Source organism: Bos indicus x Bos taurus, chromosome X (assembly GCF_003369695.1).
Source record: "Bos indicus x Bos taurus breed Angus x Brahman F1 hybrid chromosome X, Bos_hybrid_MaternalHap_v2.0, whole genome shotgun sequence".
Classification (NCBI taxonomy): Eukaryota; Metazoa; Chordata; class Mammalia; order Artiodactyla; family Bovidae; genus Bos; species Bos indicus x Bos taurus.
Window position 1 is genome coordinate 77,311,558 of NC_040105.1, and position 288,358 is coordinate 77,599,915.

At 37.0% G+C, this 288,358-nt stretch overlaps 2 protein-coding genes and 1 pseudogene across 9 annotated transcripts; 1 reads left to right on the forward strand and 2 right to left on the reverse strand.

Moving 5' to 3' along the window:
- The first annotated feature begins 31,740 nt into the window (after positions 1–31,740).
- On the forward strand, positions 31,741–60,080 carry ZNF711 (zinc finger protein 711). Of its 7 annotated transcripts, none has more exons than XM_027533648.1 (10): positions 31,769–31,916; positions 33,643–33,770; positions 34,603–35,337; positions 41,411–41,953; positions 47,793–47,948; positions 48,813–48,950; positions 51,406–51,540; positions 55,331–55,378; positions 56,718–56,861; positions 57,427–60,080. In XM_027533648.1, exons 3-10 carry the CDS (start codon positions 35,259–35,261, stop codon positions 58,602–58,604), a joined length of 2,421 nt encoding a protein of 806 aa, XP_027389449.1. In that variant the 5' UTR covers positions 31,769–31,916; positions 33,643–33,770; positions 34,603–35,258; the 3' UTR covers positions 58,605–60,080. The 7 variants fall into 7 exon arrangements, with proteins under 7 accessions (XP_027389448.1, XP_027389443.1, XP_027389449.1 ...); XM_027533645.1 differs by lacking the exon at positions 51,406–51,540 and having other exon boundaries at positions 31,770–31,916; positions 34,603–34,864; positions 35,233–35,337; XM_027533643.1 differs by lacking the exon at positions 51,406–51,540 and having other exon boundaries at positions 31,770–31,916; positions 34,603–34,859; positions 35,233–35,337.
- Positions 60,081–63,700: 3,620 nt separating this feature from the next.
- Positions 63,701–163,987, reverse strand: POF1B (POF1B, actin binding protein). The gene is given in 18 exon segments (XM_027534638.1): positions 63,701–65,561; positions 67,280–67,394; positions 74,981–75,063; positions 75,873–76,001; positions 77,361–77,480; positions 78,037–78,189; positions 79,027–79,140; positions 79,976–80,068; positions 87,327–87,401; positions 88,841–88,868; positions 96,437–96,521; positions 96,524–96,566; positions 112,488–112,670; positions 117,819–117,920; positions 131,208–131,288; positions 133,665–133,739; positions 163,457–163,780; positions 163,904–163,987. Coding segments are annotated over 17 exon segments (1,770 nt in total). The 5' UTR covers positions 163,742–163,780; positions 163,904–163,987; the 3' UTR covers positions 63,701–65,555.
- Positions 163,988–249,409: 85,422 nt separating this feature from the next.
- Positions 249,410–250,693, reverse strand: LOC113887431 (annotated as a pseudogene). Its single transcript, XR_003509737.1, has one exon. The product of XR_003509737.1 is annotated as an HIG1 domain family member 1A, mitochondrial pseudogene (transcript).
- Between the last annotated feature and the right edge of the window lie 37,665 nt (positions 250,694–288,358).

A 288,358-nucleotide genomic window follows, 5' to 3' on the forward strand; every position in this document is an offset into this window, starting at 1 on the left:
CTATTTTTGCATTATTGACTATGCCAAAGCCTTTGACTGTGTGGATCACAATAAACTGTGGAAAATTCTGAAGAGGCACGGAACAAAGAATTGAACAGAGATAGCCGGCTGCAGACCTTCCCCCTCCGGTGACAGGCAGCCAGAGCCGGAAGGGGGCAATCGCAGCCCCAGAGAGACATTATCTATAAAACTGTAAGCAGGCTTCTTTGCTAACTAAAACTTCTTGGGGGTCTGGATGGTTAACATCTGCCTGAGAAGGTGCGCCGGTTTTACACCCAGATAACCGAGTGGCGGGGAGGCGATAAGTCGCAGCATTGGCGCTGGCCAAACACCTCATCACTTGAGTTGCTCGGACCTGGGAAGAGCACAAAACTCAGGCCCAACTGAGTCTGCGCCTCTGAGGACTACCCGAGTGCCTGAACCTGAGCGGCTTGGACCTGGGAGGTACATGCAACCCAGGGCCAGCCTCGGATTGTTCCCGGTGGAACAACCTAGAGCCCGAGCAGTGTGGGCAGGGAGGCTACACGCGCCGTGAGCAGGGGCAGACCCAGTGTGGCTGAGGCACTGCCAGCGCACGCCAGTGTTATTTGTTTGCAGCATCCCTCCCTCCCTCCCCACAGCGCGACTGAACAAAGAGAAGAAATACAGCTCCACCCATCAGAACACCGACACAAGCTTCCCTAACCAGGAAACCTTGACAAGCCACCTGTACAAACCCACACACAGTGAGGAAAAGCCACAATAAAGAGAACTCCACAAACTGCCAGAATACAGAAAGGACACCCCAAACTCAGCAATTTAAACAAGATGAAGAGACAGAGGAATAGCCAGCAGATAAAGGAACAGGATAAATGCCCACCAAACCAAACAAAAGAGGAAGAGATAGGGAATCTACCTGATAAAGAATTCCGAATAATGATAGTGAAATTGATCCAAAATCTTGAAATTAAAATGGAATCACAGATAAATAGCTTGGAGACAAGGATTGAGAAGATGCAAGAAAGGTTTAACAAGGACCTAGAAGAAATAAAAAAGAGTCAATATATAATGAATAATGCAATAAATGAAATTAAAAACACTCTGGAGGCAACAAATAGTAGAATAACAGAGGCAGAAGATAGGATTAGTGAATTAGAAGATAGAATGGTAGAAATAAATGAATCAGAGAGAATAAAGGAAAAACCAATTAAAAGAAATGAGGACAATCTCAGAGACCTCCAGGACAATATTAAACGCTACAACATTCGAATCATAGGGGTTCCAGAAGAAGAAGACAAAAAGAAAGACCATGAGAAAATACTTGAGGAGATAATAGTTGAAAACTTCCCTAAACTGGGGAAGGAAATAATCACCCAAGTCCAAGAAACCCAGAGAATCCCAAACAGGATAAACCCAAGGCAAAACACCCCAAGACACATATTAATCAAATTAACAAAGATCAAACACAAAAAACAAATATGAAAAGCAGCAAGGGAAAAACAACAAATAACACACAAGGGAATTCCCATAAGGATAACAGCTGATCTTTCAATAGAAACTCTTCAAGCCAGGAGGGAATGGCAAGACATACTTAAAATGATGAAAGAAAATAACCTACAGCCCAGATTATTGTACCCAGCAAGGATTTCATTCAAGTATGAAGGAGAAATCAAAAGCTTCTCAGACAAGCAAAAGCTGAGAGAATTCTGCACCACCAAACCAGCTCTCCAACAAATACTAAAGGATATTCTCTAGAGAGGAAACACAAAAATGGTGTATAAATTCGAACCCCAAACAATAAAGTAAATGGCAACGGGATCATACTTATCAGTAATTACCTTAAACGTAAATGGGTTGAATGCCCCAACCAAAAGACAAAGACTGGCTGAATGGATACAAAAACAAGACCCTTACATATGTTGTCTACAGGAGACCCACCTCAAAACAGGGGACACATACGGACTGAAAGTGAAGGGCTGGAAAAAGATTTTCCATGCAAATAGGGACCAAAAGAAAGCAGGAGTAGCAATACTCATATCAGATAAAATAGACTTTAAAACAAAGGCTGTGAAAAGAGACAAAGAAGGTCACTACATAATGATCAAAGGATCAATCCAAGAAGAAGATATAACAATTATAAATATATATGCACCCAACACAGGAGCACCGCAGTATGTAAGACAAATGCTAACAAGTATGAAAGGAGAAATTAACAATAACACAATAATAGTGGGAGACTTTAATACCCCACTCACACCTATAGATAGATCAACTAAACAGAAAATTAACAAGGAAACACAAACTTTAAACGATACAATAGACCAGTTAGACCTAATTGATATCTATAGGACATTTCATCCCAAAACAATGAATTTCACCTTTTTCTCAAGTGCACATGGAACCTTCTCCAGGATAGATCACATCCTGGGCCATAAAGCTAGCCTTGGTAAACTCAAAAAAATAGAAATCATTCCAAGCATCTTTTCTGACCACAATGCAGTAAGATTAGATCTCAATTACAGGAGAAAAACTATTAAAAATTCTAACATATGGAGGCTGAACAACACGCTGCTGAATAACCAACAAATCACAGAAGAAATCAAAAAAGAAACCAAAATTTGCATAGAAACGAATGAAAATGAAAACACAACAACCCAAAACCTGTGGGACACAGTAAAAGCAGTCCTAAGGGGAAAGTTGATAGCAATACAGGCACACCTCAAGAAACAAGAAAAAAGTCAAATAAATAACCTAACTCTACACCTAAAGCAACTAGAAAAGAAAGAAATGAAGAACCCCAGGGTTAGTAGAAGGAAAGAAATCTTAAAAATTAGAGCAGAAATAAATGCAAAAGAAACAAAAGAGACCATAGCAAAAATCAACAAAGCCAAAAGCTGGTTCTTTGAAAAGATAAATAAAATTGACAAACCATTAGCCAGACTCATCAAGAAACAAAGGGAGAAAAATCAAATCAATAAAATTAGAAACGAAAATGGAGAGATCACAACAGCAACACAGAAATACAAAGGATCATAAGAGACTATTATCAACAATTATATGCCAATAAAATGGACAACGAGGAAGAAATGGACAAATTCTTAGAAAAGTACAACTTTCCAAAACTCGACCAGGAAGAAATAGAAAACCTTAACAGACCCATCACAAGCACGGAAATTGAAACTGTAATCAAAAATCTTCCAGCAAACAAAACCCAGGTCCAGACGGCTTCACAGCTGAATTCTACCAAAAATTTAGAGAAGAGCTAACACCTATCCTGCTCAAACTCTTCCAGAAAGTTGCAGAGGAAGGTAAACTTCCAAACTCATTCTATGAGGCCACCATCACCCTAATACCAAAACCTGAAAAAGATCCCACAAAAAAAGAAAACTACAGGCCAATATCACTGATGAACATAGATGCAAAAATCCTAAACAAAATCCTAGCAATCAGAATCCAACAACACATTAAAAAGATCATACACCATGACCAAGTGGGCTTTATCCCAGGGATGCAAGGATTCTTCAATATCCGCAAATCAATCAATGTAATACACCACATTAACAAATTGAAAAACAAAAACCATATGATTATCTCAATAGATGCAGAGAAAGCCTTTGACAAAATTCAACATCCATTTATGATAAAAACTCTCCAGAAAGCAGGAATAGAAGGAACATACGTCAACATAATAAAAGCTATATATGACAAACCCACAGCAAACATTATCCTCAATGGTGAAAAATTGAAAGCATTTCCTCTAAAGTCAGGAACAAGACAAGGGTGCCCACTTTCACCATTACTATTCAACATAGTTTTGGAAGTTTTGGCCACAGCAATCAGAGCAGAAAAAGAAATAAAAGGAATCCAAATTGGAAAAGAAGAAGTAAAACTCTCACTATTTGCAGATGACATGATCCTCTACATAGAAAACCCTAAAGACTCCACCAGAAAATTACTAGAACTAATCAATGATTATAGTAAAGTTGCAGGATATAAAATCAACACACAGAAATCCCTTGCATTCCTATACACTAATAATGAGAAAACAGAAAGAGAAATTAAGGAAACAATTCCATTCACCATTGCAACGGAAAGAATAAAATACTTAGGAATATATCTACCTAAAGAAACTAAAGACCTATATATAGAAAACTATAAAACACTGGTGAAAGAAATCAAAGAGGACACTATTAGATGGAGAAATATACCATGTTCATGGATTGGAAGAATCAATATAGTGAAAATGAGTATACTACCCAAAGCAATTTATAGATTCAATGCAATCCCTATCAAGCTACCAACAGTATTCTTCACAGAGCTAGAACAAATAATTTCACAATTTGTATGGAAATACAAAAAACCTCGAATAGCCAAAGTGATCTTGAGAAAGAAGAATGGAACTGGAGGAATCAACCTACCTGAATTCAGGCTCTACTACAAAGCCACAGTTATCAAGACAGTATGGTACTGGCACAAAGACAGAAATATAGATCAATGGAACAGAATAGAAAGCCCAGAGATAAATCCACGCACATATGGACACCTTATCTTTGACAAAGGAGGCAAGAATATACAATGGATTAAAGACAATCTCTTTAACAAGTGGTGCTGGGAAATCTGGTCAACCACTTGTAAAAGAATGAAACTAGAACACTTTCTAACACCATATACAAAAATAAACTCAAAATGGATTAAAGATCTCAACGTAAGACCAGAAACTGTAAAACTCCTAGAGGAGAACATAGGCAAAACACTCTCTGACATACATCACGGCAGGATCCTCTATGACCCACCTCCCAGAATATTGGAAATAAAAGCAAAAGTAAACAAATGGGACCTAATTAACCTTAAAAGCTTCTGCACATCAAAGGAAACTATCAGCAAGGTGAAAAGACAGCCTTCAGAATGGGAGAAAATAATAGCAAATTAAGCAACCGACAAACAACTAATCTCAAAAATATACAAGCAAGTCCTACAGCTCAACTCCAGAAAAATAAATGACCCAATCAAAAAATGGGCCAAAGATCTAAATAGACATTTCTCCAAAGAAGACATACAGATGGCTAACAAACACATGAAAACATGCTCAACATCACACATTATCAGAGAAATGCAAATCAAAACCACTATGAGGTACCATTTCACACCAGTCAGAAAGGCTGCAATCCAAAAGTCTACAAATAATAAATGCTGGAGAGGGTGTAGAGAAAAGGGAACCCTCTTACACTGTTGGTGGGAATGCAAACTAGTACAGCCACTATGGAGAACAGTGTGGAGATTCCTTAAAAAACTGGAAATAGAACTGCCTTATGATCCAGCAATCCCACTGCTGGGCATACACACCGCGGAAACCAGAAGGGAAAGAGACACGTGTACCCCAATGTTCATCGCAGCACTGTTTATAATAGCCAGGACATGGAAGCAACCTAGATGTCCATCAGCAGATGAATGGATAAGAAAGCTGTGGTACATATACACAATGGAGTATTACTCAGCCATTAAAAAGAATACATTTGAATCAGTTCTAATGAGGTGGATGAAACTGGAGCCTATTATACAGAGTGAAGTAAGCCAGAAGGAAAAACACCAATACAGTATACTAACGCATAAATATGGAATTTAGAAAGATGGTAACGATAACCCTGTATACGAGACAGCAAAAGAGACACTGATGTATAGAACAGTCTTATGGATTCTGTGGGAGAGGGAGAGGGTGGGAAGATTTGGGAGAATGGCATTGAAACATGTGAAATGTCATGTATGAAACGAGATGCCAGTCCAGGTTCAATGCACGATGCTGGATGCTTGGGGCTGGTGCACTGGGACGACCCAGAGGGATGGTATGGGGAGGGAGGAGGGAGGAGGGTCCAGGATGGGGAACACATGTATACCTGTGGTGGGTTCATTTTGATATTTGGCAAAACTTAAAATTTAAAAAAAAAAAAAAAAGGAAAAAAAGATTCTGAAGAGATGGGAATACCAGACCACCTGACCTGCCTCTTGAGAAGTCTGTATGCAGGTCAGGAAGCAACAGTCAGAACTGCACATGGAACAACAGACTGGTTGCAAATAGGAAAAGGAATATGTCAAGGTAGTATATTGTCACCCTGTTTATTTAACCTATATGCAGAGTACATCATGAGAAACTCCGGGCTGGAAGAAGCACAAGCTGGAATCAAGATTGCCGGGAGAAACATCAATAACTTCAGATATGCAGATGACACCACCCTTATGGCAGAAAGTGAAGAGGAACTCAAAAGCCTCTTGATGAAAGTGAAGGTGGAGAGTGAAAAAGTTGGCTTAAAGTTCAATATTCAGAAAACGAAGATCATGGCATCTGGTCCCATCACTTCATGGGAAATAGATGGGGAAACAGTGTCAGACTTTATTTTTTTGGGCTCCAAAATCACTGCAGATGGTGATTGCAGCCATGAAATTAAAAGACGCTTACTCCTTGGAAGGAAAGTTATGACCAACCTAGATAGCATATTCAAAAGCAGAGACATTATTTTGCCAACAAAGGTCCATCTTGTCAAAGCTATGGTTTTTCCTGTGGTCATGTATGGATGTGAGAGTTGGACTGTGAAGAAGGCTGAGCACCGAAGAATTGATGCTTTTGAACTGTGGTGTTGGAGAAGACTCTTGAGAGTCCCTTGGACTGCAAGGAGATCCAACCAGTCCATTCTAAAGGAGATCAGCCCTGGGATTTCTTTGGAGGGAATGATACTGAAGCTGAAACTCCAGTACTTTGGCCACCTCATGCGAAGAGCTGACTCATTGGAAAAGACTTTGATGCTGGGAGGAATTGCGGGCAGGAGGAGAAGGGGACGCCAGAGGATGAGATGGCTGGATGGCATCACTGACTCGATGGAGGTGAGTCTGAGTGAACTCCGGGAGTTTGTGATGGACAGGGAGGCTTGGCGTGCTGCGACTCATGGGGTCGCAGAGTCGGACACGACTGAGCGACTGGACTGAACTGAACTGAACACCTACTATTTCACCCAAAATGCTCTTACTAGTATAACCAATTACCTCTGTCTTAAAATCTAATATATGATTTCTAGTCTTTATTTCACTAGTCTAATCATCAGCCTTGATTACCAATGACCCTCCTTGAAACATTCTCTTCCTTTGGTTTTGTGAGGCTTGCTCTCATTTTATCATGCCTAACTCTGCTCCTTCTCAGCCTCCTTACTGGCTTCTTCCCCTATTCAATTCACTAACTATTGGAGTTAAGTCCTTTCTTCTTCTAAACTTATTCATTCCCCATAAGTATTTTAATTTGCTCCCATTGTTCTAGTTATCATCTGTAGTAACTCTTAATTCTGCATCTGTATTTAAGACATCTTCCTGACTTTTCCATGTGGTCATCTGCCTACTGCAAAAGCATTGAAAACTCAATATTTGTAAAAGTGAGCTCATCTATCAGGTTCCATCTTAGTTTCCTATGGCCACTGTAACAAATCACCAGGAACTTAGTTGGTTTATAACATTAATTTATTCTCCTAAAATTCTGTAGGTCAGAGTCTGGACATTATTCTCCCTGAGCTAAAATCAAAGTATGGACATGGCTGTATTTCTCCTGCTCTATGGGAAAATATGTTTCCTCTACTTTTCCAGCTTCTAAGATACTCACATCCCTCTGCTTATGGTCTCTGTCAAAGCCAGCATCGGTGGGTTGAGTTCTTCTTACACTGCATTACTCAAAATACCTTTTCTGCCCTCCTTTTCCACTTAAAAAAAAATAAAATAAAATAAAATAAATTGGACCTACCCAGATAAATCCAGAACAGCCTCCCTATCTCGACATTAATTGATTAGCAACCTTTATTCCATCTATAACTTTCATTCCCATTTACTATTGAAGGTAACATTCACAAGTTCCATGGATTATGACATGGATATCTTTGGAGGAAGGACTGCTGCTGCTGCTGCTAAGTCGCTTCAGTCGTGTCCGACTCTGTGCGACCCCATAGGCAACAGCTCACCAGGCTCCTCTGTCCATGGGATTCTCCAGGCAAGAACACTGCAGTGGGTTGCCATTTCCTCCTCCAATGCATGAAAGTGAAAAGTCAAAGTGAAGTCACTCAGTCGTGTCCGACTCCTAGTGACCCCATGAACTGCAGCCCACCAGGCTCCTCTGTCCATGGGATTTTCCAGGCAAGAGTACTGGAGTGGGGTGCCATTGCCTTTGGAGGAAGGGCATTATTCCATTATTCAAGACTTTGATCACATTGCTTTGATAAAAATGAAGGTTTTGTTGGCAAAAGGAAAGGAGAAAATGGGTATTGGAATGGCACCTAAAAGTGTCTGTCAGATTCTCCAAATGTAATTCTAACACATGCAGCACTCTTTTTCTCTTACAGAAAAGCAGATGGGGATGGGTAGAAGAGAGACTGCATCTCTCATTTAACTGTTTCTCCAGCTAAATTGTTATTCAAAAACTAGAGAGAAAGGATTCATATGATTATTCCAAATTTGGGAGAATTTAGCAAATTCCTTGATATCTAGTGTTGAATGTAGAATCAACTCAAATTCTGTAGATGCAGTGGGGAGGAAGAAAATACAAAGGTCTTCCAGTTGAAGTTGCAGTGAGGCAAGTTCTTCTTTAGAGTACCTAAAATCAATTTCTCTACCAAAACTAATATTATATAAGGGTGCAATTGCCCCCCCCCCCATGAATTTAAGATATATTGTAAAGATACTAAAAAAAAAAAGAAAATTATAGTCCAATATCACTTATGAATATAGATGTAAAAATCTTCATGGTAACAATAACCCTGTATACGAGACAGCAAAAGAGACACTGATGTACAGAACAGTCTTTTGGACTCTGTGGGAGAGGGAGAGGGTGGGATGATTTGGGCGAATGGCATTGAAATATGTATAATATCATATATGAAATGAGTCGCCAGTCCAGGTTCATTGCATGATACTGGATGCTTGGGGCTGGTGCACTGGGACCACCCAGAGGGATGGTATGGGGTGGGAGGAGGGAGGAGGGTTCATGGTGAGGAACACATGTATACCTGTGGCAGATTCATTTTGATATATGGCAAAACCAATACAATATTGTAAAGTTAAATAAAATAAAATTTAAAAAAAAAACACAATACTTTAAAAGGATCACATATTATGATCAAGTGGTATTTATCCCAGGAATACAAGGATGTGGTTCAATATATGCAAATAAATCAATGTGATACACCACTTTAACAATTTAAGACTAAAAATCATACGATTTTTAGATGCAGAACAAAGCATTTAACAAAACCTAACATCCATTGATGATAAAAAGAAACTCTCAACGAAGTGAGTATAGAGGGTACATATCTCAATATAATAAATGTCATATATGAAAAACCCACAGTTAACATACTCAAGGGTAAAAAGGTGAAAGCATTTCCTCTAACATCAGAAACGAAGCAAGGATGCCCACTGTTGCCATTTTTACTCAACATTGCATTGGTAGTCCTAGCCATAGTAACCAAACAAAAAATAAATAAATAAATAAAAAGAATCCAAATCAGAAAGGAAGAAGAAAAACTGTCACTTTTCATAAATGACATGATATCATATATAGAAAGTCCTAAAAATACCATAAAATATACTAGAATTAATAAATGAATTCAGTAGTTACAGGACACAAAATTAATGTACAGAAATTCGTTGCAATTCTGTACACTAACAAGGAACTATCAGAAAGAAAAATTAATATTAGAGAAATGCAAATGGAAACTATAATGAGATACCACCTTACATCTGTCATAGTGCCTGTCATCCAAAAGACAACAAATAACAAGTGTTGGCAAGGCTGTGAAGAAAGGGAACACTCATACACTGTTGGTGAAATTGAAAATCAGTGCAGCCATTATGGAAAACAGAATGGATATTCCTCAAAAAAATAAAAAATAGAACTGCTATGTGATCAAGCAATTTCACTTCTGGATATTCATGACAAAAAAACAAAAACATCTTGCAAAGATATATTCACTCCAATATTCACTGCCGCATTATCCACTATTCATAATAGAAAAGATTGGGATCAACCTAAATATTCATTGATAGAGAAATGAATAGAGAAATGTGATACTGTGTGTGTGTATACATATTGCAATACACAATGGAATGTTACTCAGCCAAATATAAAATGAAATCTTGTCAATTGCAACAATATGGATGGATCTAGAGGGTATTATGCTAAGTGAGATAAGTCAGACAGAAAAAGACAAATACTCCATGATCCAACGGATATGTAGAATTTAAAAACCAAAACAAATAAACAAAGTGAAAATAGACTAATAGATACACAGAACAAATGGGTGGTTGCCAGAAGGGTGGGGGATGGAGGTAGGTGAAATAGTTGAAGAAGATTAAGAGATACAAACCTCCAGTTATATAATACATAAGTCGCCAGGATATAATATGCAGCATAAAGAATACTGTCAAAAGTATTGTAAAAACTTTGTATGGAGACAGATGATTATTAGACTTATCATGGTGATCACTTCATAATATATGCAAACATGAAACCATTATGTAATACACCTGAAATCAACATATTTTACTTCATCTATATTTCAATAAAAAATACAAAGTAATGTTGTTACTTTTCTTCTTAAAAACATTCAATATCTTTCAAATACCCTAGAATAAAGAGTATTCAAATTCTTACTGTAGTTTACAAGGCCCTCCAAGACTCTAAGATCTAGGGTCTCTGTCTGTCTTTCTATCTACCTATTTATCTATCTACATCTGTATCTATCAAGTATGTGTTAGTGTTTAATATTTATAGAATACTTATTATGTAAGTGAAAACTGCTTTATATGCATTTTTATAGAGTCCTCGTAAAGTCCCTATGAGGTAGGTGATCTTTGGAGCCTATTATACAGAGTGAAGTAAGCCAGAAAGAAAAACACCAATACAGTATACTAACACATATATATGGAATTTAGAAAGATGGTAATGATAACCCTGTATGCGAGACAGCAAAAGAGACAATGATGTATAGAACAGTCTTTTGGACTCTGTGGGAGAGGGAGATGGTGGGATGATTTGGAAGAATGGCATTGAAACATGTATAATATCATATAAGAAACAAATCGCCAGTCCAGGTTCGATGCAGGATACAGGATGCTTGGGGCTGGTGCACTGGGATGACCCAAAGGGATGGAATGGGGAGGGAGGTGGGAGGGGGGTTCAGGATCGGGAACATGTGTACACCCGTGGCGGATTCATGTTGATGTATGGCAAAACCAATACAATATTGTAAAGTAATTAGCCTCTAATTAAAATAAATAAATTTAAGTTAAAAAAAATCCAATTTTACAAATAAGCAAATTGAGTCAGTCAGTTCAGTCACTCAGTCATATCTGACTCTTTGCAACTCCATGGACTGTAGCATGCCAGGCTTTCCTGTCCATCACCAACTCTCTTCAAGTAGTTTAGTAATTTGCCCAGACCACATCATTAGTGTCAGAGCTGGGATTCAAACACAAGCAAGCTGACTCCAAAGTCTGTACCAACTGACTTATATTCTTCCCAGTTTCTTCACACACCACATTCCAGAAGACTCTCTGCTTTGATCTCACTGACTTTTGGGTTCTCTTTGAGGGCCTTCAAACATATAGTTGGTGGGCTACAGCCCGTGGGGTCTCAAAGAGTCAGACACAACTGAGTGACTAAGAACAGAAACAGAACAAAACATTTAGTTTCCTCTACCTTGATAACCTAATCAGAAGTAAGTCCCTGGCACACAAACACTTCTTCTGTGGAAGATATGGCCACAGCCTAATTTAGAGGCTGGTCCTGAAAGAGTTTTTGAGAGGCTGAATGTTTTGTATCATATGCCACATAGTCCTGAATATCAATAGTCTTCAGGTTGTTGAAAGCCTTCTTTAGTCAACCTGAAAGTCTTGTAGAAGTATACCCTGTAGATGTTTGATACCACATAAGAATAAATTCTAGCTGACTCCTATAGTTCTCAGCAAAAAAATATCTGATATTTTCATGAAAAGTCTGGCATAAAAACATCATCTGTGCAGATAGAGATTTGTCTGTATGCACTGACACATTCCCAAATTGTCAGAAGCTTCTACTGCAAGTGCTAGAGTTAGAGCAGGAAAAGACCCAGGATAATTAAAGGCATGGTTTATATATTAGAGATAATATAGCACAGTGATTAACAGCCTAGACAACTTTGTAGTCAGCCTCTTCATTAAAATCTTAGCCTCTCCACTTATTAGTTACGGGACATTGAACTAATGACTTATCTTTTATGCTCTTGGCACTCTAAGGAACAAATATCACATTTCAAATTTTGATATATCCTAGATTATACCTTCCTTAGCTGATTTTTCCAAACTTTTTATACAAACATACACACACATATATAAACTTTACTCTTTCCAATTCTGTTTATTCCCTTGGTATATACCACCGGGATTGCCTGAATTATGAAATTGTATTCAAGTCTGTTTTTTTGACTCCTACATCTACCTCACAGTGACAGAAGCAATTTGTTCTTTAATTGCTTCCTGCTAGGCACAAGGATGATTTTGGTTTGCCTTTCTGACACTGAAGCAACAATTAAAAGTCCTTATATCTTTTGTTTTTCATGACTAAAACAGACAAAAAATAACACAAATAGCAATGTAAGAAAGTTAAGTACCCCTACGAATAGGTTCTCCTCAGTTAGGACAGAATATTTTTTTACTGAATTCTTATGGAATAAAAGAGTCCATTTTACATTACTTTTCTAACTAAAAGTCTCTAGAAAATATTATTTTTAAGTTATACTCAATAGCTCTTGTTTTAGCTATCCTTGAAATGTCTACAACTTTATGACCTTGTATACAAAGTTATTCATTCTATTTTCTAAAGGAATATTCATCCCTTTGGTATTTTTAACAGTTTCATAGGAATTTTAAAATTTTTCCTCTACTGTTAAGCTACTATCTTAGTAGATGTTTGAATGCATTGTATATTTAGTTATGATTGGTCTGGGTACTACACATTCAAGGTTCATGCCTTCATATCATGTGGTTGAGATATTATCACAATAAAAATATTTTATCTTAAGAATTATCTCATGTCCCTGCCCACAAAGTTTGTGTTATGACACTTGTAATTCAGAGACTTGAAAAGATTGGGAGAGTATCTGGCTGGGGATTTTATTAGACTGTAAGAGGGATAATACTTTGAGTAAGCCAGAGAGAATTTCAAGGAGGTCATCTAAGACCAAGAGAAAAAGACAGATATAACAGGGCCAGAGAGAAAAAAAAAAGAGGCCGAGTAGTTTACCCCTCTATAAAACAAAGTTAGACTAGATGGCCTCTCAGTTCACTTCCAGACATTAAGTTGCATCATCCAAATCCTGCAGGACGAACCAAAATAAAGTCCAGAAAGTGGATTATATCTAAGAGAACAATTAGCAGAGATCAGAAACCCAGGCTTACTGACTGGGGAACAAAAATCCTAGACCAAAAATATCAGGGCCGCAAAAAGCTGCTATCTATTTAAGGGATCTGAGTGATATACACAGGGCGTCAGCAACAAAAGGGACACTTGATACTGAGCCAAACACATTTTCAGGAGGAATTTCCTACATACCTCTTGCCCAGGGTCACTCAGAACAGTTTGCGACATATATGCAGACTTGAATCTATAGACATGAAAGTAGGAGTGATTGTCTGAAGTAATGGCTTACAGGAGCAGGGGAAAGGATAATTCCAGGTAAAGGGCATCATAGCAAATATCTTTGCCAGGGACTGGGGATGAGTTCAAAAGGAAAATTCCTACTTAAGAATTAAATCCTGCAATATTATCTTATTTCTAGTAAGAAAACAATTTCCTTTCTTTTAGCAATAACATTCTATTGAAATATATTACAAGATGCTCTGTATTTTCATGTTCTTAAAGCTGCATCCAATCTTGTGGTAGGCCATTATGAATGGATTTGAAAAGACTGGAACTTTCAACATTAGTAAAGAAATAAGAGTATATTTTGTCTTTTCAAAAAGTTGTTTGAAACCCTGAAGTCCCGATAAACTTATTAGGATTTCCCTTCTGTGTTAAGTAAGACAAAGGTCCCATTACAGTCCTCAGATGAGAGTCAAAATCTGTGTTAGTCAGAAGCCTGCAATTCACAGAATTTTTTTTCCTTTTAAGAAAGCTGACATCTGGAAATAGCTTGTTTACTTTCCAAACACAGGACTGGAGAATATGTTAAGATTTCTGATGGGGACTCCAAATTTTAATAGTTTAGTATCTGATTAGGTACATCCATTTGACATCAGCTATAATACGTGTATATTATCTGTTTTTGAATCATATAATTAAAATGAAGTATGATACTATATGGGGCTTCCCTGGTGGCTCAGTGGTAAAGAATTCACCTGCCAATTTAGGAGATGCAGGTTCAATCCCAAGGTCGGGAAGATCCCCTGGAGAAGGAAATGACAACCCATTCCTGTATTCTTGCCTGGGAAATGTCATAGACGGAGGAGCCTAGGAGGCTGTAGTCCATGGGGTCGCAAAGAGTCAGACACAATTTACTGACCAAACAGCAATTATACTATATATTAAATTACCTTCTTGCATAAGGCTCCTTGAAACAATACTAACTCTCATTGGTGAACTCATTACTGATATTGAGGAGCTCCCTTGGTAGCTGCAGTATTTGTAGACTAGTATTTCAATGCCTAGAGCCTTAACTGAACAGATAATCAGATCTGTCACATTAACCTTGTGATATTATCCCTGTTAACACTGGAAACCTATGTATTCAGGCTGAGAGTAAAATAATATATTCTTGGGGCTTCCATGGAGGTCCAGTTCTTGGCTTAAGAATCCACCTTCCAATGCAGGGGAAGTGGGTTCGATCCCTGGTCAGGGATCCCAACTGCTGCAGGGCAACTATGGCTGGGCACTATTAACTAAAGAGTGCATGTGCTCTGGAGCCCATACCATGACTAGAGAGAAGCCCACGTGCCACAATAAAAAGGAATGAGCTACTGAAACATGCAGCAACCTGGATGGATCTCCAAAGAATTGTGTGTGAAAATGTGAATCCCAAAAGGTCCCAAACTGTATGATTCCATTTTAATTACATTTTTGAAATGACAACATTTTAGAAATAGAGAGCATATCCATGGTTGTCAGGAGTTGGGTTGCAGGAGGTAGAATAGAGGGCTGTGGCTATAAAAGAGCAACAAGAGGGATCCTTGTGGTAAAGGAATTATTCTGTGTCTTGACTGTGGTGGTGGATACAAGAACCTACACATATGATAATACTGCACATAACTAAATACACACACACAAATACAGATAAAACTGGGGAAATCTGAAAAAGATAGATGACCTATACTAATGACAACATCCTGGTTGCTATACTGTATTATAATTTTGCAGGATGTTACAATTGGGAAAAACTTCTGTGTTATGTCTTAAAACTACAAGTGAATCTACACCATCCTAATAAAATATCAATAAAAGTTTAATGTTATGATGGTATATTTATAGAATGCTAAGGAACACAGTGGGAGGAAGTACTTAAAACTGCCTCAAATGCAAGGGATAAGGGAAGACTTTGTATTAAAATAGATGCCTAAACTGAGTCTTGAAAAATGAGTAGGAGCACTCCAGTTAGGTGGGGATATTTTAGAGAATATGCCAGGAATAGAGACTTTTATAGAAAGCAACGAAATCTGAAAAAGCATACCAGACTGAGGAGCAGCAAGTAAAGGAAGTATGGCTGAAGCATAAACAGCATATGCAAGAAATATCACTTTTCCTTTTGCAAGTAGTCAAAAGGGATCCCTGGAATTCAACACTATGATACATAAGAACTGAAAGTGAATCCTAGCACTCCTTGCTCTCCAGGAGTTAGGAGGGAGCCATACCCCCTACTCTGGTCTCCATCTTTCCATTACATAAATAAAGAATTTGCCCCATATCTCTCTGTGTTCCTTGCAGGATTCCCACCTCTTCCTCAACCCCAACACTCAACAACCTCACAATCATTATCTGCTTTTATGTTATTAGGACCATCTCTTTATACCCTTTATCTCTGTTTACTTCAGTCACCTAAAGAAATCCAGAAATCCCAAGTTTCTAATCTGCATATAACTTTGCAAATTATATTTTGACCCCTTTTCTCCACTCCTCACAACCTCCTGAACTTTTTCTACATTGTCTACTGAAGCTTACAATCCATTACCAGAAAAACTACCTATATTCTCAACTTATTCATTTTACTTCTTTTTTTTTTTTCAAATATACATTCTTAACCTCTAAAGTTTAACATTATAACCTAAAATCTGGTAGAGAAAGCCCTCTATATTTTTTCAAAACAATCTTGGATATTTTCATCCCCCTAGGTCAATGATTCTCAGTTAGGGGTGATTTTGCTCACAGTGGGATGTTTGTTGATGTCTCCAGACAAGTTTGATTGACATGAAAGATAACTTGAGGACACACACCAGAGATGCTGCTAAATATCTAACAATGCACAGAATGGCATCCCACAATTAAGGCTAAACTGGCTTCAAATGTCAATAGTACCAAAGTTGAGACCCCCTGCTCTAAATGAATTTTAGAATCAGTGTGCCTGGTGATACAACCAATTTGGAAATTTGATTTCAATGCCACTAAAATTTTGGAAATATTTTTCACTCTTGATATTAAATATTTCTATTCTAAGCTAGCATATGTGTCCAGGTCCTTAGGCACATAATTTAAGATCTTAAAATGTTGAGACTGGTGTTCAACGTTTCATTAAATAATCATCAGTATCAGCCACACAATTTTTATCAGATTCTTCCTATGGGTCTATTATTTTTTTAAAAATTCTAAAAGTTATTCATTTAAATTACATTAGCTACATTTATTTTTAGAGGATGCACTTGAATTTTAAACTTACTTTTAAACACCAATCTTTATACATGAACTTATAAATTCTAATAAATTATCTGTATATTCTATTAAATTTTCTGCAAGTTTTTTTGTCCTTTCCACATAGGTAGCTTAATTTTTTTCACATTCATATGGTTATAGGTATTTTTACAATATATATTTGTTTCTTAAAAAATTATATATTTTAATTGGAGGCTAATTACTTTACAATATTGTACTGGCTTTTGCCATACATTGACATGAATCAGCCATGGGTGTACATACGTGCCCCATCCTGAACTCCCCTCCCACTTTCCTCACCATCCCATCCCTCAGCGTCCTCCCAGTGCACTAGCCTTGAGCACCTTGTCTCATGCATCAAACCTGGACTGGCAATCTATTTAACAAATTGTAACACACATGCTGCTGCTGCTAAGTCGCTTCAGTCGTGTCTGACTCTGTGCGACCCCATAGACGGCAGCCCACCAGGCTCCCCCATTCCTGGGATTCTCCAGGCAAGAACACTGGAGTGGGTTGCCATTTCCTTCTCCAATGCATGAAAGTGAAAAGTGAAAGTGAAGTCGCTCAGTCGTGTTCCACTCTTAGCCACCCCAAGGACTGCAGCCTACCAGGCTCCTCCGCCCATGGGGTTTTCCAGGCAAGAGTACTGGATTGGGATGCCATTGCCTTCTCCTTGTAATACACATGTTTCAGTGCTATTCTCTCAAATCATCCCACTCTCACCTTCTCCCACAGAGTCCAAAAGACTTTTTTATCTCTGTGTCTCTTCTGCTGTCTCGCATATAGGGTCATTATTACCATCCTTCTAAATTCCATATATATGTGCTAATATATTGTATTGGTATTTTTCTTTCTGACTTACTTCACTCTGTATATTAGGCTCCAGTTTCATCCACCTCTTTAGAACAGATTCAAATACATTCCTTTTAATAGCTGAGTAATAGTCCATTCTGTATGGGTACCATAGCTTTCTTATCCAATCGTCTGCCGATGGACATCTAGGTTGCTTTCATGTCCTAGCTATTGTAAACAGTGCTGCAATGAACAATGGGGGTACATGTGTCTCTTTCAATTCTGGTTTCCTCGGTGTGTATGACCAGCAGTTGGATTGCTAGGTCGTATGGCAGTTCTATTTCCAGTTTTTTAAGGAACCTCCACACTGTTCTCCAGAATGGCTGTATTAGTTTGCATTCCCACCAACAGTGTAAGAAGGTTCCCTTTTTGCCACACCCTCTCCAGCATTTATTGCTTGTAGACTTTTGGATAGCAGCCATTCTGACCAATGTGAGAGGGTACCACATTGTGGTTTTTATTTGCATTTCTCTGATAATGAGTGATGTTGAGCATCTTTTCATGTGTTTGTTAGCCATCTGTATGTCTTTGGAGAAATGTCTGTTTAGTTCTTTGGGCTGTTTTTTGATTGGGTCATTTATTTTTCTGGAATTGAGCTACCTGAGCTGCTTGTATATTTTTAAGATTCATTCTTTGTCAGTTGCTTCATTTGCTATTATTTTCTCCCATTCTGAAGGTTGTCTTTTCACTTTGCTTATAGTTTCCTTCGTTGTGCAAAAGCTTTCAAGTTTAATTAGGTCCCATTTGTTTATTTTTGCTTTTATTTCCATTACTCTGGGAGGTGGGTCATAGAGGATCCTGTAGTGATTTATGTCAGACAGTGTTTTGCTTATATTTTTCTCTAGGAGTTTCATAGTTTCTGGCCTTACATTCAGATCTTTAATCCATTTTGAGTTTATTTTTGTGTATGGTGTTAGAAATTGTTCTAGTTTCATCCTTTTACAAGTGGTTGACCAGTTTTCCCAGCACCACTTGTGAAAGAGATTGTCTTTTCTCCATAGTATATTCTTGCTTCCTTTGTCAAAGATAAGGTGTCCATAGGTGCATGGATTTGTCTATGGGCTTTCTATTTTGTTTCATTGATCTATATTTCTGTCTTTGTGCCAGTACCATACTGTCTCGATGACAGTAACTTTGTAGCATAGACTGAAGTCAGGAAGGTTGATTCCTCCAGTTCCATTCTTCTTTCTCAAGATAGCTTTGGCTATTCGAGGGTTTTTTTTAATTTCCATACAAGCTGTGAAATTATTTGTTCTAGTTCTGTGAAAAATACCGTTGGTAGCTTGATAAGGATTGCATTGAATCTAGATTGTTTTGGGTAGTATACTCATTTTCAATATATTGATTCTTCCAATCCATGAACATGGTATACTTCTCCATCTATTTGCATCATCTTTGATTTCTTTCATCAGTGTTCTATAGTATTCTATATATAGGTATTTTGTTTCTTTAGGTAGATTTATTCCTAAGTATTTTATTCTTTTCATTGCAATGGTGAATGGAATTGTTTCCTTAATTTCTCTTGCTGTTTTCTCATTGTTAGTGTATAAGAATGCACGAAATTTCTGTATGTTAATTTTATAACCTGAAAATTTATTATATTCATTGATTAGCTCTAGTAATTTTCTGGTGGTGTATTCAGGATTTTCTATGTAGAGGATCATGCCATCTGCAAACAGTGAGAGTTTTATGTCTTTTCCAAACTGGATTCCTTTTATTTATTTTTCTTTTCTGGTTGCTGTGGCTAAAACTTCCAAAACAATGTTGAATAGTAGTGGTGAAAGTGGGCACCCTTGTCTTGTTCCTGACTTAAGGGGAAATGCTTTCAATGTTTCACCATTGAGGATAATGTTTGCTGTGCGTTTATTATATATGGTTTTTATCATGTTGAAGTACGTTCCTTCTATGCCTGCTTTATGTAGGACTTTTTATCATAAATGAATGTTGAATTTTGTCAAAGGCTTTCTCTGCATCTACTGAGATAATCATATGGATTTTATCTTTCAATTTGTTAATGTAGTGTATCACATTGATTGATTTGCAAATATTGAAGAATTCTTGCATCCCTGGGATAAAGCCCACTTGGTCATGATGTATGATCTTTTTAATATGTTGTCGGATTCTGTTTGATATAATTTTGTTGAGGATTTTTGCATCTATGTTCATCAGTGGTATTGGCCTGTAGTTTTCTTTTCTTTTTTTTGGGGGGGGGCATCTTTGTCTGGTTTCAGTATTAGGGTGATGGTGGCCTCATATAATGAGTTTGGCAGTTTACCATCCTCTGCAATTTTCTGGAAGCATTTGAGTAGGATAGGTGTTAGCTCTTCTCTAAATTTTTGGTAGAATTCACCTGTGAAGCCATCTGGTCCTGGGCTTTTGTTTGTTAGAATATTTTTATTACAGTTTCAATATCTGTGCTTGTGATGGGTCTGTTAAGATTTTCTATTTCTTTCTGGTTCAGTTTTGGAAAGTTATACTTTTCTAAGAATTTTTCCATTTTTTTCAAGTTGTCCAGTTTATTGGCATATAGTTGCTGAGAGTAGTCTCTTGTGATCCTTTGTATTTGTGTTGTCTGTTGTGATTTCTCCATTTTCATTTCTAATTTTGTCAATTTGACTTTTCTCCCTTTTTTTCTTGATGAGTCTGGCTAATGGTTTGTCTATTTTATTTATTTTCCCAAAGAACCAGCTTTTAATTTTAATGATTTTTGCTATAGTCTCCTTTGTTTCTTTTTCATTTATTTCTGCCCTAATTTTTATGATTTCTTTCCTTCTACTAACTCTGGGGTTCTTAATTTCTCTTTTTCTAGTTGCTTTAGGTGTAAAGTTAGGTTATTTATTTGATTTCTCTTGTTTCTTGAGGTAATCTTGTATTGCTATGAACCTTCAGTAAAATAACTGCTTTTACTGAATCTCATAGGTTTTGGATTGTCGTGTTTTCATTTTCACCTGTTTCTATGCATATTTTGATTTCTTCTGTGATTTGTTGGTTATTCAGAAGTGTGTTGTTTAGCCTCCATATGTTTGTTTTTTTTTTTAATAGTTTTTTTCCTGTAGTTGACATCTAATCTTACTGCATTGTGATCAGAAAATATGCTTGAAATGATTTCAATTTTTAAAAATTTACCAAGGCTACATTTATGGCCCAGGATGTGATCTGTTCTGGAGAATGTTTCGTGTGCACTTGAGAAAAAGATGAAATTCATTGTTTTGGGGTGAAATGTAATTTAGATATCAATTAGGTCTAACAAGTCCATTTTATCATTTAAAGTTTGTATTTCCTTGCTAATTTTCTATTTGCTTGACCTATTCATAGGTATGAGTGTGATATTAAAATCTCCCACAATTATTGTGTTACTGTTAATTTCCCCATTCATACTTGTTAGCATTTGCCTTACTCCTTTCACTTTCTTGATCTAGGAACTCTAGTTCTCCCATGAAGACACTGCTTTGCCTAAAATCCTATCAAGTGGCAACTATTTCCTTTTCCATATCCCCCATATCAATGTTCCTAGAAGTGGGTGAGTTGTTCTATTTACAACACATTTACTCTCTCTTCCCTAAAAGCTCCTCAACTTTGAATTCCAATTCATTCATTCATTTGCTTATTAATTCATATAATATTAATTTATTGAGCACCCTACTATGTTCCAGGTATTATCCTAAGACCTGAGGATACAGTGATAAAAAATATAGACAAAAATCCTTGCCCATATGGAGTTTATCTTTTACTACCTCTACTTATTGAGTTATACCACTCCTTCCATGAGGAGTTTAGCTTCTGGCCCACTAACTGTCATTATGCTTAATGATGTCAATATCTATATTAATGAATTTTCCAATCCTTTGGCCTCTTTCTCCTTGACCTCCTCTCTTCCAGGGATCATGTCCCTTGCTCCACCTCAGCAACTTACTCCCATAGTCTTTCCTTAGCCAGAGTCATTCATTACTCTCTTCATAATCTCATTTTTTAGCTTTCCATTATCTGATCAAAACTTCCTATCCCTCTTGCACACTCTTCTTTATAGATCCTTGACTTCTTTAAATTCAACTGTTATAGAATGTACACTCCTTTGATCCTATCAGCTTTTCATTATTCCTCATCATTCTCATGCCCTCACTTTCCCCTTTACCTAGTTCAAATTCCACGGTTTATTATAATCATTCCCGTGTACATACCCTCAATATTCTTGTCCTTTTCTTGCTAGAACTCATACTCCAAAACTCAATCCTGGTTAAATCCAGTTCTTTATGAAATTAAAAGATGCTTACTCCTTGGAAGGAAACTTATGACCAACCTAGATAGCATATTGAAAAGCACAGATATTATTTTGCCAACAAAGGTCCATCTAATCAAGGCTATGGTTTTTCCAGTGGTCATGAATGGATGTGAGAGTTGGACTGTGAAGAAAGCTGAGAGCCAAAGAACTGATGCTTTTAAACTGTGGTGTTGGAGAAGACTCTTGAGAGACTGCAAGGAAATCCAACCAGTCCATCCTAAAGGAGATCAGTCCTGGGTATTCACTGGAAGGACTGATGCTGAAGCTGAAACTCCAGTACTTTGGCCACCTCATGAGAAGAGTTGACTCATTGGAAAAGACCCTGATGGGGGGCAGGAAGAAAGGGGATGACAGAGGATGAGATGGCTGGATGGCATCACTGACTCGATGGACATGAGTTTGAGTGAACTCCAGGAGTTGGTGATGGACAGGGAGGCATGGCGTACTGTGATTCATGGGGTCACAAAGAGTCGGACATGACTGAGCAACTGAACTTAACTGAACTGAACTATCTACTTCTACCTGAACCCATGAAGCTTCAGGTTGCTTGAGTAAAAGCACACAACCACATCTATTAGTCTTATACCACATTCCTGATCATGAACCTCATCTGTGCTCTTAGTATGATTTCATTAGTCCAATCATGTTCTCATTTTCCTAGATGTCTACTTAATACCTTCTCCTCCTCAAATCTCCAAATATCTTCTCTCTCTCCTCACAATAGCTGATGACATTCCTTCCTATTTCCCTGAGAAAACTAAAGCAATAAAAATAAAACGTCCAACTGTATATTAGTGTAATTTTATCAGGAATGAGGGGAAGCTTCTTATTTTAGATGTATCCCAGCTAATTCTAGCAAGCCTTAATGAATTCATAGATCTAAGCAAAATTCATCAATTGCTGCTAACACCTTAACAAGAGAGACATCTAGACATATGTGTCTTCAGATGGTAGTACACAATGCCATCTATGAAATATTCTTGCAATAACTTGAACCCACACCTCATTAAGCCTCTAGAATGCAAGTTACAGAGAATAGAAGAACATGTTAAAAGTCACCAAGAGGATACAAACAGAAAACCTAGACTGTGGGGGACTCTGTAAGACAAATAATTCAGTTGATCAACAAATTAAGGAAAACAGATGGAAAGAGATTCTATAGATTAAAGGGACTTAAGACACACATTGGTCAGTTGCATTTCATGGTCCTTCTTTGTATCTTGTTTCAAACAAACATTGCTAAAGGGCAAATGGGAAATTTTGGATACTGACTGGATACTTAATGCACATGTGTGTGTTTGTTCAATTGCTCCATTGTGTGTTCTTTATGACTCCGTGGACCATAGTTTGCCAGGCTTCTCTGTCCATGGGATTTTCCCAGCAAGAATACTGGAGCGGGTTACTAGGCCCTCCTTCTGGGGATCTTCCCAACCCAGGGGCTGAACTCACGTCTCATTTTGTAGGCAAATTTTTTTTTTACCACTGAGCCACCAGGGAAATCCATACTTAATGCTACTAAGGAATTATTATTAATCTTTTAATTGGGGAAATGTGGACATATTTTTAAAAGATTTATCTTTTAGAGACCTTGAGTAAAATTGTTATGGTTCATAAATCATAAATATTTATAGTTCATATGGTACATATTGAGCCTGATGGCTCAGACAGTAAAGAATCTGCCTGCAATGCAGGAGACCTGAGTTCGATTCCTGGGTCAGGAAGATCTCCTGGAGAAGGGAATGGCTACCCAATTCAGTATCCTTGTCTGGAGAATTCCATAGACAGAGGAGCCTGGTGGGCTATAGTCCATGGGATTGCAAAGAGTCTGACATGACTCAACAACTATTACTTTCACTCTCAAAGAAATATAATATACAAAGAAAAACCAAATGGGAATTTTTTTTTTTTTAAATTGTATTAGTTCTGCCAAACATCAAAATGAATCCACCACGGGTATACATGTGTTCCCCATCCTGAACCCCCTCCCTCCTCCCTCCCCACACCATCCCTCTGGGTCGTCCCATTGCACCAGCCCCAAGCATCCAGTATCGTGCATTGAACCTGGACTGGCATCTTGTTTCATACATGATATTTTACATGTTTCAATGCCATTCTCCCAAATCTTCCCACCCTCTCCCTCTCCCACAGAGTCCATTAGACTGTTCTATACGTCAGTGTCTCTTTTGCTGTCTCGTATACAGGGTTATCATTACCATCTTTCTAAATTCCATATATATGTGTTAGTATACTGTATTGGTGTTTTTCCTTCTGGCTTACTTCACTCTGTATAATAGGCTCCAGTTTCATCCACCTCATTAGAACTGATTCAAATGTATTCTTTTTAATGGCTGAGTAATACTCCATTGTGTATATGTACCACAGCTTTCTTATCCATTCATCTGCTGATGGACATCTAGGTTGCTTCCATGTCCTGGCTATTATAAACAGTGCTGCGATGAACATTGGGGTACACGTGTCTCTTTCCCTTCTGGTTTCCTCAGTGTGTATGCCCAGCAGTGGGATTGCTGGATCATAAGGCAGTTCTATTTCCAGTTTTTTAAGGAATCTCCACACTGTTCTCCATAGTGGCTGTACTAGTTTGCATTCCCACCAACAGTGTAAGAGGGTTCCCTTTTCTCCACACCCTCTCCAGCATTTATTATTTGTAGACTTTTGGATTGCAGCCATTCTGACTAATTTTTGAACTGAAAAACTGAACTGAACTGAAAAAGACGATAACCAACACAATTACAAACCCACAAAATTTCAGTTTCTGGATTTAATAGCAGAATAGAGATGACAGAGTAAGAAGTTAGTGAACTTGAAGTTAGACTAATAGAAATTATCCAATTTTAACAAAAAGAAAAAAGATTGAAAACAAAAAATGAATGAAGCCTTAGGGACCTGTAGGACAGCACAAAGTGTCTAAACTTTATATAATCAAAGTCTCAAAAGGACAAGAAAAAAATGATGGTGCTGAAAGAGTATTCAAAGAAATAATGACTGAAAATGTTCCAAATGTGGCCAATTATCTGACATAAACATACAAATAAAAAGAAGCTGAGTGGACCCCAAACAGAACAAACCCAAAAAATCCAATTCTGGTCACATTATAATCAAAGAGTTTAAAGCTAAATACAAAGAACAATTGGAAATCAAATTTTAGAAGACACAACAGTTCCTCCAAAGGACTTAGGTATACATCTAACAAGGTATATATATAATAAGACATGTACAGAAGCTGAATTCTGAAAAATACAAAATGCTGATGAAATAACCCAAGAAGATGTAAATAAATGAACATACTGAGTTATATGAATTAGCAGAATCAACGCAATAAAGATGCCAGTTTTCCTCAGATGTCTATAGATTCACAAAATACCAATCAAAATCCCAGCAGAATTTTTTAATGATATAGAAAAGTTAATGTTAAAATAAAGGAGAAAAATAAAAAAATATAAGAAAGGAGAATATCTAATGCCATTTTGAAAAAGAAAAACAAAGTTGGGAAAATTACACTACCCAACTTTAGGAAATATTAAAAAAGCCAAAGTAATCAGATCAGTGTGGTATCGGTAAAGAAAAAGATACAGATCTATGGAACCTAATAAATAGAACAGATATGACCCTACATAAATATGGCCATTTTATTTTTACAAATGTGCAAAATCTCTTTGGAGAAAGGATAGACTTTTTAACAAATGTTGTTGGAATCTTTGGTTGTCAATATGCATAAAAATGAACAACTTACATCTCACACTTTATCCAAAGACTAATCCAGAATAGATCATAGATGTAAATTTAAAGCCCAAAACAATGAAACTTCTGGGGAAAAAAAAATAGGAGAAAATGTCTGTGAGCTGAAACAAGGCAAAGAATTCTTAGAATCCAAACTAAAGCATAATCTCTGAGCACCGAAGAGTTGATGCTTTTGAACTGTGGTGTTGGAGAAGACTCTTGAGAGTCCCTTGGACTGCAAGGAGATCCAACCAGTCCATTCTAAAGGAGATCAGTCCTGGATGTTCTTTGGAAGGAATGATGCTGAAGCTGAAACTCCAATACTTTGGCCACCTCATGTGAAGAGTTGACTCATTGGAAAAGACTCTGATGCTGGAAGGGATTGGGGGCAGGAGGAGAAGGGGACGACAGAGGGTGAGACGGCTGGATGGCATCACCGACTCGATGGACGTGAGTCTGAGTGAACTCTGGAAGTTGGTGATGGACAGGGAGGCCTGGCGTGCTGCAATTCATGGGGTCACAAAGAGTCGGTCACGACTGAGTGACTAAACTGAACTGAACTGATATAAGAAAATATTGATAAGTTGATAAAAAATTAAAAAATTTTTGCTCTGCCAAAGACGTGGAAAGAAAAAGAAAAGACCAGGTGACAATGGATAGAAAATATCTACAAATCACATATCTGATAAAGGACTTGTATCCACAAATATATATATTTTTAAAAATATGAAACTCAACCACATGAAAAGATGGGTAAAGAACTTGAAAAGACACTTCACCATAGAGATTATGGCAAATGAGCATGTGAAAGATATTTAGCAATATTAGCTATCAGACAAATTCAAATTAACACTGCAATGAGATATCACTACACAGCTATTAGACAAGCTGAAATAAAAACAGTGATCGACTTTCCTGGTGGTTCAGTGGTAAAGAATCCACCTGTCAATACAGGAGACACGGGTTCTATCCCTGATTATGGAAGATCCCACATGCTGTAGAGCTACTAAGTCCGTGCGGCACAGTTAAGCCCGTGTGCCACAACTATTGAGCCTGTGCTCTAGATAGAGCCCAGGAGCTGCAACTACTGAACCCTGTATGCTCCAGAGCACGTGCTCCATGACAAGAGAAGCCATCGCAATGAGAAGCCTGCACATGGCAACTAGAGAAAAGCCCATGCAGCAACGAAGACCCAGCATAACCAAAAATAAATAAATAAAAATTATTTAAAAAAAAAACAGTGATAATGTCAAATGCCAAACAGGATGGGGAGAAACTGATTAGAGGGTTCAGGTGATGACAACATGAACTAATTTATAGTTTTCCATCCAGTCTTTCATCTAATATTTCACCCACTGATGATTACTACCTGGATCTGTGACTTCACTAAGGGTTGTAAAATGGTGATTTTCTACATTTATTTCTATGTTTATTCTATATTTATTATATTTCTTATGAAAAATAACTTTCCCTCATCAACCTAGAGTTATTTGGTTGTACTGAAATAGTCTGTATAGGAAAAACAGAATAAAATACTGAGTTCCTTTCTTTTGTTAATTGTCAGAGTAAGGGGTTGATGTTTTATTTACTTCAAATGGTATCGAATGAGATTTTTTTCTTTGATGAGGGTTGGGAGGGTGATCTCTCTATTTCTCTTTCAGTATCTTTAATAAACTCATCAGTTTTTACATATTTTACATGTTTCAGTCACTTAGTAATCATGCAGTTATTATCATTATTTGATGCTCATGTATTTTTGAAATGATCCCATTAGTCTTTGATGGCTTTTTTGCTCACTGACACAACAATATAACACAGTTTCATCTTATTTATTTCCTTTCAAATCTGGAATTAGCTATTACCCTCAAGAAGTCTTGATACTTTTTCTGTAGCATAGTATTTAGAGATTTTGTGCATCATTTTGTATATTTTTATCATGTGTGCTCAGTCGTGTCTGATTCTTTGCAATTTTTATCATAGACTAAAGGAAAATATTTGTAGCCAACGTTGATTTAAGCTGGTTTTATTATAATGTTTTTGTTTAGTCGCTAAGCCATGTTTGACTCTTTTGGACTGATTGACCCAATGGACTGTGGCCTGTCAGGCTCCTCTGTCCATGGGATTTCCCAGGCAAGAATACTGGAGTGGGTTACCATTCCCTTCTCCAGGGGATCTTTCTGACCCAGGGATTGAATCTGTGTTTCCTGCATTGCAGGTGGATATTTTACCACTGAGCCACCAGGGAAGCTCCATTATAATGTTACTTAAACATAAATAATAGTAGAGCTCTGTATAAATAAATTTCTTAAGCTAACAGTCCTGATACAATTATAAAACCAAAATGATAAACAACAAAACTAATAAATTAACAGCATTAATTTAATGTTATGCATTAGATTGTTGTGCTGAAACTAAATTACATTTCATAACAGGAATATGACTCTGCAATGGCATATTGAGCATAGCTTATCTTATTGTATGCTGTGGGATGACTCACCTCCCCTAGCACTTTATTCTGTCTACCAAGAAATTGTATTATGTACCACATACCTGGTATAGGACCTGACCACATAGTTTACACGGTCTGATTTGTTCATTGCATATCAAACCCAAAACAACTAAAGTGGTACTGTCTGGCGTTGATGTGCCTGTAAATACAAATACAAGTGTGAGTGTTGATGATGTATGACAGTGTTCATTTACAAAGTGGTCTTCTAGATGATCCTGAATATGCTTATGTTAATTTATTTTAGATTATTTCCTTGGGAGATGGTCAGGTGCCAGATAAAGTAAGAAGACTAATAGTTTTCGTAGAACAAGTTGAGGTTAAAGGGAATATATCTGATGACAAACTGTGATTCCAGAAGCACATGAGAAAGAAGAAACAGAACACGTAGTTTCTAAATGTACCATAGCAAAACACTATTAGTTGGCCATGGCTACCAAAGAAAGTAGAGGGAGTGAAGTGAGCAAATTATAAAACAAAGTAAGCTACAAAGTATTTATAGTACCTGCTGCTGCTAAGTCGCTTCAGTCGTGTCTGACTCTGTGCGACCCCAGAGACAGCAGCCCATCAGACTCCCCCATCCCTGGGATTCTCCAGGCAAGAGTACTGGAGTGGGTTGCCATTTCCTTCTCCAATGCATGAAAGTGAAAAGTGAAAGTGAAGTCGCTCAGTTGTGTCCAACTCCCAGCAACTGCATGGACTGCAGCCTACCAGGCTCCTCCACCCATGGGATATTCCAGGCAAGAGTGCTGGAGTGGGTTGCCATTGCCTTCTCCGTTATAGTACCTAATGAATATTATTGGTTAATGTGAAACAGCAAAAAGCTGAAGCATGAATATAAAAGCAGCACTTATTTAAAATAATAGCACAAACAGCCATCTGTAACATAGCATTTAATTTACCCTTCAAATAAATACTGACCAAAAAGCTAAAAGACATAACTTAGATGGTCTTCAACATTGTTGCCCAGCTGGGAGTCTTACAAGTCTCCTTCTCTCCTTGCTTGAAAGTCATCCTTGACTTCTAGTGGGAATTTTATAGCAATGTTTAAGCAGGGGAGTGAGATATCAGGTTTTTTTGTTTTGTTATGCAAGTGATCTCCGTGGTGATGTAGATTCTACATAGTAAAATATATGACTTTTAGCCGAGACTTGTAGCCGATTTCTGAAATGAGTTAGGAGGCTATTGCAGAGTCCTATTTGCTGAGGGTATCAACTGAAGTGAAAAAAGGAGTTGGGAGGCTTGATCTGAGATATTTTTTCCTGATTTGGTTATTTCTGATTTCAGGATTTGATGAGCAAATGGAAAAGATGAACAAGTTAAGAAGGTGTTACAGTAATCCAGGTAAGAAGGGATGTGAACCCAAACAAGGTAATGAGATCAGGAATGGGGGGGGGGAAAAAAAAAACAGGATGAACTACACAGATATTAAGGAAGTAGAAGTCTCAGGACATTTTGATGGAAGAGATACTTGGAGGAAGAGGGAGGAGCAAGAATGATTTTCAGTTTTTAAAAATTATCTACTACAAGTTACTGTTTGCAAAGGTTATTGATGTAAAAACCCCCCACATCTTTCTCAGATTCTTCCATGTCCTATTAGAATTGTCACTGAGAGAAGACCTTTCAAATAGTATTTACCAGGGAACCCAATATAGAAACATATCACCTAGGGGAACATACTCATAAAAAATAACTTTATCTATGAGGGAAAATAAAAGTAAACAAATAACACCTACAGGGTCAACAAACTACCGTGCACAGGGCAAATCTGGATGGCTGCCTGTATTTTTAGTGGATTGATATTAAGAATGTTTTTTACATTTTTAAATAGTTTTTAAAAATTCAAAGAATAATAATTTTTCAAGACACTTTAAAATGACCAAATTCAAATGTCAGTGCCCATAAATAAAGTTCAATGGGAACACAGCCATGCTCATTTGTGTACATACTGTGTATGGCTGCTTTGGGGCTACAGTTGCAGACTTGAATACTTGACAGAGACCTTATAATCCTCAAAGCCTAAAATACTTATTACTTGGCTCTGCAAGTAGACAGTTTGTGTACTCCCCGTCTGCTATAGCCCAGATACTGTGCCAGGGCTTTCATGCTGTGTCTCCTTTACGTTTCTCAAAACCTTTAATTGTCTATCAGGTTATAGAGACCTGGAGAAATTATCTAGCTGACCGAGAAAAATAACATGTTTTGTTTGTAAAAATATTCAAACTATTTAGGCAAATGTAGTGTTACCTTCTCTCTCTCTTTTTAAAGGAGCGTATCCTTTCCCTCCTTAAACACTGTTCAGATCAGATCAGATCAGTCGCTCAGTCGTGTCCGACTCTTTGCGACACCATGAATCGCAGCACGCCAGGCCTCCCTGTCCATCACCAACTCCCGGAGTTCACTCAGACTCACGTCCATCGAGTCAGTGATGCCATCCAGCCATCTCATCCTCTGTCGGCCCCTTCTCCTCCTGCCCCCAATCCCTCCCAGCATCAGAGTATTTTCCAATGAGTCAACTCTTCGCATGAGGTGGCCAAAGTACTAGAGTTTCAGCTTTAGCATCATTCCTACCAAAGATACCCCAGGGCTGATCTCCTTCAGAATGGACTGGTTGGATCTCCTTGCAGTCCATACTCACTCCAAATGCTAAGGTACCAAAGCTAAATTTTCAGAACATAAGGCCCTTTGCAAATGCAATCTTTTAGTCACATCGCATCACTTTTTTGCCCACCCGTTACCACTGAATTTCTCACCGTTCTCCCATTTTGTTCAGACACAAGCTGAAAGTGACACAATCAAGAGATATTTAGTATTCACTTCATTTTGGTCCCTTGTTTACCCTTCCTCTCTATGCTTTTTTTCCCTTTACTTTCTAGATCGAATTGTCTACCACTAGGAAACATAAGAGAAGGAAATGGCAACCCACTCCAGTACTCTTGCCTAGAAAATTCCATGGATGGAAGAGCCTGGTGGGCTACAGTCCATGGGGTCACAAAGAGTCTGACACGACTGAGCGACTTCACGAGGAAATATAAAAAGAATGAAGGAGGGAAACTGCAAAATACATAAGGGTTTCATTTCGGGGAAATATACTTCTTATCACTCAGGTCAACCTAACTGGTCAAATCCTCGAGGGTAGGACTGGTTTTTTTTAAACCTTATTCAACATCTACGAGAGGTTCAGTGGATGGCCATTCGCATATTGATTTCCCCACCTCTCCCTCTTCCTCTCCTTTAGAAACCCTGGAAAACAAAACATCTCCCCACGGAAACACCTCAGGGTCGCGCCAAAATCCAGGCTTGCGCACTGAGACTCGCCCGGCGCTACAGCCTCGACTCGCAAGTCCGCGGGGTCTCCGGGCAGAAACCCAGCGCGGGCTTCTCGATCGATCGCGCGCGCGTGCGCGCTCCCCCCCGCGGCCCCCTACCCTGCAGCAAGGGGAGCGTGACGTAATGCAACCTCAGCAAGTCAGGCGCGGTATAAAACAGGACTAGGCGGCGCGCCTCCCAGACGCAGAGTAGCTTGTGATTGGCTCGAGCTGCGGAACCTCGGAAACCCGAATGTGAGGAGCTGGCTGATCCACAGCTGCCGCCCCCCGCAGAAATCCGGAGCGCGGTCAGAATCCAACTGGCGGCGGCGGCGGCAGGTAAGGAGACTCCTGAGGAGAGAGTACAGGCACTTGGGTCGGCTGCTCTCAGTGTCGCTCGGTTGAGGAGAGGCTCGCACCCAGCGCGTAGTGTAGGGCGACGGGAACAATGGAAGTGGCGTCTAGTCCCTAAGCGTTCCCTCCCCTCGGGTAGACAGTGTTTCTCCTCAGCAGCGGGTGGCTGGGGGAATTGAGAGAATTACTTCTCCTTCAGCTGCCCTGTTTTTCCCCGAGGCCACAGCCCGCGGGGGCTAGAGCCGTCGTGGAGGCCGTCGGTGGTTTAGGGTGACGGGAAAATGGCGGAAAACAAAACGGTGAAGAATGCGGCGGCCCCCTGGCATTTTCTCTCGGCGACACTACCCCCCCCCCCCATTCCTCTCAGCTGCACTTCCCCCATCTCGCTCCCGCCCCCGTCCCCGCCAGCAGCGGTTGGTAACCTTGGAAAGCGCGAGGGATAACGGCGTTTGCGAGAGGGTGGCACCGAATCGGGCATTTTAGGGGCTAGGGAGCCGTCAGAGCCTGCGGTGGGGGTGGGGGCCGTGTGCGGCAACTGTCGCCTTTGCTAAAACACCACCATTTTGGTTCCCTGCCGCCGTCTCCCGTGTAGCGGGGCAAAGGGAGCAGGATGGTGAGGGGTTGGGCAGCACGGCGTGGGTAGTATCGGTGGCGACTGCTGCACCAAGTGAGGGAGGAGGGGAAAGGGTATTCTTGTCTCTTCGCTTTCTGCCTTTCCACTGCGAAGGTTCTCATTTGGTTGAAGATCCAGGGAGATGGGTAATGTATGGGAGGGCACGTGTGTGCGTTCTGCTCAGAATGATTGAAACTTGGCGTGGTCGTGGGAAAGGGAGACTGATGCGGGAAGAGGGTTGCGTCCAAAGCTGCAATACTGCTACTTGCCAGGGCTCCTTTGTCTCCTATCTCTGCTTATACTACTTTCACATTCTCTTGTTCTGCCGCCTTAGGATTTTTCTCCTGTCCCTCACCCTATTTACATCATCTAGAAGCTAGGCCCTGAATAATCTGTTCAGAGAAGACGAATGAGAGTAAAATGTGTGCTTGGTGGGGGGGGGGGGTGTTTGTTTTTTGTTTTGCTTTGATTTTTGTTCTGTGATTTCTGCTCCACATAAACTAAGGGAAAGATGTTTTCTTGAAGAGTATTTGGTGGTTACCTCCATTCAATAAGGATGTGAAATATGCTCTTCAGAATACTGAGAAGCCTGGCTACTGAATCCTAACACACTGCTGTTCTCATACCCCATTCGTTATTGATCTTATTGAAACTTTCTATATGGGGAAAAAGGTGGTCCAGTTTATTTGATATTCTTAAAGTGTGATAATTCCTGTAAGAGTTGCACTGTGTTAAAATTTTTACACTTCATTGAACACTAGTGCAGATTTTTTTCCTATGGATTTGGCAAGAATAAAGCTTGCCCTTGGTTGGTTCTCTTTTACTTTCCAAAATAAAATGTTGCTAGTGATTTTTAAAATATGCTTTAGGAAAGATTTTGGCTTAATCAGATGGTTGGATTCTAAGTGAAGTAACGTTGTAGGTAGTTATTTCTGTTGGAATCCCTTTGGTTGCTTTTTAGGTTAACGGTTTTGAGCATATGAATCCTTCCCAATCTCACCCTGTACATTAAAGTGTAAAGAAAAATTCTCAAGTTGTGTCAGAGATTCAGTTTAAAATGTTTTAAGGTATCTAATTGTGAATGTATTTTTACAATAGGTAAAAAGAACGTTCTTCCAAAGAAAATAACGTAGTTCAGAAGGAAAAATAACAAAAACAAAATGCTGCAGATTTTATTTTACAATATGTAAGAAAATCTACAGTTTCTTCAGGATACTCATATTAAGGTGATTAACAAATTACTTCATGTTTTATTTAATAATTAAGCAAAATTAACTGTTTAAAACATTTTAAAGGCATTTGTAATTGTTCTGTTGGTTATGTGATAAAGCATTTATTCTAATTAAATTTAAAATAGTACACTGTTTTAAATGTTGGAAATAAGTAATTATGGCATTTTAATTTCTCTCTCTGAAGACCCAGGTAGTTTGTGAACTCTCTTGACTTCATTTTGAAGGCAGAAAACAATGTGGTGTTTAAAAAAGATAACAGAAATACAGCTCAGAATGTGCTCACACATAAAGTAATTTTGTTTGAATCATTGTAATATACAGAGATGTCACCTACTGCTGTAGGATTTTGAGATACATGACTCAAATGTTGATAAAGATTACTCTGTGAGACTTTCCTGCCTTCTGTACACCTATAGAACTTTGAGGCAAGGGAAAAAAAAATCTTAGTGATCTCCTGTACTTAAGAATAGATTAAGCCAAATCTATTAAACATTTCTAACTAAAAATGAGGAAATGTTCTATAAAATTTACAGATTTTTTGGTTGATTTGCTTAGAAGCTTGTATCTGAGAGTAAAGTATACATATAGTTTTAAGAAATAACATTAAGTAACAGAATCTAATTTTAGGTTCCATACTATCTGTTGATCTTAAATATAGTATAAATCATTTGAAATGAAATAGGTTGAGCCCTTGCTTCCAAAACTAGCATGAGGCTAGTATAGCTTTATTAATTATTAATGAAAAAATTGACAAGTAAAAGCTATTCTGAAAGAAACAATTTGCTAAATGTTTGTATGTGATTGATCTTATCTCTACTACATTTAGGAAGCAGTCATGTTTCATGAGTCCTCAAAACTGTGAGCCAAGAGATTGTAGTAGAGTAAGGCAAGAAGTCCTTACTGGCTCAAAGAACTCCAGGGAAACTGGGATAGAACATTTTTCATTATAAGTAGAACCCCGGGAGCCAGAGGTGAAACACAAGTTTATCTGCAGAGCTACGCTGCAGGGCTGAGCTGGGTCTGGAAGAAATGGATGAGAGCCACTGGATGAAATGCACTAATACTAGACACCTGAGTCCTCTAGTAATGTATAAATACCCCAACTACTGTCTGTTGTCATCTTGTTCTTTTTCTTCCTTTTTAATAACCTATATTTTAACTGGAACCTCAATACTACAATTTTGTTCTTTTGCTTGCGTCTATCACTTCCCTGTGGCTCATCACCCTTTGTGCTTCTTCTCCATTATCTTTGGTTTACTTCCACTGACCCTTCTTTTATTTATGGTTGTCACATAAAGCATAAAACAAGGTTTCTTTTGTTTGTTTGCTTTGTTTTCCTTTGTAATGAGATTTGCACACCTGGTTGAGAGGCACATTTTCAATTGCATTTTTCTCAAAACAATTGACTTTGACCTAAATGCATTTAAACTATTTTAAAAAAACACTTCTTTTACAGAGATTTGTGAATGAACTTTACTAAGTATGGATCCAGGTGGTGGAAGTCTTGGATTGCACACATCAGACTCTAGAATGGCCCATACCATGATTATGCAGGATTTTGGTAAAGCATTTTCTTTGTTGTATTTTTTATTTGTAACTAAATATCAAAACTCTATTGGGGAAGGGGAGAATTACAATGAAAACTTGTTCCTTTGCCAGGAAAATACATTTGTAGGGCTTATTTAAGTAAATCTATGTGTCAATAGTCTAGTTAAAATCATTCTTATAATTTTGTGGGTAGATTGAAGTAAGCAAACTTGGAATATAGTGGTAATACATCATTGGAAATGAAAAACAGTTTATATAAATACTTACAGTAGTTCTCATGTTAGAAAATGTTAAAATATAAAATACATTTTAAGTTGCATTGTTAATAAAGCTGGAAATGGAAGTACTTTCATCATTTCAAAGAAGTTAGATGCTTATATAGTGATAGAGGAATATCTTGCACTAGATGATTAATTGTATTCTGATGCCATATACTTAGAAAGTTCTCACTGATAGCATTACCTTTTTCTTTTCTTGAAAAAAAAAAAATCCCTATTTTTGTGACGAGATTTTTCAGTGGCCTCTTAACAGTAGTCATTTTGATGAAAATGATAAGACACCCTTAACAGCAAATAATCTGAATTTGGGCAAGGTCAGTCTGAATGATAGAAGAGAGAGGTATCTGAAGTATAAGTGGCAGTGATAGAGTGGTTAAGACTTACACAAAAGATCAAAGTGAGTGTAGAAGAGACAAATGGTAAATTGGGATAAAATGTAAACAGAAGCATGAGATATTGTGGAATGTTAAAGATACAATTAGAAATGGGAGACTACAAAGAGGATACTTTGCTCAATTAAGAAAAGGCTATACTATTTTTAGATAATATGGTTGAATATGTTATTTTGTCTCATGTTGTAAAGCCCACTGTAATGAGACTCAGAACTAGATTCTAGTCTTGGCAGTCTTATTAATTATCTATGTAAACTTAGGCAAATTACTTAATTCACTTTTATGAGTGGGTTGGGCTAGATAACATTAAATGTCCTCTCCAAATTTAATATGGTAGGAGTTGTAGTTAATTGATGACACAAAAAGGAATCATGGATTTACTCTGCTTAAAGAGTCAGAAGTGAGTTTTTTGATTATAGATGACCTAAAAGTGATTTTAGGTGGAAAAAGTATGTGAATAAACTCGAGAAGAAGGCAAAAGACTGAGGTGTAAGAGATTTTAAAAAGAATTTTGTGAATACCTTGCAAGAGATAAGTTTTTCAAATTATGGAACACTTGAAATTCAGTATAATAAGTTTATAATAATTTTCAGTATATATTATTTTATATACTGAAATATATATTTCAGTATATGTATATATATTTTAAGTATATATTAAGTATAATCTTAACTTTTTACCTTTTAAAAATAAGGTATTTTTTAAACTTTTTCCTTTGGGGTATAGCCAATTAACAATGTTGTGATAGTTTCAGGGGAACAGCAAAGAGAATCAGCCATACATATACATGTTTCCATTCTCCCCCAAACTCCCCTCCCATCCATGCTGCCAAGTGAGCAGAGTTCCATGTGCTTTACAGTAGGTCCTTGTTGGTTATCCATTTTAAATGCAGCAGTGTGTATATGTCCATTCCAAACTCCTCAACTATGCCTTGCCCCCATCCTTCCCCCCTCAGCAGCCATAAGTTCATTCTCTTAAGTGTGTGAGTCTCTGTGACTGAAGTCAGACAGAGAAGGAGAAATATTATATGACATCTTTTATATCTGGAATCTGAAAATAAATGATGCAAAATAAGATTTTTTATGGAAGAAATACAGTATTTTGTCCATTTTATACAAAATATTACTTACCCTATGGCATCTGATACAGTCCCAGAAATCCCTCCCATCCGCACTCCTGAAGAAGTTGCCCATTAGCAAGCAAAGCTTGATTCCTTTCAAAGATTGGAAAAATGTCTGGTGCTGGTGAATTTTTACTTGGTGTTCCTCTTAGCTTTCTTTGCATTTTTCCTCCTCGCTGTCTTGAGGCTTAATTAATCCCTTATATCTAATACTAAGGTTTCCAAATTCTAAAATTTGATTAGAAATTAGATACATTCTCTTTAAATTTTTGCTAGCTTAAAAACTTAGATATCTACAAACCCAGAAATTAATGATACTTGTGAAACATGAGTGTAGCATACATAGATAGAGCTAGCTAAGTAAACACACTATGTGGTATAGAATCTCTAAATTCTCTGTTTTTGGTTGGTATGAAATGGCTACTATATTGAGTCTGAACTATTAATTTAATTCAGAAATTTATTGGACCAGTTTCTTTTCAAGGATACTTTAAATTTTACAATAGTATGCTTTATGTGATAACTTGTGCATGTCTCAGTATAATAGTTGTCCTTGGAATCTGTGCTGTTGAATCTAATTGTTTAAGATTTTATTGCTAAAAAAAGTCCATACTGCTTTGAGCGTGCGTGTGCATGTGTATTCAGTTGCTTAGTTGTGTCCAACTCTGTGACCTCATGGACTGTAGACCACCAGGCTCCTCTGTCCATGGGACTTACCAAGCAAGAATACTGGAGTAGGTTGCCCTTGCCTTCTTGAGGGAATCTTCCCGACACAGGGATCAAATGTGGATTTATTACTACCGATCCACCTAGGAAGCCCATATTGCTTTGAGACTTAGTAGCAAAATAGTGGTATGTGGTGGCCCAAGACAAACCCCCAAAATACCAAATATTATGCTTTCTGGTGAAATTCAGCTATTCACATTTAATTTAAGCAACTTTAGTAAGAAGGGAAATGCTTGGAATAATGACTTGTTTCTTAACTGTTATCAAGTCATCTAATTGATTTCACACTTTTAAAAGATTTTTTTTTCATATTGTTTATAGTTTGCTACCTAGCGAGATAAAATTTTAATGCCTTTTAATGCTGCTTACTAAATGCCTTGAATTTTAAATAAGTCACTATATGGTAGGTCTTTTTATTCTTTCTCTTTCAATCTATTCCTTTAGTAGTGACTCACTTGATTAGCCCTATAAATTTCTTAAAAATCAGTCTCTAGAGTAAGTAAATTCTGTTTTCCTCATTTAGGCAAGTTAAAAAAGCCAGTCTAGAGTAAAAAAAAAAAATGCATTCAGTTCCCAGCTTGAACCTTGGGCAAGCTTATTTAATCTCTCTAAACTGTAGTTTGTTTGTGTTTAAAGTGGAGATAATAACACTCCCCTTATTTCATAGTTCTGAGGCTTAAATGAGATATTATATGTAAAATACTGAGTTACTTGGTGCATAATATTCAATAATAAATATAGCTAATGTGTAGCTAAAATAAATAACTTTGTCTAGCAATTCAGTGGAATTTCAAATGAGTTGATAAGAGGAAAGAGCAGAATTTAATGAAAAGCATTTTGGATCATGGTCTGAATTTCTGCCAGTACCCTGTGGGAACTCATCAATTCTTGGTCTAAGATTCTTAAATTATTTAGTTCAGGGTAAACAAGCATGTTTGGATTTTTTTGGTTTATATCTGATTTATTTTAACATGTAAGTTCCTGCTAGAGTAAAAACTAGGTAAACTGAAAAGCACTTATTCCATCTTATTAGAATCCTCCCAAACAGGTTAATCTGAACCCAAGCCAGCACTAGCATTATTCTGTCCTTCCATCCTTCTTTAGTGTCTACCTTTAGGAAACAAACTATTTTCTAGCTGTGTTCTTAAATAAATGGAATTTCCCACACTTTAAGTCTAATTTATGAAAAAATTTTATACAGTATTAATGTTGTCATTCATATACATAGAATTTCAATACTGTGAATTTTATAGGCTTAGCATTTACTTTTTCCTTGCTAAAAAACACATTTTCAGTCTGGTTGAATACTAAATTTGAACCCTCACCGTCTCCCTGTCTACAAAAATGACCAGTGGAGTAAAAAGTGAGTAGAAAGTTCTTATTCTATACACACTCCCTTTGTCTACTAATTTTCAAGGTTGAGGCTGTGTCCTTTTGGGTAATGTGGTTTCGGTGAGAATTTGAGAATAGTGAGAAAACTTCAGAAGGGTTGAAAAGTAACTTTGCCTTTTCACCTTATTTTTTAATGTGTTCACTGGTCTCCATCCTAATTTACCAGCAATCTTCCATAATGAATTGGTTAATAGTAGTGAACCATGTAACAAATTGCACTCTTTCAGATTATTACTGTATAGAAAGTGATCATTATGTAGAAAAGGCTTTGTACTGGATTCTTGTAGGTAATTTTCTTATAACTTGGTCCATAAACTATTAATTTGTTTACTGCATCACTTCAGAGGCAGAATGTAACAGAATTACTTGTGAAGGAATTTTACGCTCTTATAATATTTACAAGAGGGTAGGAGTTGGCGTTTACCATGCTGCTCAAGATAAATGTTATTTAAAGCTTTATTCCTACAATTTACTAGTTTAGAATTTAATACAATTCAGAGTCTATTTGTGTGTTTTTTTAAAATAAACCAAATATTTATCTAAAATGAGTTTTCTTCTCCCCAAATCAGATGTTAAAAGATGCTTTCCATTTTTAAAATAAAGAAGTCTCTGAACTTCTTTATTTTTAAGTCTCTGAACTTCTTTAAAATAAAGAAGTTCAGAGACTTTCATGTTTATAATACGTATTGTCTAATGTATTAAGCTGTCATATTTTATTAACTCAATTTAATGTATTAGCAACCTTTCATGGTTTTGTGTCCTTTTTAGTTTAACTTTAACTTTTTGAAATGCTAGACTCACAGGAAATAGAAAAACTAGTGTATAGGGTCCTATAAACGCTTTACTCATATGTTTCTGCAATGGTGACATCTTAGTACAATATTAAAAACGGGAAATTAACATTGGTGCATTACTGTTATCTAGACTACAGACCTCATTCAGTTTTCACCACTTGTGTGTGTGTGAGTGTATATGGGTCTGTGCAATTTTGTTCCATATATAAATTTGTATTGGAGAAGGCAATGGCACCCCACTCCAGTACTCTTGCCTGGAAAATCCCATGGACGGAGGAGCCTGGTAGGCTACAGTCCATGGGGTCGCTAAGAGTCGGACCCGACTGAGCGACTTCACTTTCACTTTTCACTTTCATGCATTGGAGAAGGAAATGGCAATCCACTCCAGTGTTCTTGCCTGGAGAATCCCAGGGACGGGGCAGCCTGGTGGGCTACTGTCTATGGTGTCACACAGAGTCGGACACGACTGAAGTGACTTAGCATAGCATAGCATAGATTTGTATAGACACCACCACAGTGAAGATACACAGTGAGCATGTATTTATGATGTCCATCACCGTGTATGTGCTATACCAAAATATTCACATACACCCCCATCCTTGGCAACTGTTATCTATACTCCATCTCTATGCTTTTAGAATTTTGAGAATGTTATATAAATGACTCCATTTATACATTATGCAGTATATTGTATGTTGTAATTGAATTTTTTCACTCAGCACAATTTTCTGGCAGCTGATTCAGGTTGTTAATGTATCAGTAGTTTGTCCCTTTTTTATTGATGAGTAGTATTCCATAGTGAGGATGTGCCAAAGATGGCTTAACCAATCATTTGCATGCTGTAAACATTTGAGTTGTATTTTTCTTTTGCTACTAGAAATAATATCTACTATGCGTTGTTATGGATATTCATGTTTTTTTTTGTGTGTAAACATATTTTAGTAACTATGGGAGAAATGCTGCAGAGTGCAATTGTTAGGTTGTATTGGTAAGTACACATGTTTTTTGTAAGAAAGTGCCAAATGATTTTCCAGTGGCTGCTACCATTACATATGAGAGATTCAGTTTCTCTGCATCCTCACCAACCTGTGGTGTTATTTCTTTTTTTCTAGCTGTTCAGTATCTCACTGTGGCTTTTTTGTTTTACTTCAAAATAAAGTATATTATTTTTAAGGTTTTAACTTAGATTTTACTAACATTATTTTCTTTCACTTCCCCCTCAGTTCCTGGTTGGTGGGGGTTTTTACGGCAGTTAATTATCAGTGGTTCTTTAAAATACTAATTTTCCGAGGACTATTTCTAATTTAAAAACTATTTTATGTCATCTGATATATAAATACTTTTAATTAATAAGATTACTTTCTTTGGATAATTTGTATTGTAGTTGCTGGAATGACTGGTACTGCGCATATCGATGGAGACCATATTGTTGTTTCAGTTCCTGAAGCTGTATTAGTTTCTGATGTTGTCACAGATGGTGGGATAACTCTTGATCATGGCCTTGCAGCTGAAGTTGTCCATGGGCCTGATATCATCACTGAGACTGATGTAGTAACAGAAGGTGTAATTGTTCCTGAAGCTGTACTTGAGGCTGATGTTGCTATTGAAGAGGACTTAGAGGAAGATGATGGTGATCACATCTTGACGTCTGAGCTAATTACAGAAACTGTTAGAGTACCTGAGCAGGTTTTTGTGGCTGATCTTGTTACTGGTCCTGATGGACACTTGGAACATGTGGTCCAAGATTGTGTTTCAGGAGTTGACTCTCCCACAGTGGTTTCAGAAGAGGTTCTTGTAACTAATTCAGATACAGAAACTGTGATTCAAGCAGCTGGTGGTGTTCCTGGTTCTACAGTTACTATTAAAACTGAAGATGATGACGATGATGATGTCAAGAGCACTTCTGAAGACTACTTAATGATATCTTGTAAGTGACATTTAAGTTCCATAATTACTTGGTAGAAATTTATTTATGTATAACATGAACAGGTTTTCTGGGATGGGAGATGTGTTCAATAAAAGTCATGGGGGTAATCTTTTTGAAAAATAATTTTTTTCAAAGCTGTGTTGTTCAGATGGTTTTTGAATTTGCTCATGTTTTTAAATTACTCTGAAAATTCATACCCACAATGGAGTAAATTAATGCAATTTATTAATATCTTAGAATAAAAGTATGAATTTGGAAGGTTCAAAAAGAACATTAAATGACACAAAATTTTAATGGTAAATATATGTATTTAAAAATGGGTAATTGTATGCAACCACCGCTTTCTCTTTAATTTGACAGATAGTGGAGTTGGCATTTCAGTTTTGCTTAGGAATTTAAGCATAACATGTTAAGAAATGTGTAATTAGTTTTTCTAATTAAATACTTGAAAAGTAAATAATCAACTCAGATTGTATTCTACAGTTCTGCCTGTGTTTATTTTCTGTTGTCTGTTTATGTGTGTGTATAGTCTATGCAAAATACTTAAAACAAATTTAGATCAGCCTGACTTTATGATGTTCTTAAGACATTCTACCTGAATGAAGAAGATAGAAGTATCTTGTTCTCATTTCAAGTGGTAGGTTTGCCTGAATAGCAGCAATAATAGAAATCTTATGATAAGTTATTGGTGGAGCTTGAGGAAGAAGTGGATCTATTCCTTATAAAATTTGAAAGCATCATGCTAGAAGGAGTAAAGATTAGATGACGATTTCACTTTTCAAGGGAGGATTTTTGTTCTTTTCTTTTTTTAAATAAAAAATGGTTGATTGAGAAGTGAATTAACAGGTAGAATATGTGTATGTATATATAAAATGATTGTATGTTATGTATGTGTATCAGTGAATTTAAAACTAAAAGCAAATTATATTTAATTTGTAAATATGATTCTGAAGTCTGATGTGTTAACTTTTTTCCTCTATAAGCACTTCAAAGTGAATATTTATATTGTTTTGAAGCGAATAATTTAAGCCACTAAAAGACTGTGCAAATGTTATTATTCTTTTTCAATTGATGTGGATTACTAAAGCAGCTCCATATTTACATCTTAACCTGACATTTTTTTTTTTTTTAAAAAGCAAAACTGTGATTATGGTTTTCTAAAACGGTGTGGCAAAAGTCGAAAGTCTTTCTGTACCAAAACAAATTCAGTATGCCTTTAAAAGGATACTTGTCAAATTAAACTCTTTGGTATTAAAGTGGTCTAAAATTTAGACGTTATATGTATTGTGAATAGTCATATCTCAACATATCTTCTGTGATTTGATTCTGCAAAAGTTTAACTTTCTAGACTATTTTAATTTAAAATATTTATCTTTATGTTACCATATGTGTCAAGTGCAAAAGACTTCTGTCCTTCTAGTCTAATAGACTGATAACTATAAGGAACATTGTGTTACTCAAATAATACTGGAACTGCTGTGGGGTCATTTTAGGGGAATTCAGACTGGAGATTAATTACCTCCTTAATCATTAGTAAAGAAACTAACAATTTTTAAATAAATACCTTTTAAACATAAATAATTTTTATTGTAGAAAATAGGATATACAAAAATGAAATGTTTTATATCGTTTATTTTCTCACCACCCAGATCACTCTATCTTACCATTTTCATTTATTTTATTTTACTCTAGTTTGATTTAGTCTGTCCTTTTTTTTCTTCATCTCCTAATCTTTAATTCATGTTTTTACCTCTTGGGTTTTGTTGACCATTAAATCTTCAGAAGTTGAAGAATAAATTGTCTTGAGAGGCCTCAATGTTAATTTTAAAAGTTCTCTGGCTTTTTTCCAAGATATCTTCAACTACTCTAAGAGATAAAATTGAGAACTTAAAACAGACTTTTATCTTGTTCCTGAGTCCCTATAAGGAAATCTCATCAGCAGCTGGGTTTTAGTGGTAGGGAGTTTGTCTTCTCTCAGTCTCTGAGGTACATCTTAAGTTTTTTCCACTTTCAGACCAAATGTCACAATTTCTTTATCTTAACAGATAGTTAGGCTATTCCACTTGTGCTAAGTAACTTGGAAATTAATATAGGATAACTGTATCTGTCTAAAGTTGTCCCAGGTGTTTTCTTTAAAAATACCTAACACCCATAAGACACTTGTGGGTGATGATTTCCTTTATGAAAAACTTCATTGGAGAAAGGAGAGTCCTTTAAATAATCAACCAATATAATGCATTCAGAGTTGTTTTTTATCTATAAAATCAGTTTTTATTTCTTTCAGGAAAATAGTTTTGTGTAAAGAAAAATATATTGGTATGGTCATTATGGGAGATATCATGAAACCTCACCAATTTCAGGGATAAAAGGGAAAAGTTAATACCTTTGCATTTTTTAATATAACAACTTTATTGAGATATTCACATGCCATACAATTCACTCATTTGAGATGTTCATCAGTGATTTTTCATATATTCACAGAATTAATTGTATCACCATAATCAATTTTAGAATTTTTTCTTACCCCAAAAAGAAATCCTCATGCCCTTGAGCAGTCACTCCCCTAGTCCACTCACCCTTCAGGCAACCACTAATCCAGTTTCTGTCTCTATAGATTTGTTGTTTTCAACATTTTATGTAAATGTAATGGTATAATATATGGCCTTTTGTGTGTGACTCCTTTTACTTAGTATAATGCTTTCAAAGATCATCCATGTTGTACCATGGGTCAGTCCTTCATTCCTATATATTGATGACTATATCCATATATTTCATTATATGGATATATATTTTATCAGTTCATTGGTTAATAGACGTTTGGGTTGTTTCCACTTTTGTGCTGTTGTGAATAATGCTGCCCTGAACATTCATGTACAAGATTTTGTGCACATAGATTTTAGATCTCTTCGATATATACACATAGGAGTAGAACACCTTTGTAATTTAATTATTATTCATTTTTGTTTGTTTCATCATTGTGTAATAAAGTGAAGTCACTCAGTCGTGTCCGACTCTTTGCGACCCCATGGACTGTAGCCTACCAGGCTTCTCAGTCTGTGGGATTTTCCAGGCAAGAGTACTGGAGTGGGTTGCCATTGCCTTCTGGATCCATTATACATTGCCTTATCCCATTCCTGTGGTACATCAGTATATAGTTGACCCTTTAACAACACAGGTCTGAACTGTGTGGGTCCACTAATACAAGGATTCTTTTCAATAAATATATACTATAGTATTACATAATCTGAGGTTGATTGAGTCTGCAAATGTAGAACTACAGATATGGAGGGCCAACTCTAAAGGTATATATAATTTTCAACTGTGTATAGCTTCAGTGCCCCTAAGCCCTGCATTGTTCAAGAGTCAGCTGTACTCTATACTGATAATATCATATTCACCATATTAATTTTTTGGTAGATGTAACAAGAAAGGGGTGCATTAAAAAGCCTACTTAGTTTTTTAAAGGAATATTATATCATACATTTTACTAAAATGAAATTTTAATCAAATTGTACCAATGGTCTATAGAAGAATGTTGAATGATACCACAGTTTATGGGGACTGGTAAATAATGCACCTTACTATTTTAATGTTATATTTAGCACCAGTAGAATTCTGTGTTGTGTAAAATATTACCCACTTATTACTAGCTGGGATGACATGTAGACTGAGAAACAACACTGTGGGACTTGAATGTTGTAAACCTTATAACAAACAAAAAGGTTAAGCTTGAATTTTAGGTATTTTGAGTATTATCTGTATTAAGAAAAGACTTAGAATCTATCTCTAAAGCCTGTTGATTGCCTGTTAAGTCTTTGTTAACTTTGTACTTTCTGTAATGAAGAATATAGAATAAATCTTGAAGTTGGTAGTTTATCTCTAAAACTAAAACTGTACACTAACATATCTAATAACTTTATCATCTTCTATGAACATAAAATACAGAACAAGTTTACTCAGTACATTTCAAAATTGTTCATTCTGAGGAATCTAAGTAGAAAATAAGGTACACATTAAACTGTGGACATTAAGGAAAGGTATGAATGGAATCAGAATAGCAACAGTAATTTCAATATTTAAAGTGAAATTATGGTACAGATCTATTGAGAAGTGACAGACAAATGTCTTATTTCATTTCATGAGCTTTAATTTTGTGAATTACAGTTTTAATTCAGTTGATTGTAGGAGGAACTGTGGTCACTTTAAACCACTAAAGTGTATAAAATAGTATTTATCACATGAGACTATTTTTTTCATTAATTTACTGTAAATTATTCCAACCTAAGAAATTCATATTTTGGACACTTTTAAAATTTTTAATATTCTATGTTTTTATTTCTAAGAATGAGAAAGTACTTTTTTTTCTGAAGACTTATTACTTGACTCTTGTAATTTTTTTTAAAGATCTCATTGTTTTATTCAACGTATTTTAAAAGAGAGATTGTTAAACCAATATCAGATTCTTCATCTTTTTTCTTTCATTTTAACCTGCCCCATTGTCAAAAAAAAAAAATGTTTACCAAAAAAGTGGTAATAGAATTAGGGTCTATGATGAAATGAAAAATTTTTTTTCTATTTATTTTGATAATTTAGGTGCTCTCTTTCATAGACAGTAAACTATCTGAACTCTTAAATATTATGGAATCATTTATATTTAGTCACAAAGTTAAAGTAGCTTTACATTGTAGGAAGAATTTCTGAAATGTGTTGTTTTTCACCATCGTGAAAGACCAAAAGAATAGTTTTGAATTTGTGCATATCGAGTTTGAAACTGAGGTAAAGGCTAGACTTTGACCCATATAGATCTTAACTGAAATACATATTTTTAAGAGTACTGAGTTAAAAACTTTTAAATGTCACTGTTTTCAGTAGTTCTGGAATTGTTTAGATGTAGTCAGGACTTCATGATTTTTATTTCGTATGTGATACTATGATACATATAATAGGGAGGAGCAGATTATCAACTTAGATTACATTTCAGTTTTTATAGGGACAGAACAAACATTGAAATGAAAAAATGGTAGGCATATGATGTTAATATTTTGGGGAATGTATTGTTTAATATTTATGTCCAAAGAACAAACTCTGTAAATATAGTATATTCATTGCATTGTTTGTGCACAATATTTACTTGAAACTAAACACTATTCTTAAAAAACCAAAAATTTTAAGTATACTTTAAGTGTAAGTAATTATTGTTGATTTTATGATGATTTTGAAGCAAAGCATACAATGGTTAAGTATAGAAGAATGCACAGTTTCTGATTTGAAGTTGTCTTCCATTGACTCAACAGGAGTTAAAAGTATTTACTAAGGTTTTATTTTTATGATTTCTAAAAAGCCCTTTTTATAAGATAATTCAGGTGTTTTCTCTTTTTTAGATACTAGATTTCATATGCTAATTGGTTTAGACATGCTGCTACTTAATTTGGAAACTTGTTTATGTCAGCTTATTTTATGAGTACTATATATTTTATGTTCTAATTTTTGGTATTAATTTTGCTGTTAGGATTTAGCTTAAAATGTTGAACATGATGGAAGATTATTTAATTTTTTCACAAATCATTTTAATTAAAGCTGAAATACAAGAGTATTACATATATATAAATTGAAATCTGTGACTAGATTTTTATATGATTATGATCATGTAGTGTATCTGTCTTGAATTCTTTTTTCATAAACTATACCACTTTTAATGGTTGCATAATAGGTTATTAATTGAATACAGTGGGTAAGTTGTTAACACATTATTTCACATTGCACTAATATTAATGCTTAACACCCACTAAATGTCACTGGTACTTTTTGGCTGAAATAGTTTCCTCTTTATATTTTACAGTAGATGATGTTGGGGAAAAATTAGAGCATATGGGGAACACACCATTAAAAATCAGCAGTGATGGTTCACAAGAAGATGTTAAAGAAGATGGATTTGGTTCAGAAGTAATAAAAGTGTATATATTTAAGGCCGAGGCTGAAGATGATGTTGAAATAGGTATAAATACTAAATTTATTGCTATAATGGTTAGGAATTAGAACTTTTCTTTTCTGGAAACTATTCTAATACTGCCTTCAACGTGCAACTTTTTAATAGGTTTCTTTGGGGGTGGAATATTTTAAAATTATATATATATATATATATGTAATATATATATATAATTGTCTATAAATATGGTACAGAACAAATCATTCTTAGATTCTTTCAAACATGTAGAAGATTCCAGTTGAGATTTCAAAACATGAGTGGAGGGAGTTTGGTTTAGAATAGGAAATTGTGAGTATTTAAGAGTAGTCTAGAGGCAGGCTGCTTGGATTTTAATCCTAGTTCTACCATTTAAGTGACCTTTGGTGAATTACTTAACCTCCTTCTATGTCAGTTTCCCCATCCATAAAATGGTCATAATGGTAGTAACTACCTTATAATAATACTATTGCGAGGATTAAATGGATAAATACATGTGAAAGACAAAGTGCACATATGTTGTTATTTCTTAGTAATGACTGATAATTTAAAGTGAAATTTATATAATAATTTTCTTGACAGTTAGAATATATAGGGGGGAGTATTTTTCTAAAGGAAAATAATATTATCTTCCTTATTATAATATAAAGTGTGCTCAGTCATGTCTGACTCTTTGTGACCCCAGGAACTATAGCCCACCAGGCTCCTCTGTCCGTGGGATTTTCTAGGCAAGAATACTTGAGTAGGTTGCCATTGCCTTCTCTAGGGGATCTTCCAAATCCAGGGATCGAACCTGGGTCTCCTACATTGGCAGGCAGATTCTTTACCACTAGAGCCACCTGGGAGGAAATTATTCCATGATGCTTACTGATTTTGATACATGTTTTAACTTTTAAGGTGGAACAGAAATTGTCACAGAGAGTGAGTACACCAATGGACATTCTGTAGCTGGAGTGCTTGACCAGAGCCGAATGCAGCGGGAGAAGATGGTTTACATGGCAGTTAAAGATTCTTCTCAAGAAGAAGATGATATCAGTAAGAAAAAAATGGCACTGTAGTGACTCATCCATAGACATCATGCATTCTTTTCTAAAAAAACCAATCTCAGATTTAAGCACTACATAGTAGCAAATATCAATAAAATAAGTCTGACCCTTTGCTATAATTAAGAGGGAAGGGTCCTTTTGACTATTCACGCATATGTGTATTGTTCAAGTGAGCAAACATATTGTGTCTCAGATACTTGGGATACAGAGATCAGCAACATATGGTTCCTGACTTTACTAGAGCTCACAAATACGTAGGTAATTACTGAGAATCTACTTTGTGTGTATTGCATATATTATCTCATTTAATTCTTATAACTTATTTCTGAGGTAGGTGGTATTATCCCTGTTTAATGGAACCAGAAGATGCTCAAGGAAGTTAAGCAATTGCCTACAGTCAACTAATATTAAATGAGGAACGTAGGATTTAAATTCATGTCTGCCTAACTCTGCTGCCAGTGTTCTTTGCACATGGCAGTGAGCACTGCTGACCGCTTTCTGAGTTTAGCAGTGGAAGGGCTAACTGGTTGTTTCCTTCTGCTACTGAGGCATTGGCTGAGTAAGTAGTCTTCCAAGTCAAGCCACCAGGATTTTTACTTATTATGCTGTTGATTATCTCCAAGTAGTTGCTGCTTAAGGTTTCTTGGAGCTGAGTACCACACAGGGTGAAAAAAGCTCCTGACATTCCCTTTCCTACCATAGTCCACATTTCCTTATAAAGACATTTTACTTTCTTCCTACTTTCTCCTCACCTCAGTATAGGAATGCAGCCCTTTCCTAAGGCTTTTTCTGTCTTCTTGCCATGCTGAAACAAAAACTACTTGGTAGGCTGCAGTCCATGGGGTCGCTAAGAGTCGGACACAACTGAGCAACTTCACTTTCACTTTCCACTTTGATGCATTGGAGAAGGAAATGGCAACCCACTCCATTGTTCTTGCCTGGAGAATCCCATAGACGGAGAAGCCTGGTAGGCTGCAGTCCATGGGGTCTCACAGAGTTGGACAAAACTGAAGCAACTCAGTAGTAGTAGTAGTAGTAGTAGAGCAAAAGCCTCCCCTTGAGTGCATTACCTTGACAATACTTAGCTTTACCTATACTGCACTATGATTCCCACTCCTCAAATTTCCTTCTCTAGAATTCATAGGGAACTGAATTCCAATCCCAAACATGAATAATATACCACAGCTGAAAATGTCAAAAAACAAATGAGTCTAGAGGACTTTATTAGAAAAAGAATTTCTACTGATCTCTAAATTCTTTACTTCTTTTTTACTTATTGGTCAGTAAGAAGGGGCACACTGGAAGATGGGAGACTGAAGCTTAAGTTAGCTGATGCCAGAATTCCATGGGGATGTGCAAAATTTAGACTAGTGTCTCTTTCTGGTTAATTGAAAGAAAGGAAACCTAGGAGAGGGATACTTTTCTCCCATATTTTTTCCACATTTTTCAAATAAGTAGAAAATACCACTGTGTGAAATAAAGGAAAAGCATGAATTCAAGCAAGTTTTCTGTTTAACAGATTAAATCTAAGTGGATTATTTCACATAAAATAAACATATTGACCCTCTAGGTTTAAATTCTTTTATACTAACTATATTTTTAAAATGTCTAACTTAATGTTTTTGTCTTCAGTAAGGTCTGTGAAAATCCTGCCTCTTAATGGGTGTCCACATAGCCTTGAGCATCAGCATTTTATAACTATGTATATGCTGCTGCTAATTCACTTCAGTCGTGTCCGACTCTGTGCGACCCCAGAGACGGCAGCCCAACAGGCTCCCCCGTCCCTTGGATTCTCCAGGCAAGAACACTGGAGTGGGTTGCCATTTCCTTCTCCAATGCATGAAAGTGAAAAGTGAAAGTGAAGTCGCTCAGTCGTGTCTGACTCTTAGCGACCCCATGGACTGCAGCCTACTAGGCTCCTCCATCCATGGGATTTTCCAGGCAGGAGTACTGGAGTGGGGTGAACTATGTATATATATAGTTTTAATTTCTTTAATTTTTAATTCTTCAGTTACTAGTATTTTTGACAATTTTTTCATTGCATGTACAGTACTGCATTTAAGTTACAATATGTAGGATAGCATGGACCACTTTCTCATAATTGATTCTATGGGAAATGCTTCTGAGTTCCAAAGAATTATCAACCAGAATTATGGAATACAGTTCTTCTTATAAATTTGTAATGCCCAATGGACTGTAAAATCAGCCAGTATATTTTAAGCACACGTTTTATATAAATTGAAAGTCATTTTCATAGGATTAGGTTCTAAGAGGAAGATAAGAATTTTGATGATTTATTGTCTCCTGGTGGCAATAGCCTCCCAAATGCCTAATATAATTTTTAAATTTACCAAATTGAAATCTTAAAAGATAATTATTTGGAAATTTTTACCCATTTAGTAAATATTTGGGGTTATAAGCAAGCAATTATTTCTAAAATTTAGGTTGTGCTGAAATAGCAGATGAAGTGTACATGGAAGTCATTGTAGGGGAAGAGGAAGGAATTTTCCCTGAGACTCAACTTAAGGACTTCGATGTTAATAAAACAATTGTTCCTATTGTCTGGGCTGTGGTATATGGTCGGACACTGTCATTTTTTTAACCTGATAAGTACATAACATATATTTGATTAGCCTTTAGGTCATTATACATGCTATGCTAATGCCCCCCATGAGTTGGCTAATACTATAAAATGTTTTGCTGTGGACTGATTCATCTCAAGTTACTTCCATGATTTTTATACCACATATCTTGTGTTATTTAAAATGAACTTTGCTTAATGTAATTTTTTCAGTAGGGTTTATTTTATATCCTACCTGTATAAGTGAGAAGCTTCAAAGTTTAATTTTTCTTAAATAGGAATGTCCTTTGAAAATTGGTCCCTCCTCTTTTGTACTAACACCACAAATAATAAGATATTGGGGTTTGAAAAGGAACAGAAATCCAGGTGTGCTCTTCTAGGAAGTATATGATGAAAGGTAAATTAATCAAGTTATTTTTTCCCTTTCTATTTGATCTCATTCCTACTTAATTTTTAGGATGGCCCAGATATATTCTTTATTTTGAAAAATTTTGTTGTTCAAATGCATTAATTTATCTTGATTTTTTCACAGTTTCAGTCATTCAGCAGTCATTTGTTGAGCATCTTCAATTTTGAGGGTATTCTGCAGAAATATCTACTCTTTTATTTAAATTAAATATAATTTAATTATAAATCCAGGAGTCGTGTTTTCATTTGCATAGTAAGAACAGCTCCCATTTCCAATCTTTTAATTTACTTTTTATTTGGGGGAAAATTGTTATACAATATTGTGTTGGTTTCTGCCGTACAACAAAGCAAATCAGTCATAATTATACATATATCACCTCCCTCTTCTCCCTCCCATCCCCCCACCCCACTCCTCTAAGTAATCACAGAGTACTAGGGTTGGTTCCCTGTGTTATATAGCAACTTCTCACCAGCTATCTCGTTTACACATGGCAGTATATATATGTCGAGTCTACTTTCTCTGTTCATCCCACTCTTTCCTTCTCCCACTGTGTCCACAAGTCCATTTTCTAGTCCATGTCTCCATTCCTTCCCTGTTAATAGGTTTATCAATACCATTTTTCTAGATTCCATATATATGTATGAATATACTGTATTTATTTTTCTCTTTCTGACTTACTTCACTCTGTGTAACAGGCTCTAGGTTCATCCACCTCACTAGAACTGACTCAAATTCATTTCTTTTTAAGGCTGAGTGATATTCCATTGTATATATGTACCACATCTTTATCGATTCATCTGTCGATGGGCATCTAGGTTGCTTCCATGTCCTAGCTATTGTAAATACTGCTGTTGCAAACATTGAGGGTACATGTGTCTTTCTGAACTGCGGGATTGCTGGGTCACATGATAGTTTTATTCCTAGTTTTTAAAGAAATCTCCATACTGTTCTCCATAGTGGCTGTATCAGCTTACATTCCCACCAACAGTGCAAGAGAGTTCCCTTTTCCCCACATCCTCTCCAGCATTTGTTTGTGGATTTTTTGATGATGCCCACTCTGACTGGTGTGAGGTGATACACTTACTGTAGTTTTGATTTGAATTTCTATAATAGTGATGCTGAACATCTTTTCATGTGTTTGTTGGCCATCTATATGTCTTCTTTGGAGAAGTGTCTGTTTAGATCTTCTGCCCATTTTTTGATTGGTCATTTTTCTAGTATTGAGCTATATGTGCTGTTTATACACTTTGGAGATTAATCCTTTGTCAGTTGTTTCATTTAAAATTATTTTCTCTTATTCTGAGGGTTGTCTTTTCATCTTGTTTATTGTTTTATTTGTGGTGCAAGAGCTTTTATGTTTAATTAGGTCCCATTTGTTTATTTTTGTTTTTATTTCCATTACTCTTGGAGGTAGATCACAGAGGATCTTGCTGTGATTTATATTCGAGAGTGTACTTGCTATGTTTTCCTCTAAGAGTTTTATAGTTTCTTGCCTTACCTTTTAAGTCTTTAATCCATTTTGAGTTTATTTTTGTGTGTGGTGTTAGGAAATATTGTAGTTTCATTCCAAGTAGCTGTCCAGTTTTCCCAGCACCACTTATTAAAGACACTATCCTTTCTCCATTGAATTATTCTTGCCTCCTTTGTCAAAGACAAGGTGCCCATAGGTGCATGGGTTTATCTCTGGACTTTCTTTTCTTGTTCCATTGGTCTATATTTCTGTTTTTGTGCCAGTACCATACTATCTTGATGACTGTAGGTTTGTAGTATAGTCTGAAGTCAGGAAGGTTGATTCCTCCAGCTGTTTTTCTTTTTCAATATTGCTTTGGCTATTTGGGGTCTTTTGTGCTTCCATGCAAATTGTGAAATTGTTTGTTCTGGTTTTGTGAAAAATATATTGGTAGTTTGATAGGGATTACATGGAATCTGTAGATTACTTAGGGTAATATAATCATTTTCACATTGTATCTCTCCATCTGTTTGTGTCATCTTCGATTAATAGTTTTCTGCATACAGGTCTTTTGTCTCTTTAGGCAGATCTATTCCTAAGTATTTTATTCTTTTTGTTATAGTGGTGAATGGGCTTGTTTCATTAATTTCTCCTGATTTTTCATGTTAGTACATAGGAATACAAGGGATTTTTGTGTATTTTATATCCTGCAACTTTATTATATTCATTGGTTAATTCTAGTATTTTCTGGTGACATCTTTAGGGTTTTCTATGTATAATATCATGTCATCAGCAAGCAGTGAGAGTTTTACTTCTTTTCCAATCTAGATTCCTTTTATTTCTTTTTCTTCTCTGGTTGCTGTGGCTAGGTCGTCCAAAACTATGTTGAATAACAGTGGCAAGAGTAGGCACCCTTGTCTTGTTCCTGGTCTTAGAGGAAATGCTTTCAGTTTTTCACCACTGAGATTAATGTTTGCTGTGGGTTTGTCATGTATGGCCTTTATCATATTGAGGTATGATCCTTCTTTACCTACTTTCTAGAGAGTTTTTATCATAAATGGGTGATTTTTGTGAAAAGCTTTCTCTGTATCTATTGAGAGATGATTATATGATTTTATCTTTCAATTTATTAATAATATATATCACATTGATTTGGGTATATTGAAGAATCCTTGCATCCCTGGGATCAAGCCCACTTGATCGTGATGTATGATCCTTTTAAAATGTTTTTGGATTCTGATTGCTAGAATTTTGTTGAGGATTTTTGCATCTATGTTCATCAATGACATGCTTAGTCACTCAGTTGTGTCTGACTCTTTGCAAACCCTTGGATTGTACCCACCAGGCTCCTCTGCAATGGGGATTCTCCAGGCAAGAATACTGGAGTATGTTGCCATGCCCTCTTCCAGTGGATGTTCCCTACCCAGGGATTGAACTGAGGTCTCCCACATTGCAGGAAGATTCTTTACCATCTAAGCCACCAGGGAAGCCCAAGAACACTGGAGTGGGTAGCCTATCCCTTCTCCAGGGGATGTTCCCAGCCCAGGAATCAAACTGGGGTCTCCTGCATTGCAGGTGGATTTTTTACCAGCTGAGCTACCAGGGAAGCCCATCATCAGTGACTGGCCTGTAATTTTCTTTTTTTTGTGATATCTTTGTCTGGTTTTGGTATCAGGGTGATGATGGCCTCATAGAATGTCTACTCAGGTTTTATATAGAAAGTAAGGTTTTCCTGTAAGTTAGTAGTTCCAAGAATGCTCAAAGCAGCCCTTACTTTCAGTGTGTGAAATTATCTAATCTATGGGAGTGGAAGACCTCAACAACAAAAAGTTTAATCAAAGGAATGGTGATTGATGTAAGATTTTGTAGATGCGATCCATTGATAATTGTTATACTCAATCAGTTTTTAATTTGTCTTTTTTTTTTAAGGAGATGAAAGAAGAGTTTCTCGAAGGTATGAAGATTGTCAGTCATCAGGTGAGAGAGCATTATATGTGAGATGTAAGTTAAGTAGCTGGTTTTGTATACTACTTGGTAGATAAAGAGTTATTAGTTTGTGTGTACAGACCCATTAGACTCTTATTTGCCTAAGTCATATCTAGTTAGTTATGAGTTTATTTCTTTAAGGAATTTTATTTAGAGGCATAATGTGTGTTATTCTGTGAATGCAGTTCATTTTAGATTTACCTCAGGATTTCCCTTGAGGTCCACTGGTTAAGACTCCATGTGTCCACTGCAGGGGGTGCAGGTTTGATCCCTAATTGGGGAACTGAGATCCCACATGCCACATGATGTGGCCAAAAAGTAAAAAAAAAAAAATTTCTTTTTCAAGATACAAATGTCAGGCCACTTACTGCATGGGCCATAAAAGGTTACTATGGAAAAAATTATAAAATAGAAATTTTTCTGACATGAAAGTAAAAACTGTCCATGATATCAACCACTTGTTAATGTTCTCCTTGGGATGGAACTATTTTCTTAATTTCTGTGCAGCCAGTAGATTTATATAGATGTTACATAAAACTCATGTGTCAGCTTAAGTATTTTTTAGTTTTAATATGCTTCATATAGTGTTTTTTATTCCATGCTTGATAATTCTTTTTATTTTCTTACACAGGGAGAATAAAGTATCTGACTATCTTGTTTCTAACCTTAGGAGGTTTTTTACTCTCTAAATTTAAATATAGATTTCAGGTGAATTAATGAGAGACATACATATCATAGCATTTAAGCTAAACAGTTTCTTGGGCTACGTTTTTAAACTAAATTGCATAACACAAGAGAGTGTGAGAACTGATATTAAGTATTTTGTATACATTGAGTCCATTGAAATTTTGGTAAATTGCCTGTCACATTTATCTTAACTCTTAAAAAATCAATCTTACTACTTTTAGCATTAAGTAAACCATTTTGAAGCATAAATCAAGAAGTTGTTTTTTGTCATGTATTACACAGTTACCATGATTGTATTGGTTATCTGACATGTATAAATTAATTCTTTGCTAAATCTCTTTAATTTCATCAGCCTTCATTGGTGAGAAAATTGAGCTGATGTCAAGATTTTGTTCATGGTCATAAAATTCATTTTCTTACGTTTCATTTATCTGATCAGTTTGTTCCTTTAGAATGAATAAACTGGATATTTTAATTTCATATGGTATCATATTTTTGCATATTCACTTGAGAGATGAGTGTACTTTGTGAAATTTAGCACTTCAGTGGCAACTGAATGCCAAGTTTTCTCTAGTAATTCATCTAATCAAAATGAAAAGAGTATAAATATATATAGTTTAATGGTGTATTGATTTTTTTTCAGGAAATACTTTAGACTCAACATTAGAAAACAGAAGTAGTACAGCAGCACAGTACCTTCAAATTTGTGATAGCATCAATACAAATAAAGTACTTAAACAAAAAACCAAGAAGAGGAGAAGGGGAGAAACGAGGCAGTGGCAAACAGGTAAAATACTAATACATTGCTTTACGAATATTATAATTACTTGAAATGCAGTAGTATTTTTTGTAACCCAAGAATATAAGTCAGTTGTTTGTAGTGTAGTTAGTCCTACTTTCATATACTTGTGTTTGATCTAAGTATATGGGTTTTTTAAAAAATGTTTTACTGTTACTTAACTGTGCTTGTTTGCTTTTTACCCAGATGATGTTTTTCAAAAGAGAATTTTCAGGTTGTTACAAAGTGCATGTGATATAGCATTTTGGCGGATGAATGGTCTATAGTAGAGTGCTGCTCGTTATATTTTAGTGTGCTCAGTTCATTTGCTCAGTCACGTCTGACTTTGCGACACCATGGACTGCAGCACACCAGGCTTCCCTGTCCATCACTAACTCCTGGAGCTTTACTTTATTATACATTGCTTTTAATCAACATCTTGTCTTACAGGATTTTATTCCACTAGTATAGTTCTCACATTGTGAATGTCAGCTAATTTTGCTGCATTTGTTGTAAAACCCTTTTAAAACAGTCTGGCCAAATGTTACAACTTCTATTTTTTTTTTTAATATAGCTGTTATAATAGGCCCTGATGGACAACCCCTGACAGTGTATCCTTGCCATATTTGCACAAAAAAGTTTAAATCCCGAGGATTCTTGAAAAGACACATGAAGAATCATCCTGATCATTTGATGAGAAAAAAATATCAGTGTACAGATTGTGACTTTACAACTAACAAGAAAGTGAGTTTCCATAACCATTTAGAAAGCCATAAGCTTATAAACAAAGTTGACAAAACCCATGAATTTACAGAATACACACGAAGATACAGAGAAGCAAGTCCACTGAGTTCAAATAAACTTATATTAAGAGACAAGGAGCCGAAGATGCACAAGTGCAAATACTGTGACTATGAAACTGCGGAACAAGGACTGTTAAACCGACATTTACTGGCTGTTCACAGCAAGAATTTTCCTCATGTTTGTGTTGAGTGTGGGAAGGGCTTTCGACATCCTTCTGAACTCAAGAAACATATGAGAACCCATACCGGTGAGAAGCCATATCAGTGTCAGTATTGTGTCTTCAGGTGTGCAGATCAATCAAATTTGAAAACTCACATTAAGTCTAAGCATGGTAACAATTTACCATATAAATGTGAGCATTGTCCCCAAGCATTTGGTGATGAGAGAGAACTTCAACGCCATCTGGATTTGTTTCAAGGACATAAGACACACCAGTGTCCTCATTGTGACCATAAGAGCACCAACTCAAGTGACCTTAAGCGGCACATTATATCTGTCCACACTAAGGATTTTCCTCACAAATGTGAGGTCTGTGATAAAGGTTTCCATCGCCCTTCTGAGCTCAAAAAGCATAGTGATATCCATAAGGGTAGGAAGATTCATCAGTGTAGGCACTGTGACTTTAAAACATCAGATCCATTTATTCTTAGTGGTCATATCCTTTCAGTTCATACTAAGGATCAGTCATTGAAGTGTAAAAGGTGCAAAAGAGGGTTCAGACAACAAAATGAGCTCAAAAAGCATATGAAGACACACAGTGGAAGGAAGATTTACCAATGTGAGTATTGTGAATACAGCACCACAGATGCATCTGGCTTTAAACGACATGTGATATCAATACATACAAAAGACTATCCACACAGGTGTGAATTCTGCAAGAAGGGATTCCGACGACCATCAGAAAAAAATCAGCATATTATGAGGCACCACAAGGAGGCTCTTATATAATAAGATCAATATAAAGAAAGAAGCTATTTAGAAACTATGACATGCTACATGGGAAGATAATTTCACAAACTGTTTCACCTGGTTACATAGCTTGATATTAAATTATAAATTTACATTCTTTTTATTAAAGATCTTAAAGTATTTGAATTGAGAGGGGATCTCAGCCCTTTGAAATTACTTAAAGAATTTAAGGAGCACCATAGAATGGTTGCAGAAAACCTTATTGTCTATTTAATGGTATAAACATAATTCAACTACAGAGGGGAAGAGCAAAGACAACCACTTTATTTGGCTGATCATACTAGAGACAGATCTTTCTGCAAAGATCATATCTAATTAAGGCAAACAAGCCTCACTTTTATGCAGTTTTATAAATGGGGTGGAAAAATAAAATGCAATCATCCATCAGTCACTTAGTCACTGAATCTTTATATGGTACCTGGAAATTTGAATTCCAGAAATGGCAAAAGTTTTGTGTATTCATTGAAAGAAATTTCACTGGAAAACAGGTTAGATTAATTCAATACTATTTAGAAGGATTTCAGAGCTACTAAGGTTTTATTACAGGATAGGATGTTTAAAATACAGCATCTGTACTGAAGTCTAAATATTAAAGTTCCCCTTTTTTCTGATGTTCAAGTTGATTGATATTCAGTATGGTATATATGACAAAAGTATATTTGAGTCAAATGTGGCTTTCTAAAATGCATGCAACAGTAATGTTGCAAACAAAGCTAGCACTATATTTCTTAATGATACTAAGATTAAATTGAGAGAACACAGTTTTCTTAAATATTTAGTTTTTTTAGGACAGTCATAGCAAGTATGATTATTCCAGCCTTACTTGCTCTAATGTTTAAAGGTGCAATTTTATGCCATTATTGAAAATTTTGATTTTTAAAATCTATATACCATATTATTAACATACATTTTCAATGTGAGGCAGTATTTATGCAGTATTTAACAAAACACTATGCTGCCAATAGAGCTTAGAGGTGGATATTCAGTTTACAGTGTATAAAATATGCATCCTTTTAACAACACTTTATGTTAGCATGCTGCAAATAAACATGGCGCTTAATATAAAAAGCTGGTTTAGGGAAATTTAATGAAAATCCTGTTCATAAATGTAATGCATATGATGTGTACTTTTAAGTTTTAGTTGCTTCATGTTTACACTCAGCTGTTCAGCATAATTAAAATGTAATTTTACTTCATGCTATATTGTGGCTTTGTGTTTTAAATAATGTTCACCTTTCTGTTTTTGCACCAGGTAAGAATCAGTTCCTTGAGAATAAATTTTTTATCTTTCTTAATTCAGAATATTAAATTTGGAAAATCTAAAGTTGTGTGTCCTGTGGTTGTAAATGATGTACACGCTGTAAGATAAGATTGTCACTGTTAATGTGGGATTATTATTTCTAAATGTTACTCATTGAAATGAGCATACAATAAAAAGCATTTATTGCACTTAAAGGCTTTATGAGTTTACTTAAAGTTGTGTTATAATGTCCATTCTTAAAAGACTTTTTACTTGAAATTGTTCTTAGGCATTTTTTGTCTGTAATTTAATGTTTTATACAATTTTGTGCATTAACAACATGAGCTAGGAATTTAAAGTTATGATGGCTATAGCATGATTATTCCTCAAATTTTTTTTGTTAAAACCATGATGGAATGCTTTAAAGTTGCTCATCTTAAGACTTGAGACTTAGTATTATAGGGAAAACTAAAAATTCTTGGCCTGCTTAAGTAACATGATCCTGAAAAATGAATCTAATTATGTTTACCGTAGGCCAATATACTTCATTAAATCAAGGCTTTGGGAAAGATTCTGCAAATGAACATAGTAGTCAATGTTCAGTAGAATTCACGTACCTAGATATATAGCACTGTTGCTTAAAACTCTTTGTCAGTTGGGTTAATTATTCTTTAATGATCACTAAGAGAAAAAGCCATTACATGTTAGACCAATGCTTTAAGCTTTAATGTCTATAGAGTTTGTCTAGGGATAGTGTTAAAATACATATTCTAATTCTATAGGTGTGGGCTGGGGTCCACTATTCTGCATTTCTATCAAGCTGCCAATGTGTTAACTACCATAGAAATAGTGAGGTGTTAGACAAAGCCCCCAGTGTAATTCTGGTACAATTTGGCAGCTTTGCTTAAACAACTACGAGTGAGTATAATGAGGAAATCCATACTGAGGACTTGGCATTTGAGCTGAGACTTGAGTGCCAAGAAAAAACCAGTCATGTGAAGATCTTGTGCAAGAGCATTCAAGGCAGAGAAACATACATGCAAATACAGACAACCTGAGATGGTACAAGCTTTGGCTGCATCATGGTGAAAGGAACTGATAAGTGATGAGACCTGTGAGAATTTGAAATAAGAAGTCATTGGAAGGGTTTAAGGAAAGGAGTGATGTGATTTACATTTTGAAAATCATTTTGGAGGCTGTGCGAAGAATGTATTGTAGAGGAGCCAAGGGAAGCAGGGAGCCATGTGGAGAGGTTATTCCACTCATTCATGGCTACAGTGGGGCTGAAGAAAAGCAAATAGATTCTCTTATTAACTGGATCTAGAAAACCTCAGCCAAGATAGAACAGATAAGAATTCAGTCCATGTTACAAACAAAAGATTGCCTTTAAAAATGCAGATTTTACCCGGACATGCCTATTTTATATGACCAAAAAAAAAAGTCAAGTACCTTCACAAGAAGGAGGAATCATTTTGGAATTACTAAAAGAATAGGCACTTTTCTAGAACAGTTCAGGGTCATTACATGGAAATGGATTTGTCTGATTGTCACTTCCAAGTGGCCTATACCATGATAGAGAGGAAAATATTAAGAATTATTCAGGTAGCTCACGCAAAGAGTTGACTCATTGGAAAAAGACTCTAATGCTGGGAGGGATTGGGGGCAGGAGGCGAAGGGGACGACAGAGGATGAGATGGCTGGATGGCATCACTGACTCGATGGACGTGAGTCTGAGTAAACTCCGGGAGTTGGTGATAGACAGGGAGGCCTGGCGTGCTGCGATTCATGGGGTCACAAAGAGTCAGACACAACTGAGCTACTAATCTGATCTGATTCAGGTAGAGCTCTCAAATTCAATTAATGTCTCATACAGGAAAACCAGCAGTTTGAACCGTGACCTTCCCTTTAAGATATCTATGACATAACTTTTATTGCAGAAAACTTTCGACCATATACAATATAATGAACCCCTTTATAGCCATAGGCATTACCCAACTTAAGCAATCATTACTTACATGGTCAATTTTGATTGATTTTTTACTTTTCCTTACTCCTGCTTTAACTCACCTATACCTCATTGGTTTATTTTTATTCCCTATTGTTTTACTGGCTTATTTTGAAGTAAATCCCAGGCATAGTTTTAAGAATTTTTGAAGGAAGATATCACACAGTTCTTAAATACGCTTACTTCCAGAAAAAGAAGACATCTCACATGAAGGCAGGGGAACTAAACAATCTTCTTGGCCAGCTCTTTCTAGTTACCTTTATTGTGAGAACTGGCTAGAACTGGAATTCTGTCAAATAAAACTTTTAGGACTCATAAGATTTCATTTAGAGAAAATGCAGAACTAGATTAGAACCCTAGAATATCACAAGATAATTCCACCCTGTCTTACCAAAAGAATTAGCTTGTAAATTTGATACTGGTTAACAAAGTTCTCTTAGAACCTTGGAACCTCTTAGATAGGAACTGCCTATTGTTATTAGCGATCTAGAGGCCCTATAGAAGAACTTCTAGATTTTGTAGGGTCAAGGCTCTAGGACTAGGTATCTCAAAAATGTTTTCACCTGATTTGTTCCAGTTGCTAGGCCTCTCTCTTTGAGCATTACCCAAGTAACTATTCCAAAGGGAAACCTCCATTTTAAAATTTGGACCAGTTGGCAGTATTGGAACTATTTAACCCATAATGTAACTCCCAGCCACCCAGTCTAGATCCCAGCCTACCCATCATAACATAGCTGGCACATCAGACCCCTTTAGGAAACTACTTCAAAAAATTTATATATTGTCCCATTTTAAGAAATTGGTCTGATTTATTATATTTTGGCACACTTAGGGAAGGAGTATTCAATACTGATTCTGTTAGCAAACCAGCTATTAAAGTAATATGTTATAAAGTCTATCCCTTGACATAAAGAATGTCTGGAACATAAACTTTAATAACAAAAAAATGGGAAGGAAGCCAAACATAAAGACCCGGGACTTAATATTTCATATACAAGAGACTGATCCAAGACTACCAAGACTGCCTGGCTATCATGTAGTTATGTCATATTACTATTCCAGTGTTGTTCTGTAGGCTTAAAAGTGGTATGTCTTGTTTTGTCACTAAAGATAAATGGTTTTATAATACAGATGTGGTGGTTTATTCTGTTATTTATTTTTTAAATATATTTTATTTATCCTAAGATGGATAAAAAAGTACTTTTGCATTTTTTTACTGGACAAAAAAGTACTGTGGAAATCCAATAAATTTAGTAATGGTGTCTGGTGGGGGAGAGACCTTGCAGGGAAGTCTTTTCACAGCTTATTATTTACTTTCATGGGTACTATGCCTGCACAATGTTATCTTTGTGGATTATAGTAATGAGAAAGAAGTGAGAATGACTTTTTGTTAAAGTGATCTAACTTGAGTGGTAGCATGCAATTTTTTGAGCTTTTATTTTGTCCCTTTTGTACTGTTTCTGTAGACAAAGTATTACAGTTAAAGCACCATTACAAAAATAGGAAGAATGTTTTATGGCATCTAGTTATGAACTTACTGAATTATGAAATTTAGAGGACTAGGTTCGTAAGCGAAGAAATTTCTCATTTTAAACAGAAAACTGCATCATTGAGAGGTCCAACTATGTTAAAGTGTTGTCTCTAGTAATCTACATCAGAGTTTTCTATTGTGGTGCTTGTTAGCCTAACATAAACATTCATGTGAATAGTAACTTTCTGACCAAAATGTACAGGTAAGCTAAACATCCATACTGCATGTTTCCTACTAGGACTTCCACAAAAACCATATAGATACATATTTTATTTATACATTTAAATTAACTTTGCATGTCATTGCACAGTCTCCCATTTTATTCAACATCTAAAGTAAAATATGCTGGAACAAAATTTAGATAAACAAGCATTCCTCACCTGACAATATCTGCAGTTTTCAGAGATAAGCTGTGTGAAACTTAGGAAAACAATCACATGTTTCTATTGAACTTAATCAAAAATTAGAAAAGAAATACATACATATAACTGTGTTAAGTATAATAATCACCTTGTTATAACCCCCCATTCTCTCGCTATGCATGGATCAAGTGAGCCCAAATTTGGGGCACTGTTATTTTTATATGAGTAGTTTAGGAAAATCACATTTATTCTAATTTTAAAAGTTATTGTAGCACTTTTCTATCAGGCTACTAAAAACTTACATAATGTATAATGGGGAGATAACAAGGCATAATTTTGTTACAGTTACATATATGAGTAGTTAGCAGAGGAGAAATTTCTGTTGTTCCTATACTAAGGGAATAAAGATAAGGACTATATAGCTCATTCTGTTACAAAACACTAATAAGATTAGAATTGTACCAACCCACATTACAGAGCTTAACATTTTAGTCAGAATATTAGGAAAATAAGGCTTTTTGCTTCGTATCAAGACTAACTTGAATATTTATATAAATATTAAAAACATTTTTCTTTTCATTTGTGGTTTGATTCAGTATAGTTCCTCATATGTTCCTATCTTAACAGTTTCTTAGTATAATGGATAATTATTAGAATATAATTATAAAGAATGACAGAATTATATATAGATACTTGCAAAGACATTTCAGTGCAAAACCTCATTCACATATAAATCCAAATTTATTTGTTACCTGAATCTATACTTTGTCAAATACAAACATTTTAATTTTTGCTAATTCTTAACTTTAACCAAAGGGGTTGAAATTTTAAAAGTTCATTCATATCTACTAATATATTTAGAAAATACTTTAGTTCACTTTATAAGATCATTAGAACCCAGTTAATCAACCAACTTCAAAGTACATTAAATATTTTATGATAAGATGTCTTTCTCCCAAGTAGAATACAGATATCAAGTGTTTCACTTTTACACAGTATTTCAATGTTGTTTTGTCTGCCACTATTTTTAAAAAAAGACCACCTTCCTTCCACTCTCTACTGCAATATAGTGTTATTTGTTTTTAAGAAAGTGGGTGTGCTCATTTGGGGCTGATATGCTTCAAAAGACAGATTTGCCAAGCCACTGACAAGTACTTAGACCCATAATACCATAATGTACAATCTAGTAGACTTATGTATTTTTTAAAATATTATCCCACTCCCCTAATAAATGAAATTAACCACCACCTTTGATTTAGTTTTATCTCAAAGAAGTATAAATGTAACTCCTTTGTACATGTAATAAATTATCTATTTTAATCACAAGGTTTAATATGAGAAAAACAAATATATTCTGTATATACCATGCACTAAACTGTTTCTTTTAATTCAATAATATTGCTTTTTGTTGTTGTCATTAAAAAATAGTATTTGCTCCTTCAGCTAAACTGCATTCTAATATCATAGGAAAACTTCTAGTGAGATAACTTGTAAAATCTCTACCCCAAAAAAATTAACTCTGTCTAGGAAGCACCCTATTGAAAAAGAGTGGATTAAGTCCTGCAGTTTGTAATTGAGTTTTAAAAATTAGTATGTTGCTATATTGAATACAAAAATGTGATAGAAAGGATTCAGGCCTTATAAATGGCTGGAGAAACTGTCATCTGTATAACTAATTAATTCCATTAGACTTGCAGGGTTATAGCATGGCTTAAATATTGATTGGCTTTTGTTATGAAAAAGTAAAATACTAATGAAGACACAAAAAAATTCCTTTGAGCTGGAGATTCATTCATGGCTAGAAAAGAAAAAAAATAATTTAGAACTGGCTTATAATTAAGACATTATAATTATATGAACAAAGTTATAAAAACTATGTACATTGATATGAATAATACCAAAGGAAATACATGGCACTGTTTGGCACTTTTTTATATGTATAGTCAATGACACAATGATTTATCTGACTTTAGTCAAGGTATAGTTTTCAAATGACTTTAAGCACAGAGGAGGAAGATTTAAGTAGATTTACTCCTTGGTGTCATATTTAGAGGTTAAATATATCCAAAAGTCTCTGTTGATAAATACACATCTATCATCTGTAAACTTAAATATATTTTGAACTTGCTAATAGTATCTAGTACCTTCAAATATCAAATTTGATGTTCATTGCCATATGCTATTAATGAAGGGAAATGTAACTACTATTATTCTGTAGACCTTTATTTGGCAGGTCCTCACATCCCAGGGACGGGGGAGCCTGGTGGGCTGCTGTCTGTGGGGTCCGCACAGAGTCAGACACGACTGATGCGACTTAGCAGCAGCAGCACATCTATGCCACCTCTGGGGAATAATAGTAATAAGTAATTCTCAATAATTAATGACCTAAGAAATACATTATATTAAAATATATTTCAAAGTTCAAATTATTTTTATTTTAGGGTTACTGAATGTTGGTTGCTTCCACTGATGATATATAATCATATATACATGATTAATGATTTGACCATAGTTAGAGAAGGGCTTCAGAGTTAACAGCTTTTTGAATTTTTTTTAGTTTATTCAAATATTTGAGCTTGTTCAACCAAAAGATAATTGTTCAAAGTGAGTTAACAGGTGTTTAATTTTATTAATTATATCTGCAGTAATTTATTAATTATACACCTCCAGTATTTTATTAACTATAAATCTACATTTAAAATTTTCCTCAAAAGGTTCTACAGAATAGTTGATTGACATATATTTATCTGTTGCTAATCATGATATACTTAGGCATTTTAAGACTTTTATTGAAATACAATAAACTTAGAAGTAGTACACATATAGGTGTACAACTAAATGAATTTTCCTAAACTCAACACATATATGCAACCATTAGTCAGATCAAGAAAGAGCATATTATTATTACCCCAGTAGTCCTCCTTATTGGAGAAGGCAGTGGCCGCCCACTCCAGTACTCTTGCCTGGAAAATCCCATGGACAGAGGAGCCTGGTGGGCTGCAGTCCATGGGGTCGCAAAGAGTTGGACACGACTGAGCGACTTTACTTTCACTTTTCCCTTTCATGCATTGGAGAAGGAAATGGCAACCCACTCCAGTGTTCTTGCCTGGAGAATCCCAGGGATGGCGGAGCCTGGTGGGCTGCCGTCTGTGGGGTCGCACAGAGTCGGACACGACTGAAGTGACTTAGCAGCAGCAGTCCTCCTTATGTTTCCTTCCAATTGGGTGCCAACCCTCAAAGAAAACCAACCACTTCCTGACTTTTAAAACCATAGATTAGTCTTACCTGCTTTCAGTACTTAAGATTTTAACATAAGAAAAAGGCTGTCGTAGTGTTAAAAATCAGATTCTATATAGTTTTACAATGTCCTACAATGTGCAGGGCAGTCACCCACATCAAATTATCCAGCCCCAAATATTAATAGTGCTGAGGCTGAGAAACTCTGCTAACCAAATGCAATGGCCTTAGGATTTTTTCTCAGTAATTATATACTCTAGAAATGTCCCATGAACTTACACAAGTCCATTTGTCTTCTGTTTTCTCAATCACAATAGTTTTTGTATCACTACCTGGCGGTATATATTCATAGTCATCATACAAGAGGCCTAGGATTGGATACTGTGTCCTATACCTATATAGAAAAACAAAAGTTAGTTTATAGGCTGGACAAGAAAATAATTTCATTACTTTTTAGTCATTCCTACTTTGTCTTTCCTTATTTAATTTGGCTCTGAATGACTTTTAACTTTTTCTAAAAAGAAAATCTCCTCTTAGTGTACACAGATTTACTACTATTATTTTCAAGAGAATAAGAGGGAAGTATTTCTGCTTCTGGCAATGATGGACCACTGGCAGCACAAGACAATGATCCCAAAGAAGGGAAACAAATGGCATAAGCCCTACAAGAGCCTACCACACTGCCTGGAGTGAGAATTTGTAGAACAGAATACCAGACAGGAGAGAGCTATACAGTTGGAGAGAGGTGAAGGGATCTGTAGAGCATTCCCCTACAAGTCTTTGGGTGAGTACTGATCAGTATAGGCATGTGAAAAAGCTACTGAGGCTGGGGTAAGAACCACTGAAAAGGAACAGTCTTAAAATATTTGGCAAAACTAATACAATTATGTAAAGTTTAAAAATAAAATTAGAAAAAAAAAAAAAATTCCTGGAGTTCACCTGGTGAAGGGAACTCCAGTCTGTGTTCCAGTAACCAGAGTGAAAAGACTTCCTAATACTTGAGGGCATCAGGCAAATACTACAAAACACTACTACTGCCTTAGTAGTGGGATGACCTGGTCCTAGACTGCAAGTTGTTCTAAGAGTTTAAAAACAAAACTTGAAATTATTACACTGTTTCCAAATAACCTAACCTCATCTCAGAACAAACCTCCTAAATTCTTAGTGTTATAAAAAATATCCAGAACTCAAATATGTAAAATCAAAATATATGGCATTCAATATGAAATCAGTAGGTATGGAATGAAGCAGGAATATATGAATAATGATGAAGAAAAAAGTGAATTAGAAACAAACCAAGAAATGACAAATAAGCAAGGTTTCATCTACTAGAAATATAAAGAAATATATAAAGTGTATAATTAGTAAGTTGGAGGAAAGCATGAACACAGTGAGAAAGATTGAAAATACAATGATCTACATCAGATTTATAAAGATGAAATTAATGTTGTGTGGGATTAACAACAGATTAGGCACAGAAGAAAATCCTACTAAATTTGAAGACATCAGGACAAATTATCCAAAATCAAACACAAGAGAAAAAAAAAAAGACTGAAAAAGATATACAGAGTATGAGTTAGCCATGTAAAATATCAGGTGCCCTCATATATGCATAATTGAAGGATTACAGGATATAGGATTATATATCCTGGATTATAGGATTAGCAGGAGAAAAAAATAGTTGAAGAAATAACGATATAATTCTTTCCAAATTTGATAGAAACTAAACACAGAGATCCAAGAAGCTCAATGAAGAACAAGAAAAATAATGATGAAGAAAAACACATAGAGGCACATCATTATCAAATTGCTGAAAACCAGTGATAAAGTATCTCATAAACAGGAAAAAAAGCATTACTAAGAGAAATAATCATAAAATTAACATCAAACTTCATATTAGACATAATGAAAGTCAGAAGACAGTGGAATGACAGCTTTAAAGTACTGGAAGTACCAGTTACTATTCTACATACAGCAAAAATAACTTTGGATAATAAAGGCAAAATTACAACTGTTTTCAGACATAAAAAGCCAAGAAAAGTCTTCACCAGCAGAACAGTATGGTGAGAAATATTGAAGTATGGAAAATGATTATCAGATGGTAATTTTGAATCTGAGCAAAAGAATGAACAGCACTAGAAATGATACATATGTGAGTAAATTTAAAACATTGTTTTTCATGTTTTAATATTTTAAAAATAATTTTTACTATTTAGAGCAATATAATACTGTATATGAAGGTTTAAAATATATGTAAAAGTAAATATAGATAACAGAAATAGCAAAAAGATCATGGGAAAATGGAAGTATACTACCATAAAATTTCTATGCTACATGTGATGAGATACATTATTGAGGACAAACTGTGATAATATAAAAAAGAATACTTTAAAACTTACAGCAGTCATAAAAAAAGAAATATACCTAATAAACCAATAAAACAGATAAAATACAATAATGAAAATAACTTCAAGAATATCACTAAAATTGATATAGTTCTAACCAGATTGCTTAGCAAACAAAGAAAGCACACAATTTAAAGATATCAAGAAAGATATCACCTCATATCTGTCTTAAAATGGCTATTATCAAAAAGACAAGAAATAGCAGGTGTTGGCAAGGGTGTGGAAAAAAGGGAAACTTTTGCACTGTTGGTGGGAATGCAAACTGGTGCAACATGTGTATACTTGTGGTGGATTCATGTTGATATATAGCAAAACCAATACAATATTGTAAAATTAAAAAATAAAAAAAAAAACAGTATTGAGGTTCCTCAAAAAATTAAAAATAGAACTATCATATGATCTAGCAATTTAACTTCTGGGTATTTAAAAGAAGGAAATCAAAACACTAAAAGGTATCTGCACTCTAATGTTCATTGTGACATTATTTACCAATAGTCAAGACATAAAATCAGTGTAAGTGTCCATCAATGTTAGAATGGATAAATAAAGTATTGAAGCAACCTAGATGTCCATCAGCAGATGAATGGATAAGAAAGCTATGGTACAAATACACAATGGAGTATTACTCAGCCATTAAAAAGAATACATTTGAATCAGTTCTAATGAGGTGGATGAAACTGGAGCCTATTATACAGAGTGAAGTAAGTCAGAAAGAAAACCACCAATACAGTATACTAATGCATATATATGGAATCTAGAAAGATGGTAACAATAACCCTGTATACGAGACAGCAAAAGAGACACTGATGTATAGAACAGTCTTTTGGACTCTGTGGGAGAGGGAGAGGGTGGGATGATTTGGGAGAATGGCATTTAAACATGTATAATATCATATATGAAACGAGTCACCAGTCCGGGTTTGATGCACGATACTGGATGCTTGGGGCTGGTGCACTGGGACAACCCAGAAGGATGGTACGGGGAGGGAGGAGGGAGGAGGATTCAGGATGGGGAACACATGTATACCTGTGGTGGATTCATTTTGATATATGGCAAAACCAATACAATATTGTAAAGTTAAAAAATAAAATTAAAAAATTAAAAAAATATGTATTGTATATTCAAGACACACAACATACACACACACTGGAATATCATTCGGCCAAAAAATAAAGGAAATCCTACCATTTACAACAGAATGGATTGACCTAGAGGGCATTATGCAAAATGAAATAAGGCAGACAGAGACAGACAGATACCATATTATCTCACTTGTACGTGGGATCTAAAAAAGAAAAACCTCATAGGTAAAGAGAACATATTGCTGGTTGCCCGAGGTGGAGGAGTGGGGGGTGGGAAAAATGGGTGAAAGTGGTCAAAAGGTACAAACTTCCAGTTACAAAATAAATACATTGGAATGTAATGACAGGTATGGTAACTATAGTTAATAAAACTGTATTGTGTATTTGAAAGTTGCTAAAAGATTAGATCTTTAAAAGTTCTTATCACAAAAAAATTTGTAACTATGGATGGTAATGGGTATTAACTAGACTTATTATGGTGATCACTTAGAAATATATACATAGTGAACCACTGTGTTGTATATCCAAAACTAAAATAATGTTATACGTTTATATCACAATTTTTAAAAATTTAAAGAGAAATCTTTTGTCTTGAAAACATAAAAAGGGGTATGATGACAAAAGAACAGTCACAGAAGACCTCAGATATCCCCAAAAAAGACTTAATAAAAACCCTCTGCATAATTGGGTAGGACTAAAAGAAAAAGAAGAAATCAGGATGAGGCCTGCACCGTTGGGAGGGAGCTGTGAAGGAAGAAAATTTCCCACACCTTGAGAAGTCTCCTCACCAGTGGAAAGATCATACTGGACAGAGGGAGACTTTTGGAGCCTAAGAGGGAGAGAGCAGCAACAGGTTTGTGGAAGGCAAAAGTAACCTATACAGAGGGTCAGCACTGCCAATCTATGTTCTCCAACTTGAGACACTCTTCTGTCAGTGAGAGGGGGGCTTGGGTGCTGAAGTTCAGATTTCAGAGCTCAATCTCAGGGAGAGGACCAGGGTTAGGTGTGGAAACTACACCTAACTAGGTTTAGGTGTACTAGGAAGAAGCCTGAGCCCACCAGAGAAAGAAGGCACCATTACTGGGAGGCACATGAGGAGAGGGGTGGGACCACCATAAGAGCTTCTTTGCCTGTGAGTGCTCCCAGGCACAGTACACTGCCTAGAGGAGGCCTGGGGACTGGCATGGGTCACCATCACCATCTTGGGCTCCAGAGGCAGACACTGGCCACCTCTTCCAGACCTGCAGGCAGATGCTGGAACTGCCCTGCTGTCCCAGGAGAGCATGGATAGCTCTTGCTACTAGGAAATCCATGAGTGAGTTCCAGGAGCTGTCCCATTGTCCTGGGAGCGTATAGGTAAACTTGCTTCTCTAGAAAATCCATCAGTGGGAGTCAGGACCTGCCTATGCTGTCCTAGGAGGACACAGATAGCTCCCCCTACTAGGAAATCTGCCCAAAGGGGCTGAAACCAGGGGATGTGTGACTAAGGAAGAAGTGGTGAAATCTCTCTTAGCAGCTGTGAAAACTTCAGTTACATCTCCACTGATAGCTTCCTAAATTCAGTGCATGTGAAACATCTGAAAGGACAAGTGTTCTTGTAGCTGGGAGGGGTCTAACTTAGCAGCTGTGGGCTTTGTGGGCATGTACATGTGAAGGTTGGGGCAGACCAGAATATGAGCTGCCTCTGTAGTTCCCATGGTGGGTCCAGGTGCATAGCTGATGCAGTCCTAGGACCTGACTTCAGTGGATCTGAGCCAATGGCCTGATGAAAACAATGCCTAAGAGTCACCAGGGCCAGTTGCTTGCATGCCCACAGTTAAGGTGGGACCAAGAACACCACCAACAATATTGTACTTTGTAAGCTCAGGCAAAAGGGGACACAACAGAGCACATTGACAGGTGAACACCTCCAGAGGAGGAATACTCAGTGGCTTCTCTCCCAGTGGGAGTGCTTCAATCCTATCTATCCTATACCACAGATCAGAAACACAGCTAAGAAACAGATCTGGGGGTCTCTACTCTGACAACTAGGGAAGAGACCCCACCCCTGACAGGGCAGTGACAACCAAATAGCAATATCTAGGACACGCAACATGTAGGGCAAGCTCTGATCACCCTATCAAGGGGATAATGGAACAAGCCTCTGGACCAACCTCACCCACAAGGAAGCAGACACCAGAAGCAAGAGGAACCATGATCATGCAGACTGTCGGAAGGAGACCATAAACAGTAAGTGACAAAATGAGATGACAAAGAAATATGTTACAGATGAAGAAGCAAGATAAACTTCTACAAAAACAACTAAATGAAGAGGAGACAAGCAATCTATCTAAAATAGAATTTGGAGTAATAATGATAGTAAAGATGTCCCAAGATCTCGGAAAAAGAATGGGGGCAGAGATCAAGAAGATGCAAAAAATGTTTACCAAAGACCTAGAAGAACTAAAAAACAAATAAACATAGATGAACAAGACAAGAACTGAAATAAATACACTGGAAGGAAAAAATAGCAGAGTAACTGAGGTGTAAAAACAGATAAGTGACCTGGAAGACAGAATGGTGAAAATCTCTGCCACAAAGCAAAGAAAAAAGAATGAAAAGAAATTAGGACAGTCTCAGAGACATTTGGGACAACATTAAATGCACTGACATTTGAATTAAAAGGGTTCTGGAAGAAAAAGAGAAAGGGCCTGAGAAAATATTGGAAGAGATTATAGTTGAAAACTTCCCTAACATGGGACAGGACATAGTCACCCAAGCCCAGGAAGTGCAGAGTCACATATGGGATACACCCAAGGAAGAACACACCGAGACACATATTAATCAAACAAACAGAAATTAAATACAAAGAAAAAATATTCAAATAAACAAGGTGAAAGTAACAAACGACATATAAAGGAATCCCCATAAGGTTATCAGCAGATTTTTCAGCAGAAACTCTGCAGGCCAGAAGAGAGTGGCAGGATATATTTGTAATGAAAGGGGGAAAAAACCTACAACCAAGAATACTCTACCCAGAAAGGGTCTGATTCAGACCCAACAGAGAAATCAAAAGCTTCACAGACAAACAAAAGCTAAAAGAATTCAGCACCACCAAACCAGCTTTGCAACAAATGCTAAAGGAAACTTTCTAGGCAAGAAACACAAGAGAAGAGAACAAAAGAGGAAAGGAAGGGAGAAAAGACCTACAAAACAAACCCAAAACAATTTATAAAATATCAATAGGAACATAAAAGTTGATAATTACCTTAGATGTAAATGGATTAAATGCTCCAACCAAAAGACATAGACTGACTGAATGGATACAAAAACAAGACCCATGTATATACTGTCTACAAGAGACTCACCTCATACCTAGGGACACATACAGACTGAAAGTGAGGGAGTAGAAAAAAATGGTCCATGAAAATGGAAATCAAAAGAAAGCTGGAGTAGCAACATTCATATCAGACAAAATAGACTTTAAAATAAAGACTGTTACAAGAGACAAGGAAGAACACTACAAAATGATCAAGGGATCAATCCAAGAAGACATAACAATTGTATATATTTATGCACCCAATATAGGAGCAACTCAATATATAAGGCAAATGCTAACAGGTATAAAGTGGTGCAGCTGCTTTGGAAAAATTTAGGAGTTCTCCAAAAAGTTAAACAGAGTTACTATGTGCTCAGCAATTCTACTCCTAGGTATATACTTAAAAGAAATGAACACATATTTATACACAAATTTGAACACAGATATTTACAATAGCATTGTTCAAAACTGAAAACAGCCCAAATTTCCATCAATTGATGAATGGATAAATAAAATGGTATATACATCCATAAAATGGAATACTATTTAGTAACAAAAATCAATGAAATACTGACACATGCTAAACCACAGATGAATCTTGAAAACATGCAAAGAGAAAGATTTCGGTTTCCAAAGATTACATTTTGCATTATTCCATTTTTATGAAATATCCAAAGTTGATTGTTGCTGAATGTATTCATAAAGAGTCACTTTCTATTTGATTTTGCAATGTAAGTTATGGTCATATTGATTACATAAGAAGAGATGCTGCCTAAGAATAATGATGTCTATGCAGGAAAGAACAGAGCCAAAAGATAAAGACAGATTTCTGAAGACATATTTTGATCACACAAATCCATTTGGACAACAAGCAATCCCAGTTAAGTGGATTAACCAATTCCCAGTTTAAGCTGCGTTTCTGGCATGTACAACTGAAAGAGTCCTGACTAATATGGTTGGTTAAACAATGAATTATTTGCTTTTTACTTTCATTGTATTTAATGCATTATAAATACAGTGAAAGTGTGCTGTTGAATTTTATCATCTTTTTGTGAACATTCATTCCTCAGTAGAATTACTGGCCAGCAGAAAACATCAAATTCTGTCTAGGGGTGTATATATCAAGTAAACATGCTACAACTTGGATTATAACATAACCAAAATCATATCCAAATTTCATTAAAAATAACATTACTTTTTAGTTGTAATAGTTGTCCTTCCACCACTGGAGGGTTGGTTATGAGATGAATATATTTCTTGTCTTAACTTCGAGAGTTCCTTAGAAATAAAAGACAATATAACCATTTGAAAACAGTACAAACATGAGGTAAGAGGTATTTCTGATCATTTAACAAGGTTCTAAGAATAATTTTTCCCTTCCTTTTTAGCCTTGAGGTAAGAATATTCCAATCCTACTTGTTGAATTCCATATAATCTTGCTTCATGATACCTAATTAAGTTACATTATAAGTCTCTGCAAGAATCCACTAACTGGTATAGGATTTCTGTACTTAAGGGATAACATGAGATAGAATGGGCATGATTCTCAAGGTGAATATGTGAAAATTTCTGTGGCAAAAGATTAAAAAGTATAACTATAGCAGAAAAGCATTGAAACTGCAATATGGGAACAGATATTGTTTCCTAAAAGATAATCTATTACTGAACATTACTACAAGTACCATTTGTTCAATAACAGCAATATGATATTAACCACTATTTTGGATACTTTGTTCCTTCAGTACCTATTTTATAACAGAACTTGGGCTATATACTATACTCGTAGAAAGGAATATAACAAAGTCCCTTACTGAAGAAACTCAGTCTTATTGGAAGTTTCATTGCTAATGAAGTAGAAAATCAACATTTTAAAAATATTAAAAGCATAATATTTTTTGCTTCAATTCTATCTTTCCTTTGAATTATTTCTCCTGAAATAGAGCCTTTTACTTCTTCATAGTCATTCACATTCTTCTTTATGAATAAATTAAGTCTTGGAAATATGTCTTTTCTTAGTTTGTGGAAATTATTTATCCCACATGGCTGAGTTGTATGGTTCCTCTCCACCTTGACCCCTTCTCTGTTACCTCTGACTGACGCTTTATAAGGGAATCTTTCTCTTCCAGCAAACTTGTCAGTTCATGAATCTTGAATTGAAAATCATTGCAGCTTCCTTCTCTTCTTGAAACATCTTTTTGGTACTGATTTAATTGAGTCTAAGGATTTAAAAAGAACTTAGAACTATTATAATTCTCATTTAACAAAATGGATAACTGAGTTCCAAAGAGGTTAAGTGGCAGAAAGTCATAAAGCTAGTTATGAAATGAAGAGTAAAATACCAATAGTTATAAACATTTGAAGTTTTATAAATGTTGAATACAAATTGAAATACCAATTAGGAATTTCTCACTTTTTAAAGTTGACTTTACTATTTAGGCTTAGGCATTATGTAAGTAAAAATCCTAGGCAACAGAATTAAAATAAAGCTAAGAAAACAGGTACTTTATATTCCTTCAAATACTAATTAAGGAAAAGTCAGTAACTAATATTATATCATGATTTGCACTTAACAACATATTCCTCCTGCATAACTTCTCTCAGTGCTCATAGCAGCCCTCTGAGATAAGTGTTATTATAAACCTTATTTACAAAACAGGTAAATGAGGTCCAGAGATGTTAAATCATACAAAGGAGCAACAGCTAGTAAGCAACACAGCTGCAACTCCATGACAGGTCTTCTGACTCCAAATCCTGTTCATTTCCTTCTTTACTGTATTATATATGCACAGATGACTGTTATGTTAAAGTGTTATTAGTAACATTCTGATGGAAAAGAAACCAGTGGACGAAATCTGCAAGAAAAGTTGATTTCCTTTTGAACAAATTCTATTTTGTTTCATTTTGATTTTTGGTAAAGACTATACATTATATTTGCAAAAAAAAAAACTATGTGGTCAATTTTTATATTAAAATATTTGAGTTATATAACTACAATTAGTAATTGTAATTACTATTGTAATTGTATCAGTAACTTAAGGGTTAGTCAATTTGACCTAGAATGACAAAATAAGGCAATGTACAATTATTCTCACAAATATCACTTTGATTTTGATGCCAATTACAGGTACATAATTCAACAGTTTTATCCTTGCACTTGACAAAGCTCTTGCTATGTATCACCCCTCAAAGTCAAAGAAAGATTTTTATGAATTCAAATGTGGCTTCACTGGACAATCTTGAAAGTTATTCTTGCCTGCATAGAGCAAACTTCAGGTAGGATCATAAAATGTTCCCTCTCCCCCATCACCAAATAAATTAATCAAAATTAAAAAACCAACAACCCCAACTTAACATTTTTTCTTTCCTAGAAAAGATGAAGCTAAATTAAAAAAAAAAAAAACAATTTAACAGTATTCTTTACACAATGATACGTATTTAACAAAAAGTTCTACAACATACTCCTATCAGTCTACCTTCAGTTGATTTTTGTTTGTAGCTTTAAACTTGAAAATAACATTATCTTATTAGAAAGTCTGTGCTGACCTGTACATTTATGCAGTGTAGGATCTACATACCCTTAGTTTGCAGATCTCTCTGTCTTTCTCCATTCTTAAGTTTTTTACCATTTCCATGTAATGGTTGCCAATCTCATCCATTTTAGCCTGCAGCATTGGGCCTGTGCAAGTCTCAGAAACCTACACAAGGCAAAATAATTTTCTGTAATTAGACTGTTATGAAGGAAATGCATATGATATTACAAAACATTGATAGATAAAAAACACATAATTAAACAAAACATTGAAACAATCAGATGGATTTTTTTGGAAGTTCATTATACAGCTGAAATGGCAGTGAGTTAAGACATAACTGCATGTGAAATCATGAGAAAGCAGTCTATGTGTTTTCTCGCATTGAATTGGATACACACACACAAACACACACACACACACACACACACACACATATGGGCTTCCCAGGTGGCACTAGTAGTAAAGAACCCGCCTGCCAGTGCAGGCTAAAAGACACAGGTTCAATCCCTGGGTCAGGAGGATCCCTTGGAGGAGGGCATGGCAATCCACTTCAGTATTCTTGTCTGGAGAATCCCATGGACAGAGGAGCCTGGGGGACTATGGTCTATAGAGTCGCAAAGAGTCAGACATGACTGTAGCAACTTAGCACAGCACATAGATGTATATATAACCAATGGTATAATTAAGGCAATAGCACATGCTTAAAACAAAATTTGAATACCTGTATTCTCAGATTTTTATTCTCTTGCTCTAAATTACGCTTACAGTATTCCAACTCTTTTAGTCTATATTCTACGTCTGACAGCGTATGTCGAAGAGAGAGATTGTGTTCTTCCAATGCTTGGCATTTTGAGGTGGAGTCTTGACATCCTTGCTGTAAAGAATACATAATAAATAAGACAAATGGATTTTACTTTTTAGGAGAGAGTGCTTTTAGTTGATTAATTCAATGAAACAAAGCAAATATTTTTCCATGCCCAGTTTGCTTATATATTTATCCTTAAATGGTAAGTTAAGTCAGCTATGAAAGATATTACTCTCACTTACCTTCTTGAGTGAGAAGGAATCGAGATTAGATGAATTTTCAGTGTACCAATTTAGCAAACTCTTGCTACTCCTTGGCAATATGATAACCTACCTTCCAGTAGGTACCAAAATAACCCTATGCCTGATTATGTAACAATTGGAAACTCAATCAAAATGTGGGATTGTCACAGGAGCAAATTTTAGGAGTGGATCAGCCCTAGAGATTTACTATGATTTCCAAAGAATCATCTCTGCTCAGATATCTATAGAAAACTTTTAGAGTTCATTCATTCAATTACTCATTGCACAAACGTGTTAAGATCTACAAAAACCTTTTTAGCAATACACTAGTAGACCAAATGATTGAACTTAGATATTCAATATTTATACAGTTTTTGTCACCTAACAGCATAGAAAATTGTGAATTGTTTATACTTCATATCTAAAATACTTAAGAGAGATATATATTATATATATATATATATTAATATATATATATATATATATTTTTTTTTTTTTTTCTGACAGGACTTCAGTAACTGGAAATACCCAAGGCCTCTCAATTCTCATATGAACAAATTATTTCATCATATTTTAATTGGATTATATCTCATAAATCCAGTGTGCTAACTGTGCATATGAAAAACTATCAATCTAATTTATTATCAATGAAAATGTCAATTACCTGCTGTTGGCGATTATCAGCTCTCACTGATGCCAAGAGTTCTTCATACTCTTTTATTTGAGTTTCTTTGAATGCCAAGTCTTTCTCAAGTCTTATCTTATCATTTTCCAGTGACTAGAACCAAAATTATTTGTTATGACTCAGAATTACAGAAACTTGTCAACAGTTACATAATACAAAGATCTGTTTTCATTGAAATGTTTAAATAAGCACTTATTTCATTTGCAGTTGTTTAATAAAATGGAATTCTAAAAGCTAATCAAAATATGGGATACAAAATGACTGAAACTTTAAAACCTGCATTGATAGACATTTTGATGAATTGATGAATCCTAAGTGCAATGAAGCAGAACCTTCTGATTATTTAACATTTTTTTCTTACATCCACAAAGACTCCTTGTTAATCCCAGCAGGTTGTGAATTTTCAAATTAAGAGTCTGAATGTATTCATCAGAACCCAAAAACAAAAAACCCCACTCCAAAGTCCTCAAGGAGTAATTCACTGTATGGAAAGTCTTCTGAATATAACTAGCTGATGTCATGAAAAACACCAATTAAAATAGAAATCAGAAAATGTTAGTTCTTGGAAGTTTTCAAGCATTCAAAAAAACTTCAAAGTATGCTTTATTATTACAGAAAAGGGGAAGTTCCCAATCAATGAGTCAGATTATTCTAATTTTACAAACTACTCCCTGGCTTTAAGCATTAAATTACCTTAGTGGTAAACTAAATAATAAGTGTGCACCCAAGTTTCTTTCATTTTCACACTGGACAGCTCTTTACTTCTCTCCTCCAACCCCAATTAACTGTTGCAAGAAAATAACTATATCTGGGTGAGCACAATATTATTGTATTACATTTTTAAAAGGCAGACTGAATGCTTTGATTTATATGTTAGGAAGCTAAGAACTAGAAAATCTTTGGAAAGAAAAATCAAAATAAATGTTACTGTCAAGTCATTCTGAAGATGTCCAAGCTCTTCCCGTATGTTGCTGAATGTGGACAGCACGAGTCGGAGAGATTTAGCAGACATATCCCTCATCTGGGGGAAGAAAACGATTGATGATTTATTTTTACTAGCATTTAAAACAGGCAATGTAAGTAATAGTAATCTAATTTTTCTGCTCTACAAGCAAACTTATTCACAACTTCATTTTTAATATGGCAATATTAGAATAGTGATGCAGGGCATTTGGTCAATAACATGCATAAGTAATCCAAGGAATATTCCTGAAGAGATCATAGCTATGTTATTTGAAAAGGGTCTCTTTTTTCCATGATGAAGTATCACCTTTTTCATGATAGAAATATATCAGCAAATTCTCAAATTTACTTTTTTTCTCTAAAGATTAAAAAAGATGAGACAGTCAATCTTCAAATAATAAGTTGCATCTCCCTAAGTGTGCTGCCAAATGAATTGATTTTGGCTGAGTTGAGAATAATATAATAAAAATTAAGTTTCAGCTTGAAATATAAAAATATCTCAAATTTTAAAGAGGGAGAAAAATCCTTTCACTAGGTTAAACTCATTTCTTCAGAGAAAAATGATTTTAAAACAGGCAACTTCTGTTTTTGAGTGGATGGAGCACAAATGCTTTTCTCTATTCTTTTTGCTAAGTATAACTGAAAGCCCTGGAATTTATGTATAAAACATACATAAAAAGACTCTGAAAGGTGAAAAAAAGAATGAAGTCTGGTTTAGAACATTGAGCTATGGAAAAATATAGAAGTGATTTCCTAGGCTTTCTTTTTGCTTCATTTATCAGAGCAATGTTGGGGAAATCAGTAACCCAAGAACACCAGAGATATGGACAAAAAAAGTCCCTAGGAAAGCCTGCTCTCTCTAGCCAAAGGACCATAAAAAGGGCAGCCTAGCAAGGCAGATAGCATTTAGATAATAACCACTCTACTTCAGCCAAACATCACAGAAAAAAAATGCAACTATATTCTACTCTACCCAAAGCATTAAAAGCCAAGAAGGGAAATTAGACTATCTCTCCTTCAGTCTCCCTGCTTAGTCACCTAATTGGAATTAGCGAATTCTTGGTGACTCAGACAGTAAAGCGTCTGCTTGCAATGTGGGAGACCTGGGTTCGATTCCTGGGTTGAGAAGATCCCCTGGAGAAGGAAATGGCAATCCACTCCAGCACTCTTGCCTGGAAAATCCCATGGACGGAGGAGCCTGATAGGCTACAGTCCATTGGAGTCGAAAAGAGTTGGACATGACTGAGCGACCTCACTTTCACTTTCAGTGAAGAGTCAAGACTCATCATTGTCCAACAGAAGTGAAGCTACTCACCTTACAGTGTCTGTAGAGGCCAAGAGGGGAACATTACCACAACACTCTTTCCCATCCAAACCAGGGTGTTATCAGTAGGAACCTACAATTCCTTATCCCTGCCCAGGAAGAACAATGAGATACTCCCCCAACCAATGTCAACAGAAGCAGAGTAGGGAACCTGGACTTTCATTCCCACCTGGCAGTAATAAGCAGTCGCCCCACTTCCTCTGTTTCTCAGTATCAGAGGAGGCCTGCTACAAAAGAAGATTTGATCAAAATAAGAAGTCATAACATAATCAAAATCTCCAGGTGTCAATAAAAAAATCACTTATTCTTAAAACAGGAAAATCTCAACTTGATAAAAAAGAGTTAATACATGCCAACATCAAAATACCAAAAATGTTAGAAATATCTGACAAGGATTTTAAAATAGCCATCTTAAAAATGTTTCAATAAGAATTTGCAAAGATTTATAACAAAAAATAGAAAGTCTCAGCAACACAACTGAAAATCTGAGAAAACAAATTAAGAGTAACTAAATGGAAATTTTAGAACCTAAACGGGCAATAACTTAAATATATTAAAAAAAAAAAAAGCTCAATGGATGGACTAAAAAGCATAATGGAAAAGATACAGCAAAGAATAAGTGAACTTGAAGATAGAACAACAAAAAAATACTTAATTCTGAACATCAGAGAGAGAATAGATTAGAAGATTGAACAGAGCCTCAATGTCCAATGGGAGTATAACATATATCTAACATTTATGTCATCAGAATCCTAGAAGGGGAAAAGAAAGAAGGTGAAGCTGTAAAAGTATATGAAAAAATAATGGCTGAAAATGCCTCCAAATTAGCAAAAAACCAAACATACACATTCAAGAAGTTGAGAAAACCTCAAGCAGGATAAATCCAAAGAAATCCATTCCTGGACTTATCAGCCAAACTGGTTAAAACTGAAGATAAATTTTAAAATCTTAACAGCAGCAAAGAAACCTTAACTATTGGGAATAGCAATTCCAATGACAGTCGATTTCTCATGAGAAACCATAGAAGCCAGAATGTTTTTTAAGTGATGAAACAAGAGAATTGCCAACTAAAAATTCTGTATCCAATGGAGGAAAAAAAAAAAAAAAAACCTTTAGGAATGAGGGGGAAATCACAGTTTTAGATGAAAAGAAAAATAATTTTTCACTAGCAGACCTATACTAAAAGAATGGTTGAAGGAAGTTTTCTGAAGAGAAAGGAAAAGATAGAAGGAATTTGGACCCTGGTGGCTCAGATGGCAAAGAATCCACCTGCAATGTGGGAGACCTGGGTTCGATCCCTGGCTTGGAAAGATCCCCTGGAGAAGGGATCAGCTACCTACTCCAGTATTGTGGCCTGGAGAATTCCATGGACTGAGGAACCTGGCAGGCTACATACAGTCCATGGGGTTGCAAAGAGTCAGACACGACTGAGTGACTTTCAATCACTTGGACTATCAAGAGGGAAGAAGTAACACAGTAAGCAAAAATATGGGTAAATACAGTAGGTTTTCCTTCCTTTTTTGCATTTTCAAAATTAAATTTGATGATTCAAGCCATAAAAATTATAATGTTTGACGTGGCTTTCAATGTACTTAGAGAAAATACTTTAAAAGTCATAAATATGGAGGCTAAAAGAAAGATGAAAGAAGAAAAACTTTATGTAGTTAACTGATACCAATAAAATGTTGCAAATTTGGAAAACTCAGCAGTGGCCACAGGACTGGAAAAGGTCAGTTTTCATTCCAATTCCAAAGAAAGACAATGCCAAAGAAAGCTCAAACTACCGCACAATTGCATTCATCTCACACGCTAGTAAAGTAATGCTCAAAATTCTCCAAGCCAGGCTTCAGCAATATGTGAACCGTGAACTTCCAGATGCTCAAGCTGGTTTTAGAAAAGGCAGAGGAACCAGAGATCAAATTGCCAACATCTGCTGGATCATCCAAAAAGCAAGAGAGTTCCAGAAAAACATCTACTTCTGCTTTGTTGACTGCCAAAACCTTTGATTGTGTGGATCACAATAAACTGTGGAAAATTCTGAAAGAGATGGGAATACCAGACCACCTGATCTGCCTCTTGAGAAATCTGTATGCAGGTCAGGAAGCAACAGTTAGAACTGGACATGGAACGACAGACCGGTTCCAAATAGGAAAAGGAGTACGTCAAGGCTGTATATTGTAACACTGCTTATTTAACTTATATGCAGAGTACATTATGAGAAAAGCTGGGCTGGAAGAAGCACAAGCTGGAAACAAGATTGCCGGGAGAAATATCAATAACCTCAGATATACAGATGACACCACCCTTATCGCAGAAAGTGAAGAGGAACTAAAAAGCCTCTTGATGAAGGTGAAAGAGGAGAGTGAAAAAGTTGGCTTAAAACTCAACATTCAGAAAACGAAGATCATGGCATCTGGTCCCATCACTTCATGGGAAATAGATGGGAAAACAGTGGAAACAGTGGCAGACTTTTTTTTTTTTTTTGGCCCCAAAATCACTGCAGATGGTGACTGCAGCCATGAAATTAAAAGACGCTTACTCCTTGGAAGAAAAGTTATGACCAACTTGGATAGCATATTGAAAAGCAGAGACATTACTTTGCCAACAGTGGTCCATCTAGTCAAGGCTATGGTTTTTCCTGTGGTCATGTATGGATGTGAGAGTTGGACTGTGAAGAAAGCTGAGCACCGAAGAATTGATGTTTTTGAACTGTGGTGTTGGAGAAGACTCTTGAGAGTCCCTTAGACTGCAAGGAGATCCAACCAGTCCATTCTGAAGGAAATCAGCCCTGGGATTTCTTTGGAAGGAATGATGCTAAAGCTGAAACTCCAGTACTTTGACCACCTCATGCAAAGAGTTGACTCATTAGAAAAGACTCTGATGCTGGGAGGGATTGGGGGCAGGAGGAGAAGGGGACTACAGAGGATGAGATGGCTGGATGGCATCACTAACTTGATGGATGTGAGTCTGAGTGAACTCCGGTAGTTTGTGATGGACAGGGAGGCCTGGCGTGCTGTGATTCATGGGGTCACAAAGAGTCAGATACGACTGAGCAACTGAACTGAACTGAATACATGGGGATAAGTTATGGATATATAATATAGTGACCACTAAAAAAGTCATACAAAATGACACACTCAAAAGCACTAGAGATAAGTCAAAATGGAATTCTAAAATACACTTAAGTAATCTACATGAAAACAAGACAAAGAAAACAAAGAAACAAAAGACAGAATGAACAGAAAACACAATGGCAGGTCTAGCCCTAACATACCAATAATTACAACTTGATCTAAACACACCAGTTAAAAGATAGAGATTGACTTGACAGAGTGATAAAAAAAAAAAAAAAAACATAACCTATGTATTTTCTACAAGAAACTCATTTCAAAGATAATGAAATTTAAAATATATATATATATGATGAAAGTAAAAGATATATCATGCAAGCCTTAAAAGAAAGCAGGAGGAAAAAAAAAAAGAAAAGCAGGAGGGCTATATTGACATTAGATAAAAATGACTTTATAGACACAGATGTATAGAACAGTCTTTTGGACTCTGTGGGAGAAGGAGAGGGTGGGGAGATTTGGGAGAATGGCATTGAAACATGTATAATATCATATATGAAATGAGTTGCCAGTCCAGGTTTGATTCATGATACTGGACGCTTGGGGCTGGTGCACTGGGATGACCCAGAGGGATGGTACAGGGAGGGAGGAGGGAGGGGGGTTCAAGATGGGGAACACATGTATACCTGTGGTGGATTCATATTGACATATGGTAAAACCAATACAATATTGTAAAGTAATTAACCTCCAATTAAAATAAATAAATTTATACTTTAAAAAATAAAATAAAGAAAAGAAAAAAAAATGACTTTAGAGCAAAGAAAATTACCAGGGACACAGAGGGACATTACAGAATACGAGTCAATCCACCAAGAAGATATAGCTTTCCTAAATGTCTATGCACCAAACAAAAGAGTTGCAAAACATATCAAACAAAAACTAATAGAATGGAAAGGAGAAACAGACAAATCCACAGCTACAACTAAACACTTTTACACTCCTTTCTCAGCAACTGATAGAACTACTTAACAGAAAATGAGCAAGAGAATATAACAATTCAACAATATCATCAACCAAAGGATGTAATCAGCATTTACAGAATACCTTATCCAATGACAGATACATGTTCCTTTCATGTTCCCATGGAACATATACCCAAAATAGACCGTATCCTTGACTATAAAACTAAACTTAACTGTTTCAAGAAAATTCATCTCATATCAAGTATATTTTCTTACCATTGTGGAATCAAACTAGAAATGAATAACAGAATGACAATAGGAAAATCTCTACACACTTGGAAACTAAACAATACACTTCTAAACATTAATAATCCACCATTCAAAACAGATAATAAAAGGAGATAAAAATACATAAAATTGAATGAAAATGAAAATACATATCATAACTTGTGGGGCACACTAAAGCTATGCTGCGAGGATATTTATAGCACTAAATGCTTACATTAGAAAATATAAAAGGTGTGAAATTAATCATCTAAATTCCCATATGAGGAAACTAGACAAAGAAAAGCAAAATAAACAAAAGCAAGCAAAGGAAGGAAATAATATAGATAAGAGGAAAAAATAAAAAAATCAATGGAAATGTAAATGGAAAGAATAGAGATCAATAAAACTAAAATATAGTTTTTTCAAAAAAATCAATGAAATTGATAAACCTCCAACAAAACTAACAACAAAAACAGAAGACACAAATCACTAGTGTCAGAAATTAAATAGGAGAGAAGAAAACAGACCCTGCAGATGTGAAAAGGATAGTCAGGAAATACTATGAATACACATAAAAATTTGACAATTTAGATGAAATGGACTACCTCCTTGAGAAAGATGGGCTATCACAACTCATCCAATATGAAACAGATCATTTGAATAGATCTGTAACTATTAAGGAATTGAATTTAGAATTTTTTAAACTAAAAAAATATACATGCATGCCATCCATGCCCAGATATTCTCACTGAAGGATTATACCAAATGTTTCAAGAATGATTAAAACCACTCCTTATACAGTTTCTTCCGGAAAATAGAAGAGACATTTCCCAATTCATTTCATGAAGCTAAATTATCCTGACACCAGAATCAAAGAGAATAGAAAGAAAACTACAGACTAATGTCTCTCAGGAACTTAGATGCAAACATTCTCAATTTTTCAAGGAAACAGGCCTTCATTACACTTTGGATGGACCTCGTGCCATCAGAAATAATATAAAGGCTATAGCCAAGATTCAGATTCTGCAGAGCATAAGTGTTCCCTATACCACTGTCTGTTTATAATACACACTTATATTTCACTTAAGTTGCACAGATAAGATGCCAGGTCCAATATGTGAATGATCAATAAAAGCTTGAGATCAAATAACAAACTTAGAAATTTGCCTCACTAGACAAAACTAGATTATCTTTAGAATCTCTTCTTGCAAACACATACACTCTTCTTTTTAGCTATATTCTTTAGCACCTATTTTGATCTATCTTGATCTGTCTCTCCCTTTCAGTGTAGGGGAATATATTGCTGCAGTGGTCTCTAACTTTCCACAATTCAGGAAAATCAATGAAATGACCTTTCCATCTGCCAGGGGTAGGGTAGGGAGGTGTAGAAAGTAGAATGGAGAAGAGGAGGGCGAAGTCTGTAAGTTAGAGTCAGTTTGTGCTACAGCAGCGAGGAGAGAATAAGGGCATTCTTTGGGAATAATATTTTGATAACAATTTCCTGAATGTTAGTCATTCAATACTAGTCTTTGATGGTCTGACCAAACTATAATTCAGCCCTTGTTTAATCAAAATGTAATCAACTGTTGTGAAACAGGATTTTTATTTAAACCTTTCTGTTATTAATTAAAGGAAACATCCTAAGCCAGCGCTTTTTTAGTTGTGAATTCACAGGCATTCTTAACTCCATCTCACCTGCAGAATATAGCGAATTTGCTGTTTTGTAAATTCTGACAATCCTTTTGGAATCAATGATTCAATGTCTTCTGACTGTAAGAAAAGAGAGGCTTATCCTTTAACAGATACACATTAGTGTTTTAATCTTAGGATCAGCAATCCACAGACTTTCATAGAGAGGGGCCTATTTTTAGAGACATCAAAAGATTATTTCACTTTTTAGGCAATAGTTCCTACAAACTTTAGTAGCCTTATCAGTTCTTACTTGTAAAAAATTGATGGTACTACAATCACCATGGAAAGAACTCTGCATTCCAGGGATTTTAGAGGAAAGTTTGGGGCAATCAATCAGATGTTCCATTTCTATTTTTTAAAAGAGTAACTTAAAAACAAAAGCGTAGTCACTTAAATCCCATTAACACTTTATTCCAGTGTATCTTTCAACAACTAGAAGTTTTGTTGGGTGGTATAACATTTTAGAGGTGGATTTTTTTAAATGAAAATTTGGGGAAATAAAAACAAAGGTTTATTGAGAATTTGCAAATTGCATGAATTTTGCATAATCTTTTGAAAGGTTATGATGTTGCCATAACAACACTAAGAAGCTTCAACAAATTTTAAGTGAGAAGCTAAATTGAAGTCAGTACTTCATAAAAGCAATTTAGGGCTACTGAATTATTATAACGGATGCAGTTTATCAATACACTGGAAATAAGGATGAAAATTAACACAAAAGAAGCCATTGTGCTTTTCATTACATTGAAATCAGTTCTTTCTCTATTTGATGACTTATTCCATTAAAAGTAATTATTAGCAAGATGTATGTATATAATAGAATTGATATTTGAAAAAATTTACTTCAAGTCTCTGGCTATTTGGCAAGAGTAGCCAATAGTCAGAGAAAGGGATGGCACCCCACTCCAGTACTCCTGCCTGGAAAATCCCATGGACGGAGGAGCCTGGTAGGCTGCAGTCCCTGGGGTCACAAAGAGTCAGACATGACTGAGCGACTTCACTTTCACTTTTCAGTTTCATGCATTGGAGAATGAAGTGGCAACCCACTCCAGTCTGGTGGGCTGCGTCTATGGGGTCACACAGAGTCAGACATGACTGAAGCGACTTAGCAGCAGCAGCAGCAGCCAGCAACTTAAGTTAATATTTCGTTAAAAAAGTTTAGTTTTTTACTAAAATTAAAATTTAGTTACTGTAGATTTCAATTTTCTAAAACAGAGACTATGTAGTCAATGAATTTTTAAATGTTCTCATAAGGAAAGACAAATTAAATCATAAGGTGACAGCTGGTAAAACATTTTTTGTGTGTGAATGATTATTATTTTTAACAATTATCACTTTTACAGCCATTACAAAGATATAAATGGTATATCATTTCAAATGCAAAAGGATCATTGTATCTTTCACTAACCTATGTGTCGAGTCTAATAAAGATACCAAATTAAAACAATATTTTTAGTGCAAATACCAGAATCTGCTTTGTTATCAACTATATTTGATTTTCAACTCTTAGCACTTACCTCATCTATAGACTCAAAGTCCCGTTTGCTGCAAGAATTAATGAAAAACAGACAATCTTAGGAAAATATATACATTGATCATATATAAATGTTAATGTTCTAAATATTTTATCTTATTTTTTGATGTCATAATATATCCAAATGAGATTTATAATCCAAATGAAAAATTTTAAACTAACTAAAATGGCACTTCACAAAAATAAAGATAACTTTCATGGAATTAACTAATCTATTAAATATAAACAATAACAAACCAATAGAATATGCAGAATTAGTTAGTACCATCCATTAAACAAGTCTATTTGTGACTAGATGTAGAAGTCTTCAGTGTTTGGCAACAAATAACATCTGAGTGAACAATAACAGTAATAGTCAGTCATTCTCTATTTTCAACTCTTTTTCTCCTTGTATTGCTCCCTTTCAATGTTGATTTCAGCTTTTCCCTACAGTGTCTTTAAGCTATTCATACCATTTTAAGCAAAATCAAAACTTGCAAGACTACCTCTTTCAGTCTGTACTACAGTGTGTGTGTGTGTGTGTGTGTGTGTGTGTATACGTGTGTATATATATATATATACACACATATCAGTGACAAAGCTTAAAGGATATTCAAATGCTTATATAGGGACATAGGCTGGAAGAAGCACAAGCTGGAATCAAGATTGCTGGGAGAAATATGAATAACCTAGATATGCAGATGACACCACCCTTATGGCAGAAGGTGAGGAGGAACTAAAAAGCCTCTTGATGAAACTGAAAGTGGAGAGTGAAAAAGTTGGCTTAAAGCTCAACATTCAGAAAACGAAGATCATGGCATCTGGTCCCATCACTTCATGGGAAATAGATGGGGAAACAGTGGAAACGGTGTCAGACTTTATTTTGGGGGGCTGCAAAATCACTGCAGATGGTGACTGCAGCATGAAATTAAAAGACGCTTACTCCTTGGAAGGAAAGTTACGACCAACCTAGACAGCATATTGAAAAGCAAAGACATTACTTTGCCAACAAAGGTCCGTCTAGGCAAGGCTATGGTTTTTCCAGTGGTCATGTATGGATGTGAAAGTTGGACTGTGAAGAAAGCTGAGTGCCAAAGAATTGATGCTTTTGAACTGTGGTGTTGGAAAAGACTCTTGAGAGTCCTTTGGACTGCAAGGAGATCCAACCAGTCCATTCTGAAGGAGATCAGCCCTGGGATTTCTTTGGAAGGAATGATGCTAAAGCTGAAACTCCAGTACTTTGGCCACCTCATGCGAAGAGTTGACTCATTGGAAAAGACTCTGTTGCTGGGAGGAATTGGGAGCAGGAGGAGAAGGGACGACAGAGGATGAGATGGCTGGATGGCATCACTGACTCGATGGACGTGAGTCTGAGTGAACTCTGGGAGTTGGTGATGGACAGGGAGGCCTGGCGTGCTGCGTTTCATGGGGTCACAAGGAGTCGGACGTGACTGAGTGACTGAACTGAACTGCACTGAGCCTTAAGCAACGTGACAAAAATTTTAGTGAGATAATAGAATTTCCAGTATCAAAATGAGGGTTTGTCTATGAGTATTGGAAGGCTCTTTGTGGAACCATGTGAGGTAGACAAATGCTGCAAGATGATTATAAGTGGTTATACCAGTCTAGCACTGGCTTCTTGGGGAAATGTTGAAAGCTGGGAAAGATATAGTTCTAGCATTGTCAGTGGCAACAGACAAGACCTTATTCTTGCCTACTTGTTCCTTCTGCCCTTAGTGGAAATGTTGGACCCAAAATACATATGGTGAACATACTTCTCAAACAAACAAAAAAACAAGTACACACGTTCTGACAGCAAAACAAAATATTTTAAAGTAAGACAATCTTAGGAAATCATAGATACACAACTGCCATATTGTCAAGTACAATAAAAAAGTAATTTAGAGATATAAGCTAGTAATGTTAGCTCTTTACCTTCTATATAAGTGTTTATGAGTATTCCTTACAAAGGTAAGTGGATCACTCACTGTGCAAAGCCTCTTGCATGCATTTATAAAAATACATAAGCTAATGTGGAGAATGAGAACTGAAGACTTCATTTCCCAAGGCATGACTGCCTATGTATGTATTGTACATATACAAAACTGTCTGTGTATATGTATGTGGTATTTCCTAGGTGGCCAAAATAGAAATTGTGGGGAGTCCCTAGTGAAAAAAATGAAATATCTTCTAATTTATTGTTGTTGTTGTGTTTTGTTAATCTCTCAGTCATGTCCGACTCTTTGCTACCCCATAGGCTGTAGCCTGTCAAGCTCCTCTGTCCATGGGATTCTCTAGGCAAGAATACTGGAGTGAGTAGCCATTCCCTTCTCCAAGGGGTATTCCCAAGTCAGGAATCAAACCCAGGTCTCCTGTATTATAGACAGATTCTTTACCATCTGAGCTCTCAGGGAAGCCCTTCTACTTTTTTTGTGTGTTACTAAAGCAGCTGCATGTGTATGGAAGATTAAACAAGTTAAAATATGAGTCATAATGCTAACTGGAATTATCACAGACCTTTTATGTTTAAAATTATAATTCCAATGCCAACTTAGTAAACACATCTCTAGTCACTTCTTACTACAAATAAGGAAACAAAACAAAGAAACAAAACAAGGAACAATCAACAGAAAATAATACTGAAATTTACAAATGTAACCAAAATGGTTTCATAAGATAACCTTTCTTTATCCTGACTCTCCAGCTTAACTCATTGCTGAATTGCAATTTAAAAAGAAGAAAAGTGGAGACCAAAGGGGTGGAAGAGAGAAAGAGAGAGAGTGGAAACAAAGAGAACAGAGCTGGGAAGTGGAAAGGTCAATGTGTATTACATTTCCATTCAGTACAAGATAACAGTGGCTAGAATTACAGTGGGCAGAAAATAAAAAAAAGTGGTGCTCATTGTATGGCATCTCATCTCCTAGGATGGAAGGAATCTAATAAGGAAAAAACAAAGAAAGGAGAGGAAGAGGATGAAAGGAGGGGAAGGAATGAACAGAAAGAAACTGACAACCTTCTGACAAGCAAACACTCTTAAGCCCCCAAATTTTATGAGATCGTCTCCACTCTGGAGTGTTTACTAATGTGGAGACACTAACTTTCTATTTTCTTTTTGATATTTTAGATACTCTAGAAATTAAGTTCAGCATTTTGAAATGTTTAATTACACATTTAGGTCACCCATGTATATTTATCAAAACCTTCAATGAGAGGAAGTTATTTCAAAACCCCAGATTATACTTTTAGCTGGAAGATCATTATAAAATATTTAACTTGCTTGCTTAGTTATTTTGTCTACTTCTAATTAGTATGAGACTAATAAATTTGGAATTTATTTATCTCTCATTCTATAAGCCTTTATTGAGTAGCAACTTTGTCAAGGCCATGACCTCTGAATGGGTTTTGGACAATCTAAACACAAATGTTAACTTGTCCTATCCTTCACAAAAACATAACTGATCTAATGCAAAATTTGAGCAGTGTAAAATTGGTCTAAATCCTGCAACCTTTTCAAATTTGATGACTCAAAAAGTTGATAATTTCTTTAAATTGTCTGCAATATATTTAACAATTTAGAGACACATAGCTAGTATAAAAGTGATTTGCCTAAGGTAAAAAGGTTCTCCCATATGTTCTAGTCCGAGTCACTTTTGTAGCCTTAGGTCAGTGATTCTCAAACCTGAGCATGTATTAGAAGCCTCTGGAGGGCTTGTTACTTGGCCTTACGCCAGAGTTTTTGATTCTGTAGGTCAATTTCCAAGTTGTCACATGATGCTCTTGTTGCTTCTAAGCACATGTCTTATATAAATCATTTATGGCTTATAACAAATCTATGAAATGAGTATCATTATTATTATAATCCCTATTTTATAGATGAAGAAACTGAAGTACAGAGAGGTTAAACAAGTTGCCTGATACTACACATCTAGTATGTAATAAAAGCTGGGACATGAACCCAGGATACGAACCCTAGATGTACAATCAGCGTACTTAAGAATGTCTCTATCTGCTGTTGATTTCACAATGTGATACTTTAAAAAAAATATTCACAGGGCATGATTAATACACAGAAGAGGAACACCTAACAGTGTTCCAAACAGTATCTAGGGAAGGCTTTACAGAAAAGCCTTTTATACTACTATACTAGTAGTATAAAAGCCTTTTATACTTTTATACTAGCTATGTGTCTCTAAATTGTTAAATATATTGCAGACAATTTAAACCAAACAGTATCTACGGAAGGCTTTGCAGAAAAGCCAAGTCATGGCTTATATGTATAAGAGTACTCAAAAATGTTTGAATCCATCTCAAGCACTTAGTAGCTATGTGATTTTAATAACTTATTCTCTTTGGGAATTCAATTTTAAACTTTCTGTGGTTACTGTGCAAACTAGATAATATTTAAAAAGCACTTAGTACAGTGTCTGGCACGACAATGAACACTCAATAGACTATTCAGAACCAGGGGAAAGCTTTTAAGGTAGTGACCTTATGCAAATGAATGAATGTGTGAAATAATTGTTTGGATAAAGGGAGAGGATATTTATTAGCATAAAACCTTGTTGAACCCAGCTAAAGATGGAAACAAATAATGACCCCAATTTAAATAAATAGCTGTGCTTGTCTCTAACTGTGCTCAACTGCATGGATGTAGCATAAAGAAACCATTCATTCATTCAACAAATATTTATTAAGTGCCACGGTAAACCAGTCATCACACTAAGCACCAAAGAAACAAGGGTAAATAAAACACCCCTCATGGGGTAGTGTCTGAATTCTAGGAGTAGTGGGCAATGAGTATTGAATGGAGGAAAAGAGAAAACAATAGATAAGGCAGAGAACTAGACTATCCAGAGTTGGAATTTTGCTAAGTGGGGGGACAATACAATAAAGAGGCAAGGCAGTTGAGGGTGAGGGTTAAGAGAACGGTTGCAATCATAAATACAAAAGCAAGAAAAGTTGGGGAGGAGAAAGCTAATAAAACAATATTGTAAGGTAATTAGCCTCCAATTAAAATAAATAAATTTATATTTTAGAAAGTTCTAATAAGTAGAAAGAAATGAGATAGAGAAGAGATTAAAGATTTCTAAGAAGTAGAAGAATCTAAAGTTGGTGAAGTCTGAACTAGAAAAATATTCTACTGACTTTCTTCTATCCTCCAGGCTTTTTGGAATTTATGAAGCTTTCCTAAGTTTTGCCTGACAGATGACCACGTATATGATGTGATTATGTAGTAAAGGCAACTTTTGGAGTATAGTTCATGAAATTCATTTCATGACAATATGCTCTCATCTACACATGAATAGTTGATAAACTGTTCATGTTTATATACCTAAATATGTATTATTGTATAATACCATGTTATAATATCAATTTATAAATAAATATTTGTATATTTATATAAAATTTTAAAATAATATGTAATATTTATAAGAATATATAATCCTAAATGTATATTAAACTCTTGTCTTCATATGTTGAACACACGTCAATGGAAGATAAACAGTAGTGTGTTAGCAATTGGATTGCATCTTATATCATCAGTGTAATATCTTAAAATGTCATAGTATGCCATGCATTATTTGAGCTCCCTGCCCAAGTGATAGCATTTGACATAAAAGTACATTAGAAAAGAAGGTCCACTTAATTCTCTTTTGACCCTAAAAGAGTTGGTATGATCTCTTCGATGATTTTCATAAAGTCCATTAACTCTTAAAATGAGATATTTTAATTAGATCCCATTTGTTTATTTTTGCTTTTATTTCCAATATTCTGGGAGGTGAGTCATAGAAGATCCTGCTGTGATTTATGTCGGAGAGTGTTTTGCCTATGTTCTCCTCTAATTAAAATTAAAAGCTTCTGCACAACAAAATAAACTATAAGCAAAGTGAAAAGACAGCTTTCAGAATGGGCTGAAAATAATAGTAAATGAAGCAACTGACAAATGACTAATCTCAAAAATATACAAGCAACTCCTGCAGCTCAATTCCAGAAAAATAAATGACCCAATCAAAAAATGGGCCAAAGAACTAAATGGACATTTCTCCAAAGAAGACATACAGATGGCTAACAAACACATGAAAAGATGCTCAACATCACTCATTATCAGAGAAATGCAAATCAAAACCACAATGAGGTACCATTTCACGTGAGTCAAAATGGCTGCTATCCAAAAGTCTGCAAGCTATAAATGCTGGAGAGGATGTGGAGAAAATGGAACCCTCTTACACTGTTGGTAGGAATGCAAACTAGTACAGCCACTGTGGAGAACAGTGTGGAGATTCCTTAAAAAACTGGAAATAGAACTGCCATACGACCCAGCAATCCCACTACTGGGCATACACACCAAGGAAACCAGAATTGAAAGAGACACATGTACCCCAATGTTCATTGCAGCACTGTTTATAATAGCCAGGACATGGAAGCAACCTAGATGTCCATCAGCAGATTAATAGATAAGAAAGCTGTGGTACATATTACTCAGCCATTAAAAAAAATACGTTTGAATCAGTTCTAATGAGGTGGATGAAACTGGAGCCGATTATACAGAGTGAAGTAAGCCAGAAAGGAAAACAGCAATGCAGTATACTAATGCATATATATGGAATATAGAAAGATGGTAATGATAACCTTGTATGCGAGACAGCAAAAGAGACACAGATGTATAGAACAGTCTTTTGGACTCTGTGGGAGAGAGCGAGGGTGGGATGATTTGGGAGAATGGCATTGAAACATGTATAATATCATATATGAAACGAGTCCCCAGTCCAGGTTCGATGCACGATACTGGATGCTTGGGGCTGGTACACTGGGATGACCCAGAGGGATGGTATGGGGAGGGAGGGGGGTTCACGATGGGGAATATGTGGCGGATTCATGTTGATATATGGCAAAACCAATACAATATTGTAAAGTAATTAACCTCCAATTAAAATAAATAAATTTATATTAAAAACAAACTTTTTCCCCACAAATAAAATAAAATAAAATAAAAAGCATATTAAGAATAAAAAAATAAATAAATAAAATGCAGTATTTCCTGATATCTGCTCATATAAAGAAAGCTGAGTGCCAAAGAATTGATGCTTTTGAACTGCGATGGTGGAGAAGCCTCTTGAGAGTCCTTTGGACTGCAAGGAGATCAACCAGTCAATCTTAAAGGACATCAGTCCTGAATGTTCATTGGAAGGACTGATGCTGAAGGTGAAACTCCAATACTTTAGCCACATGATGTAAAGAACTGACTCACTTGAAAAGGCCCTGATGCTAGGAAAGACTGAAAGCAGGAGGAGAAGGGGACGACAGAGGATGAGATGGTTAGATGGCATCACCAACTTGATGGGCATGAGTATGAGCAAGCTCTGGGAGTTGGTGATGGACAGGGAAGCCTGGCATGCTGCAGTTCATGGGGTCACAAAGAGTTGGACACGACTGAATGACTGAACTGCTCATATAATTATCTTGTTACACCATTAAATGTACTCAAGTTTTTCTGTGAACCTAAAGTTGCTTTAAAAAATAAAATCTATTAAAAAAATACCAGGGTACTGTAAAGTTTTTGAAAGCTACAACATAAAGGTAAATGATATCTTTATAGTACCTTCCTCCAATTCTCTGCAAATGTTCTAATAAACAGTGATATAGATCCGTATTTTTGCGGCTTAGATCAGCGAGCAATTCTCCAAATATTTGGGGTCCAATTTTTCAGGGCTGTCATCCTGAATTATCACCTAAAGAAAACATCAGTTACTATTATAAACAATATTAAGTGTTTCTAAGTTCACAGATATTTTGATGTGAAATGAAAAAAGTGAAATAGCCTATTAATACAAGTAACATCACAAAGTCATCACATAAATGAAGCCACTAAAATTTCTTTGCAGCTGTCATATGCATTTTTCAATATGGGAGGAATTCAAAGAAAAAACAATGTTGTAATGGCATTTTCAGATTTTCAGTCAAGTCTAAGTGATCTAATGAATTCAATATGAGTAATTTACATGAAAATTCTTGAATATAGATGCTTAAATAAAAAGTAAAACAAGTAAATCAAAATCCCTGAATGGCTCATTATTATCACATGGCTTATTCATCTGTCCCCTGTTGGAAAAGAAAATGTGATTTATTTGAATTATACTGACTATAGATGAATTAATCTCATTTGGATTTGAATATGTCAATTAAAATCTATTTGATTACTAGCACAGCTAAAAGAGTAAATAAACTTTCTCAATTCAATGTGTTTTCATTATTTCTTATTGGATTCACTGCGTTTATTATTTGAGCTGAATATCTAGTCAACCTGACATGGGAAAAACTAGCTCACAGCTAAATGTAGAAAATTCACAGACCTCAGAGAGATTTGAAATCCTAAACACAAATTATTATCAATAGGGTCATAGATAAGATTGTTTGGTTTTCTCAGCAACCTCTCCTACCCAAAGAAATAAACTTAAGAGTAAAGAATGAATCATACTTTCTGGTATATTCCACAGTATCCAGCACATTGCTGATTGAACACCCTATAGTTGTTCAGTAAATATCCTTGAAATGAAATAAGTCATCTACTTGGTTACGAGAGACCCAAATGCCAAATGATTCTCAAAATAATTTTTACAGGTTTCTATCTTAAAGTAGCTAGCTAAGAATGGCTAAAAAGGCCTAAAAGAGTATAAGCAGCACTTCCTCAAGAACATAATGGTGATCCCTTACAACCTGTTCCTAAATTCAGATGTCTAATCGCAGTAATGAAATTGAACTTGTAGTAAGAGTTGGAGACAGACTTTTGAGGTCTACCTAGATTTCCAAATTTTGGCAGTGAGCTCTCCTGTGACAGACCCCTCTAAGAAGTAAGGATCAAAGTTAGCCAAGTTTTTATTCTGAATAATTGTTAACTTTTGATTTCATGTTTTATTCATGCATTTCTCTCCTATGGACCTTATATATTCATCAAACTGGGAGTAGCCTAAAAACACAATTTCAAATATGATTTTAAAGATTTTAAAGTTAACTGGATAAAAGGAAAATTTAGCTGTCGTGTCAATGTCATTCCACTGACCCTCAGGTTATTTCATTGCTATAGCTAGCTAGTGAGATAACACCTTCCTGCCTTACCTTTCTGTGCCCCTCCCAAACCCGTTAACATTCCCAAGTAGAAAAGGGCATTTCTTTAGCCAAGAATATTCAAGTACTGAGCTCCTTGTTAAAATCTGCAAATTAATGTGATACACCTAGTATTTTGCCTATTTTTCTCTCTTAGCAGATTATAATGACCTAACAATGCTGCAAAAGCCTTGGAGCTTTTTTTTCCTTTCCATTTTAACTGATTTTATATTTCAAATTATCTTAAAGTATTTATTTCCTTTTTATTTTTACCCAAATATTCTCTTATCATTGCCTTGTATACTAGTAAACATGTTGGGTATAGAATTCTTTGCCCACATTAGTAATTAGTACCATTACTAAAATTTTTGCTCATATGATTTCAGTATGACACCCAAATAAAGAATCTCAGAGTCCAGGACACAGAATTACTACACAGAATTACCTCTCCAGAAGACCTTTGTGTTTGTGTTTTCAACAACTTGGGAATTACACTGTCCCTAACTGCATTGTTTTGGAGGTTAGTTGGGCTAGGTATTGAAACTGTCAAGAGTTTGATTTTCTTATTGTGAAACTGTGAAAAATATGACTCAAGTTCAGGTAACAAATTTTAATCAGCTTGAGAAAAAGTGAGAGCATTAAAATTGTAGAATGGTTCTTTTGACAAAACAGCTGTCAGGGTAGAAAAGCAGGAATCAAAATTTTACTCCTTTGTGTGTATATTCCTCCTTAGTTTTATACAGTACACAAATCATGATAACTTTTAAGTAATACAGTAAAAACCAAAACCCAGTTGGGTTCAAAAGTATGGAGGAGAAGATAGACAGAAGGCATATTCTCATTTGCTATTAAGCTTTTGATGGAACTATGCTCAATAAAATGAAATTGCCCAACCAAAAATTATGATGTACCAGGTAGCAATATTTTCATTACTAAATCACAGGTTGGTAGATGTTAGTTTTATTGGAACTGCTTGTTTTGCCATTTCCTTTAAAGTTGGCTCATAACCATGTTTTTGTTGACTTGAAAAAGCCAAGACGGAGAGCCTCCCAATGAAACAGGAATGTTTCCAGTCAGAATAATGGTAGCTCTAATGGATGCATGTTTTTTCTCTGGGACAATACTGAGTTGATAAGATACTTGAGATAAAAGTATCTCACACCAACTCTTCTGCCTGAAGAATGAGAGCTATCTTGAATGTCGATCTGAGATAATAGCTTTAGATTTTCATATATTAAACAAGGAGGAATACAAACTGTGCTGAAGAATAGTTATTCCCAGATACACAAAATGTGATATTTCACAAAAAATACAAAAATTATTAAAGATTCTTTAGCATGCATCCATCAAATACCTTTAATCGGATCACAATTTGGCCATAATAATGAACAAGCCATCCAACTCCTTGTCTCTGATTGCTAGAAAAGCCTCTGATTAGAATTACTGCCGGCAAACCCAAGGCAAGGCAATAATGTTTAAGTGTGAAACCAGTGACAAATTAGTAGTCATTTTTCAGAAAACTGTAGAAAGGAAGTAGCTTGTAAAGGAAAACCATGGGCTTCATCTCACTACTGCCTTGGAAATTCTTGTCCTATTTCCAATCTGGGGTTTTATCTTTTATTTGTTGTCTATGAGATTCCAGGAGTGGAATTATTTTTCTAGCATTTACATTATATAAACTTTGATATTCAAAGATGATTCTTTTGACCAACCATATTTACAATATTAAGTGGTAGTAATCATAGAGTCCTACAGATAGTAGACACACAATAGTTGCATATTTCACCTGAATTATCTATATTTTCTTTCCTGGCCCCCTTCAAGCTTAGTGGCACACATTTTTGAGAATGCTGTTCAGGACTAGAGAGTATTTGTGATCAACGCACAAATAACACTGTAGTAGTAATATAGTAGCAGAGGGTATTCGCTTAATTAAATTTATCCCCACTAAGTACCTGGCTTAAATGTATGCATTTTTCACCTACTAAGAATGGTTCAGTTCAGTTCAGTCCAGTCCCTCAGTTGTGTCCGACTCTTTGCAACCCCATGGATCGCATGGACCCCATGGACAGGTATGCCAGGCCTCCCTGTCCATCACCAACTCCCGGAGTTTACTCAGACTCATGTCCATTGAGTCGGTGATGCCATCCAACCATCTCAACTTCTGTCGTCCTCTTCTCCTCCTGCCTTCAATCTTTCCCAGCATCAGGGTCTTTTCAAAGGAGTCAGTATTTTGCATCAGGTGGCCAAAGTATTGGAGTTTCAGCTTCAGCATCAGTCCTTTCAATGACTATTCATGACTGGTTTCCTTTAGGATGGACTGGTTGGATCTCCTTGCAGTCCAAGGGACTCTCAAGAGTCTTCTCCAACACCACAGTTCAAAAGCATCAATTCTTTGGTGCTCAGCTTTCTTCACAGTCCAACTCTCACATCCACACATGACTAAAGGAAAAACCATAGCCATGACTAGATGGACCTTTGTTGACAAAGTAATGTCTCTGCTTTTTAATATACTGTCTAGGTTGGTCATAACTTTCCTTCCAAGGAGTAAGCGTCTTTTAATTTCATGGCTGCAATCACCATCTGCAGTGATTTTGGAGCCCCCAAAAATAAAGTCTGTCACTGTTTCCACTGTTTCCCCATCTATTTGCCATGAAGTGATACGACCAGATGCCATGGTCTTAAGTTTTCTTAATGTTGAGTTTTAAGCCAACTTTTTCACTCTCCTCTTTCACTTTCAACAAGAGGCACTGGTCCAGCGCCTACCATCTTGCTGGGGCTTCTCTGCCCTTGGACATGGGGTATCTTCTCACAGTCACTCCCACACTAAGCAGAGGGCAGAACTATACCAGAAGTGGCCCCCATAGAGGGCATCCTCAGGCAGGGAAGGAATGGATATCTTTCCAACCTTGAAGTAGTGTGATGAGAAAAAGTAGACACCTCTCTCTACTAATGGCCCAGACGGGTCAAACTTCAGAGGCAGCATCCTGCACTTTGTTTTTAAGTGCAGGGAAGACAGGAAGAGTTGGTGTTCTGAGCAGAATCCCCGTGATTTGCCATAGAAAATGGTACAGACCAGACAGCACCAGTGCCAGACTTTCCATGCCATGTAGGGCCACCTAAGACAGACAGGTCATAGTGGAGAGTTCTGACAAAACGTGGTCCACTGGAGAAGGGAATGGCAAACCACTTCAGTATTCTTGCCTTGAGAACCCCATGAACAGTATGAAAAGGCAAAAAGATAAGACGCTGAAAGATGAACTCCCCAGGTCAGTAGATGCCCAATATGCTACTGGAGATCAGTGGAGAAATAACTCCAGAAAGAATGAAGAGATGGAACCAAAGCAAAAATGACACCCAGCTGTGGATGTGACTGATGATGGAAGTAAAGTCCAATGCTGTAAAGAGCAATATTGCATAACAACCTGGAATGTTAGGTTCATGAATCAAGGCAAATTGGAAGTGGTCAAACAGGAGATGGCAAGAGTGAACATTGACATTCTAGGAATCAGTGAACTAAAATGGACTGGAATGAATGAATTAACTCAGATGACCATTATATCTACTACTGTGGGCAAGAATCCTTTAGAAGAAATGGAGTAGCCATCATAGTCAACAAAAGAGTCTGAAATGCAGTACTTGGATGCAATCTCAAAAACAATAGAATGATCTCTGTTCATTTCCAAGGCAAACCATTCAATATCACAGTAATCCAAGTCTACGCTCCCACCACTAATGCCGAAGAAGTTTAAGTTGAACGGTCCTATGAATACCTACAAGACCTAGAACTAACACCCCAAAATATGTCAATTGGAATGCAAAAGTAGGAAATCAAGAAATACCTGGAGTAACAGGCAAATTTGGCCTTGGAGTACAGAATGAAGCAGGGAAAAGGCTAATAGAATTTTGCCAATTTTTACTAGTCATAGCAAACATCCTCTTCCAACAACACAAGAGAAGACTTTACACATGGACCAGATGGTCAATACTGAAATCAGATTGATTATATTCTTTGCAGCCAAAGATGGAGAAGCTCTATACAGTCAGCAAAAACAAGACCACGAGCTGACTGTGGCACAGACCATGAACTCTTTATTGCCCAATTCAGACTTAAATTAAAGAAAGTAGGGAAAACCACTAGACCATTCATGTATTTAAAATGGTTGCTTAGCAGATTCAAAAGCCCTTAAAATGCCATATTATATAAAAGGAATTATACATGATTGCCTAACCCTCTGAAAGGTCATTGACATGCTAACAAGGTCTTCTGTGCTTAGACCCTCTTGTGTAGTAACTTTTTGCTATGTGACAACAGAAAACATCACTATTAAGAAAAACTTACAATGTATATATTACTATCCTGCAAACCTTATAATGATATGGTGACACTTGTAGATAATTAAGATTACCACTTCATTAATTTTGCTTTGATTTGAGACATTTAATAGTTTTCAGACTGAAACTGTGAAGTGAAATTCATTTTATGTACCATGCCATATGGCTGACAAGGCAAAAAAGAAAACAGTAATTGTTCTCTTCCTATTTTGTAGCACAAGAAGAAATCCTAGCAGGAAAAAAAGTGTCAGGATTTTAGGTCCTGAAAATCCTTAGTGCTGTTTTAATGTCCACAGATATTTTAGTAAAGAAATGTTGCATTTATAGTACCTGGTACATAGAAGATTTTCAATAAATGTTGTCACTGAATTGAATGTACTATACAACAATCACAACTCTAAAATGAAGTCTTGACTCATAACAACAATCCTGTACTTGAAATAAAGATTTAATTTTCTATGAGTAACCCTAGGCAGCAAAGTGTTGCAATGAAAAAAGAATGGAAATTTGAGCCCAAAGTGGAGCTCCCATTTCCTAGTTGTAGGCTAAGTGTATGTATTGCTTAATGTCTCTGAACCTCAGTATTCTGAACTGTAAAATGTAGATAATTTACTACCTATTTTGTAAAGTTGCTGGAGGTATTGCTTTAGCGGGGATGAGTAAATTATTAAACTCTCATGTAAAAATCATCATAAAGATAATGTCTTTATTTAACCTAATACATATGGACAATTGGCTATTTGAATAATGATTATAAAAAAGGAGCAGGAGATGGTTATAAATTATTTGCATACTCTCAGCTACCAGAGAGTAGAGACTCAGTTTTAATATCTTTATTTAATTCCAGCTCCTACCATAGCAACTGAGCATAGTAGAGGCTCAGTAAACATTTGTTGCATGAGGAAGTTGTCATAAAATATGCCATTGGGGCTAAATATTAATTATAATAGATGGAAAAACACTAGTTGAAAGAGGTGCTTTAACAAAGCAACTAAAATTAACTTTATTGAAAGCCACTCAATGTTGTCCTTGCCCCTCTTTTGGTGTATATGTATAGGTTGGGTATTTTTTTCTTTTTTTAATGAAATAAGATGATTCTTCCACTCCTAACCAATTAAAGTAGGTGGTCTGGATTGTCATTTTATAATGAATACCAGTGATTGAATTTGTAACAGCTTAATTATTTTGAATGGAAAATAAAATACATTTTCCTATGATACAAGTGACTACTGAAAATTTATTTAGCTATTTCTTGTGAACAATGAGAATTTTGTCACTAATCATGTTTTTCTTTTTTTCCCTCCCTGTGGTTTCCAGAAATCTCAGAGCCAAGTTTTTAGCCCACTTTTACTAATGGCATGGAACTCTGTGCCTGCATTTCTGTGTGCTCTTTTCTTTCTGGAGTTATTGTTCCTTTATATTTATACTGTTCCTGATATTTCTTTTTCTGATCTATTACAGCTTATTTGTTCTTTTAAGCCACTCTAAATACTTCTTGTATTGGAAGATACATATCCCAAAGAAATTAATTTTAAATGAATATGTATTTTTAATACATAACTTCTTGAAACCATCTTTTTTGCTACTTGTTCTCTTCTCCACCTCTCTTTCATTTCTTTATTCTGCCATTCCTTAGTATGTAATTTATTCAAGGAATGGAACCACTTCTTTATTATGTAAGCAGAGTCAGCGGAAAAACTCACTACACACATGACGTAGCTCTTTCAGTGTAATTTATCTTACATTCTAACTTTTTCCTTAACCCAAAGGCTAAAAGCTATACACACAAGACACAGGAAGTACTTAAAAGGTCTCAGTGGCATGATGCTTTCATTCATTCAGCCCACATTTATTGAGAACTTACTAAGTACTGTTTTAAGGTACACTTTTAAGTGCTACTGAAAAAAAGACATAAGACACTGTCTCCTCTCTCAAGGTCCTTATGGTCTTTTAGAAGAGCTAAGATATATGTCTAAATAACTTTGATATATATAATAGATTGACCAGTTGATAAGAGCTATAAAGCAGATCAAATGGTAAAAGAGTTATACAAAGGAAACACAACTTCAGCTATGTAAGAGTGATTTTATATAAGAAGAATCTTGATAACTGATTAGGTGTGAGGTGGCAAAGGAGAGGGAAAGTAAATTTTAAGTCTTGTAATTAGAGCACTGAAAATATCATTAATAGAGGGAATAAAATGAAAAGCTATATGTGGTTAATTGGAGATGACTGTGGGACAATCAAGTAGAGAGATCAATTAGTAAAAAATAATGGATTAGAGTGACTTCCCTGGTAGTCCAATGGTTAAGAATCTGCCTTGCAATGCAGGGGACACCAGTTTGATCCCTAATCAGAGAAGATCCCACATGCTTCAGGGCAACTAAGCCTGCAAGCCACAACTACTGAGTCCATGTGCCACAACTACTGAAGTTCACATGCTCTAGAGCCCATGCTCCCCAACAGTAGAAACCACTACAATGAGAAATCTGCACACCACAACTAGAGTAACCCTCTCTTGCCACCACTAGAGAAAGCCCAAGCACAGCAATGAAGATCCAGCACAGCCAAAAACAAATAAATAAATGAATTATGGATTAGAGCTTAGCAGGGAAATGTTGAGAGTTGTCCATGTAAAGGTGATCATGTAAAAGTCATAGAAGTCAAGATTTTATACCATATAGTCAAGGGAGAAGAGATAGAGAAAGGAAAAGAAGGCCAAGGATGGGTTTCTGGGGAAGATCTGATGAAAGAAGAATGAAGTCTGAGAATTAGAAGCAGCAGTATAGTATAATGGAAAGAAAGAATATCAGGAATACAATGGATCAACAGAATCACTTATCATCAAACTGGAGTAAGATGAAAATGAAACCAAAAAAGAAAGTGAAATTTGCAACTTAGAGGTCAATAAAAGCAGTTTCAGGAGAAAGTTGAAACTAAAATCTGGTTTGCAAAGCATTCAGGAATGTGTGAGTAGTGAGGAAATGGCAGGCAGTGATTATGCCTTCCTGCTTCAGAGTGTTTGCAGATGAAGGGAACAAAGAGTGAGATCATAAATCAATAGATTGGTAGGGTTGCTAAGGGAGTCACCTTGAAGATGAAGTTAGATTCTTAATTCTTTATTTTTAGATTCTTAATTCTTAAAGATCCAAAGAATCAAAAGTTTGCTCCAAGTACAGAGAAATTTTTCAATGAAGTAGAGTACTCTTGCCTGGAAAATTCCATGGACGGAGGACCCTGGTAGGCTGCAGTCCACGGGGTCGTGAAGAGTTGGACATGACTGAGCGACTTCACTTTCATTTTTCACTTTCATGCATTGGAGAAGGAAATGGCAACCCACTCCAGTATTCTTGCCTGGAGAATCCTAGGGATGGCGGAGCCTGGTGGGCTGCCTTCTATGGGGTTGCACAAAGTTGGACGCGACTGAAGTGACTTAGCAGCAGCAGCAGCAGAGTGTTGAAGGAGTTCACATAGTAAACTCAAATTGTGGTACCTGGACCAAGTAAACTTTGGATAACCATTGAACTTGGAAATGCAAATTGTCAAGTCTCACCAATCTTTATTTAAACAGGCCTGCCAACTGATTCTGGTGCACAATAAAATCTTACTTCCACTGCCCATTCTCAGTAGAAGGCAAGGCCACCTGCAGAGAATAAGAGAATAGCAGTGGGACCTGGAGTACAAAGAGGGTGGGAAAAGTAAGGATTAGATACTGAGGACCGTGATGGCAAAATAATTAGAATTAACTAAAAGGAGTTCCTAGCAACAGAAGGAGTCCAGCAAGATAGAGACAATATATATGAGATTAAATTAGCCTAGTTTGTGAACTTTAACACATGAAGCAGTCAAAATCTAGGGGCAAAGAAAGTGGACGGCAGTTTATCCAAAGTAAGGGATCAGTGAAGGTGAGGATTAATCAGAGAAGGCAACAACAATTTTAAGGTTTTCTAGCAAGAGCATTGTTGAATCAGCTGACAAGGGACACCAGCCTGGTTTGGAACTGAGAGTGAGAAAGCTTGCTAAGGGCAAGGTTCAATGGAAATTGGGGAGTAGGAGATGCAAGAAAGTGATGAGACATTCAGAATTCCAGATTAAACAGTTTCAAGTGATGAGGAGGTTTCAAGGAGTGGCCAAAGTCTATGAGAGTTGAAGATGTAGTAGAAATGAAGAAATTAACAGTGATGAAAAACCATGAGGGTAGAGCATAGGAAAGATCATATGGTGGTCTTTCATGGTGGTGAAGTTCTCACAGATGATTCCAGGGCAGGGGTTAGGCAAAAGTGGGAAGAAGCCTATAATCCTGCCAGTGAAACTGTTGAAGGATGGAAAGAGTGACTAGAAGATCAGTAGTAATGATAATATGAGCAATGAGGAGCGGTGTATATGGGTTGCAGGGTTTTAAAGAGAAGAAACGGTCGATCACTTAGTTGTATAAAATTGTACTGAGAAAAGAATCCAATAGATACATAGAAAACCAAACAAATGAAAAAACTTAGGGAATTATTAACACCAGCAAATAATAGTTGTACTAATAAAAATAGCAAAACAGTACACAAATTGGTTCAGCAGTGAATACTTTTTTCATAAGCAATAATAGAATAATATAAACATTGAATAATGATTTAGTCCCCCAAATGGCGATTTAACTATATTGAGATGATGAAAGGGATAGAAACAGGTAAATGGAGGGTTTATAGAACTAAATCCTTATGTATCAGAATTTCCAACAGATAATGTACAATATTTATGAATTAAAAAATAGCAGCATAGGTATATTCATACTACTTAGCTATATGAAGGTAAACACCAGAAGAAAAAAAGTTAAGGGTTGAAAATGGTTCTCTGGGGTCAGGCAGGCATGGAAAGAGTTGGGACAGGAAACTGCTGTTTGTTTTATGCCATTTAATACTATTTGAACTTTTAAGCTATCTATATGCATTGCTTTGATTAAAAAAAAAACAGTTTTAAGAGTAAAAAAAAAAAATTTGTTTGTCACAGAACAAGAGTTCAAAAGGGCACAAAAGCAAGAGGTAACAGGAGATAGACAAGGGTGGTGTTGGAGAAAAAAATGAGTCCAAAACAGACACCAGTTAAACTTGGGGACAGGATAGCAGTGAAGAGAATTTTACACAAAAGATGCTCATTTTCAATAATGAGATGAAGAAGGCAATAAAGATGGAGAAGGACTGGAGCCACATGTGACTGAGTGAGGGAACAGGCAGAACTGCTGAGTTTATTGAGCTAAGCAGCCCTAAGTTTCCATCATTAGTGAATGGCTTATGTTAAGTAAATATTGTAACAAGCTTCCTGGACACTTGGCAGAAACGGGAGAGAGAGTGGGATGAATTGAGAAAGTAGCATAAACATATATACACTACCATGTGTAAAACAGATAGCTGGTAAGAAGTTGCTGTTTCACACAGGAAGCCCAGCCAGGCAGTTCTGTGATGACCTAGAGGGGTGGGGTGGGGTGGGGTAGGGGAGGGAGGAGTCTCAAGAGGGAGGGGAATATAAGTATAATTATGGCAGAAACCAACACCACATTGTAAAGTAATTTTCCTCCAATTAAAAAATAAATTAAAAAGAAAGTACCTGACACTAAGATCTGTGCAGTCCTGATGTTGACAAAAATTAAATTTTTAAATGATAGAAGAAAGACATTAGAGGTTGGAGATTTTTTCTTTGGCAATAGCACTAAGTGAGCAGGACTCTTCCATTTACATCTTCCCATGACTCTAAAAATTTCCTTGGAAGTCTCAAGCCAAGTGCAAAAGAGTTGTGTGTACAATATATATAATTATTTGAGCCTTTCTTTAAGCACCACCTGTATGAAAACTTCTAAAACAAGTTCAACTGAGCTTTTTACTGTGGCTAACATATGTGGAATTATCTGTTCCTTGCTAATGGCAGGAAAATGATCACAGCACATTATTCTTAATGTCCTCGAGAAAGGAAATGTGATCAGTGATGTTCTGAATTTGAAACCAAAATGATAATGTTTCTAAGGAGAACCATGGAAAACATACAAAAATTAGTTTTATTTGAAATATTTTGAAGCCAGGTTTTTGGACACCTGATTTTTAAAAATATTTTAATGCTTCTTGGAAGATACTTTAAAGGTGATTTAGTCATGGAAAATAGATGGGGAAACAATGGAAACAGTGACAGACTTTATATTTTTGGGCTCCAAAATCACTGCAGATAGTGACTGCAGTCATGAAATTAAAAGACACTCGCTCCTTGGAAGAAAAGGTATGACCAACCTAGACAGTATATTACAAAGCAGAGACATTACTTTGCCAACAAAGGTCCTTTTAGTTAAAACTATGGCTTTTCCAGTAGTCATGTAAGGATGTGAGGTTTGGACTATAAAGAAAGCTGAGCACCAAAGAATTGATGCTTTTGAACTGCAGTGTTGAAGAAGACTCTTGAGAGTCCCTTGGACAGCCAGCCAGAGATCCAACCAATCCATCCTAAAGGAAATCAGTCCTGAATATTCATTCACTGGAAGGGCTGATGCTGAAGCTGAAACTCCAATACTTTGGCTACCTGATGCAAAAAACTGACTCACTTGAAAAGACCCTCATGCTGGGAAAGACTGAAGGTGGGAGGAGAAGGGGATGACAGAGGATGAGGTGGTTGAATGGCATCACCGACTCAATGGACATGAGTTTGAGTAAACTCTGGGAGTTGGTTATGGACAGGGAGGCCTGGCATGCTGCATTCCATGGGGTTGCAAAGAGTCAGACACAACTGAGAGACTGAACTGAACTGAAAACTATTACAATGGGAATCAATTTCCTATTGATGCTTTGAAGGATTTGGGGCCTCAGTATGAGGAGGGAAAGGTAAAGATTCAAACATTCATTTGAACATCTGCTATGTGCTTGGCACTGAGCTGGATACTTTACATATTTTATCTCATTTAATTCTATTGTAGATATACTGCACGTTAAGTGTGATTTTCCCTGTTTATAGATATGGAAACTGATGTTCAGCCCAGTTAAAGTCAATTACCTAGGATCACGCAGCTCAGCAGAATCAGGTTTTATAAACCCAAATAATTGTATTTAAAGTCTGTGTTCCTTGACCTCTGAATTGCAATTTAACTCTAAACACAAACTAAAAATGGGTCAACATTTAGTATAAGAAAAAAAGCCTAACTGACATCTGCTCTATTACTCTTCAAAGACTCTTCCACTCATGTGAAAGACTAACGTGTAAACACCAAAGACCTTAGGTGAGACAATTCATTTTCTGCCCTGCTTTGCCCATGGGATCTGCACAATCAGGTTACCCCATCCTCACTTTGACCAGAAATGGAGCCAATTCTATATTATCCACATAGGTGAAAATTACTAGCTTTGAGCTTCCTAGGGCTATTCTGTATATCATAGCATTACCATTGCTTTTGGATAAGATGCTTAATCCTATGATATTGTTCCCATCTCTGATAATTGTCCCTCACTTCAATCCTACTGTCATTATCTTAGCTTAAGTTTTACACTTTGTATGGTAAAAGATTATAATATCGTAATTATCCTACAATTAAAATAAATAAATTAATTAAAAACAAAACAAAAACAAGTTTTATACTTTGCTGAAATATCTTTTAATAATCTTCTCTCTGCAAATCCTTCTCTGTGGTATTTTTCATGTTGTAGACTTTATAGTTTATGAAGCACATCAAACATATTTTCATTTAGTCTTTACATCAACTCTGTGAGGTAGACATTACTAACAGAATTTTATGGATAAGGATATTTCTGAGAGATTTAATATTTATTAAGAACACACAGCTTGAAAAGGACATAGCTGGGACTTGAACTCAGATCTTCCTACCCTGAAGCTAGTCCACTTTCTGTTATAACACCAAAGCCTCTCCAGTGGCAGACTCTTAATCCATTGGCCTACTCATGTTTACATTATTGACCAAGGACTCTCCACACTGCTGACTCAACTTCCAGAAGGAACTCTCAGTAAGCTCTGGAGTCAGGCTAACTATGTACAAATCCTGGCTCTATCACATGCTAGCTATACAAAGCCTTTGCAAGTAAAAACTTCTGTGAACCTCAGTTTTCTTAACAATAAAGTCAATAATGATATCTTCTTCATTCTGAACACTGTGAAGATAAAACTAATCAATATTTCAATTTATCTTGCACAAAGCTTCTAGAATTAATCTAATCATAGCTATCAATATTTTCCTACTTAATAACCTTCAATCATTCTCCATTGCCTGCCAAATAAAGTTCAAAATTTTAAACTTAACCTTCAGAAATTCTCTGGTTGCCCAGTGATTATGATTCCATGCTTTCACAGCTGAAGGCCCAGGTTCAATCCCTGGTCAAGAAACTAAGATCATGCCACGGCAATGGCCTCATGATCTGGCCTTAATGTATCATTTTAATCTTACACTCTAATAGTCTTCATCCCATGTCTCCTTTGTCATACAAACCAAACCACTATTCCTGAAACCCCAAATGTACTTTCCAAAATATATCACTTTTTTCATGTGACTCCCTGTTCTTAGGATGTCCATGCCACACACCACCATACCACATATAGAAATTCTATTCACTCTTTAATACCCAGGCCAATCTCTTCTTCCTCAACAAAGCTTTCCTACATCTTCCAGCTGAAATTAATTTCTTCTTTCTTCTATTCCCAAAGCTCATTGCAGGTTCCTTTTATAACAGACATACTTTGCTTTGTATAATATTTTATATGTTTGCCACTTCCCCTTATTATACAATAAGTACCTAAGAGAAATGTGACAATGTCTTACTGATGTTTGTATTTTTCATAGTACCTGGTGTGAAGATTTAATGCTTACAAATAATAATTATTCCTGTAAACTAGTAATTACCATTTGTTAAGTACTTACTGTCAGCACTCAACAATCTTTAAGTGCTTAACATACAAGACATGATTTATTCTTACAATAACCCTGTAAGAAATGGATGATGAATCTTATGATGAGGAAACAGAAGCAAAGTAACATATTGAACTGATGAACTTTGACCTACAAAAATGAAAATTTCAAATAATTTAACCTAAAAAAATGTCTTTCTAATTGTCATTACTAACCCATTTAAGAAATTCAACATCATCTGGACCGTATTAGAGTAATTCTAAAGCCAGTATTTCCATACATGATATGATATTCAGGGAAAAAATAATTTTAGGCTTTATCAGTTGGAAAAAAAATGTGTTTTAAATCTTTCGTGGTTCTTTTTTGTTTGTTTTTACCAATATTGCCAAAGTGCATATCTCAAAGTTTCAGTGTTTAGAAATAACCTCATGCATATTTAATATAAAACAATCATATTCTTATATGGGCAGGGTCCTTTATTTTTTCTTATTATTTTTATTTTGTCTTTCAGTTGCATATGAGTTGCCTATGAGAGAGGTCAGTTGAGCAAGTTATTTTTTACTGGGAAAAAATATTAAAACATACAAATGATGATTTATTTCCCATAGTTCCAGTTATTATTGCTAGTTTTCCCAAGATTCAAGACCATCTTTTTTTCCGTTAACACCTATATAACAGATGTTTACAAGTTTCCAAAGTATTCAGAACATAAATTAGTCACTGATGATTGCATCCCAACAGATTTCTTCTTAGCAACTAAGTTTTAGTTTCTGTCTTGTTAATGAAACACACAATAAAATGTATGCCTATTATAACCTGAGTTAATATACCAAATTTGCAAAGAAAACATAAAAGTTACCAGCTTGTGAAATGTTACCATTACAATCATCTTAGAAATATCAACTCTAATTCATTTAAATATCATATCTCATGAAAATATTTAATGTTGTACAACTGTTTGTGAAATGTTTGTACCAGCTTGTGAAATGTTACCATTACAATCATCTTAGAAATATCAACTCTAATTCATTTAAATATCATATCTCATGAAAATATTTAATGTTGTACAACTGTTGAATCCATTCAGCTAGAAATTAGGTATTCATTTATCAGTTCCTAACTTCCCTCATAGATTTAACGTATTAACATACCTGAGTTATTTTGTGTTCTGAGAAGAGATGGAAAATTTTATTTTAAAAATGCCATAATAAAACACAAATCCCCATGGTATAACCCATCAATATTTTGATGAAAATTTAATGTGGGTATCTATACAGAAGTGTGAAAAGGGTTTAAGAGATTATTTCAATTTTACAAGGAATCATTTCATTAATCTTACCTGCTCATGTGTATGGTTTGAGCCACCATGACACAGTTCAATTCCAGTGTTTGTAGAAACTGAATCACTTCCTGTGATGGTTTGGATTTTCTGACTAGAATGGGATTGTTCACAGTGAGGAGAGTGGATGATCTGGGGCTGTTGAACAATGTGATGATTGCACTGAATCTGAGGATAGCTTTCCTAAAATACATACACAAGCCAAAAATATTTAGAATAAAAATTATTAATAAAAGAAAATCCATTTTAAAAAATTGAATGTGTTCTTTCACAAGATAAATTAAGCCCCAGGATTTATAGTTTTAATAAGTGATATATTAGTTTTCCAGTTATTCCATTGGAAAAAAGTTGTACTGAACTCTATTTTTATTTGATCAGGTGGCTGTGACAATCCAAATACTTACCTAAGTTGGCCATGGAATTGCATGTTTTGATTAAGTTAATATTCCAGTTACACTTAACACTAAAACTATAATGAATATTAATTTTAATTAATATTAATTAATAATTAATTAATTCAATATTCATGATTCAATAGGCACTTCAGGATCTAATTGCATAATACTATAATACTGAAGATATTGATGGATATAAATTAGAAAATAATATATTGTAGTGACTTTCAATGTCAGAAGCATAATAGAATCACAGTGGGGGCAAGTGAAATTCTTATGCTTATGAAAATCAAGCATAAATTAAGAAAAAAGATTGGAAAACAGTAACTGAACCTTCATATCCAGAAAACATAGATTCTAACTCTGATTCTACCATTAACTCTGTGATCTTGAGAAACTGTACACACATTTTTATAAGCCTCAGTTTCCTCATGTGTAAAGGGGAGATAGTATGTACCTCATTGGGTTGCTGTGAGGAGTAAATTAACTAATGTTTGCAGAGTGCCAAGTATAAAGTAGGTGGGAATTAACATTTATTATTATCATTATCAAATTTTATCATTGTCATCATCATCATCATCAACTTAATCATCAATCACCCCATTAGTTTTGCAGGTAAAAAAAAAAAAAAATGACCATGAGGTCCAGAGAGGTAGGATAATTTACTTATGATGATATAATTAGTGGCAAAATTGGGTCTGGAACTTATGACTTCTTGCTCAGAGTTCTTTCAGACCATTAGACTGAATTTGTACTGTCTTCAAAGTATTTTGGAACTTGTTTTAAACTAAATCTTTGTTATCTGTTTGCTTATTTACTGTGATTTTGTTTCTGATAAGTGTTGAGCACAGAATAAGAAAAGATATTTGGTTATTTTAGTTTTGAAGATTTCAGGTATGTTTGAATTTTCTATGTTATTTTGTTCTATTCTATTTTGGAAACAGATACCTGAAAACCAGTTTTCAAAAAACTTTCACCCAAAGAAAAAATGCTCTGTTTGAATCATAATGCTACATTCATGCACATACAATTAACTTTGAAAGTATAAATTCAATGCTCTATTTCCTTTTGACTGTGAAAAGGTGACCTATGTTAATGAAATAAGGCACTTCAAATTTTAAAATTTTTATATGGAACAATTTTCAAACTGTATTAATTGAAGAAACAATATGCATAAGAATGAATATAGTATACTCCTTGTGTATATTTTTAATGTACACACATGTATACTTACAAACATATACAACTGCTTTTAAATACATGCATGAAACAAAAACACATTAAGAATGACTGCTTCTGGGAAGAGGAACTGAGGGAAAAGAGGATCAGGACAGAGAGGATTTTTTGCACTATATATATTTTCTCTTTTTGCACTTTTTTTGTACCTTTTATATTTTTATGCTTTGAAATTTTATCATGTTTACAAATATCTTTTCATGTATATAAAATATTTTGGAAAAAATATGTATTAAGAAACACATTTTACAAGTAGGAACTGCCTTGTTAAACATATAAATACAGGTCACAGAATCAGTTCATAGAATCATTTTCTTCAAGCTGTTTTCAAATAGAATCTTCTTTACAAATATACTAGCACTAAGATCTCTACAGTTTAGAAGTCTGACTGTGTATTATCTAGCTTTTGTACAAATTTTTGGTATGAAAATTTTGTTCTTTTATGTTACAAAATACCTTTATACACTAGATTAGGAAAAGTCAGGGTGATAGTTGGAGAAAAATTTCACCCAGTGAGGAGCTAGTACATTACTGAAATAAAATTCCTCCTGGTGGGGGGAGGGGATGGAAATGTGTCCTTTAACAGATGAGGAAAAACTTTGAAATGACAGTAAAGAAAACAAAACCCATTTCTCAACCATCTTTCCTTATTAATGTATCAGTTGACTCTTGAATGGAATGCTGACAGTCTCTCCATCTGAGATGTCTTGTGGTTTTCCTAAACCTATTTGGCCTGTGAACCACTACCTGGTACCACTGAAGTCTTAGCAGGTTTTCAGTTTTCAGTCCTCATATCTGACTGCTAAAATTATTTTTCCGAAGCAAGATATTCATGTTTCTCATACTTTTGTGACATATCACAAGCTGAGTTTTTAATGTACAAAAGTTCAAACATTTCTGATTTACCATATATCTTACCATATATTTCTCTTCTTTGCTTAAGAAAAAAATACACAGAGTACAATTTATAGACTTCCCTTGTGGCTCTGATGGTAAAGAATCTGCCTGCAATGCAGGAGACCCAGGTTTGATTCATATGAATTGGATAATTATCTTGCCACTGGCATTACTTTACCATCCTATTATAAAGACCTCTTTTTTGGACAGGTTCCATCTTCTAAAAGCTAGTCCTATTTGAATTAGTCTCATGATGACATTGGCTTCCCTGATAGCTCAGTTTGGTAAAGAATCCACCTGCAATACAGAAGACTCCAGTTCAATTCCTGGATTGGGAAGATCCCCTGGAGAAGGGAAAGGCTACCTACTCCAGTATTCTGGCCTGGAGAATTCCATGGACTGTATAGTCCATGGGGTTGCAAAGAGTCCAACATGACTGAGTGACTTTCACTTCATTTCACTTCAAGATGGCATTAAGCAGATTCATCCAGACTCTAGCTTTATCCAGTTCATCCCATTATGTTTCTGTCACTGAGGAAACTAAGCTAGGTCAGAGCAATTGTATTTTCATATGCATGGTTCCTTTTTACCTTAGGCAGTCTCCTATGGCAGTTCCAAAACTCCCAAATCATTTAAGTCATTAATAAGAATAGTGGACATATAAAAGTAAATAGTCAAGTTAATAGTAATTTAGCTATTGATATTATAGTAACTAGCAGCAATGTTCACTGAACACATCTTTAATTGTTCCAGATATGTAGCAATAATAATGTACAGGATATTCAATATTTTTTCTAGGGCCAAGATTTAGAAAAGCTGTATATTCTTTTTGAAACAAGAAGTTGGAAGCAGTGTGAAATGATGTATCTCAGAAATTCCTTACTGTATCTTGCATCGAACCTGGGGAGGGAGGTGGGAGGGGGGTTCAGGATTGGGAACACGTGTACACCTGTGGCGGATTCATGTTGATGTATGGCAAAACCAATACAATATTGTAAAGTAATTAGCCTCTAATTAAAATAAATAAATTTAAATTAAAAAAAAAAAACAAATTCCTTACTATTTAAAATTGTCAAGCTTACTGTTTTGGGAGTTCAGTTAGATAAAGAATAGATGTTATAACCCAGTAGCTTAAAGAAAGTGTCTTTTGAAAAACTGACATTTCATGAAATGTTTCTGTTTTGTCTCATAATATACAGAAACTGGAAAATATGTGTTTAATATATACTATACTAAGTCCTTCAGACTATATCCAATTTTTGAAGCAGACCAGAATCTTAAAGATTTGGATGTTTATGATTCTGAGAGCTTACTCTATTTCATTATTACTGGGTATCAAATGAATAAATAATATATTAGTTCCAATGAACTGGGTAACAACTGCCCCTAAATGATAATAAAAACAAAATATGTTCTCATGCCAAGAAAAATGAAAAAGGAGAATTTAGTATATTGTAATGTTTCATTTGTATATGAGAAAAAAATGATTTTGTCATCAAAATTCATTTGATAATATTTAACTACCTGTTATGGGTTGAATTGTACCTCCCCCAAAAAATCGTTTAAGTCCTAACTCCCAGTACTCCCAGTACTTCAGAATGTGAACTTACTTGGAAACAGGGTCTTTACAGAAGTAATCAAGTTAAAATGAGGTTATTAGAATAAGTCCTAATCAAGCATGACTGGTGTCCTCATGAAAAGGGGAAATTTGGACACAGAGACAAACATACACAGAGGGAAAACCACATGAAGACACACAGGGAGGATGCTATGTGACAATGGAGAATTAAAATTATGCATTTACAAGCCTGAGGCCAAAGAAATGGCCTCCTCTTAGGAATGGCGACAGAGGTTCCTACAAAGACAGTAAAAGTTGCATTTTGCTTTGCAAGTTAACTTTTTGGAGGAAACTGAACTTAAGCAAATATGCATTCTCCAAGCTTGAAACTAGGAGATAGGAAGGGAAGAGTTCCTTCCATAGAGGTTTTAGAGGAATCATGGCCCTTCCAATGTGGTTATTTCATAGTTTTGGTCTCCAGAACTGTGAGACAATAAATTTCTGTTGTTTCAAGCCACTCAGATTGCAGTACTTTGCTACCAAAGGCCTAAGAAGCTATTGCACTAACCTAGTTCAAGAGATAAATCCCAGGCTTTGTCTGGCCTGAGCATGGTTGTACCCATTGAGCAGGTCAATGTGAAACCTCTACTGGTTTCAGTAACAACTCTGTTTTAAGGATGGAAGGGCACAAGGAGGGAGGAGCTCTAAATGCCATGGAATTACTATCACCCTGTTGTAGTTTTCTACTCTGTACTTGGTCTCAGTTAAGATTAATGGAATTTCAAAAACCTGACTTCAAGCTTTCATTTTCTAGATCTTTTACAGTATACAGTATTTTCCCATCTGTTCATAGTGTTCATTTAGAAATTCATTTCATATTAAGTTAATTAAGAAAAAATTACAATGTTTTAAATTATTATTTTTGTGAGCCTAGTTTAAAAGAAATGTACAAAACACTGAGATATCTATATTAAGTTCAGATTCTACCATTAATTTTTTCCATGACTGGGCATGTCTTCATTTCAGTTTCTCTTTTAGTAAAATGGGGACAATACTTTAAATGAAGAAATGGAAATGAAATCGTTAAGGATGATATGAAGGGCTGTAAATATAAAGAAGTATTATTATGACTAATAGTGGTCTCACCTGGCACTTGAAAATTGAATGTCATTTTAACTCTATTAAAATATTTATAATTCAAAAGTACACACTTATAAAATAAGCCTTAAAACAAATTTCACATACCTGATCCATATTTAGCTTCTCCACTTTTCTTATGGTTTTTTCATAAATAACATTATTTCCTGGAAAGAAATGGCCTCCTCTTAGGAATGGCGACAGAGGTTCCTACAAAGACAGTAAAAGTTGCATTTTGCTTTGTAGGTTAACTTTCGGAAGAAACTGAACTTAAGCAAATATGCATTCTCCAATAAACACCAAGGTAGTGGCAGATGTTAGGAAAAAAGGAAATCACATCCCAATAAGGTTCTGAGAAATATAAGGATGTAGTAATAAAAATAATATATTTTCTCAAACAGAATAATCTGTATTTCCCACTACATTTTACTAGGCCTAACAGTGTTTGGGGGAAGTTGGAAAGGGGTGGGAAAGATTTTTTTTCTGTTTCTAAGCCGAAATATAATGTTTCCTATGGAGGTAGACAGGCATGAGGTCAACCACATCTAAACTGGGTTTACTGGAAAGTTTCTTTTGATGTGAAACTATCTTTGGGGAAATGCAAAATAAACATAATTTAGCACCACTGAGCCTATATTAAAGTTTTTTTTTTTTTTTTTGAAATTCAATCTGGGTGCCCTTGAAATGAAGTGTAGTGTACAATTCTTTCTTATGATTATAATATGTCAGGCAATGGAACAAAGGCTGGTGACATGTCCAAGACCTGAAAGAAACCAGGGAAGGGCTAATAAGAATCAGACCAGGAGTCCAAAATAATTGTAATGTGTACTATACTCTTCTCTTTTCTTTTGGCTTTCATTACTTTTCACTTATATGGGGCTGGGGGGTGGGGGGTGGGTATGGTTATTTTGTTACAAACAAAAAATTGCATTCTTTTTTTTTTGCAATACAGAGGAACAGTATAGAAGGGGATTGGCTAAACCCATTACCAGTTAATGTGTTTAGGACCATTTCGAAATCAACAAAATATGACAGCATTTTTGTGGTCAGCTATTTAAAAAAAATTTAGAACAATTGAACTAAAATACTGGTTGTTCTGGTTATTAGAAGGCAAGGCACTCTTGAACCCACAATATATATTTCTTGTATTCAAGTTTGGATAAAGAGTGCTCTATCTAAATGTTCCTGAGATACTTTGGTAAAACAAACATATAAGTGATTCATTTTGGCTAACTAATAAATTATTAAATCTAAAAATGGATATTATTAAATAAAAAATGGATATGGTCTGTCACAGCTGGCGCAGGAAGGCCTAGAGGAGCTACTCCACGTTCAAGGTCAGGAGCGGGGACTGTGAGGAGATACCCCTTGTCCAAGGTAAGGACCAGCAGCTGTGCTTTGCTGGAGCAGCTGTGAAGAGATACCCCACTTCCAAGGTAAGAGAAACCCAAGTAAGACAGTAGGTGTTGCGAGAGGCATCAGAGGGCAGACACACAAACCATAATCACAGAAAACTAGTCAATCTAATCACATGGACCACAGCCTTGTCTAACACAATGAAACTAAGCAATGCCATGTGGGGCCACCCAAGACGGGCAGGTCATGGTGGAGAGGTATGACAGAATGTGGTCCACTGGAGAAGGGAATGGCAAACCATTTCAGTATTCTTGCCTTGAGAACCCCATGAACAGTATGAAAAGGCAGTATGATAGGATACTGAAGAGGAACTCCCCAGGTCAGTAGGTGCCCAATATGTTACTGGAGATCAGTGGAGAAATAACTCCAGAAAGAATGAAGGGATGGAGCCAAAGCAAAAACAATACCCTGTTGTGGATGTGACTGGTGATAGAAGCGGGGTCTGATGCTGTAAAGAGCAATATTGCATAGGAACCTGGAATGTTAGATCCATGAATCAAGGCAAACTGGAAGTAGTCAAACAGGAGATGGCAAGAGTGAACATCAACATTATAGGAATCAGCAAACTAAAAGGGACTGGAATGGGTGACTTTAACTCAGATGACCATTGTATCAACTACTGTGGGCAGGAATCCGTTAGAAGAAATGGAGTAGGCATCATGGTCAACAAAAGAGTCCAAAATGCGGTACTTGGATGCAATCTCAAAAATGACAGAATGATCTCTGTTCGTTTCCAAGGCAAACCATTCAATATCACAGTAATCCAAGTCTATGCCCCAACCAGTAATGCTGAAGAAGCTGAAGATGAACGGTTCTATAAAGACCTACAAGACTTTTTAGAACTAACACCCAAAAAAGATGTCCTTTTCTTTATAGGGGACTGGAATGCAAAAGCAGGAAGTCAAGAAACACCTGGGGTAACAAGCAAATTTAGCCTTGGAATATAGAATGAAGCAGGGAAATGGCTAATAGAGTTTTGCCAAGAGAATGCACTGGTCATAGCAAAAACCCTCTTCCAACAACACAAGAGAAGACTCAACACATGAACATCACCAGATGGTCAACACCAAAATCAGATTGATTATATTCTTTGCAGCCAAAGATGGAGAAGCTCTATGCAATCAGCAAAAACAAGACCGGGAGCTGACTGTGGCTCAGATCATGAACTCCTTATTGCCAAAGTTAGACTTAAATTGAAGAAAGTAGGGAAAACCACTAGACCATTCAGGTATGACCTAAATCAAATCCCTTATGATTATACAGTGGAAGTGAGAAATAGATTTAAGGGACTAGATCTGATAGATAGAGTGCCTGATGAACTATGGATGGAGGTTCGTGACATTGTACAGGAGACAGGGATCAAGACCATCCCCATGGAAAAGAAATGCAAAAAAGCAAAATGGCTGTCTGGGGAGGCCTTACAAATAGCTGTGGAAAGAAGAGAAGTGAAAAGCAAAGGAGAAAAGGAAAGATATAAGCATCTGAGTGCAGAGTTCCAAAGAATAGCAAGAAGAGATAAGAAAGCCTCAGCGATCAATGCAAGAAATAAAGGAAAACAATAGAATGGGAAATACTAGAGATCTCTTCAAGAAAATTAGAGATACAAAGCGAAAAGTTCATGCAAAGATGGGCTCAATAAAGGACAGAAATGGTATGGACCTAACAGAAGCAGAAAATATTAAGAAGAGGTGGCAAGAATACACAGAAGAACTGTACAAAAAAGATCCTCATGACCAAGATAATCACAATGGTGTGATCACTCACCTAGAGTCAGACATACTGGAATGTTAAGTCAAGTGGGCCTTAGAAAGCGTCACTACGAACAAAGCTAGTGGAGATGATGGAATCCCAGTTGAGCTATTTCAAATCCTGAAAGATGATGCTGTGAAAGTGCTGCACTCAATATGCCAGGAAATTTGGAAAACTCAGCAGTGGCCACAGGACTGGAAAAGGTCAGTTTTCATTCCAATTCCAAAGAAAGACAATGCCAAAGAATGCTCAAACTACCACACAATTGCACTCATCTCACATGCTAGTAAAGTAATGCTCAAAATTCTCCAAGCCAGGCTTCAGCAATATGTGAACCATGAACTTCCTGATGTTCAAGCTGGTTTTAGAAAAGGCAGAGGAACCAGAGATCAAATTGCCAACATCTGCTGGATCATGGAGAAAGCAAGAGAGTTCCAGGAAAACATCTATTTCTGCTTTATTGACTATGCCAAAGCCTTTGACTGTGTGGACCACAATAAACTGTTGAAAATTCTGAAAGACAGGGGAGTACCAGACTACCTGACCTGCCTCTTGAAAAACCTATATACAGATCAGGAAGCAACAGTTAGAATTGGACATGGAACAACAGACTGGTTCCAAATAGGAAAAGGAGTATGTCAAGGCTGTATATTGTCACTCTGCTTATTTAACTGATATGCAGAGTACATCATGAGAAACGCTGGGCTGGAGGAAGCACAAGCTGGAATCAAGATTGCTGGGAGAAATATCAGTAACCTCAAATATGCAGATGACACCACTCTTATGGCAGAAAGTGAAGAGGAACTAAAAAGCCTCTTGATGAAAGTGAAAGAGGAGAGTGAAAAAGTTGGCTTATAGCTTAACATTCAGAAAACTAAGATCATGGCATCTGGTCCCATCACTTCATGGCAAATAGATGGGGAAACAGTGGAAACAGTGTCAGACTTTATTTTGGGGGGGTCCAAAATCACTGCAAATAGTGATTGCAGCCATGAAATTAAAAGATGCTTTCTCCTTGGAAGGAAAGTTATGATCAACCTAGATAGCATATTCAAAAGCAGAGACATTACTTTGCCAACAAAGATCTGTCTAGTCAAGGCTTTGGTTTTTCCTGTGGTCATGTATGGATGTGAGATTTGGACTGTAAAGAAAGATGAGCACCAAAGAATTGATGCTTTTGAGCTGTGGTGTTGGAGAAGACTCTTGAGAGTCCCTTGGACTGCAAGGAGATCCAACCAGTCCATCCTAAAGGAGATCAGCCCTGGGATTTCTTTGGAAGGAATGATGCTAAAGCTGAAACTCCAGTACTTTGGCCACCTCATGCGAAGAGTTGACTCATTGGAAAAGACTCTGATGCTGGGAGGGATTGGGGGCAGGAGCAGAAGGGGACGACAGAGTATGAGATGGCTGGATAGCATAACTGACTCAATGGACATGAGTTTGGGTGAACTCCAGGATTTGGTGATGGACAGGGAGGCCAGGCGTGCTGCAATTCATGAGGTCGCAAAGAGTCGGACACAAATTAGTGACTGAACTGAACTGAACTGAACTGAAAAATGGATATTTTTTTTTAAATTACCCTAGGAACTATTTTGTGTTTGTTTTTGTAAAAAAAAAAAAATCCTCTTTGGTGATACACATAACACATGTTTACATTCATGTAACACGTTTCAGAGCTTACTATGCGCAACATAGTTTTCTAAGTATTATAAGGAATGAATCAAAGTTAGATTATTATTAGGAGGACTGAATATTGATCAGGGTTCAAACTGTAGCCAGCAGCCTATATTTATAATAGGCTTTCCTGGTGGCTCAGATGGTAAAGAATCTGCCTGTAATGCAGGAGACCCAGATTTGATCTCTGGGTTGGGGATATCCCCGGGAGAAAAGAATGACAACCCACTCCAGCATTCCTGCCTAGTGATTCCCATGGAGCCTGGCGGGCGACAGTCCATGGAGGTGCAAAGAGTCAGACACGACAGAAGCAACTTAGAATGCATGCATGCAAGCTAAAAATGATATTTATATTTTAAACGACTATGAGTAAAAGGAAAGAAGACCAAGACCCTCTGTGGGCAACAAAGCCTGGAATACATACTATATGGCCTTTTATAGGAAAAGTTTGCTAATCCCTGGTCTAGATAATATGTGAACACAAATATTTATAATACAAGGTAAAAAGAGACAAGTGACAATAAAAAGTACAGAGAAATAATATGGGATGGAATTCAGGAGAAGAAAAATCAAGTTGCATCTGGTAACATTCGGGGTGGTTACTTGTCTCAGAAAGCATTTGAGAGAAGGTTTAGGTGGGCTTTGAATATAAGGAGATGAAAGAAAATGGTATTTGAAATGGAGACAATAGAATAAGTCAGGACATCAAGGTTGGAAAAGTGTAAATTTAAATGTAGGGGATATACTTGGCAGATGGAGCATGGTTCTGTAGACAGTGAGATACCTTTGCATGCTTTTAAACAGGGCTGTGATTTGAACTGGAGAAGGAAATGGCAATCCACTCCAGTATTCTTGCCTGCAGAATCCCAGGGACAGAGGAGCCTATTGGGCTGCCGTCTATGGGATGGCACAGAGTCGGACATAAGTCCACTTTAGAAACCGTAATCGGTAAATGGAAATAAAACAGATAAAGAGACCAATTAGAAAATTATCCTACATAATTAAGTACAGTACTTTTCAACTATGACTCTGAGATCTTGAACCTGAGGAATCTACTATATGGCCAACAGTCTCAACAACAACAACAACAACAAAACAGTAAAAGTGGAGACACATGGAGTTTTATGTGCTCCAGTTAAGAATCTAGGTCTGATTCACGTTTGTATTCCTCATATGTGCATGCATGCTAAGTCGCTTCAGTCCTGTCCAATTCTCCAGGTAAGAGTACTGGAGTGGGTTGCCATGCATGCCCTCTTCCAGGGGACCTTCCCAACTTAGGGATCAAACCTGTGTTTCCTGCATTGTAGGCAGATTCTTTACTTCTGAGCCACAGGGGAAGCCCAAACACACGTTAACTTACTGCAAATAACTAGTAAAAAGACTTTTTTACACCACACAGTTGAAAACACATGTCTGGAAATGGGTGGGGATTTCATGACTACTGTTCTAGATTTCAGAATCATATGTATAGAAGTTGTAGTTAAAACCATGCAATTGCTGAGAAGGCAAAAGAATATCAGGGACATAACTAGACAAATCTTCAGAAGTATGAGAATCATAAGTGAAAAATGCCATATAGTCAAAAGAAGAGAAATTTTCAGGAAGCAATAAGGTGAGTGAAGGTATAAATGCTTCAGGGAGGTCAACAGGTAAGAATTACAAAGTAGATTGTATTTGAAGTACTACAAATCTATTGGATTTGATTATTAAAATTAGTGAAAATATCCCTGGTAGCTTAGATGGTAAAGAATCTGCCTACAATTCAGGAGACCCAGGTTCAGTCCCTGGGTTGGGAAGGTCCCCTGGAGAAGGGAATGGCAACCCACTCCAGTATTCTTGCCTGGAGAATTCAATGGACAGGGAAGCTTGGCAGGCTCTTTTTGCAAAGAGTTGGATGTGACTAAGTGACTAACACTTTCACACTTTCACTTTCAAAGTGTAATAGAAAAAATTCTGCACTAATAAAACATGTATTCAGTTCTGCCTCTCTTACCTACATTACCTTCTCTGAAGCTCAGTCCCTTTTTCATAGGGATAGTAATGCAGGGTACTACTTTATGCTAAACAAAATAATGTATGCTAAATTACCTTTAATCTGTCATTGCAATGTACAAAAAGCATTGATTTTGATTAATACAGTAATATTTAAAATCAATACTGAATTTTAAAATAATTTATGAAAATCTTGATAGAACTTTTCTAAGATATCAAGTTTAAAAATATACAAAAGTAAGCTTGTTGAGTGTAGGAACTTTATCCATCTTGAATACTCTATAGTGAATGAACAAATGATTAGATGAAAAAGGATGATATGAACTTCTATCTTAAGGATATAAGCATCTTACTCCTTGGAAGGAAAGTTATGAGCAACCTAGATAGCATATTCAAAAGCAGAGACATTATTTTGCCTACAAAGGTTCATCTAGTCAAGGCTATGGTTTTTCCTGTGGTCATGTATGGATGTGAGAGTTGGACTGTGAAGAAGGCTGAGTGCTGAAGAATTGATGCTTTTGAACTGTGGTGTTGGAGAAGACTCTTGAGAGTCCCTTGGTCTGCAAGGAGATCCAACCAGTCCATTCTGAAGGAGATCAGCCCTGGGATTTCTTTGACTCCAGTACTTTGGCCACCTCATGCGAAGAGTTGACTCATTGGAAAAGACTCTGATGCTGGGAGGGATTGGGGGAAGGAGGAGAAGGGGATGACAGAGGATGAGATGGCTGGATGGCATCACTGACTCGATGGACGTGAGTCTCAGTGAACTCCGGGAGTTGGTGATGGACAGGGAGGCCTGGCATGCTGCGATTCATAGGGTCGCAAAGAGTCAGACACGACTGAGCGACTGATCTGATCTGATCTGATCTGAAAAGGGGGAAAATTTAGCAAAAGTATAAATTTTCTTCTCTGTGAACTAAAATTTACTCTGAAAGCTGAGCCATTATTATTTTTTAAGAAGAAAAATGACTTGGGTGCTAGCAGTGTTGAGTCTCCCTAAACTGTAAGTTGGACTTATTTTAAATGACCTACTGAAAAAAAAAACTTCTAAATTTATGGAAATATATTTTCATCAAATCAATCAGAGTGTGTGCATGCATGCTCAGTCATTTCCGACTCTGTGATCCCATGGACTGTAGCCTGCCAGTCTCCTCTGACCATGGGATTTAACCCGGCAGTGTTACTGGAGTGGTTGCCATTTCCTCCTCCAGGGGATCTTCCTGACCCAGGGATCTAATGTGCATCTCCTTGGCTCCTGCATTGGCAGGTAGATAGATTCTTTACCACTGAGCCACCTGGGAAGTCCCAATCTATTAAAAAAAAACAAATATTAATATTAATAAATCACTTTGCATAAAACAGGTCAGCAAAATTTATCAAAAGTCTTGGATTTCTAACAGATGAGTTGATAGTTTTACTATTTTGGCAGCTTTTTTTTTTTTTTTTCTACCTGTATATTTGAATTGGTGCCAAATCCACCTGAAAAATTAACAGGTGTTTTCAAAGGTGTTTAATTGTTACTTTTAGGACCTCTGAGAATAATTCTCACATCTAACAAAGTACATAATCCCCAGCATCTACTTTACTGTTCCCAGGCCATGAAACCTTGCTGGAGAACATTTTAATAAAGATTTGCTGATGTGGCTCAGTACAAAGTTAACGAATTTTAAAAGGCTCTCCAACATTCATGGTCATACTTGTATTCACTAAGTTCTCTGTAACTATGGTTACAAGTCATTTTCTTTTCCTCAGTGCCCCATGTTCATGTTCCTTCATTCTCCTTTTACTCGCTGAGAAAACCAAGCCAATCTATCTGTAGGGGAAGCACACTGAAACCTCCCACCCTGTCCAGGCACCATAGTAACCATTTGCACAAGCTGTTTTATGACAGGAGGTCCTCGTAAGGAACACATAACTAATAAGCCACCACCAACTGGAAGAGTTAGAGAAAGGTCAATAGGAGACAACACATGTCCGACCAGTTCCCAGAATCCTTCTCGCTGGCATCCATCTTAGCTGCACCACTAGGAAGGACTCTGAGTTAGAATGATGGGCTAAAGACAACCAGGAAACTAATCCCCCTTCCTGCAGCATATCCAATGAAATTCCTCCATTTTCTGCCCCACTTCAAAAATCTCAGTTTCTGCTCCTTCCACTCATTATATAATAACATATACCTCTTTTATCTGGAAGTCACTTCTCTATCTGTACCTGGAATCCTATCCACTCAACTCTTCCAGAATTGTTTCACCTTTCTTCCCTTTCTCTGTTGCATCTTTACTTTTCCTTCCTATTAGTTATTTCTTTCTGTCTATAAATCTCGGGTCTCCAAGATTCTATTTACTCCTTTAGCTACTATCCTGTCTCTCTTCCTTTGACCAATATCCTTTTTAGGAAAGTAACCTCGCTTATTATCTCCATTTCCTGATTTAGTCATCCACTAACATTTTGCATCTGGACTTTGCCTCCATGTATATACCAAAACTGCTCTCTCAAACATCACCATTACTTTCTTAATGGTCAAACTCTATTTTCAAACCTCACCCTTCTTGGTCCTTTGGTCATTTGAGATGGTCGACCACCCCTTTACTCTATTTGCTTCAATTATTCAGCATTCACATTCTTCTCTGACAGATTCTCTGCCTGTGAAAGTGTCTCCTTCCTTCTGTTCCTTTAGAGTAGACATTTTAGGTTCTGACCTCAACCCTTTCTATTATCCCTCATTGATCTTACTCATTCCCATAGCTATGAAGGTAACTTTAAGAGGAAGAACTCCTATGTCTCTATCACAAATGTGACCTTTCTCAAGTCCATTTTTAACTGCCTTTTGGGAATCAACTCCTGTGTCTCTATCACAAATGTGACCTTTCTCAAGTCACTTTTTAACTGCCTGTTGGACATCTTCCCTGGCATGCACCTCAAATGTTACTGGTCCAAACAGAGCTGACAATCTTCCCCTTTTTGAAACCAGCTTCTCTTCTCCCCTACTTCTTACTTTTTAATTGGGCTACCATGTTCCCAGTGTCTCAAACTGAAAAATTTGTCGTATTTGACTTTCTTCTTTTAATCCCAAATCCACTCCAGTGTTCTTGTCTAGAGAATCTCAGGCATGGCGGAGCCTGGTGGGTTGCCATCTATGGGGTCGCACAGAGTTGGACATGACTGAAGTGACTTAGCAGCAGCAGCAGCAGCAGCAGTATCTGTTCTCAAAATTTGTCAAAACTACCTTGAGTATAACTATCAGAAAAGATAGTGATATTTAGTCAAAAGACCTAAGCAAGTCACATTTACTTAAGCTTTTGTTTCCGTACTAGTAAAATGATACTAATAATAATGTTCATTGTAATAATTCCTTAAATACCACAATAAATCCTTCTCTGATTGCCCCCCAAACAAATATTACCTCCAGCCTCTGAACTTCAATAAGACATCATTTGTATTTCTCTCATGGAATCTATCATACACCCCACTGTATACTTTATGGAGTTGTATATGGACATATCTTAGTCCCTTTCTGAGAGGAAATGTAAGCACCTTTGGTTCAGGAACCATGTTTTATTTTCCTTGTATTTTCCAATTTGAAGTCTATATAAACCTTTCCCACAGTAGGAGCTCTGCAAGTGGAAAATTAATGAAATTGATTAACATCAATTGGTTTCTATCTACTGACGGAACAAACGTATTTCCCCATTTCTGAGTCATGATATATACCAGAATGGATAAATTGCTTGACTAAAATGACAAGAAATGGAAAATAAGAAAGATCAGGTACAATCAAAAATAAAAAGGCTGAACAGAATTAAAAGGAAATCATGAGACAAACGATTGATATCAGTTTAATTACAGGGAGAAGAAGTAAAGATTAGACAAACTGGAAGGTGAAAGAGAATGAAGTTACCATTTAAGAGGTTCAGATCATTATAAATATTGTAATTAAGCAAGAATCTTCTCCTGAAGGAATTTAAAAGAACAAACAAAAAAGCATATACTTAGGTAAATAAAATATATCTAGACAGGATTTTCAAGCCGTTCTGCAAAACCAGTTAGATTATTTTTGTACACAAAGTATGGGGATTAAAATTTTTTTTATCTCTAAATAATGGAAAGAGTTAAAAGCTTAAAATGTTAAAGCTAAAATGATCATTTTTCTTTAACCTGCTGCTGGATCTTCTCCCTGAGCAACTATTTACTTCTTTACAGTTGAACACAACCATAATAAGAGGCAGGCTTCGTGTTACAAATATGCACTTGCATACATTCTTCGAATTTCTCTGCTTTTTTGATTACAGTGTAGCTGGGGAGGATGGGGGAGGGAGATGGTACATGTGTGGGTCTCTGAATCTTAATTCACTTAGATCATCAATGGTCTTTAATTTGCAAATATTTCTTTCCTACATCTTCATTGTTAAATTTCAGTTGCAACTCTGCTGTTTTCTAACTAATGGTTTGGGGCCAGTTAAGAACTTGTTTTGTTCACTGCTCTATCTCCAGGGCTTGGGGCCATTGTTTGTACATACTAGGCAATTGATAAAAAGTCACCGAATAACTGTCAACCTCTCTGCTTCTGTTTTCTCACTTTTTTATGACCAAATGGGATAAAATATGTAAATTGCAGAGCATGGAATGTATAGCCAATAAATATTAATTCATTAACTAAAGAACAAGAATGCATTCAGAGTCACATAAGAATCGCTGGCAAAGAGGGTTGGAATTCAAATGATTCAATATTTAAAACCTCTCTGTCTATGTCTTAGGCAAGCACAACAATTCTCACATCATGGGAAAAAAAAAAAGTGCTATCTAGAACTAATTCTTTTAGAGCCAGGGATATCAAGTGTAATATGCATCCAAGTATGCATATTCCCCAGTTTGTTTGTGAAAAGAAAATAGAGTGAGAGTAAAAAGAGGAAAGCGTAAAGTGATTAGCCAATTTGTAAAAAGAGGCACAGTCTAATCTCCAAGGCCCTCCTGATGTCTCCCTTTCCCCACACATATTTTTCAGATTTGTTGCTTAAACACTTGATTCTTGATGAGAAAGCAGATGCTTTACTGTAATCACATTCTTTCTTGATATTTACATAGATATTTGAAAACTCAAGCAAATATCCAAAACAGTCACCCCCTCCAAAGCCTGTATGCTGGTAGACTCACACAAGCACACATGCACAACTAACAGCCTCTCTAGTTAAAGAGACGTGAGAAGATGATTTTTAAATGAATAAAGAAGAGAGGAGATAGAAACAAGCAGGAGAGTAGTACATCCTCCCCACCCAACTAGACTAGTACCAACTGTATTACCTTGATTTAACACCTTGCTTTCCACAGCTGAAGCAAATAATCAGTTTTATTTTGTGAGAGAATTATTTCCTGCAGTAGTAGGAAAATAAAGAGAAAAGCAAAAAAACTCCTACAGTATTATCTGGGGCACTCTGTGAACCTTATGCGCTTATAACCCTATAGTAGAACTTCCTGTTGCAGCTAAAGTAAGGCTGTGTGTGTGTCTGTGTGTGTGTTGAGCAAGGCTTATTACTGTGGGGAAAATTGTTTTCTTAATTTTCTCCTCAAAACGAGACTGAAAATAATATCCTAGTTTGTATAATATAAAGTTATATATCTTTATAGAAAATATAATAATGTAATTTTTAGAAGACCTCATTGCTAGGCACAAAAGTTCATACACCATAGTAAACAAACACATGGAGATATTTTTGAACTTCTGAATTTGCATTTTCTTCTTCCTAGCAAATATCTCAATGGCAAATCTAATTTGACTAAATACTGCAACCCCCAATGCAACCAGTGATAGTTTTATATGAAGCCTGTGGACCACTTTGTCCCTTTTTACTTTGGTTCAAAGTGCACAAAAACCCTTAGTAGCACAAGAATATAGAATATAGAAGCACAATGGAGTATTATTCAGCCATTAAAAAGATTACATTTGAATCAGTTCTAATGAGGTGGATGACACTGGAGCCTATTATACAGAGTGAAGTAAGCCAGAAAGAAAAACACCATTACAGTATACTAATGTATATATATGGAATTTAGAAAGATGGTAACGACAGCCCTGTATGTGAGACAGCAAAAGAGACACAGATGTATAGAACAGTCTTTTGGACTCTGTGGCGGGGGGTGGGGGGGGATGATTTGGGAGAATGGCATTAAAACATGTATAATATCATATATGAAACAAATCGCCAGTCCAGGTTCGATGCAGGATACAGGAAGCTTGGGGCTGGTGCACTGGGATGACCCAGAGGGATGGTATGGGGAGGGAGGTGGGAGGGGGATTCAGGATCGGGAACATGTGTACACCCGTGGCGGATGCATGTTGATGTATGGCAAAACCAATACAATATTGTAAAGTAAAAAAAAGAATAATAATAATAAAAAATTAAAAAAAATAAAAAAAAAGAATATAGAAGCAGAAAACTTTATAACCCAAGAATTTCCATGCTACTTAGAACTGTTGCATCTCTGAGGCAAATGGCTGTCTGGAACTAATGATGAATTTTTTATAATAATAATTAGAAATTAACTTTATAACTGAAAGAAAGTCCAACAATCTGATTTTAGGAATCTAGTAACTAACTCACCCTTCTTGTTTAAGTTATCAACTTCTGAGGAATTATAGATTGAGATAAGAGTTTGCATGATATAGTTTACCTGTTCAGGACTTTGCACTATATATCGCCTTATAGTGGTTTGAGGATATGTAGTAACTTTCACTGTTGGAGAATGGAGTTCCTGTGAAGAAAAGATAAAAGCCACATATAATCAGAGTTATTTAGTGACCTTGGAGCCATGAATAATAATACAGAGCAATTTTCAAAGTGAAATTTTAAAAATTGCTTACATGAGTGATGACATATGAATTTATATTTTGGTTAATTTTGGTCTCAAAAACATACATGAAAGCAAATGTTTATGTGCTCAGCAACATGCTAGGTATTTCTGCTATACTCATTGCCTAGTAATTCATCACACATTTCAAACTATTAATATGTTTGATGAGACTTTTAAAATATTCTTTTCATTTAAAATGCCCCCACATGATTAGAAGAAAATATAGTTTAGTATTTATTAATCAGATCTTCTGTTTGGAAAGGACATGAAAGGAGACACAAAGAAAAAACTGACTGTGTGTACTCTGAAACATTTAAATCTTCAATGTGGTGACAGGGGAGGGCCACAAATAAAGTTAAAAGGGAGACAAAACACTAGAACAAAGTAATTTGAAAGCTTTTGAAGGAAAAAGAGTTGGTATCAATATAAAGGTTTTTATACCTTGGTGAGAAAAAAATCTTCACACTGTTAGAAAAATGAACAGATGGTATGAAAACAGAAAAGAAAAAAGCAAATGATTAACAAACAACAAAAATAAGCTATATTCCAAGCTATAACAAACAATATTCAAACAAGCTAGGAATCAAATAATCATAACAAAAGAATACCATATTTTAACTGGAAATGTTAAAATAATAATGCTGATGAGAGTGCAGTAGAAGGAGCATTTTCCTACGGAAACAGGAAAGATTAAATGATCATTCTCAAGCTGAAATATGTAGCCATCAAAATAATGGTCTTGATACTACAAATTTACATTAAAAAACTCATGGTATATAAAGTTAAGTGAGAATGAAGATATAAAACTACATATAAGGTATGATCTTAATTTTTTATTTGAACAAAAGAAAACACAGCAAAATACTGAGAGTAGTATCTCTGAGTAGGGGAGGGAATCATAAGTGAATTATATTATTTCTTTATATGCTTTTGTGTTTCCTAATTTTTCTACCATAAACATATTTTTGTTATCAGAAGTAAAACAAACAGCAAACCTAATTCTAAAGTCCTTCATTATGAAAAATAGCAATAAATGGAATTTTATGACTGGGTTTGAGTGTAGTAAACAGCTTTGTGATTTAAGTGGACTTAGTTTTCTGAGCTAATCCTTTCTTGGTGGTCCTGTGGGGCTAAACTTCTAACTCAACTGTGGCCTTTATTCCACTGCTATATGTTTTGTTAGGTGTGTGACCCGTGCTAGTCTGTGAGTTCTTTGAGAATAGTGACTGGTTCTAATTCATCTTTGTGCAATATTTAGTACATATTTGTCACTCAGCAAATGTTCGCTGAATAAATGCATGACTCTAACTGACCTAGGTCTAAGCTAGACTGAATTGGGACATGGTAAGCAAACTTTTCTTCAATAATCTTATGTGTTCTGCATAATATAACCTTTTCCATACTGTATCCCAGACCTAGAGAACAGTTTTTGTCCATTTTTCCCTTCACTATTCAAGTTCACATCGTGATACCTCAAGCTGGGTAGGCATGCTTTCTAGAACAGTATCTTTCTCCTTCCTATCCTCCAAATCCTGAAAGCTTTATACTCCCCTCCTATGTACTAACAAACTTAGGATCTTTTATGGTTTATTTGCTTAGAATTTACTTTTTAATATATGGGACTCACTTGTTAAACACATATTTGCTAATACAGCATTTAATTATTATTACAGATACCTTTTGCAGATATAATATATACATTCAAAAATAATCTTAAAAAGTATTATTATTATGTCATAAAGATTAAGGGAACATGATCTTGCGTGTCTTTCAAATCATGCACCTTGGAGAAGGGCGAGTTCTAATCCTGTAAATTATTCTCTCTAGATGTCAAAGTACAGTAGTATCATTCACAAAGCCACACCCTCAATCAATCCAAGAACTAGGTACTTTATTTCTGCTCAAATCAAGGATCTTTAAAATATGCATAATTAGTGGGATATCGTTGGCTAAAAATAAACTTCACTCAAACCAAAAGCAATCAGATTGAGTAGACAATAAAGTTGAAAAATCTCAATTCACAGACTTTTTTAGCACTTGTTTCACATTCTTTTAAAACAGGTTGAACTGATTTTCATATGTGACTCTCCTTTCCAGTTTATGCTCCTGATTTTTGGTGAATGTGTAAAGCTTTATGGAGGGTGCTGCGATTCATGAGGTCACAGAGTCGGACACGCCTGAGAGACTGAACTGAACTGAACTGAAAGATCAATTAAACATTCAAGCAGGGTTTATGCAAAAAGAAAATAATCTAACATAATACATAATTTATTTTACCTGTTCAGTATTTGGGGTTATATGTAGAGTGCCTGGGACACAAGTAGATATTTTCAGAGTTGGAGAATGAAGTTCCTGTGGAGAGAAACAAAAGAGGGTTCAGAAATCATTACTGAGCAGTGTCATTTAAACGTCTTAGGTTGTTAAAGTATTATTATTATTTCCTTTATTTTTACAATAACCCAGTTTGCCAGAAATAAGAACTTTATTAAGTGCTTACTTAGACACTGTCCATCTTTACAAAAGCACATTACTGAATTCCTTTGTCACTATTCCAAGTAATCTAATGAAATATAATTTCTAGAATGCTTTCATAACAATACACACTTCTTGCACTTTTAGTTTGCATTCTTTTTTTACTTTTTTGAGAACTCTACATAACATCCATCAATGTTATTATATGTCTGCAATTAACAACATTTAAAATTTATCAAAAACATTAAATGTAAAAAAATCCAAAAACCAATATAGGAAATTATCTTTGAAAACTCAACTAAGACTACTGCTGTTAGAGTACTTCAAGCTGATTTTAAATTATGCTTTGTGTGATCTGCTTCTAGTTTAATCTCAAAGAGTAGGTTCTGATGTTAAAAAATGATCCATAAAAGTAAGAGTATGATTTTTAATAATGACTAGATAAAATGATCACTCCATCAATTATGCTGGTATTCATTATATTTTCCCCAAATCAACAAACTGCATAGCTTTATAAGTGTGCAAAAAATTGATAGCATTACTCGATTTCATCTAATTGACACAACTCCAGGATATAGTTCTTAAACGATTAAAAATATTTTGTCTTCAGATCAGATCAGTCGCTCAGTCATGTCCGACTCCTTGCAAACCCATGAAACACAGCACGCCAGGCCTCCCTGTCCATCACCAACTCCCGGAGTTCACTGAGACTCACGTCCATCGAGTCAGTGATGCCATCCAGCCATGTCATCCTCTGTCGTCCCCTCCTCCTCCTGCCCCCAATCCCTCCCAGCATCAGAGTCTTTTCCAATGAGTCAACTCTTCTCATGAAGTGGCCAAAGTACTGGAGTTTCAGCTTTAGCATCATTCCTTCCAGAGAAATCCCAGGGCTGATCTCCTTCAGAATGGACTGGTCGGATCTCCTTGGAGTCCAAGGGACTCTCAAGAGTCTTCTCCAACACCACACTTCAAAAGCATCAATTCTTCGGTGCTCAGCCTTCTTCACAGTCCAGCTCTCACATCCATACACGACCACAGGAAAAACCATAGCCTTGACTAGACGGACCTTTGTTGGCAAAGTAATGTCTCTGCTTTTGAATATGCTATCTAGGTTGGTCATGACTTTCCTTCCAAGGAGTAAGTGTCTTTTAATTTCATGGCAGCAGTCACTATCTGTAGTGATTTTGGAGCCCAGAAAAATAAAGTCTGACACTGCTTCCACTGTTTCCCCATCTATTTCCCATGAAGTGATGGGATCGATGCCATGATCTTCACTTTCTGAATGTTGAGCTTTAAGCCAACTTTTTCACTCTCCACTTTCACTTTCATCAAGAAGCTTTTTAGTTCCTCTTCACTTTCTGCCATAAGGGTGGTGTGATCTGCATATCTGAGGTTATTGATATTTCTCCTGGCAATCTTGATTCCAGCTTGTGTTTCTTCCAGCCCAGCGTTTCTCATGATGTACTCTGCATATAAGTTAAATAAACAGGGTGACAGTATACAGCCTTGACATACTCCTTTTCCTATTTGGAACCAGTCTGTTTTTACATGTCCAGTTCTAACTGTTGCTTCCTGACCTGCATACAAATTTCTCAAGAGGCAGGTCAGGTGGTCTGGTATTCCCATCTCTTGAAGAATTTTCCACAGTTTATTGTGATCCACACAGTCAAAGGCTTTGGCATAGTCAATAAAGCAGAAATAGATGTTTTTCTGGAACTCTCTTGCTTTCTCCATGATCCAGCAGATGTTGGCAATTTGATCTCTGGTTCCTCTGCCTTTTCTAAAACCAGCTTGAACATCAGGAAGTTCACGGTTCACATATTGCTGAAGCCTGGCTTGGAGAATTTTGAGCATTACTATACTAGCGTGTGAGATGAGTGCAATTGTGCAGTAGTTTGAGCATTCTTTGGCATTGCCTCTCTTTGGGATTGGAGTGAAAACTGACCTTTTCCAGTCCTGTGGCCACTGCTGAGTTTTCCAAATTTGCTGGCATATCAGGAGGTATTAAAACTTAGAATCACAGACTTACAAGGGGAAAACTGACAAACTCATACCAAAGTATAGCTATATTATATATATATATTGGGGCTCCCCTGGTGGCTCAGAGGTTAAAGTTTCTGCCTCCAATGCGGGAGACCCAGGTTCAATACCTGGGTCGGAAAGATTCCCTGGAGAAGGAAATGGTAACCCACTCCAGTATTCTTGCCTGGAGAATCCCATGGATGGAGAAGCCTGGTAGGCTACAGTCCATGGGATTGCAAAGAGTTGGACATGACTGAGCGACTTCACTCACTATATAATATATATAATGTCTATATAAAATATATATTATATATATATATATATATATATATATATATAATGTTTAACATTCTGTTCTTAAAACAATACACACACACACACATTTGCTGTTCTTAAAACAAAACTATGTTATATATACCATGCTGTTCTTAAAACAAAATGATGTATTTACTCAAAGGGCCAAACTTTCCACACACTATGGGTTTTCTTTTGGTTCAACTTGTAACATTTTCATCTCTCCTCCCTCTGTTACATCAACAGCAATACTGCAAGCTTAATACTTCAAGGCAGCCTTTGAACATGTTCCCAGATTTCCTGCTGGTAGCTAAGGATAATTGCTCAAACAAATGCTGAGAATTAAAGATTGTAGACCAAACAGGTACATGGTCTTCACTTTAGGAAAATGGTTACAAATACAACCAAATACAGGTGGAGGTGGCACACAGATCAAATAGGAGCAGGTTCAGAAAAACAAAAAAAGGTGATTTTTAGTTATACAATAGTACATGAAAACATTCCAACATAAAAATTATACAAATAAAGTCAAAGATCTTCCCTTAACCATCCTCCCTTCATTAAATGATATTTACTGCTTGTATTATTCTGCAATGTAAGCCAAATAATATATAAATATATATGTATAAATGATATTTACTGCTTGTATTATTCTGCAATGTAAGCCAAATAATATATCTTATAGATTAGATGTGTCTTAATTCATTATTACTCAGCCATTAAAAAGAATACATTTGAATCAGCTCTAATGAGGTGGATGAAACTGGAGCCTATTATACAGAGTGAGGTAAGCGAGAAAGAAAAACACCAATACAGTATACTAACGCATATATATGGAATTAGGAAGATGGTAATGATAATCCTGTATGCAAGACAGCAAAAGAGACACAGATGTATAGAACAGTCTTTTGGACTCTGTGGGAGAGGGAGTGGGTGGGACGACTTCGGGGAATGGCACTAAAACATGTATAATATCATATAAGAAATGAGTTTCCAGTCCAGGTTCGATACAGGATGCTTGGGGCTGGTGCACTGGGATGACCCAGAGGGATGGTATGGGGAGGGAGGTGGGAGGGGGGTTCAGGATGGGGAACACGTGTATGCCTGTGGCGGATTCATGTCTATGTGTGGCAGAACCAATACAATATTGTAAAGTAAATAATAATAATAATAAAGAGTTTAAAATATTTAAAAATAAATTAATGAATGAATATATATATATATTTATTATAGTGTTGCATAATGTTCATTTGATAGTTTGTTTACCTATGCATCTTAAAATTGTTTCCAGGTTTTCACTGTGCTATGGTGAGTATTTCTCTAGAATCCCACAAAGTGGGATTGCTAGGACACAGAGTATGTGCATTATTCATTTTAATATGCACTGTCCAACTGATTTCCCAAAATGCCATACCAATTACACATCCATCAGCAGTGTAGAAATGCTCTCATGTCTGAAAGATGCTTTTATACCAACTTTTAGTGTTTTTAGGCTGGAGCTAATAATACTAGAATCATTTTGAGAATATAGTTAGTGCACACTGTCTTGTTCCTGGTTCTGAATATAGGCTAGTTTTTTCCCCTTCCCTTTACCCTATTCAAGTCTGATGACATCAGCAAATGAAACAGAATGAAGCTTACTAGGTAAATGGATTAGCTTTTAAGATAAAAGCGTGTACTGAGAAGTTTTATAAACTGGCTGAAATTCACCCAAGTAGGAATACACACACACACACACACACACACACACACACACACACACACACACATATATCTTATATCTTTAGCATCCTTATTGATAGTAATATAGGTAGTCACTTGATTCAGATGCCCAGATGGTAGATATTCAAAAGGCAAATTGGTGTATTTGCACAAAGACTAGTCTGGTGCTACCATAAAGAAATTATTCAGTCTTATTATATTTGGAAGGCTGGTAAATTAATTTAATAAATTATGCTTTATTTAGTTGTTTTGAGCCTTCATTATTAGAACTGACCTAGGCAAATATGGCTTTCTCATACAACCCTTATGAAAACAAAGGGAAAATGGAATAACTACAAAAAGTAAAATATTAAAGTGGTAGCTTTGTATGGGTCAAAGAGATTACGATATATGGTAGTGATCAGCATGAATTTAAATTGCAGCAGTATTAAATTGTCATAAGGGGGAAAAGCCTATCTGAATATAAGGTTTATTAATTAAAGAAAGACTTGCTAAAGAAAACTCTTTCCCCTTGAAAGTCTACAGAATTAGGTAAGTAGTGTGAGTAAATGTCCAAAATGAACATTGTCTTGATGATGAAAGATATTTTCAGCGACATCTAGCTCTAGGCAGAATTGCAGCAAGTCATTCCACAAGTGAAGTGAAGTGAAGTGAAGTGAAGTGAAGTCGCTCAGTCGTGTCCAAGTCTTTGCGACCCCATGGACTGTAGCCTATCAGGCTCCTCCATCCATGGGATTTTCCAGGCAAGAGTGCTGGAGTGGATAAGGAAGTGATCAAAAATGTTTATAAATTAATGAATGAAGATGTCAATTTTAAAGGCATCTCAGGAATAGAAATCTAAATCTCTCTCTTGATAGCCTACATTAATATTTAATTTTCAATGTCACTTATTTGTATATAGTTAACATAAATCCTTATATCTTTCCTTTTCTCCTTTGCTTTTTGCTTCTCTTCTTTTCACAGCTATTTGTAAGGCCTCCCCAGACAGCCATTTTGCTTTTTTTCATTTCTTTTCCATGGGGATGATCTTGATCCCTGTCTCCTGTACAATGTCACGAACCTCATTCCATAGTTCATCAGGCACTCTATCTATCAGATCTAATCCCTTAAATCTATTTCTCACTTCCACTGTATAATCAAGGGATTTGATTTAGGTCATACCTGAATGGTCTAGTGGTTTTCCCTACTTTCTTCAATTTAAGTCTGACTTTGGCAATAAGGAGTTCATGGTCTGAGTCATAGTCTTCTCCCGGTCTTGTTTTTGCTGACTGTATAGAGCTTCTCCATCTTTGCCTGCAAAGAATATAATCAATCTGATTTTGGTGTTGACCATCTGGTGATGTCCATGTATAGAGTCTTCTCTTGTGTTGTTGGAAGAGGGTGTTTGCTATGACCAGTGCGTTCTCTTGGCAAAACTCTATTAGTCTTTGCCCTGCTTCAATACTCCTGATTAATAACCCTGTTGGCAACATTCTTTATGTAAAGTTTTGTTGGAAATTAATTATGTTTATAATTAAGTAGGTTCAAGCTTAATATGAAAGCCAAGACTGTTTTCCCCACAAAGTTTAAAGTCATTTTCTACTTTGGGAAAGTTGTAGCAGTGCTCTTCCCTTTCCTCCTCCTCCCTACCCTTTTCCTTCTCCTTCTCTTCCTCACTCCTCCCTCTTCCCCTCTTTCTTCTCCTCCTCCTTTTATAAAGTACACATGGCATTACCAATTTTTGATCAGAGTGTATTAAAATCAATCTGCTTTTTTGGAGCTTTCCAGACAAGCAAAAGTTAAAAGAATTCGGCAAGATCAAACCACTTTTACAGCAAATGCTAAAGGAACTTCTCTAAGCAGAAAATAAGGAAAAGCCCTACCTACAGAAAATAAACCCTAAACAATGGAGAAAATCATAATAGGATCATACTTATCAATAATTACCTTAAATATAAATGATTAAATGTGCCAACCAAAAACACAGACCAGCAGAATGGAAGAAAACATGTGCATGTATGCACTTCCACACCACATCACCCTGCTTGACCCCCCAAATTGTATGTAAGTATTTTGTATTGTTAGGTTAATCATGTTTCCGTTATGGCTTGCAATTGTAATTTATCTTTTATTTTTTGTCTTGTTATTGATTGTGAAACTGATAAACATCTTTTACTATTGTGAATATGCAACTGTTACTTAACACTACTGTATCATGATTGGTCAACAGAAAAATTACAGAATTCTATATCTCCAAAACTACCATTTAATAGAAAAATCCATAATAGAAAAAAACTTTTAAAAATTCATATGTATATCAGAATTATCTTGGAATTTTTTGAAAAATACAAATGCCAAGGTATTACTTTTCTTTGGCCAGAACTCCAGATATATTTCCAATGAGCAGCAATGTTTAAAAACAATCAGATTATATGAGCATCTTTTACTTTCATCTAGTTTGTTTCACTTTTTCTATTTCATAGTCAGTGCTCCCATTTCATTTAGTTTATGTTCTCCAATTTCTCCATTTCTTTTTTTTTTTTTTATGTTCTTTCTCAAACCTTTATCAACCATAGTAGAAAAGTTTTTGTATACAAATATATAAATAATATGTATAATATATATATTTTAGAAAAAGTATGAAATTTTGCCTAACTAAAAAATGTGACATTTGATTCCACTTGTTTGACTTTGTATGAAAATAGTGCTGAATTTCTAATTTTAAAATATATATAGAGGGGGTGGTCCTAAGATGGCAGAGGAATAGGTTGGGGAGACCACCTTCTCCCCCACAAATTCATCAAAAGAACATTTAAACGCTGAGGACATTCCACAAAACAACTTCTGAATGCCGGCAGAGGACATCAGGCACCCAGAAAAGCAGCCCATTGTCTTTGAAAGGAGGTTGGAAAAAATATAAAAGACAAAAAAAGACACAAAAGAGGTAGGGACGGAGCTCCATCCCAGGAAGGGAGTCTTAAAAAGAGAGGTTTCCAAACACCAGGAAGCACTCTCACTGCCGAGTCTGTGGCAAGCCTTGGAACCACAGAGGGCAACATAACTGGGAGGAAAAATAAATAAATAATTAAAACCCACAGATTACGTGCCCAACAGTATCTCCCCCAGTGGAGAAGCAGCACAGACGCTTGCACCCGCCACTAGCAAGCGGGGGCTGAGCAGGGAGGCACGGGCTGCATTGCTTAGAGTAAGGATCGAGCCTGAATGCCCTGAGGGCAATCTGAGGGAACTAACTTGGGCTAGCAAAACCAGACTGTGGGATAGCTACCACGTGAAAGGCCCTAACCTAAGACACCGCCAGGCCTGCTCACAGAACAAAGACCTGAACAGAGCTAGCCCGCTGAAGACCATCCCCCTCTGGTGACAGGCAGCCAGAGCTGGAAGGGGGGAAACTAAGCCCCAGAGAAACATTATCTACCAAACTGCAAGCAGGCTTCTTTGCTAACTAAGACTTCTTGGGGTTCTGGACAGTCAATATCCACCTGAGAAGGTGCGCTGGTTATACACCCAGAAAACCTAGCAGCAGGGACAGGGGAGGCAATAAGTCCCAGCAACAACGCTCACCAAATACCTCATCACCTGAGCTGCTCGGACCTGGGAAGGGCACAAAACTCAGGCCCAACAGAGTCTGCGCCTCTGAGGACTACCTGAGTTTCTGAACCTGAGCGGCTTAGACCTAGGAGGTGCAGGCAGCCCAGGGCCAGCTTCAGACAGTTCCCGGTGGACCAACCTAGAGCCTGAGCAGTATAGGCAGGGAAGGCACATGCGCCGTGAGTGGAAGCAGGTTCAGTGTGGCTGAGACACTATGAGCACGCGCCAGTGTTATTTGTTGGCAGCGTCCCTCCCTCCCCACAGCACGACTGAACAAGTGAGCTTAAAAAAGTGTCCACCACCGCCCTCTTGTATCAGGGTGGAAATCAAACACTGAAGAGACCAGCAAACAGAAGAAGCTAAAAAGAGGGAACTGCCTTGGAAGTGACAGGTGCAATAGATTAAAACTCTGTAGTTAGTACCGACTACATAGGAAGGTACCTATAGATCTTGAGAAATATAAGCCGGACCAAGGAACTATTTGAAAATGAACTGACCCCACACTGCCCACAACACCAAAGAAAGTCTTAGATATATTTTTACTATTTTAATTATCATTCTTTTTTTTAATGTTTTTTTAAATTTTAAGTCCTCTATTACCCTTTTAATTTTCATTTTTATAACCTACTATTACTTTGCAAAAAGAAAAAAGAGACCCTATTTTTTAAAGCAAACTTCATATATATATATATTTTATAATTTTTATGACTTTGTTTTTTGTTTTTTGTTTTTTTTTCTTTTCTTTAATATTGTATTTTTGAAAATCCAACCTCTACTCTAGATTTTTAATCTTTACTTTCTGGTATTTGTTATCAATTTTGTACCTTTAAGAACCAAATCTTCAGTACCCATTTTTACTTGGGAGCGAGATTATTGGCTTGACTGCTCTCTCCCGCTTTGGACTCTCCTTTTACTCTACCAGGTCGCCTCTATCTCCTCCCTCCCCCTTCTCTTCTCTACTCAACTCTGTGAATCTCTTTGTGTGTTCCAGATGGTGGAGAATACTTAGGGAACTGATTACTGGCTAGATCTGTTTCTCTCCTTTTGATTCTCCCCCTTTATCCTCCTGGCCACCTCTGTCTCCATCTTACATTTTCTCGTCTCTGTATAAATCTGTGAACATCTCTGAGCAGCCCAGACTGTGAAGTGCACATAAGGAAGTGATCACTGGCTAGCTTGTTCTCTCCTCTTTTGATTCCACCTCATCTCATTCAGGTCACTTCTAACTCCCTCCTCCCTCTTCTCTTCTCCATGTAACTCTGTGAACCTCTCTGGGTGTCCCTCACTGTGGAGAAACTTTGCATCTTTAACCTAGATATTTTATCAATGGTGTTGTATAGATGGAGAAGTCTTGAGACTACTGTAAAAATACAACTGAAAACCAGAAGCAGGAGGCTTAAGTCCAAATCCTGAGAACACCAGAGAACTCCTGACTCCAGGGGAACATTAATCGACAGGAGCTCATCAAACACCTCCATATGTACACTGAAACGAAGCACCACCCAAGGGCCAACAAGTTCCAGAGCAAGACATACCAAGAAAATTCTGCAGCAACACAAGAACACAGCCCTGAGCTTGAATATACAGGCTGCCCAAAGGTACTCCAAACCCACTGACATCTCATAACTCATTGCTGGACACTTCATTGCATTCCAGAGAGAAGAAATCCAGCTCCACCCACCAGAATACCGACATAAACTTCCCTAACCAGGAAACCTTGACAAGCCACCTGCACAACTCCACCCACAGCGAGGAAACCCCACAATAAAGAGAACTCCACAAACCTCCAAAATACAGAAAGGCCACCCCAAACTCAGCAATATAAACAAGATGAAGACACAGAGGAATACCCAGCAGATAAAGGAACAGGATAAATGCCCACCAAACCAAACGAAAGAGGAAGAGATAGGGAATCTACCTGATAAAGAATTCCGAATAATGATAGTGAAACTGATCCAAAATCTTGAAATCAAAATGGAATCACAGATAAATAGCCTGGAGACAAGGATTGAGAAGATGCAAGAAAGGTTTAACAAAGACCTAGAAGAAATAAAAAAGAGTCAATATGTAATGAATAATACAATAAATGAGATCAAAAACACTCTGGAGGCAGCAAATAGTAGTATAACAGAGGCAGAAGATAGGATTAGTGAAGTAGAAGATAGAATGGTAGAAATAAATGATGAGATTTTCCTCTGATGAGAGGAAAAAAGAAAAATGAATTAAAAGAAATGAGGACAATCTCAGAGACCTCCAGGACAATATTAAACGCCCTAACATTCAAATCATAGGAATCCCAGAAGAAGAAAAAAAGAAAGACAATGAAAAAATACTTGAAAACTTCCCCAAAATGGGGAAGGAAATAATCACCCAAGTTCAAGAAACCCAGAGAGTCCCAAACAGGATAAACCCAAGGCTAAACACCCCAAGACACATATTAATCAAATTAACTAAGATCAAACACAAAAAACAAATATGAAAAGCAGCAAGGGAAAAACAACAAATAACACACAAGGAGATTCCCATAAGGATAATAGCTGATCTTTCAATAGAAACTCTTCAGGCCAGGAGGGAATGGCAAGACATACTTAAAGTGATGAAAGAAAATAACCTACAGCCCTGATTACTGTACCCAGCAAGGATCTCATTCAAATATGAAGGAGAAATCAAAAGCTTTACAGACAAGCAAAAGCTGAGACAACTCAGCACCACCAAACCAGCTCTCCAACAAATGCTAAAGGATATTCTCTAGACAAGAAACACAAAAAGGGTGTATAAACTCGAACCCAAAACAATAAAGTAAATAGTAACAGGATCATACTTATCAATAATTACCTTAAACATAAATGGGTTGAGTGCCGCAACCAAAAGACAAAGACTGGCTGAATGGATGCAAAAACAAGACCCCTATATACTTTGGCTACAAGTGACCCACCTCAAAACAGGGGACATATACAGACTGAAAGTGAAGGGCTGGCAAAAGATAATCCATGCAAATAGAAACCAAAAGAAAGCAGAAGTAGCAATACTCATATCAGATAAAATAGACTTTAAAACAAAGTCTGTGAAAAGAGACAAAGAAGGACACTACATGATGAAAAAAGGATCAATCTAAGAAGAAGATATAACGATTATAAATATATACGCACCCAATATAGGAGCACCACAATATGTAAGACAAATGCTAAAAAGTATGAAAGGGGAAATTAACAATAATACAATAATAGTGGGAGACCTTTAATACCCCACTCACACCTATGGACAGATCAACTAAACAGAAAATTAACAAGGAAACACAAATTTTAAATGATACAATGGACCAGTTAGACCTAATTGATATCTGTAGGACATTTCACCCCCAAACAATGAATTTCACCTTTTTCTCAAGCACACATGGAACGTTCTCCAGGATAGATCACATCCTGGGTCATAAATATAGCATTGGTAAATTCAAAAAAACTGAAATCATTCCAAGCATCTTTTCTGACCACAGTGCAGTAAGATTAGATCTCAATTACAGGAGAAAAACTATTAAAAATTCCAACATGTGTAGGCTGAACAACACGCTGCTGAATAACCAACAAATTACAGAAGAAATAAAAAAATAAATCAAAATATGCATAGAAATGAATGAAAATGAAAACACAACAACCCCAAACCTGTGGGACACTGCAAAAGCAGTCCTAAGGGGAAAGTTCATAGCAATACAAGCATACCTCAAGAAACAAGAAAAAAGTCAAATAAATAACCTAACTCTACACCTAAAGCACCTAGAAAAGGAAGAAATTAAGAACCCCAGGGTTAGTAGAATGAAAGAAATCTTAAAAATTAGGGCAGAAATAAATGCAAAAGAAACAAAAGAGACCATAGAAAAAAAATCAACAAAGCCAAAAGCTGGTTCCTTGAAAGGATAAATAAAATTGACAAACCATTAGCCAGACTCATCAAGAAACAAAGGGAGAAAAATCAAATCAATAAAATTAGAAATGAAAATAGAGAGATCACAACAGACAAGACAGAAACACAAAGGATCATAAGAGACTGCTATCAGCAATTACATGCCAATAAAATGGACAACTTGGATGAAATGGGCAAATTCTTAGAAAAGGACAGCTTTCCAAAACTGAACCAGGAAGAAATAGAAAATCTTAACAGACCCATCACAAGCACGGAAATTGAAACTGTAATCAGAAATCTTCCAGCAAACAAAAGCCCAGGTCCTGACGGCTTCACAGCTGAATTCTACCAAAAAGTTAGAGATGAGCTAACACCTATCTTACTCAACCTCTTCCAGAAAACTGCAGAGGAACCTCAACTTCCAAACTCATTCTATGAGGCCACCATCACCCTAATACCAAAACCTGACAAAGATGCCACAAAAAAGAAAACTACAGGCCAATATCACTGATGAACATAGATGCAAAACTCCTTAACAAAATTCTAGCAATCAGAATCCAACAACACATTAAAAAGATCATACACCATGACCAGTTGGGCTTTATCCCGGGGATGCGAGGATTCTTCAATATCCGCAAGTCAATCAATGTAATACACCACATTAACACATTGAAAAATAAAAGCCATATGATTATCTCAATAGATGCAGAGAAAGCCTTTAACAAAATTCAACATCCATTTATGATAAAAACTTTGCAGAAAGCAGGAATAGAAGGAACATACCTCAACATAATAAAAGCTGTATATGACAAACCCACAGCAAACATTATCCTCAATGGTGAAAAATTGAAAGCATTTCCCCTAAAGTCAGGAACAGGACAAGGGTACCCACTTTCACTGCTACTATTCAACATAGTTTTGGAAGTTTTGGCCACAGCAATCAGAGCAGAGAAACAAATAAAAGGAATCCAGATTGGAAAAGAAGAAGCAAAACTCTCACTGTTTGCAGATGAGATGATCCTACATAGAAAACCCTAAAGACTCCATCAGAAAATTACTAGAGCTAAACAATGAATATACTAAAGTTGCAGGATATAAAATCGACAAACAGAAATTTCTTGCATTCCTGTACCCTAATAATGAGAAAATAGAGAAATTAAGGAAACAATTCCATTCACCATTGGAATGAAAATAATAAAATACTTAGGAATATATCTAAAGAAACTAAAGACCTATATATAGAAAACTATGAGACACTGGTGAAAGAAATCAAAGAGGACACTAATAGATGGAGAAATATACCATGTTCATGGTTTGGAAGAATCAATATAGTGAAAATGAGTATACAACTGAAAGCAATCTATAGATCCAATGCAATCCCTGTCAAGCCACCAACGGTATTTTTCACAGAGCTAGAACAAATAATTTCACAATTTCTATGGAAATACAAAAAATCTGGCATAGCCAAAGCAATCTTGAGAAAGAAGAATGTAACTGGAGGAATCAACCTGCCTGCCTTCAGGCTCTACTACAAAGCCACAGTCATCAAGACAGTATGGTACTGGCACAAAGACAGAAATATAGATCAATGGAACAAAATAGAAAGCCCAGAGATAAATCCACACACCTATGGACCTCTTATCTTTGGCAAAGGAGGCAAGAATATACAATGGAGAAAAGACAATCTCTTTAACAAGTGGTGCTGGAAAAACTGGTCAATCACTTGTAAAAGAATGAAACTAGAACACTTTCTAACACCATATACCAAAATAAACTCAAAATGGATTAAAGATCTAAACGTAAAACCAGAAACTATAAAACTCCTAGAAGAGAACATAGGCAAAACACTCTCTGACATAAATCACAGCAGGATCCTCTATGACTCACCTACCAGAATACTGGAAATAAAAGCAAAAATAAACAAATGGGACCTAATTAAAATTAAAAGCTTCTGCACATCAAAGGAAACTATAAGCAAGGTGAAAAGACAGCCTTCAGAATGGGAGAAAATAATAGTAAATGAAGCAACTGACAAACAACTAATCTCAAAAATATACAAGCAGCTCAACTCCAGAAAAATAAATGGCCCAATCAAAAAATGGGCCAAAGAACTAAGCAGACATTTCTTCAAAGAAGGTATACAGATGGTAACAAACACATGAAACGATGCTCAACATCACTCATTATCAGAGAAATGCAAATCAAAACCACTATGAGGTATCATTTCACGCCAGTCAGAATGGCTGCGATCCAAAAGTCTACAAGCAATAAATGCTGGAGAGGGTGTGGAGAAAAGGGAACCCTCTTACACTGTTGGTGGGAATGCAAACTAGTACAGCCACTATGAAGAACAGTGTGGAGATTCCTTAAAAAACTGGAAATAGAACTGCCTTGTGACCCAGTTATCCCACTACTGGGCATACAAACCGAGGAAACCAGAATTGAAAGAGACACATGTACCCCAATGTTCATCGCAGCACTGTTTATAATAGCCAGGACATGGAAGCAACCTAGATGTCCATCAGCAGATGAATGGATAAGAAAGCTGTGCTACATATACACAATGAAGTATTACTCAGCCATTAAAAAGAATACATTTGAATCAGTTCTAATGAAGTGGATGAAACTGGAGCCGATTATACAGAGTGAAGTAAGTCAGAAAGGAAAACATCAATACAGTATACTAACACATATATATGGAATTTAGAAAGATGGTAATGATAACCCTGTATGCAAGACAACAAAAGAGACACAGATGTATACAACAGTCTTTTGGACTCTGTGGGAGAAGGAGAGGGCGGGATGATTTGGGAGCATAGCATTGAAACATGTATAATATCATATAAGAAACGAATTGCCAGTCCAGGTTCAATGCACGACGCTTGGGGCTGGTGCACTGGGATGACCCAAAGGGATGGTATGCGGAGGGAGGGGGGAGGTGGTTTCAGGATGGGGAACACGTGTACACCCGTGGTGGATTCATACTGATGTATGGAAAAACCAATAAAATATTGTAAAGTAATTAGCCTCCAATTAAATAGATAAATTTAAGTTAAAAAAAAAAATATATATATATAAGCAACAAGCCAAAAAAGTTTACTGTATAGCACAGGGAACTATAGTAAATGACCTGTAATAACTTATAATGGAAAATAATTTCAAAAATATTATATGTATATACGTATAACTAAATCACACACACAAAAAGAATTCTGCTTTTTTAAATTTAGTACTGTTTATTTTTTGCTAGTTTTTCTAAACACCCCTCAGTTCAGTTCAGTCTCTCAGTTGTGTCCGACTCTTTGCCACCCCACAAACTGCAGCATGCCAGGCCTCCCTGTCCATCACAAACTCCCAGAGCCTACCCAAACTCATGCCCATTGAGTCAGTGATGCCATTCAATCATCTCATCCTCTGCCATCCCCTTCTCCTCCCACCTTTACTCTTTCCCAGCATCAGGGTCTTTTCAAATGAGTCAGCTCTTTGCATCAGGTGGCCAAAGTATTGGGGTTTCAGCTTCAACATCTGTCCTTCCAATGAATACCCAGGACTGATCTCCTTTAGGATGGACTGGTTGGATCTCCTTGCTGTCCAAGGGACTCTCAAGCGTCTTCTCCAACACCACAGTTCAAAAGCATCAATTCTTCGGTGCTCAGCCTTCTTCACAGTCCAACTCTCACATCCATACATGACCACAGGAAAAACCATAGCCTTGACTAGACGGACCTTTGTTGGCAAAGTAATGTTTCTGCTTTTTAATATGCTGTCTAGGTTGGTCATAACTTTCCTTCCAAGGAGTAAGCGTCTTTTATTTCATGGCTGCAATCACCATCTGCAGTGATTTTGGAGCCCCCAAAAATAAAGTCAGCAGCCACTGTTTCCACTGTTTTCCTATCTATTTGCCATGAAGTGATGGGACCAGATGCCATGATCTTGGTTTTCTGAATGTTGAGCTTTAAGCAAACATTTTCACTCTCCTTTTTTAGTTTCATCAAGAGGATCTTTAGTACTTCTTCACTTTCTGCCATAAGGGTGGTGTCATCTGCATATCTGAGGTTACTGATATTTCTCCCAGAAATGTGATTTCAGCTTGTGCTTCTTCCTGCCCAGCGTTTCCATGATGTACTCTGCATATAAGTTAAATAAGCCATATGGACATCTAATAAGAAAGTATGAGATACAAAATTTTAAATGTATTTGTGTAGAATATGATTAATATGTTAATTAAGTATAATATCATTATATTTAAACTATCAGTGACATCATTCAAGATGTTCCTATTCTTATTTTTTCTGCACTTCATAAAATATTCTCGGAGAAATATTAATATGTTGCACTATGATTATATATTTTTCTTTCCCTTATACTTCTTCTGATTTTTGCTCTATGTATCTGTGTTTTTTGTTGTTAAGGTGTCTAATGGTTTATGATGTCTATCTTCTTTGTGAATTGTACCTTTTATCATTAAAAATATTAATCTTTGTTTCATTTAAAATAAATAAATTTTTAAAAATAAAAGACAAGAAAAAAGAGGAGAAAATTTTAAAAAGAAAATTAAATTTTGAATGAGAAAGAAAATATTTAAAAGAATCAGAAATGTAATAAAGTATTCAATACTCTTCAGAGAAGGCGATGGCACACCACTCCAGTACTCTTGCCTGGAAAATCCCATGGACGGCGGGGCCTGGTGGGCTACAGTCCATGGGATCACTAGGAGTTGGACATGAGTGAGTGACTTCACTTTATTTTTTCACTTTCATGCATTGGAGAAGGAAATGGCAACCCACTCCAGTGTTCTTTCCTGGAGAATCCCAGGGACGGGGGAGCCTGGTGGGCTGCTGCCTATGGGGTCGCACAGAGTCGGGACACGACTGAAGCGACTTAGCAGCAGTAGCAGTATTCAATACTCTTAGGTAGCACTCTAAGACAGCAAATTGTTAAAATAAGCTATTGGCATCTGAAAGAAAGCAAATTGTTAAAATAAGCTATTGGCATCTGAAAGAAAGATCAGTCTGCTTTGGGGGTATTATTTCTCTATGTCCTTGGATAATTGTTCTCTAAATGAGAGCTGGGAAACTCTAGTCATCTTAGGGAGAATTCACTAGTCACAAAACATGTATTTTATTTCTGTATGTTAAAATAGCTATTAATTTAGAGTTAAAAAATCACATGAAATGCAAATAGTGCCAATTTCTTACTTACCTCAATGAAATAGCTTCTGAATAGTTCAATGCAGTGGAGATAAAAGGGAAAGCAGAAGCTGGAGAGGTGTTATTTTCCTTTAGGTTAGAAGGGAAACTTTAAAATCTTAAAACATACTCTGTATTCCCCTTCATGGAACACTGTTTTGTCTTGGCAAAGGGGCTTGAGTAACTCAATGAAGCTATGAGGCATGACATGCAGGACCATCCAAGATGGATAGGTCCTAGTCAGGAGTTCTGAAAAAAATGTGGTTCACTGGAAGAGGGAATGGTAAACAACTCCAGTATTCTTGCCATGAGAACACCATGAACAGTATGAAAAGGCAAAAAGATAGGACACCAGAAGATGAGTCCTAAGGTCAGAAGGTGTTCAATATGCTACTGGAGAAGAGTGGAGGGAAATAACAGCTCCAGAAAGAATGAAGCATCTGAGCCAAAGTGCAAACAATGATCAGTTGTGGATGAATGTTAGGTCCATGAATCAAGGTAAATTGGAAGTGGTCAAATAGGAGATGGCAAGAGTGAACATCAGCATCTTAGAAGTGAGTAAACTAAAATGGATGGTGGTGGTGGTTTAGTTGCTAAGTCATGTCTGACTCTTGTGAACTCCCTGGACTGTAGCCTCCTAGGCTCCTCTGTCCATGGGATTCTCCAGGCAATACTGGAGTGGGTTGCCATTTCCTTTTCCAGGGGATTTTCCTGACCCAGGAGTCGAACCCAGGTCTCCTACACTGCAGGCAGATTCTTTACCAACTAAGCTATGAGGGAAGCCCAAAATGGATGGGAATGGGCACATTTAATTCAGATGACCATTATATCTACTACTGTGAACAAAAATCCATTAGAAGAAATGGAGTAGCCCTCAGAGTCAACAAGAATCTGAAATGTAGTACTTGGATGCAATCTCAAAAGTGACAGAATGAGATTGGTTTGTTTCCAAGGCAAACCATTCAACATCACAGTAATCCAAGTCTATGCTCCAACTATCAATGCCAAAGAAGCTGAAGTTACCTGGTTCTATGAAGACCCAAAACATCTTCTAGAACTAATATTAAAAAAAAGATGCCCTTTTCATCATGTGTGTGAAGTTGCTCAGTCGTGTCCAACTCTTTGCGACCCCATGGACTGTAGCCCGCCAGGATCCTCTGTCCATGGTATTCTCCAGGCAAGAATACTGGAGTGGGTTGCCATTTCCTTCTCCAGGGGATCTTCCCAACCCAGTGATCTAACCCGGGTCTCCTGCATTGCAGGCAGACACTTTATCCTCTGAGCCACCAGGGTCATAACAAACACCCTCTTCCAACAACCCAAGAGATGACTCTACATATGGACATCACCAGATGGTCAATATTGAAATCGGATTGATTATATTTTTTGCAGCTGAGGATGGAGAAGCTCTACACAGGCAGCAAAAACAAGACCTGAAGCCGACTGTGGTGCAGATCATAATCTTCTTATGGTAAAACTCAGGCTTAAACTGAGAAAGTATGGAAAGCCACTAGGCAATTCAGGTATGACCTAAATAAGATTCCTTATGATTATAGAGTGGAGGTGACAAATAAGGGGTTAGATCTGGTAGACAGAGTGCCTGAAGAACTATGGACAGAGGTTCCTAACATTGTACAGGAGTCACTGACCAAAACCATCCCCAAGAAAAAGAAATGCAAGAAGTCAAAATGATTGTCTGAAGAGGCTTTACAAATAGCTGAGGAAAGAAGAAAAGTGAAAGGCAAGGGAGAAAGGGAAAAATATACTCAACTGAATGCAGGGTTCCATAGTATAGCAAGAAGAGATAAGAAGGCCTTCTTAAATGAACAATGCAAAGAAATAGAAGCAAACAATAGAATGGGAAAGACTAGATATGTCCTTAAGAAAACGGGAGATATCAAAAAAATATATCGTGTAAAAATGGACACAATAAAGGACTGAAACAGTAAAGACCTAATAGAAGCAGAAGAGATTAAGAAGAGGTGGCAAGAATACACAGAACTATATTAAAAAGTTCTTAATGACCCAGGTAACCACAATGGTGTGATCACTCACCTAGGGCCAGACATCCTGGAGTGTGAAGTCAAGTGGGCCTTAGCTTCCTAAGCATTACTACAAGCAACGCTAGTGGACATGGTGGAATCCCAGCTGAGCTATTTAAAATCCTAAAAGATGCTGCTGCAAATTAGGAAAACTCAGCAGTGATCACAGGACTGGAAAATGTTAGTTTTCATTTCAATCCCAAAGAAAGGCAGTGCCAAAGAATGTTCAAACTACTGCACAATTGTACTCATTTCACATGCTAGCATAATAGTGCTCAAAATCCTTCAAGCTAGCCTTCAACAGTACATGAACCAATAATTTCCACATGAACAAGCTGGGTCTCCAAGAGGCGAGGAACCAGAGATCAAATTGGCAAAATCTGTTCGATCACAGAGAAAGTAAAGGTATTCCAGACAAACATCTACTTCTGTTTCATCAACTACGTGGAAGCCTTTGAATGTAGCAATCACAACAAACTGTGGAAAATTCTTAAAGAGATGGGAACATCAGACCATCTTACCTGTCTCCTGAGAAATCTGTATGGGGGGCGTGAAGCAACAGTTAAAACTGGACATGGAGCAACGGACTGGTTCCAGATTGGGAAAGGCGTACGACAAGGCTGTATATTGTCACCCTGCTTCTTTAACTTATATGCAGACTACATCATTGGTAAAGACCCTGATGCTGGGAAAGATTGAAGGCAGGAGGAGAAGGGGATGACAGAGGATGAGATGGTTGGATTTCATCACCAACTTGATGGACATGAATTTGAGCAAGCTCCGGGAGTTGGTGATAGACAGGGAAGCCTGGTGTGCTGCAGTCCATGGGGTCACAAAGAGTTGGACACAACTGAATGACTGAACTGACTAACTGACTGACAGACATCATTCAAAATGCTGGGGTGGATGAACCACAAGCTGGAATTTAGATTGCCCAGAGAAATATCAACAACTTTAGATATGCAGGTGATACCACTCTAATGGCAGAAAGTGAAGAGGAACTAGAGAGCTTCTTGATGAGGGTGAAGGAGGAGAGAGAAAATGCCAGCTTAAAACTCAACATTCAAGAAACTAAGATCATGGCATCCGGTCCCATTACTTCTTGCAAATAGAAAATGAAAAAGTGGAAGCACTTACATGTTTTATTTTCTTGGGCTCCAAAATCACTGTAGACGGTGACTGCAGCCATGAAATTTAAAAAGCCTTATTCCTTGGAAGGAAAGCTATGATAAACCAAGACAGTCTATTAGAAAACAGAGATATCACCTTGCCAACAAAGGTCCATGTAGTGAAAGCTGTGGTTTTTCCAGTAGTCATGCATGGATATGAGAGTTGGACCATAAAGAAGGTTGAGCACTGAAGCACTGATGCTTTTGAACTGTGGTGCTAAAGAAGATTCTTGAGTCTCTTGGACTGCAAGATGATGAAACCAGTCAATCTAAAGGAAGTCAACCCAGAATATTTATTGGAAGGGCTGATGTTGAAGCTGAAACCCAATACTTTGGCCACCTGATGAGAAGAACTGACTCATTCAAAAAGACTCTGATGCTGGGAAAGATTGAAGGTAAAAGGAGAAGGGGGTGGCAGAGGATGAGATGGTTGGATGGCATCACCAACTCAATGGACATGAGTTTGAGCAAATTCTGGGACATAGTTAAGAGCAGTGGAGCCTGGCATGCTGCATGCAGCTTGCCATGAGGTGGCAAGTCATTCACGACCTAAAAGCTGAACAACAACATAAGGGAAACCTTAAAAAGTTAAAACATACTCTAAATTCCAGGATTATTTCAGGGCAACACCTTGAAAGTCAGAACAAAATCTACTTTGTCCTTTAATACATTTTTGATACTTTCCCCTCTGATAACAAAACATTAGAATGGAAAAAATACAGTAATGGTAACTGTGAAATGATCTGCTGAAACTAAAAAATATTAACTTGTTTTAACTAAAAATTCTTTAATATCTAGCTAAGGTTAATTAAGGGAGATAGCTGATAAAGAGCTGATATTTCAACTCAGGACATTCATTAACTAGCTTTTCTAACTTGGACAAGTTATTTTGAGCTGTTTACACTTCAATATTTTTATTTGTACAACAAATAATACCCAATGTATGTTGTTCTATTTATTTTTTGGAGTTCTAGTAAGTAATGTATATAAAATTTTTGAAAAATAAAACATAGCATCTATTAATATGAGGCATTATTTTTAATAGATTGGTAACATATGTAACTAAGATATTTGTTCAATACTTGTTATGTAGTGGTAATGAAAGAGACAGAAAAGACAGAATACACTTTCTACCCTCACCAAAGTTACAATCAGTTAGGGGTAAAAACTCGGAGAAGGCAATGGCAACCCACTCCAATACTCTTGCCTGGAGAATCCCATGGACGGAGGAGCCTGGTAGGCTGCAGTCCATGGGGTCGCAGGGAGTCAGACACAACTGAGTGACTTCACTTCCGCTTTTCACTTTCATGCATTGGAGAAGGCAATGGCAACCTACTCCAGTACTCTTGCCTGGAGAATCCCAGGGACAGCGGAGCCTGGTGGGCTGCCGTCCATGGAGTTGCACAGAGTCGGACACGACTGAAGCGACTTAGTAGCAGCAGCAGGGGTAAAAACTATTATTGTAAATAACAATAAAGTATAGTATCATAAAAGCTACAAGGAACTTACTCTGGGAGTTTCCAGCGCTAAGAGGTAACTTTAGCCTGGGACAACTAAAGATTTCATCACAAGGTTACACTTCAGGAAAATTTCTTGAAAAATTACTATAATTTCAACATATCTAGATTGGTGAGAATAGAGAATAGGGACATTTCAAATATAAGAGTATCATGCACAAAGACATAGTTGTGGAAAATGAGGGGCTATATTTAAAGAACAACAGTTTACATTTTGGCTGAAACATAGAACACTAAAAGAGGAGTTCCCGGAAACAAGGTCCCTTGAGAGCCAAATAATTGGAGGGCTTTGAAAGTCAGACTAAGAAATTCATAGACACTGAGTATCACTGAAGTTTTATTGAGCAGTAGAGTGATATGAGGTGTTTATAGATAATTTAAGTAAGTAAAATATTCTTAGGTGCAATAGAGTTTGTGAAGATTTTAAAATAATTTTATTCAGAGATATATACATCCAAGCTGAAGTCTATGCTAAGGAGAAATGGGTAAATACTATGCTTGAAGATAAAAATATTTCCTTGGAGAGTTCTAAATGTATTTTCATATGTGGATGAGTACTGAACAGTAGAAGTAGCTTTTATGAAACAATCTCAGGGCACATAACTGATATGCTAAACCAATTACAAGGTCATTGAGTAAGATTCAGTAAATAAAAACATTTCCCTTAAATATACAGGAGAGGTAGAAAGAATATTCCTATAAGCAGTGTAATTAACAGCTCTAAGTTAATTTGGTTAAAGGAAGAATCACAACAATATTCCAGGGAAATTACATGACAAATCAGAATGACAAACCCTTCAACAATATTTGGCATATTAAATAATGATAAATATTTGTCCAAAGGGAAAAAAAAAGTTTTAACCAAATATAAACAAGTCAAATCCAGATGCTTAATAAGATCCAAGAACTAAAATAGAAAACTGATTGACTTATTAAATAACTTTCTTATATTTCTGTGTTGTTCATGTTTTTAAAGAGGCAATTTGTGCCATGCTGTGGAGCAATGAGGCTGGTGCACCACAACTACTGAGCCCACACTCTAGATGCCACACACCGCAACTAGAGAAAGCCTGAACACAGCACTGAAGACCCAGCACAGCCAAAAAATGAATAAATAAATAATTTTTTTTAATTTTTCTCTCAAAAAGTAAGGTTCTGGGGAAATTATATAAAAGATAGATAGTCAGCCCTCCGTATCCATGGCTTCTGCATCTGCAAATTCAACCAACAGAGGACTGAAAATATTAGGAAAATAAAAATCTGGAAAGCTTCAAAAAGCAAAACTTGAATTTGATGTGTTCTGACTACTATTTATACAGCATTTATATTGTATTTACAGATCTAAAGACGATTTAAAATACATGGAATGCTATGCATAGGTTATATGTAAATATTAGGCCATTTTATATAAGATATTTGAGCATCTGTGGATTTTGGTATCTGGAGTGGGGATCCAGGTACCAATCCCATTTGGATAACAAAGGGTGACTGTATGTACATATATAAATAAAAATACTTCATTTCACTTTTTAAAGAAGATTCATGAATTTAATTCTTCTACTGAAATAGTCTTTCTAAACATATACTTTGAAAGTTCATGGCTTCATATTCTGTTTCATTCCTATGTGTCCATTAAAGCTGATCAGGTACATTGGCAGCAGTTTGATGGCACACCTGCACCACCATGAATTTCTTTGAATGTGATGACTTTAGATATATTTCTATATTTAAATGAGCAGCTTGAATGTATGTATGTATGTATGTATATATACATATGCATATATATATATATATATATATATATATATATATATATCTGCAGTGTCCAGTAGAACTCTCTGCAGTGGTGGAAATACCTTATATCTTTGCTGTACAGATAGTAGTCATTAGCCACCTGTGGCTGTTGAGCACTTAAACGTGGCTATTGTGACTGAGGAACTGAATAATTAGTTTTAATTTTAATTAACTTAAATGTGAAAAGAAAAGAAAGAAAGTGAATTCACTGTCTTGTCCGACTCTTTGTGACCCCCATGGACTGTAGCCTACGAGGCTCCTCAGTCCATGGACATTTTCCAGGCAAGAGTACTGGTTGCCATTTCCTTCTCCATGGTATTTCCTGACCCATGGATCAAACCAGGGTTTCGAGCATTGAAGGCATACGCTTTACCATCTGAGCCACCAGCAAAGCTCATATTCATGATAGACTATTCATATATTATTTAATTTATTATCATATTTTATCTGTGCAGCTAGTGGTTTCTGTTGGCTATATTTTTATAAATCAATAATATGAATGGAAAGAATTATAAAGTGATAACTCTGTGCTGGACACCTTCACATGTTATCTCATTTGATACTCATTACAACTCTGCTTGCTTCCCTGGTGGCTCAGATGGTAAAGCGCCTGTCTGCAATGCAGGAGACCTGGGTTTGATCCCTGAGTTGGGAAGATCCCTGGGTTGGGAGGCTACTTATTTGTAGCTCTCCCTGAGACATTACACATAGATTCACTTGTACAGCCATTTTCTCCACACAATGTTCTCTGTGACTGATCTTTAGGCTCCACAAAATATAAACATCTTTAGTCAATACCTATTGGTTTTCATTTTCCTATTGATAGGTCCTATCAAATAGTTCAAGACTTTGGTGCAATGCATAAAGGAGAGACAGCAAGACTGTTGGGATGAGAATTAAATAATAAAAATTACATACATAGTACAGGACTTTGTTTGCTAAATATTTGGAAACTTGTTGAACACAACTCTTTCATGTTGCCTAATTTGAATTTTAAAACTTTACTTATAATTAATAAGTAATACACTGTTCCAAGAAAAAAAACCATGGGAGCCTTATAGGTGCTTCTGTCAGTTTTTTTTTTTAATTTAATTTTTTAAATATAAATTTATTTATTTTAATTGGAGGTTAATTACTTTACAATATTGTATTGGTTTTGCCATACATCAACATGAATCTGCCACAGGTATACACATGTTCCCCATCCTGAACCCCCACTCCTTCCTCCCTCCCCGTACCATCCCTCTGGGTCGTCTCAGTGCACCAGCCCCAAGCATCCAGTATCATGCATCGAACCTGGACTGGCGATTCGTTTCATATATGACTATAAGAATCACTGACTGTAATAATGGTGACTGAACAGTTTCAAAAGAAGTAGTATCTTTAAAAACCACCTGACATTTATGCTGACAGAATTTCCCAAGGCAAACTGTCATTTGAATAAATTGTCTGAATAGTATGGGAGATGCTTTACCTAGAACCTTTTAAAGCCAGCAACATGGTTAAACACCTGTCTTAGGTTATTGTTGAGATGCTGTTCTGAACTTTGTACAGAAAGAAACAGATTAAGTTGTAATGATCTCTGTTTAGATGAAACAAACACTTCCTCAATTTAGGATAAAATTTGTGATTCTGTTCCCATGTAAAGAAAGCTATAGAATGCAAGGGTAATGGAATTCCTTCCCCTCACAGCTTCCCTCCAAGGAAACTCTGACACTCAAGAGACCCATTCTTGGATTCTTTCTCTTTTACTGAAGGAAATACTAGGAGAGAAAATAAAGTATCCAGTCACTTTGCAGTGCATGTTTTTTTGTTTTTAAGAATTAGAAATGTATATGTTCCATTGGAAGTCAAAAAGGGATGGCTATTAAGATGGCTTCTGTTGTGAAGAAAATGTTGGCTCAAATATACATGTTTAGAAAGGTTTTCACTTTGAAATAGGCTTTAAGAGCATGGCAAATCTTGCAGTTATTTTACCAAGAATTGTCAAGAAAAAAAAATTTGAATCACAACAGTTAAAAGTCACCTCCCTCCCCATTTCCCCCACCACCTTCACACACACACACACACACACACACACACACACAATTATAGCTTGTTAGTGCTATTGACTGAAAACAGGCCCAGCAATTTGTCAGACTTCCCTTATACAAAAGACAGTTGGCAAGGGCATTTTCACCTAGCAATTAGTTGTACTCAATTTCTATCAGATCAGATCAGATCAGTCGCTCAGTCGTGTCTGACTCTTTGCGACCCCATGAATCGCAGCACGCCAGGCCTCCCTGTCCATCACCAACTCCCGGAGTTCACTGAGACTCACGTCCATCGAGTCAGTGATGCCATCCAGCCATCTCACCTCTGTCGTCCCCTTCTCCTTTTGCCCCCAATCCCTCCCAGCATCAGAGTCTTTGCCAATGAGTCAACTCTTCGCATGAGGTGGCCAAAGTATTGCACTCAATTTCTATAGCTTCATTTAATTATAAGCACAAAAGGAATGACCAAAGCTGAAAACTCAGGGCTCTTTATCCTATGACCTCATTCCTTTTTCAGGCAACCTACTTCCCTGAACAATCATTCACTTTAGTGACCACGCCTTTGAACAACAATTTATCAAAACAACACACCCATCCCCACAGAAGAGGAACATTTTCTGATAGTGTATAGAAATCCTGGCATAGTAAAGGAGCTATCCACAATCTTTGTTACCAAAGAAAAAGAAAAAAAAAATCATGTAAACAAAGAAAAGCCCAAGCTGAATAATTCTGAGAGCAGAGATCATTCATAAACTCATATTCTTCCCCAAGTTGCTTTCTGGAGTTAAATTTTGTTGCAAGCTTAAAATTTAAATGAATGGTCATCCATATAAGACAATTTCTAAGAGGTCTTTTCTTGCATCAAAACATTTTATTCAGTAAAATATTGATGGCTAAAGCACAAAATAATATTTTAAAATGAAATATAGACATACAGAACACCTACAGACTAGATCATGTATGCATGCATGGATTCTAAGTTGCTTCTGTCTTGTTCGACTCTTTGTGACCCTATGGATTGTAGCCGGCCAGGCTTCTTTGTCCATGAGATTCTCCAGGCAAGAGTACCGGAGTGGGTTGCCATGCCCTCCTCCAGGGGATCTTCCCAACTCAGGGATCAAACCCACATCTGTTATGTCTCTTGCATTGGCAGCAGGTTCTTTACCACTAGCACCACCTAGGAAGCCCCCAGATCATGTTTTTCTGTCCTCAATAATGACTCTCCCTAAATAAGCAAATGGGTATTTAGATAATCATGGTGCTTCCTACATAACAGGCACTTAATAAATATGTGCTCAATGAATGATGGGTATTAAAACTATTTTATTTTGATCAATTTCTCTGTCATAACAGAACTGTTCTGTATGCATGGAAAATATCTTGAACATCATAAAAAGCTAAAATTAATGAAAGAGAAATATTTATGTCCAACGTGTATTAACATCAATGCTGTTCATTTGAGGCAGTATTTCATTTTGAATTAATGATGGGTGTTTAACATTCAAGCCTTTTAAAAGGTTGAGACAAAAAGTTTTTGTTCTCTTTAGTTTCATGTATTTTCTAGAACTCCATTTATTTATAAGACTACATTCAGTTCTAAAATTCACCTATGACCTTGATTATATCTGCTTCTGATTCTTCCAGTTCATATGAATAAACTTAGTAATTTTAATTCTATCATCAATTTAGATAATTTCACCTGCAACTGGTTTCTATGTTCAATTTTTTCTGAGAAACATTCTATCAGTCAGACAAAATAATACTGAGAGAATCATAAAATATATCTGATCAATTGTAGATAAGAAACAAACATTATATTTGGAGAAATTTAAAATATGTTTATGTCTATAAACACTATTTTAGTTCATAAGAAAGCAATAAAGGAAAAACGTGTGCTAAAAAGCCAGAAATAGAAAATATTAAAGTCTTGCACAAAGCATTTGTTTAAATCTAAAATGTCTACTACACAAACTAAAAAAGAAAAGCAGCGCAATATCATTTCAGTTTCTCAAAGGGATCATATTTTACTACTGGCAACGATATATATTTTTAATCTTATGAATTCTTTTAATATCATCCAAACACAAAAATGCTAAAAACAATTAAAGTAAAAGTTTAATTGAATTCATGATAACCAACCCATTTTCCTAGCTGCCATGGTCACAAACTCAAGCATCAGAATAATTGCTATATACCAACTCAAAATGTCTTTGAAACATGGCATATTAAGGAGAGTATTTAAAAAAATAAAGCTAAATGAAAAAGGTATTAAGTAATGTGTACTTCTTTCTTGTGCTAGGCATGGTATATAATAAAGCTGCTACCACATCTTACCCATTTCATTAACATGAAGGTAATTTCAGGTCAATTTTAGATCTTACCTTATACAATGCCATCCTGTCACTAAACAGGAAGAAAGTAAATAAAATAATAGTTTCTTAGTCACATTCTTTGTGACAGGTATCTTAAAGCTTTCTTGCCAAATTATCTTTTAGAAGATTTATGAATGCCCTTTGATATGTAACTCAGCTTGAAATTTTACCTCCCTCTTCCTCACCCAGCCCTTTTCTTTCTTGTCAACTATAAATAACTTCAGACTTCACCCTCTATTCCAATCTCTTTTCTCAGTTTCTGTGGTGATACTTTCTGTCCTTAAGGCTCTTTGTAAATTCCTTTGGGGAACTACATTTCAGGATGGAGCTAGTTCTATGAGGATCACTTAGCAAATATCTGGTAGAAAGAAGGTGATTCTTGTAAAAAGCTCAACCAGCGTGGGCCAGGTTTATTTAAAAAGAAAGTTAAACTATGAAGTATACAATAAAGTGTGACCCTAAAAGCTGTTCTGTGGTCAATGTTTATAACTTGCCAAATTTCAGCTTTAATTTTTTTTCCTATTTATTTTTCTTTTACTAGGAAGTTGATAAGATGTTAATAATAACGTCAGGGTAATTTTAGCATACCCATGATAGTGGCAACTTGCTGTTTCCAACTTCTGCATTGTTTTGAGGCTACTCAGGAATATAGGTGACAGCTACTATGTTGTTCATTAACATCCTAATGCTTAATATTTGAATGCACATTTGCATTATTATTATCACAAAATAATAGTTTTGACTTTTTCTTCCCTTTGACTTCAATGCAGGTGGCATTTTTCTCAAATAGGTAATTATTGCCAGTAAATGCTTGGGTTTTTCTTCTTAATTTCCCCCTCAATTTAAGCTAGGAGTGAAGTAAAACAGTAAAATTGTGGCCCTTATAGTTGTTCATTTACCTATATCTTTAAAAACTTCTTTTTAAAAGAGCTTTATTATATCCCTTATACATGTTGTTTCACATACAACTTAAAATTGTTGTTTTGGGGAAAATAATCCATATTATTTCAAATCAGCATAAGGATATCATTCTGATGGTTACTTTTTGAGCTGTACTTTTTGATACAGTACTACTTATATCTTGAAGCATAATTTCAGTTTGGACAGAAGTTTCCAGAAAGCTTTAAGACATGAAACTTTAATGTAAAGACAGTCAAAGATGAAAACAGACATAGAGCTGTTATTTTTATATTGTCTTGCAATGTTCTTTCACATTCATTGGCAAGATTATTAGCACAGATATTAAACTAACCCCTTTTAAAACAAATTTATTTTATTTTAAAGGGTGTCTTAGACTTCCACTATTTTTAGCTTTCATATAACAACTGCTTATATCGTGCCTTCCTCAATTCTATATTCACTTTCAATATTCCTTCTACTAAGACATAAATTATCCACCTTGACTATACAAGAACCAGTGTGTCATTTTCAGAAGACTAAACACATATAACAATTCAAATAGACATTTGTGCCTGTCACTTATCCTGGAGCAGTATACTATTTGCTAAACACAAATAACTGCGTGTCACTCCATACATACCATTTTCCCTGCATCACCATATTTGATTTTTTAAAAAAGCTGTTTACTTTTGATATGAAGTGAAGCAGTGAGAACTCATTTTATAAAAAGTTGAGGATTGCTTTATGGTAGGAGGAAAAGAATACCTCAGATTAGATATTCCAATCTAATTCCACAAAAATGAATCATCCTATATTCTAGTTAGATTGTGAAAATCATTGGAACTGATAAACAAATGGTTACAAGCATTAGTAAACTGATAAACAAATGGCTACAGCACTAGAAAAGGACAGCCAGGAGATGGAATTTGGATGACCTTATATTGAATATAAAAGTGCAATCCAAGAGATAATATTCTGTAGAACAGAGCCAGAGAAGCAGGAAGAGAATAAACGAGTTCAAGATTTCCCCCTCTTTGACATAGCTGCCTTTGTGGTACCTGGGAATGGTCGCTCCAAACCAAGCTTTGGTAGGAGGAGGCAGTTTTGAGAGGGGAGAGCACTTCTCCTGAGCCGACAGGGTCCAAAGTCTGAACCACCTTGTTCATGGGCCCACTGTAAGTCCTCACTCGCTGGTACACTATATTTTTTTCTGGAGGCTGCTGAGCTTGGCTTGACTGACGGTAGCAGTGGTAATGCTGGGGCTGGCATGGCAGCACCTCTGGGGACTGCTGAGTCCCAAAGCTGCTGCTGCTCATCTCACTCGAATAGCTTGAGCTCATCATCTTCTCAGTGGTCTGCAAGGTAATCCCCAGATGCTCTCCCTAAGGAATAAACAAAGAAAGATCATGAAAGAAAGTGGCAGGAAAGCAGACAAGAAGGCACATGTTGAAACCTTTTATTAACCACCGCGGCCTATTCTGGTGCCAACAAGAGACTAGAGTTACCTGAGCAGCAGCAGAAGCAGGTCCGGCAGCTGCAGAGGAGGCAGCAGAGTAGTCGAGTGCAAAAGCAAAGTGGAGGCACCCCAGTGAGATTGTTCCAGGAAATAGTACTGCCACGCCCCTGAGGGGCGGAATCACCAGGCAGGTTTACCTGCCGGGAGAGGCCCTGCTTTGCTATGGAGATAGCTACAAGGCGGCTCAGTAGGCTAAGGAAGTCTAGGAAGAGCAGGAATGTGGAATTTCAGGGCTAAAGTCAGAGCTTCCAAATTCCACTGTCTTGGAAATTCACTTGAACTGTAAATAGGTAAAGACATGCCCATGCCAAAATTTACTACAGAAAAAAAGTCACAAAAGTCACGTGAAGGTAACTTTCCCATGGTTCTTAACCTTAGGAAAGGTAATTTACAAGCACGAATATTACCATTTCAGAGTCTCAGACCAAAATAAGGGATATTAGCATAGGCACCACACTAGTTTTCCCAGATAAATTTGCATTCTTTGTAAAACCCAGCTGGTAACTGCAGTTAAGGGGAATTGCTGTGGGGTCTCCTTCTAGCAACTCTCTAATTTTGGACCTGTTTAATTTGCCCCAGGCCTCATGTGGCTTTCTAATTTAAATTGAGGAAGATTTGTCTAAATGATGAGATCCATTAAGAAAAATCTAACCAGTCCATAAATGCCTTGCATTTTTGCACTTATATATTGTTTTGCATTTTTACAAAGAACTGTATCCTGATTTAATGCTTTTTAAATATCTAGTTCTTAAGGGAGCTGCAAGTCTTAAGAGGTGCCTTAATTGATATAATGAGATTTAAATATCCTTAGCACTTATATTCGGAGAAGGCAATGGCACCCCACTCCAGTACTCTTGCCTGGAAAATCCCATGGGCAGAGGAGCCTGGTAGGCTGCAGTCCATGGGGTCGCGAAGAGTTGGACACGACTGAGCGACTTCCCTTTCACTTTTCACTTTCATGCATTGGAGAAGGAAATGGCAACCCACTCCAGTGTTCTTGCCTGGAGAATCCCAGGGACGGGGGAGCCTGGTGGGCTGCCATCTATGGGGTCGCACAGAGTCGGACACGACTGAAGCGACTTAGCAGCAGCAGTAGCACTTATATTTATAACTACCTGAAGTCACAATCATATTGCCTACTTATCCACCAGAGTTTGCCTTGCAAAATATTTCAGCACTACAGAATTATAGAATACTCTCACTGAGGGTGTCTTCAGAAAATGGATGTCTTCATAGTGTGTATATATACCATAGAACCCAGGACACCACCACCATTCTGGAGAGGAAGAAAATATCATCAAACTGGCTAGCCAGATTTTTATCTGCTGAGTGTACAAAAGGCAGTGATTTACTGGTCATTCACCCTGACTATGTGAGGAGCTTTACGTGGAATATCTTCATCCTTACAAATGTATGACGGTTTAGAGGGGAGGAACTGAGGCAGAGACACAAAGAGGCTGAAAATCTTCCCAAAGTTAAACTACTAGTAAATAATGAGTCTGTGATTTGAGCAGACAGCTAACTTTAAGCTCTTAGCTACTGTATTATAATGCTAAGTAAAATTTTAAATTATGTTCTGTATCTGGACATCCAATACATCTTCCAAGTGGAAAAATAAAATAGTTTTGAACCATTAGTACATAAGTGATTTTAAAAATAATCTTTGGGTTTTCACGGGAGAAAGGTAAGAAAATGCTGAAAATGGGCCTTAAAATTTTTAAAATAATTAAAATAATTTATTGTATATTTACATTTATATTTATATGCTGTGTGCAGAGCTTTCAAATCTAATCCTTGTTCATTACAATGCTGTTTCTCAAGGCTTAAAATTTAATTAGGAACATGTGATCTGCTAAACAGCCTGGCAAAATGTCATATCACTAACTTGTTAAAATCATTAATAGTATCATTTTGAATCAGCTTTATATGTGAATGGGGAATGGGTATTACGTGGCGTCATCCAGTTAGCTCTGATTGTTGAAATCTGAATTGGAAATACACACAAACACATACACACAGTGTCATTAATGTCTGCATCCAGTGCTACTAATATCTGCATTCTAATAACTACAGTAAGAGATTGAGATGAAAAATAAAAATTCTTTCATCCATACCTGCCCTTCATATTTCTTGGATATATGGCATTTTGAGGCAACCACCTTAATGCAATCAGTAAAAATTAATGTGTGAAACTGACACCTTCTTTTAATTCCTGAGCCTCATCCATCAGTTTTCTACATGCTTGGGTACGAAGAAGAAAGAGTTTGAAGCTCAGGGATAGTATTAATACAAAGAAAGGAAATTAGACACTCTCTGGCAGACAAACCACATCTAAGTATGAAATAGATGTTGACCACCCTTGCTCACCTCAGAGAGGTTTATCAATCATTCTCACCAAAGTTTGTGCTCCTTCTCTGAGACGTCATTATGCCTTCATTGATCTGCTTAGACAATTCTTTTATTTCTCCTTTATGAAGATAATGTTAAAACTCACCTATTTTTGATTAATAAATGCATATAAATATATTTGACCATTTAATTACTGTACTTGTTCTGTTTTATGCTGGAAAACCCAAGGAACTGACACTTAAACAAGCTTCATGATTGTGCTATGCTTCTTATATTAGTGGATGAAATAGTAAGAGTTGATTTCTTATTCTCAGCTGCAGACTTATTCAGAGAACACTTAATTATATTTCTAGCAGTTATTTTGTTTCACTCAGTAATATAGATACTTTATATGTAGTACTGAAAAAACTTAATTTATCATGATGGCTTTGATTTCCCCTTAGAAGCTAATTTGGTTCTAACAGACCTTTAAAAATCTTTAGTGTTTTTTATTATAAAAATAATATATTGATTCTTTAAAAAATAAAATAAAGACATGAAAAAGTAGAAAATGAAACTTCCCATATTGATGGTGAGCAAGGGATAGAGTAAGGATGGGGAATGTCTACCTTATGTATTATTGGTAATAAAGAAAGTGATTTACATCTTGACTAAGCTGTTTTGACAACCATTTGAAAATTTCCTGATTTTACCTTTTGCATAAAATTGTTACTAGATTTAAATACCTGCTAACTGTAATATGCTACCCAGATATAAAGTTTTAAAATATATTATTCAGTCTATGTGGTGTGTTACTTTGCCAACAAAGGTCCGTCTAGTCAAGGCTATGGTTTTTCCAGTGGTCATGTATGGATGTGAAAATTGGACTGTGAAGAAAGCTGAGCACCGAAGAATTGATGCTTTTGAACTGTGGTGTTGGAGAAGACTCTTGAGAGTCCCTTGGACTTCAAGGAGATCCAACCAGTCCATTCTGAAGGAGATCAGCCCTGGGATTTGTTTGGAAGGAATGATGCTAAAGCTGAAATTCCAGTACTTTGGCCACCTCATGCGAAGAGTTGACTCATTGGAAAAGACTCTGATTCTGGGAGGGATTGGGGGAAGGAGGAGAAGGGGACGACAGAGGATGAGTTGGCTTGATGGCATCACTGACTCGATGGATGTGAGTCTGAGTGAACTCTGCGAGTTGATGATGGACAGGCAGGCCTGGCGTGCTGCGATTCATGGGGTCGCAAAGAGTCGGACACGACTGAGCGACTGAACTGAACTGAACTGAGTCATGGAAAAGCAATTATGAATGTCCCAAGAGGTTACAGGTCTGATTTCTGTAAAGCTTGGCTACCTAAAACCATTCAGTTCAGTTCAGTTGCTCAGTCGTGTCTGACTCTTTGTGACACCAAGAATCGCAGCACGCCAGGCCTCCCTGTCCATCACCAACTCCCGGAGTTCAGTCAGACTCACGTCCATTGAGTCAGTGATGCCATCCAGCCATCTCATCCTCTGTCATCCCCTTCTCCTCCTGCCCCCAATCCCTCCCCGCATCAGTCTTTTCCAATGAGTCAACTCTTCGCATGAGGTGGCCAAAATACTGGAGTTTCAGCTTTAGTATCAGTCCTTCCAAAGAAATCCCAGGGCTGATCTCCTTCAGAATGGACTGGTTGGATCTCCTTGCAGTCCAAAAGACTCAAGAGTCTTTTCCTACACCACAGTTCAAAAGCATCAATTCTTTGGCACTCAGCCTTCTTCACAGTCCAACTCTCACATCCATACATGACTACAGGAAAAACCATAGCCTTGACTAGATGGACCTTTGTTGGCAAAGTAATGTCTCTGCTTTTCAATAGGCTATCTAGATTGGTCATAACTTTCCTTCCAAGGAGTAAGTGTCTTTTAATTTCATGGCTGCAGTCACCATCTGCAGTGATTTTGGAGCTCAAAAAAATAAAGTCTGACACTGTTTCCACTGTTTCCCCATCTATTTCCCATGAAGTGATGGGACTGGATGCCATGATCTTCGTTTTCTGAATGTTGAGCTTTAAGTCAACTTTTTCACTCTCCACTTCACTTTCATCAAGAGGCTTTTTAGTTCCTATTCACTTTCTGCCATAAGGGTGGTGTCATCTGTATATCTGAGGTTACTGATATTTCTCCCGGCAAACTTAAATTGAAGAAAGTAGGGAAAACCACTAGACCATTCAGGCATGACCTAAATCAAATCCCTTATGATTATACAGTGGAAGTGAGAAATAGATTTAAGGGCCTAGATCTGATAGATAGAGTGCCTAATGAACTATGGACGGAGGTTCGTGACATTGTACAGGAGACAAGGATCAAGACCATCCCCATGGAAAAGGAATGCAAAAAAGCAAAATGGCTGTCTGGGGAGGCCTTACAAATAGCTGTGGAAAGAAGAGAAGCAAAAAGCAAAGGAGAAAAGGAAAGATATAAGCATCTGAATGCAGAGTTCCAAAGAATAGCAAGAAGATATAAGAAAGCCTTCCTCAGCAATCAATGCAAAGAAATAGAGGGAAACAACAGAATGGGAAAAACTAGAGATCTCTTCAAGAAAATTAGAGATACCAAGGGAACATTTTATTCAAAGATGGGCTCAGTAAAGGACAGAAATGGTATGGACCTAACAGAAGCAAAAGATATTAAGAAGAGGTGGCAAGAATACACAGAAGAACTGTACAGAGAAAATCTTCATGACCCAGATAATCATGGTTGTGTGGTCACTCATCTAGAGCCAGACATCCTGGAATGTGAAGTTAAATGGGCCTTAGAAATCATTACTATGAACAAAGCTAGTAGAGGTGATGGAATTCCAGTTGAACTATTTCAAATCCTGAAAGATGATGCTGTGAAAGTATTGCACTCAGTATGCCAGCAAATTTGGAAAACTCAGCAGTGGCCACAGGACTGGAAAAGGTCAGTTTTCATTCCAATCTCAAAGAAAGGCAATGCCAAAGAATGCTCAAACTACCGCACAATTGCACTCATCTCACATGCTAGTAAAGTAATGCTAAAAATTCTCCAAGCCAGGCTTCAGCAATACTTGAACCGTGAACTTCCTGATGTTCAAGCTGGTTTTAGAAAAGGCAGAAGAACCAGAGATCAAATTACCAACATCCACTGGATCATGGAAAAAGCAAGAGAGTTCCAGAAAAACATCTCTTTCTGCTTTATTGACTATGCCAAAGCCTTTGACTCTGTGGATCACGATAAACTGTGGAAAATTCTGAGAGATGGGAATACCAGACGACCTGACCTGCCTCTTGAGAAATCTGTATGCAGGTCAGGAAGCAACAGTTAGAACTGGACATGGAACAACAGACTGGTTCCAAATAGGAAAGGGAGTACGTCAAGGCTGTATATTGTCACCCTGCTTATTTAACTTATATGCAGAGTACATCATGAGAAACGCTGGACTGGAGGAAACACAAGCTGGAATCAAGATTACCTAAAACCATTAAGGTAAAACAACTCAGTAATTTATCAAAATTAATGTACAGAACTATCTTAGAATATTAAATAATAAAGCTAATTATAAATTTAACACCAAATGAGTTTAATCAGCATCAGCAGTGGAGTTTTTATTTGTATAACTAATCCTGAATCTCCTGTTTCATGGGGCTCGTGCTCAAATCTACTTTAAGCACTGGCCCATTGCTTCAGGCTAATGCTGTAATGGCTAAAGGTAGAATTAAAAGCAAAGTTATTTAGGTTTTTACTTTTCCTTACTCTATGTTCAGGGAGAAGTATGTTCATAAAGAAAGGGTCAATGAACAATGGTCAGAGGAAGCTAAAGGCCAAGGTAGTGAGATGATTGTGGGAAAGCACCTATGTTTTACTAAATGGGTCCAAGTCACTTGATTCAGCAGAACTCCTTTCCACCCTCTGACAGAACTTACAGTAGAGCTTGCATAACTGCTATTGGGAAACTTTAGACTAGGCAATGTTTCAGAATATCAAATATGAAAAATCATTTTCTTGGTTTTTAAAAAATGAATGGTGAAGTTTACATACTGAGCAGTTTTGTCTGCTATCAAGTCAAAAGTCTATTTCAAATTATCAAGTGTCTGATGATGTACATACTTAGAATAGAGATAATCAATCCTTGAAAGCCCCTTGATATCTCCTACTATGATATCTGAATCTCTGCCCATAAGTAAATTTTAAGTGTGCATAATTTTTCTCAGAACTCACTAATTCCAATGTTCCAGGAGCCACACCAGAGAAAATCAGACTTGGATCCAAGACAGAGTAAATAACTCCTCTGTATGATTTGAATGCTGCTGAACAGGCACCAAACCTCTATGATTCTGGCAGATCCCCAGAGATACCTGACCTTTCCTGTAAAAAAGATTACTTTAGAGGAGCATTTCTCAAACTGTGTCCTAAATAACACTAGTCTACTGTGCTATATCTGGAAAAGTTATTTATGACCAAGTAAGTCTAAGAAATACTTGATGTAGGGAAAGAGCAAATTAGCCAAGATAGTGTGATCAGGCTCTCTCACCCCACAGCCTCCTGCTCTTGCCCCACATTTTGTAAATAATGTTTATGTAACAGCTAAGATCACTTATAGAACTGTGCATGCACGTTACTAAGTACTCACTTGACCATGAGCTGTTTTGTGTGGTACGCCTGTATGATCTTCACCATGAAAGCACTGGCTACTGCTCCATTGGGGCTACACTGGAACGACATCATGATTATGTTATATAAGGTAATGTTATGGCTCCATTATGGTTATCCTGTGGCTACTGCTACGGTTGCCGGGTCAGCCAAAAGAGAGGCTGTGTAATGTTTGCCCCGCCAACCAGGAGAGAATAAACGTATCTGCAGTTCCTATGGCTCCTCAAATCTCCTTCCAGCCTCTTAGCCCACGCTTTGCCTACCCTGGGTTCAGCAAACAGTGCGAACAGCATGAACAGAGAGACAACCAGTGTCACCAACAGGATGAAGAGCAATGATACACTTGGTTAACTATAATTTGAGAAGTAGCTTTACTGACATGGGCTTCCCTATAGCTCAGCTGGTAAAGAATCTGCCTGCAGTGTGGGAGACCTCGGTTCAATCCCTGGGTTGAGAAGATCCCCTGGAGAAGGGAACTGCTACACACTACAGTATTCTGGCCTGGATAATTCCATGGACTGTATACAGGGGTTTCAAAGAGTCTGACATGACTGAGTGACTTTCACTTTCACTTTACTGACATAATTCTTATAGCCTTTCATAAGCTAATGGACATTGTAATCTTTTTAATGGATCAATGCTACATAGAAATTTTCAAGTTTTGTTGGTGATGAAATACATTTTGTGTGGAATAACTTTAGTGACCAGTGCTCTTCAGACCTTTTTCTTCCATATGTTTCAAGCTAAGCTCATTAAGTGGGAATTCATAACTAGGTTATAATTCTACAATATAATAAAAACATACAAAAACCATTTGATCAGTCATATAACTATATCAGTGATACTTGAACCAGAAGCAGCAGCTTCCTTGGCAGAATTTTTAGAAATGGAAATTCTTTTTTAAGAAATTTATTTATTTTAATTGGAGGCCAATTACTTTACAATATTGTAGTGGTTTTTGCCATACACTGACCCCACCCCACATCTACTGAGTCAAAGATTCTAGGAGTATGGCCCAACAATCTGTTTAACAAGAACTTCTGGTGATTCTGGGCTTCCCTGGTGGCTCAGATGGTAAAAAATCTGCCTACAATTCTGGAGACCCGGGTGTGATCCCTGGGTTGGGAAAATATCTTAGAGAAGGGAATGGCTACCCAATCCAGTATTCCTGCCTGGAGAATTCCATGGACAGAGAAGCCTGGCAGCAGGCTACAGTCCATGGAGTCACAAAGAGTTGGACACTACTGAGTGACTTTCACTTTTTCACTTTTTCTGGTGATTGTGTTCCACAATACAGTTTGAAAATCCCTGAATTATATCAGTGTGTTGGGGACAGGCTTGGACAAAAGAGGAAGGTGGTAGTGCCAGAGAGATGAGACTTCCTATGTATTGGATAAGAAACTGTAAACATCTGAGGAGTGAGTGACATAGAGGTGAACTACAACCCTGGGTAATGGTCATGTTGTTCTATATATAGGAAGAAGGTAGGAGGAGAATGAACTACAGTGTAGTACATTAATTATAGCTAAGATGTCTTGATATTAAGAATATTTTCATTTTAATAAAAAGAGAATATTGAAGGCTAAGTGGTATAGTATCAATGAGCATAGCTTAGCAGTCAGACAGACCTGGATTTAAATTTTTACTCCATCACATTTTAGCTCCATGGCCTGGAAAATTATGTTACTTTTCTTTTTTTTTTCTTTTGTTTTATTTTATTATTTTTTATTTTAATTTTATTTTTAAACTTTACATAATTGTATTAGTTTTGCCAAATATCAAAATGAATCCGCCACAGGTATACATGTGTTAGCTTTAATGATTCTCAATGAAATGGATAATAGCCCCTAACAACTGGCTTGTAGTGTAGATTAGATAAAATGCATGTAAAGTGTTTAGCATGCTGTCTGGTACCTAGTAGCTACACAATAAATGGGAGTTCTTAACATTATGATCTAGATTTGGCTTGAGATAAAGAAAGGGCTTGCTCTGGCTTTGAAGATATAAATCTGCCTATAGTAGAAAGTATCATATGAAACAGGTCTGACTTGAGAAAAGGGAAAACATCAGAAGTGGGGAAATGTCAGATGACACAGTTACAGAGAAGCCTCAATCAAATTAACAAGAAGGAAAGAGAATGAAGCTTGATTGCAAAGCTTTCGCTTATAATTTTAAAAGCTTGGGTAAGATGGAAGAGCTTAGTTAGAAGGTAAAGTCCCGCGGTGTCTGCTCTAGGTATCTGTGTTGTAATGTAGAGAAGTTTTAAGGAGTAATTTTAATGTAATCAAATTATTTAAAAATAAGTTACAAAAGTATCAAAAGCAAATATAAGACAGGAAATAATAAGTATAAGAACTGAAATTAATGAGATTCAGAACAGAGAAAGAATAGAGAAAATAAATTTAAAAAAAGATGGTTCTTTGAAAAAATCAATAAAAATTGATAATCCTCTAACAAATGAAGGTTAAAAAAAGCACAGATAACCAAAATAATGAATTAAAGAGGAGATATCACTACTGACTCTACAGCCATTAATAGGATAATAAAGTACCTTATGAACATGCACATACATCCTCCAACTTAGATAAAATGGACCAGTTCCTTGAAAACCATAAGCTACCATAATTCACACAAGGTCAATTCTATATCTATAAAAGAACCAGAATTCATAATCCTAAACCTTCCAAAAAGAAAAATACTGAGTTTCAACAAATATTTAGGGGGAAAAAATCAATATATTTTCTATACAATCTCTTCCAGAAAACAGAAGGGGAAGGAACAATGTGTTTTAAGACCAGCATTAAAAGCAAAAAAAAAACTATAAAATATTAACCAACATGAGCATAAACTCAAAAATCCTCAATGAAATATTAACAATTCAAATCCAATAATAATATAAAAACAATAATATATTATCAACAAGTGGAATTTATCTCAGGAATGCAAGACTTTTCAACATTTGAAAATCAATCAATATAATTCACTGTATCCACAAATCAAAAAAGAAAAAAAAATATGTATAATCATTTCAGTCAATGAGATAAAGCAGTTAACAGAATCCTATATTCATGACTGATGATAAATCTGATGGCGGACATCTGAAAAAAAAAAAAAAAAAAAACCTACAGCTAATGGTGAAGGACTGTTTTCCACTACAATCAGAAACTAGGATTTCCCGGGTGGCACTAATGGTAAAGAACCTGCCTACCAATGCAGGAGAGGCTGAAGACAAGGGTTTAATCTCTGGGTTGGAAAGATCCACTAGAGGAGGGCATGGCAACCCACTCCAGTATTCTTGCTTGGAGAATCCCATGGACAGAGAAGTCTGGCATGCTACAGTCCAGAAGGTCACAAAGAGTTAGACATGACTAAGGTGACTTATACACACACACAATCAAAAACTAGCAAACATATCTGCTCTTACCACTTCTTGAAGCCCTTGATGGTGAAAAAGGGAAGAAAACAAAATAAAATGATTTCAAATTTGAAAGGAAAACAATAATGAAACTGCCCCATCTGCAAATGACATGTTTGTCTATGTACACAATCCCAAGTAGTCTACAAAAAGCCTCTGTAACTAATATAAGTGAGTTTGGGATGGCTTCAGGTTATAAGATGGACATGTAGAAATCAATATTTCTACACACCAATATCAATACACACCAATGAACAAATGGAAATTGAAATAAAAATAAACAATATCTTTCACAATATACCCCAGGGAAATATTAAAGTCTATATCAAATAATACATGAGCTATATGATAAAAACTACAAAACATTGATGAAAGTAATCAAATAAGGCAGATTCTTTATTGTTTAAGCCACCAGGGAAGCTCAAATAAGGCCTAAGAAAATAGAAAACACTCCATACTCATGGACTGAAAGTTTCCAAACAGTGATAATGCCAATTCTCTCCAAATTTGTTTGTGAATATAATGCAATACCAATTAAAAATCCCCAAAAGATTCTTTGTATATATAAACAAGTAGTTTCTAATAATTACATTGAAGGATAAGGGTACTAAAATAGCCATAGTCATATTAATTTTGGGGAAAAAAAAGCAAAGTTGAAGGACACACACTACTCAATATGAAGATCTACTGTAAAGCTACAATAATCAAGACTATGTAGCATTGGAGAAAAGATCGATACTTAGATCAGTGAAATCAGAAGAGAGATTCCAGATACAGCCAGATATGGTCACAAATACGGTCAACCAACCTTTGACAAAGATGTAAAGACAATTCAATGGAGAAAGGCAAGTCTTTACAACAAATGGTACTGAAAAAACTGAATATACACGTGCAAAAAAAAAACTGATGAACTTAATCCTAAACATTTCACCATATGCAAAAGAGCCCATAATAGAGCATGGTTGTTGTTCACTCTCCAAGTCATGTCCGACTCTTCACTACCCCGTGGACTGCAGCATGCCAGAGCTCCCTGTCCCTCACCATCTCCTGGAGTTTGCCCAAATTTATGTCCATTGCTTCGGTGATGCCATCCAACCATCTCATAGATCATAGACCTAAATTTAATACTATAAAACCCATAGAAGAACACATAGGCACAAATTTTCATACCCTGGGGTTGAATAAAGACCTCTTAATTATGACATCAAAAGCAAAATTCATAAAATCCTCACTAACTTGTATTTCACCAGAATTAATTACTTTGCTCTGCTATGGAAACCAAAAATACAATTAGAAGACAAGCTACAGTCTGGCAAACAAGGTTTGCAAATTGCTTATCTGATCAAGGGGTTTCCCTGGTGGCTCAGATGGTAAAGCGTCTGCCAGCAGTGTGGGAGGCTCGGATTCGATCTCTGGGTTGGGAAGATACCTTGGATATGGAAATGGCAACCCACTCCAGTACTCTTGCCTGGAAAATCTCAAGGATGGAGGAGCCTGGTAGGCTACAGTCCATGGGGTTGCAAAGAGTCTGACACAACTGAGTGACTTCACTTTCACTTTTATCTGATAAAAGACTTGTAACCAGAATAGACTTTTAAAACTCCCAAACCAAAACAATAAGAAACAAGTCAATTTCTTTTTTTTTAAATCTCAGTTTTATTTATTTATTTTACTTTACAATATTGTATTGGTTTTGCCATACATTGACATGAAGCCACCATGGGTGTACATGTGCTCCCCATCCTGAACCCCCCACCCACCTCCCTCCCCATCCCATCCCTCTGGGTCATCCCAGTGCACCATCCCCGAGCACCCTGTACCATGCCTCGAACCTGGACTGGCGATTCGTTTCACATGTGATAACTTACATGTTTCAATGCCATTCTCCCAAATCATCCTGCTCTCGCCCTCTCCCACAGAGTCCAAAAGACTGTTCTATACATCTGTGTCTCTTTTGCTGTCTCGCATACAGGGTTATTATTACCATATTTCTAAATTCCATATATATGCGTAATACTGTGTTGGTGTTTTTCTTTCTGGCTTCCTTCACTCTGTATAATCGGCTCCAGTCTCATCCACCTCATTAGAACTGATTCAAATGTATTCTTTTTAATGGCTGGGTAATAGTCCATTGTGTATGTGTACCACAGCTTTCTTATCCATTCATCTACTGATGGACATCTAGGTTGCTTCCGTGTCCTGGATATTATAAACAGTGCTGCGATGAACATTGGGGTACATGTGTCTCTTTCAATTCTGGTTTCCTTGGTGTGTATGCTCAGCAGTGGGATTGCTGGGTCATATGGCAGTTCTATTTCCAGTTTTTTAAGGAATCTCCACTCTGTTCTCCATAGTGGCTGTACTAGTTTGCATTCCCACCAACAGTGTAAGAGGGTTCCTTTTTCTCAATACCCTCTCCAGCATTTATTGAACAAGCCAATTTCTAAAAACGGATAAAAGATTTTGACAAACACATCACCAAAGAAGATAAATGGATTACAAGTAAGCATATGAAATGTCTCTGCTTTTCAATAGGCTGTCTAGGTTTGTCATAGCTTTTCTTCCAAGGAGGAAGCGTCTTTTAATTTTGTGACTGCGGTCACCATCCACAGTGATTTTAAAGCCCAAGAAAATAAAGTCTTGAGGGGTGGTCCTAAGATGGTGGAGGAAAATGACAGGGGGACCACTTTTCCCCCCACAAATTCATTGAAAGATCATTTGAACGCTGAGCAAATACCACAAAACAACTTCTGAACAATGGAGGAGGACATCAGGCACTCAGAAAGGCAGCCCATTGTCTTAGAAAGGAGGTAGGACAAAATATAAAAGATAAAAAGAGAGACAAAAGAGTTAGTGATGGAGACCCATCCCGGGGAGGGAGTCTTAAAAGAGAAGTTTCCAAGCACCAGGAGACCCTCTCACTGGCGGGTCTGTGGGGAGTTTTGGAATCTCAGAAGGCAACATAACCGGGAGGAAAAAATAAATAAATGAAACCCACAGATTACGCGCTTAACTGCAACTTCCAGCAGAGAAGCAGCCCAGATGTTCGTGTCTGTCACCAGCAAGTGGGGGCTGAACAGGGAGGTGTGGGCTGCACTGCTTAGGGTAAAAACTGGGCCTGAATGCCCTGAGGGCAATCTTAGGGAGCTAATGTGAGATAGCAACCCAAACTGTGGGATAGCCAGAGAGGAAAAAAAAAAAGGAATTAAGAGAGAGAGAACTTTCCTGTGAAAAGCTCTAACCTAAGGCACTGCTGGGCTGCTCACAGAACAAAGGACTGAGTTAATACCAGAGGAGAGCTAGCAGGCTGCAGACTGGCCCATCCCCTGCTGGAGGTAGGGAGGCAGGCGGGCGCCAGCCAGAGCCAGAAGGAAAGAGGTAAACTCTGCTCCAGAGACGGAATCCCCTGCCAAACTGCGAGCAGGTTCTCAGTTGTTAACCAAGTCTTCCTGGGATATTAGATAGTTGACATCCATCAGGAGGGTCGCAGCCAGAGATCAGCTCCCCAGAGGAGACACAAGGCACACCTGAGATGCAGCTGTGCACCAAGGAAAGCAAGCGGCTGGGACCAGGGAGGGGATAAGACGCCCTGCACCTGGTGAGTGTGCTCTCACCAAGCACCTGGTTGCCTGAGCTGCTTGGACCTGGGAAGGGCACAAACCGCGAGCACGAAACACAGGCCCAACTGAATCCGTGCCTTTGTGGAGTACCCAAGAACCTGAAGGGTGTAGATCTGGGAAATGCATGCAACCCAGGGCCCACCCAGAAAGTTCCCCAGCAGAGCAACCTGGAGCCTAAGCAGTGTAGACCAGGAAAGCACAAATGCCGTGAGCGGGGACAAACTCAGTGTGACCCCGACACTGCAAGCACTCCACACACCCGCCAGTGATATTTGTTTGCAGTGTTCCTCACTCCCAGCAGCACAATTGAACAAGTGAGCCTAAATAAATGACCACCTTCGCCCCCTTGTGTCAGAGCATAAGTTAGATGCTGAAGAGACGTGCAAACTGCTGCTGCTGCTGCTAAGTCGCTTCAGTCGTGTCTGACTCTATGCAACCCCATAGATGGCAGCCCACCAGGCTCCCCCGTCCCTGGGATTCTCCAGGCAAGAATACTGGAATGGGGTGCCATTGCATTCTCCCTTGCAAACTGAGGAAGCCAAAATAAACCAAGAAGAGGGAACAGCTCTGGAAGTGACAGGTGCAACAGGTTAAAACCATGTAGTTAGCACTGATTACATTGGAAGGGACCTATAGACTTTGAGAAGAAGTATAATGTGGAGCAAGGAACTATCTGAAACTGAACTGACCACACACTGCCCTCAACAGCTCCAGAAAATTTCCTAGATATATTTTACTATTATCATTTTTTAATTTCTTTTTAATTGTTTTTATTTTTAGGTTTTATTAATCCTTTAATTTTCATTTTTAAAACCTACTATTACCTTGAAAAAAAAAAGACCCTATTTTTAAAGCAAATTTCGTATTTTTTAATATAATTTTTGTGATTTTTGTCTTTTTTTAATATTGTATTTTTGAAAGTCTAACCTCTACTCTAGATTTTTAATCTTTGCTTTTTGGTAATTGTTATCAATTTTGTATCTTTAAGAATCCAATCTTCAGTACTCATTTTTACTTAGGAGTGTGATTACTGGCTTGATTGCTCTCTCCCCTTTTGACTCTACTTTCTCTCCCCCAGGTCACCTCTATCTCCTCCCTCCCCCTTCTCTTCTCTACTTAACTTTGTGAATCTCTTTGGGTGTTCTGGGCTGTGGAGAAAACTTAGCGAACTGATCACAGGCTAGATTGGTCTCTCTCCTTTTGACAGCCCCTCCCCTCCTCCTGGTCACCTCTATCTCCTTCCTCCCTTTTCTCTTCTCTATGGAACTTCATGAACCACTCTGAGTGTTCCAGACTGTGGAGAGCAAATAGGGAATGGATTACTGGTTAGACTGCTCTCTCCCCTTTTAATTCCCCCTCTTCCTGGTCACCTCTATCTCCCTCCTCCCTCTTCTCTTCTTCATGTAACTCTGTGAACCTCTCTGGGTATCCCTCACTGTGGAGAATCTTTTGACCATTAAACTAGATGTGTTGTCATTGGTGCTGTATGGATGGAGAAGTCTTGAGGCTACTACAAGAATAAGACTGAAAGCCAGAGGGAGAGGCCTAAATCCAAAACTTGAGATAACCAGAAATCTTCTGACTCCAGGGACCATTAATCGACAAAAGCTCATCCAAAAGCCTCCATACCTACACTGAAACCAAGCTCCACCAAAGAGCCAACAAGTTTCAGAGCAAGACATACCAAGCTAATTCTCCAACAAAGCTGGAACATGAATCCAAGCACAAAAATGCAGGCGGCCAAAAGTCACACCAAACCCACAGACACCTCAAAACTCACTACTGGACATTTGATTGCACTCGAGACAGAAGAAATGAAGCTCCACCCACCAGAACACTGACGCAAGCTTCCCTAACCAGGAAACCTTGAGTGACAAGCCACTCATCCAACCCCACCCACAGGGAGCAACCTCCACAATAAAGAGGAACCACAAACTTCCAGCACACAGAGAGGCCACCCCAAACACAGCAACCTAAACAAGATGAAAAGGCAGAAAAATATTCAGCAGGTAAAGGAACATGATAAATGTCCACCAAACCAAACCAAAGAGGAGGAGATGGGGAGTCTAACTGAAAAATAATTCAGAATAATGATAGTAAAAATGATCCAAAATCTGGAAAACAAAATGGAGTTACAGATAAATAGTCTGGAGAGAAGGATTGAGAAGATGCAAGAAAAGTTTAACAAGGACCTAGAAGAAATTAAAAAAAAGTCAATCAATAATAATGCAATAGCTGAGATCAAAAACACTGTGGAGGGAACCAGTAGTAGAATAACTGAGGCAGAAGAGAGGATAAGTGAAGTGGAAGATAGAATGGTGGGAAAAAATGGCAGAGAGGAAAAAAGAAAAAAGAATTAAAAGAAATGAGGATAACCTCAGAGACATCTGGGACAATGTCAAATGCCCCAACATTCGAATCATAGGAGTCCCAGAAGAAGACAGAAACAAAGGCCATGAGAAAATATTTGAGATAATAGTTGAAATCTTCCCTAAAATGGGGAGGAAATAGCCACCCAAGTCCAAGAAACCCAGAGAGTCCCAAACAGGATAAACTCAAGGTGAAACACCCCAAAACACATATCAAATGAATGAAGATCAAACACAAAGAAAAAATATTAAAAGCAGCAAGGAGAAAACAAAAATTAACCCACAAGGGGATCCCCATCAGGATAACAGCTGATCTTTCAAGAGAAACTCTTCAAGCCAGAAGGGAATGGCAGGGCATACTTAAAGGGATGAAAGAGAAAAACCTACAACCCAGATTACTGTACCCAGCAAGGATCCCATTCAAATATGAAGGAGAAATCAAAAGCTTTACAGACAAGCAAAAGTTGAGAGAATTCAGCACCACCAAACCACCTCTTTAACAAATGCTAAAGGATCTTCTCTAGACAGGAAACAAGAAAAGGTTTATAAACTTGAAACCAAAACAATAAAGTAAATGGCAATGGGATCATACTTATAAATAATTACCTTAAATTTAAATGGGTTGATGCCCCAACAAAAAGACAAAGACTGCCGGAAGGGATAAAAAAAAAAAAAAAAAAAAAAAAAGACCCCTATATATGTTGTTCTACAAGAGACCCACCTCGAAACAAGGGACACACACAGACTGAAAGTGAAGGGCTGGAAAAAGATATTCCATGCAAATGGAGATGAAAAGAAAGCAGGAATAGCAATACTTCAATTCAGTTCAGTTCAGTCACTCAGTCGTGTTTGACTCTTTGCAACCCCATGAATTGCAGCACGCCAGGCCTCCCTGTCCATCACCATCTCCCAGAGTTCACTCAAACTCACGTCCACCAAGTCAGTGATGCCATCCAGCCATCTCATCCTCTGTTGTCCCCTTTTCCTCCTGCCCACGATCCCTCCCAGCATCAGAGTCTTTTCCAATGAGTCAACTCTTCGCATGAGGTGGCCAAAGTACTGGAGTTTCAGCCTTAGCATCATTCCTTCCAAAGAACACCCACTTAGACTTTGAAATAAGGGCCGTGAAAAGAGACAAAGAAGGACACTATGTAATGATCAAAGGATCAATCCAAAAAGAAGATATAACAATTATAAATATACATGCATCCAACATAGGAGCACCACAATATGTAAGGCAAATGCTAACAAATATGAAAGGGGAAATTAACAGTAACACAATAAGAGTGGGAAACTTTAATACCCCACTCACACCTATGGATAGATCAATGAAACAGAAAATTAACAAGGAAACACAAACTTTAAATGATACAATGGACCAGATAGACCTAATTAATATCTATAGGACATTTCACCCTAAACAATGAATTTCACCTTTTTCTCAAGGGCACACAAAACCTTCTCCAGGAAAGATCACATCATGGGCCATAAATCTAGACTTGGTAAATTCAAAAATTGAAATCATCTCAAGCATCTTTTTTGATCACAATGCAGTAAGATTAAATGTCAACTACAGGAAAAAAACTATGAAATATACAAACATATGGAGGCTAAACAACATATTTCTGAATGGCCAACAAATCACAGAAGATATAAAAAAAGAAATCAAAATATGCATAGAAACGAATGAAAATGAAAACACAACAACCCAAAACCTACGGGATTCAGTAAAAGCAGTGCTAAGGGGAAGATTCATAGCAATACAAGCCTACCTCAAGAAACAGGAGAGAAATCAAATAAATAACCTAACTCTACACCTAAAGCAACTAGAAAAGGAAGAAATGAAGAACCCCAGGGTTAATAGAAGGAAAGAAATCACAAAAATTAGGGCAGAAATAAATGCAAAAGAAACAAAAGAGACCATAGAAAAAATCAACAAAGCTAAAAGCTAGTTCTTTGAGAAGATAAATAAAATAGACAAACCATTAGCCAGACTCATCAAGAAACAAAGGGAGAAGAATCAAATCAACAAAATTAGAAATGAAAATGGAGAGATCACAGCAGACAACACAGAAATACAAAGGATCATAAGAGACTACTATCCGCAACTATATGCTGATAAAATGGACAACTTGGAAGAAATGGACAAATTCTTAGAAAAGTATAACTTTCCAAAACTGAACCAAAAAGAAATAGAAAATCTTAACAGACCCATCACAAGCACAGAAATCGAAACTGTAACAAAAAAACCTTCCAACAAACAAAAGCCCAGGACCAGATGGCTTCACAGCTGAATTCTACCAAAAATTTAGAGAAGAGCTAGCAACTACCCTACTCAAACTCTTCCAGAAAATTGCAGAGGAAGGTAAACTTCCAAAGTCATTCTATGAGGCCACCATCACCCTAATACCAAAACCTGACAAAGATGCCACAGAAGAAGAAAACTACAGGCCAATATCACTGATGAACATAAATGCTAAAATCCTTAACAAAATTCTGGCAATCAGAATCCAACAACACATTAAAAAGATCATACACCATGACCAAGTGGGCTTTATCCCAGGGATGCAAGGATTCTTCAATATCCTCAAATCGATCAATGCGATATACCACATTAACAAATTAAGATGAAAACCAAAAGATTATCTCAATACATGCAGAGAAAGCCTTTGACAAAATTCAACATCCATTTATGATAAAAACCCTCCAGAAAACAGGCAGAGAAGGAACATATCTCAACATAATAAAAGCCCTATATGACAACCCCCCAGCAAACATTATCCTCAATGGTGAAACACTGAAGGCATTTCCCCTAAAGTCAGGAACAAGACAAGGGTGCCCACTCTTGGAACTACTAGTCAACAGTTTTGGAAGTTTTGGCCACAGCAATAAAAGCAGAAAAAGAGATAAAAGGAATCCAGTTTGGAAAAAAAAGTAAAACTCTCACTGTTTGCAGATAACATGATCCTCTACAGAGAAAACCCTAAAGACTCTACCAGAAAATTACTAGAGCTAATTAATGAATATAGTTAAGTTGCAGGATATAAAATTAACACACAGAAATCCCTTGCATTCCTATACACTAACAATGAGAAAACAGAAAGAGAAATTAAGAAAACAATTTCATTCACCATTGCAGTGAAAAGAATATACTACTTAGGAATAAATCTACCTAAAGAAAAAAAAAAGACCTATATATAGAAAACTATAAAACACTGATGAAGGAAATGAAAGATGACACAAATAGATGGAGAAATATACCATGTTTATGGATTGGAAGAATCAATATAGTGATAATGAGTATACTACCCAAAGCAATCTATAGATTCAATGCAATCCCTATCAAGCTACCAACGGTATTTTTCAGAGAACTAGAACAAATAATTTCACAATCTGTATGGAATTACAAAAAGCCTTGAATAGCCAAAGCCATCTTGAGAAAGAAGAATGGAACTGGAGGAATCAACTTGCCTGACTTCAGGCTATACTACATAGCAACAGTCATCAAGACAGTGTGGTGCTGGCACAATGACATAAACATAGATCAATGGAATAAAATAGAAATCCCAGAGATAAATCCACGCACCTATGGACACCTTATCTTTGACAAAGGAGGCAATAATATACCATGGAAAAAAGACAATTTCTTTAACAAGTGGTGCTAAGAAAACTGGTCAACCACTTTTAAAGGAATGAAACTAGAACACTTTCTAACACCATACACAAAAATAAACTCAAAATGGATTAAAGATCTAAATATAAGACCAGAAACTATAAAACTCCTAGAGGAAAACATAGGCAAAACACTCTCTGACATAAATCACAGCAGGACCCTCTATGACCCACCTCCCAGAGTAATGGACATAAAAGCAAAAATAAACAAATGGGACCTAATTAAACTTAAAAGCTTTTGCACAACGAAGGAAACTATAGGCAAGGTGAAAAGACAGCCTTCAGAATGGGAAAAAATAATAGCAAAGAAGCAACTGACAAAAAATTAATCTCAGAAACATAAAAGCAGTTCTTACAGGTCAACTACAGAAAAATAGGCCACCCAATCAAAAAACTGGACCAAGGAACTAAACAGACATTTCTCCAAAGAAGACATACAAATGGCTAACAAACACATGAAAAGATGCTTATCATCACTTATTATCAGAGAAATGTAAATCAAAACCACACTGAGGTACCATCTCATGCCTGTCAGAATGGCTACTATCAAAAAGTCTACAAACAATAAATGCTGGAAAGGGTGTGGAGAAAAAGGAACCCTCTTACACTGTTGGTGGGAATGCAAACTAGTACAGCCACTGTGGAGAACAGTGTGGAGATTCCTTAAAAAACTGGAAATACAACTGCCATACGACCCAGCAATCCTACTGCTGGTCTTACACACCAAGGAAACCAGAACTGAAAGAGATGTATACCCGTGTTCATGGCAGCACTGTTTACAATAGCCAGGACATGAAAGCAACCTAGATGTCCATCGGCAGATGAATGGATAAGAAAGCTGTAGTACATATACACAATGGAATATTACTCAGCTATTAAAAGAATGCATTTGAATCAGTTCTAATGAGATGGATGAAACTGGAGCCTATTATACAGAATGAAGTAAGTCAGAAAGGAAAACACCAATACAGTATATCAATGCCTATATATGGACTTTACAAAGATGGTAACGATGACCCTATATGCAAGACAGCACAAGAGACACAGATGTAAAGAACAGACTGTTGGACTTTGTGGGAGAAGGTGAGGGTGGGATGATTTGAGATAATAGCATTGAAACCTGTATATTAACATATGTGAAATAGATCACCAGTCCAGGTTCGATGCAGGATACAGGATGCTTGGGGCTGGTGCACTGGGATGACTCTGAGAAATTGAATGGGGAAGGATGTTGGAGGGAGGGTCAGGATGGGGAACACATGTACACCTACGACTGATTCATGTGAATGTATGGCAAAACCACCACAATATTGTAAAATAATTAGACTTCAAGTAAAATAATTAGACTTCAATTAAAATAAATAAAAAAAGAAAATAAAGTCTGTCACTGTTTCCATTGTTTCCCCATCTATTTTCCATGAAGTGATTGGACCAGATGCCATGATCTTAGTTTTTGGAATGTTGAGTTTTAAGCCAGCTTTTTCACTCTCCTTACTCATTTCCATCAAGAGGCTCTTTAGTTCCTCTTTGCTTTCTCCCATAAGGGTGGTGTCATCTGCATATCTGAGGTTATTGGTATTTCTCCCATAAGTAAGCAGAGACATTATATTGCTAACAAAGGTCCGTCTATTCAAAGATATGTTTTTTCCATGAGTCATGTATGGATGTGAGAGTTGGACTATAAAGAAAGCTGAATGCCAAAGAATTGTTGTTTTTGAATTGTGATATTGTAGACTCTTGTGAGTTCCTTGGACTGCAAGGAGATGAAATTAGTCAATCCTAAAGGTAATCAATCCTGAATATTCATGTAAGGACTGATGCTGAAACTGAAGCTTCAATACTTTGGCCACCTGATGTGAATCACTGACTCACTGGAAAAGACCCTGATATGGGAAAGTTTGAAAGCCAGAGGAGAAGGGGATGACAGAGGATGAGATGGTTGGATGGCATCATCGACTCAATGGACATGAGTTTGAGCAAGCTCTGAGAGTTGGTGATGCACAGGGAAGCCTGGTGTGCTGCAGTCTATGGGGTTGCAAAGAGTCGGACATGACTGAGTGACTGAATTGAACTGAACCGAAGAGCATGAAATACACTCAGCATCATAAATCATCAGGGTAATTGAAATTAAAGCCATGTGATGCCATTAAATACTTATTAGATTGGAAATATATATTATAAAAACCTGACGCTAGAAAGTACTGGTAAACAATACAATGGGAAAGACTAGAGATCTTTTTAAGAAAAATGGAAGTACCAAGGGACCATTTCATGCAAGGATGGGTACAATAAAGGACAGAAATGGTAAGGACCTAAAAGAAGCAAAAGAGATTAAGAAGGGGTGGTAAGAATACACAGAAAAACTATACAAAAAAGATCTTAATGAACAGCATAATCATGATGATGTGGTTGATCACTTAGAGCCAGACATAATGGAATGTGAAGTCAAGTAGGCCTTAGGAAGCATTACTACAAACAAAGCTAGTGGAAGTGATAGAATTCCAGCTGAGCTATTTAAAATTCTTTTTTTTTTTTTTAATTTCCCATTTTATTCCAAATACAAAAGGTCACAATTTACTTACTTATTCACCTATTGAATAAGTGGAATTTTTATCCTTTACAATTTTCCTACATTACAATAATGAAACGACTTCACCAAACAATTATATATTCAGACTTGTGATTATATTTCTGGGAAATACAAATGTAAATTTCTCAATGATAATGTAGAAAAATCTCCAAAGAGCAAAAAGTGAACAGAAGCCTGAGCCTCCCATTCAGAGGATGACATTGCCTTAACATTACAGTCCAGTGATCACAGTGGGCCAAGGGCAACAGGGACTTCCACTATGAACTTATTCTAGATAAGCACCCTTGAAGATGCTTAGTTCCTGTGATACCAGAATTTCAGAACAAAGACAAATGCCTAAAATGATTCTTGACCCTAGCAGGTTTTTTTCTGGGAGGAATCCATATTAGCAGGTTTTTTTCTGGGAGGAATCCATATTAGTCTGTAAGGGACCAGGCAGACTCTTTCCTACTTTTCTTTCTTTCTTTTATTTTTTTTTTTCAGTTTTATTTATTTATTTACTTTACAATATATTATTGGTTTTACCATACATTGACATGACTCTGCCATGGGTGTACATGTGTTCCCAATTCTGAATCCCCTTCCCACCTCCCTCCCCATTCCATCCCTCTGGGTCATCCCAGAGCACCCTGTATCATGCATCGAACCTGGATTGGCGATTCATTTCACATGTGATAATTTACATGTTTCAATACCATTCTCCCGTATCATCCCACCCTCACCCTCTCCCAGAGAGTCCAAAAGACTGTTCTATACATCTGTGTCTCTTTTGCTGTCTCACATACAACATTATCATTACCATCTTTCTAAATTCCATATATATATGCGTTAGTATACTGTATTGGTGTTTTCTTTCTGGCTTACTTCACTCTGTATAATAGGCTCCAGTTTCATCCACCTCATTAGAACTGATTCAAATGTATTCTTTTTTAATGGCTGGGTAATATTCAATTGTGTATATGTACCACAGCTTTCTTAACCATTCATGTGCTGATGGACGTCAAGGTTGCTTTCATGTCCTGGCTATTATAAATATTGCTGTGATGAACATTGGGGTACACGTGTCTCTTTCAATTCTGGTTTCCTCAGTGTGTATGCCCAGCAGTGGGATTGCCGGGTCATATGGCAGTTCTATTTCCAGTTTTTTAAGGAATCTCCACACTGTTCTCCATAGTGGCTGACATAATCTTGCTCCCAAGTAAAAATGGGTACTGAAGATTGGATTCTTAAAGGTACAAAGTTCATAACAAATACCAAAAAGCAAAGATTAAAAATCTAGAGTAGAGGTTAGATTCTCAAAAATACAATATTAAAAAAAGTCACAAAAATTATAAAATATATATTTTTGAAGTTTGCTTTTAAAAATAGCATCTGTTTTTTTGCAAGGTAATAGTAGGTTATAAAACTGAAAATTAAAGGAGTAATAGTGGACTTTAAAATAAATTTGTTTTTAATTTAAAAAATGATAATAGTAAAAATATATCTAGGACTTTCTCTGGAGCTGTTGTGGGCAGTGTGGGGTCAGTTCATTTTCATATAGTTCCTTGGTCCAGCTTGTATTTCTCAAGGTCTATAGGCCCCTTCCTATGTAGTTGGTGCTAACTATAGGGTTTTAATCTATTACACCTGTCACTTCCAAAGCAGTTCCCTCTGTTTATTTTAGCTTCTTCTGTTTGCTGGTCTCTTCAGTGTCTAATTTCTGCCCTGACACAAGGGCGTCTGTGGTGGTCACTTTTTTTTAGGCTCACTTGTTCAGTCGTGCTGTGGGGAGGGGGAACACTGCAAACAAATATCACTGGCCTGTGCTCACAGTGATCCAGCCACACTGGGTTTGCCCCTGCTCACAGCGTGTGTGCTTTCCCAGTCTACACTGCTCAGGTTCTAGGTTGCTCTGCAGGGGAACTGCCTAAGGTGGGCCCTGGGTTGCGTGCACTTCCCAGGTCTAAGCTGCTCAGGTTCAGGTTCTCTGGTACTCCACAAATGTGCAGACTTGGTTGCGCCTGTGTTTTGTTCCTGTCCCATGTCCGAGCAGTTCAGGTGACCAGGTGCTTGGCAAGCACCGTTGCCCCCAGTTGAAGGCTGTGACTTATCTCCTCCCCCATCCCAGCTGCTTAGTTTTCTGGGTGTACAATGGGAGCACCTTCTCAGGTGTGCTGTGTGTCTCTTCTGAGGAGCTGATCTCTGGCTGTGACCCTCCCAGCAGATGTCAACCATCCAGAATCCCAAGAAGTCTTGGTTAGCAACGAAGTTACTAACTGCTTAGTAACTTAGTTTGCTTAGTTAGCAAATTGCTTGCAGTTTGGTATAGGATGCCTCTCTGGGGCCACATTGCCCCCTTCCGGCTCTGGCTGCCCTCGCCTTCCTGTCTCTGGTGGGGGATGGGCCAGTCCTCAGCCAGCTAGCTCTGCTCAGTCCTTTGTTCTGTGAGCGGGCCTGGCGGTGTCTTAGGTTAGGGCTTTTCACTGGATAGCTATCCCACAGTCTAGGTTGCTATCTCAAGCTAGTTCCCTCAGATTGCCCTCGGGGCATTCAGGCCTGGTCCTTACCCTAAACAATGCAGCCCGCACCTCACTGTCCAGCCCCCACTTACTAGTGGGGGATGCGAGCCTCTGGGCTGCTGCTCCACTGGGAGTTTCTGGTAGGCACATAATCTGTGGGTTTTAAATATTTATTTATTTTTCCTCCTGGTTATGTTGCCCTCTGAGATGCCAAGGCTCGCGACAGACCTGCTGGAAAGAGTGCTTCCTGGTGTGTGGAAACTTCTCTTTTAAGACTCCCTCTCCGGGATGGGTCTCCATCCCTAACTCTTTTGTCTGTCTTTTATCTTTTATATTTTGTCCTACCTCCTTTCAAAGACAATGGACATGAATTTGTCCATTGGGCTGCCTTTCTGGGTGCCTGATGTCCTCTGCCAGCATTCAGAAGTTTTTTTTTTTGTGGAATTTGCTTGGCATTCAAATGTTCTTTTGATGAATTTGTGGGGGAGAAAGTGGTCTCCCTGTCCTATTCCTCCACCATCTTAGGACTGCTCCCTCCCCTATTTAAAATTCTGAAAGACAATAGTGGATAGTGTTAAAGTGCTGCACTCAATATGACAGCAATTTTGGAAAACTCAGCAGTGACCACAAGACTAGATAAGGTCAGTTTTCATTCCAATCCCAAAGAGGGACACTGCCAAGGAATGTTCAAATTACAACACAATTGCATTCATTTTGCATGCTAATAAGGTTATGCTGACGGTATAGAGCTTCTCCATCTTTGGCTGCAAAGAATATAATCAATCTGATTTCGGTGTTGACCATCAGGTGATGTCCATGTAGAGTCTTCTCTTGTGTTGTTGGAAGAGGGTGTTTGTTATGACCAGTGCGTTTTCTTGGCAAAACTCTACTAGTCTTTGCCCTGCTTCATTGCATATTTCAAGGCCAAATTTGCCTGTTACTCCAGGTGTTTCTTGACTTCCTACTTTTGCATTCCAGTCCCCTATAATGAAAAGGACATCTTTTTGGGGTGTTAGTTCTAAAAGGTCTTGTAGGTCTTCATAGTACCATTCAACTTCAGCTTCTTCAGTGTTACTGGTTGGGGCATAGACTTGGATTACTGTGATATTGAATGGTTTGCCTTGGAAACGAACAGAGATCATTCTGTCATTTGTGAGATTGCATCCAAGTACTGCATTTCAGACTCTTTTGTTGACCATGATGGCCACTCCATTTCTTCTGAGGGATTCCTGCCCACAGTAGTAGAGATAATGGTCATCTGAGTTAAATTCACCCATTCCAGTCCATTTCAGTTCACTGATTCCTAGAATGTTGACATTCACTCTTGCCATCTCTTGTTTGACCACTTCCAATTTGCCTGGTTCATAGACCTGACATTCCAGGTTCCTATGCAATATTGCTCTTTACAGCATTGGACCTTGCTTCTATCACCAGTCACATCCACAGCTGGGTATTCTTTTTGCTTTGGCTCCATCCCTTCATTCTTTCTGGAGTTATTTCTCCACTGATCTCCAGTAGCATATTGGGTACCTACTGACCTGGGGAGTTTCCCTTTCAGAATCCTATCATTTTGCCTTTTCATACTGTTCATGGGGTTCTCAAGGCAAGAATACTGAAGTGGTTTGCCATTCCGTTCTCCAGTGGACCACATTCTGTCAGATCTCTCCACCATGACCCGCCCGTCTTGGGTTGCCCCACGGGCATGGCTTAGTTTCATTGAGTTAGACAAGGCTGTGGTCCTAGTCTGATTAGATTGACTAGTTTTCTGTGAGTATGGTTTTAGTGTGTTTGCCTTCTGATGCCCTCTTGAAACACCTACCGTCTTACTCGGGTTTCTCTTACCTTGGGCGTGGGATATCTCTTCACGGCTGCTCCAGCAAAGCAGTCAGCAAAAACAAGACCAGGAGCTGACTGTGGCTCAGACCATGAACTCCTTATTGCCAAATTCAGACTTAAATTGAAGAAAGTAGGGAAAACCACTAGACAATTCAGGCATGATCTAAATCAAATCCCTTATGATTATACAGTGGAAGTGAGAAATAGATTTAAGGGCTTAGATCTGATAGATAGAGTGCCTGATGAACTATGGAATGAGGTTCATGACATTGTACAGGAGACAGGGATCAAGACCATTCCCATAGAAAAGAAATGCAAAAAAGCAAAATGACTGTCTGGGGAGGCCTTACAAATAGCTGTGAAAAGAAGAGAAGCAAAAAGCAAAGGAGAAAAGGAAAGATATAAGCATCTGAATTCAGAGTTCCAAAGAATAGCAAGAAGAGATAAGAAAGCCTTCCTCAGCAATCAATGCAAAGAAATAGAGGAAAACAACAGAATGGGAAAGACTAGGGATCTCTTCAAGAAAATCAGAGATATCAAAGGAACATTTCATGCAAAGATGAGCTCGATAAAGGACAGAAATGGTATGGACCTAACAGAAGCAGAAGATATTAAGAAGAGATGGCAAGAATACACAGAAGAACTGTACAAAAAAGATCTTCATGACCCAGATAATCACAATGGTGTGATCACTGACCTTGAGCCAGACATCCGGGAATGTGAAGTCAAGTGGGCCTTAGAAAGCATCACTATGAACAAAGCTAGTGGAGGTGATGGAATTCCAGTTGAGCTATTTCAAATCCTGAAAGATGATGCTGTGAAACTGCTGCACTCAATATGCCAGCAAATTTGGAAAACTCAGCAGTGGCCACAGGACTGGAAAAGGTCAGTTTTCATTCCAATCCCAAAGAAAGGCAATGCCAAAGAATGCTCAAACTACCACACAATTGCACTCATCTCACACGCTAGTAAAGTAATGCTCAAAATTCTCCAAGCCAGGCTTCAGCAATATGTGAACGATTAACTTCCAGATGTTCAAGCTGGTTTTAGAAAAGGCAGAGGAACCAGAGATCAAATTGCCAACATCTGGTGGATCATGGAAAAAGCAAGAGAGTTCCAGAAAAACATCTATTTCTGCTTTATTGACTATGCCAAAGCCTTTGACTGTGTGGATCACAATAAACTGTGGAAAATTCTGAAAGAGATGGGAATACCAGACCACCTGATCTGCCTCTTGAGAAATTGGTATGCAGGTCAGGAAGCAACAGTTAGAAGTGGACATGGAACAACAGACTGGTTCCAAATAGGAAAAGGAGTTGGTCAAGGCTGTATATTGTCACCCTGTTTATTTAACTTATATGCAGAGTACATCATGAGAAACGCTGGACTGGAAGAAACACAAGCTGAAATCAAGATTTCTGGGAGAAATATCAGTAACCTCAGATATGCAGATCACACCACCCTTATGGCAGAAAGTGAAGAGGAACTCAAAAGCCTCTTGATGAAAGTGAAAGTGGAGAGTGAAAATGTTGGCTTAAAGCTCAACATTCAGAAAATGAAGATCATGACATCCGGTCTCACCACTTCAAGGGAAATAGATGGGGATACAGTGGAAAAAGTGTCAGACTTTATTTTTCTGGGCTCCAAAATCACTGCAGATGGTGACTGCAGCCATGAAATGAAAAGACGCTTGTTCCTTGGAAGGAAAGTTATGACCAACCTAGATAGCATATTCAAAAGCAGAGACATTACTTTGCCAACAAAGGTTCGTCTAGTCAAGGCTATGGTTTTTCCTGTGGTCATGTATGGATGTGAGAGTTGGACTGTGAAGAAGGCTGAGCACCAAAGAATTGATGCTTTTGAACTGTGGTGTTGGAGAAGACTCTTGAGAGTCCCTTGGAGATCCAACTAGTCCATTCTGAAGGAGATCAGCCCTGGGATTTCCTTAGAAGGACTGATGCTAAAGCTGAAACTCCAGTACTTTGGCCACCTGATGCGAAGAGTTGACTCATTGGCAAAGACTCTGATGCTGGGAGGGATTGGGGGCAGGAGGAGAAGGGGACAACAGAGGATGAGATGGCTGGATGGCATCACTGACTCAGTGGACGTGAGTCTGAGTGAACTCTGTGAGTTGGTGATGGACAGGGAGGCCTGGTGTGCTATGATTCATGGTGTCGCAAAGAGTTGGACATGACTGAGCTACTAATCTGAAGGTTATGCTATAAATCCTTCAAGCTAGGCTATGGCAGTGTATGAACCAATGATGAAATTCCAGATATATAAGCTGGGTTTAGAAAGGGCAGAGGAACCAGAGATCAAATTACCAACATCCGTTGGATCATAGAGAAAGCAAGGGAATTCCAGAAAACACGAACTTCAGCTTCATTGACTATGAAAAGCCTTTGATTGTATGGATCACAACAAATTGTGAAAAATTCTTAAAAACTTAGGAATACCAGACCACCCTACCTGTCTCCTGAGAAACCTGTATGCATGTCAAGGAGCAACAGTTAGAAACTTGCATGGAAAAACCGACTAGTTTAAAATTGGGAAAGAAGTGTCAAGACTGTTTATTGTCACCCTGCTTATTTAACTTACATGCAGAGTACATCATACAAAACCCCAGGCTGGATGAATCACAAGGTGGAATCAAGATTGCTGGGGAAAATACCAACAACCTCAAATATGCAGGTGGAGTCAGTCCAGTTCAGTTCAGTCGCTCAGTCATGTCCGACTCTTTGCAACCTCATGGACTGCAGCACACCAGGCTTCCCTGTCCATCACCAACTCCTGGAGCCTACTCAAATTCATGTCCATTGAGTCGATGATGCCATCCAACCATCTCATCTTCTGTCATCCCCTTCTCCTCCCACCTTTAGTCTTTCCCAGCATCAGGGTCTTTTCCAATGAGTAGATTCTTCTCAGCCAAAGTACTGGAGTTTCAGCTTCAGCATCAGTCCTTCCAATGAATATTCAGGACTGATTTCCTTTAGGATGGACTGGTTGAATCTCCTTGCAGTCCAAGGTGGAGTACATCATGCAAAATGCCGGGCTTAATGAGCCAAAAGCCAGAATCAATACTGCAGAGAGAAATGTCAATAACCTCATACACGCATACGACACCACACTTACAGCAGAAAGCAAAGAGGAACTAAAGAGCCTCTTGATGAAGGTGAAAGATGAGAGGGAAAAAACTGGCTTAAAACTCAACATTCAATAAACTAAGATCATAGCATCCAGTCCCGTCACTTCAGGACAAATAAATGGGGAAACAATGAAAACTGTAACAGACTTTAATTTATTGTTTTCCAAATTCACTGCAGATGTTGACTGCAGCCATGAAATTAAAAGATGCTTGCTCCTTGGAAGAAAAGCTATGACAAACCTAGACAGCATATTAAAAAGCAGAGACATTACTCTGCCAGTAAAGGTCCATATAGTCAAAGCAATGGTTTTTCTAGTAATCATGAATGGATGTGAGAGTTGGACCATAAAGAAGGCTGCACACCAAAGAACTGATGCTTTTGAACTGTTGTGTTGGAGAAGACTCTTGGGAATCCCTTGGACTGCAAGGAAATGAAACCAGTCAATCTTAAAGGAAATCTACCCTGAATATTCATCGGAATGACTGATGAAGCTCCATTACTGGCCATCTCATGCAAAGAGCTGACTCACTGGAAAAGAACATGATGCTTGGAAAGATTGAAGGCAAAAGGAAAAGGAGGCAGAAGATGAGATGATTAGATATTGTCACCAAGTCAATGGACACGAATTTGAGTGAACTCTGGGAGATAGTGGAGGACAGAGGAGACTGGAGTTTGCAGTCCATGTGATCGCAAAGAAATGGACACAACTTAGTGACTGAGCAGGAAGAGCAAGTGCTGACAAGGATAAGGAACAATTGAGACACTGTACCATTGCTGGTGGAAGAATGGAGTAGGTGCAGCGACTTTGACAAACATTTTGGCAGTTTCTTATGAAAGTTAATATAGAGTTACCATGACATCCATCAACCCCATTTCCAGGTATTTATCCTAGAGAAGTTGAAACTTATGTTTACAGAGAAGAGTACCCACAAATATTTATTACAGCTTTATTCATAAGTGCCCCAAACAGAAAACAGCCCAGATGTTTTTCAACAATTACACATCCATACAATGAAATTCTACTCAGCAGTAAAAAAAGAATGTATTGTGTATTTATACATGGATGAATGAAGATTAAGTGCATTTTACTAAGTTAAAGAATCCAGACCCAAAAAGATACATGATATATTATTCTGTTTATAAATTTATGGAAAAGGTAAGTCTATAGAGACAATGAATATCATGCATTAGTACTGAGAAGAAGGTCTGAATACAAAGTGGGTAGCATGAGGGGATTCTTCAAGGTGTTGGAATTGTTCTTTATCCTATAGTGGTGGTGATTTCAATAATTCATTCATGCCTTAAAATTCATAGACCAGTTCACCAATAGAAAACTTAATTTTAATGTATGTGAACTAAAATTAATAGTGATGAGTGATGAACAATTTTTTTAAAAATCCAGATCACCATTAGCACTGGGATTATGAATTCCTGATGGGCAGGTCAGGCATATACATCCCAAAGGAAGCCTTCAGTCTCCTTGGTGAATACACTCTTGGGGCATTTTTGAAGGAGAGGGTTAGAATTAACTGTCAGACCATGAACTACTAACAGGTTTTATCCAAAGAAAACAGTTATCTATTTTCAAATAGCCATTCTTACTCTGATGATAGGGAGAAACCATTAGGAGGGTATTTCCCCTGGTTTTCTATCCTATCAGATCTTTGTTCAAGACCCACCAAATGTGCAATTGTGTAGCTATATAAAAACTTGATATTTGTCAATGTCATTCTTTAGTAGAAATTAATTACTCGTGAGTAAAGTAACCATGACTAACTTTCTATTTTCTTCTCCCTCTCCTTTTTAAAAACAAAACCAAAATATTAAAATTTTCATATGCTTCTGTATAGGTAATTCTGCAAAAGATTAAAAAAAGACTATAAATGCACATATGAATCAGAGGTGTTACAGTTCATCTATAGTATACCCTGCTAATTTTTATGATTTAAACAATAAAATCAAAGTCAAATAGACATTCCAAGTGGGCTAATACCTTTCTTTTTAAGCATGACATTTGAAACACCAAAATTTTCTATCAGCTTTATTTATATTTAAATTAGATAAAATTTGAAGTGACTCCCTTAGAAATGGCTTTTTTTTCTCTAAAAGAGATATTTTCTCTGAAAGTCCAGATAATAATAATTTAGGATTTACAGGCCATAGACTCTCTTACTCAACTACTCATAATTGTTTTGTACTGCAAAAGCAGCCATAGATAATGTGCAAAGAAATGAAAGTGGCTGTGTTAAAATAAGATTTTCTTTGCAAAAATTGTGTTGACTATAGATTGCCAACTCCTGCAGTATAGGTGATGATAAGTTTTCTCTGATGCATTTCTATTCATTTCCACAGCTACAATGGGTAGAAATGCTGAACAATGAAAATGAGTCCTATTTCACACCACTCAGAAAAATTAACTTGTAATGGGTCAAAGACTTGAACATTAGAAATGATGCCATAAAACTCCTAGAGGAAAATCTAAGGAAATTCCTCGACATTGGTCATGGCAATGATTTCTTGGATATGACACCAAAAACACAAACATCAAAAATCAACCAGTGGGACTGCATCAAACATAAAAGCTTCTGCATAGCAAAAGAAACAATCAATGAAATAAAAAGGCAACTTGCAGAATGAAATAAAAATTTGCTAAACCATATATCAAATAAGGGGTTAATATTCAAAAAAGAACTCATAGCACTCAATAACAACAACTCACAGTCTAATTAAAAATTGATGGATGAAATAAATAGATATCTTTCCAAATATGACATTCAAATGGCTAACAAATGAATGAAAAGATTCTCAACATCACTAATCATCAGAGTAATGCAAATCAAAACCACAATGAGGTATCACCTTTTACCTGTTAGAATGGTTATCATCAAGAAGACAAGGAGGCTTCCCTGGTTGTTCAGTGCTGAAGAATCCACATGCAAATTCAGGAGACACAAGTTCAATCCCTGGTTCAGGAAGATCCCTCATGTCATGGAACAACTAAACCTGTGCACCACAGTTATTGAGCTTGTGCTCTAAAGCCCTGGAGTTACAACTACTGAGCTCACACACCACAACGACTGAAGCCCATGGAGGCTAGAACTCATGCTCTGCAACGAGAGAAATGACCACAGTGAGAAACCTGTGCAGCACAACTGGAAAATAGCCCCCGCTATCCACAACTAGAGAAAACCTGCACAACAACGAACACCTAGCATGGCCAAAAATAAATAAATAAAATCTTTTTTTTTTTTTTTAAAGAAGACAAGAGAGGGACTTCCCTGATAGTCCAGTTAGACCAAAAGGGTTAGACTCCCTTCTTCTACTGCAGCAGGTGCAGCTCGATCCCTGGTTGGGGACCTGGAAGCCGTGTGGCACAGCCAAAAAAACAAAAAAAAAAGAGAGTCCTCAAAATTTTAAAAATTCGTCTACCGTATGATCTAGCAATTTCACTTTTGGGTAAAGATCAACCCAAATATCCAAGAATGTATTACTTTATCCAGACCCCATGGACTGTAGCCTATCAGGCTCCTCCGTCCATGGGATTTTTCAGGCAAGCGTGCTGAGTGGATTGCCATTTCCTTCTCCAGGGGATCTTCCCGACCCAGGAATCCAACCCAGATCTCCCGCATTGCAGGCAGACGCTTTGCCATCTGAGCCACCAGGAAAGTCCACTTTATCCATAATATGAACTAATTATGCATCCATTAATATTACAACATTTAATTTCATGATTTAATTCTTATTACAAGATTTAATTTCATGTCTAATGTTCATAAATAATAAATTAACAAGTGGAAAAGCAGGTCATGAAAGAGGTGATTTCATTTTTGTAAAAAGTATGCCTACATAGAAAAAGGACTAGAAGGACACAACAAAATGCCATTTTGAAATAATGTATTTATAAGAATTTTTGTTTTGTGTTTTACTGTTTCCCATATTTCATACAATAACTATATGCTTATTTTATAATATGAAATATTATTTTAAAGGAACCTTTATTTTTCTTTCCTAATTCTGGAAGCAATTCATCTCTGCTGTAAAATATTTGGAAAATCTAGCAAGTTCTAAAAAAGAAATAAAGCCTCTATAATACCACTACTACCAAGAGACTGCTTTGCACATTGTATTAATATATCAGAATGATTTTACCAACAGGTAGTAGAAAACGACTCAAAGAGGCATACACAATAAGGATATTTTTTATCTTAATAAGGATACCAGAGATAGGAAGAGACTCAGAGTTGGTTGATTCAACAGCTCTAAGATACCATTAGGTTGTTAATTTTGCAGGGGCAGGGGGTTCTCGGATCTGTTCTCCACAGCATCCTAAAGTAATTTCCCGCTATGTTTATATGATACTTGCCAGTAGCAACCAGGGTTACAGGCTTCATTGTTCTCATCCAGGGACTTCTGCTGGAAGTCCCTGTTCTAAAACAGAAGATCCAATATAAGAGCTGTTTCATTGTAGTTTTAAATATTATATATATATATATATATATATATATATATATATATATATATAAAATCAGTTCAGTTCAGTCACTCAGTTGTGCCCAACTCTGTGACTCCATGGACTGCAGTACACAAGGCTTCCCTGTCCATCACCAACCCCCAGAGTTTATTCAAACTCATGTCCATTGAGTTGGTGATGCCATCCAACCATCTCATCCTCTAGTCTTCCCCTTCTCCTCCTGCCTTCAATCTTTCCCAGCATCAGGGTCTTTTCAAATGAGTCAGCTCTTCACATCAGGTGGCAAAAGTATTTGAACTTCAGCTTCAACATCAATCCTTCCAATGAATATTCAGGACTGATTCCCTTTAGGATGGACTGGTTGGATCTCCTTGCTGTCCAAGGGACTCTCAAGAGTCTTTACCAACACCACAGTTCAAAAGCATCAATTCTTCGGCACTCAGCTTTCTTTATAGTCCAACTCTCCCATCCATACATGACTACTGGAAAAACCATAGCCTTGACTAGATGGACCTTTGTTGGCAAAGTAATGTCTCTGCTTTTTAATATGCTGTTTACTTTGATCATAACTTTCCTTCCAAGGAGTAAGCATCTTTTAATTTCATGGCAGCAATCATGTATATATTTATATATACACACTGATAATTTTTCAGCCAGGATGATTTTCTCTCTTAATAAAGGATTGACACCCAAGAAAGTCAGGCTTGCTATTGAAGAAAAATAGACAATTAAATTATTATGGTACTAGAACTAAAAGTTTCTAACTACTAGAAGCAACCGCAGACACAACCTTCTCAGGAGAATCACTAGGAACCATGTTATTTGCCACCTTTGTGCTTTCAGAAAGGGACAAAAACAGAACAGGTCTGTGTTTGGTTAAAGCTTATAGTTACAGTTCAGTCTCTCAGTCATGTCTGACTTTGCAACCCCATGGACTGCATCAGGCAAGGCTTCCCTGTCCTTCATCATCTCCCGGAGCTTGCTCAAACTCATGTCCATCCAGCCACCTTGTCCTGTGTCGTCCCCTTCTCCTTCTGCCTTTAATCAGGGTCTTTTCCAATGGGTCAGCTATTTGCATCAGATGGCCAAAGTATTGGAGCTTCAGTTTCAGCATCAGCCCTTCCAATGATGATTCAGGGTTGTTTTCCTTTAGGATCGACTGCCTTGATATTCTTTATTATTCTTATTATTATTACACAAAGCTTTTCTTAAAAATTTTAATATAAATTTATTTATTTTAATTGGTGGTTAATTTCTTTACAATATTGTATTGGTTTTGCCATACATCAACATGAATCTACCACGGGTGTACACGTGTTTCCCATCCTGAACCCCACTCCCACCTCCCTCCCCGTACCATCCCTCTGGGTCATTCCAGTGCACCAGCCCCAAGCATCCTGTATCCTGCATTGAACCTGGACTGGGGATTCGTTTCATATATGATGTTTTACATGTTTCAATGCCATTCTCCCAAATCATCCCACACTCTCCCTCTCCCACAGAGTCCAACAGACTGTTCTATACATCTGTGTCTCTTTTGCTGTCTTGCATTGCATACAGGGCTATTGTTACCATCTTTCTAAATTCCATATATATGCGTTAGTATACTGTATTGTTGTTTTTCTATATATATAAAACTATAAAACACTGGTGAAAGAAATCAGAGAGGACACTAATAGATGGAGAAATATACCATGTTCATGGATCAGAAGACTCAATATAGTGAAAATGAGTATATTACCCAAAGCAATCTATAAATTCAATGCAAACCCTATCAAGCTACCAATGGTATTTTTCACAGAGCTAGAACAAATAATTTCACAATTGTATGGAAATACAAAAAACCTCGAATAGCCAAAGCTATCTTGAGAAAGAAGAATGGAACTGGAGGAATCAACCTGCCTGACTTCAGGCTCTACTATAAAGCCACAGTCATCAAGACAGTATGGTACTGGCACAAAGACAGAAATACAGATCAATGGAACAAAATAGAAAGCCCAGAGATAAATCCACGCAACTATGGACACCTTATCTTTGACAAAGGAGGCAAGAATATACAATGGAGAAAAGACAATCTCTTTAACAAGTGGTGCTGGGAAAACTGGTCAACCACTTGTAAAAGAATGAAACTGGAACACTTTCTAACACCATACACAAAAATAAACTCAAAACGGATTAAAGATCTAAATGTAAGACCCAAAACTAGAAAACTCCTAGAGGAGAACATAGGCAAAACCTTCTCCAGCAAATCACAGCAGGATCCTCTATGACCCACCTCCCAGAATGTTGGAAATAAAAGCAAAAATAAACAAATGGGACCTAATTAAAATAAAAGGCTTTTGCACAATGAAGGAAACTATAAGCAAGGTGAAAAGACAGCCTTCAGAATGGTAGAAAATGATAGCAAATGAAGAAACTGACAAAGAATTAATCTCAAAAATATACAAGCAACTCCTACAGCTCAATTCCAGAAAAATAAATGACCCAATCAAAAAAAAAGGGCCAAAGAACTAAACAGCCATTTCTCCAAAGAAGACATACAGATGGCTAACAAACACATGAAAAGATGATCAACATCACTCATTATCAGAGAAATGCAAATAAAAAACACATTGATGTACCATTTCACGCCAGTCAGAATGGCTGAGATCCAAAAGTCTACAAGCAATAAATGCTGGAGAGGGTGTGGAGAAAATGGAACCCTCTTACACTGTTGGTGGGAATGCAAACTAGTACAGCCACTCTGGAGAACAGTGTGGAGATTCCTTCAAAAACTGAAAATAGAACTGCCTTATGACACAACAATCCCACTACTGGGCATACACACCGAGGAAACCAGAATTGAAAGAGACTCGTGTACCCCAATGTTCATCACAGCACTGTTTATAATAGCCAGGACATGGAAGCAACCTAGATGTCCATCAGCAGATGAATGGATAAGGAAGCTTTGGTACATATACACAATGGAGTATTACCCAGCCATTAAAAAGAATACATTTGAATCAGTTCTAATGAGGTGGATGAGACTGGAGCCGATTATACAGAGTGAAGTAAGCCAGAAAGAAAAACACCAATACAGTATACTAATGCATATATATGGAATTTAGAATGATGGTAACAATAACCCTGTATGTAAGACAGCAAGAGACACAGATGTATAGAACAGTCTGTTGGCTTGATATTCTTGCAGTCCAAGGGATTCTCAAGAGTCTTCTCCAACACCACAGTTCAAAAGCATAGATTCTTCAGTGCTCAGCTTTCTTTATGACCCAACTCCCTCATCCATACATGACTACTGGAAAAACCATAGCTTTGACTATACAAACCTTTGGTGGCAAAGTAATATCTCTTTTTAGTATACTGTCTAGGTTTGTCATAGCTTTACTTCCAAGGAGTAAGTTCATAAACACTGCAAATTAAGAGCAATATATCAGGGGCTCCCACCTGCCCATAGACAGTTTCCATTCAACTATCTCCATTTTAACAAATACTCATCTTAATTGCTGGAAAAACACTAAATTCTAGGTAGCAATCCTAATAATGTGCTGAAATGCAAACTTCTCCTTTATAATGGTGATACAGATGATTGATTACTTATTGAAACTATACCAAATAATTTACAGTATTATAGTGAAATATTGAGGCTTTTTTTTTAATGCAAAGATGGACTAGAATAAAATATTATTAGAGGGAAGAATAGGAAATTCATGACATTGATTGTAGTTTATAGTTCTATTGTAAAAAAAAAAAATCATCTGTTAGCTGAAGACTGTCTAGGATTGGAGATATTTTATAGCCTATTCAGGGCCACTAACAGAAAAATAAATATCAAGGCCATATAAGTAGCAAATTAATCACCTGTTTGTTTTTTTAATATCATGCAGTAAAATTGAATTTTTCTTTCAGTGTACAGTTCTATGAATGTTTTTTATTGAAGTATAGTTGATTTTCAGTATTATATTAGTTTCAGGTGTACAACATAGTGACTCAATATTTTTATAGATTATACTCCATTTAAAATTATTATAAAATACTGGTTATATTCCTTGTACTGTACAGTATATCCCTGTAGCTTGTTTGTCTTTTTCATATTAGTTTGTAACTTTTAATCCCCTACACTTACCTTGCCTCTCCACTTCTCCCTCTCCTCATTGGTAACCACTAGTCTGTTCCCTGTATCTGTGAGTCTGTTTATGTTTGGTTCTGTTTCATTTTATTTGTCTCATTTTTTTAGATTCCACATATAAGTGCTAACATAACATATGTACAAGGGCTTCCCTGGTGGCTCAGTGGTAAAAAATCTGCCTTCAATGCAGAAGACCCAAGTTCGATCCCTGGGTCGGGAAGATTCCCTGGAGGAGGGCATGGCAACCCACTCTAGTACTCTTGTCTAGAGAATCCCATGGACAGAGGAACCTGGCGGGCTGCAGTTCATAGGGTCGCACAGAGTCGGACATGGCCGAAGTGACTAAGCAGCAGCAGCAACAGCACATGTATGTATTTGTGTAACCATCACAACAGTGTACAAAACTCTTCCATCACTTCCCAAAATTCTGTTGTGTCACCTCTTTATAGTTACACCTTCTTCTACTTCTGAATTCCTGGCAACCACTGGTCTGTTTTCTGTTCCTATAGTTTGATCTTTTCAACAATGTTATTAAAATAGAATCATACAGCATGTAATCTTTTGAGACTGGACTTTTTTTTTTTTTTTACTCAATATGACATTCTTCAGATTTATCTAAGTCGTTCTTTCCATTTTATTGTTGAGTAGCATTTCATTGTATGAATGGACTGTTTGTATATCAATTTACCTATTGTAGTACATCCTAGTTGTTACAAATTGTTGGCATTTATAAATAGAGATGCTGTAAATATTCTTATGTGAGTAGTTGTGTGAACATGGCTTTCATTTCTCTAGAATAAATACCCAGTAATGTTCAGAATTAGGTCTACCATTTAATTATTTATTTTCTTTTGGTACTGTCTTTTTATTTTATTTTATTTTTTTGACAAAGCAAGAGAATTTATTGGGAAGGGGTGCCCAAGCATAGATCAGCAGGGTAAAGGAACCCAGGAGAACTGCTCTGCCATGTGGCTTGCAGTCTTGGATTTTATGGTAATTGGATTGATTTCCAGGTTGTCTCTGGCCAGTCATGCTGACTCATGGTCCTTGCACTCTGATTGTGTACATGGCTCAGCCAAGATGAATTCCAGCAAGAAGGATTCTGGGAAGTTGGTAGGATATATGAACTGCAGTCTCCTCTCTCCTTCTGACCTTTCCCAAATTCTTTTGGTTGGTGGTAGCTAGTCAGTTCTGCATTCCTTATCAGGGTCTCCTGTTGAAGATAACTCATGCAAGTGGCTGGGCTTTCCCAGTGGCTCAGCGACAAGAACCTGCCTGCAATGCAAGAGACGTGGGTTTGATGCCTGGGTCAAGAAGATCCCCTGGAGGAAGGCGTGACAACCTTCCACGTAGCCAACCATGGCTACAGTTCATAGGGTTGCAAAGAGTCGGACAAGACTGAAGCAACTGAGCATGCATGCACACATGCAAGTGGCTACTATCTTGCCTGGCCAAGGTAGGTGGTTTCAGTCAGTGTTTCCCCTAACAGTTTTAGGTCAGTATCAACAACGTATGAGATTTCCATTTGCTCCACATCCTTGCCAGCAATTGCAGGAATTTTTATTTGAGTAATTCTTATCAGTGTGCAGTGATACAATTGCTTCCAAAATTCAAAACATTTTATTTTTTTCATCTGATTCATATTAAAATTTAAAATTTTATTTTTAATAGGATAATTACTTACAATATTATGATGGTTTCTGACATACATCAACCATACATATACATATGTCCCTTCCCTCTAAAACCTTCCTCCCATCTCCCTCCCCATCCCATCCCTCTAGGTCATCACAGAGCATAAATTTTGGGTTCCCTGTGTCATACAGCAAATTCTCACTGGGTCTCTATTTTGCATGTGGTAGTGTATATGTTTCAGTGTTACTCTCTCAAACCATCCCACCTTCTCTCTTGCCCACTGGGTCCAAAAGTCTGTTCTCTATGTCTGCATCTCCAGTGCTGCCATGCAGATAGGTTTATCAGTACCATCTTTCTTGATTCCATTTATATGTGTTTCTATACAGTATTTGCCTTTCTTTTCCTGACTTATCTCACTTTGTATAATAGGCTCTAGGTTCATCCACTTCATCAGAACTGACTCAAATGCATTCCTTTTTAGCTGAGTAATATTCCTTTCTGTATATGTACCACAACTTCTTTATCCATTCATCTCTTGTTGGATATCTATGTTGCTTCCATGTCCTAGCTATTGTAAATAGTGCTGCAATGAACATCGGGGTACATGTGTCTTTTTCAGTTATGGTTTCCTCAGGGTATATGCCCAGTAGTGGGATTGCTGGGTTATATGGTAGTTTTATTCCTAGGTTTTTAAGGAATCTCCATTCTGTTCTCCATAGTCATTGTATCAATTTGCATTCCCACCAAAAGTGCAAAAGGGTTCTCTTTTCTCCACACCCTATCCAACATTTATTGTTTGCAGACTTAAAAACAATATTTATTTTAATTAGAGGATAATTGCTTTACAATATTGTGGTGTCCTCTGCCATACAACAACATGAATCGGCCATAGGTATACATGTGTCCCCTCCCTCCTGAATCCCCCTCCCTCTTCATCCCATCTTTCCAGGAGTCACAGAACACTGGCTTTGGGTTCCTTGTGTCATACATCAAACTCCCACTGGCTATCTATTTTACCTATGGTAATATATATGTTTCAATGCTATTCTTTCAAATCATTCCACCCACTCCTTTCCCCACTGTGTCCAAAAGTCTTTTCTTTTTTTTCAAAAGTCTTTTCTTTATGATTGTGTCTCCTTTGCCTCTCTGGACGTAGGATCGTCAGTACCATTTTTATAGATTCCACATATATATGGATTAATATACAGTATCTGTCTTTCTCTTTCTGACTCACTTCACTCTGTATAATAGGCTCCAGGTTCATCCACCTCATTAAAACTGACTCAAATGTGTTCTGTTTTATAGCTGAGTAATATTCCATTGTGTATATGTACCACAACTTTTTTATCCATTCATGTGCCAATGGACATCTAGGTTGCTTCCACGTCCTAGCTATAAATATTTGCTGCAATGAGCATTGGGATGCATGTATCTTTTTCAGTTCTGGTTTCCTCAGGATATATGCTCAGTAGTGGAATTGCTGGGTCATATGGAAGCTTTATTCCTAGGTCTTTAATGAATCTCCATACTGTTCTCCATAGTGGTTGTATCAGTTTGCATTCCCACCAACAGTGCAAGAGTGTTCCCTTTTCTCCACATCCTGTCTAGTGTTTATTGTTTGTAGATTTTTTAATGATGAACAATTTGATGATGGCCATTCAGTGTGAGATGGTACTTCATTGTGGCTTTGATTTGCATTTCTCTAATAATGAGTGATTTTGAGCATCTTTTTATGTTTATTGGCCATCTGTATGTCTTCTTTGGAGAAGAAGGTCTTCTTCTTTAGGTCTTCTGACCACTTTTTGATTGGGTCGTTTATTTTTCTGATATTGAGCTGCATGAGCTGCTTGTATATTTTTGAGATTAATTCTTTGTCAGTTGCTTCATTTGCTATTATTTTCTCCCATTATGAAAGCTGTCTTTTCACCTTGCTTATAGTTTCCTTCATCGTGCAAAAGCTTTTACAGTTAATGAGGTCCTATTTGTTTATTTTTGTTTTTATTTCCATTATTCTAGAAGGTGGGTTGTAGAAGATCTTGCTGTAATTTATGTCAGAGTGTTCTGCCTATGTTTTCCTCTAATAGTTTTATAGTATATGGCCTTCCATTTAGATTTTTAATCTGTTTTGAGTTTATTTTTGTGTATGGTGTTAGGAAGTGTGCTAATTTCATTCCTTTACATGTAGCTGCCCAGTTTTTCCAGCACCACTTACTGAAGAGACTGTCTTGGCTCCATTGTATATTTTTGCCTCCTTTGTCAAAGATAAGGTGCCCATAGTTGTATGGATTTATCTCCGGGCTTCCTACCTTGTTGCATTGGTTTATATTTTCATTTTGTGCCAGTACCATACTATCTTGATGACTATAGCTTTGTAGTAAAGTCTGAAGTAAGAAAGGTTGGATTCCTCTAGCTTCATTTTTCTTTCTCAAGATTTCTTGGGCTAGTCAGGGTCTTTTGTGTCTCCACTGAATTTTTTTATTCTAGTTCTGTGAAAAATACTATTGGTAGTTTGATAGGGGTTGCATTTAATCTATAGATTGCTTTGGGTAATATAGTCATTTTCACAATATTGATTTTTCCAGTCAAAGGACATGGTGTATCTCTCCATCTGTTTGTGTTGTCTTTAATTTCTTTTCATCAGTGTTTTATGTTTTTCTGCATATAGGTCTTTTGTCTCTTTAGGTAAATTTGTTCCTCAGTATTATTATTATTATTTTGCAATGGTGAAAGGGATTGTTTCCTTCTCTTTCTGATTTTTCATTGTTAGTGTATAGGTATGAAAGGGATTTCTGAGAATTAATTTTGTATCTTGTGATTTTACAATATTCTTTGATTAGTGCTAGTAATTTGCTGGTGGCATTTTATGGGTTTTCTATGTAAAGAATCATGTCCTCTGCAAACAGTGAGTGTTTTACTTCTTCTTTTCCAATCCGGATTCTTTTTATTTCTTTTTCTTCTCTGATTGCTGTGGCTAGGACTTCCAAAACTATGTTGAATAATGGTGGTGAGAGTGGGCACCCTTGTCTTGGTTCTGGTTTTAGAAAAAATGCTTTCAGCTTTTCACCACTGAGAATAATGTTTGCTGTAGGTTTGTTGTATATGGCCTTTATTATATTGCAGCATGTTCCTTCTATGTCTACTTTCTGGAGAATTTTTATTGTAAATGGGTGTTGAATATTGTCAAAAACTTTCTCTGCATCTATGTGTGTGTGTTAGTCACTCAGTCATGCCTGACTCTTTGTGACCCCATGGAGTATAGCCTACCAGGCTCCTCTGTCTGTGGAATCCTTCAAGCAAGGATATTGAAGTGAAGTCGCTCAGTTGTGTCCGACTCTTTGTGACCCCATGGACTGTAACCTATCAGGCTCCTCCGTCCATGGGAATTTACAGGCAAGAGTGCTGGAGTGGATTGCCATTTCCTTCTCTAGGGGATCTTCCCGACCCAGGAATCGAACCCAGGTGTCCCACATTGCAGGCAGACGCTTTACCTTCTGAGCCACCACTGAAGTGGGTTGTCATTCCCTTCTCCAGGGGATCTTCCTGACCCAGGGATCAAACCCATGTCTCCTGCATTGCAGGCAGGTTCTCTACCATTTGAGCCACAGGGAAGCTCACTGATTCTCTGCATCTATTGAGATGATCATATAGATTTGTCTTTCAATTTGTTAATATATACAAATCACATTGATTTTTGTATATTGAAGAGTACTTGCATTTCTGGGCTAAAGCCCACTTAATCATGATGTGTGATCCTTTTATTATGTTGTTGGGTTCTGTTTGCTAGAATTTTATTAAGGATGTTTGCATCTATGTTCATCAGTGATATTGATCTTTTTTTTTTTTTTTTTTGGTGGCATCTTTGTCTGGTTTTCGTATCAGGGTAATGGTGGCATCCAAGAACCAGTTTAGGAGTTTTCCTTCCTCTGCAATTTTCTGGAAAAGTTTGAGCAGGATAAGTTTTAGTTCTTCTCTAAACTTTTGGTAGAATGTGCCTGAGGAATCATATGACTCTGGGTTTTTGTTTGTTGGAAGGTTTTTTATTAGTTTCGATTTCTGTGTTTGTGATTCTGTTCATATTTTCTGTTTATTCCTGGTTCAGTTTTTTTAAGAATTTGTTTCTTCCAGGTTGTCCATTTTATTGGCATATAGCTATTCATAGTAGCCTCTTAGGATATTCTGTATGTCTGTATTATCTGTTGAAACTTCTCTTTTTTCATTTCTAATTGTATTAATTTGAGTCTTCTCCCTTTTCTTCTTGATGATTCTGGCTAATGGTTTGTCAACTTCTTTTATCTTCTCAAAGAACCAGCTTTTAGTTTAATTGATCTTTGTTATAGTTGCTTTCATTTTTTTCATTTATTCTTGCTCTGGTCTTTAGGATTTATTTCCTTCTATTAACTTTGGGTTGTTTTTTTGTTGTTGTTGTTCTTCTTTTTCTAGTTGCTTTAGGTGTAAGTTTAGTTAGTCACTTAGTCATGTCCAACCCTCTGCTATCCCATAGAATGTAACCTGATGCAAAGAGCTGACTCATTGGAAAAGGCCCTGATGCTAGGAAAGATTGAGGGCAGGAGGATAAGGGGACAACAGAGGATGAGATGGTTGGATGGCATTACCGACTCAATGGACATAAGTTTGAGCAACACTGGAAAGAGATGGTGAAGGACAGGGAAGCCTGGTATGCTGCAGTCCATGGGGTCACAAAAGACTGAAGGACTGAACAACAATAAGGTACATAAAAATGAGGAAAGCTTGTAACACCCCCAAATTCCCCAAATAGCAAATCAAATGCAAATTTAAAATAAGATCTTAAATCCTCCCTATTGAAAATCTATACCACCCATCATTCTCTCCTCTGTTTCCCCTTTCATGACTTCTTTTGGATTATTTGAATATTGTTCAGTTTTCCATTTTGTTTTATCTATTGTAATTTTGACTATATTTTTTTGTATAACTTTTAAAGTAGTTACTTTAAGGATTACAAAATACAGACTCATCTATTTCACAGTATATCTAGAATTAATATTTTGCTACTTGAAGTGGAATGTGGAAACCTTATCACCATACATGAACTTTATACTCCCCCTTTTATGTTGCTGTTTTCATATATATTGCATCTATTTACATCAACAGTAGCATCACATAATTCTATATTTTTGCTTTCAACAGTCAAACATATTTTAAAGAACTCCAGAAAAGAACTGTCTATTATATTTGTCCATTGTTGTTCAGTTGATAAATCATTTCTGGCTCTTTGTGTCCCCATGGACTGCAGCATGTCAGGCTTCCCTGCTCTTCACTCTATCCTGGAGTTTGCTGAAACTTATGTCCATTTAGTTGGTGATGCCAACTAACCATCTCATCCTCTGTTGCCCTCTTCTCGTCTTGCCCTCAGTCTTTCCCAGCCTCAGGAACTTTTCCAATGAGTCAACTCTTCACATCAGGTGGCCAAAATATTGTGATTTCAGCATCAGTCATTTCAATGAATATTCAGGATAGATTTCCTTTAGGATTGACTTGTTTGATCCCCTTGATGTCCAAAGGACCTTCAAGAGTCTTCTCCAGCACCACAATCTGAAAGCATTGATTCTTCAGTGCTCAGCCTTCTTTATGGTCTGACTCGCACATCAGTACATAACTACTGGAAAAAACATAGCTTTGACTATATGGACCTTTGTCAGCAAAGTGATGTCTCTGCTTTTTAATATGCTGTCTACTTTTGTCATAGCTTTTCTTTCAAGGAGCAAGCATCTTTTAATTTTGTGGCTATAGTAACCGATCGCACTGATTTTGGAGGCCAAGAAAATTGTCACTGTTTCCACTTTTCCCCCATCTATTTGCTATGAAGTGATGGGAGCACATGCCATGATCTTAGTTTTTTGAAAGTTGATTTAAGCCAGCTTTTTCACTCTCCTCTTTCACCCTCAATCAAGAGACTCTTTAATTCCTCTTTACCTTCTGCCATTAGAGTGGTATCATCTGCATATCTGAGATTGTTGATATTTCTCCTGGAAATCTTAATTCCCACTCGCAACAGTTAAAACTGGACATGGAACAATGGACTGATTGAGATATTTGCCCATAATTTTGCTCTTTCCGTTGTTTCTTCCTTCTTCATAATGTTCAAAATTTCCTCATATCATTTCTTCTCTGCTTCAAGAAATTCCTTTAGTCATACTTTCAGAGCAATCTGCTGGCTGTGAATTCCTTTAGTATTTCTTCATCTGAGAATACCTTTATTTCACCGTTATTTCTGAATAATATTCTAGTCAGATATAGAATACTGAGTTGACAATTCTTTACTTTCTAGCACTTGAAAAAAAAAAAGTGCCATTTCTTTAGCCCTCAATAGTTTCTAATGAGAAATCTACAGTTATTTGAATAATTTTTCTCCTGTAACCAATATGTCGTTTTTCTCTGACTGCTTTCTAGTTCTCAAAAGTTTGATTATGATGTGTCTGGACACAGATTTTTTTGGTTTTATCTTGTTCAGAGTTTTCCCAGTTTTTTGACTCTGCTTTTTAATATCTTTCATCAAACTTAGTAAGCAGTTAACCATATTTCTTCAACTGTTTTCATTACCACACGGTTTCTTCTCCATTTCTGGGACTCCAATGGTATGAACATTAGCTCCTCTTTCTGTTTTACAGGTTCCTGAGGCTCCATTAATTTTTTCAGTCTTCTTTCTTTCTGTTACTCTCATTGGATACTTTCTATTGATCTATCTTGAAAATCACTAACTCTTTGTTATCTTCATATTATTGGGCCTCTCTGGTGAGTTTTGTAATTTTGATTATAGCATTTTATGTTCTAAATTTTCCATTTGGCTTTTCTCTGTTTCTTTGCTGATTCTTTCTGTCTTATACTGATTTAAGAATATTTATAATTTTTTGTTTGAGCACCATAATAATAGCTGCTTTAAATACCTTGTCAGATAATTCAAAAATCTGTTTTACCTTGTCATTGGCATTTTTAAATTGTTTTTCTCCATATGAGTTGAAATTTTTGTGGTTATTCATGTGCTGAGTAACTTTGGTTTTATTACAAGCATCTTGATTAATACATTATGTGATTTTGGCTCTTATGTATATTTTATTTATAATATTTATATATATTTTTTATTAAGCAGGCACTTGGTTAAGTCAAGTGAATGAAGGAAAACGGAGAAAAAAACCCAGAGGATTTTCCATCCGTGTCTGAATTTTACTTTTTGAGCTAAAACTAGTGGGTTTCTCCTGGATCTCTATCTCTGTCTGTTTATCTTTTTCCCCATGAATTGCTCTCAGGATTTTTTTTCAGTTCTCTGATTTTCTAAATTGAATGCAGAACTTTAACACCTACTTTTATTTTGTTTTGCATAGTTGTTAATCAATTATTTGAGGCTGCATCAATCCTTTCTGCACAAGCTAATCTTTAAATTTCTTTATAAGATTGATCCAGTCACTGTTTTATCTTGAGTCTTCCATGTACCTCTTTCAAGCCTTGGTTCAAAGTAGTTTCTCAATTAAATTTATATTAATTGATCAAGCCCATCAACAAATATTTATTGAAGGTCTTCAACTTTGTCATAATTATTTTTCTCAGTATTACATGAAAATTAGTGATTAAAGTCCTGGAAACATGTTAATAATACACTAATGGATTATCTCATTCTGATTAGAAACCAATTTATAGTTTCCAAAGTGGAATAGCTGATTGTGTTTCCTCTAAATGAGAATGCCTTTACACAGAAAACACAAACTTACACTGTATTAGTGAAATAAGAGCAAATTCTAATTTCGCCTAGCTCAAAAGTAAATATGGAATCCTAGTCTTTCATTACTCCAAGAAGGTAAAACATATTCAAACAGCAAAAAAGGAGAGTGGACATCTTTACAGGAATCTTCAGTTTGGAAAAGAATTTGGCCTGCTTTGTAGAGTTGGTCCAATCAAGGAAGAAACAACAATCCTTCCAGTGGGCCTCAGTAAGCATATCCAAAAAAAAAAAAATAGACTTGTGCCTCCATAAGCATATCTAAAAAACATAGACTTGGGCCTCCAAGGAGAAAACAAACCACAGGATCTTTTTCTTAAGTCTGAGAGTACTCATATTTTTTATATGGACTGCATATGCAAAATTCTTCTAACATTATTGTAAAATTATGTTGCTAAGTCAATCATATTCCTACATTTAAAAAATAGCATTTGCATGTAAGTTCATATCATCCTCTCACAATAAAAGTAAACTCAGCCAGATTTGAAGGATTATGGTCCTAAACTAATTTAGATTAGGTAACAATATAATAACCAAAAGCAGAAGGTAAAAGAATAATAAATGAAAGAGGTACCCAGGTCTTAAAAAGGGATTATTCCAGAGACCAGTACCAATATTTGCTTTAATTTGTTATTACTCTTTCTTGCTTAAACACATTTAGCCATAATTATAGGAAACATCCTATTCTCATGCTCCCCAAGTTAGTTATTCTGTTAAGAGCTGATGTAGAAATTATTTTTCGGTAACTCAAATCTATATCTTAAGTTTTTTAACCAGTTTGGTTGATTATTTTTGGAGCCACAGGAATAAAAGAATGCAGGAATTACCCAAATTAAGCAAAACTAACTTTCAAACCCACTAATAAATTAATAAATTAGCAGGCCAATCAACTTTCAATTTGAAATGCGATCAAATATTGAGTATTTTGATGTTTGCTGGTTTAGTTGTCTTTCCATAGTAGCAAGTTTGTTAGTTACCAAAGCCTAGCCTACAACAGTGTACTGATTATGATTTGGGGAATCTATAGTCAGACTATATGGGTTCAGAGTTTGGCTTTACAATGGCCTAATTGTATAATATTGGAAAAGTTTCTGGAGTTCTCTAAGAACAACTATAAAAAGTTCAGAACAATAACTTATTCATAGTAAACCCTCAGTGAATGCTAATCATTCTCCTTCTTTTCCTGACAAACTCTGATTCCTTTTTCAAGATCCACTTAAATGTAGTATTTGTAAAGTTTTCTTCAGACTCCCAGGTAGACTTGGTGCTCACATTGTCTTTTGTGAATTATTACACTTTAGCAATTTCTAGGAATTCTCTGAGTGTCCAATGGTTAGGACTCTGAGTTCTCCCTGCAGGAAACATGGGTTTCATCCCTGGTTGGGGAACTGAATAATATCCCACAAGCTATGTGTTGCAGCAAAAAAAAAAAAAAAAAAAAAGTTGGCAATTCTTATGATACTGTACTTGAATTATTCATTTGTATATCTGCTTTATCATTTGAATGTAAGTTTTTAGCAGCATGTGTGGACTAGTTAATCATACCTTCCCTGAACTTAAGAAACTAGCATATACTTCAGATATCCTTTATCACATTATATGGCAATTTGTTATTTATCTATCTCTATCTATTCCATTAGAATATGCACTGTATCTTCACTGATCATATAAGAACTTAGCACACAGTAGATGCTTAATAAATCCTGGCAGAATGCATGAATGAACTTTATGTAAGTAGCAAGTGGGGTGAAATGAGGGTGTAATACTAGTGATAGCAGCAGGCATTTTACAAGCCATAAAAATTGCCATCTTTAACCCAGAAGCCATGATTTAAGACAATGGTTCTCAATTCTAGTTGCACATTATAATTACCTGGGGAACTTTTAGAAACTAATGGTGGCCAAAGCTTACCCCCAAAGGTTCTTATCTAATCAGTTTAAGAGGAGACCAGATATTCATAACTTTTAAAAAAACATTTTTATTGAGGTATAATTTACATACCATAAAATTCATTCATTCAAAATGTACAACTTCAGTAGTTTTAATAAATTTATGGAGTTGACAGCTATTACCACAATCTAATTTTTGAACATTTCCATTAACCCACCCAAAAATCTCCTATCCATTTGCAGACAATTCCTATCCCTACTCCCAGCCTGGGGAAACACTAATCCAATGTGTCTATATAGATTTTCTTTTTGATATGATATAATTCACATGCTATACAATTCATCCATTTAAAATGTGTAATTAAGTAGTTTTTAGTATATTCTTAGGTTGTGCAACCATCACCACTATCCAATACCAGAACACTTTCATCACCTTGAAAAAGAAACCCATACCCATTGGAAGTCATTCTCCATTGTCTTTCCACCCCTTGGAAACTATGAAGCTATTCCTATATTCATGGATTTGCCTATTCTGGACATTCCATATCAATGGAATCTTTCAAGCCTTTTTTGTCTAGCTTCCGTCACTTAGCATATTTTCAAGGTTCATCCATGTTGCAGCCTGTATCAGTACTTCATACATTTTTATGGTTGAATAATATTGCTTTGTATGATATAACACATTTGGTTTATTCATTCATAAGTTGATGAACAATTAAGTGTACTGTTACCACTTTTGAGCTAGCATGGACTTTTGTGTATACATTTTTGTGTGAATATTCATTTGTGTTTTCACTCTTCCTGAGTAGAGCTTTGGGGGTGAAATTCCTGGGTTAAATAGTAATTCTATGCTTAAGTTTTTGTGGAACCATCAAAATGTCTTCCAAAGTGACCATGCCATTTTACATTCCCACCAGCAGTGTAGGTTTAGTCTCTCAGTTGTGTCCAACTCTTGGCATACCGTGGACTGAGCCCACCAGGCTCCTCTGTCCATGGGATTTCCCAGGCAAGAGTGCTGGGGTGGGTTGCCATTTCCTTCTCCAGGAGATAGTTCCTGCCAGGGATCAAACCCGGGTCTCTTGCATTGCAGCAGACTCTACTGACTGATCCAACAGGGAAGCAGTATGAGAGGGTTCCAATTTCTCAACATCCATGTCAGCACTTGTCATTTTGTTTGTTTTTTCTTATAGCCATTATAGTGAGTGTGAAGTTGGATTTCATCGTGTATCAATTTACAATTCCTTAGTGACTAATAACGTTGAGTATCCTTTCTTATAGATTTTTTAAGCTTCAGAAACCTGTGTTTTCTTCAGCCAGAAGTCAAGAATAACTTACTTAGAAAATGTAGTTCCAGAAAATGAAGGAAAGCACTGTGAGCCACTGTGTCTCTGAACTGGAGTTTGTTTGGATCAAGATCAACAGTCTTCATGTGTGACGATAACTGGATGAGCGGTGATAAACAGATGCCTCCTCAGACTAAGGACGTATATAGTGAAAAAGAATAAGGGTGATCTCTTATACTCTTTCAGAATGTTGACTTAATAATGAAAGCACTGATGTACTTTGAAAAAATGAGAGTAAGATACTGAAACTTGGTTTAGAAGTCTGATGGGGGTAGCAGGTGAAGAATGCTTGTAAATGAAATAAGGTGTGTGCCAGTGAGGTCCATTTGATGGGGTTGACTTCTGGTCGTGTCCTGGGAAATAGTGACAGATCCTTAGGCAAGATGACCTGTAACTGACTCAAGGAGTAAATGAAATGAAAGCTATATCCAAGTTCTTAAAGCAGATCAGAAACAACATGAAGTGCCTTTGCTGTGTGGTCCTTTAATTGAGCAAATGATGGCTAAGAGATGAAAGAGGAAGTTTTTCTCCCACTTCAGTGTCATGATTGTTAAATAAAATCTTGGCTATCCATCTAAATGAAGCATAAAGAACAGTGGAAAGGTATCAGTATCCAAGAATGGTGATTCCATGGGCTATTAAAGAAATTTCAAGTGACCAAGAAGCCAGAATAAAAATGGCAGACAGAATGGTCAGAACCACTCATAAATGTGGGCATTCACAATTTATGAATGCATGTAAAACACCAAAGTCTCCCTGCAAGACAGATACCAGAAATAAGACACTTCCAAGACTATATTTTTAGTTAATGATCCATAGATTATGTTGTTACAAAGTTACCCTATTTTACTACCATGATGATACCACTTGAATAATAGCTATGCTGTTTTATTGCAATTCATTTAGTAAAGGCAGATAGCCTACCTTCTAGTCTGTTAATGAGTAAGAACTATTTTCTTTCTCTTTGCTTCTTCCTTCTGTCTTCCTTGAAGTATCTCAAACATCGGAGGTAAATTTAAATTTGTCTTTGCCTGTTGGGTTTTAGCTTCCTGGTGCCTATTAGGTAACTCCCAATCATAAATACCACTCCAGACCACTTGTGTCCCAAATCCTGGCTTTGATTAAAAGTTTTTCTAGTTTTCAACAGACCTTTTCTGGACCATTCCCCCAAAGTATTCTCTGCTACAATTTTAAAGAATCTATTGATAATATACTTCAGCCACATCTTGAATGAAATTGACTGTTGTGTGCTTGCTGGAGAATATAGTTACCATTTCTGTCATTTTTCCTGGTAGAAGGTGTTGCACTATTTTAAAAACTGACTAATAAGGGATTCTTTAGAATAGAATTTTTGAGGGTTGAGATTTTTCAAAATGAAAAATATAAGAGCAACAATTAAATAAATCAACTGTAAATATTGCTGAGGACTATGTGTCAATCCAGGAAAATAAACAATCAGTAACAAAACTTTCAAATACAAAGGACAACCTTTCAGATAAAGATTTTTCCTTCTCTAGTTAATTGTAGCCCATAAGGATAAAAATCTACCTAGGTTGATCTACCTATTGTTTGAAATGAGTAGATATATTCTTGTGTAGGTGTGGATTGGCTTAATCATTCTTACTTTGTATTCTTATTCTCTTGACAGAAAATCATCCAAGTATGTGAATTGAAGGAAAAGTTTAAATTCATTCTTGCATTCTATCTTATGTTTGATTGTGATTCATTTTCTGAATTCTTTGCTGAATCATATTATTTGAAAATTAAAAAAATGCATTTCACTTTGAAGGAGACATACATTTTGCTCATTAAGAGACTGAGAACTTGGGACTATCCAATACATGGGGACAATGTGTCTCTCTAATACTAAAGTATTTAATAAATATGGAAGCAGGAGTCCTTGATGAAATTACTTAACAGAGGAGTAAAGAGGTCCCAGGTGACTTCCTCAAGGTCATATAGCTAGTTAAGCAGCAAAGCTAGTGCTAAGAACTGTGACATTCTTGACCCTTAATTAGAGTTTTGTTCCACAGTACATTGCCTATGTTCCTCCACATTTGTGAAAGATACTTAACTAGGTGGTGGTGCATTATCAGGCCTATGGTGAAAATGTGAGCAAACTCTTCCAGGTCTGAGCAGATAACCAAGTATGAGTTTCATTGTGGACAAGTAAGAAGAAATGAATTTGCAAGAAAATTACCCAAAGTCCAAAATATTAGATATTATCATGACAAAAGATTGTTGTTCAGTCACTAAGTCGTGCCTGACTCTTTGTGACCCCGTGAACTACAGCAGGCAGGTGTCCCTGCCCTTCACTATTTCCTGGAGTTTGCTCAAACTCAAGTCCATTGAGTCGATGATGCCATTCAACTATCTCATCCTATGTTGCCCACTTCTCCTCCTGCCCTCAATCTTTCCCAGCATCACGGTCTTTCCAATGAGTCGGCTCTTCAAATCAGGTGGCCAAAATATTGGAGCTTCAGATTCAGCATCAATCTTACCAATGAATATTCAGGGTTGATTTTCTTTAGGATTGACTGCTTTGATTTTCTTGCAGTCTAAGGGACTCTCAAGAGTCTTCTCCAGCACCACAATTCAAAAGCATCAGTTCTTCAGTGTTCAGCCTTCTTTATGATCCAACTCTCACATCCATACATGACTACAGGAAAAAAACATAGCTTTGACTAGACAGACCTTTGTCAGCAAAGTCATATCTCTTTTTTTAAAATTAATTTATTTTTTATTGAAAGAGAACTGCTTTGCAGAATTTTGCTGTTTTCTGTCAAACCTCAACTTTTTAATACACTGTCTAAGTTTGTCATAGGTTTTCTTCCAAGGAGCAAGCATCTTTTAATTTCATGGCTTCAGTCACCATCCCCAGTGATTTTGGAGCCCAAGAAAATAAAATCTGCCACTGTTTCCACCCTTTCCCCATCTATTTGCCATGAAGTGATGGAGCCAAATGCCATGATCTTAGGTATTTGAATATTGAGTTTTAAGCCAGCTTTGTCAATCTCCTCTTTCACCCTCAATCAAAAGACTAGCTGCTCTTCACTTTCTGCCTTTAGAATGGTATTATCTGCCTATCTGAGGTGGTTGATATTCCTCCCAGCAATCTTGATTCCAGCTTGTGATTCATCCAGCATGGCATTTTGCATGATGTACTCTGCATATAAGTTAAATAAGCAGGGTAACAGTACAGTATTGACATACTTTTTTTTTTTTTTTTTTTTTTTTTTTTACCAGTTTTTAACCAGTCCTTTGCTCCATGTCTGGTTCTAATTGTTGTTTCTTGATCTGCTTACAGGTTTCTCAGGAGACAGGTAACGTGGTCTGGTACTCTCATTTCTAAGAAGTTTCCAGTTTGTTGTGATCCACACGGCCAAATACTTTTGTGTAGTTGATGAAGTAGATGTTTTTCTGGAATTCTCTTGCTTTTTCTATGATCCAACTGGTGTTGGCAATTTGATCTCTGGTTCCTCTGCCTTTTCTAAATTCAGCCTGTATATCTGGAAGTTCTTGGTTCACGTACTGGTGAAGGCTAACTTGAAAGATTTTGAGCATAATTGTGCTAGCATGTGAAATGTGTGCAAATGTGTGGTACTTTCAACTTTTTTTGGCATTGCCTTTCTTTGGGATTGAAATGAAAACTGACCTTTTAAAGTCCTGTGGCCACTACCAAATTTTCCAGATTTGCTGATATATTGAGTGCAGCACTTTAACAGCATCACCTTTAAAGATTTAAAATAGCTTAACTGGAATTTCATCACCTCCACTAGCTTTGTTTGTAGTAATGCTTCCTAAGGCTCACTTGACTTCACATCCAGGATATCTGGTTCTAGATGAGTAACCACACCATCATGGTTATCCAGGTCATTAAGAGCTTTTCTGTGTAGCTCTTCTGTGTATTCTTGCCATCTCTTCTTAATTTCTTCTGCTTCTGTTAGGTCCTTGCCATTTCTGTCCTTTATTATTCCCATCTTTCCATGAAATGTTCCCTTGGTATCTCCAATTTTTTTGAAGAGATCTCTAGTCTAGGGAATCATTATAGAGATTTAGACATTATTAAGAAATGTTGGGGCTTCCGACTGGTAAAGAATCTGCCTGCAATGCAGGATTCGATTCCTGGGTAAGGAAGATTCCCCTGGAGAAAGAAATGGCAATCCACTACAGTATCCTTACCTGGAAATCCCACAGACAGAGGAGCCTGGTGGGCTACAGTCCACGGGGTCGCAAGAGTTGGACATGACTTAGCGACTAAACCACTACTAAGAAATGTGTGTCAGAAACCAACACAATATTATAAAATAATTATCTTTCAATTAAAAATAAAATTTTAAAAAAGACCTGAAGAAAAAATAAAAATGTATTAATTGGAAACTAAGTGTCCATTAATGGAAGAATGCATAAAGAAAATAAAATGTGGTATACATACATACACCACAATCAAATATTAGTGAGCCATAAAAGAGGAGGAGATTTTGTTATTTGTGACAACATAGATGAGCTTTGAGGGCATTGTACTAAGTTAAATAAGTCAGACAGAGAAAGACAAGTACTGTATGGTCTCACTTATATGTGAAGTCTAAAACAAGAACAACAACAAAAGCAAAACAAAACAAAATCTCATAGACACAGAGAACAACATTATTGGTAGTTACCAGAGGCGGGAGGTGGGGGTGGAGGTGAGTGAAATGAGTGAAAGAGATCAAAAAGTACAAACTTTCAGTTATAAGATAATTCATGAGGATGTAATGTACAGTATTATGATTATCATTAATAATACTGATATGTATGTTTGAAATTTGAGAGTAGATCTTAAAAGTTCTTATCATAAGATAAAAATGTATATCTATATGTATTGATGGATGTTAATTAGACTTATTGCAGTGATCATTTTGCAAAGTACACAAATATTGAATCATTATATTGTACACCTGAAACTAATAATAATGTTTTGTGTTAATTATATCTCAACAAAAAAAATTGAGAATAGATTGTTTTAAAAGCATAATAAATACACTGGAAAAATCTACAAAGAATTAATATCATCTAATACAAAACCATAATGTACATATCTGGAACACTGTGTCTTAGTTTAGTTACTCTATGTCAAGGAAAACAGAATAGAAACTTCCAGCAAAAGTTAGAGCGTAGATAAAAGAAAATTATTTAAGGAGTAGAGACTTCCATAAGAAGTCTTTCCAGGGTAGGAATATACATAGTGGGTAGAAATAAGACAAGTATTTATTAAATTTTATGAGTTTATAGTTTAGGTGAACATATTCTATTAGAACTGGAAACTTGAAGATGTAGTTTTAGGACTCCTTTTTTTAAAACCAGATATTTAATATGTTGAATGAATTATTTCCTGGCCCTATATTCCCTGTCCTTGCTCCAGTCCCCTCAGGGGCACATTCATCGAGGACTTAAAAAGTAGGCAGCTTTAAAGAGCCACCATAGTAATGAGGTATAACATGAGTGTAAAAATACCATTTGGAGGATCAGAGAGTAACAGACCGTCCCCGACTTTCACACCCAACTTCCTCCGCAAGTTAGTATGACACATGATATGTGAATATGGGTTTTATGGTGTGACACATGTGTAACTTAGCTAAAATGGATAGACTGATACCACAGATGTAATAGTGCTCAGATTTTATGCTCTATCTATTGAAAATGAGAATTTCACACTGTAACAGTATAAATAGAAATGTGATTTACATTAAGTACTTGATTTCAGGTACTTTTGATAAATCCATCACATTTACAACAGTTACAAAATTTTGGCCCTCTGGAAAGTGGGAGGAATGGGATGTGGTGTGGTCACCTCTCATCCCCATATTTATGGTAAGAGCAGTAAAATAATTATAAAAAGATTTATCTTTCTACATTCTTTGTTCTCTTAGTGGTAATACAGGGAGAGGCTAATTTGGTGGCTAGGGGGATGGGGGGGTGGTTATTCTATCTGCTGCTGCTGCTGCTGCTGCTAAGTTGCTTCAGTCGTGTCCGACTCTGTGCGATCCCATGGACTGCAGCCCACCAGGCTTCTCTGTCCATGGGATTCTCCAGGCAAGAACACTGGAGTGGGTAGCCATCTCCTTCTCCAATGCATGAAAGTGGAAAGTGAAAGTGAAGTTGCTCAGTCGTGTCTGACTCTTAGCAGTGACCCCATGGACTGCAGCCTACCAGGCTCCTCCATCCATGGGATTCTCCAGGCAACAGTACTGGAGTGGGGTGCCATTGCCTTCTCCCAGTGACTTTAATTCTCCAGAGAGGGGAGGGAGGATCTAAGAAGAAAAGTGGGGCTTTCATGTTAGAGTTCTCCTTAAGCTCTAGAGGCTTCAGGAAGGACAGCAGAGGGAATTTTATTGACCAGCTCTGTTAAACAGAGCAGAAAAACAGACATAGTTTAAGACCGGGATCTCTATCCAGGAATAGATAGTGCAGAGGTGTAGAGGTGGAGAGGTGGAGCCAGTGAGGCATTTCTCAGGAGCCTGACTTGAATGAGGGAATAAGAGACTTAGGGCATCAACACTCCAGTAGCTTTAACCCACTTCCTCTCCCCCAGTCCACCTAATGCTCCTCTGCACCTTTTACAATACAGAGGAAGGGAGGCTGAGGAATCATAAAGCTGGAGCAATAACTTTTCCAGGCATCTTCCATGCACATGCTTTTACTGGTAAAGGGGACCAAATGCTATATTTCCCCATTTAATTTATAAAATAATAGGTCCTTATTATAGAAAACTGGGACAACACAGGAAAAAAAATAAGAAAATCATCCATAATTCCTCTGCCTAAAGACAAATGTCACTTCAGTCATTTTTCATGCACATGCATAGGGATTTAAAATCATATAGTAATCTGAATATGCTATCTTGTTCCTTGCTTTTTCAATTAACAATAGTTCATACATATTTCAATGCCAATACATATTACATTTCAAGATTTTAATAACCATGTAATAAAATTATATCAGACTTTAGTCAATAGATTTCCTATTGTTAAACATTTACTAAGATATTATAAACATAGCTTTTATACATATTCCTACAAAGAAGTCCTTGTTCCTTTCATAATTAAGCCCTTAGAATAAATTAACTGACATGAATAAAATGGTATATATTATTTTGTTAAAAATATTTTTGGTTTATCCTTTGGAATTACACAAAATTAAAATGGTATATGCTATTTTGTTAAAAAGGTTTTTGTTTTACCCTTTGGAAATACACAAAACTGCACATCTACTATTAGAGTATGAGTGTGCCCACCTCACTGTACCTTTCCCAAAGAAACAGATTTTGTTCTTTGAGGAGAACATACAGATTTACTGAATTGGACACTACCCCATTAGACGTTAGTACTACTAACAATAGCTAGCATTTGTTGAATGTGTTTTCTAAAAAGCATATTTTTTTCTTCTAATTTTAAAAATCATCTTAAAGAAGAAGACAAATTAATGAGATACTAATATACACAGATGTATCATGGTAAACATATATCATAATGTATACTAATTATATGTGTTCACTAGGAGAAATGGCCCAAGATGGAAGCTGAATTTGAAGGTTAAAGTTACTTCAGGGAAAGCTTCCTCCATAAGGAATAGTCATTGTTATTATCACCTTTACCTAAATAGTCACCAGGCACATTCTGTTGAATTAAGTGCTTCATATGCTTTACTTAATGAGAAAGGAAATAAATGGCTATCTATTAATTTTTCTACACCATGGAAATTGCTGTTTTTAGGAACTGCTGAAATAAATTCTAAAGACAGTATTTATCTAGCCTCTCCTTTTTCCTAGTGCCTTATCTCTAACATGATTTTATTAACTTCTTAAAATCACTGCAAAGGCAATTACTTTGAAAGAGGTCAAGGCTTATTTGATTCATTTCAGCACTGACAGTTTAAAGGCACACACATAATCAAATGTTGGGCTTAGTCAGAAAAAGCTTGAAAGAAATCTATTCTAAAAACTAAAATTCAACCTCACAAATGCATTAAGGATATTTTTATTACCATCTCTATTTGGTTTGGAAAAGTAAGCTATTTGAGAATGATTCTTATCCGTTACCATAACACAGATTGAGTAGAATGGTTGCCCATAAGGATACTGAAAATTGAGCATTAAGAAATTATCTTTTCAAGTGAAAAAATTATCTTGACTCAGTTACTATTAAAGTTAACACCAAAGGTCATTCATAGTTACTTCTATATATATAGATATTTTCTCATTTCTCTAAATTTTGAACTAAGACATAATATCTCTTCAATGTTCAGAATAACTCCTGAAACAGCTCACTAAATTTTGAGAAACTGACATATTCTCTTACTGGCTAAAAGATGAACACATAACCTGTGTAAAAATTAGCAAATAATCTTTTATTAAGGAACTAGGCAGGGCACTATTCTTTAGGGTGAGTTTCTAAATTTAAAATTTGCCTTTGTTCGGGTGAGTTTCTAAATTTAAAATTTGCCTTTGTTCTACCAAATAATTTATTAAAATCTTGTTTACAGTTGGAACACTCTACCACATTAGAGATTTCCAGACAAAATGTTAGTAATTAGCTGATGGTGTACCACACCCAAGCATGTTATCAGCCACTTTTTCTAGGTTTCTGCAAGCAGTCACACATAGACATTTATCTCAGATAGGTACAATCATAATCATGTATTTTATGAAAAGTCAGGCTGAGTCTCTATTTTTTAAGATTACTTGATCTCAAGACTTAGCAAAAACCTTTTTTGAAAGTACACCCTTAGATGAAAGGAGACAAACATGGATTAGCAGCTAAATAGTGAAGTCAGTTCTCAAATACTCCTGTTCATGGAAAAATTATGATGCAGATTCAAAAAAACAAAACAAAACAGAAGATAGAGAGCTTCTCTAGATAAGTGTGAATAACTTAGGGTAAGACAATTTTAAGAAACTGAGGGTAAACTTCAGTCAATTGGATGTGGGATCCTATAGCTGAGACCAAAAGATGATGGGGACTCTGGATGTCAGGGAAGAATTAGAAATGTATGCATTTGTGCATTTTCGTATTAGAAGGATTAAGACACCATGATTTGAGTTTTCATTGGTGGCCTGGGACCAAATGGAATAGAACAGCCTACTACATAGCTTTGGGACCATATTTTCATTATCTATTTCTTCATGTCCCCAGCATTCATCCTTATGACACACTCAGTTTTAACACATTCTTGTTTGATTGAGATTCATTTGCAGATGAATTAAGTTCAAGATAAATAAAATCATTTTCAGATACAAGACATTATACATCACTCTAGAAATTGGAGAAGAGAATTACAGGGAGAAGAAATAATAGTACTGCACTATGGAAATTGTATGGCCAAGAAGAAATTTCAGGTTTTCCTTTAATTTCTGTAAAAATTTGCCTTTATTATTCTGAAGTCCATCATTTTTATTTATGAAATATCTAAGACTTCAATTATTTTTTAATTTTATTTCATAACAGAATTGCTCCTTCCAGTGTCCATTCATCATCAACTATAGTATCTTTGTCTCCATTAGTCTCACAGTTTTTTCTTGATTATTTTGATACTTTTTGTTATTTACTGCATATTTTTCACATAGTTTTGGTGTCTCACTTTTTACTTTGTTAACTTCCCCCATTACAATGTTTTCCTCTCCTATAACCATAGATTTTGATTTATAATGTTTCACAGAATCAAATTTGTTTAATGTGCTTATGTGATTGCATAATATTAGATTTATTCTATCTTTTAAAATTACCTCACAACCCATATTCTATCTTGATTGTAAATAAAAGTGAGAGGATGACACTGCATAAATATATTTTAAAAATTGCTCTTATCTTGGGAACATTCTCAAAAAGATCTTCATGACCCAGATAATGATGATGGTGTGATCATTCACCTGGAGCCAGACATGCTAGAATGTGAAGTCAAGTGGGCCTTAGGATGCATCACTATGAACAAAGCTATTGGAGGTGATGGAATTCCAGTTGAACTATTTCAAATTCTAAAAGATGATGCTGTGAAACTGCTACACTCAATATGCCAGCAAATTTGGAAAACTCAGCAGTGGCCACAGGACTGAAAAAGGTCAGTTTTCATTCTAATCCCAAAGAAAGGCAATGCCAAAGAATGCTCACACTACCGCACAATTGCACTCATCTCACACGCTAGTAAATTAATGCTCACAATCCTCCAAGCCAGGCTTCAATATTACATGAATCAACAACTTCCAGATGTACAGTCTGGTTTTAGAAAAGGCAGAGAAACCAGAAATCAAATTGCAAACATCCGTTGGATCATAGAAAAGGCAAGAAAGTTTCAGAAAAAAACATCTACTTCTGCTTTATTGACTACACCAAGGCCTTTGACTGTGTGGATCACAAAAAACTGTGGAAAATTCTGAAAGAAATGGGAATACCAGACCACTTTGCCTGCCTCCTGAGAAATCTGTATGCAGGTCAAGTAGCAACAGAACTGGACATGGAACAACAAAATGGTTCCAAATTGGGAAAGGAGTACATCAAGGCTGTATACTGTCACCTGGCTTATTTAACTTATATGCAGAGTACATCAAGCAAAATGCCAGGCTGCGTGAAGCACAAGCTGGAATCAAGATTGCTGGGAGAAATATCAATAACCTCAGATATACGAATGACACCACCCTTATGGCAGAAAGAGAAGAAGAACTAAAGAGCCTCTTGATGAAAATGAAAGAGGAGTGTGAAAAAGTTGGCTTAAAACTCAACATTCAGAAAACTAAGATCATGGCATCTGGTCCCATCACTTCATGTCAAATAGATGGGGAAACAATGGAAATGGTGAGAGACTTTGTTTTGGGGGGCTCCAAAATCACTGCAGATGGTGACTGCAGCTATGAAATTAAAAGACACTTGCTCCTTGGAAGAAAAGCTATGGCCAACCTATAATGTGCCAACCAGCACATTAAAAAGCAAAGACATTACTTTGCAGACAAAGGTCTGTCTAGTCAAAGCTATGGTTTTTCCAATAGTCATGTATGGATGCTTTTGAACTGTGGTGTTGGAGAAGACTCTTGAAAGTCCCTCGGAGTGCAAGATCAAACCAGTCAATCTTAAAGGAAATCAGTCCTGAATATTCATTGGAAAGACTGATGGTGAAGCTAAAGCTCCAATACTCTGGCCACCTGATGTGAAGAACTAACTCATTTGAAGAGCCCCTGATGCTGGGAAAGATTGAAGGCAGGAGGAGAAGGCAACAACAAAGGGTGAGATGGTTGGATGACATCACTGACTCAGTGGACATGATCTTGAGTAAGCTCTGGGAGTTGGTGATGAACAGGGAATCCTGGTGTGCTGCAGTCCATGGGGTCACAAAGAGTCAGACACGACTGAGTGACTTAACTGAACTGAACTGAACTGAGAACATTCTCATTTATAATCCATTTTTGCTTAAATAATTGCCAACAACATATTTATTTGTCTTCCCAGTGAAAAACAAGGCAGGACAAAAAGAGAGCTAGGAAGGCAATGCCAAAAAGCAGCCTATATCTTTGAAGTAGCGAAGGGAGTGAAGCCTAAGATGGAGAAGACAATAGCAAGATATCACCAACTCCCCTTTTGTAACTCAACTAATATCAACGAGTCCCATTTTAAATCAACTCAGACAAATTAAGTAGAAAAAACTTACTAATTGGACTGCTGACCCACTGTCAGTAATCTTGAGGAAATCATGAAAATAGGTAAAGATGCCTAAAACCTGGAAAGTTTGATTCTGGAAATCATTGACAGGTATATTTTGCCTTTATCTTTAAAAATGTCAACAGTATAATATTGTAGATTACTTATGCATACTTAGAAGAGCTCTAGGAGACAGCAAAGGTCTGTTGGTTACAAGTCATACCAAATGAGTCTCATTTTCTTTCTTGATAGGGTGACAAGATAGGTAGAGAAAAGAATACCCTAGATACAGTATATAATATTCTCTACAAGTCATTTGACAAACAGTTTCATAATGTCCTAGTCAATAAGATGAGAAAATGAAAATTGGAGTGAACAACTGAACATGAGCAGGATTAATTTTTGCTATTCTGAAAAGATCATTAAAAAGTTGTGCTACAGAACTCTGTTCATGACCTTGTTCTCTTAAGCATTTTTATTATTATTTGGATGAAAATGCAGAAGGCAAGTTTATCATGTATGTAAAAGTAACAAGGGCTTCCATGATCACTTAGTGGTAAAGAATCCACCTGAAATACAGGAGACACAGGAGACACAGGTTCAGTCCCTGGGTCTGAAAGATCCCCTGGAGGAAGAAATAGCCACCGACTCCAGTATTCTTGCCTGAAATATCCCATTGACAGAAGGAGCCTGGTGGGTTACAGTCCATAGGGTTGCAAAGAGTCAGGCATGACTGAGAGACTGAGCACACAAAAGTAACAAATCTGGGAATGATAGTTAACATTCTGAATGACAAACAATATTGTAAAAGATGTTGAATGTTTATTTAGATCAAAATGGAACTTTATGAAAATTCTAGAAAAATGCACCCACCCCAGAAAAAAGAGATGAAGCAAAACAGTATGAAATTAATAAAAAGTAATGTAATATGCACCAAAGTAAAGTCCTGTGTTCAATTTAGAAAATCAGATAACTGAAAGAAAATCCTGAGAACAATTCATGGGGAAAAAGATAAAGAATTTTATCGAACACAAGCACCCTTTGAACCAGCTAATACAACAAAATGAAGCGAAACAAAATAGTGAATAGAATCTTGGGTGGCACTAGTAAGAGCCTAAAGTCCAGATCTGTAAAATCAGTGTAATAACAATGATGATGATGATGATACCTTACCCAGGAGGCTCTTGCAAGAATTAAATGAGAAAATCCATGTAAAACACTTGGCACTGGGTTAAGTATAAGCATTCAGTACACTATTATTTTTGTTATTAACAGGAAATACAATAGTCCTACTTTAATTGTGTCAAATCACATCTGGAAGAGTATGCCCATATGAAAGGTACTGAGGAGGATAGAAATACTGGAACCAAAAGGAGGACTGGAAAAAGCTTTCAGTGTGAAAGATGAAATATGATAGTCTTTCAAAATACTAAGGATTGAAAGTAAAAGTGAACATTGCTCAGCTGTGTCCAACTCTTTGCGACCCCATGGACTATACAGTCCATGTTATTTTCTCCAGGCCAGAATACTGGAGTGGGTAATCTTTCCCTTCTCCAGGGATCTTCCCAACCCAGGGATCAAACCCAGGTCTCCTTCATTGCAGGCGGATTCTTTACCAGCTGAGCCACCAGGGAAGCCCACTAAGGATTAGTAAAGAAGAGTTAAATTTACTCTTCATGACTCCAGGTGTTACCAATAGGAGAAAGAAACTGTGGTATTACCATAAGGAGGCTCATTTTTTGTTCTACAGGGACAAATTTTTTAATAATCAGAGTTATTCCAAGTTGGAAATAATTACTCAGGTGGTGATAAGTTTCTTGTCACTTGACATAGTCAGGCAAATGCTAGATGACCACCTGGCAGGAAACTCTGTAGAAGGGATTCTTGCCTGTATTATATTTATGTATTTATCCATTTATTAAGTCCATCATGAAACAAATATTTAAGGAGCCCCTATAGTAGGTCAGCATTCTGATAAGTTCCAGTGGACATCTAAGGTTCTTTTCAAGTCAATGATTACATGATTATGAAGAAACAGGTTATCTTAAGCTTTCACAGAGAAACATCTAAGCTCAATGTACAGGGTATTAGAACTTACTTCTGCTTCCCACCCCCAACAGCCCCTAACATTACTTACTGCAAAAGTAAATATCTGCTATCTTATTCCATGGTCTGCACTGGAAACCAATGCCTCATGAATCACATTAAGTTGAAGGCTTTGCCATTTCATCAGCTTGACTGTTTTTTCCCAAATCAGCAGTGCCAGAAGTGCCACCTATAGTTTTCAACTCAAGTTTTGCTGCCTCATGTTGAAATGGCATTTTCTTTTCAATGTAAACATTTTGAGAAACACTGTGAAGAGATTTCATTGAATCAAATGTACCAGAATAGCTATGCTTAGCCTGCTGGGTGAGATCCTTTTCTGAAACAATATTAAAACAAAGACATTCACTCTCTGTAAAAGGAGAGCTATAAACAATATTCACACACTGTGTTCCAGATGAAGTAGTCTCCCTGCTGCAGTCAGCAATATTTCTTTCCAAATCCACTGACTGCCTTAGCCTGACCTTGAGTGGATAAACAATATAATCCTCCATGCCACACCTCACCAACCTCTGCTAGTCAAGAAAGGCATGCTTCTTTCCTAATTACATCACAAATGCAGCTTGTTGTACTAAAACAGCAAAGCATTTGAATTAAAAATCACTTGTCCGAGACTTCGTAAATTAACAAAGCAAAACAACCCCCTTCAAAGCCCCAAACACAAAAGGGAAGAACACAGCATGGGGTCATCAGTAAGAGCAGCTTGAACACACACAAAATGCCCTAGGAGGAAAAGGATGATAGCACAGAGGTGAGAAGACTGTGACAAAAATAGTCAGTGGAATGGGAGCATAATAAACAGCTTGGACAGACTTAATCCTAAGAAGAGAGATTGAAAGTAGTTTGAACGTTGGCGAATGTTCTTTTTTCAAAGGAGGCAAGTAAGAAATTTAACAAATTTTAACGTAAGTATAAAACATTAAAATAAATATAAAATAGTATGAACAGTTTACACCTTTCTTCCCCACCACACTCCCAAACTGTTTTCTATGCAGCACACACATAAGTAGTAAAATAATGGCAATTGTCATTCTTCTCTACTTGCTTGGAATAAGTTGTTCTTTGCCCTGGTGGAGTGCAAGTCTATTCTAATACATTTGCATGTCTATTCTAATACATTTTTTAAAACTGGATATATATTTGTATCCACTCAGAAACATCTGTATTGTCATCATTTCCAAGAGAAGTGGGAATGTTAAAAGGTTATCAATTTAGAAATATTAAAATACATCAACAAAGTAGAACTTTCTAGCATAAAATGAAGTGACTTAACACTGCCACTTATTCTGTCCCTTGTATCAAAGGCTGAATGATGCCATCATTCTGTTCCAGAATGAATATTAGGATGATATAATAAAGCTGTCCTTGGTGGGAAGGTAGCATGCCTGGTATAACTTTGCCTCCTTGAGTGGACAGTAAACAAACAGAAGGGAGTATAATCAATCACAGCTACATAGAGCTTCATGGCCAACAGAGATGAGAAAAGTTAATGGTTAAAAGGTTACAAAATTCATATAACATGAAGATCAGCAGTGTGTATTTTTCTCTCAAAGACTAAAGAAATAGATTATGAGTTTTGAAATGTTGGTTGTTGAAGCCTTTTAAAAGAGCCTTGATTTAAAACATCAAATAATATGGTAATACTTAAAAATGGGAAAAATGCTTGAACAAATAATTTACAAAAGTAAATATAACTAGTGAATATATGGAAAAAATCATCCTCACTGGAAATCAAGGGTAACAATTAAACAAAAAAAAAGATATTGTTTTCCCCTATCTATTTAATAAAAATGAAAAAGAGTAATAACACCTAGTCTTGGTGATGATGTTATCAAACGCACACTCTAAGATATTGCTGATGTATACACTGCCCAAAAAGAAAAATGAAGATGAATATACAAATACAGTAACTGTGGTTTCTCTGGTGATGGAATTCTAAGTGATTTTAACTTTATTCTTTATATTTTCTATATTCCCCAAATGTGTTATAATAAGCATATTTTATAGTTTCACAAAAAATTATTAACAAAAGCCATTTTAAGAAGTGAATTCTGTAAACAAGAAATATCTTCTAAATTTAATACTATATTGCAACATTTTTCTACAAGTTCTCTGGACTCAAAAGTTTGGATATTTATCTTATATAGTGTTTTCTATTGTTTTATGTATTCGGTCTCATTTACCCAACCAGATTGCTAATTTCTTGAAGGTAGGGTTGGTTGTCTCTGTAGAATTCATATCTTCAGAACAAAGTCCAATGTCTAAATGGACAGAAAAATGTCTAAACAGATAATCAATGCATGTTACGTGTACTATCAAAAACCAATTTTTTTTCCCCCAAAACTAATTCCTGACCACTCTCCATCCTTGGATAGCTCAACATTGTCAGTATCACTATTATTACCTCAGCCACTCAGTCTTAAAAATGTTGGAGTCTCACCGACTCTTTTCTTTCCCTTATCACCAAGTCTTAGATTCTTTGCAGTGCTTCATTATCTTTTTCATTCCTTTTGTAAGCATGTTATTTAGAGCCTCAAAACTTCACTTCTTGACTATTTCAATGCCTTGTTAATTGGTCTTTCTACCTTTAAATCCCTTCTATACAACACTTTTATGTCAATCTTCCTAAAGCAACATTTTATATGGGACACCTCCTGCTCAAGGGGGAGTGTTCCATGAACTAGGAAATAAAGCAAAACCCACTTTGGCATTTATAGTCAGTACTTATTCAGTGCTTACTATGTGTTTCTCTCTCTCTCACACACACACGCACACCCACATACCCACACCCACAATTTTTCAACACTGTGAGGTACACAACATTATAAACCCCTTTTATGGTGATAAAGCTCAAGATAACACAGTGAGATAGTGGTGGAATTATGTCTTGAACTTTCTACTCTTATCACGTTTCTACTCCCAGTTCCCTTAACCCAGAACATAAATCCCTGCCTGTGTCTTTGCTCATTCCATATTTTCTGTCAAAATGGTCATTTATTCACTTCATTTAAAATAATTCTGTCAATCTTTTGAGACTATGTTCAAGCTTTCTGTGACTATTCCAGCCCAGATTATTTCTTCCTTCTTCATATTCCTCCTTCATTCATAGTCCCATAGTTCTTGTCCTTGTCACCCATTTGGCACTTATTGTCAGATACCTATGTTGTTTTTTATATATCTATTTTTATTCATTCTGTTATCTTAATTATATTGGAGGCCACTTGAAGGCCAAAACCACGTCATATACTTTGTTTGACTTACCCTGTACTCATTAGCACAGTGCCTGAGAATGAAAGTAAAGTCGCTCAGTCTTGTCTGACTCTTTGTGACCCCATGGACTATAGCCTACCACACTCTTTCATCCATGGGGTTTTCCAGGCAAGACTACTGGAGTGGGCTGCCATTTAGTAGATCCTTAATAAATGTTTACTGCTGGGAAAGATTGAGGGCAGGAGGAGAAGGGGACGACAGAGGATGAGATGGTTGGATGGCATCACTGACTCAATGGACATGAGCCTGGGTGGACTCTGGGAGTTGATGATGGGCAGGGAGGCCTGGCATGCTGCGGTTCATGGGCTTGCAAAGAGTTGGGCAGACTGAGTGACTGAATTGATTGACTGATTAAAGTAATTCACTGGGTTATTAATCAATACTTACTAAATATCAACTATATGTTGTTCTAGGTTCTGAGGAGATGAAGATATAAAAATAATTAGAATGTTGTCTGCTCCCTGCCCCCAGGGTCTCACAGTCTGTAGGAAAGAAATACTAGTAAATGAAATATTACAGTGATATGATGAGTGCTGTATGAATGAGGTGCTATGGTAGTACAGGAGAAGTGATAATCTTTGACTAGGGAGATCTGTTAAGCTTTCATTTGGTTGTTACAATAAGTCTAGTCTTGAGACAGAAATTCATCAGGTACACAAGAGATTTCTAGTAGGGAAAAAAATATATAAAAGTGTTAGGATAAAAAGAGCCTTGTACACTTGAATTGTAAATAAGCGAACATGCTTGGAGAGTAAGGTATGTAGATGGAGGTAGGGAGATGAAACTAGAAATGTAAGTAAAGGGCATATCATCAAGGGCCTTGTATGCTGGAGAAAAGAAATATGGTACTTATTTTTATTGGAACCCTAATATCATGGCATCTGGTCCCATCACTTCATGGGAAATAGATGGGGAAACAGTGGAAACAGTGTCAGACTTTATTTTTGCAGGCTCCAAAATCACTGCAGATGGTGATTGCAGCCATGAAATTAAAAGACGCTTACTCCTTGGAAGGAAAATTATGACCAACATAGACAGCATATTAAAAAGCAGAGACATTACTTTGCCAACAAAAGTCCATCTCGTCAAGGCTATGGTTTTTCCAGTGGTCATATATGGATGTGAGAGTTGGACTGTGAAGAAAGTTGAGTGCCGAATAATTGATGCTTTTGAACTGTGGTGTTGGAGAAGACTCTTGAGACTCCCTTGGACTGCAAGAAGATCCAGCCAGTCAATCTTAAAGGAGATCAGTCCTGGGTGTTCATTGGAATGACTGATGCTAAAGCTGAAACTCCAATACTTTGGTCACCTCATGCGAAGAGTTGACTCATTGGAAAAGACGCTGATGCTGGGAGTGATTGGGGGCAGGAGGAGAAGGGGACGACAGAGGATGAGATGGCATCACCGACTCAATGGACGTGAGTCTGAGTGAACTCTGAGAGTTGGTGATGGACAGGGAGGCCTGGCATGCTGCAATTCATGGGGTCACAAACAGTCAGACACGACTGAGTGACTGAATTGAACTGAATATTTCCCCATTCAGTTTGAGAGCTGGAAGGCCATTGTGACCCTAGCAAAAGAAATTTCAGTGAAGTGATAATGTAGAAGTCAAATCCAAGAAGTTTGAAGAGTGGAGAGACAATGAGTGAGAAGTAATGGTGTATTTAAAGTACTATTTCCACACAATGACTTTAGAGAAAGTATGACACATGGCAGAGAAGGTAGAGAATTGAGGGAGAAATTCTTTGGAGAAACTTGAGGGATGTGATATGTGGTGCACTTTGGGTCCTAAAAAAATAGGAGAGAATAATATAAAGAGCACAGGCAAAGGGATTAATTAGATTGGAACAGGAAAGAGAAAACAGGAAGATGTAAAACAGGGGAAAATGGGTATAAATGTAGATAAGTGCAAGTATGGAGTGATTTAGTTTTCTCTGGTGGCTCAAACAGTAAAGAATCTGCCTGAAATGCAGGAGACCTGGGTTTGAGCCCTGTGTCTGGAAGATCCCTTGGAGAATGGAATGGCAACCCATTCCAGTATTCCTGCCTTGAAAATTCTACGGACAGATGAACCTGGCAGGCTACAGTCCATGGGGTCGCAAAGAATCAGACATGACTGAATGACTACACACACACACACACACACACACACACACACACACACACAATAATTTGCTTAGAGAGTATAGCTTAATGGATTATGAAGGAGGTGAGATAGTTTGCTGAGACTTGAGGTATGGGGGTTTGCAGGTGACTTGAAAGGAGGGATAGATAGAAGTAAGTATCTTGTGGATGGATGTCAGATAGTAGATGAGATGGTGAATGGTGCAGTATGGAATGAAGGATGAGGGGAGGAAAGACCAAGGGAGTCTGGCAATCTGATAGAAAAGCAATGGGGATTCAAAAGACTAGAGACATTCATAACGTGAAATATAAGTGTTGCAGAAGGAAGGAAAGGAGAGAATGGAATGGTTAGAGGTTATTATAGTCATAGAGTAGGATAATAAAGTTTAAAATTTTAGGAGTCAAGCACTCTCAGGCAAAGGTGAGTCCATGGTTTGATCAGCAGACATGGAGGTAATCAGGAGAGTTGAGAAATAAATAGTGAAAAAATAAAGGGTAAATTTTAAGAGTAGATACAGGATAACTTCAAAATATATCTCAAATCAGACCATTTCTCACCAATTCCACTACAACTACTAGGTCCAAGCTACCATTAGCACTAACCTCTTAGTTGATCTCTTAGATTCGTTTTATGCCCACATCCCATCCCCCACACTAGTCAGCTCCTCACACATTGGCCAGAATATTAATATTATATGAGTGCATGCTCCCTCCCTCCTTTGCTCAAAATTCAACTTTCTACTGCCTTCCCATTATAGTTACTCGCCTATAACTCTTACATGATCTGACACTCCACTTTTCCAACCACATCACCTAGCACTTTTCCTGTCCTGGTAGTGGTTCAAATACATTGGTTTCTTGCTGTTCTAAGAGCATAATATGCATGCCTTAGGGGCCAAGGTCCTTTGGGTTTTTGGACATGTTCTCTCTGCCTATAATGCAACCTCACAACCATCTCTGCAGATCTCCTCATGATTCTTCCTTTTTTAAAAAAAAAATTAAATTTATTTATTTTAATTGGAAGCTAATTACTTTACAGTAATTAGCTCTATGCAGTCAACAAAAACAAGACCAGGAGTTGACTGTGGCTCAGATCATGAACTCCTTATTGCCAAATTCAGACTTAAATTGAAGAAAGTAGGGAAAACCACGAGACCATTCAGGTATGACCCAAATCAAATCCATTATGATTATACAGTGGAAGTGAGAAATAGATTTAAGGGGCTAGATCTGATAGATAGAGTGCCTGATGAACTATGGAATGAGGTTTGTGACATTGTACAGGAGACAGGGATCAAGACCATCCCCATGGAAAAGAAATGCAAAAAAGCAAAATGGCTGTCTGAGGAGGCCTTACAAATAGCTGTGAAAAGAAGAGAAGCAAAAAGCAAAGGAGAAAAGGAAAGATATAAGCATCTGAAGGCAGAGCTCCAAAGAATAGCAAGAAGAGAAAGCCTTCCTCAGCGATCAGTGCAAAGAAATAGAGGAAAACAACAGAATGGGAAATACTAGAGACCTCTTCAAGAAAATTAGAGATACTAAGGGAACATTTCATTCAAAGATGGACTCAATAAAGGACACAAATGGTATGGACCTAACAGAAGCAGTAGATATTAAGAAGAGGTGGCAGGAATACACAGAAGAACTATACAAAAAAGATCTTCATGACCAAGATAATCACGATGGTGTGATCACTGACCTAGAGCCAGACATCCTGGAATGTGAAGTCAAGTGGGCCTTAGAAAGCATCACTACAAAGAAAGCTAGTGGAGGAGATGGAATTCCAGTTGAGCAATTTCAAATCCTGAAAGATGATGCTGTGAAAGTTCTGCACTCAGTATGCCAGCAAATTTGGAAAACTCAGCAGTGGCCACAGGACTGGAAAAGGTCAGTTTTCGTTCCAATCCCAAAGAAAGGCAATGCCAAAGAATGCTCAAACTACTGCACAATTGCACTCATCTCACACGCTAGTAAAGTAATGCTTAAAATTCTCCAAGCCAGACTTCAGCAATACGTGAACTGTGAACTTCCAGATGTCCAAGCTGGTTTTAAAAAAGGCAGAGGAACCAGAGATCAAATTGCCAACATCTGGTGGATCATGGAAAAAGCAAGAGAGTTCCAGAAAAACATCTATGTCTGCTTTATTGAGTATGCCAAAGCCTTTGACTGTGTGGATCACAATAAACTGTAGAAAATTCTGAAAGAGATGGGAATACCAGACAACCTGACCTGCCTCTTGAGAAACCTGTATGCGGGTAAGGAAGCAACAGTTAGAACTGGACATGAAACAACAGACTGGTTCCAAATAGGAAAAGGAATACATCAAGACTGTATATTGTCACCCTGCTTATTTAACTTGTATGCAGAGTACATCAAGAGAAACGCTGGGGTGGAAGAAGCACAAGCTGGAATCAAGATTGCCAGGAGAAATATCAATAACCTCAGATATGCAGATGACATGATCCTTATGGCAGAAAGTGAAGAGGAACTAAAAAGCCTCTTGATGAAAGTGAAAGAGGAGAGTGAAAAAGTTGGCTTAAAGCTCAACACTCAGAAAATGAAGATCATGGCATCTGGTCCCATCACTTCATGGGAAATAGATGGGGAAACAGTGGAAACAGTGTCAGACTTTATTTTTTTGGGCTCTAAAATCACTGCAGATGGTGACTGCAGCCATGAAATTAAAAGACAATTATTCCTTGGAAGGAAAGTTATGACCAACATAGATAGCATATTGAAAAACAGAAACATTACTTTGACAACAAAGGTCTGTCTAGTCAAGGCTATGGTTTTTCCAGTGGTCATGTATGGGTGTGAGAATTGGACTGTGAAGAAAGCTGAGTGCCAAAGAATTGATGTTTTTGAACTGTGGTGTTGGATAAGACTCTTCAGAGTCCCTTGGACTGCACAGAGATCCAACCAATCCATTCTGAAGGAGATCAGCCCTGGGATTTCTTTGGAAGGAATGATGTTAAAGTTGAAACTCCAGTACTTTGGCCACCTCATGCGAAGTGTTGACTCATTGGAAAAGACTCTGATGCTGTGAGGTATTGGGGGCAGGAGGAGAAGGGGACTACAGAGGATGAGATGACTGAATGGACATGAGTTTGAGTGAACTCCGGATGTTGGTGTATGACAGGGAGGCCTGGCGTCCTGCCATTCATGGGGTTGCAAAGTCGGACATGACTGAGTGACTGAACTGAACTGAACTGAATTACTTTACAACATTGTATTGTTTTTGCCATACATCAACATGAATCCAACATGGGTTCTCCTCTTACTTCATTCAAGTTTATGTTAAAATCTCCTCACAGAGAAACCTTTCCTTAAAATAATAAACCTCTGTCTTTCCCTACCTCAATACATTGCATTATTTTTCTCATAATGTTTATCACTCACCGAGCTATTTTATGTTTATTTGGTTGTTCATTCCCCTGCTTCACCCTCCACCTGGAATTTATGCTCTTCGGGGATAATGACTTCATTTGTCTTGTTCTTTGTTTGTAACACAGGGGGAAAAAATTCTTGGTTCAAAGTACGAGTCAAAACAAGCACTAGCACACTTGCTTGAGGCAGAGCTCTGTTCTAAGTGCTGGAGCTACAAAGATGAATACAATGTAGTCCTTACTATAAGCAGTTGCAAGGAACCAAGAGGATAACATAGTTGAATACATCGCCTGGAGAGTGGCAGAAAACAAAGCAGATGTTAAGATAGCAACTAAAGACTAAGCCATGGCTACTGATTTATAGTGATTGCCAAAAGAATAGATTGGAGTGCCTGGTGTTAAGCTCATGTTTTCTAAGCCTTTAGTCTTTATTTCCACCCCTTTCCACCCTTCCCTCAAAGGTAAAAAATAAAAAAAAACAACTGGTACAGAAGCCATCAGGGCTTCCCTAGTGGCTCAGAGGTTAAAGCGTCTCCCTCCAATGAGGGAGACCTGGGTTCCATCCCTGGGTCGGGAAGATCCCCTGGAGAAGGAAATGGTAACCCACTCCAGTATTCTTGCCTGGAGAATCCCATGGACAGAGAAGCCTGATAGGCTACAGTCCACGGGGTCGCGAAGAGTTGGACATGACTGAGCGACTTCACCTTCACCTTCACCTTGGTACTGAGGTACTAAGATATCCTTTCTAACTTTGATCTCTTGGAATTTATCTGTTACTCTCAGTCATCTATAAATCTCAAGAGGTTACATGTTTACAATTCAACATGCTAAAACACTTTTTAGTATACTTTTTAAAATTTAACTTGTATATAACATTATATAAGTTTTAGGTGTACACTATCATAATTCAACATTTGTATACACCACAAAATGATCACCAGGCCACCAAAGGTCTAGTTGCCACCCATCACCATGCAGTTGACCCCTTTCAGCCATTTCACTCATCCCACCCCTTTTGCCTCATGTAACCACCAATCTGTTCTTTGTATCTATGAGTTTGTTTTTGTTTTGCTTTGTTTGCTCATTTTGGTTTTTAGATTATTCACATATCAGTGAAATCATACAGTATTTACCTTTCTATGTCTGATTTATTTCACTTAACAAAATAGCCTCAAAGTCCATCTTGTTTTGTTGTTTTTCTTTAGTCGCTAAGTCGTGTCTGACTCTTTCTTTTTGTGACCTCATGAACTGTAACCCACCAGGCTCCTCTGTCCATGGGATTTCCCAGGCAAGAATACTGGAGTGGATTGCCATACCCTCCTCCAGGGGATCTTCCCGACTCATGGATCAAACCCAAGTCTCCTGCATTGGCAGGCAGATTCTTTACCACTGAGCCACTTGAGAAGCCCTAAAGTCCATCTACTTTGTCATAAATGGCAAGATTTTATTCTTTTTTTATGACAGTGATATTTTATGATTTTATGACAGGGATATTCAGTTGTATTATATATATACATATACATATATAAAAATATATACAGATATATATGTACCAATCATCTATATCCATTCATTCATCAATGAACACATACGTTGTATATATCTTGTATATTGTAAATAATGCTACAATGAACATAAGGGTGCATGTATTAATATCTTTGGAATTAGTGTCAGATAAATATCCAGAAGTGGAATACCTGAGTCATATAGTAGTTCTATTCTTTGTTGTTTGAGGAAGCTCCACACTGTTTTTCATAGTGGATGTACCAATTTACAGTCCCAATAATGGCTCACTAAAGTTCCATTTCTTCACATCTTCAACTTTTGTTATTCTTTGTCTTTTGGATAATGGCCATTCTAACAAGTGTGAGGTGATATTTCATGGTTTTGGTTTGCATTTCCCTGATAGTGATGCTAAACATCTTTTCATGTGCCTATTGGCTTTCTGTAGGTCTTCTTTGAAAAAATATCTACTTAGCTCCACTGCTTACTTTTTAATTGCATTGTTTGTTTTTCTTTATTGAGTTGAGTTCTTTACATATTTTGGATGCTAACTCCTTTTCAGATATATTTCCAAATATTTTATTCCATTAACTGGGTTGCCCTTCCATTCTGATAATGGTTTTCTTTGTTGTGCAGAAGCTTTTTAGTTTTATGTAGTCTCATTTGCTTATTTTTGCTTTTGTTTCCCTTTCTTTTGGAGTCAGATGCACAAAACACTGTTCGAACCAATGTCAATGAGATTACCACCTATGTTTTCTTCCAGGAATTTTATGGTTTCAAGTCTTACATTCAAGTCTTTAATCCATTTTGAATTAATTTTTGTGTATGATAAAAGATGGTGGTCAAATTTCATTCTTTTGCATGTGGCTGTCCAGTTTTCTCAATATCATTTATTAAAGAGACTGCTTTAGTAATCTTTATTCTTATTTTTGTTGTGTGAGCTATAGATATCTTTATATATGTCCATACTTGCCTGCACAATGGTATGAGTGAAGGAGGATGGAAATAAACTTAAAGGGGAAATTTTGATACTCATAGGAATCAGTTAAATTGCAACTGAAGCCACTATTAAGTGTGGAACAGTGCATAATGTAAAGCATGCTCCATCTAATTGGTGTAGTTCCCAACCTCTTACTCTAGCCACACTTCTCATTCAGTTCTATGATCTCATGTATTTGACTGAATGAGTGACAGGCTTTATTTTTCCAATTTCCTGGGTTAGTTTATTGTGAATCTGGGTAATTGCAATAAGAGTACATAAACTACCTCTTTTCTATTTTTTCCCTCTAAGAAAGATAATGAAACCAGAATGGCAAGTACATTAAAAACAACTAAGAAACTAAATGTACTATTTACTCCCTTATTGTAATCTTAAAAATATGAAATGGCAAATATTTAAATTAAATCTACACAATACAATCCCAGCTAAAAGATCTTCATCAAGAAGAAAACAAATCATGCCTTTTCATCAATCCTACTTTCCCAGATCTTTCAGGAAACTGCATTAGCCCCAACTTGTGTTCAAATAAATGTTCTTTTTTTTTTTTTAACCCCCTTGGTAAATATGTTAATTTATATTAGTGTTTATATTTGTATTAAAGATACAAACCTATATTTGTAAATATTTCAAAGGTTGTCCTGTAGATATATGTTGTATGGTGTGAATTCTACTCCATGTTTCCTGATTAGCAGTGCTTTTTATTTTTACATTTTTAGTATGTGCCTCATGGTTCTTAATCTAGAGTTTATCAAAAAGTTGTTGCTTAATTAATACATATCCATCTATGGCCTCATCCTCTTTCCCCAAGACTCATATATCTAAATGCCTATGAAAGCTCTGCTTGGAGGCAACTGAAACTTAAGTATGGCTAAATAGAGCTTTCAGTTTCCCCCATCTCAAACTGGCTTCTCTCCCAGTACTTCTTGTCTCAATAAATGTCACTGCTAAAGCTAAAAATCTAGGAGTCATTTTTGACACTGTTATTTCTTCATATCCTTAGCCTAACGTAATCCACCAACAAGACATGTCAGTTTTAACCTTCAAAATTTATCCAAAATCAAAACACTTTTCACCACCTCCACTGCTATGGATAGTCCAAGCCAGTATCAACTCTTGCTTAGTCTTGCCTACATACTTTAAGTATCCCTTCATGGGTCTCTTTGCTTCTATTCTTGACCACCTACATTCTATCCACTACTTAGCAATTAGAATAATCTTTTTAAAACACACACCATGTCAGGGCTCTCTCCTTCTTTGTATACTCCAATGGCTTCCCACTGCACTAAGAATAAATTCCGAAGTCATCTACCATGACTTACAAGACTCTACATTATTTAAACTCTCTGACCTATTTCTCATCACCCCCAACTCACTCTTCTCCAAAGTCCATGGCATTCATACTGTGCTAAGAACACAAAAACTCATTTTCTGATTTAAATCCTTTGTATTTACCTTCCTTTATGTTGTTCAAACTCTCCACTCAGATCTTTGCATGTCTTGATAGCTCTTTTTTTTCAGGTTGCTGCTCAGTTTTGTTTCTTTCTTTTTATTGCCCTCCCCAGATTTACTGAGGTATGATTGACAAATTAAAATTGTGTACATCTAAGGTGTAAGATGTGATATTTTGGTATACACTGTGTATTCATGTATACAATGTGAAATGATTACCTGAGTAAACTTAATTAACATATCAATTGCCTCACACTGTTACGTTTTTGGGAGGTGAGAAAGTTTAAGATCTACTCTCATAGCAAATTTGAAGTATACAATACCATATTATTAAGGGTAGTCACCAAGCTGTACACTAGCTCTCTAAACTTATTTATCCTGCATAATTGAAATACTGTACTATGGCTAAAATCTCTCTCACCTCTCACCCCTGGCAGCCACCATTTTACTCTTCACATTTATGAGTTTTAAATAGCCAATGGAAAGCAAGTTGTACACAGCTGCATGTCCATAGATGTTTCCCACTGAGTTTATAGATAGTGTAGTGTTAGGTTCTATAGTTATGTATCTTTTCAGCCTAGTGATTTTATTTTCTCTCTCACTAGAGAGAAATATGGAAAGAGAGAGAGAAAGGAGCCCTCTAGGAGAGACACAGAAACATGTTGACAGAGTGACACAGTCAAAGAGACAAAAAAAGTGATAAGAGAGAGATGGATTGAAAAAGTTCATGCAGACTTTACCTAAAAACTCTCAAGAAAATAAATGAACTTCATTAATATAAAGGCTATTGAGAGAGAAAAATTAGTGTCATGGGGAAGATTCCTGAGAAAAGATTGGGTATCTTATATTCCTGTGCATCCCCCACTCTGAGTCTTAGATATGAACCAGAAATAACACATGACACCCCCACCCCCCAGAACTGCAGTAATATCAGAGTCACTTAATAGCTTTATCACCTTCAGTAAGTTTATTTGGTCTTCTTCAGCTTTAGTTTCCTTATCTGTAAAATAAGGATATTTCCATTGAGTTGGTATAGTAATATTGCCTAGGACATAATGCTTGTTCAATAAATGGAAGTTGGTGTCACCACCATCACCATCATCAACACAAAGATACTTGGGATGTCCCTTAAATTGACCACTGTAACTGGCCACTGTAACCACTTGTCCTTAAAACCACAACTCTATCCCAACGAGGAGTAAAAAGTAGATTGGATGAGTGTTATCCTGGGACATTCTAGTATAACATGTGTCAAGTATTTGTTCATTTGTTCTCTAAGAAATATTTTCTCCTTACACATGTTTACTGTTGTAATTCATGCTTGTGAGTAAATGTGTATATGTATGTTATGTGTGTGTGTTGGTTTTGTGAGCTATGTAATCAAGAGCCTCTAAGAATTAAAGGTCATCACTATTACTGTATTTACTGTGGTGATGGTATTATTTTACTCTGCAGAGTAGTTATCTGTTTTGCATTCATTGATTCAGAATAGAACCCTTCTTGCATGCATAAGTACATGCTCATGGTCAGTCGTGTCTGACTCTCTGTGACTTTGGACTGTAGCCCACCAGGTTCCTCTGTCCATGGGATTTTGCAGGCAAGAAAACTGGAGTGGGTTGTCATTTGCTTTTTCAGGGGATCTTCCCGAACCAGGGATTGAACCAGTATCTCTTGCATTGGAGGTGGATTCTTTACTGCTAAGCCATCAAAGAACCATCCTATGAACCGTCTTTAGTTCATAATTAAGCAACTAAGTGAGCTTTCAATTCTCAATATCTTAATATTTAACCTAGCCATTTATGAAAAGGAGAAAAAGGGAAAAATCAAAATTAACCCACAGAAAGAAAATGAGGCAGACACTTGTGAATCATAGAATGTTAAGAGTCAAAGGAAATGTAGCAATTATCTAAACCATCTATTTATAGAGGAGAAAAATTGAACTCTATATAAAAATGAAGAGTACATTTTAAAACCAAACCAGCCTTCAAATCCAGGGTTTCTGAAGTGTAAATATACTGATCTTCCCTCTACCTAGCTTCCCTGCTTAAAGATATGAAACTAAGCAGTATCAAGGGTTCTGCAAAGGGACTATTCATTGAGTGTACTTAGGCCCACTTCAGGTTGCAAAACAAATGAGTAGAGAGGGCACCATGGGAAAACAGAGATGCGAAAATAAGAGTGAAGATGGGCTGCATTCATACCCTGCATTGTTAGCAACTGGCTTTGGCTTCTTCAGTTTGAGATTTGGGAGAGGATTAGCAGCCTTACTGTATGATTTTTCTCAGAACTTAAGTTCTGGAGTGTAATTTGTAACATGAACAAATGAACTACCAATGCAAATTAAAATGATTCTATCAAATTTGTTTTTATTTTCTTTAATTTTTATCACAGTTTCAGTTTTTAGTGTGTGCCCCCTGAAGTTGGAAAATATGTGCTAAATATGGATTGAAAAGAATCTTCCCCTTTCATTCTCACTGGGCTACAAAATAGCACTCTGTGTGTGTGTGTGTGTGTGTGTGTGTGTGTATAGCTGTAGTAGTAATAGTATAGTAGTAGAATTAGTAAATAAATTACAATCCCTGACATAGCCTGCAGATAGTTTCTTTTGCGTGTAAACAATCAGCATTAAATATGTTATTTAGAGGTATTAAAAGACAAAATTTTGCAGAAAGTTCAGCCTTTCCTTGCTTGTTTACTTTTCCTTCCTTTCCCATAAAACCTTTCTAATAAGGTTTATTAGTGATGACTGATCAATTGTGATGATATCTAAGTTATGACTATTTTGTAAAAAAAAAAAAAAGAGAAAATGTAAGAGAAATTCTGTGGATGAATTGGGTAGGAAACTGTCCTTTTAATGTATTATAGTTTTGCTAGTCATGACATAAGGGCATTATTAGACCGTGGGTATGTAGAAAAATTTATGTTATCTTACTCTGAGACAAAATAGTTTTTTTTTTTTTTTCCAGAACTGTATTTTTATATAAGGTAAGCAAGACTTCTTTCTATCACTCTTGTGGTTGACCTGGAGACAGGGTACAATGAAATAGTTAGACCTCTTAAATTCTTGATGGATCTCTAGTTTACTGTAAAATGTAAACGTGTAAGCTTTTTCCAAGTCATTACTCTTATTACAATATTTTATAGCTCTATTTACATTATTAGTGACACAATAAAGGCAACATAGAGTGAAAAACTTGGATCTCTATTTACTTGTTACAATCAATAAACAATTTGAAAATTAAGGATTACACTTTAGGTTCTGAGTCTTATTTCTCATTGAGATCAATTTTCTATTATAGTTACTGAAGTGATGTGGCTTTGAAATAACTCAATATGTGAATAGATCCTGAATCAACAATAATGTCATTTAAAACAAGCTCTTCAATCAAAAGTGACCTTCTTTGTGTTAGTTTTAATGCTAATAAATAGTTTGAAAAATATAGTATTTGAAGAAGCAAAGGAACTAAAAAGAAGAATTAAAAAACATAAGCAACCTATGGAAACTACAATAACTTGAAAAATCTAAAATTGGGATAAAGACTCATTAGATTATTATAAAATTGCAGTGATTTAGATATGTTTTCCAATATTTGGAATTTTCATTTGCACTAGTAATTGAAATCAATATTGCACTGGGGAATATAAAAATTATTGTTTAATTTGTAATAAAGTTTTTGGCAATTATGAAAGGCATGGAATTAGGAATTCTCTTAACTTTCCATGTTCTACCACTGACCCACTGGTTTTTAAACTTGCATTTCTTTAATTAAAACAACTATGATAATGATATTTACCTCACAGTAATTGTGCCATGAGGGAGGGACTTTGGGAAGCAAAAAGATCTAATAAATATAGTAACAATTTTTGTGAGTTCTACAGAATGAGTATTATGGTTCTTAATTTTGTATTGTGAGGTCTCTGGCAGAACGAGAGAGCAAATATGGATCTTGTCACTATCTATACCCTAGTGAAATGGTAGGAAAATAGTAGGAAGAGAGAGAACATCTCTGGCTTAAGCATCTTCTGAGTGGGAGCAAGAGGACTCAGGGAAGAAGAGACTAAATAGTCTAATAGCTCAAAAAGGCAGAAAAGTACCCAGGTACTATCCATAATAGGAATTATAAGCAACTCAAGAAATATCATTTCAGTGACATTCCCTCTCAGAGAACATCGTCTCTAGCAGCTCGCCACTATATACCAAATATTACCATCTGAGAATTGCTCCTTTGTTTTACATCACTGCTTTTTCTAGAAGCCTCTGTGACAGTCATTATTGCATGAATGTATTCACAGAGGTTTTTAAACAGGCATGTATAAACATCTGGGAAATCTGGTAAAGCACACATTTCTAGACTCTACCTTAAGAGCTTCTAATTCAGTGTATCTGTCAAGGGGCATTGGAATCTTTCCAGGCAACCCAGGTAATTTTATGCTGCAGACTAGCATTTCATAAGCAGACATTAACAATTGAGAGTATATCATTTTCTTTATCTGCTTCATTTCTGGAGGAATGAGAGAAATAAAAGGCTCATTTTGATAGGAACATGGAAAGAGGTTCAGGACTGAGAGATACATTGGGGAAAAAATAATACACAGTTCAGGAGTATAAAAAGTAAAAGGGCCACAAACCACATAGGCTCTAATTCTGTGGAAATTACCACTGATAATTTGATAGGGATTGCATTTATATGGAAACACAAAAGATCACAAAAGCAATTTCGAGGAAGAAAAATGGTGCTGGAAGGATCAACTTCCCTGACTTCAGACTATATTACAAAGCTACAGTCATGAAAACAGTATGGTACTGGCACAAAAACAGAAATACAGGTCAATGGATCAGGACAGAAAGCCCAGAGATAAACCCATGAACCTATGATCACCTAATCTATGACAAAGGAGGCAAGAATATACAATGGAGAAAAAACAGCCTCTTCAATAAGTGGTGCTCAGAAAACCAAACAGGCACATGTTAAAAAATGAAACTAGAACACTCCCTAATACCATATGGAAAAATAAACTCAAAATGGTTAAAACTTAAATGTAAGGGCATAAACTGCAGAGGTTTATACCTCTTAGAAGAAAACATAGGCAGTACACTCCTTGACATAAATCACAGCAAGATCCTCTTTGATCCATCCCCTAAATTAATGGAAATAAAAACAAAAATTAAAAAAAATGGGACCTAATTAAACTTAAAAGCTTTTGCACAGCAAAGGAAGCCATAAACAAAACAAAAAGAACCCTCAGAATGAGAGAAAATATTGGCAAATGAAGCAACTGGCAAGGGATTAATCTCCAAAATATACAAACAGCTAATGCAGCTCAATATTAAAAAAAAAAAAAAAAAAAACTCAATCATAAAATAAGCAGGAGATAGAAATAGTGCATCTGTGAATGCTCAGTCACTTCGGTCATTCATGTCCAATCTTTGTGACCTTATGGAATGTAGCCCATCAAACTCCTCTGTCCATGGGATTAACCTGCCAAGAATACTGAAGTGGGTTTCCATTTCCTCATCCAGGTAATCTTTCCTTCCTAGGGATCAAGCATACATCTCTTTTGGCTACTGTATTGCAGGTGGGTTCTTTACTACTGAGCCACTTGGGAAGCCCAGATCTAAATAGACATTTCTCCAAAGAAGACAAACAGGTGACCAAATAGCATAAGAAAAATGCTCACCATCACTCATTATTAGAGAAATGCAAATAAAAACTACAATGAGGTATCACGTAACACCAGTCAGAATGGATATCATCAAAAAATCTACAAACAATAAGTGCTGGAGAGGGTGTAGGGAAAAGGAACTCTCCTACACTGTTGGTGGGAATGTAAACTGACACAGCCACTACTGGGAACCATATGGAGGTTTCCCTAAAAACTAAAAATAGAACTGACATATGACCCAGAAACCCCACTATTAGGCATATATCAGGAGAAAACCATGATTCAAAATGACACATACACCCCAATGTTCATTGTAGCACTATTTACAATAGGCAGGACATGGAAGGGACCTAAATGCCCACTGTCAGATGAATGGATAAAGAAGATGTGGTACATATATACAAAGGAATATTAGCCATAATAAGAATGAAATTGGATCATTTGTAGAGACGTGGATGAACTAGAGTCTGTCATCCAGACTGAAGTAAGTCAGAAAGAGAAAAACAAATATCGTATATTAAGGTATATATGTGGAGTCTAGAAAAATGGTACAGATGAACCTATTTCCAGGGCAAGAACAGCCAAGCAAATGTAGAGAACGGACATGTGGACACAGAGGGGAAGGGGAGGGTAGAACAAATTGGGGGATTAAAATTGACATATATACACTACTATGTGTAAAACAGTGGGAAACTGCTATAAAGTACAGGAGCTCAGCACTCTGTGATGACCTAGGTGAGTGGAATGGGGGAGTGGAAGGGAAGTTCAAGAGGTATGGATATAAGTATATATATAGCTGATTCACTTCATTGTACAGTAGAAACTAAGAGAACATTGCAAAGCAATTATATAACAACAAAAATAACAAAATACATGCACCCCGATGTTTATTGTAGCCCCATTTACAAAAGCTAGGACGTGGAAGCAACCTAAATGTCCATCAACAGAATAATATTACTGGGTCATAAAAAGAATGAAATAATGCCATTGGCAACAAAATGGATGTATGACCCAGAGATTGTCATACTGAGTGAAGTAAGTCATAATGAGAAAGATAAATATCATCAGTTCAGTTCAGTCGCTTAGTTGTGTCCAATTCTTTGTGAACCCATAGACTGCAGTATGCCAGACCTCCCTGTCCATCACCATCTTCCAGAGGAGTTTACTCAAATTCATGTCCATTGAGTCTGTAATGCTATCCAACCGTTTCATCCTCTGTCATCCCCTGCTCTTCCTGCCTTCAATCTTTCCCAGCATCAAGGGTCTTTTCAAATGAGTCAGATCTTCACATCAGGTGGCCAAAGTATTGGAGTTTCAGCTTTAGCATCAGTCTTTAGCATCATCCAATGAATATTCAGGACTGAGTTATTTTAGGATGACTGATTGGATCTCCTGGCAGTCCAAGGGACTCTCAACAGTCTTCTCCAACATCACAGTTCAAAAGCATCAACTCTTCAGGACTCAGCTTCCTTTATGGACCAACTCTCAAATCCATACATGACTACTGGAAAACCATAGCTATGACTATATGGACCTTTGCTGGGGGAGTAATGTCTCTGCTTTTTATTTTTTTCTCTCTTTTTAATACAAATTTATTTATTTTAATTAGATGCTAATTACTTTACAATATTATACTGGTTTTGCCATACATTGACATGGATCTGCCACAGGTGTACATGTGTTCTCCATCCTGAAACCCTCCCCCCCCACCTTCCTCCCCATCCCATCCCTCTGGGTCATCCCAGTGCACCAGCCCCGAGCATCCTGTATCATGCATCGAACCTGGACTGGCGATTGGTTTCACGTATGATAATACACGTTTCAATGCCATTCTCCCAAATCATATCACCTTTGCCCTATCCCACAGAGTCCAAAAGACTGTTCTATACATCTGTGTCTCTTTTGCTGTCTCACATACAGGGTTATCCTTACCATTTTTCTAAATTCCATATATATGTGTTATTATGCTGTATTGGGTTTTTTTTGTGTGTGTGTGTTCATTTACTTTAATAATACTACATTTACCATGTTATCACCATGGAATGTAAATTCAGGTTAGACGAGAATTCACAAGTACAACAAAGCATTCTGTGATATACCAAAGTTTGTATAATGTCTGACCAAACCAGCTTGCTCATCAATGACTTCCATTGTAGGGATTTTATTTAGTTGATGATACTTTTGGAGAAAATAAACATACTGCACACATTTAAAAAGTGTTTTTCATTTACCTTTGCATTAGCACTTAAAATACATGTTTCAAAATAATTTAAAATTATTCTAATATAACAGCAGCAAAATATAATTCTGCAATTACTAAAGAGCTAAAAGGGATCCACAAGTTAAGTTACTCTCATGTTTATGATTCTAAAATAAATACTACTTCAAAGTGGCTCTGTTACCAGCTTTTTAGTTTTGGTTTAAAAACACACACAGACTTGCAGGGAGGTTTATAATGTTGTATTCCATGCACTGTTCTGAAAGGGTTCCTCAAGAGCCAACCAGCCCTTAAAATAGTTCTCAGTCCACAAGGCCGTCAGAAAGTTACATTAACTGGGGTAAATAGGATTCCTACATTACATCAAAAGCATATGATATTCTGCAGCAACTGGGAGCATTTTCAGGATTGGCATGTTGTCTTCTTTAGAACTAATTTCAACAGAAGAGTTTAAGAAGGTGGACAGGTACCACTATCAAGTGTATTTAAAAGTGACATGTTTCTTTTGTGCTGGTCTGACTCCCCTGAATGACCTAGCTAGTGAACTAGTCACCAGTAACTTGGTCACCAGGCAAATCAAGCCTGCAAGAAAGGAGGCCAATTTTCAAATTACCATGTTCTTGTCTGACCCAAACAATTTATTTTCAGCATAAACATGTAACCTCAATATGAGATGTCTAACTAAAGCAAGCACCACCAAGACGACCAAGACAGCATCTCCTCTTCTAAGGTTTAGGTTTCCCCCAGAATTCTTGATACAGGGAATAGCCCATACCAAGAGTCATTGCTCCCACAACAAAGCCTTGGGCTGCCACACGCATGTGGATCAGGTGAACAGACATTTTAGTATGTCCCCTGCTCTTCAATCTATATAATCCATATGCAACAATTGCTGCAAAACCTGCCATTCCAATGGGGACAAATGGTGCCTCTCTAGCTTTTCGGATAAGTTTAGATCCCTGATCTTCATCATATGAAGAAAGAGAAATATCTGTGTTGCTTGACATAGTGATTGAAGACTCTTCAGACAACTTCAAGACGTTTCAGGTTCCTACCGTATTCTGTATTGGTGTTTTTATTTCTGACTTACTTCATCTGTATAATAGGCTCCAGTTTCATCTACCTCATTAGAACTGATTCAAATGTATTCTTTTTAATGGCTGAGTAATACTCCATTGTGTATATGTACCACAGCTTTCTTAATTCACCTGCTGATGAACATCTAGGTTACTTCCATGTCCTGGCTATTATAAACAGTGCTGCGATGAACATTGGGGTACATGTGTCTCTTTCAATTCTGGTTTCCTCGGTGTGTATGCCCAGCAGTGGGATTGCTGGGTTGTATGGCAGTTCTAGTTCTAGATTTTTAAGGAATCTCCACACTATTCTCCATAGTGGTTGTACTAGTTTGCATTCCCACCAACAGTGTAAGAGGGTTCCCTTTACTCCACACCCTCTCCAGCATTTATTGCTTGTAGGCTTTTGGATAGCAGCCATTCTGACTGGCCTGAAATGGTACCTCATTGTGGTTTTGATGTGCATTTCTCTGATAATGAGTAATGTTGAGCATCTTTTCATGTGTTTGTTAGCCATCTGTATCTCTTCTTTGGAGAAATTTCTGTTTAGATCGTTGGCCCATTTTTTGATTGGGTCATTTATTTTTCTGGAATTGCAGACTTCCTTGTATATTTTTTAGATTAATTCTTTGTCAGTTGTTTCATTTTCTATTTGGAGAAGGAAATGGCAACCCACTCCAGTGTTCTTGCCTGGAGAATCCCAGGGACGGGGGAGCCTGGTGGGCTGCCATCTATGGGGTTGCACAGAGTCATTTGCTATTATTTTCTCCCATTCTTTTTTTTTTTTACAGAAATGAACACATCTGTTTATTATTTCACTTCTTTTTTTTTCCTTTTTTTTCATTTTATTTTATTTTTAAACTTTACAATATTGTATTAGTTTTGCCAAATATCGAAATGAATCCACCACAGGTATACCCGCGTTCCCCATCCTGAACCCTCCGCCCTCCTCCCTCCCCTACCCTCCCTCTGGGTCGTCCCAGTGCACCAGCCCCAAGCATCCAGTACTGTGCATCGAACCTGGACTGGCGACTGTCTTTTTACCTTGCTTATAGTTTCCTTTGTTGTGCAGAAGCTTTTAATTTTAATTAGGCCCCATTTTTTTAATTTTTGCTTTTATTTCCAATATTCTGGGACGTTGGTCATAGAGGATCCTGCTGTGATTTATATCAGAGAGTGTTTTGCCTATGTTCTCCTCTAGCAGTTTTATAGTTTCTGGTCTTACATTTAGATCTTTAATCCATTTTGAGTTTATTACTGTGTATGGTGTGAGAAAGTGGTCTAGTTTCATTCTTTTAAAAGTCATTGCCAAGTTTTCCCAGCACCATTTGTTAAAGAGATTGTCTTTTCTCCATTGTATATTCTTGCCTCTTTTGTCAAAGATAAGGTGTCCATAGGCGCATGGATTTATCTCTAGGCTTTCTATTTTGTTCCATTGATTGATATTTCTGTCTTTGTGCCAGTACCATACTGTCTTGATGACTGTGGCTTTGTATAGAGCCTGAAGTGAGGCAGGTTGATTCCTCCAGTTCCATTCTTCTTTCTCAAGATCGCTTTGGCTATGTGAGGTTTTTTGTATTTCCATACAAATTCGACTCTTTGTGACCCCATGGACTGTAGCCTACCAGGCTCCTCTGTCCATGGGATTTTCCAGGCAATAGTACTGGAGTGGATTGTCATTTCCTTCTCCAGGGGATCTTCCCAACCCAGGGATCGAACCTGGGTCTCCTGCATTGTAGACAGAGGCTTTACCATCTGAGCCACCAGGGAAGTCTTGTATTTCTGTACAAATTGTGAAATTATTTGTTCTAGCTCTGTGAAAAATACCATTGGTAGCTTGATAGGGATTGCATTGAATCTATAGATTGCTTTCGGGAGTATACTCATTTTCACTATATTGATTCTTCCAAACCATGAACACGGTATATTTCTCCATCTATTAGTGTCCTCTTCGATTTATTTCACCAGTGTTTCATAGTTTTATATGTATAGGACTTTTGTTTCTTTAGGTAATATATTCCTGAGTATTTTAGTCTTTTCCTTGCAACAGTGAATGGAATTGTTTCCTTAATTTCTCTTTCTGTTTTCTCATTGTTAGTGTATAGGAATGCAAGGGATTTCTGTGTGTTGATGTTATATCCTGCAACTTTACTATATTAATTGATTAGCTCTAGTAATTTTCTGGTGGAGTCTTTCAGTTCAGTTCAGTTCAGTTCAGTTCAGTTGCTCAGTCGTGTCCGACTCTTTGCGACCCCATGAACTGCAGTATGCCAGGCCTCCCTGTCCATCACCAACTCCCAGAGTTCACTCAAACTCACATCCATCGAGTCGGTGATGCCATCCAGCCATCTCATCCTCTGTCGTCCCCTTCTCCTTCTGCCCCAAATCCCTCACAGCATCAGAGTCTTTTCCAATGAGTCAACTCTTCACATGAGGTGGCCAAAGTACTGGAGTTTCAGCTTTAGCACCATTCCTTCCAAAGAAATCCCAGGGCTGATCTCCTTCAGAATGGACTGGTTGGATCTCCTTGCAGTCCAAGGGACTCTCAAGAGTCTTCTCCAACACCACAGTTCAAAAGCATCAATTCTTCGGCCCTCAGCTTTCTTCACAGTCCAACTGTCACATCCATATATGACTACTGGAAAAACCATAGCCTTGACTAGATGGACCTTTGTTGGCAAAGTAATGTCTCTGCTTTTGAATATGATATCTAGGTTGGTCGTAACTTTCCTTCCAAGGAGTAAGCGTCTTTTTATTTAAGGTTTTCTATGTAGAAGATCATGTTGTCTGCAAACAGTGAGAGTTTTACTTCTTCTTTTCCAAAATGGGTTCTTTTTATTTCTTTTTCAGCTCTGATTGCTGTGGCTAAAACTTCCAAAACTATGTTGAATAGTAGTGGTGAGAGTGGGCACCCTTGTCTTGTTCCTCACTTTAGGGGAAATGCTTTCATTTTTTCACCATTGAGGATAGTGTTTGCTGTTGGTTTGTCATATATACCTTTTATTATGTTGAAATATGTTGCTTCTATTCCTGCTTTCTGGAGGTTTTTTTTTTTTTTTTTAATCATAAATGGATGTTGAATTTTGTCAAAGGCTTTCTTTGCGTCTATTGAGGTAATCATATGTTTTTATTTTTCAATTTGTTAATATGGTGTATTACATTGACTGATTTGCAGATATTGAAGAATTCTTGCATCCCTGGGATAAAGCTCACTTGGTCATGATGTATGATCTTTTTAATGTGTTGTTGGATTCTGTTTGCCTGAATTTTGTTAAAGATTTTTTCATCTATATTCATCAGTGATATTGGCCTGAAGTTTTCTTTTTTTGTGGCATCTTTGTCAGGTTTTGGTATTAGGGTGATGGTGGCCTCATAGAATGAGTTTGGAAGTTTACCTTCCTCTGCAATTTTCTGGAAGAGCTTGAGTAGTATAGGTGTTAGCTCTTTTTTAAATTTTTGGTAGAATTCAGCTGTGAAACCATCTAGACATGGGCTTTTGTTTGCTGGAAGATTTCTGATTATAGTTTCAATTTCCACGCTTGTGATGTGTCTTTTAAGATTTTCTATTTCTTCCTGGTTCAGTTTCGAAAAGTTGTACTTTTCTAAGAATCTGTCCATTTCGTCCATATTGTCCATTTTATTGGCATATAGTTGCTGATAGTAGTCTCTTATGATCCTTTGTATTTCTGTGTTGTCTGCTGTGATCTCTCCATTTTCATTTCTAATTTTATTGATTTGATTTTTCTCCCTTTGTTTCTTGATGAGTCTGGCTAATGGTTTATCAGTTTTATGTATCATCTCAAAGAACCAGGTTTGGCTTTGTTAATTTTTGCTATGATCTCTTTTGTTTCTTTTGCATTTATTTCTGCCATAATTTTTAAGATTTCTTTCCTTCCACTAAACCAGGGATTCTTCATTTCTTCTTTTCTAGTTGCTTTAGGTGTAGAGTTAGGTTATTTATTTGAATTTTTTGTTGTTGTTTTTTCTTGAGGTATGCTTGAATTGCTATGAACCTTTCCCTTAGCACTGTTTTTTACAGTGTCCCACAGGTTTTTGGGTTGTTGTGTTTTCATTTTCATTCGTTTCTATGCATATTTTGATTTCTTTTTTGATTTATTCTGTGATTTGTTGGTTATTCAGCAGCATGTTTTTCAGCCTCCATATGTTGGAATTTTTAATAGTTTTTCTCCTGTAATTGAGATCTAATGTTACTGCACTGTGGTCAGAAAGGATGCTTAGAATGATTTCAATTTTTTTTTTTTTTTAATTTACCAAGGCTAGATTTATGGCCCAGGATGTGATCTATTATGGAAAACCTTCCGTGTGTGCTTGAGAAAAAGGTGACATTTATTGTTTTGGGGTGAAATATCCTATAGATATCAATTAGGTCTAACTTTTCTATTGTATCATTTAAAGTTTGTGTTTCCTTGTTAATTTATTGTTTAGTTGATCTGTCCATAGGTGTGAGTGAGGTATTGAAGTCTCCCACTATTATTGTGTTATTATTAATTTCCCTTTTCATACTTGTTAGCATTTGTCTTACATATTGTAGTGCTCCTATGTTGGGTACATATATTTATAATTGTTATATGTTCTTCTTGGATTGATCCTTTGATCATTATGTAGTGTCCTTCTTTTTTTTTATAGCCTTTATTTTAAAGTCTATTTTATCAGATATGAGATTTGCTACTCCTGCTTTCTTTTGGTCTCTATTTGCCTGGAACATCTTTTTCCAGCCCTTCACTTTCAGTCTGTACGTGTTCCTTGTTATTTGTTTATTTTTTTTTCCCTTGCTGCTTTTAATATTTGTTCCTTGTGTTTGATCTTTGTTAATTTGATTAATATGTGTCTTGGGGTGTTTCACCTTGGGTTTGTCCTGTTTTGGACTCTCTGTGTTTCTTGGACTTGGGTGATTATTTCCTTCCCCATTTTAGGGAAGTTTTCAACTATTATTTCCTCAAGTATTTTCTCATGGTCTTTCTTTTTGTCTTCTTCTTCTGGGACTCCTATGATTCGAATGTTGGGGCGTTTACCATTGTCCCAGAAGTCTCTGACGTTGTCCTCATTTCTTTTAATTCGTTTTTCTTTTTTCCTCACTGTTTCATTTATTTCTACCATTCTATCTTCTACCTCACTTACCCTATCTTCTGCCTCTGTTATTCTACTGTTGGTTCCCTACAGAGTGTTTTTGATCTCATTTGTTGCATTATTCAGTATATATTGACTTTTTTATTTCTTCTAGGTTCTTGTTAAACCTTTCTTGCATCTTCTCAGTTCTTGTCTCCAGGCTATTTATCTGTAACTCCATTTTGTTTTCAAGGTTTTGGATCATTTTCACTATCATTATTCAGAATTCTTTATCAGGTAGTTTCCCTATCTCTTCCTCTTTTGTTTGGTTTGGTGGGCATTTATCCCACTCCTTTACCTGCTGGGTATTTCTCTGCCTTTTCATTTTGTTTATATTGCTGTGTTTGGGGTGGCCTTTCCGTATTCTGGCAGTTTGTGGAGTTCTCTTTATTGTGGAGTTTCTTCACTGTGGGTGGGGTTGGACTGGTGGCTTGTCAAGGTTTCCTGGTTAGGGAAGCTTGTGTCATTGTTCTGGTGGGTGGAGCTGGATTTCTTCTCTCTGCAGTGCAATGAAGTGTCCAGCAATGAGTTATGAGATGTCAATGGGTTTGGAGTACCTTTGGGCAGCCTGTATATTCAAGCTCAGGGCTGTGTTCCTGTGTTGCTGCAGAATTTGTATGGTATGTCTTGCTCTGGAGCTTGTTGGCCCTTGGTTGGTGCTTGGTTTCAGTGTAGGTATGGAGGCGTTTGTTGAGCTCCTCTTGATTAATATTCCTTGGAGTCAGGAGTTCTCTGGTGTTCTCAGGATTTGGACTTAAGCCTCCTGCCTCTGGTTTTCAGTCTTATTTCTACAGTATCCTCAAGACTTCTCCATCTATACAGCATCAATGATAAAACATCTAGGTTAAAGATGAAAAGTTTCTCCACAGTGAGGGACACCCAGAGAGGTTCACAGAGTTACATGGAGAAGAGAAGAGGAAGGACAGAGATGGAGTTGGTCAGGAGGAGAAGAGGTGAAATCAAAAGAGGAAAGAGCAAGCTATCCAGTAATCACTTCCTTATGTGCTCTCCACAGTCTGGACTGCTCAGAGATGTTCATGGAGTTATACAGAGAAGAAAAGAGGGAGGAAGGAGACAGAGGTTGCCAGGAGGATAAAGGGGGGAATTAAAAGGAGAGAGACAGATCCAGCCAGTAATAAGTTCCCTAAGTGTTTTCCACCATCTGGAACACACACAGAGATTCAGAGTTGGGTAGAGAAGAAAGGGTCGGGGGGTGGGGGGTGGGGTGGGGAAGGGGGAAGGAGATAGAGTCCAAAGGGGTGAAAGCAGTCAAGCCAGTAATCTCACTCCCAAGTAAAAATGAGTACTGAAGATTGGGTTTGGATTCTCAAAAATACAATATTAAGAAAAAAACAAAGTCACAAAAATTATAAAATATATATATATGAAGTTTGCTATAAAAATAGGGTATTTTTTTTTCAAAGTAATAGTAGGTTATAAAAATGAAAGTTAAAGGAGTAATAAAGGACTAAAAATTTAAAAAATTAATTTAAAAACTGATAATAGTAAAAATCTATCTAGGACTTTCTCTGGTGTTGTTGTGGACAGTGTGGGGTCAGTTCATTTTCAGTTCCTTGATCCGGCTTATACTTCTCAAGATCTATAGGCCCCTTCCTAGGTAGTAGGTGCTAACTACAGGGTTTTAATCTATTGCACCTGTCACTTCCAAGGCGATTCCCTCTGTTTGTTTTAGCTTCTTGTGTTTGCTGGTCTCTTCAGTGTCTAATTTCTGCCCTGATACAAGGGGGCAGTGGTGGACACTTTTTTAGGCTCACTTGTTCAGTCGTGCTGTGGGGAGGGAGAAACATTGCAAACAAATAACACTGGCATGTGCTCACAGTGTCTTGGCCACACTGGGTTTGCCCCCGCTCACGGTGTGTGTGCCTTCCGTGTCTACACTTCTTATGCTCTAGGTTGCTGTGCCAGGAACTGTCTGAGGCTGGCCCTGGGCTCTATGCACTTCCCAGTTCTAAGCCGCTCAAGCTCAGATTCTCGGGTACTCCACAAAGGTGCAGACTTGGTTGGGCCTGCATTTAGTGCCCTTCCCAAGTCTGAGCAGCTCAGGTGACCAGTTGCTTGCCGAGCGCAGTCGCTGCGACTTATCACCTGCCCCATCCCTGCCGCTCAGTTTTATGGATGTACAAGCAGTTCACGTGTTCTTGCCTGGAGAGTCCCAGGGACGGGGGAGCCTGGTGGGCTGCCATCTATGGGGTTGCACAGAGTCGGACATGACTGAAGCGACTTAGCAGTAGCACCAAGCAGTTCACGTTCTCAGGTGTGCCGTGTGTCTCTTCTGGGGAGCTGATCTCTGGCTGCAACCCTCCTGGCAGATGTCGACTATCCAGAATCCCAAGAAGTCTTGGTTAGCGACGAAGCCTGCTTACAGTTTGGTAGATGATGCCTTTCTGGGGCTGTGATTGCCCCCTTCTGGCTCTGGCAGCCCTTATCTGTGTGTCTCTAGCAGGGGATGGGCCGGTTCGCAGCCGGCTAGCTCTGCTCAGTCCTTTGTTCTGTGAGCGGGCCTGGTGTTGTCTTAGGTTAGGGCTTTTCATGTGGTAGCTATCCCACAGTCTGGTTTGCTATCTCAAGTTAGTTCCCTCAGATTGTCCTGGGGGCATTCAGGCCTGGTCCTTACTCTAAGCAATGCAGCCCGCACCTCCCTGCCTAGCCCCTGCTTGCTAGCAGTGGATGTGGGAGTCTGCACTGCTTCTCCACTGGGAGTTACCGTTGGGCATGTAATCTGTGGATTTTAATTATTTATTTATTTTTCCTCCAAGTTATGTTGCCCTCTGAGGTTCCAAGGCTCGCCACAGACTCGGCAGTGAGAGTGTTTGCTGTTGTTTGGAAACTTTTCTCTTTTTTAAGACTCTCTTCCTGAGAGAGATCTCTGTCTCTACCTCTTTTGTCTCTCTTTTTATCTTTTATATTTTTTTGTACCTCTTTTCAAAGACAATGGGCTGCTTTTCTGGGTGCCTGATGTCCTCTTACAGCATCAGAAGTTGTTTTGTGGAATTTACTCAGCGTTCAAATATTCTTGATTAATTTGTAGGGGAGAAGGTTGTCTCCCATTCCTATTCCTCTGCCATCTTAAGACCACCCCCTCTCTGCTTTTTAATATGCTCTCTAGATTGGTCATAGCTTTTCTTCCAAGGAGCAAGTGTCTTAATTTCTTGGCTTCAGTGACCATCTGCAGTGATTTTGGAGCCCCCCCAAAATAAAGTTAGCCACTGTTTCCACTGTTTCCCCGTCTATTTGCCATGAAGCAATGGACCCAGATGCCATGATCTTAGTTTTCTGAATGTTGGGTTTTAAGCCAAATTTTTAACACTCCTCTTTCACCTTCATCACAAGGTTCTTTAGTTCTTCTTCACTTTCTGCCATAAAGGTGGTATCATCTGCATATCTGAGTTTATTGATTTTTCTCCTAGCAAACTTGATTCCAGTTTGTGCTTCAGTGAGCCCAGCATTTTGCATGATGTACTCTGCTATGAGTTAAATAAGCTGGATGACAATATACAGGCTTGATGTGCTCCTTTCCCAATTAGGAACCAGTCTGTTGTTCCACGTTCAGTTCTACCTGTTGCTAGTTGACCTGCATATAGATTTCTCAAGAGGCAGGTCAGGTGGTCTGGTATTCCCATCTCTTTAGAATTTCCCACAGTTTGTTGTGATCCACACAGTCAAAGGCTTTGGCATAGTCAATAAAGTAGAAATAGATGTTTTTCTGGAACTCTCTTGCTTTTTTTTATGATCCAATGGATGTTGGCAACTTGATCTCTGGTTCCTGTGCCTTTTCTAAATTCAGCTTGAACATCTGGAAGTTCTTGGTTCATGTACTGTTGAAGCCTGGCTTGGAGAATTTTGAGCATTACTAGCGTGTGAGATGAGTGCAATTGTGTGGTAGTTTGAGCATTCTTTGGCATCGCCTTTCTTTGGAATTGGAATGAAAACTGACCTTTTCCAGTCCTGTGGCCACTGATGAGCTTTCCAAATTTGCTGGCATATTGAGTGCAGCACTTTCACAGCATCATCTTTTAGGATTAGAAATAGCTCAACTGGAATTCCATCACCTCCACTAGCTTTGCTCATAGTGATGCATCCTAAGGCCCACTTGACTTCAAATCCCAGGATGTCTGGCTCTAGGTGAGACATTGTACCATTGTGATTATCTGGGTCATGAAGATCTTTTTTGTACAATTATTTTGTGTATTCTTGCCATCTCTTCTTCTGCTTCTATTAGGGCCATACCACTTCTGTCCATTACTGTGTCCATCTTTGCATGAAATGTTCCCTTGGTATCTCCAGTTTTCTTGAAGAGATCTCTAGTCTTTCCCATTCTGTGGTTTTCCTCTATTTCTTTGCATTGATCGCTGAGGAAGGCTTTCTTATCTCTCCTTGCTATTCTTTGGAACTCTGCATTCAAATGCTTATATCTTTCCTTTTCTTCTTTTCTTTTCTTCCTTTTCTTCTTTCACTTCTCTTTTTTTCACAGCTATTTGTAAGGCCTCCTCAGACAGCCATTTTGCTTTTTTGCATTTCTTTTTCTTGGGGATGGTATCGATCCCTGTCTCCTGTAAAATGTCACGAACCTCTGTCCATAGTTCTTCAGGCACTCTGTCTAGCAGATCTAGTCCCTTAAATCTATTTCTTACTTCCACTGTATAATCGTTAGGGATTTGATTTGGGTCATACCTGAATGCTCTAGTGGTTTTCCCTAATTTTTCAATTTAAGTCTGAATTTGGCAATAAGGAGTTCATGATCTGAGCCAGTCAGCTTCCAGTCTTGTTTTTATGCTGACTGTATAAAACTTCTCCATCTTTGGCTGCAAAGAGTGTAATCAATCTGATTTCAGTATTGACCATCTGGTTATGTCCATGTGTAGAGCTGTCTCTTGTGTTGTTGGAAGAAGGTGTTTGCTATGACCAGTGCATTCTCTTGTCAAAACTCTATTAGCCTTTGTCCTGCTTCATTCTGTACTCCATGGCCAAAATTGCCTGTTACTCCAGGTGTTTCTTGACTTCCTACTTTTGCATTCCAGTCCCCTATAATGAAAAGGACACCTTTTTTGGGTGTTAATTCTAGAAGGTCTTGTAGGTCTTCATAGAACCATTCAACTTCAGTTTCTTCAGCATTACATGTCGGGGCATAGATTTGGTTTACTGTGATATTGAATAGTTTGCCTTGGAAATGAACAGAGATCATTCTGTCATTTTTGAGATTGCATCCAAGTAGTGCGTTTCAGACTATTTTGTTGACTATGATGTGTACTCCATTTCTTCTAAGGGATTCTTGCCCACAGTAGTAAATATAATGGTTATCTGAGTTAAATTCACCCATTCCAGTCCATTTTAGTTCGCTGATTCCTAAAATGCTGATGTTCACTCTTGCCATCTCCTGTTTGACCACTACCAATTTGCCTTGATTCACAGACCTAACATTCCAGGTTCCTATGCAATATTGCCCTGTACAGCATCAGACTTTGCTTCCATCACCAGTCACATCCACAACTGGGTGTTGTTTTTGTTTTAGCTCCATCTCTCCATTCTTTCTGGAGTTATTTCTCCACTCTTCTCCAGTAGCATATTTGGCACCTACCAACCTGAGGATCTTTCAGTGTTCTATCTTTTTGCCTTTTCATGCTGTTCATGGGGTTCTCAAGGCAAGAATACTGAAGTGGGTTGCCATTCCATTCTCCAGTGGACCACATTTTGTCAGAACTCTCCACCATCTTGTCTGTCTTGGGTGGCCCTACATGGCATGGTTCATAGTTTCATTGAGTTAGACAAGGCTGTGGTTCATGTGATCAGATTGGTTAGTTTTCTGTGACTGTGGTTTTCAGTCTGTCTGCCTTCTGATGGGGAAGGATAAGAGGCTTATGGAAACTTCCTGATGGCAAAGTCTGACTGAGGGGGAAACTGGGTCTTGTTCTGTTGGGTGGGGCCATGCTCAGTAAATCTTTAATCCACAAATCATGATATCACTTATATGAGGAATCTAATAAATGGGTTCAAATAAACTTTCCTGAAAAACAGCAGTATACTGACCAATATAGAAAACAAACTTATGGTTTCCTGGGGGTAAGAGGTGGAGGGACAGTTGGGAAATTGAGATTGACATATACACACTACTATATATAAATAGATAACTAATAAGGACCTACTGCATAGCACAGGGAACTCTACTCAATACTCTTTAATGACTTATACCAGAAAAGAATCTAAAAAAGAGTGGATATATGTATATATTTAACCAATTCACTTTGATGTACACCAGTAACATTCACAATATTGTAAATCAACTACATTTCAATAAAAATTAAAACAAAAAAACATGTACTATGAGGGAATTTTTCCAAAAGGAGAATGCTATGAATTTTAATTGTATGTTATGCATGTCATAATTTTGTCCAGATAGACTTCAACTTTCCTCAACAACCAACCAATGGACTTTCACATTCAGAGCTTCTTGCCTAGACCTCATTAGGAAATGAGATGCAGTGAAGAAACCAAGGACAATAAGGGTGTGTCTGCATCAAGCATTGTGAAATAATTAATTACTGCTGCTTCTGTGATCATGAGAATTCTAGGTGACATTTCTGCCAGCCCATTAAAGCTCATACTGTGACATTAAAAATACCTGAGCTATTACCCCTTATCCAATATAATTTTTGTCCTCTCTCTCTCCAAAACACCAAAAAATGAATTAAAAAAGGCCCTAACTCATTTTCTTAAAGCTCTGGAGTCCTTAAGTCTCTAAGATGCTCCCTCGTTCACCAAGGATTTTCATATTGAATTATAAACCCGGTCCAATTGCCAAGACACTTCATGATGGGAATACTTGAAAATAGTGAATGTAGGTAACAGTTGAAAACAGGGATATGTGTCACAATTTTAACACTTGAGTATAAACCCAGATATAGGAATCAGAAAGCATCAAACCAATTAAATCATCTGCTGCTTCATTTTCTATGTTGAGTTGCTTGATTTTAGAGCTTAAATCTTGTAGGATCTTAATTTCATTTTAGATGGAATCTCTGTTTTGTAGATATATTGAGTAGGCCCCAAAGTTTGTAAGATGGTACAGAAAAACCTGAATGAAATTTTCAGCTAAACCAATAGGAAAAAAAACTACTGATTGAAGCTGTGCTAACTTTTTGAAAATTATTTGCCCCCTGAAAAGAGAAATGACCAAAATCACAGAAGATGATATAAAAGCTTACATGAATAGAGTACTTACCACATTCCAGGTTCTTGTACTATGCATAACCTTGATACTCTATGTATCATTTAATCCTCAAGACAATTATTTAAGGTAGATAATGTAATTATTCACATTTTACAAATAAAGAAACCAAGAGTAAGCAAGGTTAAACTGATTTTCCAAAGCTACACAACTTTAAGTGGCAGAGCTAGAATTCAAACCAATACCTATTTGAGACTTAAGACAATACACTGAAAAAGCATATATCATAAGACAGAATAATTCAATTAAAATTTAGTGCTTATATATGGTGCTACTATAAATGAACCCCAAAGAAGTCACCTTCTTAGCTTAATAGCCATACAAAACTATTAAATTATAGAGTAATGCAAAACCTAACCCAGACTACCCACTCAGATATGAGGTACTGTTGACAGTCATTTAAAAAAATTATTTTTAATTAGTAGATAATTGCTTTACAATGTTGTGTTGGTTTCTGCCATACAACAGTGTGAATCAACTGTAAGTATACATATGTCCCCTCCCTCTTGAGCCTCCCTCACACCCCCTTATCCTATCCCTCTTGGTCATCACAGAGCACAGAGGTGAGTTCCCTGTACTATACAGCTGCTTCCCAGTAGCTACCTATTTTACACATGGTAGTGCATATATGTCAGTGCTACTCTCTCAATTCACCCCCTCCTTCCTTCCCCAACTGCATCAATAAGTCCATTCTCTACATCTGCATCTGTATTCCTGCCTTGCAAATATGTTCATCAGTACCATTTTTCTAGATTATATATATATGCATTAATATATAATATGGGCCAGTTCTTCAGAGCACTGCTGCTGCTGCTAAGTTGCTTCAGTCGTGTCCGACTCTGTGCGACCCCATAGACGGCAGCCCACCAGGCTCCCCCATCCCTGGGATTCTCCAGGCAAGAGTACTGGAGTGGGGTGCCATTGTCTTCTCCGCTTCAGAGCACTAAATACAGTAATGTCCCACTTCAGAAATGTTCTTCCTCCTCTTTTAAGAACCCAATTTCAATTTTTATAGAGACCACATTGTAACACTTTGCTTATTCTATATGCTCCCTTTCTCTTTTCAAATAAAATCTGTCAATGAAATGATGAAGGAACAAAATAATTTCAACATTCTTACACTAAAGTGTTGAAATCAACAACATGTACCTTTCATCAAAGTTAAGGCCTTGTTGATAATTTTTTTTTTTTTTTTGGCTGCACTGGGTCTTTATAGTGGTGCACAGGTTCTTAGTTGCAGTATGTGGGCTTTCTCTAGTTGTGGTATGCCAGCTTAGTTACCCGGGTGCATGTATGATTTTAGTTCCCCAATCAGGGATTTGATCCACATACCCTGCATTGGAAGGCATATTCTCAACCACTGGCCCACCAGGGAAATCCTCTGATATTTCTTTTTAAAGTGTTATGTAGAGTAATCTGTTTATTTTTCTATTACCAATTCTAATGATTAAGTTGAATTAAGTTCTCCTTTGATTACCCTAAAATCACTAATATTTATCAGAAAAGAATGACCATGTTTGTTAATTTGTATGCAGAGCTAGCCTTTAATTTTTTTTTTATTTCTTACATATTTCATGGTGGAATACTTCTTATACTTAAGGTTCAATTCAATATTTATGTTCATAAATGACTACCCAGCACAATAGACATAAAAGTAATAATCCATGTACAAAATATTGCTAACAATACTTCAGTCATCTTTTTGTCTTTTAACTTAAACAGTATACATCCTAACTAATAAAAAAGGCAAAATTCTATAAACAAAGTTTATCTCAATATGACGAGTTTTAGACCTGATTAGTATAGTGATTCTGAGTCATCAATTGCAAGCTAAATTATCATTATCATCATCACTGTGCAGGATGGTTCCAGGAAACTCCTTGAGGAATAGTGCTTAATCAGTGCAGACAAGTTTTTCAAACACCCTCTTAGTGGTGACCTGAAAGATGCAATGAGTGGAGTCATAAGCAATCTGATTCAATGGCACAGATAATCTATGTTTCGTTTTCTCTACTTTGTAATATAACACCTGAGTCAAATATTTTATTTTATAAAGAATTTTACCATGAAATCTCTATATTCTACTGAAGGCAATGTGATTGAAACCATTTTTGTGCTTTCATTTTGTTCATTAATTTTGATAAAATAATTCACAAGATTTGATTTTATTTTTAAAATGATTATTTGAACCATTTGTCAAGCACTTTTGTAGAAGGCAAATGGGTACCTTCATGATACCCTTTGGTTTTTTTTTTTTTCTCAGTACCCATGAGTTCTGTCCTGGTGACAGCACATGTATTTTTTATACTTTATGTATGGCCTATAGTATGTACTTGATAAAAACTTGTTGAATGAATAGATAAATAATCCATTAAGTATTCAGATGAAGAAAATATACATTATGGTAGAGGTGTCATTCTGTGCAAATTGGTTAGCCTATTAGTTTTCTACATGTTAGTACCTTGAATCTTTTTCTTACTCTGTGCATTCTCCATAGATCTCACATATTCTCATAATTGGAGCAGCTACCTCAGTTTATGACCCTCAAATCTCTATCACTTACCCCAGATATTTCTCCTAGGTTCCAGATCAACTATCCAATTGCTTACTGAACATTTTCACTTGGATATTTATCAACCATTTCATAAGCAACACATCCATATTTGAACTTATCTCTATCCCCACATATCAAATTTGTTTTTCTGTGTTCCCTGTCCCAACAAATGCCACCACTGTCTATCTAATTCTACAATTCATAATTTGGGTGTCATCTTTGATTCCTCCTTCACGCTCATCTCCTACATTATCACGTTGATTCTATAGTCCTAATAAGTCTTCAATTTGTCCATTTCTTTTTTTTTTTTCAGTGTGGAATGGAATGACCTGTTTTTATTATTAAACATTTTATTATTTTGTATTGAAGTATAGCCAATTAACAATGTTGCGGTAGTTTCAGGTGGACAGCAAAATGACTCAGCCATACCTATATGTGTATCCATTCTCCCTCAAATTCCCTTCCCATTCGGGCTGCCACATAACATGGAGCAGAATTCCCTGTTCTATACAGCAGGTCTTTGTTGGTTCTCCATTTTAAATAGAGCAGTGTGTGCACGTTCATCCCAAACTCCCTAACTATCCCATGTAACCCTTGTAATCTTTGATATATTTAATCTTTGATTTTTCTTTCCTCTCATCTGCTGTATTTAATCAACTGCTGAATCAGGTTGATTCTATCTTCTTTTATAGATAAATGTTCAATTCATCAATGTCTTTTCATATTCATTGTCACCACTTTAAATCAAATTAACATTATTTCTTATATGGACTGTTGCAACAATCTCTTAACTGGCAGTCCTTACTGTAGCTTGCTTCTCCCTAAATTCATCTCCACACTATAGCTAAACAGAAATATTCAGCTAATAAATTCAAAAAGCATTTTACTATACAATAACTTATACACCAGTTCATATGTATCCAACAAGTTTCAGTTTTATTTTCTTCTATTTTGACTTTGGGTAAGTACAATTTTCATGCTTACAAAGTGTCTCAGACTTCACTTACTCTGGTACTTATCATATTATATCATAATTGTCAATTTACTGGAACAATGAACTGGATCCAGATTGGGAAAAGATTATGTCAAGTCTGTATGTTATCACCCTGCTTATTTAACTTATATGCAGAGTACATCATGAGAAATGCCAGGCTGGATGAAGCACAAGCTGGAATCAAGATTGCTAGGAGAAATATCAATAACCTCAGATATGCAGATGACACCACCTTTATGGCAGAAAGCAAAGAGGAACTAAAGAGCCTCTTGATGAAAGTGAAAGAGGAGAGTGAAAAAGTTGGCTTAAAACTCAAAATTTAAAATCTAAGATCATGGCATCTGGTCCCATCACTCCATGGCAAATAGATGGGGAAACAGTGGAAACAGTAAGAGACTTTATTTTCTTGGGCTCCAAAATCACTGCAGATGGTGACTGCAGCCATGAAATTAAAAGACACTTGCTCCTTGGAAGAAAAACTATGACCAACCTAGACAGCATATTAAAAGCACAGACATTGCCAACAAAGGTCCATTTAGTCAAAGCCATGGTTTTTCCAGTAGTCATGTATGGATATGAGAGTCGGGCCATAAAGAAAGCTGAGTGCTGAAAAATTGATGTTTTTAACTGTGGTGTTGGAGAAGACTCTTCAGAATCCCTTGGACTGCAAGGAGATCGGGTCAGTCAATCCTAAAGGAAATCAGTCCTGAATATTCATTGGAAGGAATGATGGTGAAGCTGAAGCTCCAATACTTTGGCTACCTGATGCGGAAAACTGACTCATTGGAAAAGACCCTGATGCTCGGAAAGATTGAAGGCAGGAGAAGAAAGGGATAACAGAGGATGAGATAGTAGGATGGCATCACCAACTCAATGGACATGAGTTTTAAGCAAGCTCCAGGAGTTGGTGATGGACTGGGAAGCGTGGCGTGCTACAGTAATGGGGTTGCAAACAGTAGGACATGACTGAGTGACTGAACTGAACTGATCGGTTTACTAATCTGCATACCTTCATAGACTGTGAGCTCCTGGAAGGCAGAGGCCTATTTCATATACCTGTCACCTAGCCAGTACTTGACACATAGTAAGTGCTTAATAATTATTTGCTCTGTGAATAAAAAAAGGAAGAAAGTTTGAAAAATGGAAGGGAAGGAGGGAGGAAGAAGGAATGAACGAGAAAGAAAAAGGAAAAGAGTAAAATTAATCCATTCAATTATTCTGAAAAATATCATAGGAGGCTGAAAGGCAAAGTAATGGATTATTTAGAAGTCAAGGATGTCCAGAGTGTGTACTTTATTAGAATCAATCAGTTGGAGCAGAAACAAGGAAACTGGCAATGTCTTCAAAAGAGTCTTTTCATGTTAAATTTATGAATGGCACTGGGATTAAACATGGGTAAGTATTCTGAAGAAAAGGACATTCTTTGCTGGGGCCATAGGTTTTATTTATCATGTTGTTCTTGTTGTGTGTGTGTTTTTTTTTTTTTTTTTAAACTTGCAATGTTTGCCTTTATTTTGTTTTTTATATTTTGAAAGTGAAAAGAAATAGTACTGAGTCAATTTCTTTTTTTTTTTTTTTAATATTTGTTCTATGTATTTACAAGCCTTAAAGTTGCTCTAAAGATTTCAAATGTATGAAGAGTACTTTTCCTAGGGTAGCACTTTTTGTTTTGAACAATTCTTGGAGTTCTCTGGTCCACAGCATTTCTTTCTGTTCCAAGGTTATGTATGTTCTGATTACTATTGTGATTTTTTTATTTTCTGAAGCAAGCTGAGAGGCAGGCAGAAAGATCTGATGCCAAAAAAAAAAAAAAAAAAAAAATCTTTCTTACCTTGTTCACCCCAAACCTTCTCAAATCTGGACTAAATACTATGCTTTAAAACAAACGTGAGGTACATCTGAAGGGGAGGGAAATTTATTTCTCTGCTTTTCTATTATACAAGTTGTTTACAGAAACTGCAAATTAAAAAAGTACACTGGCATTTGCAGTCCTTAAAATAAATTAAAAGTTCTCAACTTGTTTTTTTTTTTTTTTTGCTAAACAGATGTGTTTTTTTTTAAAGTATGAGTCCTCATTTAAAAAGAGAAGATTAAAACAGAAAATATTTTCTATAAATAATACATGTATTTTGGTTTTAGTGCTCCTGCCCTCAGGTTTGAAGTTTACTTTTTTTCCAGTACCTTCTTCCTCCATGATCACCGTTTTTTTCTCTTTCTCCTCTCCCACTCATGCACATGTGGGGGTTTCTGCGAGAATTGGCCTTGCTGCACTGTGATTGGGGAAGACCTGAAACTTAAAAAAAAAAATACTTAAATTGTTTCTTTTCTTTCGTTTTGTGTATTTCAAGTTTTAGTTATCCTCAGTGAAGGCAATAGATGCAAGGTCTTATGGTATAGCAAGCAAAGGTGTGTCATATGAGCTGTATCATGATAGTCATCCTTTTGGTCTGGAGACATGAGTGTGCCTGCTTTTTGTCTCCAACCAGAAAGGACTCCTTTCTGGATGTTAGGAATCTAGCTAACAATCTAGGATGTCATTAAGCTAATTGATTTTGAAATCTGTTGAATGATTCATGTGGGCTATAATGGCCTATATTTGTTCTATCATTTTACATGGTTATTCTGTGATTGGCATTTATGCAAATTGTATATTTAAAGTATGTTTTCTAAGCAAGAACCCCTGATGATTTTAGTAAACATGTTCAAAGATCATATCTAAGAGTCTGACAGACAAAGCCAGTAATATGTCATGATATCCTTTAGAGGCATTCAGAGACAGGTGGGAATGAAGGAGGAAGAGAATGACAGATTTAACTCTCTTTTCTCAGTGGAAGCACAGATTTTCAACTGCAGGACTTCCAGGGAAATCCCTGTTTTAACTCTTTCACTTCCAGAAAGCAAATAAGACAGTTACTTGTTTATTTTATTTGGGGCAAGGGATTTAAAATTATGTAGTTTTGCTATCATAAGGATAGCCTTGTTTCTTTCCTTTTTGTTACTCCTGGTCACACCACATTCTTTGGAAAGAATATCTGAAAATAATAAACTTGGAGCCTCAAGTTGGCTTTGTGCCCCAACAAAATATGCCTCTAGTGAGGACTCCTTACAAAACCACAGAAAAAGTATTCACTGAGCACTAGAAAATGGCAGTTTTTACCTGCCCATAAAAATAATTCAAGAAGAGAAGACCAATGAATATAAATAAATAATTTAAAAAAATGAAAACAATAGGAACTTGGCATCTGGATTATTCTGATCATACAGATTCCCTACACTTTTAATATCAAGAAACAAAACTAGAAAGTCTCTTTCTTAAACTTTTATTTGAAAACACTTCTGATTTATTTTCTGAATACAAATCTTGGTGTATTTAAGTACCATTTTCAAGCTCAAAAATACATAAAGAGTAAAACAATACTCACTGTTAAAGTTTTGGTTCAACTGAAAAGTTCAGCTATTTAACCAGTAAGTCTTTTGTCTTGCAAAATGTTTCAATTCCTTTTTCCCAAAGTGTGATTAATCTGACAGGAGGCACTGAGAAGTGGAAAGGATGTTTAATGAGGAAAGTGAGAGAGAAAGAGATTGAGAGTGAGTTTGCTGAAGAAGCTGGGTTCCCCTTCATGTTTTCCTAGCATTGCTTGCTTGCTTGCTTGCTAAGTCGTTTCAGTCGTGTCCAACTCTGTGCGACCCCATAGATGGCAGCCCACCAGGCTCCCCGTCCCTGGGATTCTCCAGGCAAGAACATTTCCTAGCATTACTTTCTGCTTACTCCTTTTCATCAAAATCCATCGCCATTTAAAGTAACAATCACAAAGCTATAAAGTTTCTTTTTTATTTTAAAGTACTGTTTTTTTTTTAACATTACACAAATACTGTATGAACATATTCATATTGTAGAAAATTTAAACACTACAGACATATATCCTGTAAAAAGTGGCAGGTCTGTTAGACATGCTCACCTTATCTGAATCCACTCTCCAGTAGGAGTTATTGCTAACACTTTGGTGTTTATTGTTCCTATCCATTATAGAAAACATTTTTGAATCTTAAAAAAATATTATACTTCCAAGAAGCAAGGATCATGTTTCTGTGTCCTTTTATTTTTAACCAGAACTTCATACACTGCAATCCCACTGTAAAGCTTTTTGTTTCATTTTGCATAGGAATTTTTCTTGAGACATATTTATATTGGTTTCTCAGGCAATGAAGTACCAAGAAGACCTCCACAGAAGGCTGTTTCAATTACCAAACCATTTTGTTTGGATCCAGAAGAACAATGGGCTATTATATGCCTCAACATAAATGTTATGAATTAAGTGAGCACAACACATATTTTTGATTGATACCAGAAATAAATTCTTCTCAGTATGTCTACTCAGGCAGAGTGTAGAAGGGCAATTACCTAATGAGTTTCATCAATTCACTATAAATGCTGGTTCTTAAATTAAATGACTTAATCCCTCAATTAGTGAGCTGCTGGCAGGAGGAATTTACAAGAAGAGACGTGCCTCAAGTCTCTTCTTTACTGTAGCTGATCAGTTCAGATCAGTCCAGTTCAGTCATTCAGCCACGTCCAACTTTTTGCTACCCCATGAACCACAGCACCCCAGGCCTCCCTATAAATCACCAACTCCCAGAGTCTACCCAAACCCATGTCCATTGAGTCAGTGATGCCATCCAGCCATCTCATCCTCTGTCGTCCCATTCTCCTCCAGCCCTCAATCTTCCCCAGAATCTTTTCCAAAGAGTCAGCTCTTGGCATCAGGTGGCCAAAGTACTGGAGCTTCAGCTTCAACATCAGTCCTTTCAAAGAACACCCAGGACTGATCTCCTTTAGGATGGACTGATTGGATCTCCTTGCAGTCCAAGGGACTGTCAAGAGTCTTCTCGAAAAACACAGTTCAAAAGCATCAATTCTTCGGCACTCAGCTGTTTTATACCCCAACTCTCACATCCACACATGACTAAAGGAAACCCAATAGCCATGACTAGACAAACCTTTGTTAACAAAGTAATGTCTCTGCTTTTGAATATACTGTCTAGGTTGGTCATAACTTTCTTTCCAAGAAGTAAGTGTCTTTTAATTTCATGGCTGCAGTCACCATCTCCAGTGATTTTGGAGCCCCAAAAAATAAAGTCAGCCACTGTTTTCTCATCTATTTGACATGAAGTGGTGGGACCAGATGCCATGATCTTAGTTTTCTGAATGTTGAGCTTTAAGCCAACATTTCACTCTCCTCTTTCACTTTCACCAACAGGCTTTTTAGTTCCTCTTCACTTTCTGCCATAAGAGTGGTGTCATCTGCATATCTGAGGTTATTGATATTTCTCCCAGCAAACTTGATTCCAGCTTGTGCTTCCTCCAGCCCAGCATTTCTCATGATGTACTCTGCATACAAGTTAAATAAGCAGGGTGGCAATATACAGCCTTGACGTACTCGTTTTTCCTATTTGGAACCAGTCTGTTGTTCCATGTCCAGTTCTAACTGTTGTTTCCTGACCCGCATATAGGTTTCTCAAAAGGAAGGTCAAGTGGTCTGGTATTCCCATCTCTTTCAGAATTTTCCACAGTTTATTGGGATCCACACGGTCAAAGGCTTTGGCATAGTCAATAAAGCAGAAATAGATGTTTTTCTGGAACTTTCTTGCCTTTTCCATGATCCAGCGGATGTTGGCAATTGGATCTCTGGTTCCTCTGCCTTTTCTAAAACCAGCTTGAACATCTGGAAGTTCTTGGTTCACGTATTGTTGAAGCCTGGCTTGGAGAATTTTGACCATTACTTTACTAGCATGTGAGATGAGTGCAATTGTGCGGTAGTTTTGAGCATTCTTTGGCATTGCCTTTCTTTGGGATTGGAATGAAAACTGACCTTTTCCAGTCCTGTGGCCACTGCTGAGTTTTCCAAATTTGCTGGCATATTGAGTGCAGCACTTTCACAGCATCATCTGTCAGAATTTGAAATAGTTCAACTGGAATTCCATCACCTCTGCTAGCTTTGTTTGTAGTGATGCTTCCTAAGGCCCACTTGCCTTCACATTCCAGGGTGTCTGGCTCTAGGTGAGAGATCATACCATTGTAATTATCTGGGTTGTGAAGATCTTTTTTGTACAGTTCTTCTGTGTCTTCTTGCCACCTCTTCTTAATATCTTCTGCTTGTTAGGGCCATACCATTTCTGTCCTTTATCAAGCCCGTCTTTGCATGAAATATTCCCTTGGTATGTCTGATTTTCTTGAAGAGATTTCTAGTCTTTCCCATTCTATTGTTTTCCTCTATTTCTTTGCACTGATCGCTGAGGAAGGCTTTCATATCGCTCCTTGCTATTCTTTGGAACTCTTCTGCATTTAAAGGGGTATATCTTTCCTTTTCTCCCTTCTTTTCACATCTCTTCTTTTCACAGTTATTTGTAAGTCCTCCTCAGACAGCCATTTTGCTTTTTTGAATTTCTTTTTCTTAGGAATGGTCTTGATCCCTGTCTCCTGTACAATGTCAGGAACCTCTGTCCATAGTTCATCAGGCACTCTGTTTATCAGATCTAGTCCCTTAAATATATTTCTCACTTCTGCTGTATAGTCATAAGGGATTTGATTTGGGCCATACCTGAATGGTCTAGTAGTTTTCCCCACTTTCTTCAACTTAAGTCTGAATTTGGCAATAAGGAGTTCATGATCTGAGCCACAGTCAGCTCCCAGTCTTTTGTGTTCTTGTTGTTGTTGACTGTATAGAGCTTCTCCATCTTTGGCTGCAAAGAATATAATCAATCTGATTTTGGTGTTGAGCATCTGGTGATGTCCATGTGTAGAGTCTTCTCTTGTGTTGTTGGAAGAGGATGTTTGCTATGAGCAGTGCGTTCTCTTAGCAGAACTCTATTAGCCTTTGCCCTGCTTTATTCCGTACTCCAAGGCCAAATTTGCCTGTTATTCCAGGTATTGCTTGACTTCCTACTTTTGCATTCCTGTGCCCTATAATGAAAAAGACATATTTTTGGGGTGTTAGTTCTAGAAGGTCTTGTAGGTCTTCATAGAACCATTCAACATCAGCTTCTTCAGCGTTACTTGTTGGGGCATAGACTTGGATTATTGTGATATTGAATGGTTTGCCTTGGAAACAAACAGAGATCATCTGTCGTTTTTGAGACTGCATCCAAGTCCTGCATTTTGGACTTTTTTGTTGACTATCATGGCTACTTCATTTCTTCTAAGGGATTCCTGCCCACAGAAGTAGATGTGGTGGTCATCTGAGTCAAATTCACCCTTTCCAGTCCATCTTAGTTTGCTGATTCTTAGAATGTCGATGTTCACTCTTGCTATCTCCTGTTTGACCACTTCCAATTTGCCTTGATTCTTGGACTTAACATTTCAAGTTCCTATGCAATATTGCTCTTTATTGTTGTTGATCAATAGATCATATATTAATAGTAGTAAATTTTCCCAAAGAGTCAATTAATATACCTGTGTTTATTAGGCATGTCCTATGCTTATTTTGAGCCAAGCAATGTGGAGGATGCAAAATGGTCACTTGTTCACATTCTTTTTGTCCTCAGTGAGTCTAGCTGGTAAGATAAAGCACACACACATTTAAAGATCTAAAAACAAAACTGTTTGGTATCAATGCAAAATAGGTATCTGAAGATCACTTCACAGATGCTGTGGCACATGGGCCAAGTCTTAAGATTAGGTAGGAGGAAGTAGGTGGGAGGGGGATTCAGGAGGGAGGGGACACATGTATGCTTATGGCCAATTCATGTTGATGTATGGCAAAACCCATTACAATATTGCAAAGTAATTACTCTCCAATTAAAATTTAAAAGAATGGATGAAAATAAAAGATTAGGTAGATAGAATTGAATTAGCTTATTACAAATGTTAAGAGCAAGGTTTCCAGAATCCACCCACCTGCATTGCATACTCTGGCTTCAAAATTTACTGAGCATGTGATTTTGGAAAGGTACTTACTAATCTTTTTCCTTCAGTCACCTAATTTGTAAAATATAGATGTTAAAAATACTACTTAACTCATAAGATTGTGGTGAATATAAACTGAGATAATACTTGTAAAACATTTAGAACAGTACTAGATATGTAGTACATATTTGGTAACTCTTAGCTATTTCTATATAGATTATTACTGTGATGAAAGAAATTCTGATTTGCCAAATCTCTGTGTAGCACAGCATTATAGAGTTAAATTTTTTAATTCTTTTTAAAGCTCCCATTTGCTATGTTGTTGTTTAGTTGCTGAGTTGTGTCCGACTCTTTTGTGACCCCATGGGGTTAGCCCACCAGGCTTCTCTGTCCATGGGATTTCCCAGGCAAGAATACTGGAGTGGGTTGCCATTTCCTTCACCAGGGGATCTTCCTGACCCAGGGATTGAACCCACATCTCTTGTGTCTCCTCCACTGTAGGCAGATTCTTTACCACTGAGTCACTAGTGAATCCCTCTCATTTATGTGTGTATGTGTATATTAAGTCACTTCAGTCATGTTTGACTCAATGAGACCCTATGGATTGCAACTTGCCAGGCTCCTCTGTCCATGGGATTATCCAGGAATGAATACTGGAGTATATACTTATTAAGTAATCTTAAAGTTGTACCTTTTATTTTTCACTCTGTACTCTTCTGTGTAATTTGGTTTTTTTGCATTCAATTCTTATTTATATAGTTTTATTGGGATATAATTTATATAAATTTGCTCATGTTAAGTGTATGATTTAGTGAGTTTTATTACATTTACAGAGTTGTGAAATCATCACCACAATCTAACTCTAGAACATTTTGATCACCCCTAAAAAAACCCTCATATCAATTTTCTATAGCAAACTATTGTATTTCTTGTGCATGTTTTATTTGGTTTTAATGTTTTTAAAGATCAATAGAGCAAAAATAAAAGGAGAACTGATGGTAAACCTAGAAGTCAATTAATAAACTATGACTCCTTCTTTCCAAAACAATGCCATCATGCAATATTATACTTTCAAGACTTGACTTAACCTCGAATAGCCAAAGCAATCTTGAGAAAGAAGAATGGAATTGGATGAATCAACCTGCCTGACTTCAGGCTCTACTACAAAGCCACAGTCATCAAGACAGTATGGTACTGGCACAAAGACAGAAATATAGATCAATGGAACAAAATAGAAAGCCCAGAGATAAACCCATGCACCTATGGACACCTTATCTTGGATAAAGGAGGCAAGAATATACAATGGAGAAAAGACAATCTCTTTAACAAGTGGTGCTGGGAAAACTGGTCAACCACTTGTAAAAGAATGAAACTAGAGCACTTTCTAACACCATACACAAAAATAAACTCAAAATGGATTAAAGATCTAAACATAAGACCAGAAACTATAAAACTCCTAGAGGAGAACGTAGGCAAAACACTCTCTGACATACATCACAGCAGGATCCTTTATGACCCGCCTCCCAGAATATTGGAAATAAAAGCAAAAATAAATAAATGGGACCTAATTAAAATTAAAAGCTTCTGCACAACAAAAGAAACTATAAGCAAGGTGAAAAGACAGCCTTCAGAATGGGAGAAAATAATAGCAAATGAAGCAACTGACAAACAACTAATCTCAAAAATGTACAAGCAACTCCTGCAGCTCAATTCCAGAAAAGCAAACAACCCAATCAAAAAATGGGCCAAAGAACTAAATAGACATTTCTCCAAAGAAGACATACAGATTGCTAACAAACACATGAAAAGATGCTCAACATCACTCATTGTCAGAGAAATGCAAATCAAAACCACAATGAAGTACCATTTCACACCAGTCAGAATGGCTGCGATCCAAAAGTCTCCAAGCAATAAATGCTGGAGAGGATGTGGAGAAACGGGAACCCCCTTACACTGTTGGTGGGAATGCAAACTAGTACAGCCACTATGGAGAACAGTGTGGAGATTCCTTAAATAACTGGAAATAGAACTTCCATAGGACCCAGCAATCCCACTGCTGGGCATACACACTGAGGAAACCAGAATTGAAAGAGACACATGTACCCCAATGTTCATTGCAGCACTGTTTATAATAGCCAGGACATGGAAGCAACCTAGATGTCCATCAGCAGATGAATGGATAAGAAAGCAGTGGTACATATACACAGTGGAGTATTACTCAGCCATTAAAAAGAATACATTTGAATCAGTTCTAATGAGGTGGATTAAACTGGAGCCTTTTATACAGAGTGAAGTAAGCCAGAAAGAAAAACACCAATACAGTATACTAACACATATATATGGAATTTAGAAAGATGGTAACAACAGCCCTGTATGTGAGGCAGCAAAAGAGACACAGTTGTGTAGAACAGTCTTTTGGACTCTGTGGGAGAGGAAGGGGGGTATGATTTGGGAGAATGGCATTTAAACATGTATAATATCATATAAGAAACGAATTGACAGTCCAGGTTCGATGCATGATACAGGAAGCTTGGGGCTGGTGCACTGGGATGACCCAGAGGGATGGTATGGGGAGAGAGGTGGGAGGGATGTTCAGGATGGGGAACACGTGTACACCTATGGCGGATGCATGTTGATGTATGGCAAAACCAATACAATATTGTAAAGAAAAAAATAAATAAATAAAAAAAAGATGACTCACTCTGTCAGATTATACTATTTCAGTAGTAAATTTGCCCCCACTAAAAAAAAAAAAAAAAAACACTTCCAGAACTTAAAGTGTCCCTTTTATGTAGTTAAAAAAAAAAAAAAAAACAACACCTTGGGAAGTTGTTCTAAAATAGTTTCAGTCAGTTGGCGAGTTTGATGGGGCAAAGAAACCACTCCCTCCATTTGCTCCTGCTTTTCTGCAGAAAAATCTGCAACCAAATCTCTACAGAATTAGGGAAATCCCTACTTTTGATGAGATGTAGTGATATTATATCTGCATTTTTATTAAAATCAGAAATTCTAAATGCATAATATTAACTTAAGAATAGGAATAATTATATCATTTTTTTTAATTAATGGTATAAGGTAGCCTGTAGGGTTATATGGACCATGAATTGTAAACCAAAGTCCTGTGTCAGAGTGATCTCAGAAGTGTGACATACTGGGAACGATCACATGGGCATGGAGTCAGGCAAACCTAGCCTTGAATTCTGAGCCACCCAATAACTGCAAAACCTTAGGTGAATCACTTAACCTTTCACAGCCTGTTTCCTCTTTTCAAAATAAAGGTGTAATACCTACCTTGTTGGGTTATTGTGAGCATTAAGTGAGAACATGTATGGAAAGAATGAAGTGTTTAACATTAAATAAATATTTCTTTTTTTCTCTGCTTCCTTTCTTTTCTTCCCTCACTCCTTTTCTCCTTTATCCCTCCTTACTTCTCTACCTTGTTTCTTCTTTCCTTTCTTTTTTCTTTTGTCATGGCATTTGTTTTCTTTCTAACTGGCTCTGAGGACATTGTATAAAAGTTTCCTTTTAAAGAATCTACACACAATAATTGGTGTTGGAGAAGACTCTTGAGAGTTCCTTGGACTGCAAGGAGATCAAATCAGTCAATCCTAAAGGAAACAGTCCTGAATATTCATTGGAAAGACTGATGCTGAAGCTGAAGCTCCAATATTTTGCCCACCTGATGCAAAGAACTGATTCACTGGGAAAGACCCTGATGCTGGGAAAGATTGAAGGCAGGAGGAGAAGGGGACAAGAGAGGATGACATGATTGGATGGCATCACAGACTTGATGGACATGAGTTAGAGCAAGCTCCGGGAGTTGGTGATGGACAGGGAAGCCTGGCATGCTGCAGTCCATGGGGTGGCAAAGAGTCAGACATGACTGAGCGACTGAACTGAACTGAACACCCGATGAATCCATTTCTGAAAACAGAAATTCACAAGACTGTGATCACAACATTCAAGCTGGCTCATTTTGTATCCAAAATTCTTTTCATCATCTTCTGCCACCGCTTTTCTCCCCCTTAAGTATAGCTGAGTTTTGATAATTCAAATCAAGTCTCATGTAAAAACAGGTTCTTCAAAGTTGTATTGTTACAAATATTGGGTTTCCCAACCACTCCCTCTCAATTCTTGCTTTTTTATGTTAAATTATATTTTGATGATTAGTTTTTGGAAGACAAAGCATTATTTGCAGAATTATACCTGATTTGATATTTGAATAATCGACAGTTTTCTGGGGTAAGAGTTGTGAACCTGGAAAATGTCTGCAATTTCTACTTTATATGCATGTGATGGTAGCAAAATGTTAATGGAAAAATGTTTGCTTCAGAGTTTCTCACATTCACTGTGTTGTGGTAAATATGATTTAGCATGAACTCACATTGTTACTGGAGCTGTGCCTACAGAAACTGCCCTGGTAATGTGTTTGCATGGTACTTAATTAAGTGTATGTTGCAACTTGTTCCTATTATACATTCCAGTTTGAACAATGTGCAATAGCCAAACATAAAATTAAGACCTACGTTTTCCATTATGTATGTCGAATTTCCCTGATTTTAAGAGTAGTTGTGACTCTCAAATTATAAAACAATAAAAAAGTCAACATAAAACACAAAAGTCAAAGGTGCCTGGGAAGTACTAGATAAAATGAACAGGTGAGATTTGTTAGTTAATTTGAGTACTACTGGATTACCTGGAAAGTCAGTCTCTTCTAGTCAAGCCATAGCAAAGAGAGCTTTCTTATCAAAGAGTTAGTGCCGTGCCCTGAGATATGAGCTGTGGCAGTTAGGAAGTGCCCTCACTTGCCCAGACCACTCTAATTTATTACAAGGAAGCTACAGAGAACAAACAGCACCGAGTAACATCTACCTCATGTTAACTAAAGTTCCAGAAATGGAGCTAAGCACAGATGAAATGTAAGAACTAAGTGGAGCAAAATAGTAATAAACAGAGTGGTAGAAAATAAGGAGAAAATCATGAGGGCATTTGACTATTTGGATGACCTGGATTTTTACTTTAAATGTTATATCGTTTGAGAGTTGTGAGAAGGGAACAACATGCTCTGATTCCTGTTTTGAATAAATTATTCTGGCTTGTTTGTTGAGAATACACTACAGTGAAGACAAGGGCAGAAGAAAGGAAATCAATTTGTAAGGTGTAATTTTATAGGCAAGAGATTATGATAGCTTGGATAAGAAGAGGTGGTGAGAATATGTCACATGCTTCCCTGGTGGCTAAGCTGGTAAAGAATCTGCCTGCAATGCAGGAGATTCAATCCCTAGTAGGAGAAATAAAATCCCATATGTTGTATGGTGTGGCCCAAAAACCAAAACAAAACAAAAGTCTACAAATAACACATGCTGGACAGGGTATGGTTAAAGGGAATTCCCTAAAACCCAGTATTGGGGCACTTCTATCTAGAAATAATTTAAGTTAGAAGCAACTCAAGTAGGTTCTTTGTCTGTGATGATATCATGGCATGATATTATATCAGTAGTCATTGCTACTAGTTAGAATACATAAGCCAAATCTGGGAAAGGGCATGGAAACCCACTCCAGTATTCTTGACAGAAAAATCCCATGGACAGAGCAGCCTGGTGGGCTACAATCCATGGGGTTGCAAAGAGTCAGATACAACTGAAGCTGCTGAGCATGGCATGAGCCAAATCACCTTTGCTTTTTCCTAAAGTGAATTTAAAATAATATTTCCATAATTAGGAGCAAACAATATGAAATCTAGACATTTTGTTTTAGTCATACTCTCAAATCACACACATCATATTTTCCAGGCTACTACACTAGACAGTGCAGAGATTTTGAATATGTGAACATGAAATCTAACAAAGGCCCATATAGCCAAAGCTATGGCCTTTCCAGTAGTCATGTATTACTGAATGTGAGAGTTGGACCATAAAGAAACTGATGCTTTTGAATTGTGATACTGGAGAAGGCTCTTGAGAGTTTCTTGCACAGCAAGGAGATCAAAGCAGTCAATGCTAAAGGAAATCATCCCTAAATATTCATTGGAAGGACTGATGCTGAAGCTGAAGCTCCAATACTTTGGCCACCTGATACAATAAGCAAACTCACTGGAAAAGACCCTAATGCTGGGAAAGATTGAGGGCAGGAGAAGGTGGTGACAGAGGATTAGATGGTTGGATGTCATCATTGACTCAATGGACATGAGGTTGAGCAAACTCTGGGAGATAGTGAAGGATACGGAGTCCTGGCATACTGCAGTTGATGGGGTCACAAAATGTCGGACATGACTGAGCAACTGAACAACAATGACTTCCTGGTAAATGTGTGTATTGGAAATAGGTAAAGTGGGAAATAATGTCCAAATCATTTAAAATAATTCCCTAGGTATGTATACAGCCTGTGATGCACACACTTATGATTGATTTTGTAGCAGATGAACTGAATCATTAGATGTCATCATACCAGACAAAAGCTATTTCTCTAGATTATGGATAAGAATTTTGAAGCTTGAGTGGGAGCAGGTGGGGAGAAGTTTGGAGAACACTGTGAGTCAGTACTACTGGCTTCCAAAGGAAGTTATATAACACAATTTTTTGGTTGCTCATAGTTTGACTGCTTCTACAACTTCCTTCCTAGTCAAAGATGAGGACTGTAAAGGTTATTTTCAGATTTTAACTAAATTGAAGTTATTGAGTATGAAGAACCAAATTCTTTGGATTATGTGCCCCTAAGAGAAAGGAATCTTGTCCCAAGCATGCCCGACATTAAATATTAAGCAATTAACCCTTTGATTGCCATTTCATATTCTCCACACAACTATATATTTTAAAATAAGAAGATACCGTGGGCTACTGTAGAGAGAGAGAGAAATATTTATAGCAATTTTCCCCAAAATTAATCTCAACAACAGTGGGTAATTCTAATGTGATGTGATTTTGTATCTTTGCATATTTCTTGATAACTACTGCAAAGTACCCATAGTATATGGTGTTGAAAATGTCATTGGTAGAGTGCCATTTTTTAAAAAAGTTTATTCTCTTTAAAATGCAAATTCCATATGATGAAGTAGCATTTTAAATTGTTAATTGTCATTTATACTTTGATATTTTAGTCTCTGGAGCCTGGGGGGATGTTGCTATCAAGAATAAAAAAATGCAAAAACTTGTCAAAGATAGAGATCTTCCTTCACAATTTTACTTTGCAATATGTTGCAATTTCGAATATTTTCTCTTTGCATGGTGTTATAGGCCCATAATTAAATATCCATCTCATAAGACTATCATGGGAATAAGAGATAATCCATGTAAAGCACCAAGCATAGTATTTGGCAAAGAGGAATTCTCAGTTAGCAATAAAATTCTCAGTTAGCAATAAAAATTCCTTAGCCATTTAACAACTAATAGCAACTGGGAATCAGTAGACTGTGCCTAATGGAGTTAAGAGAAAGGGGAAAATAATATCATATGCATTCATAGCATATTTCCCCCAAAGACCTTTAAAACACTTTCATTTTAATTATTGAGGCATCAATGTGAGGTAAGTAAGACAAGTTTCACTTTCAAGATACGAAAAGTAACTAGGCAATTTATTCAAGGTTATAGAATAAATCACTGGCAAAGTCTGAGGGTCTTATAACTCTTATTCATATGTCCTATTATCTATGCTAAACTGCTTTACAGAGGCCCAAATTCTGGAGGTATATGGACTTCTATATATTGTCAATTTTATGAAAATAAACTAGGCCTTATGATGCAATCAGGCAAGTGATTTCACTCACTGTAAGTATAAAACTGATAGCAGGAATAAATATAATGGTTTAATAGTTAAATCTAAGAAACAGAATTTTAAAAGGTAAAAATAAACATAACACTTTCACACTATCTCTAATTTGATGCAATCAAATTCTGAGGTGGGAGATGCTGTGTAGGAAAGGAAAATGGGTGTTAGTGTATTGGTTACCTGTGGCTGTCAATATAAATGAACTGTTTTCTAGAAATAGTTATTTTATTTTTTCAAACAGTTGAGTTGACTCATTGGGAAAGACTCTGAAACTGGGAGGGATTGGGGGCAGGAGGAGAAGGGGACGACAGAGGATGAGATGGCTGAATGGACGTGAGTTTGAGTGAACTCCAAGAGTTGGTGATGGACAGGGAGGCCTGGCGTGCTTCGATTCATGGGGTCACAAAGATTCGGACATGACTGAGCGACTGAACTGAACTGAAGTGACGCTTAAACAATTGTGGACTGATTGAGCAGAATAACCTCAGAAACATGATTTCTCATTTTCCACCCACAATTTGTTTTTAACCACTAACTAATTGGACATCATGCCAAATGATAATACTATCATACTACAATAACATTAGGTGATCGCAGAGTTGGAAAGGTCACAAAGACCAGTCACAAGATGGATATGGGGCTTTTCAGAGCTATTTGTTTATGTTGAAAAGTTTGTTCTTTCATTTTTAGTTAGAGGAACACAGAACATTAGAGTGGAAATTTTTATTAATAGTAATGTTTTCAAAAGGTCAACTGTTCTTCATAAAGCCTCTAGTGTTCAAGTATTAACCTTGCACAGATCAGTTTTTACTAGGGCTGGAATTATAGTATCAAATGAGGTAGTTGATTAATGGTCCGAGACACATGCCAAGTACCACTTCTGCTAAAAGTGTATTTACTAAACAAAGGGTCAATCCTTGTACTAGAGTCCTTCCTACACAAGAAAGCCCAATGTATCAATGTATTTATTCATATCTCTTGCCATTTCTCCAAATTACAGACACATTGAGATCTACTTTAAGCTCAGTGTTTACCAACTGATGCATTTCCCAAACATATGCAAAATAAATTATAAACTATTATACTTTAAATTTCAGTTTACCATTGTCTTCTTTCTCTAAGACACCTTTTTTGAGATAACAAAACAATAATCCTAGTCAAGAGTAGATGACTAAATGATTTATGTGTTTTTGTTATACTTTGGCTTACTCAATGAAGGTTGCATCACTTAAAAATAAGTATATGGGTTATACATAAAAAGAGGTACTGTGCATACATATATTTCAAAAAAAGGAGGCACAATTAAACTTCTGCTTCAAATCAATCCTAGGTTTCAGCTATTTTCAACTGGGTATTATGCAGATATTTAGATAAAGAAACTGCTTTGACAAATTGCTTAAAATTTGTTACTACAGTGAAAAGCTAGTTCAAGGGAAGAAAAAAAAAACCTCTTTCAATTAGTTACATTATTTTCCATATGCCTATTGAATAGTCACATCATTCTGTCACTACTTTTTGTTTTCATAAGGAGTTTAAAGCAACATAATAATAAAATAGTATTATTCCATCAAGTTCCAGGTTCCAAAATACAATAAAGCCATACATTATTTTATACACCTCAAATTTGAAGTATGCACTGATTCATGTAGAGGTTGAAATGAAACTTATTTATGAAGAAAGGATCGGCTTGGAAGAATAGAAAAACATAAATGATAAATTCATTATGTCAATTTTCAAGAAATCACCTGCTGACTTACAACTTAAAGCACTGTCTTTCCCTCCCCTATTTCTCCAGTACTTTATATTTATTTCAACCATCATTTTGTATTTTGTTATTTTATGACAACTGTTCTCATAGATGTCTCCTTAGTAGATGATAAACTCTTTGTCAATAGGGAATAGTGCCTTATTTTTTACTATTTTGGAATGTCAGGTCCATGAATCAAGGCAAATTGGAAGTGGTCAAACGACAGATGGCAAGAGTGAATGTCGACATTCTAGGAATCAGCGAACTGAAATGGACAGGAATGGGTGAATTTAACTCAGATGACCATTATATCTACTACTGCGGGCAGGAATCCCTCAGAAGAAATGGAGTAAACATCATGGTCAACAAAGGAGTCCGAAATGCAGTACTTGGATGCAATCTCAAAAACAACAGAATGATCTCTGTTCGTTTCCAAGGCAAACCATTCAATATCACAGTAATCCAAGTCTATGCCCCAACCAGTAAGTCTGAAGAAGCTGAAGTTGAACGGTTCTATGAAGACCTAAAGACCTTTTAGAACTAACACCCCAAAAGATGTCCTTTACATTATAGAGGGCTGGAATGCAAAAGTAGGAAGTCAAGAAACACCTGGAGTAACAGGCAAATTTGGCCTTGGAACACGGAATGAAGCAGGGCAAAGACTAATAGAGTTTTGCCAAGAAAACGCACTGGTCATAACAAACACCCTCTTCCAACAACACAAGAGAAGACTCTAAACATGGACATCACCAGATGGTCAACACTGAAATCAGATTGATTATATTCTTTGCAGCCAAAGATGGAGCAGCTCTATACAGTCAGCAAAATCAAGACCAGGAGCTGACTGTGGCTCAGACCATGAACTCCTTATTGCCAAATTCAGACTTCAATTGAAGAAAGTAGGGAAAATCACTATACCATTCATGTATGACCTAAATCAAATCCCTTATGATTATACAGTGGAAGTGAGAAATAGATTTAAGGGCCTAGATCTGATAGATAGAGTGCCTGATGAACTATGGAATGAGGTTCGTGACACTGTACAGGAGACAGGGATCAAGACCATCCCCATGGAAAAGAAATGCAAAAAAGCAAAATGGCTGTCTGGGGAGGCCTTACAAATAGCTGTGAAAAGAAGAGAAGTGAAAAGCAAAGAGGAAAGGAAATATATAAGCATCTGAATGCAGAGTTCCAAAGAATAGCAAGAAGAGATAAGAAAGCCTTCTTCAGCGATCAATGCAAAGAAATAGAGGAAAACAACAGAATGGGAAAGACTAGGGATCTCTTCAAGAAAATCAGAGATACCAAAGGAACATTTCATGCAAAGATGGGCTCAATAAAGGACAGGAATGTTATGGATCTAACAGAAGCAGAAGATATTAAGAAAAGATGGCAAGAATACACAGAAGAACTGTACAAAAAAGATCTTCATGACCCAGGTAATCATGATGGTGTGATCACTGACCTAGAGCCAGACATCCTGGAATGTGAAGTCAAGTGGGCCTTAGAAAGCATCACTACGAACAAAGCTAGTGGAGGTGATGGAATTCCAGTTGAGCTATTCCAAATCCTGAAAGATGATGCTGTGAAAGTGCTGCACTCAATATGCCAGCAAATTTGGAAAACTCAGCAGTGGCCACAGGACTGGAAAAGGTCAGTTTTCATTCCAATCCCAAAGAAAGGCAATTCCAAAGAATGCTCAAACTACCCGCACAATTGCACTCATCTCACACGCTAGTAAAGTAATGCTCAAAATTCTCCAAGCCAGGCTTCAGCAATATGTGAACCGTGAACTTCCTGATGTTCAAGCTGGTTTTAGAAAAGGCAGAAGAACCAGAGATCAAATTGCCAACATCCGCTGGATCTTTGAAAAAGCAAGAGAGTTCCAGAAAAAACATCTATTTCTTCTTTACTGACTATGCCAAAGCCTTTAACTGTGTGGATCACAATAAACTGTGGAAAATTCTGAAAGACATGGGAATACCAGACCACCTGACCTGCCTCTTGAGAAATCTGTATGCAGGTCAGGAAGGAACAGTTAGAACTGGACATGGAACAACAGACTGGTTCCAAATAGGAAAAAGGGTTCGTCAAGGCTATGTATTGTCACCCTGTTTATTTAACTTATAGGCAGAGTACATCATGAGAAATGCTGGACTGGAAGAAACACAAGCTGGAATCAAGTTTGCTGGGAGAAATATCAATAACCTCAGATATGCAGATGACACCACCCTTATGGCAGAAAGTGAAGAGGAACTAAAAAGCCTCTTGATGAAAGTGAAAGTCGAGGGTGAAATAGTTGGCTTAAAGCTCAACATTCAGAAAACAAGATCATGGCATCTGGTCCCATCACTTCATGGGAAATAGATAGGGAAACAGTGTCAGACTTTATTTTTCTAGGCTCCAAAATCACTGCAGATGGTGATTGCAGCCATGAAATTAAAAGACACTTACTCCTTGGAAGGAAAGTTATGACCAACCTAGATAGCATATTCAAAAGCAGAGACATTACTTTGCCAACAAAGGTTCGTCTAGTCAAGGCTATGGTTTTTCCAGTGGTCATGTATGGATGTGAGAGTTGGACTGTGAAAAGGCTGAGCACCGAAGAATTGACACTTTTGAACTGTGGTGTTGGAGAAGACTCTTGAGTCCCTTGGACTGTAAGGAGATCCAACCAGTCCATTCTGAAGGAGATCAGCCCTGGGATTTCTTTGGAAGGAATGATGCTAAAGCTGAAACTCCAGCACTTTGGCTACCTCATGGGAAGACTTGACTCATTGGCCAAGACTCTGATGCTGAGACGGATTGGGGGCAAGAGGAGAAGGGGACGACAGCGGATGAGATGACTGGATGGCATCACTGACTTGATGGATGTGAGTCTGAGTGAACTGCGGGTGTTGGTGATGGACAGGGAGGCCTGGCATGCCGGGATTCATGGGGTCGCAAAGAGTCGGACACAACTGAGTGACTCATCTGATCTGATTTTTAGGTAAAATGTATTAACTGTTTACAATGTGCTAGGCATTGTTGTAAATGTTTTCACACTTACCATATCATTTTTAAGCTTCACAAGAATCTATCCAGTAGATATTATCAAGAGCTCTTTTCTTGAGATAGGGAAAATGAAGCTTGAAAAAGTTAAATGAAGAGCTGGTTTGAAGCCTCAGCAGTCTGACCCAAGTGCCTCACCAGGCTTTTTAGCCACTTTTAATTGTTTGGGTCCCGCTTGGGAGGCAAGGGTGAGCCAAAAGAAAGAACCACCTATTACATCTAAATAAGAGCCATGCAAGAGTACCATATGGGTCTTGTGTAGCCAGAAAGCAGGATGTCCCCATTTAACAGGTATTTAGTCACCTTAATTCACTTGAAAACCCCTCAGGCAGAGGTAACAAGAATAAGTCACTTTTGGGGATAGAGCAAACCTTAAGATTAAAGTGGCTGTGATGGCGCAAAAGCACGGCCGAGAGGAGCTGCCCCACGTCCAAGGTCAGGGGCAGCGGCCGAGAAGCCAGGCTGCGACAGCGCAGGAGCAGCCGAGAGGAGCTATCCCACGTCTGAGGTCAGGGGTGCCAGCCGGGAGGAGCTACCCCATGTCCGAGGTCAGGGGAGACGGCCGAGAGTGCCAGGCTGAGACAGCACAGGAGTAGCCGAGAGGAGCTACCCCACGTCCGAGGAGTGGTGGCTGTGTGGGAGCAGGAGGGCCTAGAGGAGCTAAACCATGTTCAAGGCCAGGAGGGGCGGCGGTGAGGAGATACCCCCTCGGCCAAGAAAAGGAGCAGCGGCTGCGCTTTTGTGAAGAAATACCCCACGTCCAAGGTAAGAGAAACCAAAGTAAGATGGTAGGTGTTGCAAGAGGGCATCAGAGGGCATCAGAGGGCAGACACACTGAAAGCATAATCACAGAAAACTAGTCAATCTAATCACACTAGGACCAGAGCCTTTTCTAACTCAATGAAACTAAGCCATGCCCTGGGGGCCACCCAAGAGGGGCAGATCATGGTGGAGAGGACTGACAGAATGTGGTCCACTGGAGAAGGAAATGGAAAACCACTTCAGTATTCTTGACTTGAGAACCCCATGAACAGTATGAAAAGGTAGAATGATAGGATACTGAAAGAGGAACTCGCCAGGTTGGTAGGTGCCCAATATGCTACTGGAGATCAGTGGAGAAATAACTCCAGAAAGAATGAAGGGGTGGAGACAAAGCAAAAACAATACCCAGTTGTGGATGTGACTGGTGAGAGAAGCAAATTCCAATGCTATAAGAGCAATATTGCATAGGAACCTGGAATATTAGGTGCATGAATCAAGGCAA

Bases quoted from the DNA above. Each gene is read 5' to 3' on its own strand.
- ZNF711 (XM_027533648.1), top strand. From the start codon at position 35,259: ATGGATCCAGGTGGTGGAAGTCTTGGATTGCACACATCAGACTCTAGA. The intron at 41,954-47,792 runs GTAAGTGACATT...TATATTTTACAG, and splicing joins AGACTACTTAATGATATCTT to TAGATGATGTTGGGGAAAAA. The intron at 51,541-55,330 runs GTCGGACACTGT...TTTTTTTTTAAG, and splicing joins TGTCTGGGCTGTGGTATATG to GAGATGAAAGAAGAGTTTCT.